This window comes from Aquila chrysaetos, chromosome 11 (assembly GCF_900496995.4).
Source record: "Aquila chrysaetos chrysaetos chromosome 11, bAquChr1.4, whole genome shotgun sequence".
Taxonomy (NCBI): domain Eukaryota; kingdom Metazoa; phylum Chordata; class Aves; order Accipitriformes; family Accipitridae; genus Aquila; species Aquila chrysaetos.
Genome location: NC_044014.1, coordinates 23,257,384 through 23,539,955, shown reverse-complemented (window position 1 = coordinate 23,539,955; position 282,572 = coordinate 23,257,384). Strand labels below are relative to the sequence as shown.

Below are 282,572 nucleotides of genomic sequence, written 5' to 3'. Positions count from 1 at the left end.
ATTGAAAAGTACTGCACTTAAAATCTAGGGTTATGTCTGATTTCTGAGGCCCACTGATTCGCTTGCAGATGCTAGTTAAGGAGCAGTAGCCTTTTATTACCTTTCAGGGTTTTGTGATGAGAGACCAATTAGGATAGATGTTGTCCACTGGCAGCTTTTCAGTGATCTTTGTGAAAACACAAAGGCAGTTTTTCAAGGTAGACTGTAAAAATGGCCTGAAAAAGTCAAATGTGGCAGAATTTAGGAAAGATCCCATGATCCCCCTGATTATGTCATAGAAACAGTGGTCTAAAGCCAAAGTTAATAATCTGAGTATTAATAAAATCACTGTGAATTTTCCAAAGATAATAGCATCACTAGTAATACAGTGCCTGCCATTCCAGAACCAAAAGCTGAAAGGTCATCGTTTTGGTACATTTAGCCATCCAGTCCATTTATATTGCAACTCCCCTCTCCCTCTCAATATTGAATTTGAAATAATTATGAATGTTTCCAGAAAGAAACAATTGCTGATGAAAACTGTAAAACAAAATGTGGCAAAAGAAGATCTTAAGTTTTAATGGCAGGATTATCTGCATTACGTTTTCAGAATGGGACAAAAGGTTTTTCACTTTTCAGCTTTGAAATCCCTTCCTTTCCTTGAAAAATTGTTCTCCTATCCTTTCTGTTTCTCCTTCCCTAACTTAAATACCTTTGTTCTCCTTTCTTTTTCATGTCTTTGGTCCATCCAATGGAAAAGTGGGTAAGGAGGAAACGGAATTGGGAGAAACTCACTGATACCCCAAACCTGATTTATTACATTAAAAAAAAGGTTTTTTTAAAATGAGACAAGATGAAAACTCTGAGGGACTGCACAGAAAATCTTGTTGGGTTGCAGTTGCTGCAATAAATTGTTACGCTGTTTCAGCGCATAATGCAGGTGTAACTCTCATCAACTGGGCATGCTGAAAGCTATCCAGTTGCACCTTCAGACATGATAGTGACTTTCCTGATCTGTAAAAACACTTGTGTTTGAAGGCTTTGTGCTAAGGCACTTGTTCAGAGGAAAACATCATTTATTGAATCACCATCTCCCTCTGTAACACCTAAGGGACTTCCTATCCAGCATGGAATTGTCACAAGTCTGCTTATTTTAGGAGATTTTGATGGAGTTGCTGTACAAAGAGGAGTGCCTGTGGACACAGAAGCATCCCAGAACATGTCCCATCAGTGTATTGATCTCTCATTCATCTACTGAACAGAGTATCTGATTGCACCTTGGCTGTTGTTTCGATAACCAGCATTCTACTGCATTGCACCGACATGAGTTACTCCATCTGTAATTTCCTTAATGTCTTCTGACGTAAGAGGTGTAGTTGCAACCAAATGAAGATAATGAGATTTCCTCTAAGGCCCTCTTGATTCCTCTTGATTTACAATGCAACTTTTAATTAAAAGAGGCAAAGAAGGGACGAGGAAGAGAGCTCATCGGTTTTAGTCAAGCCTTGAAGAAGGGAAAGTAAGACTGCATCTAAGAAAGGCGAATTGTCCCAAAGTTATTTTTAATTCTGCTGGTTCTCTAGCAGTAGGTACATGGTAAAGTGAAAGAGAGGAAGGTGGATCTGTCAGAAACAGTGGTGAGGGAGACTTGGGATCACAGTTTGCTGCCATGAATGGATCAAAGATCAGGACCTGAAGATTATTGATCAGGGCCTGTGCAGGAGGAAAGAGAACATCTGTTCTTGTTCTATCATGCCCTGCTCTGCTGGGGAGGGGATGGCATGTACTCTTCACGTTGGGTGAACTGAGAGAGGGAATAGGAGTAAGAAGCAAAGCCTTGTTTACATTTGTGTTTTCACCATTTTTCAGCCTGTTAGCATGAAACACTCAGAATTTTTCCAAAAGGCTATTTCAATGCAGGTGTGAAGTCTTGCACAGGAAACCTGTGTTTTCCAAGGTAGACCAAAAAGTCTGCAATTTGCTAGTTCCTGGTGACCACACATAAAGGGCTTGACCAGCCCAGGATTTAGAAACCAGCTTTCTCTTTGTGAGGCTCTTCTGCAGCTTAAATGAACTATCTGGCAAAGATGGCATCAGAATTTTCTTTTTAATATGAAGAAAAATCCTGACAAAGAGAACAGTACCAGACCTTAACCTGGATTACTTGGACAAGAAGTAACCAAAAATAGGCAGCATCTGTATTCTATGATGTGGATGGAAAGCAGTAAATATTTATCTGTCCTTTCTTTCCCTTTGAAATAAACACTTAAGACTTTGCTGTCATTCAGATAATCTCTTTTTCTGTACTAACCCATCTCTTTAAGGGAGACATCTATTTCCTATTACTATCATATAAAGGCCCTGAACTAAAATATTTTGCATGCCTTTGCAGGCCTCCAGGAAACATCAAACACACGAAGACAGACAAACAGCTAGGAAGCCCCTGTTTAAAATTAGGAGCAGAGAAGGGAAGCAGAGTTTGTGGCTGCTTTTCTCAGACCAGATCTGAAAAGGATCTCAAGTCAACTTGCTTATTTTGCATAAAAGTATCTTGTTTCTCAATATTAATTAAGACCAGCTGTTGAACCAGCAGGGCCAGTGGGCAATTACGCCTTTTACCACACAGTGAATGCTTGGCCACTACAAGGGTATTTTTAAAGTATGCCTCTTATTAAAAAAAACAAAACAAAACAAAACACAACCTTGATTGCACAAAGTATTTGCTAGTTGCTGCTATACGAACAGCCATTATCCAGTGATTGTCTGCTTGCCTTACATTGAAAAACTGAAAAATATTATTTGACAAAATATAAAAGCACATATGCATTTAAAATAGCTTTGCTACAATAGGATTTCACTATCAGAATGCATTAGTTTTTGTAACTGTAGGCAAAGGGAGAGAGAGCAGAAAATGGGAGTAATAGCTGCTGAAATCATTATGGAAAAACTGCTGGTGAATAACTTTGTTCATGGAAGTATTTATACTGGAGTGAGCAGGGAAGAGTCACAAGTGCAGGGATTTGAAAGGCAGGCCACCTCAGATGCTGCCCTTGGAAAGTACAAAGTCACTTCAGGATGACTTTTAAGGGTAGTGCTTAACTGTCAAATTGTGGTTACGAGTCAAAATTTCCAAAGAGCTGTGCTGCTTTGGGCCTTAATGTACATAGTTAATTCCCCATCTGTCAAATGGACCTAATAATACAGACAATTTCTCATTAAGGACTGTTGTGAAAATTATGTAAATGGGAGTATAAGAACGGGCACAGTTGTGGCTCAAAGATCCTTCTAATGCAGTCTGCTGCTCTGGTAGTGGTCAGAGTCACAGGTCTAGGGGAAGGGTTAATGTAGAGGGCAAATACAAATTGCTACTTCACCTGAGATATCCGCACCTTCTAGTAACTTGTGTTTAGTAACTTCCCAAGCTAAGAGTTTTAGCTTAGGATTGTTCTTTCATTTTTTTGAATTTCATTTTTTGAGCTTGCTCACACAGTGGAACTCCACAAGATCCTGGGGCAATGAGCTCTGCAATCCAATTACATATAATGTGAAAAAGTACTTCCTTTTGTTTGTTTTAAAACTTCTGCCTGAAGATTTCTTTCAGTGCCTCTTAGTTCTTGTGTTACCAGCAGGAATGAGCCACGTTCCCAGATTAGTGTTATTGGTGCCTTTCACAATTTAATAGCACGCTCTCATCTCCTTTCTGCCCACACTTTCTCAGACTGAAGAATCCTCATTTTTTCAGTGTCTCCATGTCAATAAACAGTTGAGGAGCTTTCATTGTTCTTACCACCCTCCTCTATTCCTTATCTAGTTTTAACTTTGAGGTGATAATCTGTAAGAGGCATGCTATCAATTCTAAATGTTCCTATTCATGAGATAGTATTTTTTGTTTGCTTGGGACTTCTTGGTGGGCAGTCATTCGAGATGAATTGAGTATTACATTACGTTTGATGTAAGCGTTATAAAGCACACAAATACTTGTACTAGTCCTTACAGGGAAGATCTTTTAGGGATCTGTTTTCCCCTAGTGAGATGTAATGATTTTGAAAATGGAGAGCTGACTATCCACTATGCTATACTTATTTCTGAGCTGAGTTAGAGCTAGTTTCTTTAGGAGCAATGCAGAGGAAGAATGAAATTCAGAAGAAAAATTGTTTTTCTTACTGAGATTCCAGAATAAAACCTTTTTACATCTAAGAAACTTAATCAAAAACTGCCTGGACATCGTCTTCCTTTCTATAGCAGCTGTTTCCACTCTGTATTTTAATGAGTGGGCTGAACCTTTGGGGAAGGGCTTTCCCCTCCCTCCCCCCAACTCCTTGGCATCCCTATGTAAAAGGCTGTGCTACAGTATCACACTCTGTGCTTCTGTTGAATGAGTAAATGCTTATGGCTGGACGGTCCAAAGGAAAGGCTACATCATGTTCTCAGCTAGTTAAGCTCCTTAATGCAAGCTTTTTAAAATTTTCCTGGATATTCAACTGATGTGATTTTGGCTGCAAGAAGTAAGTATTTAAAACCTCAGAAGATTTAAGACCTTTCCAATCTCTTCTACGTTTTCTGCTATAAATAACTTGTGGAGTATCTGTTGGTTTTGGAGGTAGATTCTGTTTGAATTACTTCATTTTACATTTCCTGTTAACTGTTTATATCTCTTCTGAATGATTTATAAATTCCCTAAAGTTGCATACTGAGATTCTTGGAGGAAAGTAGCTCAAATGGTATTGTGTATGATGTGTAGTGGAAAATATTGGTTCCCTTTTACTGTATAACGAACTGAGATTTACTTATCACTACAGATGTTGTTTCTAAGCTGCTTTTTGAGCCCCCTATTTCTTGATTCATCTCTGCTTGCTGAGTGACTTTTTTTTTTTTATCCTGGTTGTATAGTTTTATTCAATGCCTAATCAGTCCCTCTTATGTGTGCTGAGAACATCTGCTTTGCAAGTTTCTGTCCGCTTTCACAGTAATACAATAATTTCTCTGTCTTTTGTATGCTTTCTCATATGAAGCAGAACTGAGAAAATGGTGAAAGCAGCGGCAATTTTTTTTTTTTTCTGGTTTTCCTTCGGCACTAGATTACATTCACTGAACTCAGCAAATAGCAGAATTCCCTCTGGAATACTGGGAAGCAGCCCAAACTCACTACAGTTGCATTTTGCTGGACTATTCTTGTAGCAGGGTTTTCTTTTTTTCCTCTCTTTCTCTTTTGTGGCCTGCTGAAATTCCTTCTGTTGCAGCTGCATTCCTGATTGATTCCATTCTCAGATAGGCATTTCTTGCCTGTTAAATTTCCCCAAATGAACATCCTGAAACAAAAGTAAAAGAGATGCCATGCATCTTAACTGCAAATTCAAGTTGAGAAATTTTTTTAGTAAAACTGGGAAGCTTGAAGATAGGCTCAATTTCAAGCCTTTTTATTAACTTAATTAATTTGGGACTGAAATTATTGTCTTAATTTAACAGAAAATCGAGGCTGACATTAAGCCTTAGAAACTTAAAGTTTGGGTTTGGTTCTAGATTTCTCTGCTGCAGCCATTTAGGGTGAGACTCAAACTTGATGATTTGACTCAATAATTAGTAGCACAGTTAAAACATTTAAAATGAGACCTAAGGTTAGGTCTTCCTCGGTTATGCTGGCATAAATTCCTTTAATTTTAAAAGTTGCGGTCTCTGTGAGCATGCAGATGCTTGGACATAAAGACAAGCATTGTGGTTGATATCTGGGCAGGATCTTCACTCTCAGTTTCCAATTTTATTCTACTCTAGTAATCACCTGCATCTGTCCTTGCAATATTCACCTCACCTGAGATTTGCATGGCAGCAAATAGCTCGTGCTTCCCCAAAACAGGGTACGGGCATTCCTATGGCCTCAGGTAGTCTGTGTTGTGTAGAGCAGCCCAGCAACTGCTCTTTGGTACCAGAGTTACTCTGTAGGCTTTAGTTTGAGGAATTAAAACTGCAGCTAATCTGGGTTTCATTCTGATATAGCTCCAGGCTATGAGCCTGTCTGTTCTGGTTGGGAAAACCAGGCGTTAAATTAAGTGGATAGAGGTTACAGTAAGTCTAGGATCACTTAAAAAACACTTTTTGATTTGGTTAGATTTGGGTGATAGGTGAAGATGGTAACCCTGTCTCTTTCTCATGATGGACTTTAATATTTCCTTTACATATTATTAATCTTCTTGCTTAGTAACTTACGGTTGTTCTGAAAGACTGGAGCTGTATTATATATTGTTGTAAGTAAAGGGCTACCTGCTGCTGCTCCCAAGTGAAGAGGAGTCCCGCTCCGCAGGGCCTTCTCAAGCATCCACGAGTGCCTTTCCAGTTCTCCCACCAGTGACTGGAGATGGCTGTTAATGGTCTGAGTTCAGGGCGCTGAACAGTACTGAACACCATGCCTCAGTTTCCTGTTAAGCTTTTCCAGATGATTTCCTTGAAGTTTAAATGACAAAGTTTGTTATTCCACAACTTCCTGAGGCAAACAGTTCAATAGAGGCAGTCATTTAGAGGAAGAGCCACAACCCAGAGCATGGTTAATAGCTTTTAAAGCACCTTGTAGAGAGCTTCCTGCCTGTTCTACAGGAGAGATGTCTCTTGTGAGACTCCTCTGAGGTGACCGAATGGTCTCCCCTTAGGCAAAATACCCTCTTTATACAACCATCGTATGATAGTTTACTGTCTTGCACACCTATAGTCCATGGCCAGTGAGAGAGAGAGAAATAACTAGATGCAGGCATAAGTGGGCACAGCAGCCTTGTCCAGCCTGCCCCGTGGCAGATGAAAACGAGCTTTGGCAGTGAACTGGGGCTTGCTAGGAGGAATAAGTTTAATACCTAACTCTGTGGCACACATTCTGTGATCTCTAGTGTGTTATTTGATCTGTCTGCATTAAGTTTCCCCACCTGTGAATGTAATAATGCTTCATTTGTCTGTATTGGCTGTGAACTAGTCTGATAAGAACTATAGTCTTATACACACCTAGCACATTAGGTGTAGGATTTGACTGGACCTTTAGATAATGCTGTAATAAAAATACTGAAATATGAAAACAGATTATTTCAGGTAACTGCATCAACTGTATTTATCCATACAGAAGGCATATGCTGAATTAAAGATCTGCTGAAAGCTTTATTAGGAAAGAGTCACATCTGTCACATAGAGCATGTCTTTTTTATTTCACTTTACTCCCATTAATCCACAGAAGTGAGATATTTCTCTTACTTTTGGTGGTAAGTTCTGCTAATATCTGAATGGAGGGAAGCAGAGATTTATGTGTTGATGTCCCCTACTAGGCAAGCTGCAGTAATGTTTAGCACATGAATATGTTTTAATGTAACTTTCTAAATTATTTTTAGATTGCATTAAAATCTGCTGGCACTGTATGTGGTAGATTCTCCAGGGCCAAGAGCACATAACTCAGGGGTGTCCTGTCTTACAAGAAACCCCATCCAGCCCCTGACTTGATTAGTTTCTGAATTCCCACAGTTGTATGTTCTGAGCTCCCAAGACTTACAAGACCCCCTTAATTTTCACAGAGAATATACTCTGGAGCCTGTTTCTTTTTTGTCTACCCCTCATCATTTTGCCAGGTTATGAGAAGCTTTTGGCACTCAAATCTTTGCTGACCTGTTTTGCAGCTCACTCTCGGATACCTCTTCAGAGTCTTCATCCTCACTCACCTGATATATTCTGTGTGACAAAGTAATTTTCAACTCTGCTGATTCTGATGTGGAGTGAAAAAAAAAAAATGTTGAAGAAAAATGGGTAAACAGAAAATTTGGGCCCTTATTAATGAGTAAGGGAGAGTAGGTAAAATGTGAAAAGATTTGTAGGGAGTATTGTTTAAATATATCATTTTCTGCGTGATGTGTGAGTGATTCTTTAAAGATTATATGAAATTAATGTATTTTATGAAGAATAGAGTATTAATTATCTGTAATGATATACTTTCTTGTGGATAGTACACATAGAAAGACTATCATCCATGAAGTAATCAAAAGGCATAGGTGGATTTTTCTTTCAATGTGCTCAGTGTTCTCATTCTTCCAAATTTCATGTTGTGAATCAGGGAATGGCTGGGGTAGGAGGGAAGGTGGGATTCATAGAAGTAAAGGAATTGTTTATGATGCCATCAGAAATCAAATGGCACTAGGAATGACTTTGGACATGTCTTTCTCTGCATTATTCATCCCAAGTTTTTTTGTGATTGGGCAGATGAAGATGCTCTTTCTGGTTGGGATATGTATGGTTGCAAGCAGTGGCATGGATCAGATTCCATGATGAGGACCATAACTTGGATTTACAGCAATAGAACTGAGACGTGGAGTAACTGTGTTTGAAATCAGTTATTCTGGATTGGCACAGGAGTAAGTGAAGTCTCTGCTCTTGAGAAATGCTGCTGTGGTTGAATTGGTGTAAATGTTAGCTGGAATATTCCAGGAGAATACAGCAAATAAATGTCAGAATCTGGTTGTTTTGGGGTGGAGGGACTGAGTACTTAATGTGGAGATAAAAGTGCAAAGCTTTTAAAAAATGATCAATACTCTATAAGTGCTTGAAAAGGAGGCTGGTGGTTTTAGTTCTGTTTTTAATTGAGAAAATGAGACACTGCTCTGTATTGCAGTGATTGCAGAAGGCTGGGAATAAAGCTCAGATTTCTTGAATCCCAGTTCCTCAATGAGCTCTTTGAGAATCTGAGTCCTGCTGAATTATCTTCAGGGAGGAAACATCATGCTGAATTGTGATTACTTAGTAACACTGTGAATGGGAGCATCCTAAAAGGTTTGAAAGTTGAGTGTCATCAGAAAAATCTGTTTTTCATAAAGGCAAATCTGGTAGATGTGTGGATAAATGTCTTCTAAAAATACAGGGGTGGGGAGGGGGGGGAGACATATCCATTAATTCTATTTGCTTCTTACAGTACTACCAGGAGCAGGATGTTGTCCTTGGTAAATTCCACATGCTTATGGGTAATGTCTTACTGCTGTGTAAGCTTCCACACATTTCCTGTTTCCTGGATCTTTCCTCAAAGTGTTGTGGGGTTTTTTCTTCCTGAAATGTCTGTTTCTTACAGGGAAGAGGAAGACTACTGTAACATTCTCCCCAATAAGTCATGCGCTGTGAGAGGAGATTGTAACTTTAAATTGTGTTAGAGCTTTTCATGTCATCAGCTACTCCTAAAAATGGCAAAACATCACTGTTTCATGCATGCTGAAGGGTTGTAAATAAGAAACTATCCCAAAATACCATAGTTTTTGGCAGGGACAAGAATTTTGGCAGGAAGTTTGCCTGCAGATAACACAGAAGACTACTACTTTAAATGTTGGTTTCTTCTTTTTTTTTTTAATAAGATCAAAAGGTTTCCCACAGTTTTTGACATGATAATTTGTATTTGAACCATTTTTTGGGGCACATTGCATGTAATTAAGTTTATAGACTTGTCCAAACCCTCAAATCATCAGCTCCTACACATAAATGGCAACTCATCTATCACATCTTCAGTAGCAAGGGGGAGCACGCTGTCTCAAAGCGATTTAAGATGCTTTTCTTTCATATTTGCCAAGTTCTTTTATTCTCTGTAGGTTTTAATGACTCAGACCTCTGAAATCCCTTCCATACATGGTTAAAGTGTAACCACTGGTTGGGGGTGGAGGGGGAGGATGGAGGGAACAACTTACTGAAGTGATAGAGTTTTAAACAAACTTGGGTGGTGTTCTTGAAACAGCATTTCAATCCTAAATCATACATACATATTCACACACAGGGCATCTCGCAGCTGTAATCATGCTGGAAGCTAGTGGAAATAAGTATCCATATACAGTGAATGTAGTGTGTTTGCATCCAGCAAGGGTAGCTAGCCTCAATCCTCCATCCAGGCCCATCTTCTTAGCCAGGATCCTTTTCTGGGGTCTTATTTCTACAAGATTCCTTCAGCCTTTCTGCCTTTGTCCATCTTTTACACATGTGTTAATGAAATAACTTGGTTAGTATCACCTTCTTTTAACAGTGGACACCCACTGCAGATGTATCTCGTTCTCCCCTTAAAGTAGCTTAGCACAGACAGCACTTATTTTGAGCAGGTCAGTAATGGATGGTTGGCAGAGCTATCAGATCCAATGTTTTGCACCCATTTCTATTTTTAAAATATCCTCTAAAATTATTTTAAGTTTTCTGTGTGACTGAGCCCTCTTTCAAGCTAGAAATGTATTCAGAGAGGCTGATTTGGTCTAGTGCTCACTAGTGTCGGATGAACTGAGTTGTCATACTGTCTGTCACAAACCTCTTGTGTCATAGTGGTCAAATCATCTAGTTATTGTGGGTAGGATTTTCAGAAGCACACAGTGCTTATGTAAATCCATTCTCATTCAAGCTGATGGAGGACTAAATCTTATTTCCCCTAAGGCTTCATTACACTGCCTGGCAAGGTCAAGGTCCTTAAAATGAGGCTTTTTACCCTGCCAGAGGGGTATAAAGGGACCCCATGCAAATTCAAATCTGGCACTGACAATTTTTCCATTGATTTCAGTGGAAGCAAAATTAAACAAACACAGCAGCTTTTTAAAAATTTCATTTTGTGCTGCTTTGTTTCCCCAGTGTAAATATAAGCCTAATAACATGGTCCTACTTCATACAAATGCAGCAAAGCTAATTTAATGTTTGTATAGCCATTTGAAGATGTCCAGTGCTACATAAGCGTCAACTCGCATCATTAACTTGAACTAATTTGTCTGCTGATCAGTGAAAATTTTTTATGTTATTTTATATCTCTCTGAGAAACATCCCCAAATCCAAGTAATTTAGTTTTATTAAGACAAATGATGTATTGATCATGAATTTAAGAGCCCCAAGTATGGTGTGGACTTCTGATGTGCAGGGCTGCATCATTGTGGGAGGGTGTTTGGTCCCGTGTTAATCATGCTGTAGGTCACAAGACTGTCGATGGGAGCCAGTTTCTTTCTGTCCCAACACTACAACACTCTATCAGTTGCTCATGGCATTTTGTAACAGATCCTTGCAAAAGTTCACAAGGGTATGAGGATCGCTGTCTTCTAAATGCCATGTGTATTTTGCAGATTGATAATGGAATGTTTTGTTACCACAATGAACTGCCTTTTCTCCTGTTGACATTCTAGAGCTCAGATTAATACCACACCCTGTAGCTCAGGATAGCATCGCTCAATTTGTATTAGAGTATTAACAGAAGTAAAAAGAAAAACGTATTTTAAGGGTGCTCCTGTTACATGAGCTGAAATGGTTGCTAGCTAAGTTAAGAGACCCCAACAGTAAGTGTCAATTTAATAGTAACATACAAACACATACTAACAGATGTCTGCACATCCTTGCTTGCCAGAGAAATCCCTGCCTACGTGAGTGACTGCCTTGCTGTCAGCAGACTTGCTCATGAAAAGGCTGTTTGTGTATGAAATTGCAAAATCGGATCCTAAATAAAGATCGCAACATGGTTATCCTGTGAAAGTGGGGGGTTATCTTGAGGCATAGGGCTTTTGCCATCTCTTTAAATGAGTGTGGTGCAAAAATGATCGTGCTCCAAAATGTTACTTCAGGAAACATCTCATTCCATTTCCACTCCTTAGTGCTGTCTCTGGATTTACGTGATCAATAACGTACATAAATCTTTCATGGACTTAATCTAGATTTCCTTCTCTTGGTGTTGTATTTTTGTCTCTGTCAACATTGGAATAAACAGGGTCTGCCAGAACAGATTATTAACTACGACTAATAATATTGACTGTTTCTGGAATGCAACCAGATTTACAATTAGAAAAGCTAACTGGGGTTTGTCAACACAGGAGCAGTAAAGCAGGTTGGAAATTATTAAATCAGCACTTTTCTGATAACTGTGTAGCTAGCTGAGAGGACTCCTTAACTTCTCTCATGTTCAGTGCAGCATATGTTAAGCAGCTTATGTTTAAATGCATTACATTTTATTGGCTACAATGTTTTATAATTGATACAGTTGTCCAGCTCCCCCAATACTCCAAAGAGGTTGGTTGTATCCGGAGACTGCCAGTGATGTATAACCATCATTAGGACTATGGGTGCAACCAGGGTGCAGATTTCTTCTGAGGAATCTAGACCCAAACCGAGCTTTTAAGAAAAGGGCCCTGGTCTCATCTGTGTCAGAGCAGAGGGGTGCCAGGATCTTAGTGTCACTTGAACGCTCAGGCACACAGCCTCCTTGGGACCTTTGGGAAGGTGGAAGGGTGACCATGTTATGAAAATGCTGTTTTAGTGTTCCAGACCTACCACTTTTACCAAAGAACTGTGCCATCTGGCATTTGATTAGTTATCTTAATCCCAAATCCTAATCTTAGAATCCCAAATATTCCAGCATAGCCTGATCTATATTTTAAGGACAAACGCATTTCCAGTCTGGAATTGACACCTTCAGCTGTGGTATTTGCACCAAATGTGGCAGGGTCCAAACAACCTCTCTGCCAAAACACAAACCACAACTTTAAAATGCACAACTTTGAGTCTCTTACAAGCTGACACTACCTAACTACATATATGCTGTTCTGGTGGGGAAAGAAATCTGCATGGCTGTTCTGTGCCAGTTGTTCCCTTTCCTTTTGTAAAGGATTAAGCATCTCCATGTAGCAGGGAATGAGAGCAGCCCTGTGAATGGGGGCTACTGCCCCTGTGCTATGATCTACATCTAGCTAGTTGCTGTGATCTCAGCTATTACCACCTGAGGCTGTGACAGAGGGTTTATTGCTGTGTTTGCTATGGGGAGGTGAACCTCACTTCTCTGTGTAAAAAATGAGGTCTCCAGGCTTTTTCCATAGTGAGTAGAGAAGGAAAAGCACTGCAATGTGGTGATTCATTCCAGCTTATGTGCCTGTCTTAGGACAGGGATGACTTGTCCTCTCAAAGCACTTGTCACTCACCATTGACTGCAGAGGTAACTGTCTAGATGCCTGACGTTTGGTCAACTCCAGTTAGGTGAAGTGGATCCTGTCATTGCTATTTATCCCTCATGTTTGTACATGAGGAAATGTCCATGTTTAGAATTGATGGCATCACTTATTGTTATCTTGAGTGAGGATGATGTTTTACAAAGTTCCTGTATGCATATGCTGGTTTGCAAGCCACAGTTTGGCAACTTTTCTTTTTTTTTTTTTTTTTTTTGAATTCTCACTGCTGGAAAGCACTTGTTAACTGCTCTTGTTGGGAAATAGAAAGTAGGGGGGTCATAAAGAGATAATTAAAACTGCAGGTCTCTGCAAGATGTAAAATTTCTGAAAAAAGATTAGAGTTTTGTGCTACAAAAGCTTCAGGTCCATTGGTGGTTAATCGGAGCTGAATGGGATTTCACCTTTTTGCATGTGTAAAGTTGCTAATTAGGAATGGACATTTCTGCTCTGAACATGTCACATAATTGTTGTGAAAACTTATTGTTACGAATTTGCAAAGAATGTAAGTATCCAGAGGAAGTTAGGGGCAAAGTTAAATCTGTTTAGTAAAGTCCAATGGCACTTGCGTAAGTCGTGTGCTTCCTCAGAAGCCATCTGCAATTGCAGGTGTTTACATCCTTAAAGTTACGGTAACACCTAATTCTGTTCACTGAAAGTGATCATGTGCACAGAGTTAAATAGTTGCAGGGATAAATCCCAGTTTTGGGTGGGTTGTTTTTTTTTTGTTTGTTTGTTTTTTTGTCTGGTTTTTTTTTTGGTTTGGTTTTTTGTCTGTTTTTTTTTTTTTGTTTGGCTTTGGTTCTTTTTTGAAACCTGGACCTGCTGGCATCTAAGCTGTACTGGGGGTTCCTTAACAAATGGTGGGGGTGGGAAGACCCAGTTTATTGTTCCAGCAGGAGGACTTGTGTTCTGTTTGTATTAATTTTGTCGAGGGCGGGAGGAAGGAGTTGTAGTAAGACACTGTGTCCTTGTCTTCTCTTTTCACATTGGTGAGGAAAGAAGACCTGGTTTGATTGCCAGGCATACTGAATTCCTTGAGTCAGGGGCTTGGTATACCATGGGTATTAGTAATGTCAGATTCCACTCTGCTCTCTGCTGAACCGCTCCACTGATGCGACCTGAGCTGTTTCCTGGTAGGGCCAGTTTGGATGGAGGGCACTTCCATGCATGTGTGGTGAGTTGCGCTTTGCAAGGCACTGGGCAGCTAACTTGTTTTGCACAGTCCAACAAAGTTATGATACGGAGGTGACTTCTGTTCACTCCTGGACTGCTTTCAAGATCCTGTTGTCATGGAGCGGTTATTAAGTAGAGAGCGGTTCTCTTCCGAGTCATCCAATTTCTTCATTATGTTGTTTATGCGCTTCTCTAGGCACACTAGTGGAGTGTGTCTGTTGAAGGGTGTCAACACTTCACTGTATAAGTGTCTTAATTAACTCTTAATATCGTGATTGTAGACCTGAAGCCCCAAATCACTTCGGTTGTTTAGAGAAGCAGAGCCTGGAGAGGGCTTGCTGTATTGTTAAGGATGCTCTTTGTTGTTTCAGGAGTCTGCTGGCAATTGACTGCACTGTAGACTCAGTTCGTCAGCCTGCTTGTGGCTTTCTTTGGGACTTAGACAAAACATCCTGCTTGCGCTTCAATTTCTCCATCACCAGAGCAGGGACAGCTCTTACATAGTCATAGCGATAGAGACTTCTCAGCTTAGAGTTGCTATGAAGTTGTTCAGATGACTATGTTGTAGAAATATATCATTTTGTTCTGACTGAAATGCAGCATTACCGTTCCCCTTGTAATTCTCTTTAAGAAGAGAGTGCCAGGACTTTAGCACTTATAGCAGTTCTCTCACTGCATCACCAGGCAAGTTCTTGCTATTTGTAACAGCATAGTTTCCATTTGTCATGACAGACTATTTCTAAGCTTTGCTCATTATTTAGGACTGGATTATATCACTTTGTTTCTGTAGATGCTTAAATCAGAAACCAAGTCCAGATGTAGCAGGCTGGCAGTAGATCAGGTTGAACTACCCAAGGTTTTGCTGAGACTAAATAAGGCTTAAATATTTTCATTCTGTTTCCTCTTCACCTTACTTATCGTGCTGGCATTGACAGAAGCAAGGCTGCTTTCCTGAGTGTTGATCACCCTTCTGCATAGTCAGTAAGTGCTGTTAGCAGTGTTTAAAATACAAGTGACTTGTTGATGCAAGAGAGAGACAGGGGTTTGAATAGCTAACCCTCCTTGTTTTGGCAAGCCTATTAAGATGTCAAGTGGCTCAGACGGTGGACAGGATTCTGAGACCTGCAGTAGCACAGCCCTGACATTTGGAACTGGCAGCCAGCCCTGAAGGTAACAGTGCACTCAGTCTGTTTTCACAGTGATTCTCCTCACAGGTCTGTATCTGGTAATAGGCTGCCACTGGCAATTTGCATGGCAATTCAGACTAATTGCCAACAGCGTTGTCACCTGTCACAAATAATTCATAATCAAACACTGCCTTTCTGCAACTCTGGGCAATTACCATGTGTGTTACAAGATGTGTTAGAATGTACTGTGATCAGTAAACAGCATTATACTGACTTTTGCCTACCGCTTCCTGAAGCGTGCTGGTGGAAGCCAACTTGCTGCAAGACACGGCTACTTCTGGCCCACAGAAGACATCCTTTGTTTTCTGTGTGCAGGAGCCAAGAATGAGGGATGGCTTACACTCAGAGTGGGGTATGTGACAAAATACTGCTTTAAGAGCACTGATAACCCCAAAAGGGCCTCATGGTGAGGCAGTTTGACTTTAAATCATCCTCTCAGAATAAAAGACACAATCTTCAACTCCTCAAACTAAGGTCTTAGAGCAATGTGGGCTTTATGGAAAGTGCTGTTCTGATTTTCAGCAATTGAGTCAGTAAAACAGCATGACTTGGCATCTAGTTATAGAAGAGGTTGGGGAAAGATATTGCTTGCCAAATATGCAAAGCATTTGTGTGATTTTCTTCAGCAAAGATGTGAAATACATCCTACTCAGTCTGGGCTAAGGAGGAACCCTGGGGCTAGGAAAGCGCAGAGCTTTGAATGGCAAATGGCGAGTGGAAAAGCTGTGAACGCCCAAGGAGATGCCTTGTCTCCCACCTGCTTGAGGCCAGCCTGTGGTGGTGATAGACCTACATCTGGATTGAACCCCTAGGACAGTTCTCTATGTGACACAGTGGAACGATGAGATTTGACAGAAGATGAAAGTGAGTTTAGGCTCCTGTTCCAGAAGAGCTCCTGCACTGTTTTGTGGAACACAGAGTGCTATTGGAACTTCCTGATGTGGTTAGGGCCAGTGCTGTGAGGTCTCTGATTTGCGACACAATTTAGTTATACGTGAAGATAAAATGTCAACTGTTCCAGTCTTGTTTCCTATGATAGCTTTAAGGAAACAAACATCTCAAACCTTGCAAGCTAATTAACTGCAGATACTATTTAGTTACCAGTATCAAATCTGTTGTATCATCTTCTATATATGGACTTTTGACTTCTGAAAGCTGTAAGTTAGAATTTGTCCTTTTACTTATCTGGGGTTAGGCTTCCTGAATACTTTCCCATGAATTATGCAAATGATGAGGAGAATAAAATGGGCCAGTATGCATCCAAATTTGGTTCACAGAAGTTACTAGAGTAGAATTTCTTTGCATTGCGGAATTCTGTCTCCTTCCAGGAAACACATGTACCAGTGACCTCGGTGAATCAGTCAGTCTTCTATGGAAGATCTCATTCTGTACAACTGAGATAACATATTTTAATGGAGTTTAGATTACATATCTGAGAGTGAGTTTAGTCACCCACCTCTTCACAGAGCACATGCAGCATTCCTCTTTCCTTGTTACTACATGACAATTTTCTGATAGCAAAGCAAGAAAGGATTAATTTGTACAAGAAGTCAGATGAGATCCACGTGAAGAATGTATTGCTGGTACATTGTGACAGAAATGTGTGCATACTGTGAATGTAAGTTACGAAAAAACTGCACCTTCTAGACAGAGATCACTCCACCTCCCTCTTTGTCTAGAAAGAAACAGCAGGATCCTAGTGCATGGATATAACTACACCGACACAACCTTGGTAAAGTTAGTCATGGATCATACTTCATATCAGTACGTTAGTAGATCTGCTTTCCCTTCATCAGCTCCCTTCTTTTTCAGGAGTCCTGGTCTTATTCCTGTTGAACAAAGAGCTGTTGCTTCATCGCTTTTGACAAGGGGCTCAAGAATTGACTTGCATAAAAATGCCTTGAAATCAATGGGTGTTTTGCCATGGAGTATGCTAGGTTCATTTCCTGAACATAAAAGTTTATCATCTCTACATCATCAGTAATACCAAGAGGTGTGATAGTCGCTGGCTCAAGGGGCTATGGAAAGCTGTGGTCCTGGCTAATAAATTCTTCCAGTGTGGAGGTGAATTTGGGGTGAAGCTAAGGGTCAACAGGCAGAGACTGTTCATGTAGTTACCTCCATTGCATGGATGTGCCTTGATGGTCTGAGTAGTGCATACTTCTAACTGTTAGAGAGCCTCCTTAGACTATTCTGTTGAGCTCTACTTTAAAAAACACAAGTGTCTGACTCAATAAAATGTGGGAAATGAGAAAATTTTTAATAATTATTGTGAAAGTTTATTCAGCTTCTCTTGGCACATAACACAACTGGAGCTTCTATACCATATGTGAGCTATGGAGAGTTTAGAATGAAATAGTTCTCCTTCTGAGGCCTGAATATGTTTCAGGAGTAAAATATGTTGGCCATGAGCACATGTTACAAATGACTGTGTGAAAGTTAAGCACAGTCACCTTCACTGCATCCAGGCCTTGCAGATTTTAGCAGTCAAGAAGCAAAGAACTGAGTCTGTAATGCTGCGTGCCTCTTGATATTGATCTTTGGAATGGGGATATCTTCCTAACTCATTCCAGTCCTGTCATGCTGGGAGCAGTTCTGTTTGCTCTGATGACAGGGAAATGTGGTGGAACAATGCTGGCTTACGCTTGCTGAGAACAGGAGTACAATGCAATGGAAGTTCCCAAGATCCTGGCAGCTTAGCTAATGGACATTGCATGTCTTTGTTAGTGTTTGAACATCTGTTTAGTTAGTAAACCCCAACACAAGCGAGTACCTTGCTCTTTTTTAGGACAAAACTAATAACGTTTGCACAACTTGTTGAAAATGTTTTGGCCCAGCGTTGTTATAGCTAGCCCAGCTGTGTTACAATAAAGCCAAGCCCTTTATTATCTGAATGGATGGAAGGGAAAAAATATTTCTCATCATATTATAGCCAAATACAAAGCAGCTGAGTTACTGGTCTTCTGAAACATGGGTCACTTTTACTATGAAGTCATGTTCAAAAGGTCTTTCTAGCCCTTACCATCCAGAAGAAATTGTCTCCTTGAGCCAAAGCATTCTCCATTTCTGAATACATGGCCAGGCTCTGCTTAGCAGCCCCTTGGCTAGGACAAGTGAGCTGCTTACATGGGGAGTGTCTGCTAAATTCCCCACCTTTGTTGAAGAAGTGCAGGTGTGATAGATGATGGATGGGTGAAAGGAATAAGAAGAGAGTTTATCCTGTTTCTATTACTATGCTTGTTTCTCCGCAGCACTGATTTGGTCTAGCATGTGAAGCTCCATGAAGTCAACGGAGTCTTTGGGTATAAATTTCAGTCCTTATGTCTGAAGGGGAAGTGGCTCCGCACAAGATCTGGCACAAGGTTAATGGAGAATTCATCTAACCAAGATGTGGTCTCATAAATAGCAGCACTGTCTCAGGTTGAAAGTTTCGCCTTGGGTTAAATGTATAAACATTTGCAAAGACATCAGTAAGAGTAGCTAGAATTTTATGCAGCACTGAATAAGAAACAAGCTGAGTTTGATCTGGATGTCTAATGCCAGATAAGTTACTCGTGTGCTTCTCTCAGATTTTAGTACTTTTTCTTGTTTTTAAAAATGGAAAAATGGAGCAATGTCACCTCAAAAACATTTTACAAATCACAAGAGTACTGGATAATTTTGTCTTAGTCAGCCGTACAACATTATCCTTCCTCCCTTTTGAAATTCTGCAACCATACTTGACTGTTCTGTCTGTGCTATCCTAGACATCTTTGCTGCTCTTGTCAAGCACATGGCTTAGTTGTCTCTTGGCACCAATTTGTAATCTGCCATATCTTTTTGTCTCTGACTTTTTTTTTTTTTTTTTAATGATAAGCCTGAAGAGTTTATAGTTCATGTGAGTATTTGTGAGGTGTCCTCATCTCTCAGATATTTAATGACCATATTAGGGAAGCTCTGAAAGTCCAGAGAATCTAGTTTATAGGATTAGTTCTGAAAGTTTACTATGCTTGCAGAATTTGAAAAACGACTTGACTTGATGGCTTGCATTTTGTGCAAAGCTGTAAACAAGAGAGTAATCAAAGCTTGGCTGGTTCACAGATAGGAATAGTTTAATAATATCTCACTGGAAATACAAGAACAGACTTGTTATTCAGGTTCATGGATAGCATCTATTCTGGTGAGTGACCTCTTAGAGTAGGTACAAAGATACATAGGTCATGCTGTTGTACTACCCTTTCACCATCCTGAGTGACAACTCTAAAATGTGAGGGGTCAACATACCAGTGCAGGGTGAGGAATCACTGATAATGTTAGTGCTTTTGCTGTAGATAGAGAAATTCTGAGAGATGTTCTGCACAACCTGAGCAGGTGTGCTCCGTTCTTAACAGGATTACCATTGTATCTCACATCCCATGGGATATTTAGCTATGAGGTGTATCTGCCTCTGCATTTTGATAGAACCCCAATGAATAGAAGGATTTTCAATGCAGTAACAAGGTGGTTGTGGTTAATCTGTTAGGAGGTACTTGGATTTTTAAATAGTACCAGGATCTTTCTATGCCATTTTGATTTTTGTTTTCTTCTGAGCCTTTGATGATGTTTTTCAAGCTTATTTTCTGTAGCCACAAAGAAGGCTGAGGTTTTTAAATATTCATATAGTTCTTTTAATTTAAAAAAAAAAAAGCAAAAACAAACCCTAAAGAAAACAAAAGAAGCAAACAAAAGAAAAAGGAAGTAGCCCTTTAAGAGTGGCTATACCTACTCTGCAAGGTGATGGAGCCATTACAGCTCTTCTGCAGTGGAAGTACAGTGTTCCCTTTTGCAGAATGTGCAGGTAGTTATTGGCTCTGGAGGATGATGCTGACAGCCTGGGCCTTCAGAGGCAATAAATAAGGCCTCTAAAGGGAAGTCAGTCTTTAGGAATGTGAGAAGTAAGTACTGCCTAGGCTTTGTGTATATTTGCAGTAGAAATACCTACATGAACACTTAATTGATCTCACCTGGGGACCTGGAGCAGCCTGCCTTGTGCCCAGGAGCACAGTGCTGATATGGCCGGGTAGCAGCTAGCTCAGGGCTTGCTCATGTATCTCTGTATAGCCCTGCGTTGTGCAAAGTAGGCATTCCCAGAATTTATTTTTTTTTTTTTTTTTAGTTGAAACCTAAGATTCCTGGTTACTGACTGTGTGAGCTACAGCAGCTCAGACTTCACAGAAAAATCCAGCTATTGTGAGAATCACAGTCAAAGCACAAGAGTTGGCATGGCTGGGCCTTCTGCATTCAGTCCACATTCAACTTGCAACTGGTTAGTGTCCCTGGAGTTCACAGGGAGGGAAATCCTCCTGGGAGGCAGGATCAAATTCTGTTTCGTGCCTGCTGCAGAGTAAACTGTGAAAGGAGCTGGACCCAAGGAGAGCTACTGCTTTGACTCTTATGCCTTCTTTTCGCTAAGCTCGACACCCCATTCTCAAGTCCTGGCTGATTGAGGTGCATCCTCCTGCATCAGGGGAGGAGGACAGAACTTCCTATTGTGGAAGATAGATGGGAAAGCAGTGTCCTCTGAGATTCAACTCTCGCCTCGAGCTTTTGGGGTTACTGGACATGTTAGCCTTCAGAGCTAAGAGACTGAAGAAAATGTCTGATTTTATTCAGATTTAGTTCTTTCTAGCTATGCCTGACACCTGGCAGGATGTAGCAGCAATCTGAGGTGTTTGCTGTTCTGGGTCTCTGTGCACAGGTGGAAGTGACTGAGCTCTGCTGGGGCATCCTCAACAGAGCACAGCATTGTCCTGCCCCCAGCACCTAGAGCACTCCTGTGATGATCAAAGGGAGGTGGTGGCTCCTGAGAAATGTCACCAAGTATTTAGAAAATCATTCTGCTTGATAGCATTTCAACTTCTTATTTCATCACTCTTCCCTCCCTTGTCCTTTGATATTGTAGGATTTTGCATTAAAATAGGATTTGCGTTTCCCAAGAGAGAATGCCTGGAGGATGGTGTGAAGTCATGTGTTGTATGTTCATGGTATTGCCACTTCAAATGTTCTTGAATCAGCATGTGCCTCCCCTCTACCCCAAATTAAGTGATTTCACTGAAAGAATCATGAGAGGTATATTCTTACATGACAAACAAAACCGTTACACTGACTTTTATTTGCCTTCTCGTTCTGATCCTTTCTGGTTCTTCAAGTTTTTCTCTTCACCGTGAGTGTCGGTAACTCCCTGATTTTATTTTGGGGTTGGTTTTTTATTTATTTTAGATTAAAGCTGAGATTCTCATGCAGTCTTCTGTTTCTATCAGGTGAGGCTTTATGAAAACATCACAGATTGTAAGAGCTGACACCAACATATGAGCTGTGCAGTGCCCAAGGGTGTATCAAAAGGGGAGGTGGCACTTTGTCTTTTGCCCATTCTTAACTGGCTGGGAGATTTTACGTGGTTTAGAGCAGCTCCACAAGTGGTTGTGGGCAATTCTGGAGAGGTTCAAGCTTCAAGAATCCCTCAGGAGATTTTTGGTTAAAGACTGATTGCTATTACTTGACTAGAGCTATGTGAGAAGACTTCAGTATTCTTGCAGTGATGTTTTGGAACTATTTCAGTTACTGAGACAGTGGATGTTAAAAATCTGGGCTGGTATCTTAGCACCAGGGCTTTGTTGAAGACAGGGTGGCTTTTAAAGCCACTTTATGAGAAATGAATCTCTGTCAAAGTTTGTGCATTTTGTGGTGGTCTGAGTATGAAGACCAAAGATGGAGCTTTTTGGTGCTTATCTTCATTCATAGGAGCATATTGAATCACAGCTGGAGCAGACTTTAAGGGGAGAAGGACTCTTGAGCAAAAGTAAGCAACGTGGTGCTGTGCTCATTAGCTTTCCAGCTTGCTAGAGGAATAGAAATACCGATCGTTGCACCAGAAAAAACTGTCGGCTTGCTCACTGGCATTGGCACAACCTGAAATTTCTGAGAACTTGAACCAGTGCTACGCCAGGGTTTGGGCGCCCGTCACACACAAGACCATGTAAGGGCCAAATAGGAATTTTACAGCCTTTTTAATTCCAACCATGACTCAGAAAGGGCAGACCCTGCCTGAAGGCACAAGCACAGGGCTGCAAATGGAAGAGCGCGATGCCTTTGGGCTGATTATCCTTGTAACTTTTCATGTAGCTCTTCCAGCTGTAGGTATTATTTATGTTAATATAATTGTCTAATCCTTTTTGAAAGCCGGTAAAGCTGTTTCCCTACAGTATTCCCTCCTTGCCCTGTAGTAATAAATTCCTCAGGCTGATTTTATGCCACCTTCTAAAAATTATTTTTATAAAAGAATATCTATTACATTTACTGTCTTTTTATAGGATGGAGCAAGATAAATCAGCACATCTCAATCTTGCTTCACAATTACTGGTTCATTACTTCACCTGCAGCCTGAAATCAATCAGCTTTTATTCTTTCCTTCTGTCTTTTCCAGCTAAATATTCCTGTAGTCTTTCTGTGTAACCTCAATGTATGTTTGTCATTTTTAGTCTCTTAAGCATTGATTTGATTCAGTTGTCTAATCTTTCAAGGTTCCTTGGTATTATTTAATTATACATTGGTTAGCAAGTCAGATTTTCTGGGCAGCTGCTCCAAGAGTCTGCCTGAGTCTTCTGTGGCTGTTGCCTGGAGCATTATGAATGCCAGCCCAGGTAATGATGCGGTCCCCAGGACTTTAACAGCTGCCATGTACATGGTCCAGGGCTGCTCCTTCTGTTACTCCCTTCCTGTGCTTGAGACAAGCAGGAATTATCTTAAATGATGTTTGTGGGGCCCTACCACCATAGGGAGGGTGCTGCATAGTCCAGCAGCAGCTGTAGCAGCCTTGACACTCCCTCCTGTGTTCCCCCCTTCAGCATCCCGTAGCAGTACCCTGCAGTGCGTAGTAGCTGTAACTCGGCATGCTCTGGCCCAAACACTGATCCTCTGAGAGCTGCTGTTTAATTTGGTTTAGACTCCTAGAAAGGCTGCCTGAGCAGGAGATGTTTCTTAATGAGATGTTTTCACCTGTTTTAAGGATGCGATCATACCTGATGTACCTTTGCCAGCTACTTTGTCACTTGGAGTGTTCAAGCACAAGATGCAGGGTTGGCAGGGAATCTCATGAGAAGTTTTCTCATAGTGATTACAATCAATTTTCTTCTGTTATGTATAAAGACATCAAAACAACATGAGGTTTAAAGAAATATGAAATGTGAATTTGTTCTTTAGAACAGGAAGCATTTTTCTTTTCCTCGAAGTCTTGATTAAGAGCCTTAGCATTTGCCCTTTGTTTTGCCAAGAACAGACCATGTTTTTCAGGGTCTAATTTCTGAATCAGAAGAGCAAGAAAGAGAAAAAGAACTCCATTTATAAAGTCTCAGTGGAAAAATAAAATAGGCAGATGTGCAAATGCATGTGTATGTATGTAAGCACGTGCACAGACAGGGACAGAAGCAAGCAATGCAATTTGCTTCCATGAGACATGCTTGCAGTTTCATCACAACATGGAGCTAATGTACAGAGAAGGCAGAGGGGCATTTTTCATCAGTTACACAGCTCATGGACAGTAAGTATGCCTGTGTCAGCTTTTCTGTGAGCTGATAGTGACCCCATGCAGTGCACCATTCCTTTTCTCATTTCCATCTGTTCAGCATTTCACAGTTTCTCAAATCACTGGGAGCCTGCTATTGATTTTTAGATGTGTCCTAAGTTTGCCGTAAATTTTATACGGTGACCTCATGCTGCCAGAAAGAAGGATTTTGGAACACCTTCAGCCCAACATCTACCCTTAAATAAATGGAAGATATTTGCAAATCATTGCAACCTATTTATAACCTTCTGGGAATGCCTGAGCTGAAAGAGAATCACCACCACCTTTGGTGGATATTGATCTCTGCAGAGTAGATCTTTCTTTTTGTGGGAGAATTCAGCCACTTTACCCTTTGTTCTCTATATTTTGGTGTATGATCGTCTCTCTTTCAGTATATGCATGGCAGCACCAAATCATAACAGTTCTGTCTGTCTTTGTCCAGCATGCTGTGATTTCATTTGCAGGCAATGCAGTCTCTGTGTTAGATCAGACAGATTCTGCTTTTGCAACAGTACATCTGCCTGACATGCCCCATTGCTCCTGCAATCTACAGTCGAACCCTCTTTATGTCATTCCCCTGTTCCTTTTCTCATTTCCATCTGTTTGTCGTTCCGGAGTTTCTTGAATAATGGAGACACAGTGATTGCTTTTGAGATGTGTCATAAGCTTGTCGTAAGCGTTTTCTTTCCTTTAATAGCCCCCTTTGCCAGGCAGTGCAGTTGGAGGATACAGTAAGGGGAATTGACAACTTACTCCAGCTGTTCTGCTGAAGTAAATGCCAGTGGTTCTTCTGCATGTTTCCCCGCTCGCTGTCCGCATTGATTTTCTATTATTCTTGGCAGATATACTGAGGCCTGTTACTGCAGCCACTGAAAATTAAGGGGGCCTCATCCCTTGAAGTGTTAGAACGAGAGAGATTTTCGCGTTAGGGAGATGAGGAAAATAAGTGCTTGTACTTTAAAGGATTATTGATGTAAAACCTGAGGCAAGAAACTTACTCCTGTTCTGAATTTTGCATGCTTCACCCTTTCCATATTCATTGAGGTAAAATTCATTACCATAGTTGTTAGCTGTGAAAAATTATATTCACCATGGAGTTAACTCATGTGGCTGGATTTAAAGTCCCAGCTTTATTTACAGCCACTTAATGTTTGCCTCAAGCTGTGATAAAGATCTTATACCTTAGGGCTCCAAGTGATTTGCAGAGAGGTCAGGTAGAAAGAAAATACTGTCTTCCTTGGACAACGTTCTTGAGATGCAAAAGAGGATGTGAGAGGAAAAGGCACCTGCCTTCCATGGGAGTACTGGGTGCTGGCTATGGCCAGGGTCAGAGCGCAGCAGTGCTGTGACGCAGCAAGGGTGGGATCCTGCACCCCCTGAGCTGCAGCTGCCACCCCCCTCCCCGCGTGGAGTACCTCCCTCTCTCTGATTGCAGCATTTTTATCCTTGGTACAAAGCCCTTCCTGAGGGGTATTGCACAGGGTGGGGAAATCATTCGCTGCATTCTCTCTCTCCCCCTTCCCTGCTGTGGTTTCTTTTTTCTAGGCAGTTATACAGTTGTCAGTCTTTTTGCACCAAAGGTGGTGAGCGTGACATCGGTGAGATTTTGTGGCATTATTTTTCCCCCTCTCCCCAGAATGAGGGGCTATTGTTTCCTCCTAGAGAAGTGTAATCAACACAGTGCCCGGAGGCTAAGTCACTATGTGTTTGACCCTTTGCCTTGGTCACTGACCCACAATTCATTCAAACACGTTCATAAATAGTGGCACTTCTTATGTCTTTATGTAACAGACGGGGGAAGATTAGAATTGGAGGTATCTCTTACTATTTTGGGGCCTGGGCTGCCTGCCAGTTTTACTTCTTGAGAAGCAAGTGTTTTGTTTTGCAAGTATGAAGCGTGTGACTCATTCTCCTCCTTGACATGCTTTAATACATGTACTGAGTGGTGATTTACATGAGGATGCGTTGAGGCTCTGTTTGAGCTGACAGCACTCCGTGCACTTTAATCTCACATGTGGAAAGAGGAAATGAGTTAATCTGCAGTTAAATATAGAGGTGATGAAAGAGGTGGGAAGGGGAGGGGTTGACTCTAATCTCACTTAGGTTGGGGTCAGTCGAGAGTAACCTCTGTATCTGGATGGTATTGCTCTGCGGTAAGTCATATCTCAGCTCTGTGGAGCTGACAATATTAGCTAATGGAAAATGGCGACAAAGTGAGAATGTGCCCTAAGCTCTGGCGCTGCTGCAGTGTTGTTCTTTCTGTTCACCCTCTACATGTTGGTGACACCTTTTTTTTATTTTTTTTTTTTTCCTTTCAAGAGGTAACCAATGGATTGTAGGGGTAAGCAACTGCACATGGCTGAAATTACATCTTAAGGACCAAATCTGAGAGTGGATCAGTGTTAATCTACAAGCTGGGTTCTCTGTGATTGTTGTGAAGATGTACCATGACTTTGTTCCTTTATTTTGCTCTGTGTGTGTGTGTTTTCTGTTTATCCCTGTCTTCAGCTTTGAGCTGGAGATGCAGAAGAATTGAGAAACTGGGACAACTTCCTCCGCAGAAATCCCCTTCTCTTCCCCCTTTGTGTGCAGATGTGTTCTTAAACTCTGCGTTAGACTGATCTGCCACCAACCATTCTCTCCAGCTTCCCGCATGCGTACGTGGGTTTTTTGGAGAAGGCTGCGTTAGTTGTTTTCCTTACTGGTATATCTAGCTGCTTCTGAGCAGTTTTTCTCCGTGAAGTGCTGCTGGTATGCTGCCTGCTGGTATGCCCAACCAGAAAGACAGCCACACCTGAGCAAAGAAGGGTGCTTTACACCAGGCTGGTGCTGCTGCCAGACAGGGTGCACTGCCTATGCCATGAAGCGGTATGTTGCCTGCACTGTGTTGGAGAAGAGGCAAAACGGATTTTGCTGACTCACTTGGGAAGGTAAAAGCAGACTTTTGGGCATAGGCTGAACAAACCTGAAAGAGGAATTTCAGCAGCAGCCAAGAGTTGCTTCTTCTCAGAAGGCAGCTTGAGCTAATCTGTTATGTGCTGACAGTGTTTTCTCAACAGAGTTGAACCCAAGTAGTCCATGTGAGGAATTTGAATTTGGAGATCACATACTATATGGGTCATGTTTGTTGAGCAGTGGGTGAGGAAAGCCAGTGGTTTACATAAGCTCGCTAAGATGAAAGGTCTGTTGGTTAGAAGAGTTCTTTTTTATGTTTGAGAAAATCTAAAACAGTTTTTAGAGATCAAGATCTACCCTGGAATGCACTTGTGCCTCCTTAGTTGACTCCACTGGGAATCACATGCTTTTGTGGGATTTGGCCTGGCATGTAGATTAGTAACAGCATCACTGTTGTGTTCACTCTTCTTGTTGGCCCAAAGCAATGTTCTGTGAGTCATTCCAGTCCATAAGCACAGGCTGAACTCTGGCCATCTGTCCCTAAGCCATCCATATAGATCTCATACAAACTGTTTGTTTGGTAAAATCTAATAAACTGTCCAAAAGCCTATAACATTAGAGATGGCTTATCAATAACAGGCTGATTCTCAGTATTATTGTTAATTGTAATTAGAAAAAAATGTTACCAGAATCTGATCTTTGCTGCAGTAGCTGAGGATGGCATTTTTGTTGTATTTGACACTTACTAAGATAGAACTTACAAGATGGAGTGGCTCAGATAAGAAATTTTTGAAAGATCATTTGACAGCTCTTCTTATCTGAACCATAAGTCTTATGACTTCCAGAGTGGAAGAACATAACCATATCTGAGACCAAGGACAGGCATCAACTTAGCAAATAGTTGCTCAGGTTGAAGATGGGGACCCTTGTCCTCCCTTCCACACTGCTGCTTGTTGCTGTACTGGCACTGATGGTTGACTTCACTCATAGCTTTGCCAGCTGAAGAGTGCATGTGAACACTGTCTGATCAGCATTGAGGAAATAGATGAGCTTAATTTACCTTCACTGGTTGTTCAGTTTAACTTTGTGAATTCAGCCTTCTGCGGATTATGGAGTGCTCACATGGACACTACTGCTACCAGCACTGTGGGGAGTGGTAACCTCCAGCAGGTGGGATGGTAACACCTTCAAAAGGTGGGTGTTGATTTCCAGCATTAGAGGTAGCATAGACCACTGAAAAGAGCATTGTGCTAGGAAAGCAGGAGCTACAGTTTGTTCTTGGCACTGATCCTGGTGTTATGTGATTAGGTCAAATCACTTCTCATCCATGCATCCGTTTTCCCTTCATCTGTCTTATCCATTTAAACTCCTTCGAAAAGGGGCTGCCTGTTCTTATGTGGACAATGGCAAAATAATAATATTTTTATCCTGCTAGTCTTACAGAGCTGCTTAAAGTTGTTGTTTTCTAAATGGCCTTTAGATCTGAGTACTGTTTGTTGTTGGTTTTTTTTTTTTTCCTTTCCAACCCTTGGCTTTTCCATTGCAAAGCTGGCCCCACACTGATGTGTTTGATTATGTTTTCATTACCATTGTACTTGCTTTGATTTTTGCAGCTCAGTGCCCAAAGCACAGGGCACTGTACAAACAACGTGATGAAATCAAGCAGGGTCAGCCCCTTTCTCTTTTTACCTCGAAAACAATGTGAAACTCTTATGTTTCTTTTGTTTGGCACCTCCAGTTCTTGAGCTTAAGGCTGTGTGTGTGTCTGCTGCCCTCCCGTTGTGTTCAGGTGTGAGATCACTTGGACAGTGCTTTCCATTGCTGCCTATGGGGATACTGAAAGCTGTGCTGTCTGGTTGGTTGTGTGTGAGATCAAGCTGCGAAGTGTGGAGAATTAATGCAAGAATAGCAGCATGCTGAACTGATGTCCTACACTACAGTGGGCTAGTTGTGACTAGGTCCCATTACCAGGGCTCACAAGCGTACGTACGCGTAGACTTGTCTTGCTGGATCATGCCTGGCCACTGTCTGTGAAAAGGGATTTTCTCCTGTTTCTCACCTCTTCTTTTTGCTTTTGGCAGCATTCCTTTCTCCATGGGGATGCAGTTTGAGCGTGGCCTGTGTCCAGCCCTTTTAAGAAGTGCCAGGTTACTGGCTGTTGATCTGAGAAAGGGAGAAGGAGGTGGATGGCTTGATTCTGCACTACTATAGTATTGTCAGCCACTGTATCAACCTTCAGCATGAATAGAGCAGCCAGCGGAAACACTCATAAAAATGTGGACCTTAGCGCTTTTGTACTTTAGGCTCATCCCCATCTTGTTCCTGCTAGTCCCTTCCCATGGCACTCTGAAAAGCCCCTTACAGCAGGTTTTGGTACCAGGACAGACTAAGGCTGTAGTTTGATGCATCACAACTACACAAACTACGGTTTTCCTTAAGCCACAGTGATTGATTTGACTGCGGATCTGAACACTCTAAACTCAAGGAGTGTTTAGAGTTAGGGAAACCCCTACTTAAAAAACAAAACCAAACCCCAAAACAAAACCAAACAACCCTGCAGGAAACCTCTTTACCAGCAGTGTGGTGAGGTTTTTTTGGTTTTGTGGTGGTGGTTTGTTTTCTCCTCTGTTTGCTTGATTTCAGCACTCACCTGTTGCATTGCTGCATTCATTCAAAGTTTCTGGGTGGGAGCACTGATCTGGTTGTATGCTGCTTTTTGTAACTTGCTGAGCAGTTCAGTCACTATTGGGGGCCTGGTGCGCTGGCTGCTTGTGCAGGAAGACTCCAAGTACCTTTTGCATTATTCAGTGGAAACTCTTTCAGCAGACTTTTCTGTTACAGTGGAAGTCAAACTCTAACAGTAGATAGAGCCGGAACACAGCTGAAGACTTAATTAAAATAAAAAAACGTTGAAAACTTTTTGGCAACGTCCTTTGACACTGTCAGCTGCCCTAATTTTACCACCACTGTCAGGAAGGGAAGTTTTGTCACTAACAGCAGCGGGTGTAAAGTTTGTCCAAACTGAATCTTTCTGTGAATCCTGCATTGATTTTTCACCAAAACCAGCTTCTTGTGGTCCTCCAGGAGCTAATGCTTGGCTGTTTCCAAGGGGAAAGTTTGAATGTTAAGCTCTCTATTCTAGATTGGGGCACAGACCAGCCATAACCTGTATCTGTATTCCTGTGTCTTGCTGCAATCCCTGGCTATGTGCCAGATTAGAGTCTTGGTTGTAACAACTCTCAGCAGCAGAGGAGTTTCCATCAGTTGCTTTTTGTGCCATTTACTCTCTCCTCCCCCTCTCAACCTAGATCTTAGTCCTTGTGATGAGTAATGAGTTCTCTGCCTTGGGCAGCTTTTGGTAGCTGGGACTCTGGCCAGCTTCAACCTTTTGCCAACTTGCAAGGACAAGGCAGGTTGGGAAAGCAAACAAACTGTAGTTAATGCCAGCAGGGCAGCTTATTATGTCGCAGCAAAACCAGGGCTTGACCTTGCCACTGGAATATTAACTCTCTCAGTGCATACTTGGACAACATTATAGGAAATTTTCTTCCTAGTACTAGCAATAAGCCTTTCAAACGTGTGTCCTTTCGCTGGTCCCTTTCTACTTGTTGGAGATGGAGAAACTACTAGACTGTCCTGGACAGAAAACTAATTTGTTGCAACCTGTGTTTTCCTAGGACTATTCTAGTTTTACTGAAAAACTAGCCTGGTTCTTCTAGGCTCATTGTTTGGGATATTAGTGAGTCTTGAAGGAAGTCTTAGGGCTTGTGAAAACACCTTATTATTGGAGCTCTGTAAGCTGTGTTCTGTGATGGCTCCCAGGCAAGGTCCCTGATACTCTATGAGAGTTTTTATCTCTTGAGTATCACCTTCTATTTTCTCCATGTCATATTTATGCCCCACCTGCACCATCATGAGGACATCTAACTGGTGAGGCTTATTGGCTCACAAGCTGGTTGTACCAGGCCCTTGGAGGTTCTAGTCCTGCATTGCTTGTTGAAAGAAATGTGACTGCACTCCCCTCAGAGCTTGAATAAAACACACATGAGGATTTGTTCAGTCATCCAGCATAGGTATGAAACCTTGCTCGTTGGTCTCCTCAAGTTCTTTTTAAAGTTTTTTAATATGGAGAAGTACGAAGAAGGCAGTGTAGAGAGAGGCTGGGTTGCTCTCTGGAAGAACACCTCTCTCCACTCAGTATGGAAGAAGCTTAGGGTGACTGGCTGACTAGTTTAGCCTGATAAATGACATGATTAAATTTGAGGGGAGTCAATACTTGTCTTTGCAGTTTGGTTTATAAGGTATCTCACTAAAGCCAGGCTGCTATTAATGTTATTTAGTAAAACAATAAAGCTGCACAGCCATCTATCAAATCAGTGTCAAATCTAACCATTTAGACTTAATATTGGACTGGAGTTAAATAGTCATGTTTAGTAACTGTCAGTGCATGCAAAAAAAAATACATTGTCCTCTGTGAATTCTGCCTCTGTGGCTGTCTGTCTAGCTGTGTACCCCAACCAAGGAGTTTGTCCTAAGACAGCCTGATGTATATTTCTTAGTATGTGTCTACTACCTGCCCTTCCTTCTGAGGGTTTTTATCCTGGTAGTCAGGAGTTAAATTTCTTGGCTGTTGTTACCCCTAGCTCCCAGCCTAGGCTCTGTATTGGACAAGCCTATTTATGCATCAAGGATAGCTGCATAAGATGTGTATTCACTTCTCTCTTTCTGCATTTTGCAAACCAGTATACTAAATTCAGCTGAAATCAGCAGTGATTTACATTAGGAAACAGACTGTAGGTTGTAGGGAGGCGTGAGTATTTGTGCTATTCAGCTGTCCCTGCTGCCTGGGGGGGAATCTCTAGAAGAAAGGCAGGAGAACGGATGTGGTTTCAGCCTTCCCTGGAGACAACCGTAAATGTCAGTTCTCACACAGGGGATGCTAGGATGCAGATCTGGTCAGGCTGCTGTGCTTCCTCCATAGTAAGCAGAGGGAATTGCTTCATCTGAAAGTAACATTATTTCTGCGAATGGCTGATTGCTTTGGTACAGCCCTCTCGGTAATTGTGTTGGACAGCAGGACTAGTGGCACTAATAGCATTTTCTTCCTCTTTGACTTTTGTAGGTATGCGCTGTTACGTAGCGGTTGCATGTGAAGAGAAGACGGAGCGGAAGTTGCTGTCGGAGGACCCTGTCCTCCTAAGCTGGGCCTGAAGAGTTCAGCCAGCTGACTGGTGTGAGTACCCTGAAGGGGAGGGGAAGGAGCACGTCACTGGGAGACCTCATCCTGACTTGGGGCACCACAGTCACATCTATCGATTGCAGTGAAGGAGTTTTCCTTCCTAGTGGCAGCCTACCTGGGTTGTGCAGCAGAAAGCTACGTGTTGGTGAGAGCACTGCTGTATTATAAGGGTTTTTTTGGTAGGTGAGCCAGTCAAAAGCTCCAGTTTGTGAAAGAGGATCAAGCTCCAAGTGCTATTTTTGTGGTGAATCATGGATGCATTAGATAAAACATAGTAGTCCCAGCAAGGATTAAATTAACATTTACCACCATCAGATGTGTTCCTTGTTTATTATCTGTATTTGTGACATCCTTTTCTGGTTTTTTTTGGTTTTTTGGGTTTTTTTTAATGCTGGTGCCAATGTTTTGTGCCTCAGTCTAGGTCAGAAACATGGAGGTAGTGGGATTTTGGAATTGGAGTGAGGGTTAGGTTTTAGGATAAGGACCAAAGTTTAGCAGTTGGCCTTGAATAGGCTACAGATCCAGATTTAGCACTGGTGCTTGCCTGCATAGCAACAGTGAGCTGGATTCTTTGCCTCATCTGTAAGAGGCCATTGGGTTAGGTTTGAGTGGGTGTTGGGATATGTGACTTGACTTGGTGTAGGTCTAGAGCAGACAGGAGCTGTTGGACTGGGATCAGGGTTTGGGGGGAATTATGGAGTTGATGACATAAGGTCAGATCCCCAGGGGGCTACTAGGCTAGATTTAGGGTAGCTGCAGGCATGGCAGCTACAAATACTGGTGAAGCTAATTTTTTTTTTTCTTTGGTGGAGATGGTGTGGGGTCTTTTGTACAATTTAGTCTAAGATTAAGTCCTGGGTTGAAAGAGACTTGACAGTTCTGAGGTAAGCTTTGGTATTCTTACTTGCCTAAGGCAAAAGCCCTCAGCCTTTGAGAACTCTGCATTGAAGCAGAAGTCTTAGACACAATAAAGGCTGAGGCTCACATGTCAAGCTCTTGAGACCATTTTTTCACCTTAGAATGACTCTGATGTGGAGCCTGTTTGTGATCAGGAAGGCAAAGATCAAAGCAGCAGTTGCGGAAGACTGAACCTCTGGCATCCCAGAAATGGCAAATACAACTCTTCTGGGCTACTACTTTGTTTCTAAAAAGGCTGAAAGAATCAGGGGAGCAGTCTCTCCTGCCTCTCCCCTTCCTCCCTTTCCTCTGCACGGATGCTCTAGTGGTCTCAAATTTCAGCTCCGTATGATCATCTCAACTCACTTCCTATATAACACTGTACCTGATGTTTGTCTCCATGCCAGAATCACATCTGTACTGATATCACGATTCTCAAGGACTGCTTGTATCTCTCTCTTGTTCGGTGATACAGAGCCCTTCCAGTAAGGCTGTATCAGTCTCTTGCATGCTGAACATGCAGAGGCTCTTGTCAGCCTGACTGCGCTCTGTCTTTTATGAACTAGTCCTCTCTGAGGAATAAAAGTCCAGGCTGTTGGAGAGGAAGCTGGAGAAGCTTTTGGGATGTATCAAGCCAAGTTTTATGTCATTTTCCTCCTGCTGCCTTATAAGTAAAATCACATGGACCCAGCTGTTGCACTGGCACAGTTCCTTGGTGTCTTCTAGAGATGGGCTGTTTTACACCATGCCTGAATATCATCCTGTGCTTTGGCTGCAAAAGGGAGGGGAGCTCCCTCCCCTCAGTTTGGCTGCTTTAGAGGGAAGGGAACGCAGTACTTGGTCCTCCCCCAGCCAGAAAGATGCAGTCAGGCATTGATCTGGAGAAAGAGCATCTCCATGAAACCTTGATTCTCAGAAACATGCCTGGGAGTCTCAGTGCTTCATGCTTGTGCTGTGGCTGACCTATGTCATCAACCAAGTGATGACATCTCATTTCCTTCTTCCCTTATCCCTGATGACTGCTCAGTCCTACTGGCTGTCAAGTGACATCAAGGCATGGCACATCTGTGCTTCAGGGAGTGCATAGCATTGAGTACTAGTGCCTGAATAGCCCATATAGGAGTTCAAAGGAGAACGGCTTGCTCTTTAGCCCCCATTCCAGGTTAGGTAGAGCTCTAAATGGCTCTTTTTACATTACCTTTTTATATGAGAGAAAATATTTGCTTTTCTGTAGTCTGATGACTGTTCCTTTAGTTGGAGGCTCATGGGAATGTAGGGAAGTGCTTATATACCACACTATTTTGCATTTGTTGTTTTTTAAGATCTAGTTAAGGCATTGTGTTGTTTTTTAATGTGACCTGCAATGCATGCTGCAGATGAACTATACCCTTCAGACCTTTAGTCCAGGCATGTGGCACTTGGTGGAGACAAAACAGCTACAGGCCTGACAAGCTGGACCAAAGGCATGGCGGGGGGAATATCTAGCCAGTGCACCAGGAAACAAAGTCAGTCTATGGAAACACAGTGGGGAAATCTTGACTATATCTTTTGCTGTCATAGGTGGGGGAGACAAAGTGTGGAAAACGCTACCAAGTAGGTCCAAGGTTCTGTAATTGTTTCTCCTGCAAAGGAAAAGAACCACCCTTAGTGCGTGCAGAGAACTGTTGCAGAGGTTGCTAAGAGTTACTGTTCTCATGAATGGCCAGGTTTCCCAGGGCCTGCTGGTCAATAGCTGCTGCCTTATTCAGTTCCCAAATTCATTGCTTCAAGTGAATGCTGAAAATTACTCAGAAAGGCTGCTGTAAGGTGCAACGAGTCCTCCTTTTGCTACTTTCCCTGGGGACAGAGCAGGATGCCTTCTAGAGGAAGGTGTTGCCCAGAATGTCATTTTGGCTCTAGCCAGCTGGTCACGCCAGCTCCACACCGGCTCTGCCCATCTTAGACTATAAAAGAGGTTTAAATGGTGCAGCACTGTGCCAGAAACCAGAGCAGTAACAGTGGGAGTGAGTTTATAGAAAGCAGGAAGATGGAGTTTTCATTTTTTCTGTTGAACTTCTGGGAACAGATGGAGAGTCGATGAGGCAGAGATGCTGGAAAGGACAGTGTATTTCAGATGTCTTCCTTAATGTCTTCCCAATCTGCTCATAGATTCATAGCTCCTGCCTGTTCAGTACAGGGCAGTTAGTATAGGATGTGAAAACTTCAATGCCCCTGGGCCTCCAGAGGTGGATGTTCCCCAAGGCCTGCTGAGCTGTGTTTTTTGGCCTAGGAAACTTCTGACAGAAAGGGTCGTGAGAGCAGCTCACAGCCTGATAGGCAATGTCTTTGTTTACTTCATTCCAGGTCACCACAGTGAAGGATCTGGACTTTCTGGATAAAGACAATGACCCAGGAGCATCTTGACTGAGCCCTGTACTGACGCTAATAGGCCAGTCCTGCCTCTCTAAATGGCCAATGTTTTGGTTTTTTAGTTGTTTTGTTTTTAATCTGGTTAGAAGCCAAGGAGAATCTAATCAGAGCCCAGCAGTGCACTGAGCAGCAGTCATTATCATTACTTAGTCATCCAGTTGCTGTTTCTTTGCTCTGACAAGAAATGTTGGTGTGGTGGGAGGGGATGGGGGAAAGATCAGCTTTTGTCTTCATCTCCTTGAAGAGGTTCGAGCATGTTTCCTCTCAATACACCTATAGCCAAGTGTTGCCCTTAGAGGACAGATTTAAAGTCAGGCCTTTAAAACTCTGTGGCAGCCACAGTTTGAGGGAGAGGAATCGATGAGAAGGGAGAACTTAAACCCTCATTAACTCCCAAAGGGAGGACTTTCAGCTGTGAACTGTGAGATATGATTACTCTCTCATTAGCTTTCATAGCTACAAGTGTAACTGGTTAATAATTCCAGCCAGCTGGCTAAGTTAGAGGCAAATCTAAATTTCTCCTGAGCCTGGTGTTTTGGGCTGAATCTCCACTTATTAATGAAGCACACAGCAAGCACCTTGGGCAGAACTGCTGGGACTTCATTTCCATGAATGCCCAGGCTTGTCTACTGGAAGACATGTTGCTTCTTTTGGCTCTGTAGTTCTGTTCCTGGAGAACAGAGGATCAGCTGTGGGTAGCCTGATTTGATATTCACTTGTCTTTAGCAATTAGGGTGCAGAGAAAAGCATTGCAGGAAAATACTGAGATGGAGAAGAGAGCACAGTTTGAATTTTCTTTGCTGCTTCTGCTAGTTCCCTTCTTTACTGCACTCCTACTTCTCCTTTTTTACCCTCGTCAACCTACCAAATCACTGTCATTGGAAGAGGCAGAAAGCTCAGGTGCTGGCCCAGAGATTATGCTAAATATCTGAGTATTTTGAGTCTGAAGAAAAATGAGACAATTTTACAACAATCAGCTTCCTTGTGTATCATATAGGAGATGATTTTGTCCTGACCGTACCTTAAGGATAATTTAAGCTCTACAGTAAAAAGGTTAAGAGCACTGGTAAACAGCTAGTGCCATTACAAAAGCTTTTAATATTGATAGGGCTGTATTCTGTTACCTTCACAGCCAGCAGTGCCTTTCATTGAATGAGGTGCTGGCTGGATCAATAAGGATTGCTCTGGCCTAAACTAAACTTGTTATACAAAGTACCATTGATGGTCTTCTGTAGTAGAGGAACAGAGCCTGGGTTCTCCTGCCACACGCAATCCAGTGATCACTGAGCGTAATCTTTGTGTCCCATGGCCCACTTTGGCACATATGCCACAAATCACAGCATGCAAGTTTTGCTTCCGTTTTGCCTCAGTGTAAGTGGCAGTACAGGGTACAAAGGGCTGGAGATGCTTATGTGCAGGTGAGGATGCATGTTTTGTCGATTGCATGCTGTAACTGCCAGTAATTTTCTTAGGACTTGGGTAAGCATAGCTGAGCCCTAAGTTTTTCCCCTGCAGTGTTGTATTTAGCAGGTCCTGAATTCCACAAAATTGCTTGGACCAGGGTCAGCAATTGTTCAAGGTAGATGGGCAAGGTTATACTTTCTTTTATGCATGAGAGTTTAAATAGGTCAGCAGATCGGTGACAACTGGGAGAAACTGCTACTAGGGTGACTGCTAAACAGCTGATCACTCCCAGCTTGTATTGGTGAGGCAGTGCTTTCCAGCTTCTGCTGAGTTCTCCAGTCAGTAGAAGACAGCAGTGAGAGCCATGCCTCTCACAGAAGTCTCCCTTAAGATGCTGTAGATCCCAAATCCTGGTAAACTGTGATCCTATCAGGTACTACTTTTTTCTGTTTTAAATGAGGGATCACCAGCCTACAGCATATCCCTTATCTCTAACAGCCAGACAGGACAGTTCTTCAGTCTCCAGCAAGGAAGCCAAATTATGCATTTGCTTTTCCTAGCCATTTGAGAAAATTTTCTAGCAGTTTGTCTTGTAGCCTGTGCTGTTCTCTCTGTACGCTTAGCAGGTTATGTGCTTTCACTGGATTAATACACACATTGCTGTTACAAGGGCCTCTTGCTAGCCCGTAACTTCTTCTGCCCTGCAGACTTGCTCCTACTGGCAGATTAAGTTCCTATCTAGAGCTCTTAAATAGCCTGTATACATCTTTACAAGTAGTCTTGCTCAGTCGCTGGTGACAGTCTGAACTCCTTCATGCCATACAGATTCAGCTGTAGGTGCTTCCTGAGTCCTTATGCAGTTGCACTAAGCTGCCTGGCAGGCTGTAGGGGCTGCTGGCAGCAGTATTTCATTCTGCGGTGACACTGGTTCCCATAGCTTTCAGCTGGGGAGGACTGAGCTGCAGAGTTCAGGCTCGGGTCTGAGGTGTCCAAGGGGATCCAGGTGTTGGGAGTTTTGGGGCAAGCTAGGGCTCATCTCTGATAGCAGGGAGGGTGCTGTAAAACTATCCTAACCAGAACCTGGGCAGCTGTTTTGTAACAAAGCAGAAGCTCAGCCCAGCAGGGCGAGGATGCTGGGTGAATGAGTTTGTATTCATTCACAGTACTGGGTGGAACTCCAGCAGGAGCGTGTTATTGTGGCTGAGTTTTGTTTTGCAATTCAAACCCAGAACTCAGAGGGAACTGAACTAAAAGCTCAAGCATGATATAAGTTTGCTTGCCTTCCTCCTCCATCTGCAGAATCAAGTAAGCTCAATCGCTTTTGCTTAACATCTCCTGGTCTATGAAAAGTACCTTCTTTTCTAAACTGCATGTCACAGCACCTCTTCGACCTCTTCTTGTGGCTGGAAAGTCTAGCCCCATGGCATATTGGGGTGGCATAAAAGAACTAGTATGGCTGTATGACATATATCAAAACACAAAAACCATAGGGATTGTGCAGCAAACTTCACAGAGTAGCTTGTAACTGGAACAACCTACTCCCTCCAGTGAAAGGATTTGTTTATGACTTTGGTAGCAAAACAGACGTGATGAGGGTAGGCTTGTCCAGTGGCTACTAGAACAGTGGTCCAGAATATCCTAGGACTGGCATGTGCCTCTGTTATGCCGGAGACTTCCTTTGTTGTGCAAATTGTTTTGTCCCTTTTGCTATTTCCTTCAGCTGTTAAGGTGATGTTGTCTTTTGGAAAGACGTGGGTATTATGGGAGAAAAATACACCAGTGATTGTGCAGAAGCAGTTGCCAGGAAAATTGCAATACATAGTACACTATTACTGTGGGTTGATGGTAAACCAGCAACACTTCATAAAGCTATTTATCCTGCACTCAGGGTTGACTTTGGAAGCAACCAAGCTATGTGGCAGTGCAGCCATGCAAAGCTTGCTGCCTAGCTCTCCCTTCACCTAAGTGGAATAGAAAATTCTGTGAAAATTCAGTTTACCATCCAAGTGGTTGTTTGTAGCAGAAACTCCTCCCTCCTTGCCAAGCTGTTTGAAGGTTGTCTAAGCTGGTTATTGTGCAAAGACTAGAAGTGTTTCAGACCCAATCCTTGACCTGAACTTTCCTATCTAAGTTTGGACCTGAGCCAGCCCCCAGATCCTTCCCTACTTTGCCTCTCCCTAGGTGCCATTCTTTCATTCACTAGCTGTTATTTTTTACAGTATGGTTTCTACTCTCTCAACTTTTTAATCATGGTCATTTTTATTACCTGAAGACAAACTAACAGAGGCTTGTTTATAAACACCTGCTACACTGCAAGCAGGGCTTCCAACTGACACACTCTCATGTGGTCCAGGTTCCACAACAGACTTGAAGGATATCAAGGAGGTTATCTTTGGGTGGTGAGGGAGGTCTCCTGTTGTGTCCTGTTGTATAAACAAGTATGTTTCAAGTAATTGGAGCTGGTGGTGACTGCACTGCTTACTTTGGACAATGTTGTTGGCTTTCCTGGTTTGTTTTTGAGAACAACGTTGGGGGGGGTTGTGTTTGGTTTTTTGGTTTTTGTTTTTGTTTTGTTTTGTTTTTTTCCAGAGAGGACAGTAGGCTATGACCATTGAAAACATACTGTTTTCCATCATCCTTTCTTCTGACTGTTGATATGTCTGAAATAACCCTCTTCCTCTTCCGCCCAAACCAAATACACCTGACTTTTAAAGTACCTGGAGTCTAAACCTAGATCCAGACCTGAATTTTGCAAATAGCCTCTGATATCTCCTGGGGTAAATGAAACCAAAACCTCAGATACAAGCTCCCCAGCATTTGTCTTTTGGGACATGGTAGTAAATGTGGGCTCGGGGGACCCTTTGTTTACTCTAATTAGAACTACCAGTGGCATGTTAACACTGAGGTATGGGATTGGGCTTAAATGAAGTAAGATAGAGCAGCATTTTCCAACCTCTTCTGGCCCCTTAGCCAATATACCAAGTCAGAACTGTGCCTATATTGGCTAACAATTAAATGATTCATTTGGTGGGAGGTAAGTATTGGGATGCTAAAAGGTGTATTGGGAAGGAAAAGGGAAAGCTTGTGTTGCTGACAGAACCTCAGTCAGCATTTCACAGTGCATCAGTATGGGGGTGTGTGTGTAGGTATTTGGAGACCTTTGTTCTGTCTTTTACTAACATTTTACTGAAAGAATCTAAAGTTAGAGTAAGGGTTGACCCACACAGTAACTTTTGCTCTATGCACTTCTGCAATCAGCAACTCTTGCCATCTCTGTTGCTTTCTAGGTCTTATTTGAATGCCGAGATGCTCGCCTTGCAGTAATTTTCAGTACCTTTTTTCAATCTGTGAATTTGGCAGCAGATCAATGCCTGTACATGCATATTTTAGGAATCAAAATCCAGAGACAGGCTGCAGACAGACACTCTAGAGTGTCAGTCACGAAAGCCAGCAGTGCTTGGTGCACTCATTGCTGTGGTCTGGTGACAAAGGACAGTACCAAGAGACTTGAGGGTCTCCTTCAGATTATTTCCACTATTAAGCTACCACTTGGTCTTGCATGAACCAACCCCCAAGGTCTGATTTCAGGAAGTCTTGGTCCTAGTTGTTTGTTCTGTAGACATTCACTATGGAAGGAAGAGTGAATTGACAAATGGTTATGGGACTGGTGCTACAGCCAGGGGTTTGGCTACTTAGACTGTGGGACTAGCTATGAGAAACCTGGTCTACTGGGGGCTGATGGGGTCCATCTGTCAGAGAAGGATAGAGCATCTTTGGTCATAGGCTTGCCAAACTGGTGAAGAGGGCTTTAAACAAAAGTTGCCAAGGGAGGGGGACCTTAATCCATCCCACTCCTACCAGGTTGATGCTAGTGCTAGCAATAGATACCCAGAGCCTGGAGATGAATCACAGGTCAGCAGGAGAGCACCTGAAGAAGAGCAGCACAAAGGAATTCCACCCACTCCAGGCAGTAAGTCAGCTTCATCAGGGGCCCAACTTAAATGCCTCCATGCAAATGCACATACCGTGAGGAATAAACAAGAGGAGTTAGAGGTGTGTGCATGCTTGCAGGGCTATAATTTTATTGGCATCATGGAGATGTGGTGGGAAGGCTTCTATGACTGGAGTGTTGGGAGGATACAGGCTCTTTAGGAAGGGCAGGCAGGGGAGATGAGGAGGGGGTGTCACCCTCTGTCGTGGTTTAACCCCAGCCAGCAGCTAAGCACCACGCAGCCGCTCACTCACTCCCCCCACACCCAGTGGGATGGGGGAGAAAAATCAGGAAAAGAAGTAAAACTCATGGGTTGAGATAAGAATGGTTTGATAGAACAGAAAAGAAGAAACTAATAATGATAATGATAACACTAATAAAATGACAACAGCAATAATGAAAGGATTGGAATGTACAAATGATGCACAGTGCAATTGCTCACCACCCGCCGACCGACACCCAGCTAGTCCCCGAGCGTCGATCCCCTGCCCCCACTCCCCCCCAGTTTATACACTAGATGTGATGTCACCTGGTATGGAATACCCTGTTGGCCAGTTTGGGTCAGCTGCCCTGGCTGTGTCCTGTGCCAACTTCTTGTGCCCCTCCAGCTTTCTTGCTGGCTGGGCATGAGAAGCTGGAAAATCCTTGACTTTAGACTAAACACTACTTAGCAACAACTGAAAACATCAGTGTTATCAACATTCTTCGCATACTGAACTCAAAACATAGCACCTTACCAGCTACTAAGAAGATAGTTAACTCTATCCCAACTGAAACCAGGACACCCTCTTATGTCAGTGACCAGCTGGAGTGCATGGAGCTCCACCTGGGGATGGACGAGGAGCAGGCTGAGAGCCTGTGGGTCAGGATTAAAGGGAGGGCAGGGACAGGTGACATTATAGTTAGGGTCTGCTACAGGCCACCTGACCAGGAAGACTGAGCAGATGAGGCCCTCTGTAGACAGATAGGAGCAGCCTCACAAGCCCCTGTCCTCATGGGGGACTTCACCCCGATACCTGTTGGAGGGGCAACACAGCAGGGCATAAGTAATCCAGGAGGTTCCTGGAATGTGTTGATGATAACTTCCTTCTCCAAGTGATAGAGGAGCCAACGAGGAGAGGTGCTATGCTGGACCTTGTTCTCATCAGCGAGAAGGGGCTGGTGGGTAATGTGAAGCTCAAGGGCAGCCTTGGCTGCAGTGACCATGAAATGGTGGAGTTCAAGATCCTTAGGGCAGTGAGGAGGGCACACAGCAAGCTTGCTACCCTGGACTGCAGGAGAGCAGACTTTGGCCTCTTCAGGGATCTGTTTGGTATGGTACCATGGGATACAGCTGTGGAGGGAAGAGGGGTCCAAGAAAGTTGGTTAATATTCAAGGATCACCTCCTCTAAGCTCAGGAGTGATGCATTCCAACAAAGAGGAAGCCAGGCAAAAATGCCAGGACTCCTACGTGGATGAAGTTGCTCCTGAACAAACTCAAAACACAAAAAGGAAGCCTACAGAGGGTGGAAGCAAGGACAGATAGCCTGGAAGGAATACAGAGAAACTGTCTGAGCAGCCAGGGATCAGGTTAGGAAAGCTAAAGCCCTGCTAGAATTAAATCTGGCCAGGGATGTTGAGGGCAACAAGAAAAGCTTCTGTAGGTACATTGGTGATAAAAGGAAGACTAGGGAAAATGTGGGCCCTCTCTGGAAAGAAACGGGAGACCTGGTTACCTGGGACATAGAGAAAGCTGAGGTACTCCATGACTTTTCTGCCTCAGTCTTCACCGCCAAGCACTCCAGCCACGCTGCCTGAGTCGCAGAAGGCAAAGGTAGGTACTGGGAGAATGAAGAACTGCCCATTGTAGGAGATCATCAGGTTTGAGACCACCTAAGGAACCTGAAGGTGCACAAGTCCATGGGAGCTGATGAGATGCATCCGTGGGTCCTGAGGGAACCTGCAAATGAAGTTGCTAAGGCACTATCCGTCATATTTGAGAAGTCATGGCAATCCGGGGAGGTTCCCACTGACTGGAAAAGGGGAACAACCCCCATTTTTAAAAAGGGGAAAAAGGAAGGCCTGGGGAACTACAGGCCAGTCAGTCTCACCTCTGTGCCTGCAAGATCATGGAGTGGATCCTCCTGGAAACTGTGCTAAGGCACATGGAAAATAAGGAGGTAATTGGTGACAGCCAACATGGCTTCACTAAGGGCTTATCATGCCTGACAAATTTGGTGGCCCTTTATGATGGGGTTACAGCATTGGTGGTTAAGGGAAGAGCCACTGACTTCATCTACTTGGACTTGTGCAAAGCATTTGACACTGTCCTGCATGATATCCTTGCCTCTAAATTGGAGAGATGTGGATTTGATGGATGAACCACTCAGTGGATAAGGAATTGGCTGGATGGTTGCACTCAAAGAGTTGCAGTCAATAGCTCACTGTCCAAGTGGAGACCAGTGACAAGTGGTGTTCCTCAGGGGTTGGTACTGGGACCGGTGCTGTTTAACATCTTTGTCGGTGACATGGACGGGGGATTGGGTGCACCCTCAGCAAGTTTGCTGACAACACCAAGCTGTGTGGTGGAGTTGACATGCTGGAGGTGAGGGATGCCATCCAGAGGGACCTTGACAGGCTTGAGAGGTGGGCCCATGGGAACCTCAAGAAGTTCAACAAGGCCAAGTGCAGGGTCCTCCACATGGGTTGGGGCAATCCCAAGCACAAATAGAGCCTGGGTGATGGGTGGATTGAGAGCAGCTGTGCTGAGAAGGACTTGGTGGTATTAGTGGTTGACAAACTGAATATGAGCCAGCAATGTGTGCTTGTAGCCCAGAAAGGCAATTGCATCTTGGGCTGCATCAAAAGAAGTGTGGCTAGCAGGTCAAGGGAGGTGCTTCTCCCCCTCTACTCTGCTCTCGTTGGGCCCCACCTGGAGTACTGTGTGTTCAGCTCTAGGGTCCCCAACATAAGAAGGATGGACATGGACCTGTTGGTGCGCACCCAGAGGAGGGCCACGAAGATAATCGGGGGCTGGAGCACCTCCCCTATGAGGACAGGCTGAGAGAGTTGGGGTTGTTCAGCCTGGAGAAGAAAAGGCTCTGGGGAGACTGTATAGCGGCCTTCCAGTACTTAAAGGGGGCCTATAGGAAAGATGGGGAGGGACTCTTTATCAGGGAATGTAGTGATAGGACAAGGGGTAATGGCTTTAAACTGAAAGAGGGTAGATTTAGATTAGATGTAAGGAAGAAGTTCTTCACTGTGAGGGTGGTGAGGCACTGGAACAGGTTTCCCAGAGAGGTTGTAAATGCCCCATCCCTGGAAGTGCTCAAGGCCAGGTTGGATGGGGCTTTGAGCAACCTGGTCTAATGGAAGGTGTCCCTGCCCATGGCAGGGGGTTGGAACTAGATGATCTTTAAGGTTCCTTCCAACCCAAACCATTCTATGATCCTGTGCTGCTACTCACCTTCCTAACCAACAGGCTGCCCAGGCCTGGGGATGTGAGTGTACCCTCACTTTCCTAAAAGCTGGCACCATCTCCACTCCAGTGTGAGTCTTAGGCTGTCTAAAGGGGAGCCAGGCTGCACTGTGTTGGGGACACTCCACTTTAGGGACACCCTAGTACAGCTTGTGGCTTTGAAAGCTCCTTTGATGCCTGTTACGATGTCCATGGAGCGGGCATATAGTTTGTAATAGCCATGCAAGCAGTTAGTTTCCCTTTGTGTCATGTCAGGTATTTATGCTACAAATCTCAGCTGCCAAGTGCAGAAACATTAGCTGCCTGTTCAGCTCCTACCCATTGAAATAGGATCTGCCATGTCCAGTGCTGATGAAAATATTTGTTCCTTGACAAGCAGATGCTGCCTGGTTAAAAAAAAAAAAAAAAAAAAAGTGCTTTTTCAAGTACTTTCCCCGTATTTTAATGTTTCTTCAAGGTCTGCCTGTCACTTCCCTTCTGAAGTGCATCCCATACCCATGCTACCATGGAGTGTCACCTCCAAACTTTCTCTCTTTCCTTTCCCCAGCTCCAGAGCTGCAGGAGGAGTCAGCGTCTTTCGTGATGACAGTGGCGGGGGAGTGACAGGCAGGCTGGGTGGGGGTGGCTGATGGTGAGCAAGCTTAGTGACAGCATGGGGTGACTAAGAACCAACTGGCTAATTAAAGCACAGCAGTAGGAGGAGCAAAGTATTTAAGGGTGCCAGAGAGAGATAGGGAGATGCCTCCACAAATTTCTTGTTACAACTCAGCAGCCAAGTGACTGGGCAGCACAGTGAAAGGTTTCCTTAACTCTTTCGTGCCTTTTATGGAGTGAAATCAAGGGACTCAGAAAATGGCACCATTAACTGAAAAGTCTGAATCAAGGTAAGGACACTGGTATGTTTTTTTAGTCACAGTTAGTCAAAGCTAGTCCTCCTAGAGCTGATGTGGGGTGAACTCCCAGGACTTTACATGGCACTGGCCTATGCACTGAGTGAGTAGGTCCGTTGGGGTGGTACACACTGATTTTTCAGATTGCTTCTTTCAGTTGGATAGGTATTTCCAGTTGCTGCTTGAAAAGAGGGGAGGTATCAAGGTATTGATTACATAGGTTTGTGTTCTCATTAAGGGAAATGGGCAGATCCTTGCCTCCTTACCCTAGTGACTGGATCTTTCTCCTACCTATTTTTATGGGAAGGAAGGATTGAAAGCAGTTCCTGAATGCTGATTCTGAGGCAGTTGCCAAAATGAAAATTATGAGAACGGATGTGGAGTTCTCAGCAATATGTGAATTTGGTCACCTGAGGGTGGAGGAGTCAGAGGGAAGTGAAGATGGAAGACTGGCTTCTGGAATGTAACTTTCTGCTACTTCTGGAGACACTTTGGGTGTCAAACTGTTGCTTAACCCAGCAGTTTGGTTTTCTCAGAACGTTCTCAGTACTGAGTAGAGGAGCAGTCACTGTGTTCATTCCAGCGTGTAGGTGACTTTAGAGGCAGCGCAGTCCAACGAGGCTAGCAAGCTAGCGCTCCAGCCTGAATTCCCTGGCAGGTGTGGGTTTGCTGTCTGGCCTTGGATGTGTGACAGTGACCAGCCTTCTAAGTTCTGCTGGGACCTTTTTGTGCCTGATATTCAGGTAGATGAATCAATTCTCTGGCAATTTTTCTAGTGTAGCAATCCCTCCAGGTTGGCAAAGGCCAAGGAAAATGACCCTGTCTAATTTCAACTTGCATCCCTAGGCTTGTCAAAGGTGTGTTGGAAGTATTGTATGCCTGGCCCCCCATATGTGTTGGCTAGACTTAGCTTTATGTGGTTCCCTGGAGGTTATTGCAGTTGTGTGGAAATGACACCAAGTCTCAAAGTGGTTTTGCTTATTCTGAAACTATAAAAAGCAAACTGCAAGACTGATACACGCACCTTGTTACACTGTGCCAGCTCAGCTGATTTCAGATGTTGCATAGAATAAAGGCCTGAATCTTCCATCTCTGTGTAAAATAAGAATCACGTATATACCTTGAAAAGTGTTAGCTGTTGCTTAGTGAGTGTTTGTGCAGAGCTTCAAAACAGCTAGTGCTAGCAGAGGTCATAAATAAAAATTGTTTGGTGTGGTTGCTACAGTGAGCACTCATTAATGCCTATGCAATTCCTCTGCCTTACACAACTAGGAATCTCGGGATGTGTCTGGGATGGTATAACATGGTCTGTAGCATTAAAGTATCTGGTTTATATGTCAGAAGTGCATCAGAATCTTCTCTCTACCCTCATTTTTGTGAAATGTTTGTAATCTGGATTTGAACTTTGTGACACTAGTCAATCTCTAATTAGTATTTCTACTTAATGCAACTTCCTCTTATTTACTACTTCACTGAGAGTGTGTGACAGAGGTGAAGACAGCCTTTGTAGTCTGTTATACAAAATCATGCAAGAGAAGCTGCTGGATGTTGTTTAGATGATCTAATTGATTGTATTTATAGAATGCCATTCACTCTAGTAAATGCAATGTAGTGTTTGTGTCCCTCAATCCTGCAGTCAGCTGAATGCATCCATTGTTATACATAATTAGGGCTTCTGGAATTTGGGTCTGTTTATTTACAGCAATTGTTCTCCAGAGGCACAAGTGGCCCCATATCAGAGGTGTACAGAGAGTTAAGTGCGGTACGCAGGGCACCCCAGCTGCACAACTCTTACAAGTAGTCTCACAACAGCTTGAACTCAATGAATCTTCTATTTCTTCCAGCTGAAGTATAAAACCACCATCCTCTTGGCTAGGTGCAGTCATTGCAGATTGTCTGAAAGATTTCTGTTTTTTCAAAAAGGTAAATCTGGTGTCGTTGAATTAATTATCCCTTAACTGTAAATAAATCCCAATTTTAGTAGATGTGTGCTCCCTGCCCAAATTCCTGTACGAGTCTCAGTTGAGTTACGTGTCCTGAATGGTCTCGGGTTGTGGTATGCTGTCAAATCATTTACAGCTTTCCCTCTGGAGCTGGCAGCCTCAGAGCTGTGCCCAGTGAGCTCCCTTGTATAGGATGTACATCAGTTTGTTTGTGAAGTGCTTCCATCTATGAGGTGTTAGCATACATATCACAAATAAATCTGAGCAGAGATCTCAGCTTCTGCTGGTCTCAAATGCTGTGCCTTGTGTCTCGTGCTAAGATGAATACGAGTTTTTATTTAAAATGTCCTATAAATTTTTATTTTTCTTTCCAAAGTTTTAAAATGTTCATGTGAACTGCTTGGGCGTATGGGTGTGGCACAAAGGCATTTGTTTCTTTAGCAGAAATGAATGATACATGGGCCACAGCTACTGTCACCATCATCTCAGCCATCAAATACAAAAAACAGAGAACAGTCATGACAGATGCAGGAGGAAGTCAAAGCCCAGTTACAGTGTATTTAAAATCTATTGTCACGATAAGAAATGTTTTTGACTGTATGGCTACTGCTATGAGCAGTTAACTTATCCAGAGGGAACCGGTGATGCACTGCATGCCAAGTTACTCTTCTGTCTGCTCTGTGCCAAACAACCCTCTGGTCGGCTGTTTTCTAAGCCATGTGTATGTAGTGGAGCAGGAGGTTGATGGCTCAGGGAGGAACCACCTTTCATCCCCACAACCCTGCAGGTATAAGTCATTGTCACTTAATGAAGGTTCAGTGGCTGATGTGAAATTATTGCGGTCTGTTTCTTTGCGGGGAGATCCCTGTAGACATCAGATCATTATTTGTACTAGCACTGACTGTAGAATTGGTTTTAGTAGACAGGCCAGAATTAGAACGGACAAAAAAGCTGATTTACCTTTTAAACCTTGCTTTTCAGCTGTTGGGCGTGTTAGCTGTAGGCTTTGCTCTCTGGTTCTATGACATTAAGCAGAGTTTAGACTTTGGACTGCTAGCCTTTTACAAACTTCCGCTATTTGCCAGAATTTAATGAGATGGGTGACAACATGCAGACCAATTGCTTTGGAAATGCTTGTTTACAGGCTTGCAAAATGAAGACCCAGAGGTGCAATCACTTTCTAAAAATGTATGAATGGGGGTGAGCGCAAGGGGGAAGAGCTGCTTAAACAGAAAAATTGTGTTGGTGCAAAACAGTTTAGCTGTAGCTCTTCATGAATTAGATTTAGGTTGCAAATCAGAAACAGCTTTCAAGCCATAAGAGGAGTGAGTTCTGGAGCAGGCTTCCAGGAGGAGCAGTGGAGGCAGGAAACCTTACCAGTTTTAAGCTGGAACGTGAAACGTCCTTTCACAGGATTGCATGACACAGTTGCCTGCAATAGCATGGGAGTAGGCCCGATGACCCAGGAGATCCTTTTCTGCCCCCTGCTCCAAAAGTGGTGACCTTGAACTGAGTTAACTCAGGTTGCAGCTAAACTTTGTTTACTCTGAAGTTGATGACTGTAAGATGACTTGGTTCAAAAGCATCTCTGAGTTCTTAAAGCCATATCTCCTAATTTACATTTCCTATTTGACTTTTATTATTAAGAGAGTCACAATCCTCTTAAATTGCACAAAAACTGACACACATGCCCCAGATAACTTAATTTTGCCCATTAGGAAGGAAACAAACATGCACCATTTAAAAAAAAAAAAAAAAAAAAAGGCAGTGATACTGCATATGAAATGTGCTATGTTCATTTATTCTAACAGCTGTAAGTTCAATTATTTATAAGAACACCTTATCCAAGCTTGTGTTCTATGCTGCCATTTGTTTCATTTAGTGAGCTTTCACTGCTCCCTCTGTGCTGTCTTAACACTTGCTGAAGAGCATGAGAAGGCTGTTGTCTTGTGCAGAATTGGTATGATTCTTCTGTGTGCACTGCTTGGTTATTCATAGTCTTTTCATGACATTTATTCTTACGAGCATAATGTCTTCTGAAGGAATGACAGGATGTTTTTTAACCCTTAAAATAAAAATGACGGGCAACATATTCTCAGTATTTCAGGATAAGAGAATAATGATACTTGGAGAGAGAGCTGATTGTCTGGGTTAACCTGGAGCTGCCTCCTGTATTCTACTTATTTTTTTCTTGCCACACTTTGTAATACAAAGTGAGAAGTATGGAGGAGATGTTCTTTCCATCAAGTTCCTTTGAGCAGAGGAACCACCTGGCAGGAGGCACAGGCTACAGTGCAGCTCTTTGCCCACTTCCCAGATTTGGGACTCCATGTTGCTGGGATGGCATGGCTGGTTGAGCAGAGCATCTGGGTCAGGGACATTGGTGGCAATGTGAGAAAGGGTCTGAGCCAGGGACTAAACAAATGAGTGCTGTCTGTGATGTGTGAGACCTGACCAGGTGAAAATAAGTTTTGTGATTGCTGATCATCCCTGGAATCTGAAAGCTTACCATTTTTTAAAAGCCTCAACTCCTAGATTATACTAATACAAATAAGAATTTGATTTTTCATTTAAGTCCAGCCACAAAATACTTAAAGCTCTTGTATATGGAAAGACAACTTTGAAAATGTAAAAAATTCAGACCTGAGAAGGTAAAGCAGGACTCCAAATCTCAGGAATATAAAGGACCTGCCCAATAAGTTTTGAATGCTCATTTCATGTTTAGCAATTGTTTTAAAATCCTGTGTGAGTCATCAGAGCTGTCAATAATAACAAGAGAAGAAACGAAAGGAAATTACTTTTCCCCACACGCACATTAGACCACCAAAAATAACCCCTGCCTGCGACTCTTAGCTGAGATACCAGTGACTTAAGAGCGTGTGTCCTTGCTCGGAACTATTAATGAGCTGTTTGTTACCCCCTGCCATTGTAGGGGGAGTACTCAAACGTTTAGAGCATGTGAGATAATCCAGAGACATGCTGTGCAGAAGTAGTTGCCACTTATCTGCATTCCTCCTAAATAGGCTTCTAAATGCACTGCTCTCTTTTCCACACCAAGTAGGGAAGGAGCTGCAGCCTTGGAAGAAATGTACTGGGGGTGAAGGGGAGGAAGGAAGCATTAAACATCAGTCTAGAGGTATGACCAAGCTGGCAAGGAGTTGGTGGATGTTATGTACGGACATTGGCGTGTTCAGGGTTACAGCTGCTGGCTTATGCTCTGAGGAATTCATTACCTTTCATTGAATGTCTGCAGCTTTGAAGCTTTTGTTGCTATGTCTGTCACATTTCAGGAAAGGCACGAATTCCAGTCTGGCAAGGAGACACTGGCTAGCTGGCTAGAGCAGGGAGCTGTAAGGAGACACAGGGGGGTTCTGGAGTATTTTTTTTATTTTATTTTATTTAAAATACGTTTTGTTTTGCCTGATCTGGCAGTACTGGTTTTTCTGTTTTTAATATTGACACGAGGGATCTTGGTTTTGGTTCCCTTTGAAAGGCTCTCTTCTGAAGTGCTTGCATGTGTGTCTACAGGAACGGCTTGGCCATGTCTACAGGAAGCTCTCGAGGGGAGCTGGGAGCAGCAAATATGTCCAGATCCATCTGCTCCCACAGCCAGCATGTCTGGCCAAAGTGTCGGGGACTGCTCTAAGGATGTACCATCCAAACACTCAATGGCACACTGACTTGCAGCATGTACCTTCCCAAGTGTTACAGAGGGCAACACTTTGCTAGACTGGGGCCGTGGAGCCAGATGTGCTGTCTGGCTGGACCGTGTATCTGATCCCAAGAGCAGCCTTAGGCCTAAGATAGACCTAATAGGACTTCAGTGTGTGGTTTGGGTTAAGCATATGGGAGGCAGGTAGAATAACTCTCTAGCCCTGATGTAAAAAGGCACTGAAGCATGTTCTCAACTGCAAAAGTGCACCATAATTTCCTCAATCTAAACAGCAGTTATTTCTACCTGCATGCAGCAAATCTGTGTGCAGATCCTCAACTAGTCAAAATCAACTTTTAAATGGAGTTTCTGGAGTTACACCAACCCAGGTGCTCAGGATTGGTTATGCTCTCCCTGAGCACGCTGAATCCATTCTGTGTATGGGAACCTGCATTAAGTATGTGTTCGTTTCAGTGCTTGAATAATGTTGATTAGTTTCACATTAAGTGAATGCTGAATGCTTGTTATTTTAATTGAATTCCGTAATTGCTAGTAAGTGTGGGGATATGTGGAAAAGTCATTTTTCTAGATGTAGTTCTAATGAGTTTGTACACTTCCTCCATTTAATTTTAGCAAACTTACTTCTTTAATTATCAGTTTATTTTTAACCTCAAATCACTTCATGTGAAAATTTGTTCTTTTAAGGCCAAATAATTGTGCTTTTTTTTGTGTGAATTCTTTCCTTAATGTTTTTCTCAATGCAATGAAGGCCAGTGCTTCACACTAAGCAATGTCAAGACTCTTGAATCAAAAAACCATCACTGAAATTGGAGTTCTGTGGCAGTTGTGATGTCACTGTTTCTAAAGAGAGATGGGACAGTTTAAAAGGTATAAAGCATGGGGTCACAAGTTTAATTACTTGGATACTGCCGTTGTGGAAGGGGACCTGTGTTGCTCTGGGATTGCAGTAGCGGTGGACCCTGCCTTTGCCAAGGCACGTGAGCTAGTATTTCCTCTTTCCTCTCCTGAAAAGGTAATATGCTAGATTTTTTTTTTTTTTTTTTTTTTTTTTCCTTCCCCAGCCTTTTTTATCTTGTATACCAGAGGAAAGCATGCAACCTTTTGGGGATGCTTGGAGTGGAAGAAGTTTTCTGTTGACTTGCATGAAGCCTATGGAGAGGGCCAGTACTGAGTCAAAACTTCTGGGTACCAGCAACCTCCTCAGCTTCAGAATGGCTTTAATCCTAAAGCTGAGTTAAGACTTACTGCAGTACTGCTCCTTCTTGTAGTTTTTCTCCCTGCCCCATGGCAGGACTCGTAGTTATCCAGTGACTTTAACTCGTAACAGTTTTCCGTACGTAGAAGAGCATGATACTGCTACAAACCTCCTTAGCCTGGATAGTCTATTATTTTAGACTGTTTCTTTCTGCTTTGCTTGAACTAAGGCATCTTTCTGTAACTGAGACATATGGAGATCAGAAAGACCATTATTATTAAGTACATTTGTCTAAATTTTCAGGCTGTGTCAACTGTTACTATTTCAGGGTACTTACTGTTAATATGAAATGGTAGAAACAAAAAGCAGATACTGTACAGGCAGGCACAGTCAGGCAGCAGACCTTTAAGTTGGGCTCGGCTTTTGTTGTTGACTAGTTTTAGACTGCACCCTCCGCTTCACACTGTGTTTTACTGGGATCAGTTTGGAGTTAGGCTGCATCCTGCTGAGCCTTCACCAACCCATGACGTATATCTTATGTGCATATTTTAATGAAGAAAATGTTTAACTACTTAAGTGTTGGCAGCTGTTGCTAGGGTGGCATGCTGGAGAGCCCAGATATTGGCTGGTTTTACAGACAGATCTGTTAGTATATTTGCTTGTTGAATTTTCTTTTCTTTCCTTTTGAGTATCTGTTGAACATGCTTATTATATCCAGGCTGGTATGAAACAAATGCTAGTTAAGAATGGGGACACCTGAGGCAAGAGAGCAAATTCAATTCCCTGAAGGCAATTTCCACCTGTTACAATGTCCCACTGCTGCCTCCAGTTCATGTAACAGGAAAACAAGTATCTCCAACTCTCTTGTTTAGTTTCTTGTTTCTCTGAGCAATTTTTCCCTATACTTCACAGATTAGGGTCTTTGTTTATGCATGATTTCACAGCTTCAGATACCTACTACTATTCATGTCATGGAAGCCATTAATTGGCTGGAGTTACACTTGATCTTGGTCTCTTTAGCACTAACTTTTGGTGGTGGTGGTAAGGTTGGAACACAAAATTAAAGGGTTTGTAATTCAACCTAGGACCTTTAGGGTTGAGAGATCTTGGCAAACATGGACTTGTTACATAGCAATGCATCTCTTTGACTATTCAAACAAACATCTGTGGTGTGACATTGAAACATGTTCGTTTGCTGCAGATACCAAATCCCCACAGGATTGGGCACTGGGTACGAATAGGCCCCACAGTTGTCCTCCCTAGACTGTCATGACCATGAAAATTGACTTTTTTCTCCTCTGGTCCCCATCTGGTAGTTTTTCTCATGGGTTGGTAATTTCACTGCCTTTGGTCCCAGGAGGATTAAAGCCTCTAATTTTAAAGTTTCACTTACTGGAGTCTGATCCTGAAAATACCAGTGGCACTGCAGCAAATGATTGGTGCAGAAGTTAATGTGCGTTTTGACAAGTATATCTCTTCTGTATTGTAACATCTTTCAAAGGAGAGACCAGACTGGCTTTGATCTGAGCAACAGATTGCCTTGAAATCTGGCAATGGTCTAAGTTGAGAGTTTTAGCTTAAAGCTTTTAGTTTCCCTGAGATTTCTTTTTTTTTTCTTAATGGTGATGCACATTTTATATATTAGAAGCTAGCCAGATTTGCACTTTGCCATATATAGACTCTTAGGCTTTAATCAGTATCTTGCAATTTAATGTTGAGGATTAGTCTTGAAGTCTGAAAGTAGTACCTATATTGGGTGGAAATGCTCTTTGATTTCTGATAATTATCAGCAAAAAACGTAACTGGTGGTTGACATAAATCCATTTGGGTTTTGAAACTAAATTTTTTGAAGAAACTGTGACTATTACCTTGACTTGTGTAATGAATGTTCAGCATCATGTCCAGTGTTGTCTGGGCAAACATGAAATGTAACGTAACCATTCTGCCTTTCACTTTAAACAGGCATAAACAAAATCCAGAAGTGAAAGAGGCAAGTCCCTCCACCACAATGAGCTCTGGTAAGTCTGTGTTGGCATTCCTTTTTATTACTACAAATATTCCTGTCTGTTTCTGATGCAATTACTCTTTCTTTTTTTTGACTCTTCTGCCTCCCAGAAAGAGTCAAAGCCCTTGAAAGCTCAGGGTATCTGACTATTGAGACACAGCAGCACGGCTTCTTAGGAAAAAGTGTCCTGGCTTCGTGTTTGTTCTTTCAACTTGGCCCATAATGCTCAAAAAACGAATAGAAACATCTTAAGCTGGAGTAGGTCAGTTTAGCTTCTTTCACTTTGGAATACAAGAATTCAAAATTATTGATTACCTGAAAAAATTATCTAAAAGAATTTTTATATGTTTTAATAGGGGTGAATGCAAATTTGACATCTAGTTAGGAAAAAAATCAGCTGCACAAAGAAAAATGAGGGACCAGGAAATGTGGTCTGGTTGGGAAGAGGAAAGCTTCTTGGCTTGGCTGGGTAGCAGGCTAAATCAGACTGAAAAACAAAGCAGATGCCATACCTAAGTGCCATATGTAGGACCTGTGGAATAATATTCCAACTTGATTTTAGCACTTTATCAAGTCTCAGCTAGACTATCATGTCCAGTTTTTAGCACCACATTTTGAGAAAAATGTGAACCATTTGGAGAGAGTCCAAAGGAAGGCTAGGAGACTAATCAGGGTCTGAAAAACATGAGCTGGGAATTTGGCTTAAGCATTGATAAGCTTCCAGGTTGTGAAGCACTGGAACAGGTTGCTTTAGGGTGTTGCTGGAAGTTTTTAAGAACTCGTTAGGCAAACACTTGTCAGCAGTGACAGAGGCAGATTTATTTCTGCCATAGGTCAGGAAGGAATATGGCTTTAGATGACCCTTGGAGGTCCTTTCTAGCACTATCTTCTGTGCTTCTCTGAATTCACAAGAGCCGGTTTTATTTATGTCAGCTGAGGACATTGCAGACTTGAAAAATCTCTCTTGAAAATCTCATCACTGAGCTGGATGCCATATGCATATACAGAGATAGTGCCTGTTTAAAAAATGCTGTGATCCAGGTAGGCAGAGGGAAGTGAGAAACAGGGGTGTCACCCAAGGGAAATTTGTGTCTCCAAGCAACATCTCCTGAGGCAGTAGGAATACTTCCTAGCTCATGAATCAAATAGTGCTGACCCATGGCATCCCCTCATAGTCAGAGGTTAAATTCAGTTGCAGAGGTTTTAACCCAGAAGTAATCCGCTGCTTCATTTGTCTTACAGAACACGAAAAAATTGATGCTACAAAAACTGTTGTCAACGGGCTGAGCAGCAGTGGACAAGAAAAAGGTGGGTTATGAGCTTCAGAAACATCTCTTCAGCTCCCCCTGCATGTCAGCTGCGTGATGTGGTTGATTTCCCCAGACATTCACTACAGCAGGCATTTCCAAATTTAGTTTGCTTGGCGACTGATACAAGAAAAGCCTTGTGCTGCACCATGCCAGCAGCAGCAGCATTTCTTAGCTCAACAAGTGTTCTTTGTCTCTTAAAGGTGGCAGGCTGGATTTGCCTCTTTGTATATTTTTAGTGCTGTTTTGAGGAAAGCTGTGCACTACTTGTAAGCACCTGTGAATCAATATCTTATTGTGTTTAGACAGCATGGGTTTGTGGGTGCCTATGTCTGAATGCCGTTAACTTCAGTGGGAGGTGAAGGTTTGAGCTCAGGATTAAAGGGCAGGAACTAACCATTGAAGTAATTAAAAAAAAAAATAAAAAAAAAAATCTGTCACTAGCAACAACGATTTAAACCCCAAACTTCTCTAAACAAACCAGTCCCCGTGTTAACATCAGCACATTTGCAGTGTGCTTTATAGAACTCAATTTTGTATAGTGATGGTGTGTGTTTTGGCAGGGTGAAAGTATGTGGTTGTATGAGTTGGTTTTCTGCTGGTTTCATTTCCTTTCTTTTCCTTTGATGCCTTTTTATAGTGGTTAGTATTTTGACTGCATTGTAGATGGATGAATTCAGTCAGTTACAGAGCAGAACAGAATTAGGGTTCTTTCCTAAGCCTCAGGCTATTTGGATTTGGGATCTGTTGTATTCACAGGGTCTCCAGTGCTCAGGGAGAAGCATGGAGAACAGGGTTTGATTTGGGTTCCTCTTTTATTAAAAAACAAACAAACAAAAAAACCAAAACAAACCACAAACTTAAAACAATCACATCAAATTAAAAACTAATGATTTTATGAGCTTTGAAAAAATTCTATCAAGCTCTTCCACCATCCTTTTGCTTGAGAGCCCTTTTCTAGGTTGGTGAAATCTGTGCTTTCCAGTTTTGCCAGGGACCAGAAAGATCTGCCACAAGAGGGGGTGTACACACCACCCCGATGTCAGTGCTTCCCTCAAGCTGGCCCAGTGCTCAGTATTGGTGTGTAAACTATTAGAAATATGGTTCCTCTTATTCCTGATTTTGCAGGCCTGAGAGAGATGGCATGGAATGTGAGGAGGCACCTAGTATTTTCCAGTTAATACATGCAGAAAGCTAATAGGTTTTAAAGGAGAAAATCCTGGCTCTGCAGAAATCAAGAGCACAACTCAAGGTATTCTGGTGGAGCCATGATTTACAAGATGTTTATCTTGGCAGATACTGTTGAGCTTCACCTCTGAGTAGTTTTGCCTTTGCCTTTTTTACCACCACCCCCCCTTTTTTTTTTTTTTTTTTTTTAAAAAAAGTGTTTCACATTAGCTGCAATACAGAGTCAGACAGAGGAAGTACCAGCTGGTTTGGACAGTTTTGTAACAATTGCTAGAATTTTGCACAGTGCTACCTACGGTTTTCCCCTATGTTACTACATCTAGTATAATTAGTGTGCTAGCTGATGGAGTCCAGTAGAAATCTCTTCAATTTACTGTTTAAATGGATGGATTTTTTTCTGAAATAGGTATTTTGATGCTACCCTTTGGCGTGAGACGATTTTCAAGATTATTTCATGTTTCGTTTCCTTCTGTTGCTGAACTTGTAAAATATGTGCCATAAAATCCAGAATTCATGTAATGTGGCTGGCTTAATGTTCCTCTCTCAACCTTTCAATCCCTTTTTTCCCACTTTATTTTGTTTTAATGGAGCCATATTAATGTTAACTTAACATTTTTATTTTTGCATGTGGTCTATCTCAGCTAAATGATTACACTAAAATTTTTTTATGGCTTCTAAAAACTAATGCTTCCAGATCCTTTTTTGCCTGCAGCATAGTGGCAGTCAGCAGTTAGTCAATTCAGTAAGCAGTTCTGTATGCTGCATAAATCAGACACGTCCTGAGTTAGGGCGAACGAAGGGATATTTTTAACGGTTGCATCGCTGCTCTCTGGACTGCTTTTGTATTTGAAATTTCCGGCTATTGTGTCTCCAAGTACATTAGAAAATTTTGTGGCATGCTTCCCAAACTCTGTTCTTCCCTTTTTGGATGTGCCATTTACACTTTTGTGTTTGCAGCTGTTGACGTCCCTTTATGTACACGCTCTATTTCTGCCGTTAAAATAATCCCTGTGAAGAAAGTGAAAAGTTCTCCTCACCTAGTGCTGCCTACAGGTATCTTCTTCCTTCCTTCCCCCGCCATGCATTAGTTGGCCATCATTCTCTCTCTCCCCTCGCCCTGCCTTTCCCTGCTTCACCCACGCGCTTTGGCTAGTTTTCAGCTTCATCCTCTTCTCACTGTTTCCAGAGCTGTAGATTTCATCAGTAGGTAATAAAGTTAGCTCTTGATGGCACAATGCACTGTTCTCAATTATGGTGCTCCTCTGCAGACATAATTTTGTCTACTTGAGTCTGGGATCATTGTAAGCTCTTCTACTAATGCTTGATTATGAATAATATTGTTATTACAGCCTCATTTTGAACCAAACTCCTGATGAACCAAAGAATGTTTCCCACGTATCTTTAGTATTTATGAAAGTAAATGGATGTCAGAGATGGTATTTTACAGGTTCAAGCATAGTTCAGCATTGGTGGGATGGTTTTGTTTTTCTGTACATGCACTGACTTTACAGAATCTTTATATGGATAAATAAGGATGTTAGGCTGTCTGTCACCACCTACCCAAGCACATGTTTTCCCACTAAAAGTACAAGATTATTTTTGCACTTTGCTGGATTTGGACACTCAGACTAGTCTAGTTGATACTTCTTCTCTCTCCTAATCTGTCACACATGTCTTCTGTTGGACTAGTACAGTGCTAATGTCATGTTTATTACCATCTGCTGGATTTCTGTACTGAGAGATTCAGATTTTTGTTTTCTGTCATTTCACCTAAATTGTGAGGGAATTCAACATTTTAGGTACTTGTCTTCCTCTCTCACATTGAAATAGTCTGACAATATTTTATTTTCAGACCTTTTCAAAACACTGTAATTTTTTTGAGTTCAGAACTTTTTTTATCTGATTCTTATTCTTCTGATTTAGTGTACAGGTTTAATATGTTGTATGAAAATAAAAAAAAGTGCTTTGTTTCCCAAATTTGATTCTCCTCCAATATGATGGAGACTTTTATGGCACGTTGAACTCTGTTTCCATTTCTCTCCAGTGCCTGTGAAGGGAATCTAGGTGGAGGAGCATAGGAGAAGAGCTGCTCTGCACTCTTTGCAGATGTCTAAATCGAGCCTGGTAACTCCCAACAGTGTGTCCATGCCTCAGAATTACAGCAGTCTTGAAACTGGAGTCCCAGAGCTTAAACTTTTGTCCTCTGGTTTGAAAGTGGGTCTACAGAGTCCTCAGGCTGCGTGTTGTGCTGGGTGGATGGGAATGATAGCCAGAACTGGACTCCTCGGCAAAGGGAGGACTTGTAAAATAGACTGACCCTATCTGTATCATGCAAAAATCAGGCAGAAAAATCACCTTCTATTTCACCAGGCATGTGGGTGACCTTAAGGCATGATCAGTTGTGTGGTGTGAATGCAAATGTGGTATATTTAAGGATTAGAGCAGCATTTGATATGTCTGTGTGGATAGTCTTTCCTCACACAAAGGCTGCCTCAATGCTGCCTAAATTAACTAAAGGCTGGACTGTAGGAAAGTATCCTCTGATTCCTTACTTATTCCATCCTTTCTCCAGTCCTAAATGTGGATCTGAAGCTATGCTTTTTGTGAAATCCCTAAAGCATTGGAAGCCCACATAAAAGCTTGAACTGTGGTGATTCCAGCAGAGAGGTCTTTCAATGTGAGCCAGGTGTTTCACATTCATTGAGTCTTTCCCCTTACTGCTGTTGTCCATCTACCACTTTTGATGTTTCCCTATATCGCGGCCACCTTGGCTGTGGTTTGTGTGTTTTGCAACCCTAGCTGAGGCATTGTCGTGGTCTGTAGGCACTGTACTGGTGTGGATTTAATGGGGCATTACCTTACTGAAGTCAGCCAGGGAATATTGATCTGCACAAACACGGGTTGTTGTCTGGGCAATAAGCAGCAGCCTTTGCCCCCTCTGTCCAGTCTGAAGGCATAACTTGCATTATAATAACAGTTCTAGAGAGGAGCTGCATCCTTCTCTGTTCAGAGATAGCACGATCCTCACCCCATAAAAACAAAAATCATCGTGTTGTCATTTGTGTAATGCAGCACGTGCTCAGTACCTCTTCAGGCTCCCTGTGCGGTGTCATGGTAGGACTAACATCTCTGATTAGGTAGGTCAAACTGAAGTCTGATGGCAGCTGCAGGGTCAGTAATAGTGCATGAGAAAGGGAGGTGATGTGTTTTCCTGTGGAAGTAGCTTAGATAAGCAAGAGACTCTTTAGGCTTATTGTTTCTATAGGTATCTTAGAGGAAACAACTGTCCGGAAGGATTTTAAGGGTAGGAAGATAGCCTTAAAGTACTGGTTTGTTATTACTTAATAGGATGACAGGAGGAAAAAAACCAAATCTATGGACTGAAATGCACAAAAGTAAGCCTGCACAGAAGCTGTGCTGAATCGGGCCTCAGCAGCGACACTGGCATGATCTAGTGTCTGGCTCAGAGTGATCTGAACAGGTATATGTTAAATCTCCTTCTAGTTTTTGGGAAAGGTGAAACACAGCCACAAAATGGGGGGAGATGGCAAGGAGGTGGCTTGCAGTGCCCTGCCTTTAGATCATATTTAGCATAGTTACAAGATTTTATCCTCCAGTAATCAGAAGACTTTTTTTTTTTCTTTCAGTCCTGCACAAAAGACATTTTTAAGGCTTCAGCACACAAATTGTGTTGCTTTATTCCACTGGGACATCCCTCGAAGAGCCACAGAAGGTGTAATAGTAGAATGTCCTTGCTAGTACAATATCTCCACATAAAGCACAAGGACCTGTGAAATTTGATTCAAACACTCATCCTGTTTTCCTCCTTTCTTAGCTCTGTTACACTGACTCAGAACTTACTTCTACATTCATCAGTTACCTGAATATGAAACTGCTTTGATTTCTCAATGCTTTAAATCCAGAGCTAATCTTCATCTGCATAAACATTACTAGATTGATTCACCTGGAGGCAGCCATGCTAAAATTACTCCATAGAGCTCTGATGGCTCCTAGTAGCTTTGTATCATCTGTTTTCATGTGTCTCCTCTGTGCATGTGCATTTCCTGTAGAAACGGATCCCACTAAAGTCTGCAGCGGAAAAGGAGCTGTGACCCTCCGGGCATCTCCAGCTTATGAAGAGAATCAGAATATCACTTTGCCATGTCCTCAGGATGGTGAGCAACCTGAAAGTAAGTGGGTGGAATGTTAACTGGAATATGTTACTCACAATAACCTCAAGAGAAGTCAGTCCAGGGTCTTGGGATGACTTTTTTTTTAGCTATGATTTAAAGCCCTAAATCCTGTAGCATAGTTGGAAACCTCTTGCAAGAACCAGATCAGTGGAAGGAGACTGACTCCTGTTCTCTCCTAGTGCAGGTTTCATGACCACTTACTCATTGGCTTAAGTTTGTTTACAGATCCCTTTTGCTGTCAGGAGCACCAAAACCTGTCAATTTTTTAAAATTTTTTTTTAATTTTTTTTTTCACTGGCAGGCCCATGTCAACTCCTTTTATTGCAGGCGTGAGGTGGAACAGAAAGACTGAGTGGTGCTACTGCCACCATAGCATTCACTTGTGTTGTCGAGGGAGCAGGGATAGCGTCCCAGACAGTGTTGCCACAGAGCTCTACCATCTTTCAATAGCAGACACGTAATTACTTAATTGTAGGAGACAGGCAAAGCATAGCAAACTTGGCTAGAGTCGTGGGTCTGGCAGAGAGGATGAACTCCCAAAGGCAAGATGCCGTTAAGGGGGAAGGGGGGGTCACACTTGCTCTTGAAAGCAAAGCATACATCATTTCTGACTGTATTGTTGGACAAAGGGCAATTCCATTAATTCCAGCCCCAATGTGCTGCTTTCTGCTCTGTCTTCTCCTCCCATTCTGCTCCACCTGTGACCTACCCTCTTTTCATGCTTGCCATTCTCTGTTTCTTCACTCCTACCCCCACCATTGCCTCTCTCCCTTCTGTTGATGGCTTCATAAATTTCCAGCAGCTTGAATGGCAATGAGCCCATTACTATGGAAATCAGCTCATTAATACTTCCTTTGGTTATTCTCTCAATCGCTTTATGAAATGTACTTTGGAGCCGGAAGAGCTTTTTGCATGTAACTTACGGGTAGAGGGGTGGGGAGGAGCCCAGTGGGAGGTGGGTAAGTAGGTGATGAGACCAATGCACCTAGCTGCAGGGACTGGGTTGTAAAGTAACATCATATTTTATAATTCCCTTCGTGCACACGCGCTTGCTCTGCAAAACCTGATCTGTTTGTTGGTAGTCCTTTATCTCAGTTAATCATACATAGTGATGTTGATAAGGATAGACATGTCTTCATAGCCTGCATCATGGCTGAATATGGGGTCCGTAAGTTTCCAGTGATTTGTGGTGTCTGGACATCAAGCTGCAGCTTTAGAAAGTAGCTAGCTGGGCTGCCTTTTTGCCTCTGAAATAAGAATGTCAATGAACAATTGTTTCTTCAGTGCTCTGAATGAATTGCCTTGTGTTTACAAAGGTCAGAAACAAGGAGGGCATCATGTTTAGGGCTGGTCTCTATGGTAATTAGGCAGCCCTGTCAGAAAGCATTTTATGTGTGAAATGAAGTAGCTCAACTCTTAACTTCAATTGGTACATGTTTTCTGTAAATGTAACAGTTTATTTTTTTCCCCTTTCTTTTCCTCTCTGCCTATCCTCCACCTCTTCTGTTCCTCCTTTCTGTGAAATGCTTAGGTCTGGAGCCAGAAAACCCAGAAACAGGTACAAACATTGGCTGCTTATGTTGTTGCTTCTGTTGCTTTCTTGGAAGTATTTCTTGTTGCCTGGAAAAAAAAGAAAGAAAGAAAAAAAAAAAAAAAAAAGGAAGAAAAAGTCCCTTCCTTTTGCCTGTCCTGTAGCTGGAGGGAATCCTCTGTGATCTGAGTTTTCCTTCCCCTTGTAGATGATTGGAGGTCGTCAGCTAACACTGATGCCAATGGGGATGCCCAACCATCTTCTCTGGCTGCCAAGGGTTATAGGAGTGTGCGTCCGAACCTTTCCTCAGACAGCAAGCCACAGGTAAGCCTTTCTTCTGTGACCCTGAGGGTGATCTTCTGGGTTCAAGCACTGGATTCATGGTCAAGAGTCCTGGGTTGAACTCCAAACTTTGCCGCAGACTTGGGTAAGTTGCTGTGCCTCAGCTTTTCCTACCTTTAAAATGGGGGCAACATTGATGTCAGCAGAGTGCTGTGGAGCTCGTGTGTTCAAGCATGCCACAGTGTTTCCTTGGTGGATGAAGGAGGAGGACAATGCTATTTGTTTGCAAGAAAAAAGGTGACATAGTCATCTACTACTGTTTTGTCTTTTACGTTGGTCTGTTTCCTAGAGGTTGCTGCAGGCTGAAAGCAGAGTTACACTCAACATTAAGAACAAGATATTGGGGAAATGCCTTTCAGTTTTAACGCTTTAACTGATACAAGCCAACAAGGGAAAGGTTATTTGTACCTGAAGGTAAATTGTTGGAAGTCAATTGTTAAGAGACGTGTAACTTCATCCTTTTTCTTTTGGGTGGTCAGTCTGCATAGAAGCAGTCTGAAAGCTGATAAGGAAACCCTTCATTAGAAACCACTTTCCTCTGTGAGACAGAGTCCCTTTAAAGCCTTGTCTGCTATCAGGGTGACTGCTCCCATCGTCAGGGACCTATAGCAATGCCACAGAACAGACACTGTTCCTGAAATTGTAAGTGAAAGTGGAAGAAGGCGCAACTCAAATGAAGGCATGGGAAGGAGTGGCACCCTAAAGGAGAGATCCATTTACTGCCTGATACTTACAGCTGTCCTGTAGTCCGCTATTGATCTTGTTGAGGAACAGAGAGAGCGCTAATGCACATAGCACTTCTTATAGAATTCAGTAAGGACTGCTGTCCAAACTAAGCTAAAATGGAAGAAAATGGAAAACAGCAATTGCAGGTGGTAAATTAGTATTTCCTGATAATACTACATAGTGGCAAAGTGAGGCTTCATCTAACCTAGCAAAATATTGTGGCTCTCTGAAGTCTCCAGACTGAAACTACTGTCCTTAATGAATCAAAAGGAACGAGCCTGTTCCAGAACCACAAGCCCTTCAGAAGGAGCCACTTACCAACCCACTTCTCCACAACCTTACACATCAGGGAAGGGGTGGAAAGAGGGGCAGCATGAGGACAGTAGATTTCAGGACAGCAGCTGTAATTTTATGAAGCTATTCTAGGTCTACATCCATGTAACAAGAATGGATGTTGGCCACAACCTGTCATATGTGGATGAATTTTAAAGAAGGTATTTTTTTCAGAGTTGAATGTTGCAAGCTGTTAAGGCATCTTCGTTCTCTGGTTTTGACCATTTTAGCACTGGTTTAGTCAGCCTTTGCCCATAAGGTTATGATAACAGGGTGTGTGTAAAACCTCCTTTCATACTCTCCAGAGGGTTAATTTGCAAGAATGCAGGGAGCTACTGTTCACTAGGTGGGTGTTTTAATTCTCTCCCTTTCAGTGGTTTATAGTTTTCAACTACTGGTAACAAAGCAGTAAATAAAACAAAACCTCTCTATTGTTAAGTTATTTTACTTCAAAACAGTTTGGCTTTCAGAATAAATTCACTGTAATTGGAGTTGCAGTCAGCAGGCAGTTGTGCAGTTAGCAACCTATATGTTGCAAAGTACCAAAAACAGTAAGGCATTTTTTTATTATTTACTAGAAGCAGGATTTCTCTGTTGGTGATCTTGATTCTGGAGACAAATTCTTACGAACTCAGTTCCTCAAGAAACTTTAATTGTTCTCATCTTCCTGAAAGCGTTTTTAGGACTGAAAAATCCTGAAGAGAATTCAAGAGCTAGCTTTTAGAAGGAGGAAATGCTGACTTTTTACTTAGCCAGCTGTGGCAGGCTGTAGTATTCACATGATGTCTGCTTTCATTAGCACTGGTGAAACTTCACAACATTCATTTTTCAGCAGTGCTCTTAATGTGCAGAGATGGCCTAGAGCTCTGAATTTGGCATTGAGATTCAAATGTCCCCAGTGCTGGGAAGTATTTAGTTACACAGGCATGAGCCTGGGTTTAGTTAGCTAGGATGTTAAATCTTGACTCAGGCTTTCCCAGGGGCATGGTGGGTGTTGCTGTGCAGGCCTCTTGAAACAATACAGCACTGAGATTTATTTAGTCTAGAGAGAGGGATGTGTAGGCAGGGACTTGAGAGCTGGGTAAAGTTTGCATGCTGCAGTGAGCAGTGCTAAGAGAGAATGTATGAGATGATGTATGTGAGTGACTTCTGCACTGGCCTTCCAGATACTGTATTTGCTTTTTGTTCTTGCTGTATTAAAACCTGCTTAACCCAAGTCTAATGACTGAATTCGTTCTTTGAATTTATTCATTTTTTCCTTCCTTTTTCCTTTCATTTGGTGCTGCTTCCTCTCTCCTTCTTTTCCTTCTTGACTCTGCCTGGGCAGGCCCTTGCTCCTCCCCGTCCTCCTCTTCCCAAAGAGGAAAGCTTTGCATGGCGTCCTCGCACTGGCACTAAAGTGACCAACCTGTTGCCAGTGCCGATCATGGACTGCGTGTACCTGAATGCACCCAAGCCTTATACGCAGCGTGCATCACTAAATGCCAGTGCACGGTGTTATTTCTCATCACCTACCCGCTATGGGGCCATCCCCAATGGGAAGCAAGGCTTGCCAGCAGGGCATTCTCCCTCTTCAGGCCCCAAAGATGAGGTGCATGCTGGGCAGCCACTCTTGGAAAGTTGCTCCTTGTCAGATGCATCATCCATACAACGCAACCCTGACGGGGCAGATCCCAGTAGTAAGGCTGGAATGAATTCCAGTCATGAGACGAAGGCGGATAAAAAGGTCACCAAACTATATGTAGCTTGTTTATCTAACAGCACTTGCTCAGCCACGTCTGAAAATTCCACTGGCACCACACACGACCCAGCAGCCAGCACCAGTTTGGGCGCTGAGCTCACTCAGGCACCAGCCACCAACATTGTTTCCTCTGTAACAGATACTGGAAAGTCTCTTCCTGCTGCTCCTCCTCCTCCTCCTCCTGTTCCTCCCAGGCCATACTTTTACATTGTCCTCAGTAAAGACGCAGTTAGTTATGGTGCGGGCCAACCCTCCTGGACTCAGTCGTCACCTCCGCAAGCTGTGAGGGACAGAGTGCTAGAGCCCCAGAGCACAGCTGCCACAGAGGACAGGATGAGAAAAGAGCCTTACCTTACTCAGCAGCGACAGCCACCGTACAAGGCAATGGGACGCAGCATGGTACATGTTTTCTCCATAACCTTGTTTTCTTTCAGCTGTGCGGATGGTTCTTTAATTCATTACAATGTTCCCTTAATGCTTTATTCCCCTCCTACCTAATTTCTGAGCATTTGTTGTGCCACCAGAGCCTCATGGTCTTCTACTTGATAATACTTAACACCCTATGCGCGCCTCCCCGACGTTGATCTGTGTGTTTGTGTGTGTATGGTGTTTGTAGGGGGTTGGGCTGGCAAGGATCTTTCTATTTTAGGGAGGTGTAAAAGCAGCAAACTCTGTAATGTGATGGTTAGTGCTTCTCAAGTGATGGTGAATGCAGAGCTGTTCTGTGGTTTGATTTAGCCTCACTGCACGGAACTGCAGTGGTGAGGGGAAGGAAGATTTTTGTGAAAAACCATGCGTGTTCATAGAGGCCAGGGCTACAAGACTGAAGTAGTCTCCCTAAGGAAAGAAAATCTGCTGGGGCTTCGTATCATTTTGGGTGCATCCTTGCATGACACTATATGGCTGCGTTAGACTCAAGTACCAATCTCCCCCGTTGCATAACAACACCTTGTTTCCTACAGGATGCCACTGCCACCACCACAGCTCAGCCTGGGGTTATAGTAGTCCCACTCCTCCAGGTTAATCCAGACAGACAGCAAGAAGGCAGCTCCAGCACTCCACCACCACCTCTGGTTCCTTTTGGGCAAGGCTCCGTATTCCCTGAGACTGGTTCTCCTGGCTCACCCTTGACTTTTCCGACTCTAGACGATTTCATTCCCCCACATCTCCAGAGGGGTTCCCACCATAACCAAGCACCCTCCGCATCTGGCACATTAGCCTCAGTTTACCCGAAACTGCCATTCTTCTCATCACCACCTTCACTTGTCCCTCCAGTCACGGGGGCTTTGCGCAGGGGCTTGAAGCCTGAAATCACTGGAGTCATCTCACATACAGTAAGCTTGCCAAGTACCCTCTTCGCCCTTTTCCTAAATTTGTATTCCCAGATTAAAATTACTTTCTCCTTGCAATGCTAAACTTGAGAGAGGAGTGATGACTCACTCCCTGCCAGCAGCATGACAACTGAAACCTTGTTTACGTCCTGTGCTAGTGCATGCATGTTGCCTGCCTTGTGCAGCTTTGAACTTTCTATTGACATTTGACTGTCTCCCTTTGTGCCCATTCTGCTAGGTGATTGCACACCTTAAGAGTCTTCACAGGATTTGCTCAGAATAACGAATTCTGTATAAACAGAATAGCTGCAACTAACTGATCTCTTCAGGCTCTTTTAATAGCATCCTTAATGTGTGTTTGAATAACATTTAAAGCAGCAACAGCAGCTCAGTTAAAGGTTAGGGCTGGCTTTCTGTTCCACTTGGAGCCACAAGACCGTATGGTCTCCACACAAATCCCTGCTGAAATCAGTGTAAGATTGCTGCCAGTATCCAATGACCTACAAGCAATAATATCAGTTACTGAGCTGAGAGTCTTCCAAGTGTGTAGGTGCTATGGGATGGATTAGGGGGAGAGTGTCTCTTCAGTTTGGAATTGCTTGTCTTTGAAAATTTTAAAGAATTCAATCTGCAACAGTTTTAACTTGGAATTTACTGTGTTCTTCTTGGAGTAGGTTTTGTTTTTCTTTATGCTTATCACCTGTTTTTAAAAAGTCCCCAGGGACAAGGAGGAAAAGTAGCTCTCAGTTAAAGTTGCAGAGGAGGCAAGAAGTGCCTGACCCTACTTGTACTGGAAGTCTTACAGCCACTGTTTAGTTTTTTTGTTTTTTTTTCATATGGTTGCTTCTAAGGACAAGAAGGGAAGTTCAGCAAAAACCCCCTCCTCTCATGATTTTGCTTTCTCTGCCTTCTGACTCTATAGGGATCTAGCAAACAGGCATATGGCAGGGAAAAAAGAAAAAAACAACCAAGGGTGATATTTTCAAAAGTTCTCAGCATTGGCCTTTCTGCTTCTCTTGAAATCAGTGGTTTTTTTACTGCAGAGAGTAATGAAAGTTTGGGGGTTTTGTTTTTTAATGGAGCCTATCTGCAGGCTCCAGAAAAATTCAGCAGGCATCCAAATCATAGATGAGTAGTGGAAATTATGCTGTACCTGATTTTTCATGAGATGAGAGTTTTGAAACATTTTTGGGCATGTTCACTTCAGGCATGTAGTCATGGTGCTGTTTTCCACAATGATGTAAATGGTCTTCACCCACTTTGGGGACTTAGCTGGGGCTGCTGAGCCTACCCTGGTCTGACATCCCTCTCCTTTGAGGGTTCTTTATATTTTAGTTATCAAACTGAAGCTCAAACCCAACTTTCTCATACTTCTCCCTGACTCCCACTCCTTTGCCCAAATTGCATTGTTTGGAATATTATCACAGCCAGCAAAGTGGGGCTGGGTCTCTCTCTTAGGGACATCTGTTTCTGAGGACCATTGATTCCCTTCTGTCCTCATGAAATGTCTATGGCCTAATCAGATGCTGCTTGGAGCAAGATCACCTCCATCCAGCAGAACAGGATTGTTCTTCCCTATTTCTGCTCTAGGTTGGAGAGACTGTAGGTGCTTGTTCTGTTGGTGGCCAATTCTCACTATGATTTATCTCTGAGCTCTGGTGCCAGGCCTCACTCTGGCCCCTGTTCAGCGCCCTGTCTGATACTGTAAGTTCTTTCCCCTGATGCTGGTGGGTATGAAGGGCACTGAGTTGTACTTGGCCAGAAAAGCCAGCAGTAGGGATTCTTGTGGAGCAATAAGAATATTGCATAGAAGTGCATGTTCAGGGTTTTTTTAATAGTGATGAAAATCCCCCTGAATGCTCAGCTCCATTTTACAGATCAGCAGCCTGCAGCGTTTCAGTCTGACAGTGGAGTAGCAGGAGTGCAGAAATCTGGTACGCTGTTCCATACTCTCTTTGGATGCTCATTCCACATTAATGGTAATTGTGTGTCCAAATTCCTTAAGAAGCTTTGAAAAATCTCAGCCTAAACTGGCACACACAGCCTTAGTCATTGTCCCTGCTTTATCTTTTTCCCTTAGTACCAGCAAAAGCCTGGTATGCCTGGACTGAGATTTTTCAAAGATTAACTAGTTTTTAAAGTCTCTCTGCTGACACAGCCTGTATTTCTACAAAACAACCGGAGCTGTGGTGATACCAAAGGTGGGTTTGAAACAAGCAAATAATGCAGCTGGATGCTTTAGGAGAACAAGAGCAGCTTGCTATCTGTGCTCCAGCTGCAAAGCCACATTGAGTATCTTCCTTGCTAGAGTCCTACCTTTTACCCGCTATCAGTTTTGGTTTTTTTTTCTATTTCATTATTTTAACCAGGTAGGTGTCACACTGTCTCCTGAGTGATGGTGCTAACCTTATTCCTCGGACCTTTCTTATGAGACCAGCTGCAGTAATAATGTTTCACTCCAGAATTGCATGAGTTTTGCACGTCTGACTTCTTGCTATGAAAGGAATAATTTTAAAACAAATGTGTGTGTATGTACCAGAGGAAAGATGTCTGTGTCTTCCACCCCAACCTGATTTGCTCATTTCTGGCACCCTGTGTTTGCTCCAGAGAGTCTGCCAGATGAATTTAGTGCCTCCTTTTGGGGTTGGAGTTGTGAAACCCAACACCAAATAATTATAGTACTGCCTTAGCAAACTAATTGCATTAACAACAAGCAGGGTACGTACAAGGAGCAGGGTAACACTCATGCTTATGCCTTGTTTACTAAAATTTGCTATGATTATGCTTCTCATTCAGCTTAAAATGTTGGGGTTTTTTTTTCCCCAGATTTTCCCAGTGTAGCAGCCTTCTGCATGCCGCTAATGATGTGTTGCTCTCCTTTTCAGGACCCAGGTCCTGTGCTAAATGAAGTGCCCCAGCCTGGCACTGGCACGGACTATCCAACCTCCTTCACTTCAATCAACAAGTCTTCCTCTGCCTATCCTTCTACCACAATCGTCAATCCCACTATTGTCCTCTTGCAGCACAATCGAGGTAAGGAGACTTGCATGTAGGTATTTGTGGCTCAAACTGAGCAACCTGTTATGCTTACAAGGAACTGGAGAATGTGTGTCATGGGCAATTAAGTCCAGACTACTGAGAGCTAACAAAGCTGCCTCCAGAAAGTTGTAGTGACAGAAGCATACAACAGGCAAGTAAGAGGTTAGAGGCGTGGGACAATGCTTACTTTTTCTAATTAAAACCTGTGGATCAGAAGCCACTCTGAGGTTGAGGGAGAGGCTTATAACTGGGCTATGGACATATGAGTAAGGTATCGCAGGGTAACAGCTTATCCCCCATCAGGTGTCCTGTCATAGTGGAAAAGGGTGTATGTTCGCATCTATCTGTCAATAGACGCAAGGTAGCTTGAGGTGGGTTCTCCCTCACTGGAAAAGGGGATATGTTACTTCTCAGCTACTGCAGCATGAAAGCAGCCATATTTTCAGTTACTACAGGAGAGATTTGACCTCTGGATTCCCAGCAGAATGTACCCAATAGTAAATAATCTGTTTGCCCATAAGTTTGGAGTTGGCAATTTGTTCCTCTATCCATAACTGGATTAACTCAGACTCATACTGCAGTAGTCCTTGAGCTCTGGGTTTGCATATGAACAAAACAACCTTGTTTGAGCACTCCCATGTTTACTAATCTATGCCTTTCTCTGCCTCACAGCAGCTCCCTCTGAATGGACAGTTGCATCTCTTTTCATCTGGCATTAGAGGGAAACTTTGCTTCTCTTTTTTAGTTCTCCTGATGGCTGGCATTACCCCAGCCTCCCAGCTCATTGTGCATCACTAAAGACTGTAGCTTATAAAGGGCCACGCAGATGCAGTCCAGTTTGCCTTGGTTTCCAGTGGACTTAAGAAACTCCAGGACAAGCAGATTCTAATCTACAATGCTGTGTCTTACATTTTGCAAATTAAAAAAAATAATCAGAAAATATGGGCAAGGCCTGCACTCCTCATATTGTAGTTACTCTAATTACAGGTGTGCACTGGTGTGCTCCTTTCCAGGCCCTCATGTATTTTTTTTCAGTGCATTTTTAAAACAGACTTCAGTCTTTGATCCTGAAGGTAGTGTCCTCACTGTAGCGCAGCTGATTATAGGGGTAATGAGTGGGTTATCTCTTCCTTTTTGCCAGCATCTGAAGCAGCTTTGCTTGTGTGCTTCTGAATGAGGGTATCTGGATTCCTCGGCTACTTCAAGAGGAGAAAATACTGTTTGAGGCAGCCTTTCTTTATCTCAAAGCCTTTTGTTGACTTTCTTGAGGTGGGATACTCTTTTGGTTGGTTTTCACATTAAACCTGGAGCATTTCAGTGTGTACTACACAAGGATATTTTGTCTCTGTAGATTTTAAGAGCACAAGAGACAAATCTATATAATATGATGATACACACACAGAGGCTCTGAGACAACTGATGTCAAATTGTTCTGTGTATTAATTACCTTCACAGTTAACAATTTGTCTTGTCTGAATGTCTTGCCTCTGACCATTAGCACTCATGATACTGTATCCTGATAGATTGAAGAGCCTTCTCTCATCACATTTTTGTTGACTGTGATATAGATCATGGCCTGATAAGCAGCTTAATCAAGTCTGTGAAGTATCTCATTCTAATGCGTGTTTTTCAGTCTTTAGTCAAACTTGTAATTTGCAAGAATCGTACTGAACTGGTTTGACAAGGCATGTTAGACATGAATCTGTATTGACTGACATTGCATGTGTCATACTATTTATTAGTAAAATCCCATATAAGTCATTACAGTGTTTTTTTTTTTCTGGCATTATTGTCAACTTGACAGATGTCCCAGCCATCACACTGATGCTTTTTGAAGGTTGTCACAACATTTGCTTTATTCCTTGTCCTGTGGAGTTTCCTTTGTATTCCAAGACATACTGAGGATGAATGTTAATGGTCCAATGAGCTGCTTTCTCCGTAACTGCTCTCTTTAGAGCAGAAAACTGCTCTTCAGTACAATTTACATGAACATGCTAATTTTTAAGCATCTGACCTCAGTTGTTGCCATTCAGCATCGTCCTTAGTTACTGTTGAAGTGGAAAGTATTTCTCCATCAGGTGGTAGGACATCAGACTTCCCCCCCCCCCCCAAATGCAGAATGGAAATTGTAATCAGATGTGTCATCTTTTCTGCCCTCTTATTAACAGTTCCAGTGTGTATATTTCATAAAAGAACAAGATCATTGCTAGGTTTCTGTTTATTCCTCAGGTACCTCAAAACCTATTTTTGAATCTCTGAGACTTTCTGTTAATTCTTTTGCTTCCGTTGTCATTTTCTTTCACTTCCCAGCATATGTTACCTACTCATAGGTATAAATTTTCTTAGTTTCCTACCTTTTTATGTGTTGAGGGTTTCTTAGAGTTCCTTTGCTTCCATTCCTGTCTAGGCTTTATCCCACCATAGCATTAAGATTTTTTTTCCTAACTTAGTGTTTTTAAATGGTTCTCAGATCTTAGTTATCTATTACATTTCCGTCCTGGCTGACGTGATTCATATTTGTTTCATCTTTATGGACCTTATCTGTTCAAAACTGGTTTGGTCTCGTGGCCTATAACAAATTGTTACTAGGCTATGATCCACCTTCCCCTGAATGGTTAATTATGTTTTGTGCTGAAATCAATTCCTTCATGTCAAGATGAGGTTTAATGTCAATTCCTCTTGGGTGCTATGAAATACCCTCTGAATTAGAAATTTCAAATTTTAATGCTGGCAGTCTGAGATCTTTAGTGGTTTAGTTAGTCTTCCAGATTGGTAATGTGGCTTTCTCCTTCCTCAGTGGATTATTGATTGCTTTTTAAGGAGCTGGTTATCTTATTCTCTGGAGTGACTGTTGTAGCAGATATCACCTACTGTCCTATTTTATGCTTTATCTGCTAGTTCATTGACTGTAAGCGTGTAAGACGCTTTGATTTGGAGCTGTCAGAGACTTAGAAACAAGTAATGGATTTGAAGCACAGAAACTACACTATATCCTTTTTTTTGTCTGCTTGATCTTACTCAGTAAGTCCTGATGAGAGATCTCAATTTTTTTCTACTGGATTTCGGTAATACCAACTGAATAAGATTTATGCTTATAAAAAAGTAATTTCAGATCCTCTTGTTCATTCCTACCACCAAGGTAAGAATTTCTTCCCATCATATCTGTTGGTGTCTTGATTAATTTTCTTTTTTACACCTTTGTTTTGCGCTAAGCATGTACTCAAATACTTGTTTCCTCTTCCCCTTTTGTTACTGGTTTCAGGTCTTAGTCTCCTCCAGTGCTCCCTCCTCTGGGAACTCTGAAGACATCTGTAATCACTCCTTCACTGTTGCCAGCAGTTCTATTCCTCTGCTTGACCCTTTCTCTGAGAAGCCTACAAGTTGTTGGCCTTTGCTTACAGTCCCAGAACACGAGATCAAGGGTGAAAGCCTCAGTTAGCTGGTGTGTGCCTGGGGCTGCAAGCTGGCTCTGGTCAGGCAGGAGAGTGAAATAGTGGATTTCTGCTCCTTCCACTTCTGTCCATCAGCTGCTCTCTTTTCTACTCAGAGACGTAAGTGAAAAGGAAACCTCCTCTTCATGTAAAAAGTACATTTTTTTCACGAAAAGTCTATTCATCTGTGATATTCTCTCCCCTGTCAAAGAAGAGATAGGAAAGAGCTCTCAAGCATCGACTCTTTAAACCACATGTTTTTGTCAGGAGACCTTAGTGATTGAACACAATTCTCCTCAGTGAAGGTGGTGGCTGAAGCTGAGACCATCCTCACTTGCATCTTTTCTCCTTTCTCATAATACAGCAGCCTACTCCTGATCGCCCGCTTAGAAGAATGCTGCAGCAGATGGTTCACCATCTACTTTTCAGGTTCAGATTGCTAACCCTTCCTTTTAGCTATTGTACGCAGGGGCTTGTTTCGTATGTTGGCAGCTATCATGTGAGCATAATGCACACGAGCAGCTTGCCATCAGTGAAGTGCTGGGGTTAAAGAATAAAGTTAATAGGTATTGGTGAGGGAGCTGCACTTAGTGAGGAGAAATATCAGTCTCCCTGGCAGAGATGATCCACTTAGTACAAGTATCTAGTGCAGATGGGTTCTGCTAGCAAACAGTATATACCTGGAAGATTGTTACCTACTGCAGACTTGCTTGGTAAGTGTCCCATGACATCCCAAAGCGCAGTTATTTCCTGGGCAGGCATTGCATGGCATGGTTTGTTATGAATATATAACAGGTGTGATTAATATATTAAAGTTTTGAAATCTTTCTATTAACAATATGAGCTTTCAAGAGTGTTTGTATTTTGTGTGTCAGTAAAATAGTTTATTCTTTTCAAATGGCTTTCATGCTTTAAATGAAAGGATTAATTGCTAAGGCATAGAAAGAGCAGAGAACAGAGAGCTAAGAATTCATGGTTTATTCCCAGCCATGACGTGGGCAAGTCATTTGGACATCCCTTTAGAAAGCAGCTATGAGCATCGGCTCTAGGGTGCTCAAACACACTGGAAGATACCACAAATGTCCCAGTCTGGCTGCTCAGTAATGAAAGGCCCCAAACCAAGGGGACCATTCTGAGAATAAAAGCCTTAACCAAGCTGTGTCTATGCACAAATCACTGAATCTGTGGCTGGCTAGTATGTGATGAGACTCAGCAAGCACCAACGACTTGATCCTTTCCTATATCCCTCCAAAATGCTACAGCATTATTGTCTCAAAATGTACTTCATGCTAGTGGTAACAGAGTTAGTTGTCAAGTTGTTTGACTCTGTGAGTCTTTCAAATTGTCTCCTGTCCAACTTTTTTCATTCTCTGATGTTAAGAGAAAAAAAAATATTAACAAAATGCTCTTTGCAAATGTATTGGTCACTGCATCATGAGATTTATATTATTCCACAAGGCTGCTGCGTGGAGAAGGGACTGTGGGCCGTCACTTTGGCAGGGTATTTGAAAACAGATTCTCTCCAGCAGCTGCTGCCGTTCTGTCTACAGTGTATTTCTTGCCTGTCAGAAATGCAGCACCAGAGCACTTGCTGTTTATGTCTCACCCATTTGTTCTGTATTTCTTGTTTTGTTTTTTCCTTTACCACAGAACAGCAAAAAAGGCTTAGTAGCCTGGCAGGTATGATGTGAAAGGTCTGCTACCCCCCAGCTGCTGCCTCTGGAGCAAAGCTGCTGCTTTGTTAGCTTGAGGAGTACCTTTAGCAAACACACTTCCCAGGACCGGCAAAGGAATTAGTATAAATATTTGTCCTGGCTTAGTCCAGGTCACTGAATGTTTGATTTCAGTCTTTTCTCCAAATGCTACCTGTGTAGCCACATGTTAATATACCGAAACCCTAAATTACTCATCTGTTCCTCCTAAGTCGTAACATTTACATACATTTGATTGTTCTATCTCACTTTTGGGGCTGCCTTTTGAGCCTTTAGGTTTACTCCCTTTGGGCATATTCTCAAGTTTCTCTACACAGCCATTAGAGTTAGTCTCGCTTGGGGCGAGGGGAGAGGAAAGAGAAATAGAAATCAGTATTCACATGACTCTAAGAGCAGAAGTATTTGTGCCAGATGTCAAGAAATAGATGATAAAATTGTAGCGTGCAAGTATGCTCATGTGCTGCCACCCTTCTGTCCCCGGGCAGCTCTCTGCTCTTGCAAAGGGTGTGAGAGTCTCTCCTTGAAAGAAGAGCAAGTTGTTTTCCTGGTCATCTTTCACTCCCCAAATAGAAGTAGCTCAGTCTGCAGTGGGTGTTCTAGGAACAGTGCACTATGCACCGCTTACCCATATTATTATTCTTTGGTTATGGCCATGGTGGGGTAAATGGAAAGGTGGGAGAAGAGAGTCACAGAGAGTGCCTAAGCACTTTAAATAGCACAAATAGAAACACAGGGAAGCCAATACCGTGTGCTCTTGCTCTGCTGCATGGGCCTGGGGCTAGCAGAGTGTGTCCAAGGAGGACAGCATCTGCCAGTGAGGCTGCTGCTGACGTGGTCGGACTTCATCCACCAGGTTCCTTCTGCTGTGCTACCAGCCTGTCCCTCCTCTCTGCTGCCACCCTGCTGAGGTGACAGGCTGCATAACAGCTTACACCGGTTTCTCTCAGCTCCTTCCCTTAGCGTAGGTGTTGTCTCATTGGACACCACTCAGCTGTGAGTTTAATGCTTGCCTGCAAGTCTGGACAGAGGTTTCCTGTTGGTTTTTTTCCCTTTTGCAAGGTGTTTCCCTGCATTATCAGGAACTCCTTTGTTTTCTGAACTAGAGATAGCCACAGAACAGTTTCTGACAGCCTGAGTGATCCTAGGTCTGGGAGAATGAAGTGTGTTGTGGCACAGCTGGGTCTGTACCTGCTCTCAGTGTACCAAAATGACCATACAAAGCTGCTGGCTGCCACCTCTCCCCTGCTTTTTATGTCCTGTTGGTCACAACAGTAAAGCTGTCTTGCTGTGCAACCCCATATATGGCTTCTGGTCTTGCAAAAGGATGGCTCAGGTGCCATGGAGTGTGCTGACTGGTGCAGTCTGGTTATTTGGGTGATTAGGCACCAGATTTGGCCCTCTGATTTTTAAATACCTCAAAGCCTGGTATATACTTCCATAAACTCTTTTGAAATCATTGGAGCTGCATGGCAAATAAGTCAGTGTGAAGTTTAGCCATTATTCTCCAAGTTGTAGGGTATTGTTGGAAATCTGTGGTGAAAGATGTGGGCTTGAGTTCCTCCCTCTGCAAAGACACCTGTGCAGCACGTGTCTGTGTTTGCAGCATCAGCTGAGCAGCCAAACCGGAGCAGCAGCTAAGCTGGTCCTCTTGGTTGAGTCCTGTGACATGGGAAGGACTTACCTGGCAGGGTGCAGAGGGAGGGCTTGCCCTAATACAACTCATGCTGTCAGACAGGCCTTTCCTGTCTCCAGGGTTGTCAGTCCAGCACCTTCAGCCAGTTCTAAGTGCACTCCAAGAAATATTTTTGAAGACTCCTTCAAAATATGTTTAACTGGCTGGTAGATTTCCCCCCTGGCTATGCCATGCTAGATAGCTCCCAAACTTTCATGTTATAGTATTAACATGTGAATTCATGGTTGGGAGATGGCTGGCACAGGCCAGATGGTGGGTTTTATTTTTGCTAAATCATCAAAATAAAAATTTTCCTTAGATCATGGCTGTGGCACTGGGAAATAAAATTGTGATTACATTTACCCTGTTGTTTATGTCTATATTGGGTATTTTGAATATTATCATCATCGTTTCAGATGGGGTCTACCTGGCTAACAGCCAACCACTTTTGTAGTGCAGGGAGCTAGGGAATCAAAGAGAAATAATATATATTTACCAGTCCTGTTAGAGAAGGACTTTGTAACCTTCTCCAGCCTGCAGAAAATAATGACTTTTCTAGACCAGAAGCTCAGGACTTGTAACATCAGCAGTGACAATGATAAGTAATGGAGGAAAGTGGTGACCTTTCCTAAAGTTTGCATCCTGTCCACATTCCCATCTACAATCCAAAACCCCACTTCCTTTTGGTCTTCAGGGTCATGGAAGAATGGTCTAGTTTCAGTTGCTCTTTCTGTGCTCTGTTCCTAGAGGCATAGTAAGGTGTTTAGTAATAGAAATGGACCAAGTACTTCCTACAAAATGGAGAGCCCTGTACACCAGGGACATGGAAGGACCAACAGATAGTGCACACACATTCACAGGGAGGGGAAATAGGATGAAAATGCTAACCAAGGATTTAATAGATGCTTTGCCCCATCTTGCACATTTATGAACGTTATTTCATTTTTTCTTAAAGAGGAGGAAGACTTAAAGTTTGATGGTAATTTCAAACCAACCACTCAAACGCAAATCCTTCATGTACTGAGTTTAGCAGGGCAGAATTGTGTTTGCTCAAGGTACCAACAGACCAATGCTTTGTTATGCACGAGCCTTTCCTCTGCTAATTGCCCCTTTCAGATTTCTGCACATTTAATGGCTTTGGGCAGTATGGTGATGTGCATGTGAATAAACATCTCTCTGGCTCTCTCTTTTCAATGCATGCAGTGATGTAAAAGGGATAGGACTTGGCAAAGTCTTGATGAGGCAGACTGTAAAATCACAGATATTTCCACTTTAGAAAATCCACATAGAAAAAGTCCTCGGCAGAGCCTAAGGGTTGCTGTGCTGCAGCTCTCCAGAGCACAGTAGAGCTTCAGAGCAACCTGAGCTCCCTTGGTTCCTTGGCCAGTGGTGGTGGTCGTTCCTGCTGCTACGTGTGGGTGTCAGTTGGGCAGTGTCAAGGAATTCCAGGTGGAAGTGAGGCATTCTGGAGCAATTAGTTGTTTCCCCCCAATCTTTATGCAGACTCATGTGCAAGAGGAATCATGTATGGTTAAACAGTGGAATTTGTTGCTTACAAACTCTGGTTAGGGCACAGAGATGAATTGGAAGCATCATATACTGACTGTAAGGAATGGGTTTTTCTGACAGGTGAGTGCAAGCTGTTAAAAAGTAGTGCCCCACTACCATGTAGGCTGCTCCATTAGATTGAAATCACTAGCAGAAAAAGATGTCTAGGAGACTGTATCACTGATGCTTTTTGATGAAGAATGAGAGTGGAGAGTCACTAATTAGTCAAAAAGACACAAAACTCCAACCCCCAAACAGTCCTTGAAACCAAAATTTTCCATTGTCTTATGTGACCACTGAAACTGTCATGAGATGTGTGAAGGTAGCTACCTGAGAGGTGCTAGCCTGCTTCAAATATTTTCCTTGTAGATTTCCTTCAGTCCAGATGCTAACCACAGCTAGCAGTGACACAGTCTGTCTCATCAACTGCTTGCTAGGATTTTTGCCTTAAAAGAGTGGAATATGGTGATGTGGTGAAATGCTGGGATGAGATAAGAATACCCCATTGTCATTTCCAGATTCAGTGCCAGACAGACTAGTTTCTGATAAAGTTGATTCAGCACCCATACGGGACAAGCCGGTTCAGGAGACAGTGCTAAGTGAGAAGAGGGCAATGGAGGAGAAGAGAAGCATTGTCAAGAGCCCTCAGCACATGGCTGATACCTCCGTCGATGATATTGGCATTCCGCTGAGGGTAAGACAACACTGAGCATGTGGTCAGTGCACAAAACCTGGGCCAGATTCTGCCTACCTGAGGACTCAGGGAATTCACTAAAGCTCCAAAAACTGCAGAGATTTGAGGGAAGATAGAATTCTAGTTCCAATGTGTTTTATTATGAACACTTCCATTTGCTATCAGTGACCTGTTTCAGCTGCCTCGGGGGAAAAAAATTAAAATTCATGTATCTTTTCATCATATTTGAAAATACTGTTTTCTGCTCTTCTGCTTCATTCACAGCTAGCAGCTAAGTGAGAGTTTTGTCTCATTTTAGCCATCTTAAAGGCAGATATCTCTCTTATACAGCATGTTTAATTTCATTTGGTGTTCAGGGGAAATGATCATGAAACGAATTATTAACCTATTCTTACAACTAGTGTCTAGAGTGACTTGAACATTAAGTGTTTCTAACTGTCTATTGAATACTTAGGAAATTGGTACGTATGACTAAAAATAGGTAAGGTTTCTACTTTTAGATGTCAAATCACATTAACATGCAAAACCTTTCACACAATCTACAGTTCTACACAGGTTACAACCTACCCCTGCAAAGCTTGTACGTTATTAGTAACTTAAGTGAAGCCTGTAGCTTTCTTGCATAGGAGATTATATATCTGAGTGAAATCACTCATATTTCAAAGTATTAATTCCATATAGCAGAGTGTAAACCCTTTTCAGTATTGCTGAAAGATTCATGAGAACTTTGGAAGGCTGGTAGCATTCATGGCTGTGATTATTATATGTGTGTATTTATTTTTCCAACAGAATACAGACAGATCAAAGGACTGGTACAAGACGATGTTCAAACAGATCCACAAGCTAAATAGAGGTACTGTAACATAGATGTTTTTTATTTACTTTAAACAACCACCTTGATAACATTTTGTTTCATTAATGTGAAGAGTTGTACTGCTTGTTATATAGAAGTGTTTTATGTTAACTAGTGTTTGCTGTGCACTGTAGAACTCAAAGTATTTGAAATGTCTGAAGTTAAATGTAAGAACAGTGAAGTCCAAAGAAAAGTCTGTTTGAGATCAGAAAGCCATTAATAATTCCATACTTAGAGAATAGATCCCTGAACTCCAGTTTTAGCAGCTAACCCCACCCGTACACACTTTCAAAGGACAGTAGGTTATCACTAAAACTGCTCTGTGTGCCAGAGAAAACTTTACACTGTAAAGCTTTAGTACCTGTGTAACAAAGCTTGATTTGAAGCTCACTGAAACCAATGGAAAGGTCCAGAATCTGAACTCCGCTTTTTTCAAAACCTCAAATTTTCTCTTTTCAAAACCTAAAATTCTGGTGAGCACTTGCAAACATTGTAGTGATGCACTCTTAGGGGATCCCCTACTCTGGGGCACGTCTGTGCCTGGCTGCTGATACATTCACATTCTTTCTTCTGTGTGAGAAATGGCTGCAATAACATTTGCAAACTGAATGCTCTGAACAGCCTGATGTGCAGGCAGGTGCAATTCAGAACTGTGCTTATATAATAAAACATAGGGCATGCAAAACTGGAGCTGTATTTGCTGCTGCAGGTGCTGTCATGATGAGCTTTATGCATAGGTAGATGCTGTGTTGTATTGGATGGAATGAGTTGAACTGTTTCCTAATCCCAGTGCTCCTAACAGAGGTTCTTCAGCCTGGCCAGAGCCCATGCTTCAGAAGGCAGAGAATTAGTTCAGTCCCCTCGGTTTCCAGGATCTTTTGCAGGGCCCAGACATGCAAGGCAGCAATGAGCAGAGACGCCTCTAGGTTGTGTCATGCTAGAACATCAGCACGAGAGGGACTGTTCTGCAGTCAACTTGTATGGATTCTTGTCTCGCCCTTCTTCCCCTTTAAATCTGTCCTCTCTGTTCTTTTTTTTGCAAATCATGTTCCTCTCCTTAGACACTCCTGAAGAAAACCCTTATTGCCCTACCTACATATTTCCTGAACTTCCTGAAATCCAGCAAAAAACTGAAGGTACCAGAAGTTTAGTCAGAGTATCTGTTGTCTTGTGCTTTGAGTTAACTGTACTATAGCACCCTAATAGTAACTAGATTCAGGTTCTAGATTTTCATTACCCATGTGTTACACTGGCTGGAAATTCAGTTATGCCCAGTATACCTTCTTGTGTGATGCATAGAATAACTAAATCTTTGCTAATCCATTAATCTTTTTTTAAAGTATGATGCCATTTACTCTAGTATTATTAAAGTAGGCAATAAAATCATACGGTGATAGGAAATTGGGGGATGAAGCAGAACCTCCACTTCACTGTGGATAGTCTCAAAATCCACTGCTTTTCTCTGCTGCAGAAGACAATCCTTATTCTCCTACATACCAGTTTCCTGCGTCTACTCCTAGTCCTATCTCTGAAGGTAATAATAAAGGACTATATGTATTTTTTTGCACAAATGCTACCTTATCCATTTATTTTCTTCCTGGAGTTTTTTCTAGTTGCTGAGCATTATGCTGCCTCATAATGATTTGCTGCACTCTAAGTATTGCCTTGACTGTATGATGCCTTTTTGGCTTTGCAGTGCTCCTCTGGCTTTGTAACTAGTATTTGACTAATGCTACAGACTTGGGGTTTGCTTGGTTTTATGCGCTTATCAGTTGTATTTAGCCATGTGCGTGCAGTGATTATTTAACATGCCTAGAATGCTGACTTACATGTAAAGATGTGGTTTAACTGAGATTTCTCCTACCCCCCTTTCAGATCAATACATTCCTTTAATTATTTACTTCTGGTTTTGAGTATTAACACAGTATTAGGGCCAGACCCAAAATGCCACTGAAGTCTATTGGTAAAAAGGCTGCTTGCTTCAGTGGGTTTTGGATCAGTCCCTCAATGTAGTCTTTTAAAATAAATATAACGTGGTAACATAGGTTCAGGGCTGGCCTTAGGTGCACATGGCATATCTAGGCAAGGACAGAGTTTGACAGTCTCATCAGCACATCTTGCAACTTGAAATAACACTGTCTTTACCTTATCCTCTTCATGTGCTCAGCAGATTCCTTTAAACTTCATTTACAAACCAGAATCCTTTGCAGTCATGTTTCAGGGATGGTGAAAGAGCATCTATTGCAGCAATAATCATGTAACTGTGTGCATATGCATAAAAACACTTATGTATGAGAAACACTGGAATCCGCTGCACATGCTGGACATACAGACATTTCCTGATTGGGAAGCTGTTGTTGGTGACAGCCTTGTTGACTTGGTGCTTTGGTGTCACTTCAGATCCTGCAATTTAGGAACTTGCCTACTTAGCCTGTGCCTCAAGCCAACCCTAGTGAGACTATTAATTAACCATTTCATTCAATGTTTATATTAAACGTCTGGTAGGTACTGTGTAAGAAGAAAGCATACAATATGGGTTCTAGCTGAGATGCTCAAAGACGACTAGGAGATGTAAGGTGCATTTCACTGTTAAAATGAATGTGGACTAGTGTCATACAGGTATCTAAGATACTTGCTCATTTCTTGGTGAAACCTGTAGGTGAAGAGTCCTGTCTTGCAAATCATAATGCAGTGTAAATTATTTTCTATTGGCAGAATGGTATGTGGGTGTGGATGAGAGAGAAACAGTGTCTCGGTAACTAATTGATAAAGGAGTTTTACAGAGATTCAATTTTCCTGTTCGTAATTAAGTTTGAAAATCCATTTTGCTCTTGTCTGAGCTAACATAGTTTCCAAGACCAATGACGATAATGTAGTAAGAGTCTGGTTGCCCATAAATGTCCCCTATGCGCTTAGAAATGTGCATATGAAAGTAATTTGCTGGTTTAGGTAGTTGAAATTTTATTGGACCAAACAACTTGCTTTTTATTCTGAATACATTAGGAAATGTTTCTCTAATATTTGCTTGGATTCTTTCCTTGATATTGGATGATGTGGATGGGTTGGAGTGCATGTTTCATGTTTAGAAAACATTTTGAAGTTACATACTCAATGGCAAAGTGTTTGTACAGAGATGGTTTGAAGCCTCGATTTCATACAATTAATGTCAGAGTTTTTTGCTTTGGATTGATGCATAGGATCTCCTAGAAACATCAAGATTTGGGCTCCCCTCTAAAATACCTTTAGAGTCTCTAGAAACATAGAGAATATGGGCAACCCATGAAAAAAACCCCCTGCAGATTCTCTAGGAACTACAGGGGAACAGCATCTTCTTGCTAAAGGAATCAGATTTTGAAATTACAAACTGGTAATACCCTGCTCCATTAAGGAGGGTCCCACAGGTAGAATGCAGCTCTGAGAGCCAGGACATCTTGTCTTAATGCTCATCTCTGATTTACTCTTTAATTGTTATTAAGTCATTCCAGATTTCTGTTTCAGTATTCCTTGCTGTAAAAAGGGAAGAAATGTAGACACCCTTCTTCATAAGATTCTTCATTCAAAATACCTGTTCTCCTTATTATTGTAGATATTAGAATATTAGCAATTGGAAGAGAATACTTATCTGAAGTGAATTTTTTATTGTATAGTTTTCCTGTCTGAATGATGAGCTATAATGAATATTGCTATTTCTCTTCAAGTAAGTAAATCAATTTTTTATTGATCACCAGCACTAAATAAGACTGAGAGGGGTGAATGGCTGTGAAGATAGTTTTAGACATTTGTTTTGACATCTCTATTTGTAGGGACCGAGAGTTTTGTGATTTACCAAGTATTTTGCTGTCTGAATAAACCCAACTTTTATATAGGAATACCAGTCAATTTTGTCACCAATTCAGTGTAATAACATCAAATAAATAAACATTTGCTTTCTGTCATTTAGGTTTACGATATGGGAATTCGCCTGAAAATTTACCTTTGCTATTTTTTAATCTGAAGTCTAGGATAAGCACACCAGAGTCAATAACCATCTGCTTGGAACTTAAACCTTCTAATTCATTCACCAAGAGAACTCAGCAGAGAGGCTAAAAGTTTAAGAGTTCTTTGGGCCTTCCTTAAAGGCTTGATTAAGGCTTGAGTGCAATTTCAGGTCAGCTGTGTTAGCCAGATTGTTTTTTCCAGCAGATGAGATTGGCTGTAGCAGCTGATTGATGTCCTCCTTGAGAGGAGATCTGGAAATTGTTTCAGTCTGTTGATCGGCATCACTAAATTCATGTAACAGTTTTTCTGTATGTTCTTTTCTTATCTAGCTTATTCTAGCTTCATCTGTTTTGTTTTTGTGTCTTTTTATCTCTGTCACTTTTAGTGATTTCTTTGCAGAAGTATTAGTAATGCCTTTGCTCACAGTTCTCTTTGCAGTCACTGCATTGTACTTTCCTGCATTTTGGCTTGAAAGTCCTGTAGATGTCTCATAGATACATCCCTGCAAGTTTGAACCCTCAGCAGCAGAGAAAGGTGATGGGCCTGTGGGTCCAGTTTCCAGGTCTGATCCCAGCTCCCCCTGCTACTACCTGCAATTCATTGAGGATTCATTCCAAAGCCTGTTGAAGATGGTGGAAAGATACTGCTAGGTTTTTGATCAAGTCAGGGTCTCTCTGGCCATCACCTGTAGAGTGGGGGGTGGTAATGCTGCCATCCTCGCACCTTCTTTTTGGGCACATCTGCCTTGCGCACTGCAATACCGTGTTATCTTTGAATAAGGCAGTATATGGTTTCACGGCCCAAGGCAGCATCTGTGTCCTGGGAACAACATTGCTGTGCCGATGCAGTGTAACACTTTCAGTGTCAGAGAGAGAAGGTTCAGCTTGGGGGCCAGACCACATCACTCAGTTACACTGATGCCATTGCTAGCTCTTTTAGAGCTGCTCGAATATCTCTATTGCATTCTATAGACATGTCTTTCCTATTTAAAGAGTAAGCTCATGAGAACAAGGACAGTCTCTTGGTGTAAGGATACATGTGTGTCTTGTGCCAGGAATGTTATCTGTGCTTAAAAGATGATCTGAGTCAGTGAACATACTTCAGCTTAGTGTGCAAGTTAATACAAGGAAGATGTCCCAGCAGTTATCATATGTGATTGGGAGCAGGACTCCTCAGCCCTATTACTGTATCTAGCACCTAATGAGTTATTTTAGGCATATACTACAGCTTTTAGATCCTCTATTTATCTTTCAGCTTTTGATAAAATGGATCTAATAACCCTTACTGTAGAGGAGTTTTGTGATAAAAAGTGATTGTTTTCTGAAGTGCTTTGAGAGCCTGGAGAAAGGTATTAGTGTAAGTAGTACATTAATATTTATATCTAATCTGGGAATTATATTTAAAAGCAATTTAAACCTCATTGGGATTTTCTTCTCCAGGATCCTCTCCCTGTGGTAAGTATTGGGCATATCACTCAAATTATGGCCAGTATATTAGTAGAAGAATTGAAAAGAGTCTCTGGTGCTTCTTCTTTGGGGCTTTTTCAGCTCACTTGCAAAATGCTTTTGTCTTTCAGATGAAGATTCTGATTCATACTCTCCTCGTTATTCCTATTCTGAGGACAGTAAGTAATTCACATTTCTTGTGTAATCTGTCAAACAGAAAGGGCATGTAAAGCATGTATTTATTTGCCTCCTATCCAGTTCACTAGTATTCCTGTATTTGACTTATCCTACAGGCAGAACCCAGCTTTCAGTTCCCCGCTCCAAGAGTGAGATGGACAATATTGATTCAGAGAAGGTTGTTAAGAGGTCTGCCACTTTGCCACTGCCAAACCGTACTTCATCGCTGAAATCAAGCCCAGAAAGGTGACCTGAACTGAGACATATTTGGATCAGTACTGGAAGAATCTCTGAAAGCTGTGAATGGGAAGGGAACAAAGGTGGAAGCTTTAGGTCCACAACTCCAGTTAAACTTTTTGGGGGAAGTGGACATGTAGTTTTGACTCTGACTCTTCTACTAGGCAGCAGTGAACTCCTTTACTGTCACAGCCCAGTCCCCCATTTTGTCTGTCTTTTTTTTTACCAGTCATCACACAGTCTGTTGCATAGTTTCCTGCCTGGGTGAGGAGTGTTTCCCTGGGTGTCATGCCTATACAGTGCCCACCACAGAGGCACAGTGGAAACTCTTGGCTCAGTGTGACACTCTAAAGGCACCTCAGAATACAAGCAAGTAGCAATAATTGTGGAGAAGCAAAACCTGGATTTGTGTTGAGCCTTGGTAAAAGTTGTTTTACATTTTCCATTTCTGAGCAGTTCCACCCATATGAATTTTATTTGAAAGTAGGCTTTAGTTAGCAGTGTCACTTGTGATTGTTCAAGATGACTTCCGCTCTGTTTTTTTTGCTTTGTTTATTACCATGTATTTTAAACCTCTTTGTAACAGTAACGAATGCGTTTCCCAAATGAAGGGAAAGCAGAATGAGCAATGAATATTTTATGTCCTGCTGAATTCTCCCAGGTCTTGAACTGCTCCTCCCTCCCTCACCAACTTCCACATGCTCTTAATGTTTTTTGCTTGCTGCCTCGAATGAGCAATGCCATAATTTGAGATTTCTAATTCAGTGAGCATCTCAGGCCACCAGATCAGGAGACAAAGTTTGCTGATAGAACGTGTCTTCCTTATGCAGGAATTGAAGGCATAGTACATCGGCCCTCTGAGAAGACTCTTGCAAGTGAAAGGGTTACAATAATTAATGCTTCCTGTTATCTAGTGACAGTGTTTCACCAGGGAGAAGTTACTCTGGGGCTGGAATCTTAAGCAATCAAGTTTATTCTAGACAGCAAAGACCAACCTTGTTGAAATTTGTACGCTGTTTGTAGGCCAGTCATTTTGGCTGTCATCTTGCCTTACTTTAAAATAAAAAGAAATTTAAATTGGTTGCCTCTGTCTCTCCTAAGCCAGTGGAGAGAGTTTGGGCAACTCAGTGGGTTGTTCCTATCCTAAACCAGATCAGTAGGGTAAGTGCAGTGCAAGGAAACCTGGAGCAGCAGTTCTGGTTGGATGCCTCATGTTTGTTTGGTGAATGCTAGGTGAGATGAATCCACATACAACATTGCCCATCAAAGGGAACATATCAAGAGCAAGATCAGAATTAGTTTACCAGTTTAAATGGCCTGATTTCTAGGCTTTTTCAGGGGCATTGGTTATTCTGAGTGAGGTGTTCGAATATGTTACTTTTCGGAGGAGCTGGACATTGTAGGATATGCACTCGGAATGCTTTGTGACTACTATTGTCTGAACTGTCCCAGTGTGGACACTGCACAAAATTATTGTGGTTTGGATAGTCAATGGACTGTTCTTAGCCATCTTTAGATACACCAGTCTGAGATAATCTGTTCATGTCTCTAGAAAAGACGCCATCTTGGATCCCAGAGTGCCCCCAGAATCCGGAGTAGTAGTAGTCAGGTAATTGGTGATGTGGCTAAAATGAAGAAGTTTAGCAAAAGAGATTTAGTCTGAGTTCTGCTCAAAGCTTGGACATGTTTGTATTTGTGAGCTTAGTTGAAGCCCATCACTAAGCTATTTCCAATCAGGAAAGACATGGAAGTCTGGAATTTTATTTAAAGTACTTTGAAGAAACCTCCTCTACTCCAGTGGTTTCAGCAGCTGAGCTGTATCAACCTCTGCCTGCTATAGATAAACAAATGTATGCCTGGAGTCCTATCTGAACTGTTCCTCTTGCAGCAGGCTCCTTTCCTAGATTAAAAAAAGTACCCTGATTAAACCACGATTAACAGGGAAATGTGCCTGTCAAAAGGAAGTGCTTGTCTCCACAGAAACCACAATGTTTTGGGTTAATTGATCTTTCTTTACTCAGGACTGACTGGGAGCCTCCAGACAAGAAGGTGGACACCAGAAAATACCGAGCAGAGCCCAGGAGCATTTATGACTATCAGCCAGGAAAGTCCTCAGTTCTGAACAATGAAAAAATGGTAACGTTTGTTTTATCCTAGTTTGGCTTTATCCTGTGATTGTAAAATACTCCCCAAGTGCTTGTCAGTTCCATTTGGATAGGATTCCTTATGCTTACATTGCAGTGCTTGTGTGATGTATTTCCTGTATATTTTGTTTTGAAAACTGTTTTGCATAACTTCCTAACATTTTTGTTCTCTATAAAGTAAGATCCAGGGGGACTGAGAGGCTTCTTTCCTTTTGGACGTGTTGTTTTCTGTGTTAAGTATGGATCACTAACCCTAGTTTTTAATCCATGTTTGACACTGTGACCTGTTCAGCAGCTGTTTTACCAGCTGTACTTTTTCTAGGGCACAGCATTAGTTGATGCAGGAGGGTTGAAGGCATTATGCAATAAAGCAGGCTGGTTCAGTTTCTATGTTCCTCTGATGCTTTAAATACAGAATGACTAATTTTTAGACTGCCTGTAATGTGCGTCAGGGGATGCCTCTGAGGTACATTAGGACATGGCCATCTCTCCTGGGCTGCTTTCTTCCTTAGCTGGATCTCACCACTTCTGCGGCAGGGGTGGCAGAATGGAATGTGAGCTGGCTGCCCAGCTACACCAGTGTGTAACCTGGATTAAGTGAGCTGTTACTAAGTTCAGTTTGAATTAGTAAATAGTGCTGTGAATCGTGACGGCTAGGGGACATACAAAAGTCTCATTCTGCAGGCTTGGCTGAGAACACTTGGCAAAGGGCAGGGCAGAGAGGTGGTGCTAACCTCATCAGCCAGTCCTGCATAAATCACTACAGCTCACTTAAGGTGTCCTTCAGTGGTACAAGTGTGACACTGTAAGTGCTAGAAAATACTGAATGAGGTTACTAGTGAATAGCCAGTTTGGTACATAAAGATATAATTGTTCTATATAGGGATTAATGTGAAGGATTCAACTAGAAGTGCTAATTGCATGTGAGATTCCAAATGTAAACTGGACTTTGTGCCTTAACAGCTCAGGCATTGATCCCTGTGTAGAGTAGGTAAAGGAATGCTCCTGAAAAACCTGCCAAGGATTTTACACAAGAGTGAACAGCAATTTAAATCAATAGAAATGTAAGAATCAAGTCTGATATGGGACCTAATATTTCTCCTTAGTATTTTGGTGGGTTTTCTCTTTTTCCTTCTAAGTGCAATCAAGGTCCATCACTTTTTGAAGATCCTGCAACCAACTTCTTTTCACACCCGTGTCCCTTCATTGACTTCAACAAAGTCACTCCTGATAGGAGTGTGATCCTAGTGCCTATTGAAATGGTCGATGGATGACTCTCTCTTGATCCTACTGGGCGTTGGCTCAGCCCATTAGAGAAGTGCCAGTGAGGAGTTGTTTGAACACTGTATGATAACTCCATTCCTGCAGTCCATCCTGGAGCAAGATTTCTGCTCACATAAGTGGCAATTTTGTCTCACTGTAAACAGCCAAGATTAAACCTTGCGGCAAAAGGCCTCCTTCGTCTGTGTACCTAAGCCTTTGCAAAAGGTCTGTCATCACCAGTGGCAATGTTTACTTGTTCAGACTTCATCAGGTACTTAATTGAGCTCTTGAATCAGAGACTAAAAGACGCAAGCAGGACTATCATCAGCATAATTGAGAGAAATTGTGCAGAGCTCATCAAAGACAAGAAGAATGTGATAGCCGTGTTATTTCTAATGTTATTTTTTGAGCTTTAATTTCAAGCCATAAGATCACAGAAGAAAGAAGGTTTTGAAATAGTGACTTCATGGTCTCCATCAGTCTCATTAAATACAACAGTAATACAGCGGTTAGCAACTAGATCTTTCAAGGAGGCTACAGGAGATTTGTGGATATCTCCTGGTAATCACACCCAGAGCTGTGACTATCAGAATCCCAATCCAAAACCATTTCAGAGCAATGAAGAGCCTCCTGTTGATGTCAGTGGGCATTTTTTTGATGTTAAGGCAGTTATATAACAAGATGATTACTTATAGTTGGAGTAAACTAAAAAATGGAGGCACTGCTTCTATTGTGCCTTTAAGAAATAGCCAAATCTTCCTCCAGGCCATCAGAGATCAAACATGATGTAACCACTTATCTTTCAGATTGAAGCATTACCCCTTTTTCAGCATCAATCCTGTGCTCTTGTCCTAGAGCTTTTTTTGTGATGACTAAGGGCTCTGGCAGAGTCTGGGACATCTAGCAAAGCCCAGCACTGTTGGGAACTCCCCCCTGTCTCAGTAACTGCATCACAGGACGATTTGCATCAGGACACTTTGGCTTGGCCCTCTGTGCATGTGTGTGGCTCATCACTTGTTGTGATGGACCACTTGGGATCACACTGGCATATCAGACATAATATATTTATATTTCTAATGCACTGAGATCCATTATGTCTAAGACTAGGTACACTGAAATGCAAGAGTTAGCTAGTCTTTTGGGGAGGGGCACCTCATAACCCTCAGCAATGGACTTTATTCTCTTATCTCACCAGTAGTGTTTTTAAACAGCTACAACTACTACAACTTCTTTTGTTGCATTAAAACAGATTGTATGAACAAAAGGGAATTTCCTTTTCAACTGTACTGTTTTCTGTCCTGTCCGATTTTTCCTTCATTGTAGTTGTCTGATTCTCTAGTATTTATTTGTGAAGAAACAAGTAATATTGTCTCTCTGTCCATCCCTTCAGAGACCTCTCAGGGATGCTCATTCTCTGACTTGTGTCTCCTTTGATTTAGAAAACCACCTTTCACTCTGTTTGCAGTGTATAGAACAGGGTTTCTCACATATTCATGTGCTGTTAAAGATGCAGTGTTTGATTCAGGTCTCACTGAGTCTCTCTTTTTTTAACCAAATGAAGATTAAAAAAAAATAATTTAAAGTACATGCAGCTTTGGACTCGGTGGAACTGTCTGATAGTAGGACCGAAGGACTGGTTGACTCCCAGCTCTTCCATTGAGTCTCCCTGTGACTCTGGGCAAGCAGCATAATCTCTCTCTCTGTGGGTCTCCTGATCTGTAAAATGCAATTCATTCATATTCATGTTGCTCACAATGATGCCATTAGGCTTAACTGATGTTTGCAGAGCAATTCATGGCCTTTGTGAGAGAGGTGCTATAGAAATTCCAAATTACAAGGCTAAATATCTACATTTTAGCATGGAAACCATGGGATCTGCATCTCTAACAGTCCCTTTCCGTGTATTCTTTGCATAATGTTATCCTTCTCTTTCTTCCATTCCCCTATCACCAATTCCTTTAGACTCGGGATATAAGCCCAGAAGAGATAGATTTAAAGAATGAACCTTGGTATAAATTCTTTTCGGAATTGGAGTTTGGGAAACCGGTAAGTTTGATAGTTGCGATGACCAATGAAGTCAACCTGCCTTTTTTTTTTTTTTTTTTTTTTTATTTTAATGATTGTCACATATCTTTGCTAGGCCCTAAACCTGGAACAGCTGCCTTCCTCATTTAAAAATGTGATTGTTCATAACGTCAATCTGGTACTGACGTAAAGCAGCTGTTCTGTGACCACTTTAAGTATTTTGAAGCCATTTACAAATGTTCCCTGCCTTCCAGCCATATGTATCAACAAGGCAATATTTTTCACCATAGTTCAAACTGCATTTGTTGTTAATGTTAGAAGTAATGCCCTGTTCTCATTTTTGAAAGTCCTTATTCAATGCCCTCATTCTCCCTCTGCCTAACTGAGATCTAGGATGGCTGATAGGTAGCTTTAAGTCAAGGAGAATCACTCATTTATTCCTGGCCTTCGCTTGTAAACTGTAGGTCAGTAATTTCCAGCTATCCATAAACAGATCATGACCCTGTTTCCTGCTCATTTCCTTATGCATGTAGCTGCCCATTGCCTAAATGGGGTGCATCCGTCTGTGTTGAATAGCCCTTGCCATTCCCTGAAACCAAAGGAGTCTGAGAACAGTGTGCTTTCTTTTCAGATGGAGCTGTATTGCTGGGCCCGGGAGGGGGGGGGGGCGGTCAGGGCAGAAAAAAAGCCTTGGTTTCCCACTCTGGAAAAAGATGAAGCAAAGCTTAATTATTCAATAGGACAAAGGACATTTTGATGGAGGGAGCACATCAGTGGTCATGGCTACTGGAAAAAATGTGACTTTAAAGCATTTTATGGCCTGGTTCTTACTGATGAAACACTATTAACTTCATTATTAAATACTGTTTAATAAGCTGCTCTTACTGCACCAGAGGGTCAGTATCAGCCTCTCACATCTGTTCAAGTGTAGTGGTTGTTTCTCCTTTCTCCTCGAGTTCAGTTGTCAAATGCCCATGCATACCGGTTTTGAGTGCTGCTGAGATTTCCCTGCATGTACAACAAAACAGAAATACGTTTTAAGGCTCAGTACTGGCTTCAAAGGCAACTGCACATGGACACCAGAGAGCAGGTTTTCTTTAAATCTAGTCTTTGTTCTTACAGAAGTGACAAAATTCCTCTGCACAGAATGTAGCTGCCTGAGGTTGGGTGCCCAGTCTGATCACGTCGTAGAAATAGTGATTTTTGCTGAAAAACAAACATGTACAATGGCTGGATAGTCCATTCTGTCACAGAAAACTATGCTTTATAGCTGTGGACCTTGCATCCTAAGCTAAAGAAGGAGCTTCAACAGTGTTTGAGATGAGACCCCCTAACTTTTAGGCAGTAGAAATCAGGTAAATCACACCTCACTGAGGCTTTTAAATGATGTCAGTATAAGGATTTAACCCTTCACAAGTTGTCATGGTTTAAGATTTCCACAAAGTGAGAAGAAACCTGCTTCTCTTTGCTGCTGTGTAATTAATAGCCATAAGCTCTTGCAATGAATGAAGGTTTGTCATCTCTATGACCCTTTGAGTTAGTATAAGTTAATGGAAAACGTGTCAGAGAAAGGAGAACTTTTATGCCCTTGGGCTGTTCCAGAAGTGAGGGTATATCTGTTCCTAAGAAGCGTGCATTTGTGCTTTTAGTCATGCAGTGTTGGCCTTACTTCAGAAGAGGGCATCTTAGGCTATGCCAGCAATCCATCTCTTGTTCAGCAGTGTCTGTTCTGGTAACAAGTTCCCCACCTTGCTCGGGGCACTGTTGTTCAGGGCTGCTTTCTTACAGCTTGCCTTGAAATTATATCCCATGTCAACTTGCTTTAGTTCCAAAGCCATGCAACCATGCTCCCTGATCAGCTATGCCAACCTCTGAATGTAGTACTCTGTACGGAGTGCTCCAGCATCAGGCACTTGAATGAGGATGCCATCTCAGACTTTTCTAGCTAGCTACTCTGGAACCTGACAGAAATTCAGCAAAGCTCCCTCTGAGCTTCATTACCACAGCCAAAAGAGTATGTTTTTTGTAGCTTTGCTCACTCCGGTCATGAGAAGACCAGATTTTTGTGACCAGCTAGTGGCTAAACCTCATGTCTAACCAGAGAGTTTCAACTGATGTTTGCTAGCGTCTGGTATTTTCAAAGATCCTCTGTTTCTCCCAGCTTTTTTTCCAGTGCTGGAGATAATGTGTACTTCTACAGACATGATTTCTCCTGGCTTTCTGACTTTATTTGCAGCTATATGACGTGGGCAGGAAATACCTTTGGTAAAAGGGAGCACAGGATTCTTTTGAGCCTGTGGGTGGTGTTCTCCAGAGACACCAGAATGGTTAGGATGGGGCTTTCCCCACTGAGGAAAGCACATGCGCTTTCTAGGGCAGCTGAAGTGACACTTTGCTGGACCAGCATCCCAGATGCATTTCTGGCCAGCTCTGTGGACAGGTGCATGCCCTGCAGACAGGTAGATCAGTCTCTGCATCATGGATGTGAAATCAGTGTGCTGCTGAGACTGAATCCCCCCATGCTCCTTCCTTCTTTCCTCCTGACCCGTGGCTCCACAGCTCCATGGAGCCCATCCACAAAACTTGACTTTTGGTCAGTCTAGAGCTTGGTTGTCTGCCGCTGTGACTGTGGGATCACACACATGGGCACTTTCTCCCAGACCTTCCTGAGGCAGCACTGAGTAAGCTCTTTGCTATAAATGGAGAAGAAGGGGACTGGAAAAAGGGGTCCATGTCCTGCCTTCTCACCTCCTTCCCTCCAGTTCCTCCCTCCAAATCTCAAACCTAAATCTTTGCAACACCATCTACCCCCATGCAGCTGCTGATCTGATGGATAAGCAATAGGTATTTAGTGTTTGCATCCACACAGTGGCTGTCCAAATGTAAGGTGGGGCAGGTTCAAACTACAGATCCAGGCAGTATAGAAAGGAATTTGGACCAAGACCCAAGTGTTGTAGCTCAGTCTCACCTTTGATAGACTGACACTGGGAGATTCCCTGTCAGTGACTTGGAGGCACTTTAATAATCTAGTCACAGAAGTCAGTATGGACACAAAGGATGATGCTAAGCTTGCCAGCCAACAGAGGTTATTTTTGTTTGGAAACGGAGCAAATGTATTCCGATTTCACAAAGTAAGAACAAAGTCTCTCTGAACATATCAGTGAGAAGTGCGTACCTGGTGAAATGAGGATATTAGCGTGGCATTATTTGGATAGGAGTGTCAGGACAAAGGTCTTTCACTTTTAATAATCCTCCCTGGTATTTACACGTGCATCCAAACAGGAAAATCCTATTCTGAAATCTGTGCCTTCACCTATAGGATGAATTTTAAATAACTAGTTCCCAAACTTCCATGTCTCCCACTCTCTCCACCAAAACCCCCCACAAACAAACCCCCAAACCAGTGAAATAAAAAATAACAACTCTGCATTCTCATTGCCCCACAATGCCATCACTGGAAATTCAGCCATTTGTTCACATGGTATGTATTCATAGTCTGGTGGGGGTGGGAAGGATTCTCCCTTTTATTTATCAAAGGCCCTTGTTTTACCCTTTCCTTTTGAAAGGAAGAATGAGCAAAACAAACGCTTTTTATAACTGTGTGGTTTTTTTCCCCATTTTGTTCTGTTTTGGTTTTGTGTTAAGAATGCTTTAACCACCAGCTGTGGGCTCCCTCTAGAGAGTCCCAAATCCCTTAGAGCACCTTGCAAAAATAAAAATTTCCTCAAACACTACTGATAACAGCCCCTCCCAGGCTGCATGTATGCTCCCTTTTGCCTCCCATGATCTCTTGATATTTGTGCTATAGCAGATTTATCCCTCTATCTCTCTCTCTTTCTCTGTTGTGGTTTTTTTTTAAATTTCTTTTCAGTGTTGATGCAAATCCCCTATTGTATTCCCCCTCTGTTCTAATCCAGTTTCCATATTGTCTGTGATGTCTTTCCTTATCTTCATTTCCTCATTTCCTTCCTCTGCTTTCCATCAGCCTCCAAAAAAGATTTGGGATTATACTCCTGGAGATTGCTCTATCCTTACTAGAGAGGATAGAAAGGTAATTGTGTCTCACGTACATTGTACTACAGCATCTAGCGCGTATGTATGTGTGTATGTGATTTTCTTTTTTTTTTTTTTTGTAGTATTGCTTGGGTTTTGTGTGCTTGTGAGTGATTTTTTTTTAAATTGGGCTTAAGCTAATTAGTCTAACAATTAAGTAGCTAGTAAATTGATTTAATAAACAATTCTTAAAGCATAATGAGACAATTTAGAGTGGTGGTTTTGCTATCTTGACTTGCAACGATAATTATACTAACAGCATATTGCATATTGTTACAGTATCTTTTTTTTTTTTTTACAGGTGGGTTTTATAACTTTATGGTTTGTAGAATTAGATTCTAGTAGGCCTGTGCATCTCTTAATTTTGAATGTTAAACGCCTAAAACTATTTCCTCTGTAATGATTGAAACATGATTAATTGCTAGTGAATTTCTGTGTATTGTCCATACCATCTTTGTCTTTTTTCAATTAAAAAGGCTCGCTTTTTTTTTTTTCAGAATTAACATTCTTTTGGTTTCCCCTAACCCTAAGCATTATTTTCCCATTCTTCTTCTCCTTCTTTAACCAGACTGATCTAGAAAAAGACCTCTACCTCTACCAGACTGAGTTAGAGGCAGATTTAGAAAAAATGGAGAAGCTTTATAAAGCGCCACATAAAAAGACACAGAAGGTATTTCCTATTCTTTTCATGCTGCCAATCCCTGTTTCCAAACTCTCTGCTCTAATCTATTCACTGCTGGATGATTATTAAATGAGGTTGGGATAAATAATGGTTCTGACCGTTCTGACTGCATGGCTTGCTGTGTCGCTGTCAGAAATAATAGAACGTGATGCTGAGAATCCGGCTTGAAATCCATTTCAGATCCAGTGATTTCCTCTCACCCCCGTTCCCTTTCAGCTGCCCCCCACCCCCGTCCCCCTTTAGGGTTTTGAGTTCAGTGTCTGCAGAAAAACCCTCTCTATTTTTCACATGAATAGGCAGCAGCAATCAGCTTAAAATTCTTGGTTGGCGTCACGTCATCATCTCGTGCCTTTCAAGCGTGTTGCCATCTACCCTCCCTTCATACAAGCCCTGCTCTCTGCTAGAGCTCACGCGTACCCAAGATTTGGATATTCCCAAGAGATTTTACACAATTTTCCTTATGCTGTACCTGGCCATGGCCTTCTAGGGCAGGTCAGCTGCTGCTGCTGTTTTGAGGGTCTGCAGGACCCGAACCATGAAATGATAGATTAATTTGGTAACACGCCATTTTTTCTATTTTTTTCTGTTGTTCATTTTTTTTGAAGCTGCGGCATTTCACCAGGACTTGAAAAAGCTGCTTTTTCAAACCCAAGATTTGCTTTTTCTTCCTACGTAGGAATCCTCAGATAGATGAGGGGACGCTAAATAGAGCATTTCTTCTAAAATTGCCTTCAATTTTTTAAATAACGTGCCTAGGAAGTGTTAGATGGATTTAAAGCAAGCGGATAAGAACTGGCTTTTGCTATTGAACCTGTGCAGCTGGCATTGCTTCTCTTAAGTAAGGAAACTGAACTGAAACATTGCTTTTCTTGTTAGTGCTTTGATATTTTTTTTGAATGCTGAGGAATGTGTTGTGCTGCAGAACTGTAATATACCTTTAAAGCAAAGGCGGGCAGTGACCGGTTGGGGAAAAAGCTTGGGGAAATAATTATGAGCATGTGTCTCCTGGTCATGGCCCAGCTGGTTATCTCTTCTTGCTTTTGGCTTTATTCACAATGACTCATTTGCAGACAAAAGAATAGGCGCTGGGAAAAGGCATCGGCTGTGCTAAAAACCTGTCACTGCCCTGAAGGAACTCAGGAAAATTGTCGCTTTTCTGCAAAGACATTGACAGCTTAAATTGTATTTAGACTTAAACCTCAATGTCTCCTAAAGGCTAATATTCAAGCAATAGATGGAAAATTACTTAAGCAAGCCTTTTTCTTTCTCCTCACATGTAAGTGTGTATCAATGACTCCTTTGTTTGGACTTTTGCAGAATACAGCAGGTGTTACTCCTCTGGAAACTTCCACAGACCATTCTGCCTAGTAAGTTTTCCAATTGCTTTTTTGTGTCTCTTTTACAATCTGAGGGCATGTAGGACAGGGGTTTGGGCGTTGGAAATGGGTTGGCATTATTTTTTGGTGATGGATATAGACAAATGCGTGTAACATGAGAATTATACATGTGCTTTAGATGAGTCCAGGTACAATATCTGCTCTTTGATCTTCAATGAATTTTGCAGCAATTACACGAGTGATTGCATTGTCCAGATAAGAATTGCTGATTGTACTAGGCAGTGACTAAAAAAAACCCAAAACAGACAGACCTTGAACTCCATCTTGATGAAGTTTGCAAATTGACTGTAACTTCATGCAAGTAGCTTTATTGCATGGAATAAACAAAGTTTCTTTCTGTTACACATGTATGATAGATTGGCTCCTGTTAAATATTCCCAGTTATGCGCACCAGATTAAAAGGATGCTGTTGATGGAAGATAATAATTTTCCAGCTTCCAGGAAGGGAACAGTGGTAGCAGTAATGATATTTCTCAAAGATCTAATGTGGCGCTGCTTTGCTAGAGGAATATGTAATAAAGAGTATACTCTGTCTAAATGAGTTGTACATGGAGCTGGTTTGTTTTAAAAGAGGAACATAAAAAGAAAAAAATATTCAGAGCAAGATGCTGAGCTGTGCTGAGTTACTCAAGCCGTGAAGCCAGCTCCTACTGCGAACCTGCTGCTCCTTGTAATTGGAATGAGTGCTTAATGTTGTCTGTAGGCACAGTGATCCCCTCTGCATGGATGGTTTGTTAGGAAAAGCATGTTCTTCTCCAGACGTCCATTAATATCACACATGTTCACTGCCCCTCTGGGGCTGCCTTAGAGGTCTTCTATACTTCTTTCAACTCAGTTCCCTTCTATGTTCATTCTGCTGGGAAACTCGCACACTGCTGCACTTTGTTGGTTGCTCCTATGACTGTTTAGTTTTGTTTTGGTAGGGAGAGAGCAACAAAAAAAAATGGAAATCTCAGAGATTAGCATAAATAGCTTATATTTGCCAAAGACTGGTAAGGTTTCTGCCCATGTTTGTGCCCTTTCTGATGCCACCCAAAGCATGCAGGAGTGCCAGCATCTGAGCCAGTGGAGGGGAAGCAACCTGGGTAGGCTGGGAATGAGACACAACAGTGAGACCCAGTGGAGTCACACATTCTTCCCTGCCCTGCCTTTAGAGAGCAGAGAGAAAAGGTACCTGGAGTTTATTGTCTTTTTTGCACTGTTACTCTTCCCTCCATTCACCTGATTCTGATCTTGCAGACTGCTTTGGCCCTAATACAGTACTGCTTGCTGGCCCTGATAAGGGAGCAACTGGTAAAGGGACTCTGCCAAATGCCTTCTCTCTCTCCTCCAGGTGTATTCCCAAAGTAGGATCATTTTAACCCTTTGGTTTTTAACAACTAGGCTAAAATGGTTTTACCTCCCAGGTAAGGAACCTCAAGGCAGTCATTATTCCCTGCAGCAACTGGCAGGGCTTCCTCGGCAACCTGACAAAGAGAGGCACTGGGATAACCCCCATAAGACATAACAGCTTTGTAGCTATGGGTCTGTTTGAGCATTGCCAAAGTTGAAAAAGTGACAGTATTCCCTTTCTTTTTCATGGTTCTTTTCACAAGTTTTTACTCCAGAAAGTAATTTATGGGACTGCATATGACATGGTTTTCCTTGTCCGGAAACTAAAATCTTCTTTGTGATCCAGACATTGTGTAATTCCACCTCCATAGCCAGTCCTCTGACGTGTTTGAAAGCTTTCTCTTTACCCCATAAGTACAGCATCTATCCAAAATAAACAGATGCATGTACAAATTTATCCACAACAAGCAGGCATAACCATGAGCATTTCCACACTCACATAACTTTGAATCACTCCTGGACATCACGATGTAAACCAGCTTTCAAAATGTTTCCATGAATTGGCAAATGCCCCATTTTTTTATTTTTTCAAACTTTCCAGCAGTCATGCTTTGGCCCCAGAATAGCTTTGTGTGAGACTCCATCTTATTCTGGAGAGCCTGGTTGAGCACAAGAACTGGTATCACATGAGCTTAGCTTTTAGGAAAACGTTGTCTGCCTGATTGCTCAGTAAGTCTTTTGTATGTGGAAAGGCCATTTATACCATGGCATTGTCAGTTATTTTTTTAGAGAGAAAAGAGTGAAATCTAGAAATCAGATGTGGGGGCATACTTGTGCTTAGATTCATGACTGAGGAAAGGGATTTGTAATAAATGTCCAGTCTTTAAAAGCCTAAGAAATTAAAATTGTACTCATTTTAACAGCATTTTGTTTATATATCTGCATGGTAGACCTAGAGTCTGGGATTTTTCATTCCCTGTAGTGGAAGCCTGTGGCAAAGCTGAGCAGAACTGTGGACATCTGGGAATTTCTGGGCATTTAAAACAGTAGTGTCTATAGCCCTGTATTGTTGCTTCTGGGCATGGTCCCTCACTTGATGGGCTTGAGAAATCGCTCTGGGAGTCTTGAACTATGGTGTTAACTTGGAGGCTGAACTGGTTGAGATGAACTCCTGAGCAGCTGTGCTTTGTAAGCAGGGGACAGGCATGGCTAGTGTTTAAGGAGAGATGGCTGGGAGCTGGAAGATGTTTGTGCTACTTCCAGCTAGCCAATGAATTGCATTGTGTCTGCAAAGAAATCCATCTCCTCTATGACTCTGTTGTCTTATCTGTAAAATAAAGGAGGAGGGCTTTCCTGCTGCCTGTTCTCTGGGGGACTGAGCTGGGAGAGTTCCATCAGGTGGAGAATGCTGTGGTAGTGCCAAACCTAGAACATTATCAAAGTATATTCATAACCTCTTCATTCAGCACCAGTTCTTGATACACAGTCTATTCTGGGTTCACAAGTGTGGTTTTCTCTTACTTTGCATGAAGCTCTCAGCAAACAGAAGTGACCCACTGGTGTCCCTCCCCCTTTTTTGTGTTTTCCAGCTCCACATATTCACCCAACTACCATGCAGTGAAGAGGGAGTCAGAACCAGCCCTGGGGGACCCTGCTGGCTTGGAGAATGAAAGACAGATTTACAAGAGTGTGCTGGAAGGCGGAGATATCCCATTCCAGGGGCTGAGCGGTCTCAAGCGACCTTCTAGCTCTGCTTCCACAAAAGGTAGGTGGTCAGGGTACAAACCTCTTCTCCATTCTGCAGAGAGTGTCAAAAGCCAGGTGATATGGGGCAAAGTGCTGCAGGGTTTAGAGTCCTATTCAAGTCAGTTGAGGTTTCCTCTGTCCTTCCTCTTTGCCATCCCCAGTTTTCCCTCCTTTTTTCTCTCAGACCACACTGGCCAATATTTTTCATGACCCCTTTATCTGATCCAGGTTCCTCTTCCCAACAGGGACCAGCTCCCTCCATCCAGCACCTTAGCCACACCCCACACCCTCATGTTCTTCCTTGAGGCTGCTCAGGCTGGCCTTGCTATCCATCTGCTCCCACCGCCTTGCCATGCTAGAGCCCTTCCCTGCCTTTTCTGCTATTCCTGCTGCGGTATCTCAGCAGGTCGCACCATGTCTGCTGGCCTGGCTACCCTGGTGTAGCTGGCACCATGTGCTCCACAACCTCCTGCCTGCAAGGGGTGTGCAGAGAATGCATGGGACACTGTGAACCAGCAATGCCCTGCAGACTCTGAGACAATGAGGCAGCAGAGGCTGCTGCATCTCCTCCCCTTTCCTCTCCCTATCATGGACTCTCTAGAAGATTAGGACAAGGAAAAGCCTAACTCCCAGTAGGGAGTTGTATTGGGGAATGTATCTCTGAGCCAAGGTCAACCTAAAAATGGCTTGAGATGGGGAGAGGACTGAGGGAGGAATGCGTTCGGTTTCTGAACTGCTCTCCCTAAAAATAGTACATCACACCAAAAAGGTCTCTCTCTGTCTCCATCTTCCAGCTGTTTTTCAACATAATGTCAGGCCTGCAGGGCAGGGAGTCAAACTGGATCTGAACAAAAAAAAATCTGTTCACACAGTTATTGGTCCCCAACCTGCAATTGAACCTGAATGGTTATTTTGACATTTGAGTTTGAACTCAAATCGGAAACAGACCTAAAAACTGCAGTCTCAGCTGAACCCAGACTGGATCTAACTTTAAAAAAGATAATGTCCTGATCTGACTCCTTGATTTTTAAAGCAAACATGGCCAACCACATTGTCTGGAGGACACTCAGCTTATTCCTAGTATGGGGAATCTCTAAGCAGGCAGCTCTTGGGCAAGGCCAGCTGATGTGGCCTACTTGTGCTAGCAGAGTCAGCCACCGATTGTCTTCTCCCTCCCAGGAATAAACTGTTTGGCAAGCACTGTGGTGAGACTATAGTAGGTGTGATTAGAGGCTTGGTATTAAGCCATTTTTGCAATGTTAGTGCCTCTGCATTCTTGCTGACACCCTGACCCTGCCCAGAGTTCAGCTGCCCTTTTCCATGGTGCGGGAGCTTCCCTGGAAGCTGATGATGCTTAGCACTTTTTAGGAGGGTACCTTCAAAGTGCTCCAGGTCTGCTTCCGGCCAAGCCTCTCATTCTAGAGATGTTAGCAACACTTCACCTACTCCTGTAAGCACAGCTTGTTGTGCAGTTTCCTCCTGCTTGTCTTTATGTTTTGGAACTTTGTTTCTTTAAAGTGCATTTTATGAAATCCAAGCATGTTCTTTCTCCTTTCTCAATAGCTTTCTAGCATTTAAGCTAACAGGTTGTGTTTATTTTATTCTGCATGCTTACCAGTGGATCGTAAAGGTGGGAATGCTCATATGACTGCACCCTCTTCAGTTAATAGCCGAACCTTTAACGCTAGTCATGCCGGTATGTTAGGTCACGCATGTAAACATAAGAAGCCCTTATCAGCTGCAAAAGCCTGCATTACTGAAATCCTCCCTTCCAAATTCAAACCCAAACTAGCAGCTCCGGCTGCTCTTGTGCAGGACAAGAAGGGTATCTTGCTGTCTCATGAGAAAGCTCAAAGCTGCGAAAACCTTCGTAGCTCCATTGCCTTGTTTGATAATAAAAAAGCTTTCATGGTAGACATAGGGGAAAGCATAGAAAACATGTTGATGAAGTCAAAGCAGGAGTATGCCATCAAATCCGGCAGCACCATGAGCCTGCAGGAGTATGGCACCAACTCTAGGAAAGGCTACCTGTTCCCTGCCTCCAGGAAGAGTGGGATGGAGTTTACAATGCTGTATAAAGACATGCACCAGATCAACCGGTCCAGGATCCATTTGGGCACAGTCTCCTCATGCAGCGTGAGGGATATTGCATCTCAGTTTGAGAATGAAGCAAAGGACAGAATGGAGCACAGCCTTAGTCGAGAGGATTCAGAGCAGATCCCCAAACACACCGTTTCCTCCCGTATCAGTGCCTTTGAGCAGCTGATCCAGAGATCGCGATCGATGCCCTCGCTTGACTTTTCCACTGGACAAAACAAATTCACCGCTTCTCTCCAGTCTAAAGCTTGTCTGAGTTCTGCCTACTCTGCAGAGTTTCTTCTGGATTTGCCAAAAGCACACCAAGAAGAGAAGGATGCTGCCAGCTTGGCAGATAAATCCTCCCACTCCTGCAGCAACGTGGAGGACACGGCTTCAGATGTCAGTGATGCCATCCCTATGGACACACTTTCAGCTTGCACAGATGAGATAGATCTCCTCTCTAATGCATCCAATGACAGCGGCGGCAGCAGCAGCAACCTCAGTGGACCTCAGAAGCATAAAATCAACAGATGCAAAGGCGCATGCCCAGCTTCCTACACCAGGTTTACTACCATCCGAAGGCATGAGCAGCAGCAGGCCTCCAGGAACCCTGATTCCAAAGGGGATGTCTATGGGGACAGACACATGCTCCCCAGAAACGTCTACCTAATGAGCCCGCTCCCCTTCCGATTGAAAAAGCCCTTCCAAAACAAATCCTGCAGGACTCCACCCCCAGACTGCCCGGGAAGCCCGGCAGTGCCCAGCCCTGAGAACCCAGATGACCCCATCCAGCTGCAGGGGAGCGTAGGAGGCAAGAGTCATCACTCCCAGCACCAACTGTGCTCCAGAAGCAGGCCTCTAGCCCCCAGGCGCCTGTCTTCCTTTGACATTGTGGAGAGGCTTAGCTACTTCCCCACCATGGGATCTGGCCGAGATAGCTTCATGGGCCGGGCTGACACTCCTGACTCCTTAAACAATGGGAACCCTGTTCCATATGCTCTCTGTCACAGCCTGGACACAAACAACAACCCGCAAAGTGAACTTGGGACGTACCTAGGAGGTGGCTTTTTGTGTTCTTTACCAGTACCCCTTCATCTGTCTTCTTGCTTCCTTTCTCCTCCCCTTTTCTTCTACAACCCTTGCATTTTTACTCCCTGCCTTTGCATCCCATGACTCTCTCTGTTTTTTCCCCTAGTGTGTCTAACGTCCTTTGCGTGTCTTGCTGAGCATTTTTGTTCAGGACTTGTTAACAGCTGCACTTCTGAGAAACGATTTCCGCTGCCTTTCTAATCACATCGGGTTCAGTTTGTCTCTCAAGCAGCTCCGGGGATGCAAGAATCTCAACATGAGATATTTCTAGTCCTATATCATTCACACACATGGGAACATAAAACAAACCCAGATGATTTGCTTTAAGGAGCAGTTTCTCAAGGTCTAGTTGTGTGTGTGTGTGCGCGCGCACGTGTGTGTGTATTAATTTTTCTCAACAGTAAAATGCCAAATCGTACTGTGATGGCAGCAAATCTTTTCTTCACAAAGTCCTTCTATGTCTTTACACTTTCCTGTACTGTTATTTTCTCCCTGTTTTTGGATTTTTGTTCTCAAGTACAGCCCAAAAGGGAAAAAAATGAAAATGGATAAATTATCGACATCTGATTGGCAATTTGGTCAATGGCAACTGAAAATCCTTACTGTCATAATGGAAACAAATTGTTTAAAAATACCTATTTTTTTCCTTTCTGGTTATGCTAGATAAATCCATCTGTATTTTAACTTCCTTATGTTGTTTCGAAGTAGATTCAGAATCACCAAGGCATTTTGCACCAGTTGATTACATGGAAACTCCAGAAGAAATTATCCGCAGACGGCATGACGATAAAGAGGTAATGCCCTCCTTTATGGCCTAATAACAGTTGTAGCAGCTCCACATACAAGAAATACAGCATTCAGCCTTATATAAGGACAGCTTGTATGTCCATGGCTACGTACATTGGAAGTTAGAGCAACAAGCTGGAACTAGTATGTTTTAATACTACCTCTGCCGCTGATTTAATGTACGATGTGTAGTCCAGTTTAGCTTTTGTTTAAAATGAACCCGATGGTTCTTATCAATTGCACAAAATGATATATGGGGGCTTTGAAGAGTGCAAAAAGGTTGGAGATGTATGTGAGATGTGGTACAACACCCCAGTAATCACAGATAAAAATGAAATGGTTATTCTGTGAGTTAAGTTTTTATTGTTCTCCAAGCAAGCCACTTGAGTCAGTATTAATCAAACTGGTGAGAACAGTATTTTTCTTGTGGGGGTCTTCAGGTTTTGAAGAGCAAATGTATGATATTTTAAGCTATCAGAAAGCGTGAAGTTTCCCCCCAGTGCAAATTCTAATTCTTTATGGTGTCTCAGGTTGTTGATGACAGAATGTAGCAGTCCTTTTTGGAATGGCTGGGCAACACTGGGACAAACTGAAATAATAGGAAAGCCACGTAGAGTTTTCAGCACCAATGTATTCAAGCTGAGTTAAAGAAGTTATAAAGTGATTGCTTTCCAGGAAGCTGGAATTAATTTTCACTGCCTGGGGAAAAAAAAAAGTTTTTATTTTTAGTGTTAACTTTCTGAGTTCAAATAATGTTTATGTGTGCTTTGAAGTATGGTAAAACCTGCTCTTAATTCCTATGTGAAAAATGTATTTTTGCTGTCTTCTCCCGTGAAACAGTTAGTAATCCCTCCAATTCCAAAATCCAGCACTAAAACTTGTGTAAGAGCAAAACTCTGAATTCACTAAGACCTGCTGGCTTCAAACGAGTTAGCACAGAGCTGAACTCTTCAGCCTACAGTCAGCCCCAAAAGGTGGAAGAATCCTTCTGCCTGGGTAGTCAAGAATGCACATTTCCATTAGTGTGCCGGAGATTTCAGAAGCCCAAAATAATTCTTTGGGGTTTATTTACTTTATTTTACAAAGTATACTACAGGAGCCCAAAGGAAGTATGGGAGAACCTGATACCTGAGGGTGGTTAGGCACTCTCCCAAGCTCCTTGCAAAGCTCAGGGGAGTGTGGTGCCTCGGAACTTAACTGTGGGGCTGATTCAGGTCTTTTGGAAGTCAATGAGAGAAACTCCTTATTGGTTGAAGGGGGTTTGGATCAGCCCTCTGCATTATCAGCAATCTTCTTAGAAGCTCCCAGGACCTGGCCAAAACTTAGAAAAACTCCTCGTTGACTTCCATCAGCTGTGGATCAGATCCTCTGTATGAGCTGGGTTCAGTTATGCCATAATGGTGATGTACCTTCTGTGCTTGCAGAACAAAAAGGTATTGTGTAGTTAGTAGAATCAGTATTTTGTGTTGAACTGTAAAATCCCAGCTATTTGCTGGGACCTCAGAAATTTTAAGTCACATTTATGGCAGCTTTTGAATGCCTTTAACTAGATGATTTACTGCCCATTTTATGCAATTTTATGGCAGAAACTTTTAGAGGACCAGAGACGACTTAAACGTGAGCAAGAAGAAGCTGATATTGCAGCTAGAAGGCACACAGGGGTTATTCCAACGCACCATCAGTTTATCACTAATGAGCGATTTGGGGACCTCCTAAATGTAGACGATACAGCAAAGAGGAAATCTGGGTCAGAGGTCTGTTTTAGTTACCTCAGTCTGTTGCTTGACCCAAAGCAATATTTGCCTCTCACAGTGTTGTGCTTTAGGCCGACATTAGCTCTTTAGAGAATGTCGTTTGTTTTTTTTCCACCTTCCCCTTTCCCATTCTGGCTTCATTTAGATCTGCTTTGACTCTTGTGCCTGGTAAATTAATTGATATCTCTACCAAGCTGCATATGTTAAAGCATGCCTGCTGAGAATTGCTGGTGCACACCTGTGATGCATGCCTTTAAATATCAGCTACTTTTAGTGAATCAAAGGCATTCTACATCTTTTGCATCATATTGCTACATTGTCTTCTTGTCTGTGCCTTATGCTTAGAAACTTTGTCTTGTTGATCCTGGCCATGTGACTGTCTCATAGTTTCTTTTAGAAGTAGATTGTTTCTTCTCTTGAAAGATGCTTAATGTCCTTCAGAAACAACTGGAAAAAGTCTCAGCATGTTTCACTGCGTATGACCTGGTCGGTCTTTCTGAAAGAGACAAAGGAGGAGGTAGATGGTTTTCCCATGAGCCCAAGGCACTTTTCCCGAGGGCTGGATGCTAGCCCAGGTGTCCTGACCAAATGCCTTTTTCTGCCTTAGGGATTACTGCTGGGGCTCTTGACAGCAGCTCTGCTTCCCCAGAGGTGCTGCACTGTGGTGGTGGGTGAGGTGGTCACTGTGTGGATGGAGTACACTTGTCTGCCCATTATGTAGTTTCAAATGCTCTGGTGTCACATGAATGAGACTACTTCTTATTTTATGCTCTATTACCAAAAGGACTTTAAAATTGTCTGAATATTTTGTGACCATTAGAAAATCAACCAAGTAAATCAAGCTTTAAAGCCTAAGCGTGCTGTCAATGTCCTCTTTGGCTTTATAGCCACTGAAGACTTTTTTTTTTTTTTTTTTTTTTTAGATACTTGCTTAATTTATTCTTATTTCCTCCTCACCTTTGTCTCTTTCCTGCCAATTTATACAGAGTACATGGGTCACATTGCAGGATTCAGCAGGGCCGGAAATAATCAATAAGAGCCACATCAAATAAAATCCTACTGTTTTTTTCCCAGCTGGTAATTTTTGCTTTTCCATTCATGTCAAGGGCAATTTGGTCCTGGAGCCCCAGTAACAGTAGTTACTGGAGCAGCTTTCATTCAACAGGGTTTGTCACATTTAAAAGTTTACTGCTGTTAAATCCATTTCCTGTAGAGCTCTTAGTTACTGTTATACCAGAAGTTAGCACTTTTTGCCCTGGTGGGAGAGACCCTTCCAGCATATTTGGACTGTAGTACCAGTTGCACACAAGATGTAGCCGAATATCTGCATTCAATTTCTTCCCCAGACTAATGTTGGCTGTAGAAGAGGGTTGAAAAACCTAATTATTATTTTAATGTGTTGATTTTTTTGCTCTCTAGATGAGACCTGCTAGAGCCAAATTTGACTTTAAAGCACAGACGCTAAAGTGAGTACTGCTTGTTACTACCGCCTTGAGTGTTCTTCCTCTGCTTTTCGCCCTAGGATACAGCATTTATGAAGTGTCATGCAATTGGATTCATGTTTTGGGAGTGTCTTTCCAGCAGCTCAAAGCAAAGGTGTCCATAGTAAGGCAGGGAAAAGTAGTATGAATCCTGCAGGTTGTAGCCTCTAAAGGACCTGTAGGAAAACGTCTTCCTTCTCTGGGCATCTGTATTCCATGTGGTTTTTAGGGCAAACCTGCCTACTTTGCTGGAACAAGTGTGGGCTGTGCTCTGAGGATGGGTGGAGCCATGGCTCTCTGGGTGATGTTCCTCCTTGCACCTTGTAAGCAGGATGGCTGGGTGAGACCTTTTGGCAGCAGCTCTATCATTGCTCTTGTGCAGAAGGCAGAAGTGATTCCCCTGCATGACATTGCTGGTTGTGCTCTTGATTTAGGAGCTGGAAGAACTGTGTTAGTCAGTAGCTCACTGTGTAAATCTGCCATACAGATGGTCAGAAGAACGGAGATATGCAGAACAGCAGCATCCTTTTCACTGTGCTAAGCATAGCCCAAAGTCAGCAAGGGACTTAGATGCCTAGCTTTAAGCATGTAGATGGGCTCTTGACTGAGGATTTTCCTGATTCAGGACCTATAAGGGTACAGAGTGGTCACTGTTCCCCTGGCATCTGTGGATACAGCAGCGGATGTTTCTGGTGGCATTGTTGTAGCTCCGAGCACTGTTGTGGTCCCTTGGGTGAATCACACAGCACTATTTGTTCTTTTTGGGGAACACTGCTGTGAAGAGAAGGCCTGGAAGGCCTTTCCCTCTGCGTGAGCCTGGAGAAGCTCTCATTTTAACATTGCTAGGGAGGGAAGAAAGAAGAAGAGAATTCAGTGAAGGACCTGCTGTTTTTCTTCTCAGATGCTAATGTCCTGGGAATATTTTGTTATATGTTCTATAGGTGATGATTTGTAATGACTTACAGAGCATCTCCCAGCACATGTAATAAAACTGAGGCAGATGTAAGGTATAACTGTGGTGTCCCTTAAGCAGAACGTAGCAGGGTGCCAGACAAAAGTAAAGGAGAGCTTGTGAAAGTCATGTTAGGAAAGGCTGGGTTGTTTGTTCTCCTGTGGGGATCCAAGTAGTAGGTTTATGAGCCTAGTACAAGCTGCCCACAGTGGGAGTTCCTCAAGCTGCAGACATTCATAATTTTAGCACTGAAGACTATAGATTGAAATCCCAATTGTTAGCCCAGGTGAAGTCAGTGGACCAGAAGTGTAATCATTGCAGGATCAACATTGGCATGTGGGGGGATGTTCATCTAACCAGCAGACTAGCTTCCATTAAAATCATGTATCTCTTTGGAAGGCACTTGTGACATGACCTGTTTCAAAACAGGAATTGAGCACTCCTCCCCATATCCAACATAGAAGGCAGCCAGTGGCATCTTTTGCTTGAGCTTGATCCCATTGCTGCTGGAGGGTGTGTGGTTAGTAGGGCCCTCATAGGCCAGCTTTTTTGACAGGATCCCCAAAGAGCAAGAGAGTCCCTGCACATCATGTTCTCGACATGTAGCTTTCACTTTGGGTGGAGCATGATTTGTATCAACAGGGCTGATGCAGACCTTGGTATCTAAGGATTGCTGGACAGGGAGAGAACATGTCTGTTCTCCAGTGAAGTTCTGATGGAGTGCTTGTGTTGTTAACAGGGAACTTCCTCTGCAGAAAGGAGATATTGTTTACATTTACAAGCAGATTGACCAGAACTGGTATGAAGGTGAACACCATGGCAGAGTTGGCATCTTCCCACGATCATACATAGAGGTAGCTGCTTTCCTTGCAGGTGTTCTCTTTGCCCGCTCCCTTTCTGCCAGTGACCAGTTTATGGGCTTTTTGTATGTGACTCATTTGATTCTGTTTGTGCATTCTAGCTCCTCCCACCAGCTGAGAAAGCTCAGCCGAAAAAGCCATCACCATTGCAAGTATTGGAATATGGAGATGCTATTGCTAAGTTCAACTTCAATGGGGATACCCAAGTGGAAATGTCCTTCAGAAAGGTAGGACTTTTGTTGTGATGATGAATTGAATCCAGACAAATGCTGAAGTTTTTTAACACTAGTAACTTGCAGTTTCCAGATGAAAGCTCCAATAAGATGAACTCTGTATTCAGGAAGGATTCTTTCTCATCACCCATGTTTTTACTCCATAGTCATTATGTAGTGCATTGCAGTGAGTGTGTTGCAGGTAGGCTGAATCAAGAAATGCCAATTGCTTCCTTAGGGCTAGCTGAGAAGGTACTTCGAGGACAAGTGCTGGAAGCCTGGCTCTGCAAGGCAAATTTAGATATTTGGTGACATGTCTCTAGTCTGATCCTCTCCAGTGGAAATGCACACAGTCACATGAGAATGGCAATATAGAAAAGAAGGAAACTGGGTTCACGTTCCTTTGTAGTACAAGTCAAATCATTGAGCACAGGCAAGCAAGGCTCAGTGGTACTGAAGTGACTGGCTAGACCTGACTGCAGAGTGAAGGCATAGGAATGGATTGTGTAATGGCTGTTCAGAGCAAAGTCAGCCATATTTAGATTAAGTAGCAGTGTTTCTCCATCTCAACCAGCTTTCTGTTTTGATGCTCAGATAAGATCTTGTCTTTCGTCTCTCTTAATCATACATTAAGGTGGGGCTTGCAGTTTGTATTAAGGATTTGGAAGTCACTTCATTTGTCAGCAAAACAGGAGACAGCACAGAGAGAGCTAGTTTAAACTGCAGACCTGTGCATACTCCCTATACACGTCATAGCCCTGAGAGTCTCATGGTCATCCTGAAACTGCTGGTTTCCACTTTTTTAACTAGCTTTAGCAAGTAGGGTCTTGAAAATGTGAGCATAACTGAGTCTGCAGACAGCCCAAGTCAGCACCAGAATATCTATCTACCTGAAGGGGGGTTGTAGTGAGGTGGGTGCTGGTCTCTCCTGTCAGGTGGCTGGAGATAGGACGAGAGGAAATGGCCTCAAGTTGAGGCAAGGGAGATTTAGGTTAGATATTAGGAAAAATTTTTTTACTGAGAGGCTTGTCAGACATTGGAATAGGCTGCCCAGGGAAGTGATTGTGTCACCATCCCTGGAGGTATTCAGAAAGCAAGTAGACGGGGTACTTCAGGACATGGTTTAGTGGGCATGGTTGATGGTTGGACTCGATGATCTTGAAGGTCTTTTCCAACCTAAATGATTCTATGATTCTATGGTCTGCATTTCCTCCTTCTCTGAACTGAAAAATATTGTTCCCACCCAGAGGTTAGGGTTAGGACCACATAACTGGGAAACAGGGGAGGCTGAGAGCTGCTGATTGTTTTAAGTCAGCTGCAGCAAGATTAAAAATGTAATCTGCTTTGGAATGATAAGATACGTTGAAGTCTGGACTACATTACTGTTCCTTCCCATAGGGTGAAAGGATCACGTTGATTCGACGAGTGGATGAGAACTGGTATGAAGGAAAAATCTCTGGCACCAATCGCCAAGGCATCTTCCCTGTCACTTACGTGGAGGTGCTCAAACGGCCAGTGGTCAAGAATGCCGTTGACTATCCTGACCCACCAATGTCCCTCTCCCCTAACCGCAGCATGACAGCTTCACCACAGGTATTTGGACTAGGTGCAGCCAGTTACAGCACCTTGCAGAACAGAGGAATGTTGCCATTGCTGTGCAAGAAGCAACAGCTGAAAAAAGCTGTAGCTAAGACTAATGTTTTGTGCAGTAAAAGCCATGTGCTCCCTGCAGTATGCTGCAACTGCAGGAAAAGGTGATGTTTCATTTACCAGAAAGGTTAATGAACAGGTCATTTGGGTATTTGGAGACTCAGCTTTTTATCTCTGGTCTGCAGCTTGAATTCAGGCCAGGTTGAAAGGGCTACAGTTCACAGCCATCTGAATAAATTTCACTGCCAGAGATGGAATGAATTGGTGATCCAGCTCCTCCTGAGTGCGTGTTTACACTTTACAGACCTCCACTGTGATGAGTGAATTTTTTATTATGACTATTAAAAGGGTGTCACAGGCTGTTACAGTCTGTAGGAGTCATTATGTTGATCCCAGTCAGCTTGAATCAAGCTGTATACTTCTAAATGTTCCAGCACACAACCAAGGTTTTGGGAGACAGGGTCAGGAGAGCAGCCTGTATTATTTGAAATTGGTGCTTAAATGAACTCAGGTTTTGAGAGCAGGCCAGTCTGGGATCTTCCATGAATATTAGATTCACTATCAACCATACTGCAGTTCAAACCAGAAATCAAAATGGCCCCAGGTAATTGTACGGGGATCCCAGAATGTTTGCCATGGAAAACATTTCAGGGAGGCAGTGAGTCTCTAAATCCCTTTGTTTTGTTCTCATCCTGTAAATACTCATGCTTTCGAAGGTCAGCATACATGTCTGGGTCTCGGCCATGAGTTTCTGGTGCATCCCCCTCTCACCCACAGGACCAAAGCAAGGTCATTCTGAGGTCAAGACTGCAAGGAACAAAAGTGGAGAATTGGGACTGGGAGGAAGGGATATATGATACAGGACGGATGGGAAAAGCTGCCATGGCTCACGCCTGGTGTCTGTCTGGATCTTCCCTAAAAGGAGTGTTTTTATTCTTAGCCACTGTGTAAAGAGGAAAGACTTGTTGCTTGTTTGGGGTTCCCTGTCAAAGTGGACCTCAGCTGAGCATTTCTGTTTGAGCTTGGCAGTCTCTCCATAACTGTGGCCTGTCTGCCACCAGCTCTCTGCAAGCTTCTCCCTTTGATGGAAGGGATCGTATCCACCCCTTTTTGGTTTCCTTTGCTATTCTTTTGATTCCTTCCCTAGTAAATCAATTATCTCCCTTTTTGCCTAACTTGGCAGAGGACTGAGAAACGCTGTGATCAGTGCTAATGTAGCTGATCTCATTGACGTCGCTGGTGGTAATAGCTAAGGGCAGAACTCAGTTGTGTTCTGCCTTTATAAACATAGGACCTACTTTAATCACCTAAAGACTAAATAGCCACAGCCAGCATTTTTGATCCCTTTCTCCTCCACAGCTTCAGCAATACAAGTTTCTTGAGGAGCAGGCATTGCTCATGCTAGAGTTGGATAAAGTCAAAATTCATTCCAGCAGTGAATTCTGACTGGGTCCACAGTGTGAGTTGCTGGAGCCCCAGGTATTACTGCCAGGCCAATCAAATGCTGCATGCTGCCATCATGCATGGTGGCTGCAACTGCTCCCAGAGGGACTTAGGGCATATGGTATGAAGTCTAAGATCTTCCACAAGACATTTTGCGTCTGGCATCCTGGCAGAGGCTGGAGAAGGGTATTAGCAGCACAGACACAGACTGGACTCCGTAATTGGAGTAGCTGTGGACAGCACGTTCTCCGACATGGTGCAGCTGTCCATGGAAAACTTATGCACCATGCTTGGTCGCAGATCTGCTCCTCTCCACGCTCGCTCTCTCTCCTTTTACTTTTGCTCAGTCGTTTTGTATTTTCCTTTATTATTTTTTTGTTCATTTCTTTCTTTTTCTCTCCTGCTTTTGTCTCCTTCAAGTCTCCCAGCTCTGAGCTGCTCCATACACCAACTCCTCCGCCTTTGCCTTTCGCGCGCCGCGCCTTATCTCCAGAGGTGCAGGCGGTCACATCCGAGTGGATTGCTCTGACTGTGGGAGTGTCTCCTAGCACCACTCCTGCCATAACTCCTCCTTTGCCTTCTCCGCCTGAAGCCTCTCTCTCTCACGCTGACTATCTCTCGCCTTCTGCTGCAGCCAGCCCTTCCCCCACGGTCAGCCTCCACCATTCTCATCTCTCTGGCTCCTCGACTCCCAGGTCCATTAAATCCCCCTTGCCCTCTTACTCATCCAGACCTCAGTCCTCCGCTGGCAGTTTCTATCAGGCCACTCCGCAAAGCGAAGAAAAGTTTGTTGGCTCCCTTTCTCCCAGCGTGAGCTACTCTAACTCCCCTCGCTGGGCAGTGGAGAGCCCCGAAAGCGTCCTCGCAGAGCAGCATCACATCACTGGCAGCCAAGCCTGGCTCCAAAAGACTAGAGAGGGCAGCAGCAATCCCGAGCAGGGTGCTCATGCTGTTTCCAAGATCTCTGTTGAGCGCTGCCTGAAACCATCCCAACTAGACATGCGTGTGAGCCCAGAAAAGAGACCTGTGAGTTCCTCTGAGGACAACCAGTTGTGTCAGGAGCTAATGGCTATTGTGCAGGGAGGTAAAACAGAGAAAAGAGGCATGAGGAAAGGTGATCTGGGAAAGTTTCAAAGCGGGGAAAAGAAGGTACTTCTCCTGCATGTGTGTGTGCTGCTCTGAATTGCTGATTTTAACTGCTGTGTTGAGGGTTGTGCTGCTCTGCTGGCCAGGCAGAGCCCGTGGCTGCCACGTGTCATTTTGATGATCCTAAGACCTTCTTCCAGGGGTCACCAGTGGCATTCACTGGATAGCAGATCAAAAAGTTGTAGAAAAGGGCTCAGGAGCAGTGCAGTGAAAATTATTTTAGAATAGATAATAACACAGGACTCACTCAACTGGTCATGTCTAATGAGGTGATTGTCCCAGATAGTGGCTATTACCAGATGTATCAGATGAAAGTATCACACAGGCCTCATGCCCATATACCTCACTGTGTAGAATACAGGCAATTCCTTGCTATTCAGAGATTTTCCAGTGTGCAATGGATCATCTTTGGTTATAAGATTTATTTGTTCCTCCTAAAGTCAAGGACTGAAAAGCCTTGTAAACATCAGCCTGGCTCCCAGAATCACACAAGCTGTCCCATGTTGATCCTGGAGCCTGTGGTTTAGTGAACCTTAACCTGGGATGTGGATGACTAAGGGAGACTTGACTGTTATCTATGGATGGAGTGGAATTTATTATGCTTGCATTTCCAAAATGATGTGAAAGGGTCTAGCCACAAATGAGAATTAGACCTGGTGATGCTTTTCGCCGAGAGTTTTTAGTTATATGTAGCTGTATGTTACAATGAGAGGGAGCATGGGGAACCCTGCAGTAGCTTCTACAACGTATCTTCTGCCCCCAGTCTTGGTATAGGAGATCTGCCTTACTTTGCAGCTTTCAGTTGACTTGGGGTCCATTGCGGGCTACAGCCAGCCCAAATACATTACAGCACCCCCATGCTACCTTGTATAAGAGTGGAAGTTTGGGGAGCTCAAAATCATAGCCTTATAAATACTGTCTTGGATGCACTGCGATAGCCTCCATGATATACCCCATCTTAGCCAAGGTTAAATAATGAGGAACTAGGGTTTCTAAGATGACACATTTCACACTGGGAAATCTTATGACAAATTGTTTGATTTCTGCTTGAATCACAACTAGATGTATATTGAAAGCTGTATGAAGACTGTGCTGTTTACCATCTGGATATATTTTTAGTAGCATTTTTTACAGGCATAACCTGCATGTTTAAAACAGAATGAGGTGGTCAGCTCAGACAAACCGACTGGAAACTGCACTTGCCCTTGCATGGAGTTATGTTTGCTGTGTGTGCATCAAATTTACTGGAGAGTAGATGCTCTTATCACTGGCAGTGATTGTGATAAGAGAGTGTGTGCCAATCTGACCAACTTTTCTTCTCTTCAAAAGACTGCAGACTCAAAAGCATTCTCTTCATCTGCTCCTCTCTCTTCCTCTGCCCTCTCTTCCTCTACTGTCACAACACAACCACCTCCCAGACTTACACGCAGAGTCAATAAGCCACAGGTAATCATCTTTGTTGATTACTCTTCCATCACTTAGAGTTGTTTCCATGCCATGCTATTGTTTTGTCATATGCTTGTTTAGCCATTCATTGATTCCACAGGTGAGATATTTCTCCTGTCATTGAATTCAGAATTTTTATTTTTTTAAAAAATAATTTAAAATTACTTCCAGGCTGTGCAGAAGGGCAGGTATTGGCAAAATCTTCAGCTGGTGCAAATCCATATAGCTCAAGTCTGGGTTTCTGCCAGTTTGTACCAGCTGGGGATCTGATTTTCTGTTCCTCCAAAGGATTAACCCAGGGCTTATTTAGTTCTGACCTTGAGTTCCTGCAGCTTGATTGCATTATAAGGCAGTATCAGTGGCCTTGTTAGCAGGAATGGTGTAGTGTGAGATACTCCAGTTCAGGTTTCGTTTAACCACGTGAGATCAGGATTCAGGGTTTGAGCGTCTCAGAGCTGGGGGTAAGGCATATACAACTTGGTATCCACAATGTCAGGGACCTGTTCCAGCCTTCTCAGGTAGCATTCAGAGGTGCTCAGCTCTGTTGCTGAGAGCTACAAATGTCTTTAAGGAGGGATGCAGTAGGGTCTGTGCAGCATAACCAACTCAGCCTCAGCACTGTGTGGCTGGGATGTGCAGCATCCGGGAATGAGCAGTGCTCCTAGCTGCTGGTGTCTCGTCAGTCCTTCTAGGCAGCTTCCACAAGATGGCAATATTTGAAACAGAAAGCTCAGTTGGAAAAAAACTGGACTGAGTTTGTAGTGATGGGTATTGGGGAAGCAATCTTCGGCTTGATCAGTGAACAAGGCAGGCTGCTCAGGCAGGATGAGTGTGGGAAGTAGTTGCCAATGTTACTTATTTTCTTGATCAGTTTGAGAGCAAGATACACCTTTAACCCTGAAATTTTCCTGTTACCTTTACTTGCCTCATTTCCCTCTGATCGTGAGCTTGCACAACTTTTCACTGAACAACCACCTCCTGCTTCCATTTCAGTTTCAATATCAGAGTCTAATAGGATACATATTCTGCTTTATGTTAAAAATCCATAGATGTCTTCTGTGTTGGCCTTTCTCCTGACCTCTGATCTGCTTGGTCCTGCTGGTGCTTGCACTGGATGTATGCAACTCAAAAAAGCAGGAGCAAAGAGCCACCTTTAGGGAAAGATGTTTCTCCCAAGTGCTGACTAGCACACAGTTCTATTTTAGGTGTTGCACCTGATTGTAATAGGACCCTGTGGCCTTTCTTTGAAGGCAGAGTCAAGCCAAAATTTATGTTTTATATGCCTTGACAACCAGAGCATTGTCAGTGTCAAGTTAAAACTGGGTGTGACATTGTCGGTAGTCTTGACCTCCTTTCTAGCTCTGGGTCTACAATTGTTTAGGGAGCAGGAGTGGTATTTATATGCGCAAATGACTTCTCATTATCTGCATGACTCATACAGAGTCCGATGGCTTCAGCAGAACTGCAGGTAATATCCTGGAGGCCTTTTCAAAAAAATCTGTCATCTTTTAATTGATTTTAATCAAATGAGACAAGCACTTAGTAGACATGGAAAGTTTGTGGTTTTTTTCCATTATTGTCCATCCCTGGTGTTTGAGGTATTTTACCATTTTGAATTTTAGTTTTCTTTCTCATAATAGAGAACCTCCCCAGTTAAGAAATTCTGACCCAGGGTTTTTGCAGGTTTAAGACCTCTTTGGTGCAGGACTGGGGTAAGGACTGTGTTCTTGCCTGTTCCATTAAGTAACAGTATAAAGTGCAATGGCTCTTTTAGCTATTCTGAAGTTATTCCCTTTTGTTTAGTTTCACAGTCCAAACTAAAAAGAAAAAAAGAACGACCCCACAGCATGTGAAAGGTATTTAAAGTATAACTTACAGATAATTTGTTTCAATAATCCAGTAAAACATGATATTAAGCAGTAATGTAATCTATCAAATTAATTTATCTCAAGGGACCCTTGGGAATTTTCTAGTTCAATACATGTTTTACTCTGAGGTCCTGTTAGTACAGTGTAACAGTCAGCAGCAGTGCTAGCAAGTATGTGAGTAGTGCAGCAGCTTCGGCCGCAGGGCCAGACCGCGTCTGTGGGCTGGGGAAGGCAGGAGTGGCTGGACGAGGGTCCCTGTATCGCCCGGCAGTGTGAGGGACGTCAGTGGGGGGCTCTTTGCTCCTTTCTACTTCTGCAAAACCAGTCAGGCAGAGCGGTGAGTAATTTCACCCAGTTGTGCTGGTAGAGAGGGAGTGAGTATGAGGAGGATGCTCAGAGCCCATGTTCCCCAGCACAGACCAGCTACGCTGACTTAGCATGGTCATTACTTCGCACCATCTCCAAGGTAAGCTGTTATCCCCCCACAGTGGTTTTCTGCTGCCCCACAGGTTCAGCACGATGGTGTTTCTGCCCAGTGTGTTTATTGTCCAAGCCAGAGCTGCACAGCCTGTGGCAAGTGTTGGTACCTGCTCCCCACGGGAGATGCGTTTTTTCTGCTGTAGACACAGTCTTCAAGGTTCTGATCCAGGGGCCAAGGAGTCTTTCCATTGACTTTGACGGCCTTTAGGTCAGGCCACTCCGCACTGCAGTCTTTTCAATGTCCTTTGTGAGATCTCTTTGGCCAGCTTTCCCCTTGCTTTCACCAGAGCTGGGGCTGGGTGTGTGCGGAGGTTTTCCTTGTTTCTTTCGGCTAGGCTGGGGAGTCCTCCCTGCTCGTGGTTCTTCATTCATGTGTGGGAGCATCACTGCTGATGTGTGCCCTTCTCTGAGGGGATACCAATTTGTCTGTCTTGTCTGTCTGTTAGCCTGTTCTGCTTAGCTTTCTCTTTGCTTATGTAGTCCTTTAACTCCCACCAGACAGGAATGGAAGAAGACATGTAAACAAGAGCTGCAATGGATAGACACGCGGATGACACTTGACTTCGCTAAGAGCAGGGAGAGCACTACTGAGTAGCCCCAGCATCTTGCTTCCCAACAGTTAAAACCTTTTTCTGGTATTCTTACAAACCTGTGGTGCTCTTTAGATCCATCCTCAAACTCTGTATGAGGTGGAAACAGTGGCCAGCTGTGCTTCAGGACTGACTGTATTGTATATTTGTAGAGTCTGTAGACATGGAGACATAGATACTTTAAGCACCTGCTTAAGTTTATTCACTTAGTCTTAACAAAGCATGTAGTGTGACTGAGAGGGTAGAATTTAAGTTGTCCCCACAGGTTGTGAATACTTGTTCACTTTTAGGGCCCTCAGTTTACCTCCAGTAGCAGCAGGGCTGGCTCAGTATTTTGGGGGAACCTCTGTGTTTTATACTTTGGAGCTGTGCCCCACACTTGCTGATTCCTCAGCCACCTCTGGCACATGGAACCACCACTGTAGGTAGTACCTGGGCTTTCCGAACCCATCTTTGAAGAGCATTTGGACCTATAACACTTTTTTTTTTTTTTTTCTTTATTCTCTTCTCTCCCTGTAAGAATAATGTAGGGCTCTTTTTTTTTTTTTTTTTTTTTTTTTTTTAAAAGCTATCTAGGCTGTGCTATCAAGGTCACCTGTTTGAAGCAGTGGTGTGGTACATTTACAGCCTAAAATTATAGGATCTGATCTGGTCAGTTTTTCATCCTGTTTGGCTAATGCTGCATAGTTGCTGACTTCGGGGTGTTTCATCACTTCACTGTAGGGCTCTGCTGTAGCCCTGGGAGTTAGTGCAGAGACACCCACAGCATTGGTAGGAGCTGCCTGGATCTCTGGAGCAGAGGCCAGAAGGGATCTGCTTGGTCGTGTGTCTTGTCGGGAACTGGGGGCTGCTGGGAGGGCAGGGGGACTGCTTGGCCTCTGCCCCTGCCCAGCTGCCTCATGGAAGTCCCCGTGAGGATCCTGCCAGGAAAGGGAATGTGGCCAAGTTTCTGATGCTGGTAGGCTGCACCTCCTGGTATTACACGTACATGTCTGCACTATGGAGCATTCAGAGGTACTGTCAATTTTTTACCTTTCAAATAACTAATTTAATTCATAGTTATTAATGCTTTTTGAAGGAAAAGCTGGTCAGGGAGGTCACAAGTAATCAATGAGAGATGGATCATGCGGTCTTAGGAGCTCATGGAGCAATTCCAACAGTCGATTTATTAGTATGGAGCAGAGAAGCACTTTTGTGAATTTAAAACAAACAAACAAAAAAAAAATCATTCTTACAGCTGCCTCTCATCTCAGCCTGGAAATAGGTTTTCCCAGCTACTTGACCACCTGAGTTAGCTCTGATCTCATCAGATTTGATACACTATATCCAGTTGGTCTGTACAATATTAATTTTAACTTTCTAATTATTCCATTTGCCTTTCAGGGCTAATGATATACAGGCAGGAATGACTTCCAGAAATCCTGTGATGATTTCAAGCCCCACAGTAAATGCTTTGAATGTGAATTCCACTGCAATTAGCCTATCCAACTTACATTTAATTTTCTCTCTGTAGAAATATACATGGTAACAGAGCATTGTTTCTTAGGGCAGTGATCCTAGATTCCAGCCTGACAGTACAGCTGACTACAAAGGGCTTGCTGTGGGGTTGGGTTGGCCCAGAGTGGGTCACAGTCCTCAAAAGAGACAGTTTGCTTTAATACAATGATAGGCACAGCTCCAGAGGTCCAAGATGTGGTTCAGAGAAGCTTTGAGAATGGGAGTTAAACAGGGATGAGCTCATCACCCTGCACTTCTCCAAACTCTTTGAGCATGCTTGGGCTGAAGGTGTCACAAACCTCTTTATCCTCTGCTTCTGTTTTGTCTCGGGGTGCCGTGAGAAAGCAAGCCTTTTACTGAAGGGAATTGTTGAAGTGAATAAAGAGGAGGAGGGAAAGCATAAAAATAGAGGCCTTTGGAATTTGGGTTGAAAATTGTGTTGAATGAACACAGAGTATGACAATGCTCTGTATCTTATCCAATCCACTTTGCCAAGCAGTCCTGCAGGTAGTACAAATAACCCTACACTAGTTCAGACATCCCATTTGCTCACAGCATGCTCCTTGCTCTCAGTAGGTGTTTGATTATGCAAAAAGTGTGCAAAACCAGGCTCTGGATACCTGTGCGACTTTCTCAGTGACCTTCCCCTTCCCCACAAAACCTCCAACCCCAAACACCCTGATTTTCCTTGCTGTGCCCTGGGACATGTGAGTCCCTGTGAAGAGTTGTGACTGAGGAGAGAGGCAGGGCAGAGTCCAGAAACTTCACGGGTGGTGGTGTTTGGACCTGGGTTTTCCAGTCAGGGCCTCCTCTGACCTGAAGCTCTGCCTTGTTGTGGGAATTAACAGAGCAGCTCAGATCCTTGCTTGGTACAAGCTAGAGCGATTTTGATGGGGCTACACAGCAGTGTGCCTTCTGAGGACCTGAGCTGGTCTTTTTTTAAGAAGCAAGCGAGTTACTGTTCTCTCCTGTGTCAAAGTCGTTGAGGACTTTTCTAAAAACAGCAGCAGATTCCTCTCAGCATGCTTTTGGCCTTTCAAGTTTGATGCTCTCAAGTATGTGCTTCTGTCCTTGGTCGTCCCCCCCCACAGGAATGCAGTATGACACTATGTACCATTTCTGGTTGTAGCGGTGTCCATAACCCTCCACTCTGATTCCCTGCTCTGTTTCGCCTTTCTATTTGCAGCATTATTCTGTGTGCTGGAGTGCAGTTGCATTACTGTACCCTTAATGTCTCTTGTGTAAATGAAAGACCTTGTTGTCCAAGAAGCGTGGTGTTGGGGTGGGGAGGGGAAGAGTTGTTCATTTTCTTTTGTTGTCTGCACTCCATTTAAATTTTTTTAATTCTGACCAGTGTAACATCTGCTAAAATATCTTCCTTATCATTTGCTTGGTGATCACACAGCCTTCCCACCATTCATTGAGAGCTGGACCAGATCTCACAGAGTCTGAAAAGAGCTATGTGGTAAGGCCACTGTTTAAATCAGATGTGTAGTCCTAGACTGTCTTCACCCAGACAGTAACACCTCAGTAGAGATAAAATGCCAGCACTATTTTTAGCTGCAAAGTAGGTACATATTTATTGATTTGCCTATATTGTTTTGTTTGCAACAGAAAAAGGGAATTTAGCCATTAGAAAAACTGTCATAGCCAATGCGAAGCTGGGCTAATTGTGCTGCCAGTCCCTGGGTATAAGTTAAACGAAGCAAAATGCATGAATGGAGCGGCCCGCCTTGAATTCTTGAACTGACTTCATAGCGTTTGTAATGGTGCCACTGCATAACTAATTGCAACCTCTTATGCTGCTGCTGTTTTTAAAAATATATGTATATGTATTTGTTACAAATCTTCAAACTAAATGCCAAATTCTTCTGTATCTTGCCTGTTTTTCCATGCTTACACCTGGATCCCTTCTGCACTTCACTACCTGGATATTTACCTGGACCTACAACTCTTTTTTTTTTTTTTTTTTTTTTTTTTTTTTAACTGGACTTTTGTGCTGCATCTGGAATGTCCCATCTCTTCTTGTCTATATTTTCCCCTCCCTCCCCCCTGTTGACTGTCCTTTGGGTGTTCTTGGATGTCAATGCTGCCTACCACGCAGGAAGCTGTTTGCAATGAGATCATAAACATTGCAGAAAAGTCTGTTCATTACTGCAGTACTATTTCTCAGCCTCTTGACTCTCGCCACAAGGTGACCTCTAATGACCATAAACCATCTCTCATCATTTCTCAGCAACCTCAAGCACAGCAGCAAGGAGCCAGCCCTGACAGAAGTCAAACACCACGAGACATGTAAGTCCTTTTGGCTCCCATCTCTTCCAGGGGCCTTGTCTCTGACTGGTGTTGAAGATGGGGAGGTGTGAAAGCTTCAGCGTTTCAGGAGTTAAATTAGAATTACGGAAAAATGTCAGCCACATATCATCATGAGTAGTTTGAAACTGGGACCTTTGTGTCTGTATAGCACCTGAAACAATGATCTCGTGATCCAGGACTGGGTCTCCTTTGGACCCTTGATTCATGCTGGTTATGGAGACTATCTCAATGTCTTGAAACTGGAGACAAATTAATATCCATTGGCTACACCTCACTCATATGGTGTGGGTCAATGTGTTCACCCCTGTTCTTAGCTTCTCACGGTACAGTGAGCAGTCCCAACACCGATGCCACTTGGTGCGTTGTTGGCCGGTTCCACAGGTGAATTGGTGGCTGAATGATATGAGAAACGAAGGCTGAGATTTTCAAACCTGTCTGGTGGGTTTAAACCTGGAGCTGCCATTAAGCTTGGTGGGGCCTTTCACTGTTGGTTTTGAGAAGAGTAGCCCGCACTGCATGCTGGGGACTGAAGTTCCTTGGCAGTTGGGTCCTGAAAGAAGCCTTTGCTTTCCCCCGCTCCTCCATGCAGAACTGAAAGTCTCGCATCAGCTCTGTCTTCAGTCCCCACAGGCAGGGGATCCAAGCCTGCCCAAATTTGCCCAAAGATTGTTTCGACTCCGTAAGGTTCCTTTCTGATAAATACAGAGTGCCTCTGGTGTAAGTGGTATCTCAGGGCAGGATTCAACCTTAGATTTTGTTTGCACTGTTGCTCCTCAGCTATGATTTATCCAGCAACCTTAGTGCGGTAGAGAAGGCACTCTCTTTTTCCTTCTGCCTTTTCCAAATGGCAGAGTCCTTCACTCTGCCATTTGGTCATTCATGGCCCTGCCTATGTGCCCGGACAAGGGAACAGATGTCTCATTTAGCCCAGCAATGAGTGTATCCACGTTTTGGCTTGCATTCATTGGGGCGTCTGCACTCATACACTCTTTAGGTGCTACACGTTAGGAAGACTCCAGTTGTTACGGTCTATGGAGACAACTACATGGCAAAAAGGAGACGTAAGCTCTCCGCATATCCCCCACACTGCAGGCGTGACGCTTTTTACTGCCGTGGCCTTGTGACAACAGCCAATTTAATGCAGTTGGCTTCCACCTCTCAAATGGAAAACACAGGTCCAGACTGCATTGAACAAAATATAATAGGAATTAGAAAGGGGAAGGGACACATCTCCTTCTGAATGGATGTCAGGGAAATCCAATGGCTAATGTGCAGTATCTTTCTGGTTTTAGAGTTAGCTACCAAGCCCTCTACAGCTATACTCCTCAGAACGATGATGAGCTGGAACTAAGGGACGGTGACATTGTCGATGTCATGGAGAAATGTGACGACGGCTGGTTTGTGGGTGAGTGTGACACTTGCCTTTCCTTTTTTCTCTTCTTAATTTCCTTGTTCCACTCTTCATCCTGATCTTTCTTGCTCACACGGATGGCAGAGCAACAGAGGGAACCAAGGAAAACTGGCTTTCTGTAGCTTTTCCAAAGCTGAGGGAGCCATGGCAAGTTACAGAAAGTGGCAAGTAGGGGATGAAGGGAACACATGGATAGGAGTTGCAGTCCCTGAAAATCCAGCCTCATCTGTAGCTGTATGTTTAGCAAAATCTAGCCCTTTACCTTCAAAGAATGCAAGTCTGAACAGTGTTCTCTATCTCAACACTGCAAATCTAGGCTTGTTATCTCTTCTTAAGGGAGATTAGCTCATTTACACCAATAGGAGTTTGGCTCCTAGCCTATAGGCCCAGGAGCTTTCACCAGCATCTTATTAATTGTTAAAAGGGAAGACCAAAGATGATTAGTAGCAGAACTAGTTGTGATGTCATCTATACCAAAAGGCTCTTTGACCAGGACTCCTATTTAGTTTTAGAAAGCAGTGCCTGCAAGCAGAAGAGGCTGCCACCTCTACCTTTTTAAACCCCTAAGCCTTCCTTGCATGGGTCCATCTTACTCTGACTTCCTTGTGTTTTATTTTGCAACAGGTACGTCCAGGAGAACAAGGCAGTTCGGCACCTTCCCAGGCAACTATGTGAAGCTTCTGTACCTGTAAAATAACAGTGATCCCACTGTGACAGCGATGGGGTTGTTTTCCAGGTGGTGTTTTTAAACAGTGAAGAAACAGACAATTTATGAATGTAATAGACAAGAGACGAGACGTGTTAGGAGGATGTGGTTATGTGGTACAGTACTGAGTTGAATGTGTAGCCCTGCTTCCACGGATTCAGGGTGTGATTTGTTTGCTGAAGAAGAGACAGTGTCTGGTTTACAGTGCTGCCTTTGTGTATTCCTCTCCCCTCCCCAGCAAGACTTCTGGTGATAATCTTAATTTGTATGGAGTACTTACCTCTGAGAAGGCTTCAGGGAAGCACATGGTATAGGTTTCGTTTGTGTGTTGAGGTAGGATAGTGCTTTGGGGCAGTGTGCAGTCTGCAGCTGCTCCCTTTCACTGGCGGGGTTCAGGGAGGCCAGGCTTTCTGCCTGGTTTCTGCCTCGCTGAAGACTCACTTTGCTCTGCCTTCCACTTCCATAGAAAACCCTTCCTTCATGTCATGCACCTTAAGACCCAGTAGAGGCAGAGGACAGCTGATATGCTTAAACTGCAGAGCTCTGTGTGGAAAAGGAATTTGGGACTGGTGGTTTAATCCAGAGAGGTCAGCCAAAGCATAATGCAAATGCACAAAAATCCCAAACCCTTTAATAACATATTACCTATCTCTGCAGGGTTTTTGTTCTTTTGTGCAGGGGGTGTGTGTGTGTGTGAGTGTATTGTGTGCATCAAAACAAACCAAGTCCTGTTTTTTTAAAGAGAAATCAGCCTGGCTTTGACATTTATCTGCACAAAGAATAGAACCAATAAACAGAACATCTGTGAGAGTAAATCCTGTTTATGAGTCCTACAGCCGTTCACTTTCTCTGCTTCTTCTGCCCTGTTGCTGGCCCTAAAGGATCACACACTGTTTGAAGCATACTCTTTGGGATGAAGACTTTGCTCCTTTCCCAGCATTAAATGTTAGTGGCTCTGATAAATCTGAGCAATGTATCAACGTATCACTGAGGGTGCCTTTTTTTTTTGTTACAGCATTGATAGGAGGTCTCAAATACATGCATTTTGGCTGCCTCTTAGTCATACAAAAAAGTCTAATCAATTTGGAAAGCTGTTCCCAGCAGTTATTACTAGTTACATAGATTCATATTTCCTTGAGGAACAAAAACATGGCTTGCCTGTATGCTTGCCTGTAAATCCACTACGAATACTCTTTTGATAGACATTTTGTTATTAAGAAAAAGCATAAACAAAACCGGTTCTATGAGACTCTGCTTCCTACAGTTACCATACAAATAGCAAAGGGTTAGATTGCTATTTTGTCATAAGCCGTATTTAATAATATAAAATGCCTATTTTTATGCTGATGCTTTTATACAGATTTATTAAGAATAACTTCAACTAACTGTTAGCACGACTTGCAATGTTTTGATAAACTAGCCATGCTCCTGGGTTTGAAAACAAGTAGGCTTGTCTTCCGCCTAGGTTAGCGGAAGAGAAGGCTCAGTGTCTCAGAAGTTTGACTGTAAATATGTATATTTAACTTTGTACAGACAATGTACTTACCTTGTATAGAAAAATAATTTAAACACATTGAGTGAAGGGAGGAAAAAAAAAGGCAGTTGTGAAAGGTTGGGATTTTTTTCCACTTTTATTTAAATGATGGAATTCCATGTATGGTCACATAAAGAGTTTTAGCACAAAATATCCATTATGAAAGGGTTTCAGATATGACACAAAAGCACCACTGTTTCTTTTCTGCAGGAGGTACCTTTAATCCTTCATGTTATTTATGGGTTTGTTTTTCTGCTTTGGGTTTGCCCTCCAGTTATTTGCAGCAATACTTAGGCCTGTTGCTAAGATTGGATAACACCAAATTAATCTATCCAGCAAAGTAACATGATCATACTGACTGTATATAACATACTCATTTAAAGGTTTATTTTTTGTTCTTGCTCTTGCCATTTTAAGTTACACACACACACACACATACACACCGCAACTTATTTTTGTGTTGATTTTTTGTTTCTTATTGCAGTGGATTACTATTTGACAATTAATAAATGGAATTATTGAATTACTATTGTGTTCCTTGTACAAATTATTAAATAAAGTCTATTCCTGGCTGTTCTGTAGCAGTGCACTTTTGTAGTAGTGCCCCTCTGTGGCTGTCTCTGGCTGTGTCCATACTGAGCAGTAGCTGTCCTGCACCTGAGGATCCTGCTTGTGACTTGGCCTGAGCTCACCGGTTCTCCCTCCTGAGCCATAGGCAGGCTGTGACTTTTTCTCGAAGAAACTAAGGTGTAGAAGCAGAGAAGAAGCTTGTTTACACCCAGATCTCACTGTAACATGGGGTCAGGGTGCAGCTGCTGTGGCATGCAAGCAGACCTGGGAGCTCAGGAGCACGCCCAAGTCCGCTGGTTTACAAAGGGTCTTTGTGACTCTCTCTCAGATGAGATGACCAAACAGGTTAGGTAGGACAAGAAACCCCAAATGCCAACCTCTGTGGGAAGGGATGTCAGGTGATGTTGGGTTTACATGTGCATTTTTAACCCTGACTTGGGTCAAAAGCTGTAAGACACCGACTTTTGCGATAGCAGCACTCTGACTCAGCCGAAGTTGGGCAACATATTCAAACTCTGTGGTGATGCGACTGGATAGCCAGGCAGAGAGACCCATGTGGTGGCTGTATTCGGCATGATTTTAGGAAGTCAAACTATAAACAAGCCTCAAGGCAAAAGCCTCAAGCTGTTTTATGGGTCCTTAGAAAGCACACAGACACAAGCCCATTTTTCTGTTTCACAGGTTACCTTACATAAAAGTAAAAAGGCAGCCTGACCTCTCCTTTGCTGCAGTCACTAGCATTGCTAGTCCTTGCTTTACAGTGCTGCGGCCAAGGAGGGCAAAAAGACTCATCAATAGCTACTGAACCTCGATATTTACTGATGTCACTCTCTGTCCTAGTATGCTTGGTAAGGAACAAGCTAGAGGTGCTTTTGTGACTGCAGAAGCTGGGCATGCAGAGCGGGGAAGAGGACCCAGCAGTGTGTCACAGCCCTCCAGAAATGCCTCACGCCTGGGGGGAAAGGACCTCTCTGTCAGTTTCTTCACTGCCAGGAGGTGTGTAATGATGCAGTGGAAGAACTACTGCTCTCTGATAGAGATGAGATTAATAGTACGGATGCATGTACCCTGGAAGGAAATAACCTATGAAAAGACCAGTTAATGCAGGAAAAAGGAGGAAGCCAAGAAAGGGGATTGCAGAGGCAAAGGGTGTGCCTTGTGATGGGATCGTTCATGGCCATGTCTTGTAGGGCCAGTATCTGAGTGACGTGCCTCATCCCCACTTGCTGACTGCTCCGTGCTCTCCGGCCATGGCCAAATCCCAGCTTCAGCAGCAGCCTTGTGCTGTGGCTCACTGATGAGCTGTATTCATTTACTACATCAGCAGCAACGCTTGCGCTCAAGTTGTAAATGGCAGCACTGTTGTTATAACCAACCTCTCCCACCTGCCCACTGTCAGATCGGTGGGGGCTTAACGTGCAACTGGAACAACTGTTTTTCCTGAATCACAGCTAAGGAGGTTGGCTGAAAAACCTGTATAGAAAAATTCCTTCTTTTGTCGGTGGTACCACCCCCTAAGGGGCTAGAGATAAACAAAACTGCCTAAAGCAGTGACAAATCAGAGCTAAATTAGGGGAAAGGTAATATTCTTCCCAGGCTCTGCCCTCACTTGTCAGGCCCCAGCTGAGAAACAGCACGCAACGCCACTTATTGCCATTGCCTCCATTAGGTTTCAGCTCCAGGCTGGAGCAGGCCGAGTCATATTTGCCCGGGAGATGCCACACCGGGGCAGTCTCGCGTGGGGTTGCCCGCCGCTGTCTTGCTCTGCAGTCAGCCACTCATGCCTCCTGGTCGCCGTCAGCCCCAGCTGCGGCAGGGGCGCAGCTCTGCCCGGAGCGGGTAGGTAAGTCGGGGCGTGGGACGCTCTGAGGTTCCGAAGACTGGAATTCTCGCCCTCCGGCAGCGGCTCGGCCCCGCGACCCCCCGCCCCGGGAGGGTTTCCCCCGAGAGCGCGGCGGCCCGGCGCGGCCCGGAGACCTCTGCCCGCCGCGGGGCGGGACAGCCACCCGGCGGCGGCGGCGGCGCGGCCCGGGAGCCCCGGGGAGGGGCTGGCGGCGACGGGGCGGGCCGGGGGCGGGCCGGGCCGGACCGGTGCGGGCGGCGGGGTTGCCGGGCGTCCTGCGAGGTGCAGCCGCGCACATGGGGACGCACCGCATCGTGCTGTCGGGCCCCGGGCCCTGGGGCTTCCGCCTGGTGGGCGGCCGGGACTTCGAGCAGCCCCTCACCATCTCCCGGGTAGGGCGCGGCGGCGGCGGCTGGGGGGGGGCGGGTCCGGCCGGGACGGGGTCGGGGTCGGGGTCGGGGTCGGGGCGGCGGCGGGTCCGGGGAGGCTGGGGCTGGCAGGTGGCTGGTGGTACAAAGGCAGGGTTGGCGACACAGTCGTAGCGGGGGGTTCTTTTCTTTTTCTTCCCCGTTTTTTTGTTGTTTTTTTTTGTTGTTTGGGTTTTTTTTTAATGTTTGTGGAGAAATCCGTGGTGGCCCACGCAGCCCCTTCACCTGGCTTTGACCGGGGGTCTTTGCTTCTTACCGACCCTCCCTCCTTAGTTTGTCCGTAGCAATCCCCTTACCGCAGGCAGAGGGAATCCCCTCTGCTCCCGCCAGCCCGTAATTTGGCTTTTGCAGCCCATCCTATGGGAAGCAGTCGCACTCAGGTGGTGTTGAATGCTTGCCTGCTTTTGCTTGCCATGTATAGTTAGAAGAAAAGCCTTTGTTCACAAAAGCCACATTAACCTATGTTAAGTGCCTCTGCCTGTTTCTGTTCTAAGTCCTTCTTAACCCCACTTAAAGAAAAATTAGTTAGGAAATGACAGTTAAAGTTTTGCACCCAGTTTTAGTGGTGTAACTTAATTTGCCCTCCTCTGCTCCAGCGTTTGCCTGCAAAACATCGGGGTTCAGTTCAGACTACCTCGCTTCTCTGTCCACGTACCCACCTGCACCCAAGTGTCCCTGCGTGCAGGCGCTCGTGCCCCGCTGCTGCCCGCGGCCTGCCCGGCTGCCCCTCGCGGGGAGCTGGGCCCTGCCCCGAGCCACTTGCTGCAGACCAACAAAAAGCAAGGGCGCGCGTGCCCGTCTCTTCCTGCGTGGGGGCAATAAACCCCCAACTCCCTGTCCCTTCGTGGCTTTGTGTGGGGTGTGCTGCTCGGTGTCTTATCGAGGCTGGCCGCTGGCCTCTCCCTGGGGGAGAAGGAATTGCTCTGATTTCCAGCGATCCCTCTGCAAACCAGAGGCATCCGATGGAGCTGCTGGCAGCCCTGGGCTCTGGCCTTTCCCGACATCTCTGCGCAGCTTTGAAGTCCCCGTGGGCCCCAGGTGAGGAAGGGCCGTGGGAAGTGGGACATGCAAGAACCTGAACTTCTGTGAACTGCACTTAAAGAAGACCAGGATGGTGAAACTTGTCAATTTTTCTAAATATGTCCTGCCCCGTGGGTCTCCTGCCAAGGGGTCCTGCTGCCTGAAGGACCCCAGGTGCCAGAGGGGAGGCTGCTGTCTCTGGGACCAGCAGAGCTGGCAAGTGCTGACAAACCCACAGGGGGGGGAAATTTATTAATTTTCTGTGTAATCTCTTTCAATTACAGTAATAATGCCTCATTCTTCTAAAGCATTTTTTGGACATGAAAGCAGCTTTAGCATACGGGAAGTGATATTTACTTCAGTGTTATTGTAATTGTTGCCATTTCCTTCCAGCGAAAGGCTCTCGGGCAGAAGTATGTCTGAAGTCCTACCTCACTGCTCTTACCTCTTCTCCTTGGTCACGTTTGTCAGTACTTATGGGCACATACCGAGGGACGTAGATCAGCAAAGCAGCAAAAATAACCACCTCGTGAGAAATTGTGACCCCGGAAACTAAAATGTAATAAAATAGCCTCTCTGGTGGTGGTGACGTAAATGCTGACAATTGGCAGCTCTTATCACGGCTTTCTCTTGTGGCCCCTCTGACATTTTTAATTTCCCCTCCAAGACTTCAAGCAATTAATCTTTCCTGTGGTTTGCTCCTAAGGCTCCTGGGCTCGTCCCCTTGGCTCAGGAACAAAGCTCTTGGCAAGTCCCCCCTTCACCATGTAAAAAAAGATCTGGTCCCCGTTTTGCCCTGTTGTAAAGAGTCTGATCCTTGTGTGATGACTTTACGGGGCTATAACTTCATTTTTCTTCTTGCTTGTTGCATTTGGTACCTGTGATCTGACCAGAGAGCTTTCTGGGCATGATGGAGCCTTCCTCTCCTCACAGGGTGGGGCAAGCTCTGTCAGCGAGCTCTGGCTGTAGGACCGGCATCTGCCAAGGGTTTTGAAGGCCTTGGTACCACCAAGGTGTGTGATGGGGTGGGGGGGGCTACCTGAGAGGAATGAGAGGGTGGGGAGGCCGTAGCTGTGATGAGAGCATCGCCCTGGGAGCAGGGGAGGACGCAGCCATCTCTCCCCAGCATGGTTATGTGTTTGCTTTGTGCTGCAGCATGTAGGTTGTAGGTCCGTGGCACAAATGTGCTCATGGGGAGTGCTGTTAGCAGCGGTGCACGGGGCTGGGCTGCCTGCCCCAGGCCAGGCGTGCATCCTTGATTGCACCGGGGAGCAGCAGCATCCTGCCACTGCCAGCGCGGCAATTCGGGTGTGCTGTGTGGGGGACAGGTCCCTTCCCATGTGGCCAGTGGAGCTTGGCTCTGCCTTATCCAGGGATGCCTGTCCCATTGATGCACTAATGGGGTCACCATGCTGCTCCAGGTGTGTGCTGTCATGGTAGGATGCCGGGAGAGAGACATCCATCCAGTCATGGGCCTGAACTGGGTGTCTTGCAGCTCTCTTTGAACCAAGGTGCCTAAATTCAGCCTGCATTGCCTGCCAGGAGCTCTGATTTGGCTTCTGGCAGTGTTGTGCTCATGGTGGGCTCTTGAGCTTGTCTTGGTATTTATGGCCCTCATCACCGTTGTACCTCAGATCCTTACTAGTGGCTTTTGGCTTCTTGAGCCCCCCTCTGACACAGCGGGGATTTATCCTGGTCATGCTGGTGGGAGGCAGCACCATTTGAGTTGCCAAGGCAGCTCGTTCCCCAATGGGAGTCATTGGAGTTTGGCGCTGCAGTCCCAGGTCCAAGAAGGATGAGGAGCACTGGTGCTGTAAGCATGGGAGCCAGCTCTGGCTGGCTGCAGCTGTATGGCACCAATGGCCAGTTGTGCCTTAGGAGAGCAGCAGATGAAAGATTATGGTATTTCCCTACCTGCTCTTATCTTGTCTTTTCTCGCTGCCCTACCCCCCTTTCCACTTGAACTGTGTGTTTAAAACTCCTTCAGGCTCAAACACATCACGAGCATCTTCTCGTGTGAACGCTTCTGGTTTCTTGGTTATGTTGGACCAGTTGTCCCGGTGAGAGCTGAGCCTGGGGATTTCGCAAGTGCTGCGCATGAGGCTTTATTGTGGAGCCTCCTGTCTCTTTTAGAGGGTTGCTTCACAGATGTTTCTGGTTTATGTTTCTTTTTAAAACTGTAGGGTTATGGTGGACACTTTATTACAGTCTTTGTTCAGAAAAAACTTGTGTTGGTCAGTGTAACGAACCCTAGACCAAAGCCTGCTGGATTGCCTTACAGGAGTAGGAAAGACCCTTGTCTTTATCGCTCTTTGGATGATACCATGCAGTGAGTCAATGGGGTAGAATTTGAGAAAAGCTCTTTCTGAGCTGTGGATGGACATGCTGCAGGATATTAGTGTCCGTAGAGCTGGCCTGTGCACAGGGTAGTTCCTGGTTAGATCCCAGTGAGATTGGTGGAGGAAGCAAGCAACGTGTTGCATGAGGAGAGATGCTGATGAAGTGGAGCTGGCTGTAAAGCAGCACAGTTGATGGGCCCCATCCCTCTCCATCCCTCAGATAAGGTGAGCTGTTTCCTGTTTGGTTGCATTTGATTTTGATAAACATTGGGGATTTCTGTTTCCAGTTGAATATATACATGGAACTGTGATAAACCTTGTTCTTGAGATGATTTTTGTGGTTTGTGGTAGTGACATGTTGATCTTGAACATCTGATCCAAAATATGGGCAGAGGGGAGTTTTGCTCTATGTTTTGTCACATCAAAAACCTCCCAGCCCTGTTAAGGAGGGGTGTCTGTCAGAGTCTGTGAAACTGGACATTTTGTTATGAAAATGAGCGTTTTCCCAATGAAAAAGCAGTTTCAAGACAGCCCAGTTCGGCAAATATATTGAAAAGATGAAATCTCAACATTATGCTTGTTGCTGATTTCAGCCACGGTAACATGAATTCATCCCTGTTTAGTCTGTTTTATCTATTCATAGTATTTTAAAAGCTCAGGATTTATACCAAGTACAGAATTGGAAGGTAATTGGGTATTTCTTGGGTGTTTGGGTTTTTTGTAAGCATGGCCCTTTGGACCAGCTCTATAAACTTAAAACTTGATTTAGTGATAAAACTGGAGTTGATGATCTGAAATCAAGCATGGGACTGAATCCCGTGGTGTGAAAAGACATCACGTTTGACTTTGATACTGGCTGACATCCTTACCCCACTCTCAGCTGTTTGCCCTGTTAGGAAGCAGCTGAGCAAAGCCATCCCAGAGCCACCAGTGAAAGAAAGCCACAGTGGTACGGGACACCCTGCTAACGGGCATCTCTTGCAGGGGCTGAGGGGCTCATCAGGATGACCATGTCAGCAGATGGGTCAAGACCGCCCTCCCTCTGGAGCATGCCAAAGCTCAGCTGTGTGGCACAAGTGTCTGCCTCGGGAGGTGGGCTGCAGCCTCTTCCCCAGGTGGAAAGAAAGAAAAATAACCTGCGGCCATGGTCTGAGACGTGGGGAGAGCCATGGCTGGGCGAGGAGGCCTCCGCACCCAGAAGGGAGCTGGAATGCTTCCCCCTCTGCCAAAGGAAACATGGGACGCGGTGGTTGTGATAGGATTTAGGGTTGGGCTGGCTTCCCTCCTCGGCCCAGGGAGCCTCGGCTGGTCCCCGCTGCGCACACCTATGGCTGCAGTTCCTCTGCTGCCCAGCCCAGCTTTTGTGCCCATAACCGCAAATAGCGGCGTTACTCTTGGCTCTTGTTCTGAGGCTGGCTGGGCAGAGGGAGCCAGCTGGGGAAAGCTGCTGGGGTTTATAGGAAGGTGAACGTGGCTTCACGTTTCCTGCACTGATGTTTTCTCTTGCACTGCCGCTCCTGACTGCTGGGCTGGATGGGGGCTGCGGCAGCAGCAGCCGTGCCGTGCCGCCCAGGGTGCCTGGCAGAGCTGCTCCCTAACTAGACAGCTGATGAGCGCCTGTGGGACACTGGTCATTAGGGTCACCTGCCAAGAGCTTCTGGCCCTCCAGAAGTAGCTGGAGTTGATGTGTAGGGGACGGCATGATGCCGTGTGCCTTTGCTGCTGGAGGGAGTCCTGTCTGGTCTGTCTGAGCGTGTGGGGTATGGAGAGCAGAGGTTCACATCCCTAGTAATGCCCATACAGACTCTGAAGTCAGCATGAACCCTGGCAGCTTCCCGGGCAGCTGCTGGGGCTGGACAAGCCTGTGCTTCAAAGATACAAATGGCTGCGGAGGAGAGGAAAGGACTCTGCTGATCTCCCTGACTGCTGGGGTTTGGATGAGAAGAAATCATCCTTATATGTAGCAAGTGGAAAGCAGCAGAATTTTTTCGCAGCGAAGACCGAACACTTTGGGGCACAGGACAGGCTTGATCTTTTCTAGCCCTGTTTCCTGGGTCTGGGGGGCAGTTTTATCTTTAGAAAAACATCTAAAAGAATGAGGATACTAATCAAACACCTTCTGCCAGAGTTACGTGCAGGAGCACTACTATTGCCTCTCCTAGGAGCCAGAGTTGTACTTTCTGCAGTTCACCTTTTCAGACTAGTTTGCCATGGGTTATGCTTTATATCACCAAACTTTGGAGTACCCTTTTCTCTGTACCTCTTCTTCGAGTCCAGCATCATTTCCTTTGGCAACCTGACCCACCTTGCTCTTGATGAGTTCTCCAGAGAACCTAAAGAGACAACTCCATGTTGGGAGGATCTGTACCAGCCCTAATCTTATGTGAGACCTTTAAGCCCCAGAACTTAAGTTGACAAAGGTAAATGTTGCACTTCTTGGAAGAGAGTGAGTCCTTTTTGTTCCCTGATCTGCTTGTTCCCAGATGTCAAGTTATGTATGGTTGCAAGCTTCTTGGTACCTTTCACCCTCAAACATCACTTTGTCCATCAAGAGATGTATTTGGCTTGTAAAATGCTTTGGGTTTGAAGGGTGCAACATCAAAATAACAGCATCAAATGGATTGGGTTTTTTTTCAGTGTGAACAGGGAAATTAAAGGAGGCCTTAACTGCATAAACAATTGATGTTGTTCTGGACAGTGACACAATATCTTAGATGGTTGCTGATTACTGGACATGTTTTATTTAGAGGATGACATAAGCCATCAGGAAAGCCTCAGCTGATAAGCAGCTCCATGTAATGTTTTTGAGGTCTTGTAAGAAAACTTTATACTTTTTTTTTTTTTTTTTTTAACGTGGGGCACGTTGTAAAATGAGCTGTAGGGCTGAATAACTCCTTGACCACCACTTGAGCACCTGAGCAAATCATTTCACCTATGTCTTTTTACACTGCCTTCCTGAGGTCAGCCCTCTCTGTGCTGTCTAATGCCTTCCCTTTTCTCTGTTAATAATGCTCATCTGGCTGTCAGAAATAGGCAGGACATGAAGGCAGGCAGGAGGGTGAGGATGAGCTGGGCTGCCAGAGGGGCTTGTGCAGTGGAAGCTCAGACCCTGCTGGGGTGGGCTGACGCTCAGGGGTTTCACCAGCCAGGGGCATGTCCACCTTCCCCTTCTCTCCCAGTGATGGTGTGGTCTGGGCCAGCACAGAGCAGGCAGTGAGCTTTGGGCTGCAGCAGTGTTGGACTGTAACGGTGCAGAGAATGGGAGCAGCTCGGGAGGAAAAACCTCCTGGAGCCGGTTGTAAGGAACTGGCCTGTTGTTCCCCCTCCCCTAAAGAGAAGGGGTGGGGAACGTGCTTGCCTGAATTTTCTCATAGCCTCTGATCTCTGCTGACCCAGCTGCATGCTTTTGCTGGGAGAAACTGTGGCTGCTTAGCATAATACACCAGCACCGAGGACATTACTCATGGTAAAAGAGCAGAGTGTGTGGGTGGGGAGGATTAAACTGAATGTCAGGGATGTCTAGTTGTCACTGGTGGCCTTAGAAGTATGTTGCTGCATGTCTGTTCTGTCCAGCAAAGACACAGCTGGGTTTTCCTCTCACGCTCAGATAGGTGCTGTTTATCCAGATCTTTTTCTTGGCTGATGTTAATTTTCTTGTTTCTTATCTCTTCATCACTTCTTGCGATGTGTGTCTAGGTGTGGAGCGATGGGTGGTGCCGGAGGCTGTACGGTCTGTGAGAAACTGTGGAGGGCTGATGGAGTGAGCAAGTAGTGTGCCTGAATGGATAGGGGGAGAAGGCCAGAAAGAATTGAATGAATTTGAGACCCACCCATCTATCCTGACTCACATGGAGCTGCTTTATGCTGCTTTTCACAGAAATGCTTCCCACCCTTCCTCTCTCTCATTTGCTGTGGGCAGCAGCTTCCCTTGATATACCCACTGCTGCCTCTTGGATCCTTGCCTGCAGAAGGAAAAAAGGCACCATATATCCCTGTCCAGGGACTGCAAAGCTTGTTAAGTAGTGTGTGTGGAGGTAATTGCATCAAATTTAAAACGTGGCTGTGTTTGGCTAGCTCTGGGACAGACAGAAGTCTTATAAAGAGGGCCTGGGAGCTGGGTAAGCAGCCAAATTTGTCTCATTCCCTCTGCTAAATAGAAGTGTTTTCTTTTCTGTTGTAAATGCACTTGCCCAAAGACTAGCTAAAGCCTTGACATGTCATGGCTGAGTCCTTCATTTGTTGCCCAGCCACCAGTGCAAGGGGACGGCAGCAGGCAAACCACCTGGGAGAGAGAAATCTGAACTTTGCAAAGTCCTGGTGGTGTTGGCAAGGTGGAGCCCAAAGTGTGCATGCAGGGAAGGTGAGGGGGGCAGATAATTTTTCTACCCTCTTCATGATTGCAGAGCTTTATAGATATGTGTGTGTGTGCACACACATGCATATGTACATAAAGTTTCACTTTGTAGTATAAGAAAATAATGTATGTTTTTCTTCTCTCCATACCAACCCTGAATCTGTGGGACCTCTTTAAAAAGAGGGGTCTGAGCCTGTAACTGGTCTAAACCGTTATCTACTACACTGAGCTTTGCATGAGTAAAGAGTACACAATCAAGCCCATGTATTATGGGGATTATTTGTTTCTTCCATATGCTGGCAAATGTCTCTGAGCTGGTATCAGGGACCTAGTTTGATGTGTCTGGTTATAAGTACCTAGATTATTTCTGTAGTAGCCCAGATTTCTTAACAGAGATGCCGGCCAAACAGAGCATCACCATAGGCACACTCTGGTGAGCTTTGGGACCTATTTTGAGTATGGTATGAAGCAGTGCTGCTCAGCCTGCCTCATCGTTGTCTGTTCAACAGTGAAATGACCTAAGGGCAAAGTGTTACACGATTGCCTGGGAGCAATCACCACAAGGTAGGGCATGGCTCTTTTCCAAAGGAAGCCCTTGGGCATGATGTTACAGGGTGTGCAGTACTTTATTCACCTGATGATAGTGTCCCTGGAGCTGGGGGGCTCCTGGGGCCCTGTGATGCTGCCTATGTCCCCTCTGCCAGAGGCTGCTTGACCACAGTGGGGGAAGTCCAAGCCAGTCAGGGAGCTCTTTTGAAGGAGACGAGAGGCTATGCCTTTGCACGAGATGTAACTTGTGCAAAGTTGTGTTTGTAGGTTTTGTTTCTTGCAGTGTCTTTCAGCCCTCTTCACCCTCCCATGCAGAAGTGCAGCTCTATCTGGGGGTCACCTGCCTGTGCAAGGCAGTGCCTGCCATCCCCTTGGTTCCTGCAGATGTCTGCTCCATGCAAAGCTTTAAGACATCTGAGAGGAGAGCAGGAGCAAAGCAGTTTCAGGCAGTGCAACATTTACAAGATGCCTGTGAGCCTGAAAGCTTTTGTGCGTTGTTGGTGTCCTTTTGGTTGGGTTGTGTAAGCTGGCTGGTAGCTGTCAGTGCTCTGAGCGCCTCTGCCTGCCCCCCTCCCCAGCCATATGCCTGCCCTTGCTGCTCCCCATGGACCAGGGAGGGATGTGATAAAAATAAAAGCAGGAAAAGGTCTTCCCAATGGCAGCTCTCTGCTCCTCACTTAATAACAGAAACGCTTTTGCTTTCCTGACTTAACTGGTAGATGAGCAAATCTCAAAAGCAGCGTTGACAGCACTGAGATAAACCCAGACTCTACTGTGAGGGGGGGAAGGGAATGTTATTAGAAGCTATTAATCATCCTAAAAGGATGGGGGATGGGTTCCCTGCAGTACCATGCCCTTGTGCAGACATGTTTGCTATGAGCAGTCCTGGGAGGGAGTACGAGATGGATGTTGTAGGGGAGCAGTTTGTGGAAGGTTGCATTTCAGGGCAAGTTATTTCCAGAACTGAAGAAACTGGATTTTAAAACATGTTTCCCTTTGGCAAATTCACTTATCTTTTTTATTACTGTGCATCATTGTAGCTTCCCCTTAGGGGAGAGGTTTGTATGGTACCTGAGTGGATGTAATAGCCCTTGTGCTACCTACCAGTGGCTCTTATCTGATGGAGAAGAGCACTCACATTTCAAATTCCTCTGAAGTGGACACAGAAGGGGAACATGACACCACAAGCGCTGACAAAGCGTTGAGACGTTACTGTGAATACCACTCACTCATCCCGGTGGCTCTTGGGGTTTCTTCAGGAGGCTTCAGTACTTCAGTGTCCCTGGCTACTCTGGATCAGCTGCTCCTTGTGGTACAGGATCATTTCTAGCAGCCTGCCACATGTAGTGTAGATTATCAGTCTTTAAATGCAAGCTGTACGGCTGAGCCTCTGGCAGTGTTCCAGCGGCAGTGTTAATCCACCATTATTCTTGACCCCTTGGCAGTCTTGTCTGATCGAAAATGAATCACGGTAATAGTGTGCTGAACTCAGTGCTCCTCACAGGGCTGAGCAATGTGCCCCTCTCCCTCCTTTGATAGCAGAGGAAATAAAGGCACCAAGAAACCAAGAGACTCGGTTAAGGCTTAGTGACCAGGGGCAGACCCGCAACGTGTGCCCTGCACGCTCCCTCCGGTGTAACGATGTCTTTAGGGATCTGTCTCATGGTTTCTAAAATGACAGCTCCCATATCTGGTAGGACTATGGGTGACTTTCAGTGCTCAAGATTTCTTTGTGGCTGCTAGGTGACCTTGTCACAAGGTTTACATGAAGGTACGCTCAAGGCAGTGGATCCGGTGAAGCGGCAGCAGGCTGCACTCAGTGGTCTTAGTAGGCCACCAGTCAGCTGCAGGCTGCAGCTTGGGAGGCCGTGATCTTCACATTTAAAGCAGATCTTCTATATCCATCTGGTGGCTTGTCTGGTCTTTTCATTAGCACTTCCTCTGTCAGTTTGTAGTCTGCTTGCAGCATTAAAAGTGGTGAGCAGGTAGACAGGCACTATTTGGTTGACCCATCTGAAGGTCTTTGGCTTAATGTTGAGCGCCTTGGCCAACCTTCGACATCTGTGATACACATCTGTGTCCTTCCCTTTTCCATGAAATAGTATCCTAGTGGAGAGGTGAAAAAAGAAAAGCATCTTGTGATCTTCCTTCTGGTTAGGGAAAATACCACGCTACATCTGTGAGGAGGTGTGCTGAACAGCCTCATTTTTGGCCCAGGGAAAGCAGTGATTGCAGCTAATGTGTGACACCTCTAGGAGGTGAATGTTTCTCTAGGGGGAATGATTTGCCATCCAATTCTACATTAGGAGGACTCGCTAAATCTTGTGAACAATGTTTGTTTATGTCTGACAGCTCTGCTCAGTTTACTCAGCTGCTTTCCAGCAAGCTGAAACCTAGCATGAATGCATAGAATGAATACCAGTTGCAACGGACTCATAAACGAGGTATGTCTTAGCTGCAAGGCATGTTTTAATCTGTACTCATGCCTGGGAGCAGTCCACCCTTCTCATTTCCTCTGCCTATTAAATAATTGATGAAAGCCCACAGTAATCATTATGCTCCTTCTAGAAAGTCATTAAAACTGCACAAAATCTTATGTAGTGTTTGCAAAGCCACAAACAAATGTGACATTATTCACCCTCCACTGAGGCAATAATTTTGGCCCAAAGACGTCTCAGTTGATAAGAGGATAGGGATCCCTCGTTAGCAGGGAAAAATGAATGAGCCAGTTAGTTGATTTGCTTGAAAATGCCAAGTTTTAGCTGGAACCTTCTTTTTCATGAGGAGTATCGTACCGATGACGTTGCTGCATAGTGTCTTCTGTCTGTCTGGGATCTCAGTGAGATTACCCTGAGCTCTTTCCCATCAGTCATTTCTCAGGCAGTGCACAGCACCTCTTTAGCAGTGCTGTGGTATATCTGGGAAGCAAAGCACCACACGTGGAGAGGAAAGGGAGATTGTAAAATGGCAGAATGCATCAAGGTGAGCTGTGGTCATGCTGGCAGGCTGGGGATGATGCTTCTACTTTTTCAGAAAGTATTGTCGGATTGTGGTTTAAAGATGAAGTTTCTGATGTCTTTCTCCTTTCCAGTCTGCTTGTTCGATCAAGCCCTGCTTTGGGATTGGTCTTGCTGAAGTCAGTGAGTGTCTGTTGCAGCTGTTCCCGGGCAAAACCAGTTTACTACAACTAAAGAAGCAATCCAAAATCTTCACCCCAAACATTCCTTCCAAGGAAGGACGTAAATGAGATCGTGATGCAAATGAAGGTGTTTTTGATTGGTGTTGACTGTGTTGCAATGACTCTGATACTCTTCTGTCACCTCCATTCTTAGAGGTCTGGACTTCCTGGCTGTCCTTAGCACCTTCCGTTTTGGAGAGCACTTCTCTGTCCAGCGAAGAACAGAGTTGCTTTCTGTATGTTCTTGCTCTCTAGCACAAAGCCAATTGCCTTGAGTGAAAATACAATTTTTATTATTTACCTGCTGTCCCCTCCCCGAATTTCTATCTGTGGGTGCCAAAATAGAATCCAGCCCCTAACTAATACTGAGGAGCATCTAAGAGACCCAGATAGATTTCTGCTGAGAATTTACTTTTATTAGTTTTCACCTCTTTGCTTCCAGGTACCAGTGAGAGAAGCCCCGAGTGCTCCAACTGTTTTTCAAATGTTGCTATGGAAACCTCCTCACTAGAAAGTCCATTCACTCTTTTTGTTTTCCCTTAGGTGACTCCAGGTAGCAAAGCTGCAATAGCCAACGTGTGTATAGGAGACCAGATCATAGCTATTGATGGAGTAAACACAGATAACATGACGCACCTTGAGGCGCAGAACAAAATCAAGGGTTGCACAGATGAATTAACTCTGACGGTCAGCAGGTACGTTGCTGAGCGAGACTGGGGATGGGGAGAGGGAGGGATGTGGGGTGGGCAGTAGCTATGTTTTGGTTTGACAGCAGACCTCTCTGGCTGGTTTGTTTAATTTGACCTCTTAGTGCTTTGGCCAGGCGCTGGATAGCGAGAGGGAACTGCATTTCAGCCTTTAATCCTAATGCTGCTTGCATTTGCTGCACTTTGACCTTATGAAAACAATTTTCCCAGTGAGAAATTGGCTGATAATTTGTGGCAGAGTCTGTCAGCCTATTCTGTGGCTCCTGACAGCAAGAAATCAAAGACAGGTCTCATGAAAACTTCACTCATAGCAGAGGAGGTACAACCAAAGAAGACCTTTCTTCCTGTTGCACTAATTTAGCAGTTAAAATATATGGTTGTATGTTGTCCAAGCTATTAATTGCCTAGTTTTTGCCATGCACAGACTCGGAAAGGTTGCACATTTTGGAGCCTCTTGATCAAACACCACCGACAGTGCTAAATAGCAATGATCCAGGGTGCATCAAGGTACCTGTCAGGCATCAGTCTCTCCAAATCCTGAAAAACTAAAGGAAGGTGACAGCTGAGCCATGGTCTTTTCCACCAGTGTAGAGCATGGGCTAGCTTCAGCCTTCCTACTGTCTTGAGCTGCAGAGCAATGGACAGCTTCATTGCCTTCCCCAGCCGTGCTTTGTTCTTGGGCCATCTTTGTACGCAGAAGAAATGGAGACTGGGAAGGCAGGGGTCTGCTTTGCTTCTTAAAAGAACTGAAGCCTGTTTTTTTTCAACGGTGCTGGGGATTTATCCTTCCTCTTGGTTTGAATTGCAGCCATGGGTACCAGCACTTCTCAAAGTCAGATGGTCGATGCAGTGTGGCATTTCTAGTTGCTCTGGAGTGAGTTTTTCCTGTGGCCGTCCTCCCACAAAGCAATTGTCCATCAGCTTCACGGCAGATGCAGGGGAAGTGCTTTCAGAAGGAGTGCAAAAGCATGCCTTAAATGACACAGTAGTTCAGTTGTTCAGGGCTTTTCTGTGATAAACAGAATTCTTTTACCATAGCTTGGACAATGCCAGGAGTTCAGCAGGCATTTCCCAGTTCAGGAAGAAGCGATGGGTCTTGGCCAAAAAAAGCCTGACAATTCATTGAGGGAATTCACAGAGGGAAGAACGGAGCACAGTGCAGGCAGTGTGAATGGGTGGTGAGCATTGCAGCAGCCTGTTAGCCCCAGAGTTTCTCATACTGGCCTCTAACTTGGCAGCCTGTAATCTTCCTGCAAAGGAATGCTCCTTTTCCTCTCTGAAATACCCAGTTGCTTGACTTAGCAAACCAGTGCCATGTGGTTCTGGCTGGGAGAGAGGAGGGGAAGCAAGGGCTCTTTCAGCCTGCAGGCAAGCTCACTCTTACAGATCATTGAGTCTGTAAAATGTGTTTCCTAATGTTAATTACAAAGTTGTTAACTTTATAGATACCCCATGCATGTTTCATCGGCCTTGGGTGTGGAAGCTGCCCAGGGAGAGATTTCTAGCTGAATGTGCAGCTGTGTAAAACCATGCAGGGGCTTTGAGTTAGCACAGCCCAACTCTTTTTCAAGACCCCCTTTCAATGAGGTAGCATGAATGTGTGCTGGACACTTCTGCTGCTGTAGTGATTGAGGAGTACTGCTGACAAAATGGCCGAGGAGAGTGTCAAGACCACAAGGACATGAAAGCAGTGATCTCACTACTTATCCACTTTAGGATTTGATATTACTACCCAATACTCTATGTAAAATCCATTTTAGATGATTCTAGGAAACTTCATGTCTTTGGTCCTCCTTCTTCTTTGGGAGTAAAGTTCTGCTTAGGGAGGAATTGCTTACTTGTTTGGAGACTTGATAGCCACTAGAGATGTGTTTGTATTGGGGAATACGATATTGCAGGAGGCTTTCTCAGAGAAGAAAGCTCTTTAATGCCAAAAGACAGTAATGTGCATCATGTGGTCTTTCCTGGTTGTACTCTGCTGAGAATATTTTACCCCTAGCACCCAGCTGTCTCCTTCTGGGCCCCTGTAACTGTGTTGTCCCAAATGCAGCTGGACTCGGTGGTCAGAAATGCAATGTAGTCTTGGTTGCTGAGGTTAGAGCTCTTCTTTACTTTGCAGTCTAAGGCCAAGACCTTAAAATGGAAGATCTTGAGAGGAGGACTAGACGGGTGACAGAGAAGGCATTTTAAAACAGTTGGAGCCCATACTTCATCTTCCTGTTCAACTTAGGGTAGAGGAAATGGGTGAGGAAAGCAGACTATGGGTCAGTGGTCAGCCCTCCTCTATAAAGAGGGGAAGACCATCGCTACAGAGGTGGAGAGGGTGGAAGGCACTTGGGAAAATGAGTGTCACCTGGCCAACTGGTATAGCTTGGGCTTCCTGAACCTTGGGCCAAACTCTGACAGTAAGACTTGACCATATAGTTAGTGAGGAAGGCTGACAATACAATCAGGTCAGAGCTGGAAGTTTTTTCTCTGTTGAAGTAGCTCTGTAAGTAGTTGGCTGAGTATGACAAGGGAAGCATATCATTTGCACTTCAACACCACCAACTCTTGGGTCTGGTCTCCATGCTCTGCAGTTGTAGCTCATTAGCTGAATCAGTTGTACCAAGTAGCCATGATGGCAAAGACCGCTGGTCGGACAGGGCAGCAGCTCCATGGGCTGGAGCAAGCTCCATGGGCTGGAGCATCACACACAGCTGGTGCTGAGAATGTGCCCAGCTGTGCCAGGTTTTCCAGAGTGAGAAGTCTTCCAGTCCTTTTCTACTCACCATTGTAGAGGTGTCGTGCGAAAGCATAAATCCTTAGTGATTTTTAATTTCATATCTGATGAATTTTAAATGATTACTTATTTAAATGATTACCTGTGCAAAATGCTCTCTGACCTGCATTCAGGGTGGCAGCAAGGTCATGCCAGGAGGGATTTGAGCTCACATCAGGTGTTTCGGTTCCACCAATGGGTCAACGCTGTCGTGCCAGTGGAGACTTAATTTGTGACTGTGCTGTGAATTCTAAAAGTGCACATGGGTTCAAAAGGAGACCGGGTGAATTAATGGAAGGCAAAACTATAAAGGATATTATATACCCTGGCAGTATCTCTGCTGCAGAAAGCCCTTAAGCTGCAAGTAGCTGGAGGCTGGGAGAGTGTTTAGGGGAGTGTTGTGCTATGCTTGTTGTCATCTTGTGCTCTTCTGTGGACTGAAACAAAATTTGTATGTGTATGTTCTGCAAATATGCAACCCTCTTCTATTTTAATGGTAGCCAAACGGTTAAGATGTCTTCATGTTTGGCTCTACTAATGGTTATTTAAGAGAAATGTAAATGTAGAGAATTGAAAGCACTTAAACCATTCTGGTAAAGGAAATGCTGTTTGCACTGTGTACTTGATTGTGAATATCAACAGCATTCCAATGTTTCCTGTTTCAGTATTTTTCTTAACGATGGTAACAGTCCAAAAATACTTCAGATCAGATTGTAAGCAGGAAATCTAGTCTAACACATGTCACCATTAAAAATGGATCAAATTACTAGCTGAAGAAAACATGCCTGGTCTGCTTTTTCACCAAAAGGTGCAAATCTGTTAATTTCCTAGGAGTTAAAACCCAGCCACAAACTGCTTTCTCTGAATATGCTTTTCTAAGCAGCCCTGCCAGGTGCTTTGCTGTTTGCTGTGTGAACAGAGTTGGAAAGGTCTATTTTCTGCCTTGAACGTGAGTGTTCAACAATGTTGGCGCATACACCAAATTCCTGCTGAACTTAGTGTGTCTAGCAGCTCCCTGCTCTTTTCCGAGCCTGTGTTTGTTCATTCATTTTGCTTTTTGTTTCAGGCTAGAGAGGGGTTTTAGAAATGTAGTTCCCAAGAAACCGAAGTAAAGGTTCCATTATTGTCTTCAGCGGTGTAAAATCAAGCTCAACACCATGGTTTTGTATGGTGCATGCAGAAAGACTGAGCTACATCAGACAGTGTGCTTCAGTCAACTCAAAACCACACAGTTGCTAAACGGAGAAATTTCATGGACAGATTTTTGAGCCTCTCCCATTTGTAGGAAAAATGAAGTTTTGGATCTTGAGTCTTTGAGAAGAGCTGCTTTTTTTTTTTTTTTTTTTTCCAATTAGGGTGCATACATTGTTGCACTGACATTTTGGTGTCTAGCAAAGCCTCCCCTCAGGCTGCACCCCTTCCAAGCACACCTCTGATTTTCCTTTAACGGGAGTAAGCAGGAAGACACGTCCAACAGACTGGAGAAAGCTATCAACTTCCTTTGGAAACTCAGTGTATTTTGGGAAAGATGCTTGCCCTGACAAAGAGCACTCAAAGAAGGGAGGGCTCAGGAGGAACTAATTCTCATGATGAATTTGACACACAGCTCTGTGTAGCTGTAGCTGCAGATCTACAAAAGCAGACAAATGTTCATTGCAGCACAGGTGAAAATTTATTTCTAAAACAAATGGCTCTTTGCCTGTGGCTTTAGTCACCAAATGGGTGGTGGAACTGTGTTCATGTGCAGCTCTGAGCAACTCAAAGATAAAGTGTGTATTTATATGCTTTTTTTCAACAAAAAAGAAGTGTTCCCACAGTGAGTCTGCCCTTCCCTCTATGTCCAGAGGCAGGTTGGGGGTGGTAATAAGAGAAGAATATTTGTGAAAAGGGTTTGCAAACATGTAATCTCTTGTTCTGCTCCTACTGTCCTTCAAATTTCAAGCTGCTTTTCTGCAGCTCTGCTGCCAGCATATAATATATTAATGCACCTTTTTTGTTTGCAAAACAGTCTGTTTGCTGAAAGTGATGCCAAGGAATGAAGCTATGTGTTTGTTCTTTGAAAAGTGCTAGGATCAGGGAAGTCAGATCTGCTACCAGCACATTCATTGCGTTGTCAGAAAGGATCATGTGTAGATGCTTATGAAAAAGAGAGAATGTGTGTGATGTTATCTGCATTTTATTCGGTAGGTTCAGTTGCACTCTTGCTTGCTCCATGTGTTCCCAGGTCTCAGCTGTGAGGACTAGTTGCACAAAGCCACAATAGGCTCGAATTTGTGTTCTAGGAAGTCGGTGGAATCCGTTGACTCATTTAGGTTTGCTTCTTGCTTCCCTGCCAAGAAGAGTTTTCCAGCTCTGTCATCTTACTAATAATTCTTTTGGCCCTGGGAAAAGCCTGATGCTCTGCATGCAGCTATATAAGGGCATGCAGATTGCCTGACCCTCCGTGGCAGCTCACAACCTCTCCATGGCTGGTGTGGTGCTCCCAGCACTCCTGGGTGCTTGCCCACAGCTTTTACTAATGATTGGCACGTTCAAAGTCATTTTGGCAAGTCAAGCTTGGCATTTGTTGTGTTTCTACAGCTTCTTTGGTGAGGCAAAAGTAGTTAACTCTGTAGCTGGCTGGTGGAAGAACAGTGTAAGTCTGAGCAGTCAGGCGTGTTTTATCCTTCGTAACTCTGTAATGAAACCGCTTGTGATAAACTTTTGTTGCTTCTTCTGAACAGCTGGAGTTGCCCTTTTGTATTCTATGGTTGCGTGAAGAGACACCTGAAATGCCAGGAGCAGAGGGCCATGCGTGAAGAAATTAATTTGGGGCCTTTTGTCTCTAGCAAGTTGTGCCTAGCGTTGCTGTTTGAATTGGCAGTAGGCTGCATGCAGCCGAAGTACAGTTTTGCTTGCCAAAGTGAATATGTCCACTAACGGATGGTTGCTAAAAGTGACTGCTTGTGTTTAAATCCAAAGGCATGTACTTTGCAGCTGTTGTAGCTAAAAGGCTGATTAAAAGGCACCTTCCTGGTAGCCTGAAAGCTCTTGTAGTTAGTCTCTAAACATTATTAAAATGCCTGTCTAAAACTCTTGGGGAGGGTTGAAAGAGGAATTCTTTAGATCTTTCCTCATTTTTCAGCTAGCAAACTGTGTTGCACAAGGACCTTCTCTATCTTTATGGGTTTAGTTGCTACTTTGGTATCTTAGTTGTTTCTATCCTGGTGATTGAAATGGGAGTGTAAATGTGCCTCTCACCTTTACACAAGTTATTTACGCAGTTCCTGGCGCACAGAATTAGAGCCTCATTTTCCAGCTCTGAATTTTCCCTTGAAGCTATGGCCCAGCTCTGCACGCAAAGCATTGATAGCAAAATCTAGGCTCTTGCAATGTTTATATTATACCATGTTCAAGCCAAGCTTCTTGAAAAATGTTGTATTTTGTAAATAACTCTCCAGATTCTTGCCTTGACTCGCATGCGGTTTCCTTCCTCCCCTTCTTACCAGTTCCTCCCCATCCAAACTAGTATCAGAGAAATTTCTTGGTTTCTGCCTGGATGAAACTGCATATGCATGGCTCATTCCCTGGCCCTGTCTTCGTTGCGTTCTCTCCTGTAGTAAGGAAACAGCGTGGAAATGTAAACTGCAGACATGACGAAGCTTGTCTATCCACGTGCATGCAATTAATTTGACTGGCACTTGTTCCCAGGCTTGTTTGAGTATCATGGGTTTGTCTTCTCTTTCTGCACTATTTGAGCGTTGTGCTCATCTCGAATCTCTTTTGAAAGAATATGCATTAGAAACCATGTTCTAAAATAACTGTTCATCAATTTAAGCAGGAGTCTGTGAGATCCTATGGGCATGCTGAAGCCTGCTGGCTTTCCCTGAAGACAGGGTGTGATTCCTCAGCAGGTTGTTGGACATCCAGCCCCACCACTGGTGGGGAGGCAGCCCTGCTAGAGTGGCCACTGCCTCATCAGGGGGAGTGTGGAGGCGGTTTTGTGGCTGGGTGGTCCTCCTCTCCAGATCTGAAGAAAATCTTCCCGAAAGCCACTACAGTCCTACCAGTAATAGCCTGCTGTCAACTCAGGGCACTGCACTGAGGCTGGGTTTGAACTGTCTGCTCTGACGCCTGTTCCCTTCGTCATAGAAATAAGATGTGAACACATATAGATAAGATACAAACATGATGAGTCTAACCAATCCACCCTATCATCTGTGCCTTGTGTCCACACTTCCCAGCCTTTCAGAAAATAAGTCCTGGGCCAGCAGTGGGACATAAGGTGAACTTTTAGGTGCTGTTTTTCTTTCTCCTGCCACACTTGAGTGAAAGTGCAGGCAGTGACACCAAGAGCAGAGCCAGGAAACCCTTGCTGAAAGCTGGGACCATAGCAGTCCCACCGATGACCTGCAGACTGTGGGCTCCGGTGTGGTGGGATGGGGCACTCACCTTGAAAGCCCCACTAGGCAAAGCCAGTGAGAGCAAAGCTGTCTCCTCTTTGCGGCTTTGCTGGGGCCATAAATGGGCTGTTGAGAGTGGCTGAAAGGCTCTGCTGCAGCTGTTGTGAAGACAAAGGCAAGCCTTATCCTCCCAGCCTTAGAGGAACAACCACGCGGGCTATTTAACCTTTCTGTTTGGATAACTTTTAAACTGGATTGAAAGTGAAGCCTGGAGTGACCTTGCTGCTTCCATTTATATCCAGTGACAGATCAGAATGGCAGCAGGCTGGGAAACAAACTTGTGCTTTTTGCCTTGCTAATAAATAAGGGAGGAGAAAACCCATTGGCTGCAGTAGTTGGCCATAGCTGCCTCCCCTATGCTGGAGACCAAGGTGCTGTGTCACCTCAAATGCATTGAGTGAAGGGCAGTGGGAGGAAAGCAAGTGCCCTGGTTCCTGGGGGGAGGTTTCTGTTCTGTATTTGTATATTGGTCTGCTCTAAGCTTAAATTTTCAGCCTGAATAAGGCCTTTTGGTGCTTCTGGAATCTGATAATATTAAGCTGCTGCAAAAGAAAATGCTACCTCAAAAGTACTTAGATCACTGCTAGTGAGAACTGGCACAGGGATGCCTCATGCTAGAAATCAGCTGAAGTGTTTAATGCTCTCTGATCTGCTCTTTCATCTCCAGCCAATGTCCACTTGCTTACAGCCTGACTTGCAGGGTATTTGATTCCCATATACTTTGCTGTGGCCCCTGTTGTTCCAGAGGAGGTGAAACTTGGTTGCAAGTGATCTCTAAACAATTTCAAGGAATAATGCTTTGCACTGGTCAGTGGGCTGCTCCCCTCTGCAAACACAGTCTTCAAGTGCAAAATACAGCCATCTTATAGATGGCTGTGACTTTGTCAGGCTTGATAGCCATAATCTGGTTAAAATCTCTGGTTCTTCAGGCACCTTAAAGCACTTGTTGCCAGAAGCAAGGAGGGAATGGCTGTTTTATACTCACCTGGGGTATGTTTGCATCCAGTAATAGCAGCTGTTGAGACAAGATAATGATCAGTTGGCATGGATCTGATCCTATGCAGCTGTTACATTCATATTTGTTAGTCTGTGTGTGCCCTAGCTTGCCAGATGCCAGGATTTGGGGGACGTAGGTTGTCGTCAGCACTGCAGCTGAGCCTGCAGGGTGCAATAGTCTGGAGTCAAAGGTTTGCTGTGCCTGAATGCTTGTAAAGGATGATATCTGGTGTGACCTGTGTCTTTGTACTTGCCCGTGAAAGGAGGTACAGCACAGCAGATTTCATTCAGGTTTCTTCCGTGTAAAGTCTAGAGTGCAGTAGATGCAATAGCAGGTCAATAAAACTTCTCCTCTTCCCCGAGTGAGAATGCTGCCTCCTGTCTCCTCCCACTGAGCTACCTTTTGGATGTCAGTATTAAAATACTATTTACGCAGCAAGTGTCTGGGGTATGCATGTACATCACCGTTAAGTTTAGAAAAATGTCCTGACATTGGAGGGCTTATAGACGAATAGTGTAGACCAGATTGAATTTATCGTGGGTAGCTCTATACCCTGTTTCTCCATCCTTGTCAGTTTTATAAGCCTTTTCTGTTTGAAGTCTCTTTCCAGTTATCCAGTGAATTCTCAGTGGAAGCATTCCTGTTTTACTAACTAAGTACTTAAATCGTAACTGGCCCTGGACCCACAAATATCTGGGAAGTACATCTATCTGCAGTTGCAGATTCTATAAAGGGCTCCTGTCAAAACAGGACATGGTTTTCAAAACTCATCCTAAGAGTTTATCAGCCATCTGGTTGCCGCATGATGCAATGTTTAGCATTGAACAGTGGTTTTCATTCAGCAATACTGCAGCTACTCGTTCCCTACTATTAAAAAGTTTGGGAAAAATGGCACTGTTTAGTCCATCTGAGATGCTAACTGCTGTCTGTACTTCTGAGAAAAGTAGGTAGCATATGTTTCCCACAAAGTATCTCAAGCAAATCTAAGCACTCTGCTTCTTCGTCACCACTTGTTTGTCTGTTGTTCTTTGGGACACAGCAAAACTCCAGAATAATGATGGTAAAAGCAGTTGGTTTTGGTCACAGCTCTTGACTTGTGTTTCAGGCTGCTGTGAGTAATAGGGTCAGACCACAGACCAGTAAAGGTTATGTAGACTCTCTCTGACACATTATGTCACCTCAGTGCTTAGTCCCATTGCGGACTTGGACCCATTTTCTTTTTTATAATTCCCCAAAGCCTCTGTTTGTGCAGTATGGGTACCACTGTATAAATAAGAAGAAAATTCCTGAGGCCCAAACCAAAAAATATTTTTAGCTTATCCAAGGCAGCCCAACTTTAAGAACGAAATGTTCTCTGTATAGTCAATACAGGCAAGAATAATTCCTCTTTGTGGCTACCTATAAAAGCTGAAACACACAGTAATATGAATTGTCCCACTTAATTAAAAGATCTGCATCTAAGGGATATCTCCAGCTTCTGCTGTTGGGTGACTCCCAACTCTACTGCCTGGGTTGGAGCCCGTGCTGGATGTGTTGCCAGTGGAGTCCCAAAGGAGAAGCCAGGATAGTCAATGCTGAGATCCTGTCTTTCTCCAAGGACCTCATACAACATAACTAATTCATCCAAGTTACATGCCTAAAATGAGGCTGTCCAGATTCCTCCTGATGTGGATAGTGCTGTATACAAAAAACTGGGGAAATGTTTGGGAAATTGATGAACTTCAAGTCTTTTAATAACAGTAATGATGCTCAGTGATGAAAACAGATTAACTATTAAAAATTTGTGTGTTGCAGAACAGAGTCAAAAGTCTGGTCACCACTTGTAAATGAGGAGGGAAAGACGCATCCTTATAAGATGAATCTGGCCTCTCAGCCACAGGTAAGTAATGGAGTATCTGCATGCTCTTGTTCCTGTTTACTGCTGTCTGACTTCGGAGCGGTTTCTGGCCTGATCCTTCAAGGAGCTGAGCATGTGTCACTCTGTTGGTCACATTGGGGATAGTGCTGTGCCCCATAGCTCCTAGAAATTACATGACCCTTGGAAACTTTCAGAGATGGACTCCCTCCATTGTGGTCAGAAGCCTGCTGCTGTGGAGAGCTAGTCGGATACCTTGCCAAGGGTAAGCTGCGTGAATCAGAGGCATTGTCTCCTGCCATCTGTGTGCTCACACCTACCATAGGGCACAGAAGGCACTGTAGAGGTGTGGCTCAATAAATCATTGCTACTGTTGCTAGGCCTGTTGATTTTCATAGATAAGAAAGGTCTTGGGAGAGGAGGAAAATTATTCACTCTTAGTGTTTTCTGTTGGGGTTTTTTTGTTGTTTTGTTTTTTCCTCTTACTAGTGGGTTCTTACTAGCAGTCTAGCAGTGAATAAAGTGGAAGAGAAACACCGGCCTTTTATATTTTTATCTGTGCGGCAGATCTTGCACTCTGTCTAGGAAGTTGGTTTTGTAACCTTTTGGTAGCCTTGCTTCACCGGTCTGCTGCCTCTGTCAAGTAAACCTAGTTTAACAGTGACCTGTGCAAGGACATTGCCTGGGCTAGGTTTAGAGGATTTAACTGCATAGATCTACAATAACTGCACTAAAATCAACAGCATTTCTCTGGATTTTCACCAGGGCCGTGATGTGGATTCTGGCCCTAGCACGCATCCCGTGTGAGTCTTTCTAGCAAAATAAGTAGAGATAAAACTAGCTTGACTCTGCAATTAATTAAGTACTAATATGTCTGTTTGGGTTGGAAAGGACCTGAACCTAAAGTAGCGCATGTGCAGCAACACTGTGCTCAGACCTTGGCCTGGGATCTGTCCATGCTCCCTCTAATGCCAAGCTGCCGTGTGTTTCTTGGCTCAAGAGTGTGGTGTGGCATTTTTCAGGTATTCATAACTCAGCCAAGGCACAGTGTGAGGCTGAGCCTTGTGGACTTAGGTTGGGCTGGGGCTGTGCAGTGACACCTGCCTGTGACACTGAGGTGAGATCTGGTCTGTCTTCTGCTGCCCAAGCTCTGGAGATTTTCTGCTGCGAACCTTGAGACTTAGGGGCTAGGAGCGGGGCAGAGTCTGCACTGAGGCTTTGCTTGCAAGGCTGCAGAGGGCTATTGTTTAATTCAGCAGGAGACCCAATCCTGGAGACCAAGTCCCTAACCCAGCCATTAACCAGAATTTAACTAAATGCCCCAGAATTAAACATAGGGCACTTCGCCTGCCAGGCAGGAGTTTAACATAGCTCACTAAGCTTAAACTGCAGCAAGAAACCTGCTGCTGCAGCCCCCTGTCACTAGCTGCACCACCACCACCACACTTTCTCCTCCAGTCCAGCCTGGGTCACTGGATAGACATCCACTGCTGGTCAAGTACTAAACACAGGCTCTTTTAATTAACTGATGCCACCTCTTACTTAAACTCATTTGCTATGGCAGTTTTAACCCTAATCAATGGCTCTCCTTTAGTCAGCTGCCCTCTGGGTGGAGTGTTTGTATGTGAGTCAGCCCTGGACTGTTTCAGGGAGCCTACTGCAACTCAGGAAGAAACATGGGTGAGAGGGACTAACCTTAATTCTAGCCTTTAACTTACAAGTCATGCCCTGCTTTCTAAAATGCAAGTAAAGGGCATCACGAAGGTCAGACTGTGCAGGACTCGGCAATAATCCTGGTGGTGGAGCACATCCCTTCCTAAACCCTAACCTTAGTCCTAATCCTGGTTCTGACTTTGGCCATTATATTGATACCCCGATGCTGTCAGTTCGTAAGTGTGGCACAACTGAATTTATTGATACCAATCTGTAACTGACCTCAGCAGGAGAATTTGGTGAGAAACTGACTGCAGAAAGATTCCTGTTACAAACCTTATCTCTGAGCAGTGACCCTTGTCTTAATCTTGCACTGGGAACCAACTGTTGCCTGAAAATTAGGCTTTGACCCTTGTGATGGCTGATACTAGAAGAATTTTATTTCCTGGTGTAAAAGGAACATTCGAGCTCTTTGCAGAAGTCTTGCCTTCCTTCTTCCCTTCCTTAAAATGAAGCCAATTAAGTCATTTGGAGTGGCCTACGTGAGTGGTGCTTGCTGTTTTTCAGAGCATGGGGCTTTCTTTTAAAGGGCTTTGCCTGCTGCATATTCAGGCAGAGGAATTTAGCAGTGTGAGGGAAGATGTATGTCTCGTGTTTCCAAACCACAAGGTCCCATTTACCCTTCCTGCTTAACAGTGCCTGAACATCCTAGTCCACTGTGCCAAGGAAAAGTATCATGAACACCATCAAGTTTTAAGGGGTTTTTGTTTGGTTTGGTTTTTTTGTTTTTTTTTTTTTTTTTTAATACACACCTGTTTCCTTTTTCAGTAGCTGACTACAGCAAGTGAGGCTTGTGGTGAGGTCGGTGTGCTTGGAGCGTGATGTCAGCGGAGCATGCCAACTCCTGCCAGAGCTGTGGCAAGCGTCAGCCGAGTCACTCTGGGGCTGTGTCTTTGCAGCATCACCAGAGGTTTTGGCCAGGCCTGCTGCAAATCATCATCAGCAGAGTGCAGAAGATGCTGTGCATACATATATTAGTATTGCAAACCACTATGAATTTTACCACAAAGATGCTGATCTCGTTTTTCCAACAGGATTGGTAGAAGTCGTGAGTAGAGCCCAATCTTCGAAGGCAGCGCTGAGCTGTTCAGGTTTTTTTAACTTGCTCGCCAGTGAAAACAATGTATTTGCTTTCCTTGGCAGCAGTCTTGTGCAGAACACTTATTAATTCACTTACCAAAGAAAACAGGACACACTGAGTCCAAGTGGTTCATTTAAGTCCTGATCCAGGATCCTCTGAAGAGGTTTCTCACTGGTTTTGTGCACAGCTTTTTGAATGCAGAAGTATATCGTACATGTGAATAGACTTACATCAGGCTCAAAAAAAAAAAAAAAAAAGCTTTAAAACCTTTGCTGTAGAAATTGGACTGCAATTATTCAAATCAGTTTCTACCTTTCTTAAAATTAGGCAGTTTGATGTTGCCTCTGCTACCCTCAATATTTTAACTGAAATGTCTCACAACACTTGTCCACCTTCTTTTCCTCTTCCTATTTTATTGGTGTGGTTAAATAACTAGATCTTTGCAAAAGATCTTGCAAGAGAAATTAATTTTCAGTTTGTCTCAAGAACTCTATGACTGGCTGCGTATTTTAAGATCACTGCTTACACATTTTTTACCCCATTTGAAATAGACTTTTTGTTTACTTCTGTAATCCTTTTGGAGGCTGATACTTGGTGAAATGCTGCATCGTCCTGTGGAAGTATTTTCCCTTACTTGGAATGAAAGTTCAAGATATTTGGAAAATAAAAAGGCATTCCACAACCTCCCATGCATTCCCTGAAGTCTTGAATCCCAAGACTGACGTCACTGTCTAAGCTGACTTTTGCCCATGAAAGAGCCACAACCTTATTATTATTTCATTACCATTATCTTTATCCTTCTAAATCAATTTAAACTGAGGCAAGAGTGATGATAAAATCACATTTCATCAAAAGGTGCAGCAGCTTGTCCGTGGTGATGGCTCAGTTGCTGAGCTAGCTTTGTTTTGGGTGTGACCATGGCAACGTCAGGGGAAGGAAATGACAGTTGTCTTAGTGTATTTACTCAATTATTTCACTTGCACTTCTCACCCGCATCCTAAGGGCAATCGCTCAGTGTCATTTTCCCATCAAGAGCTTTTCCTCACTGCAGTGGGAAAGATTAAAATAATATGTCTGCCTCTCCCTTCTGCTTAATAAGAGAGAACGAGTTACTTGGCGACTATGGTAATTTTAATGCTGATGACACTGACCAGAGACCCGCATAACTTTCAGACTCTGCCATGCTCTCTGGTGACCCTGGGCCAGGCATTAAGCTCTGGACCCATGTGCTGGTGTGTGTGGCTGTATTGCCACTTGGTAAAATGAACAATAAAACTCTTTATCCCTCAGACTGTGCCATGTCTTGTCAGGCCTGGGCTCTGTGAGAGAAGGTTTGTCTTTTTTTTTTTTCCCCTCCATTTGTAGGACACTGGGGTCAGTGGGGCCTAGGTCTCTCTTTGAGGTGACTGAGCTTATGTAGGGAACGAGCTGAGAGACCAGCTTTGAGGGCGGTCAACACCAGGACTGTCTCCAAAAAAGCTTGTCCAGCTCCCTGAAGGCCACATACCCCATTTGCAGTCAGGCACAAGTATTAATGTCACCCCTCAAGAATGTCAATGAAAACTCTTGGATTGAGACAGATAGATCAGCTCTTCTTAACCACAGAAGATACAGGCTTTCAAATGTGAGGATGTTTTGGGTTCTCTTAAATGAGAAATAACCTCCAGACATGCAGCCCTGGAGGGTGTTTGTGGGATGAGAGAGACAGACAGTCACTTCTGTCTTTCCAAGGCTTCTTGAGAGTGCCTGTCCTGTCCTCATCCTGTCATCCTTGTCCTTGCAGCGTGATGTCATTGTTTCTGTCTTGTGTATTTTATCTCCTTGGTTACGGAGAAGGCAGGGGCTATAGAAACTGGGTGTGTGGCTGGCTTGGCCTTTGATAAGGCCGTGCATGTGTGGGCAATGCATGAAGCAATACGTATATAAAGTAACAACCTCGTGTTTCAGATGAGGGAACTGTACTGGCATATCGTGACCTGCTGTTTTTGGTTAAAAGGCGTTACTGCATGGATGTGGAATGTGTCGAGGATGTGGGAAGCCAGCCTTGTTGTTTTACCCCCCTACAATAACAAAACCCCAAACCCTTCCTAATTTCTAATCGGATTTCAAAGCATTGCAAAAGATCTTTCCATAGCTGAAAAACCCCAAACAATAACAGAAGGAGAGGTGAAAGTAAAGGCACTTCTTAATAGTTGTGATCGCAGCTGATGAAACATAGCGTGGGGCAGAGTTTGCCATGAAGACGTCCTCTTCTGAGCTCTTGCTGCACGTTTGGCGCAAGCAGCACCCCCCAGCATGCCAGCTGGGCACGAGCATGGCCTTCGCTCCCCAGGGTGGCTTCGCAAGGGCAAGGATGAGGCCGGGGGGTTTGGCTGCTGGTCTTTGCTCTCCTTCCCCGCCTGTGGGACCATAGTGCTCTCGTTTGCTGAGGTTTGGTCAGGGGCCTGTTTTCTCAGAGCTGAGTAAACATTTATACTGAGAAATGTTTAATCTTGTTTCCTCTTGGCATGGCTCTCGAGGTGTGCAATCCAGGATCACCCGCCCCAAGCCTTCGGGCTCTGACTTGGGACGCAAAAACATCCGACGTTTCTGGGGCCCAGTGGGGCAGCAGGTTTTGCTGGCTCGCTCAGATGCTTCAGGGGCCTGTGGGACAGTGGGGGCTTCCACTTCTCCCTGCAACTGCAGAGCCTGGGTGCTGATTTTTTTTTAATTTGTAACGTGAGGTCAGAGTGAATACCCTGACTCCAATAGCTGGAGCTTCAGGAAATAACTACGCCAGCCACTCTCTAAATCGTGACTCCACCCCTGAAGCTAGTTTTTGGTGGCTTCAAGCAGCCTCCAGCTCTGTACTCAACCTGTCTTTCCTCCAGGGGCTGTGGGGAGGTGGCTTGGGAAGGGGCAGGGGGCAGGCAGGGGAGCGGGGCAGCTGTGGGTGCAGTGGCAGTGGGGCAGTAGCCGGCACTTCTGAGGCCCCAGCCCTGCCAGCTGCCTTCAGGCCATGCTGGGGGGAGAGGAGAACCCCGCTTAAGGGAGAGGCTGCCCGTCCCCTCATATTGCGGTTTAGTTTATTTAGTGAGTACAAAAAGCCTCTGGGTTTTTCCTGTTTCTGGTGGTCAGTGCAGCCAGGATGGCCTCAGCCACGTCACTGCGTGGCGGATGGGCCCCAAGAGCCCACCCTCGCCCCAGACTGCCCCCAACCTGCCAGAGGGCACATGGGGCCATGGAGGTGTCCACGTGGCTTTATGCCCCTGCTTCATGGGATGTGCCCCAGCTGAGCTGGTGGAGGTGGCTCATCCCGGGCTGTCTGTCCATCTGTCTGCCTCACTGACAGCTGGGAATTTCCCCGGAGTCCCATGCCCCGGTTCCCGAGATGAGCGGCTCCCATGCTGGTAGCCATGTCCATCTCTGGTGCGTGGTGAGGAGGAAGCAGCTGCCCACGCTGTGAGCCGCTGGCTGGCCCCAGGCATGGAGGTGACGGCTGATGTAGCAGTGGGGATTTCACAGGCTGGGCTTCAGCGTCGCTGAGCATAGCCTGGCGTGAGCAGGACGAGAGGGAGGAAGGGGCCATTGTTTTCCCAGATAATTCCCCATGACGCAGCCTGCAGCCGGTGCAGTAGGAAATGTTGATCTGCTTCCTGCCCCGACGCAGGGACATTTTCCCTGTCCCCGCAGCCTGGCACCACGTCTGGCGGCTCCCTGCTGTGCCGGGAGGGCGGGGGTGGCAGGGGAAGCCCCTTGGCACCCAGGTGGAAGAGCCATGGTGCAGCGCCTGACAGTGTCCCCGTCTGCTCCCAAAGGGGGCTGCTGCCTCTAACAGCCAGCACCCAGGAGACCTGCGTATTTGACCTGAAGCTGGGGTACTACAAACCTTGTTTGTCCTTGGGATTGGGAAATAGCTTTTCCTCTGGGATGGAGGAATTTGTACTGGTGCCTGAAGGACTTGGGAGCACATGGGCTTGTGCTCCAAAGCCACTTGGAGCTTGTTCATATAGCGGGGGTAGTTTCAGGTAGGGAGGGGGCTGTTGGAGGAGTGGCTTCATTTTGAAAGTAAAGCAAGATGGGACCTCTCTGAGTTCAGAAGCAGCACCCTGGCAGAGAAGTTTGTGCAGTTGCTAATCCATTTTAGCTTGGGCTAGCCACTCTGCCAGCCCCTCTGGAGACATATGTCTGCAAAGGAAGGAGGGAAGCAAAGCTGGTATCTGTGCAGACAAAGCAATTTAACTGTCACGGGATCAGTTTATAGTGGTAAAATATTGCTGTTGAATATCCTACCTGGAGGCTTGGGAGCTTCCATACCCTGGCTTCAGACCAAAATAACTGCTGCTGGTACCCCTGCTCGCTGCTGACTGCAGCCCGCTGCAGACAGGGCTGGCACTGGGGACTGAGGCAGCACCATGGCTTGCAGGAAGGGTGAGGCAAGTGGTTCCGGATCTGCCTGCAGATGCCAACCGAAGATGTCTCTGTAAAGATCTAATATTAGTCACACTCCTCTGTATTACTGACAAAGAAAGAGCGAGTCATGCTCTGACTGGGTAAGAGCATGTCCTTGTGTCTGACCGACCACTGGTTCTTCCTTTGCAAACAGCCCACTGCTTGCTGCTCTTGCTGTCTGTGCCCCAGCCACGGATGCTGTTTAATGCTGCTTGCCCCCTTTTCCTTGTGTTGGTCCTGGGAATGCCACATCCTTAGAGATGCTGCAAACCCCAGGCATATCAACTGCATAAACCAGGTGCTGCCCCCACACATGTACACAGTATAGCGGTGTTTTTCTACTAACATTTCTCACGTGGCTGCTGGTGGACAGGTTTTTGGGAGTGTCATATTTGTGATTTTTTTTTCCAGTGTTAAGTCAGAGACTCTCACATAAACGCATGATTCCAGGAGCTGGGGCTTTAACAAAACTGCTGCACAACACAGGGCCTGTTTGGCAGTTCTGGCAAATCCCTAGGTAAATACATTTGACAGTGAGAACATGTTATCTTTTGATCTTGGGTTCATGAAAGCACTTGTTCTTTGCAAATTCCTTCCGCAGCTCGAGCAGAAAGAGCAGCATGGCGTGACAGGAAGTGCTGGAGAATTTGGATTATCCAAATGCCCTTTATAATGTTACTGCTCTTGTAATACTTGTCTGTAGCCTGTCAGGTTATATACCTTCTATGCTGTTCTCCAGATGGGATTTTGCTAATCTAATCTTCAGACACCACCTTCTCCACTGATACCTCTATTTAACCTGTTATAAACTCCCTTATAGTCTGTGGACTTTATCCACATGAGAGCTACTACAGATGACCTGACACTTTTGAAAGCTTCATGTATGTCTTGGATGTTATTACACAGCAGAAAACCTACCTGGTGGCCAAAAGTAGGCCAAAATCTCCTGTGTGGATTCTGGGCCTGAGCACGTGTTGCAGTTCTTGGAGTCAAGGCATTAATGTGATTTCAGTCTCTCCTCCATCTGGCTGTCTATTTTCTCAACACTTGTAGAAACTTAAATATCCTTGAGGCTTCCATCACTGTCAGAGTGACTTGGACTTGGCTAACAGATTCAAAGGTCCTTGGTGGGGGTGGGAACGTGCCCACGTGCATGTGGAGTATGTAATTGAGATGCTTTACTTCCTTAGGAAGCCAGAATTAAAAAAAAAATACTCTAAATTACTTCCCTTTCTCTAATTATTGGTTAATACTTCAATGTTTCCACAATACAGGTTGTGACATGATTTCAACTTTGAGCCTATTTGACCTAAGAGTATAACCCCTTTAGCCTAAAACTTCTGCCTCTCTCTTTCATTAAATCAACTCTTTATGTGCACATCTGAAACCCTCTCCTACTTGTAGCCTCCAAATGGTGGGCTAGCATGTGTATTTAATGCCGATATAAGATCACTGATACTTTTCCCTACGGTGTGATACACAGGCTGAAGTAATATTTTTTTTGCTAAAATCCACAGTTTCTGCCATGGGAAAGACTATTTTTATAAGCGCTATTATGTGCTTTGAATGAGATTGCAACAAAGGGAGATTAGCTAATTACTCCAGGGTCTTTCTTCCTTTGGTGTGTGGGAAAGCTTCATGGCTGACGTCCATACACATCGGCCAGAAAGTCGTGGGAGAGCAGTCCCGCCACCCCACACCTGAACATCTTGAGCTACCCCACTGATTTCAAATGACTTGTAACTCATGAGTGCATTTGGATCCACGCCGTTCTTCTCTGAGAGAACCTATGCTATGCTTGACGCCATAAATAGCATTTGAGTACCATGAAGTGAGATGACTCCCATCTGTCAGTCTGGGAGTGCTAGCCAGCTGCCTAAGGAAATCTGGGGACATAAAAGTGATTTAAAGAAAAATCTGTAGGGGAGTTTAGTCATACTTGCTTCTAGTGAGTGTTTATCCTGTAACTATAGCTCTATCAAACACATGCCGTGAGATGTTCAAAGGGCGGTGAAGGCTCACTAATGAAGTGAGCCTTCAGCAATGACTGTAGAAGTCAGTGCCTGTATGGAGTGGGAGAGGGAACTGGTTCTGTTAATTAGAGCTGGGAACCATGGGCCCAGCATGTTAAGAAAGGCCCTGTTTCATCCTGTGCCATTGGTCATTAGCCCTGCATTGAAGCCATGCCCAATCTCTACAGCTGGCTGAAACATTTCAAAACGCACATTTTGGTGCCATCTTTTAGCCCTGAATATTTCAGCCGCCTCTGTGAATGTTAGTCCTTTCTTATGCCTGCTCTAGTGAGGCCCTATTGTACTTTCTCCTTGCTTTGGTCAAGCATCTTCTCTGGGGAGAAATAAGCCCCAGATGTTGTTATCTCTACCCCAAGGCTGCTAATTCCCAGCCTGCTGAACTGATGGGGCTTAGAAATCTCCCCATTTTTGTTAGCGCTGCCTGTGATTCAGAAGAGTCTTACCTCATGTCTTATTTAACCTGGATTTGGCCCCTTTCTTACTAAATTGTAACCAGTGTTTCTAAGCATCCGCTAATACCGCTGGAAGCCTCCAGTTTGCAGCAAACCCAGAACATTTGGGTGATATCTCATACTTGTGACACTGAAGAAGTTTCTGGCAGTTAGCTGTCACTGCCTCTGGACAGTCTTTTGTATTAACAATGGTCATATTCCCACCTTTATTGTGGGAATTTCTTGTCCAGAAAGTCCAAAGTTATTCATCAGAGACAGCTGTGAACCCCAGTCTCAGCTGAAGGAGCAGACATGCTCCAGAGCTCTTGTAGTAATGACAAATGCCTTCTTTTTGGGTTGCCCTTATCTAAGGAAAGCCAGACTTTCAGATATCATTGAAGAGTGCTCCTCTTTCTGCCCCTCATCTTCACTTTCCCATAGAAATTGCTTTCAGGAATTGCAAGGAATGCTTAAAATCTGTAGTCTTGCATGAGAAGGTTGGTCCTGTGGCTTACCGTAGGCTTGCAGGAGCTCCCAGGTGAGTGGCACCTTGAGCTAATAGCTCTGGCAGTGTTTCTGAGCTCTCATGTTCCTGGCGTGTCAACTCTGAAATGTCCTGAAGGTCAGTCTGAAGCCGTCCAGGATGGTGCCAGGGATCCTCGTGATGTGTGGGAGGACGCTCACCTGCTTTGGTGGTCGTGGTCGTGTGCTCCTCAGCTGACACCACACGCAAAGGCCACCGTTGCAGTGGCTACTCGCTCCGGGCTGCCCTGTCACACCCCACCTGCATGCCTGAGCACCTCTGATTTTTGCCTCTGCTCCTTTGCATGCAGGAAATAAGGCACATAGGAAGTGCACACAACCGGAGCGCGGTGCCCTTTGCTGCCACAGCTTCTGCCCCCAGAGTGATCACTGCTCAGTACAACAGCCCAGCAGGCCTCTACTCCTCAGAGAACATCCAGACCTTCAACAGTGCGGTGGAGTCAAAGACATCACCTGGGGCCCTGGAGCCTACCAAGCCGTAAGTATCTTCCTTGCCTCCCCTTCCTGCCCAGGCCCCCGGGGGAAGGCTCCAGAAGATGTGAGTTCGCTGTGAGGATACCAATTTCTTAACCCAGAAAAGCTCTCTTTCAGGACAAGGGAAGGAGCAGAGGCACAAGCGTGGATGTGGTTCCTGGGGCAGGGCTCGAAGGAGCGGGGAACATTTCACCAGATGCAGAAATTAAATTAATGCTGTTGTGTTTCTTTGTTTAGCAGAGACCGATGCAGTTTCCACGTGCGTTCAGCATGACGTACCAGCCTGCTGGTCTGAACAGGTGCCTGATAGCTTGTTACAAGCACTTCGTAAAGTTAGCGTTTTGTGCTGGCTGTGGGGGCAATGCTGGGCAGGAAGGGTACCAGCTAGCACAGGAAGCACACACGTCCCCGTTCCTGGCTGGCCTGGGATTCCTAGACAGGCTCTGCCGAAGTTTGGGTATTTCTCTTTTTTTATTATTGAACTTTGTTTTTCACAGGAGTGTTAAAAGTAGATGAAACATTCATACCTGTGTGAGCAATTTTATATATGGGATTGGAAAGGGTCCCAACCTATAAGGGCCTATTGATTTTTGTGGTTGCATCTGAGCTTCACCAAAGACGTTACATTATCCCAGGAGTCCAAAGTTCCTCTTTTTTCATTGGGAGCAATAAACAAGGAGCTATCTGAAATCTTTCTGGCTGCGTTGGTCAGGTTGCTTAACTGCCCTAAGTCTCTGCATAGCAATACCAAACTGCCTGGAAGACTTTGGCCACTTTTACAACAAAAGCTGCAAGACCAGTGCTTTAGGTGATACTCAACTAAGTCCCTGACTTGTGAATGGGCAGACAAAAGTAACGTCAGCCTCTGCTTTTGCAGGGCACAAAGACCTGAGATTGTGGTTTAACACAAGCCTGAAAACTTGCCCCTGACTGAAACAGGCTTCTTGCGCTGGCAGCCCTGTCTGCAGCATGGGCCCTTCTAGGCAGAGTTATGGTGCTGCAGCTGGCAGACGAGGTGACAGATGTTTGTTCCTCATTTGCTTCTGGTAGACCACAGCAGCCTCATTCAGGGGCTGAGCAAAGGCAGAGCAAGGACAAAGGAAATCTGACTTTGCGTTAATGTGATGGGACCATTTGGCAGTCAAATACCACCTCTGGTCTAGTCTGGAGTCCCCTCCGGGTGAGAACACTCTCTGGAAGCCAGGTATATTTTGCTGGAAACTGTGGGTGATCCCTTTTTCTTGCAGGGATCAGCAAAGAGGTGGGTTTCTTCAAATGCTGTGGCTCACTGTGCTCTTCCTAGCACAATGGAAGGTCCATTGCCAGCCCTGCTGCATGTGGGGTACATGACATCTCTTTCATCTTTCCCTTGCTGAAACACAGCAAATTGCAGAGGAATGCTGGGGCGACTGTGGATGAGACCTTTGATGCTAATACACTTCTGTTTACAGAGTCATCAAAAGCAAATGAATTGCTGCTGGTTTTCAGTGAGAGCCAGGGGCCTTACCCTGCCATTAAAAACCCACTGTGGTCTCCCTAGTGCACAAGCACAGGATATGTAGGTTCTCCCTTCGCACAGCGTTCCCTCTGGCTTTAAATTCCTGCCCGTCTGTTTTGCTGAGTTGTTTGTACATGGCCGACCTTGCTCTGGGTTTACCTGGCATTTATCTGCTTCCCCATCCTGCACCCAGCAGACACACAGCCTATCTGAACCTGGCAGCCTGATCCTGCCACTGCATATGGTGAAGTGGCTCGGGAAGCTGGTCCATGGTCCATGGTCCATGGTCCATCCTTAGAGGGTGTGTGATATAAATGTAGGACTGTCGTACAGACAGAAACAGCAGCAAACATCTCCGCTGGATTTGGTGTCGCAAAACAGGTGGGGAAGGCAGGGAGAAGCCCCCCTGCTGAGCACACCTGTTTTGGGATCGGAGGTGAGATTGCCCCTTGGTAGGGTGCCCAGGCTAGCTTTGGGAAGGGCAGCAGTGAAGATGGCATTCCTTGGCTGGACAGGGGGACCATGAGTGTGTGCTCAGGTAGCTGGTTCATAGTGAAACCCCCGCTGCCATGTCTTCATTGCTTTTACAACCCTTGCATTTGCTCATCACTAGAGTGAATGCATTTTAGTTTTTGCGTGGACACACCTGGAGTGCGAGACCAGAGCCACAGCATTAGCCAGAACCCTTAATATGAAGTCATGTATTCAGTGGTGTGTCCCTCAGACAGTATTCTGCAACTGCTTGTATTGCTTGGAGTATTTGGTTTAGTCCTTCATTAATTTCTTCTTTCTTTCCTTTCTTCCTCCTCTGCATTTTTCCCTCAATTCCACAATGTAAAACCCAAATGAACCCCCAAACAAACACAACTCAAACTGCCCGGTGCGAACACGTGGGGCCATAGCTGCCCATCGCCGACGAGCGCAATGCAGGCTCCCTTCGCCTCTGTCTATAACCCCCTGCAGGCGCAGACCTCCAAGCCACCGCAGCGGAGGCACAGCACCTCCTCCATCCCCAGCCAAGTCCGAGTGGGGCCCGAGCAGCTGAAGCGCGTGGCCCAGGTCTGCCCCAACAGCCCCGTGGAAGTGGAAGTGCCAGGACTCAAAGTGCTGCATATGCAGTTCAATTCTCCCCTGCAGCTCTATTCGCAGAGCAACATCATGGATTCCCTTCAGGGGCAGATCTCTTCTGTTAGCCCCGATTTCCCCAGGTAACCTGCCTGCTGCCTCTGCGGCCAGCTCGGCGCATCCGTTCATCTGCATCTCGGTGTCCACGAGTGCCTCGTCCCTGTCTGTGGCTCACAGCGTTGGCCGGTCACAAGAAAACGGCATTTACATTTCACCTTTCTGACATTAGTGCATGACTCTTCACAGGAGCTTTCTCTGCATTGTGTCTGTGTCCAACACCGCAGGAAGCACCAAAACATGATTTCAGCCTGTCAGTGTGTCCATTGCCCCCTGCCCACCCATATAGCAGGGCCTCGACAGCAGCTGGTGGCTTTCCTGGAGGAGCCACCTGCAACGGATGGATTTGCTGGGGGCAGGAGAGTGCTTTATCCTGAAGGCTGGTGTTTCTCCTCCACTGAAATGGCTGTTGTTGTTTGCAACTGCCGCACCTGTCCTTCTGCTTTTATTTTGCTGGCTGTGGTCTGGGCCATGGGTGTGTGCTGGGCGTGTTTCATTTCAGGCTGAAGCAGGTCCCTATGGGTCTTCATCTTTGGCTGATAACACTCATGAGTTTGGAGCAGCCTGGGCAGGCACCAGGCACGTGGAGGTCCCGGTCTGTCCCCCCCCACCCCTGCCCGCTTGTTTGCACAAGTTGCTGCTCTTAGGGCTGCTTCTGCCTGTAGGAGTGGAGGATGATCAACATGCTCTGAGGTCTGCAGGACCTGTGGAGAGCCTCAGCATCCAAGGCCTGGGTGCTCTTTGGTGTTTGCTTTGTGGCAGTTGGGAACCAGCTGGCCTGTGCCTCTAAATGATAGCCCACAGGGTTTTATGGGGAGGACTTTGGTATTGAGATGGGTGAAGCAGAAAGCACGTTTAGCCATCTCGCAGGAGGACTCCAATCTAGGCTGAATTGTTTCAGAAGATGTGAACCTTCAGCAGATTTATCCTGCTATGTGACCAAGCAGCTTGTAGCTGTGTAACATGTGGTCCAGGGAGGTGGTCAGTCCCGTGGCCTCTGTGGGACAGAGCGAAAGGGCACAGCCAGATGCATAGCTCCTCGGCTGCTCACAGTACCCCCCTGGGCTGAGCACCACATGCTTCAAAGTAGAAAAGTTGGCATGCTCACCCATGAACCCACATGGCTGAGCTTTGCCATGTGGCAGCAGCCAAGAGATAACGGGAGGCTGTGGCTTTACTCCTGCCTTGTTACTCAGTGCAGTTACTTGCTGTAAGTCACTGCTCTGGCTTGTAGTTGATACCACACATGCCAGGAGCGGTCACGCTCTGCTGGCTGGATATGCTGGTCTGCACAGCTGATAACACTCACAAAGGGGCCCCAAGAATCAGCAATTGTTTCATTGCAAAAGCGAGTGCTCCAAGTACTGGGCCTTCCTGTAGCCCAGCTTTGAGATCCTTGTAAAGTTTACAAAATGTGCTAGCATAAAATAGTAAAATGGCATTAGTAAAGAATAAGCTGTGCTTTTCTGAAGATGCTGTGCAACACTGTGTCTTTATGGTTTTTATTACCATCTTCTTGCCAATTTTCAAAGCTCAGTGACCCAGTGTTATTCCATCAGCATTGCAGGTTGTCCATGGTAGCAGCAGTGAGATCCAGTAACGGTTGCGTGAGTCTGAAATCCAGTAAAGGTTGTTGGGGTTGTCCTCTACAAAGTTTCTGTGTCAGGGAACTCCTGCACGTGGAAAAGGACACCACTTGCTGGTGGTTGCTGCAGGTAAGGTACCTGTGTAACAGGAGGTGCCATAAATAAGCTGACATACAGAGACTCATTATCCTGCGGGCACAATTCGTGTGCCTGTCGCCTTGCCCATTCAAAAGATGCCTGTGCTTTTTGGTGGTTTTTTTTTTCCTTTAAGCAGCATAGCCTTCTGCCCTGACAGGTTGAGGTATTTCACTCTGCTGGTACAAATTCTAGGATTTGGGGTTTTTTTATAGTTTTTCAGAAGTCTTATATATGCAAGTATATCTATAGGGTGCATACCTGGGAGAGCTGATCTGTATGTTTTGCACACTGTCACAATGCATGGTTGAAATGTGATAGCTTTGGTTGACTCTAGTGCTCTTTAAGATGATTTAGTCTTTGCTTTTTGAATGCATGTTAGTGAAACATTCTTAGTATGTAAACTGCAATGAAAGGCTTCTTGCCTAATGTTTTTATGAGTGGATAGAGTGGTGGGAGTATATGAGTTTACGTAAGATGAATGTAATGTAGAGTATGGATTCATTTGGGATAGCCTAGGACATTTTCTGTGTAATAGAAGGTACATCATTATTTTATTTTGGGTGAGAGGCTTTGGTAAATCAGATTCAGTCTTCAAGGGTTCAACTGCTTGCAAGTCTAATGTGCTTCCCACTCCACTGAAAATTACTAAGGATGGAAACATTTTATGAAATTCTTTTTATGGAAGTAGCATTTTATAACATGTGCAATGATTTTACCTCTGATGCTTGAACAGTTTATTATGTAGAGTAAATCCCAGATGACTCAGTTGCACATTGGCATGGAAAGTATGCAGTTGCCTCCTCAAGAAAAAGATTTCCCTCTGCAATTTAGTCTGAACTTCAGGATGTTTATGTACTTTTCAAGCAATCACAGGGTGCAGGAATGGTGAAACCTAATAGACCATTTACATTTATAAGGCTGCATTATGTAATTGAGCTTTCAGAGGAGACTTGTCAGTTGTCTCAGTTTTCCAGAGACGTTTGAGCCACAGAATTTAAGGCAGACAGGTACTTCCCGTGTCCTTTAGTCCATCCCCTAGCCCAGCATTTGGTCAATTTAAACCATTGATTTAAATCATTCCCAGCAGCTATTTGTCCAGACTCTTAAAATCCTTTAGTATGGAGGTTGCTCACCTGTCCATGGCAATATCTCCTCTGGTGTTTCAGTATCTGTCTGTTGGAAAGCTTTTCCCAAGGGATATTCTGAATATCCTCCTGCAGTTTTAAGCCTGTAGTTTATCCTGTATCCACTGGATGTGGAGAACATCCTAGCTACTGCCTCCAGCCTCTTTTCTTTTTTTCCCCTAAAGATCCTTCCAGTGGCACAACGACCACCCTTTCAGCCACCCTGCACTGCGAAAGGCTGCCCCTGAAGCACCTTGGGCTCTAGGCTGAGGGTGCAAGTCCCTTGTGACATGAGTGGCAGCAGCAGCACCTCAGGAGACAGCTGAAAGGAGGAGAGCTTAGTCTTAGCAGGCAGAAATCTCCTCTGCCCTTGACCTCCTTGTTAACCTTATTTAAATGCTGTAAATGGGCTGTGGCTCAGAGTCTCCACCTATAAAATGGAAATAATAACACTCACTTGAAAACCAAATTAAATTATTGCTAATGGGGATCTTTTAGTTAGATCCTACAGCTGTTACTTTGTGAAGGTGGCCTTTAGGACCAATTCATAGTGTACTTGCAAAGATTTCTTTTTAATGGAATAAATTTAATTTGAGATTCACAGTGGTGTAAGGTAGCAGGCTAAGGTGGTTTATGCATGCAAGGAACATGCATAAATGGCACAGCTGCCACATGCGATTCCCATCCCAGCACATGAATTCTTTATTTTCCTGTTAACAGAGCAGTGATTTCCTGGGCAGAAAGTTTTCCTTTCTGGAGTATATCATAATTGCAAAGCAGGGAGGACACTTGAGGACTGGCTGGGGGCGGTCGGCGAGAACCCGTTTACAGTAGTGTATGCGGATAGCCCAGCGTGCCGATCCCACCCGGGCTGCAGCTGTCTTGTGCGAGCACATCCAGCACTTCCATGTTTTATGGCATCCTGTTGTGCGTTTGTTTTGCACGTTCATTCTTCAGTCATATGATGCATTGTGAAAATTTTGCTAGAGGGACTGGCTTTAGTTTTCAGCTGTTTAACAAGGGTATTCTCTGTTCCTTCCTCAGTTTAGATCAGCATAACCAGCCCCCAGGCGGCATTGTCATAGACAGAGAATCTGAGGTTTACAAGATGCTCCAGGAGAATCAAGAGTCAAATGAGCCACCCAGACAGTCTGCTTCGTTCCTCGTGTTGCAAGAGATCTTGGAGTCAGAAGAGAAAGGTGAGCACTTACTGCACAACTCAGATGAGTGTGCTCTTCCCTTTTGCCATTCCTTGGGCTGTGTAGTGTTTAAAGGTAACATCTAAAACTTTATTTTCCTTTCTTAGCTGTTGATTGTTCAAGGTAGTGTGTGTAGGTGGTTTCTACAGAAACCTACAGACCCTTTCGCTACCTTTACTCCTAAATGTTCTCTCATTGATTAGTGTCAGTGTCTATGGGCCCATACTCATTGAGTGCTCAAGAAATAAACCCCTACAACATTTAGTTATCAAGAAGGAAATGAAAAAGTTGCAAAAACCTCTTCTATACTTTCTAAAGTTTTGCCCCTTTAAGATAATATTCAATGATTAAAGACCATCTTAGATTCAAGACTTTGAAAAGTACCACAAGATAGTGCTCTTCAGTGAGTTCTAAAGCTTCTGATCTCCATTCAGCTACACAAGAAAAAGGATCCACTTCTGCAGCTGAATGTAAAAATATGGAAGCTAGGTTACAGCAAGCAGTTCATAGCTTTCAACCTCTGAAACTGCTCTGCTTGGCATTCTTGATCTGACATCTGGACTTGTGCAGTTCAGGGCTATAGACTTTAAGATAAAAAAGCCCATTTACTTAGGTGGGGGCCAAATTGTACCCTCTTCTCCCCTTAAATAAAATAAAATAAACAAATAAATAGGAAAAGAATTCCAAGAATGACTTCTTTTTCCTTAGGCCAGTTGAGACTGTCTTTTGTGTTACTAGCTTGGCAGTGGTACACTCAATTTCATCCAACAAAAGCCTGGTGCTGAGATATTTGCCACAAAGGGAAACAGATCACCCAAGTGTGGTAGGTCTGAGGGATCTGTAAGGAAACAGCAAACCAAAGGAGATAAGGAAACAATAGCAAGAAAGAAAACAGGATCTTGGAGTCTTTAATATGTTGCTGAAATACCTACCTGAAAGCATCTTTTAAATATTGAGTGTTTGCAACTTGCCCTCAGGGTTCAGCTCCTGCATGGAAGGGACTGGAGTAGCCAAGACTTCTCAGGCAGCCAAGGTCCTCCCCCGTGTTTAGTAGCCTTGAAGAAGATAAGAAGCAAAAGCCTTTCTGTTTTATCTTTTCTTTGAAGATTTGCAGCATTATTGGGATTCTCTGGCACAAGGTTTGCCTGCCCCATCACGGGCTAGGATAGGCTTTGGCATTACTCCCGTGAGCTGATAATTGCCCATGCGGAGCGGGGCTGGGGGGTTACGCAGCCTCAGAGGAATGTGTGTCCCTGAGGAGGCAGTGCCCCTGCCTGCCAGCTGCTCGGCCAGGCTGAAACACTGCTGCTGCTGAGTCAGGTCATGTCTGCAGCGATAAATAGCACATCGGTTGGCTGCTTCTCCCAGCCTGTCCTCAGGCCATGGCTTGTGAGTAGTAGCAGGGAGTTATCTCCCCAGCTGGGACAAGTCCCTTGGGGCATCACTGACTGTATGGGCTGCACTGACTTACACCAGCTGAGAGCCTGGCCCCGGACATGGGGGCTGTGTGTGGGCACTGGTGTGTGGAAGCACCACAGCTGGTCTGCGTTTAGACCTGACCCTGCACTCGTAGGTGGAGGGCGCTTCACAGGGCGGAACAAGTTATGTTTCCTGTGGGTATTTGATTAAGTTGATCCTTTAGACAGCTTTAAAAACATGCTGTCAATGTTGTTGATATTAGCAAACTGCTGTTTGAGGCAGAGGGAGTGAGCAGAGGTGATAGGGAAGAGCCTGAGATTGTTGTTGCTGCTGCTTCCTTCCCAGCAAGGGTCACTGGCAGTAACTCTGTCACAGGCCAGGTGCTTCCTGCTGTGTTTGCAGGGTACATGGGCTGTAGCCCCCACTAGGGAACTTGCACCTCTGGACCAGCATCTCTGCATGGAGGTGGGTGCAAACCTCTGAGCTGAAGGCTGCCCCAGAGGCAAAGCAGCACAGCATCACCTGCCCCATGGGTGAGCAGTGGTGACAGGGAGGTGCGGTGGGCAGTTCCCCCCTTTTTCCTTCAGCTCTTCTGTCAGTGACGCTGCCTTGGGCTGTGACGTGTCCCTGACCTTGCTGGTCACCAGGGTGTGCCTTTGGAAGGTTTTTCCTCCCCTTGCACCAGGAACAACCATTGCAGTGTGCTCTTGGTTTGACACTAGTCGGAAGGATTTTATCAGTGTCCCTCCCTGAGGTGCCCATCGACCTCTCTGTTTCTGGTGAGACATCGTGGGAGTCTCTGCAGCCCTCCTTCCCTTGTTGCTTGGTGTTGAACCTCTTGCAGAACTCATATAGATAAGACAAGACTAGTCACATCAGTGGTGTCATTTTGTAAAAGGCTCCTTTTTCACTGCAGATATTTAAAGGCTTGCCTCGTATCCTGCATCTAGGCATTGTAGGCATCCAGGTCAGCAAATGTCTCCTGCGAAGGACCTGCAGGACATCCCTGCCCCAGAGAGATTGCACTAGGGAGATACCTGGAGCATGCTACAGAGCAGCAGGAGAGCGTGAGGTTATCCCCAGTGTCCCAGGGCCCTGCAAGAACAAGGAGTTTGTTAACCAAATTTTCAGGAGTCCTGGGGGAGCCAGCCCCACCGTACACCAGTCAGCAGACTGGAAAAGGACTTTGACAGTCCTCCCTAGTGTGCCAGCACACCCACCTCCTCTTTCTGAGCCCAAATCTAGCAATCAGCTTGACCCTGTGTTTGTGATCAAGACACAGCAGGCAGACTCCGGTGCTGCCAAGGCTGGGGGCTGGGGCTGAGGCTTTGCTTTGCTTTGTGCATGTGAGACACATCAGCTGAAGTCTGATGGGCTTTTAAGATGAGAAGAGACTCTCATCTGACTGCCCACAATCTCAGGCCTTCGAATTTCCAGGGCCAGGTTCAGCTGTGTCCCTTTTCTCCCTCCTCCCCACACACCTCTAAATCCCTGCCTGCTTTCTGTGCATGAATCCCTGCCTCAGAGCTGGGGTTAAAGAACATCACTCGTCCCTAGCAGAGCATCTGCTTGGGAGGAATAGCCTAGAGCCACACATCTCACATGCTCTGAAGCACTCTCCTTCCACCCCCAGGAGACCCTACCAAACCATCTGGATTTAGGAGCGTCAAAGCCCCCACCACAAAGGTGGCCTCATCGATTGGGAATGCCCAGAAGCTGCCCATGTGCGAGAAGTGTGGATCTGGCATTGTGTAAGTAAGCCTGTCCCTGGGGTTGCAGGCTGAGCATCCCATGCCTGTGTGAAGGGCTGAGGTGCTGCACCCGAAACACTTGACCTATCCACATCCAGTGCATCCAGGAGCTGGGTCAAGGCACATTTATTCTTACCAGCTTTGATAGCGCTAACTTTGCAGTTCCCCGCAGTGAGGCAGGAGTTGGGTTTCCCTCTACAGATCCATATCAATGGAAACCAAAGCAAGTCCCTATGAGACAAATCTCAAGACAGTTGTTGCTGCAGTGTTTTGCTTCCTACCTGAAATCTGTTTACAGCACCCAGAAACAAAATGACCTTTCCATTCAGGGCCTATGTATTTAATGCTTTTCATGTTGTGGCGCTCCCAGCCACGGAGTGGTGACTTGCCTTGGTGGTCAGAGGCAATGTGGACAAGGAGAGCTGCATTCTGCTCCCTGCTGTGCTGTAGGACTGCACACCTCCTCTGTGTCTACGCAGACATTTTTGTTGTCTTTATGTGGGTATGTCCAACTTCCAGCACAGCAGGGGCATGGGTTCAACACAGAGCTGCTGTACCATAATTGTACCAGCATGGAGGACCCAACCCATGTGCTCAATTCGCCGTTCAGTTTCTTAACCACAAATTCTTCCCTACAACACCCTTAGCTTAACAGTTGACTCCAGCAGCCAAGTGCTGGTAGACCACTTGCATTGTCATGCAATAATTCAGATTTCGCCCATGCTGCCCACCACAAGGTATCAGATTGTTGCTGAGGCCCACTACACTGTGATTGCATGGTCCTGGCATGCCTGGAGCACCAAGGACTGGCAGAGTCATTACAGAGGCAATCTATAGCCTGTAAAACATGAATTGTAGACAAACCCTACAAGTATTCTACCAGCTGGGTAGATCTGGGGAGAAAGCACAAGGCTATGAATAGCACTAAAAACTAATGAATTATGGAAAATATAGATGGCTGCTGGAATGAAATTGTACTCCTGGCAAATTGTTGTGTTGCTGCTGGTGGTAGTTAACGAGTTGCTATGTAGTTTTCCTCATCATCTGCTGGGTTAAGCTTGTGAAGTTTTCCATTAAGAGCTGGCCCACATTTGGCTGGGGCCATTCACTGCAGCTCCTGACCAGCAGTGTGTGAGATCAGAGCCAGCATCTGGTCTCTGTGCTTCTCCTGTATATACCTGGCATGTCCATCACTAGCACAAGGGCAGCGGCTGGCTGTGCAGCCTTCATCCCCCTTGGCTGGCGGTGGCAGTAATTTCTGGATTTGTTCGGCAATCCGGTTGGTTTGGACCTGGATTTAGTCCCCCAGCTGGTCAAGGTGATGCCTGTCAATTGATCCTGGGCATTTGAAGGTTGTTGCCCTGTCTCCACCCATCAGCTAAAGATGCCATCACAGTGATTCTTGCCACCACAGGTGATAGGACTGTCCCTGTGAAACTTAGGCAGGCCGGTGCTAGGAAACACTTTCCAGAGGAAGGCTCCCATGCTGGCACATGTTGGGCTCTAAAAGTGCTGTTAACATCTGCCTGACTAGCGGTAGGGCCTATACTTCAACTTGTTGGAAGCAGGAGGAGATTGGCCACCTTCAGCACTGGTGTGGGTCTGGGCTGGGTGGGAGGTGGCTGGGAAGGAGGGAGGCGGTGGTGGGTGCCTGGCACTGAGAGGTGCTGGTGGTTCCTTCCCCAGAGGGGTGTTTGTGAAGATCCGGGACAAGCAGCGTCACCCCGAGTGCTATGTGTGCAGTGACTGCGGCACCAACCTCAAGCAGAAAGGACACTTCTTCGTGGAAGACCAAATCTACTGTGAGAAGCATGCCCGGGAGCGGGTGATTCCCCCAGAGGGCTACGAGGTGGTCACAGTCTTCCCAAAGTAAACCGTGCTGCTCACAAAGCCAGTGTGGATGGTTTCTCTGCTGCTTTTCCTTGGAAAGCATCGTCCCTGCCCCCCCGCCAAATCTTGTTTGCAATAAGGAATGCTAGGCATGGCTTTGAATTTCCTTGCCATTATTAATCCTCCATCTGTTCACATGAGATGTCACTACATTCTTTTCGTCTCCTCTTTCACTGTTTGTTTGGGTTTTTTTAATACACAGAATTATTTTTTTTTCCTCCTTTGTGCTGTCAATCGCACAGGAAGATCAGAGGCCAAAGTCTCTCTGTGTTCCAGTTATTTGCCTTCTGTTTGCATTCAATAAACAGGGTGAATCCACAAGGCAGATGTGTCTGCTTTCTCCTGGTATCCCTCTGCACTGGACCGGGGTTCCTGGGGCAGCAGAAGTGGTGCCCAGTGCATGGCTGTGTTTACCCTGGAGAACAGTGGGAGGGAATTACAAAGTTGAGTCACACTGGTCTCATGTGCTGCCCAGCTGCTGTTAGCAGCTGCCTCCTGGCGCCCAGCAAGGGCCAGGTGGGCACAGCCAAGCCACAGACCATAGCTGGCACTGGTGGCCTGTCCCCAGTGCAAGGCAGCCACGAGCTACCACCTCGGCGTCCAGCATCGCTTCATGATGATGGGACCGGGCACGTCAATGCTTCCTGTTACCGTATCACCCAGGTGCCCCTCTGTTCTCCACGGTCACAAACTGAGCTCTATGAAAAAAAAATGTCCACTTGATGTTTGCTGGAATCCAGGGAGTCCTGGAACAAAGAGGGGAAAGTCTGAACGGCTGTACTCCCTGTCCCTGTTCTGTCTGGCGCTGTCCATTCTGTGCCAGCTCCCCTCTCCCCCGCCATCGCAGGCTCAGGACTGGGCACAGGCTGGTGAGGGTGGGTCTTGCCACCACACATCCCCTCGTCCATCCCAGGGCAGATCCCATGGCCGTGGTTGTTTCTGTCTGCAGACATGTGAGACAGTCCCCTCTGCAAGGCCCCGTGTGGCTGTCAAGAGGCATCGCCCTGCTCCCCGTGCTGCCAGCCATGCATGGCTACTGGAGGGTGCCTTGGGGCTGATGGGGTGGGGGCGCACATGCCCCATGTGCACTGGATGAGGGCTGACGGTGCCTCGATGAGGGCTGATGGTGCCTGAGCAGCAGTGCCAGCACCCATGTATAGCAAAGAGGCGGTCTGCGGTGAAGTTATTTCTCTGCTCACACCTCTGAATGAGCTGCTGGCTGTTCTTTCGGTGTAGAAATAAATGGTTTCTAAGACATAGTGTCATCTTTGCTTTAAAACAAATTGCCAGAGGTTGAAAACAGAAGGGTTTGTAGCTGCATACAGGCCCTCTCTGGCAGGCGGAGGGCCGCCTCCAGCCCTGGGGTTAGTGGGTGCATCTGCAACAGCTATGGACAGGGTCATGTGCCTGTACTGGAAAGTCCTGACCAGCTTCAGCAATGCTTTACTGCTGTGCCCTGTATTTCCTCTCCTTCATGAATCACATCACAGCACAGCTGCCTTGCAAAAAAAAAAAAAAAAAAAAAAAAAAACCCAAACCAAAGCACAACCCAAAAAACAATCCTTATCTGAGGTAAAGCTGACCTGTCACCGAGATTATAAGCCTCCCACCATCCAGATCAACTGTACAGCTTTTTGGCAGGTTGGGGAGGCGACTAATTCACCAACCCAGCTAAATTTAGCTCATCCCCTCAGGCTCCTTCTATGGGCAGCGGCAAGCAAGGCAGAATGGCATAGCTCAGCCAGCAAACTCCTCGGCCAGCTCATCCCTGGGAAAAAGCCTGGCTTCTCCATGCCACTGGCACATGCCTACACACACCTGCACAAACTCCAGGTAGTAACAGAAGCAGCTTTATTTTTCAAAGTGAGAGTGGGGGTTGTTTTGGCCTGCTGAGGTGACATCTCCCTTCACTGCTATTAACGGGGGTTAATTCTTTCCCCTTTGCAGCGCATTTCCCCAGGGAAAGGCTCTCAGCGCTGCAGCACTGGCAGGTGCAGGCAGGCTGGACTGGACAAAAAGCCAGTGCAGCAGTGGACACCACAGACCTGCCGGGCTGAAGGAGTAAACCTATAGGAACAAATTGCTCTGGCTGCATCTCAGATCAGTGCCCTGCCGTGGCACGGCACCGTGGCTGCTCCCAGCACTGCACACCTTGCTGCCCACTTTCTTGGCAGGCTGGGGGCTCCTGGCTGCCCGCCACGCATGGCTGCTTTCTTGCCTTGCGGGAGGAAAATTCTGGCCGTCGGGGCCTTCTGGTGTGCTGTATCCCCATGCCAGCGCATGGGCCGAGCCCTCCAGAGTGTGCAAAGTCACTAAATGTTTTCATACTGTACATCAGTCCATCAGCAAAACGGGGCTCGTTCCAGATAACCTCATAAGCTTGCTCTTGCGTCAGGGGGTCAGGACGGAAGAGCCTGAACCATGCCTGGCATTTCCCCTGCCCTCCCCACCCCAGCCCTGGGCTGCAAACGGACAACAAGCCCCGCTTTGTCTAGGGCCGCCTGCTTTATCACCCCGGCCGAGCTCCTGCAGCGAAGGCTGGCAGCGCTGCTGGGAAAACACTGATTGTGCAGGGCTTGACGCAGGAGTCGGGAACTACAAAAGGCTTGTGGGGTAGCTCTGGAGGTGTAGGTTTCTAATACAGATACCAGTCTTGTTCCAATTTATTACCATGGGAACAGGCTAGCCAAGGCAATTCATGTTCATTACTTGGGGAGGACTTTGATCGCTCTCTGCTGTAGCTTGCTGAGAAGAGGAATGTATTTATTTTTTATGATGCAGGACAAAATATTTGGCAACTCCAGTGTTCACTGTAGTCTGACTTTCCAAATTCCTCTGGACTTTTAACAGCTGGCATCTGGAATTTGTCAACAATAACAATAGGTTAAATTGGGTCATGCCTGCAACCACGCTGAGCCACCTGCTCCAGAAGTTAACAATAATGTAAGAAATACATAAAAGGTTCATATCTGGAGTGTCAGGCAGGAGCTAGCGTCCTGCCACAGAGGGGCTCCAGCCCTATGAGACAGCACAGCACAAAGCACAATCTGTCATTTTTAACACAGATTATTTGGGGTTCTGCTTGTGGCCTCTCCCTGCCTCCCGCTGCATCTCCCATTTCTCCTTATGCAGCAGACAGCAGTTGTGCGCTGCTGCTCCCCGTTGGCTTGCAGGAGGCCCCCCTCCACATGGCACAGGGTGCCAGGCTCAGGCGCAGCATGGAAAGCCACAAGCACAGCATGAGCTGTGGGCCGTGGCGGGCTGGAGAAGAGAGCTTGCTTGGAACGATGTAGCACATCTCCCTCCCAAGCTGAGAACTCAAATCACTTTTTTTTTTTTTAAAAACTGTTTACACAGTTAAAAAGATCCCGCTGCTGGTCCCCAGGATAAAGCAGATAATCATTTTCTATCTAAAAAACAAAACAAAAAAACCCCTAACAGCATAATCAAAACAGACCTCTCGTTGTCTCCTCCTCACACCCCACACCATCAGCACCACCCTCCACCCAGCAAAACAGCATTGAGCAGCATGGCGGTTGCTCCAGCTTGTACATTTAAGTTTCATTCACTAAGGGTAACTCTCTGAGCTCAGATTGTCAAGGTAGGGTCTTAGCAGCTCAAACATCATCTTTGCTAGGCAGGTAAGTAAAAATACCCAAATGATGGTATGTGCAGTGTGCATTTGAGTGCTGGTGAAATGCCATTAAATAGATTCTAATGTGCGAGATAAGTTTACCACACATTTTCTTGTCATCACCTGGAAAAACCATCAGCAGCCTCTCCCCACCCAAGAATATGACCTGCACACCAGATTTGAGAGAGAGAGAGAGAGAGAGAGAGAGAGAGAGAGAGAGAGAGAGAGAGAAACCTGCTAACAGACACAGCGTAGCAACACACAAGCAAGCTGAGATGCCATCTTTCTGTTCATGTATTTGGTCTCAACATCCACAGACATCCCCAACAGGAGCATCAAAAGCTGAGTATATCTGGGTGCATTTGTCTTGTATCAGCTGAAATATTTTTTCTCTCTAATGGACAATCAAGGGGAGATTATTTCACTGTGAGAGACTGAAGGAGTTAATGTCTCAAAACATTGTAGTGGGGCAAGTTCTGCTTAACAACTAACTCTGCATAACACACAACCCTACCTAGCAAGGAACCCCAGGTGAAAAGAAGCCCATCAGCAAGAGGAGGGGGAGGGCATGCTGGAGGGTGCACAACTCCCTGTGCTGGTGTGCTGAGCAGGGCAGCTCACCATGGATGGCAAAAGATCACAGATCACATCTGCAGGGAAGGGGAAGCTACTCCCCAAACGATCCCCCCAAGCCCATGGCCCAAAGGCTACCCAGTTAGCCTAATGAGTTTGAGTGCCTGCCCGAAGGAGGGGCAAGGATGATAAAAGGGCACAAACTGAAGCCCCATGTGTGCAAGCCCCCCCCCAGAACCAGACCCCTCAGCTGACTGAACCAACGCTGGACCCAGGACTGGTGAAATCTCTTTCTCTTTTCTTCCTCTTGGTCGTGTTTCTCTTTTTCCTTTTCCGTAATCCCTACACCTCATCCCTTTAGACATAAACCGTTGACCAAGTCTGGGACTAGGAGTGGATCCAGCCGCCCCAGGCTTCTCGCTGAGAAGGATTCTAGAAAGCAAGAGGGTCTGCTCTGAACCTCCTGACTCAACGGGAGGGCTCCCCTTAGTGTCCTCCCTGAACTGATTGCCAGATCAGCAAGGCCTGTAGCATATGTTTGGTGATGTACAGTTAGCACGTTACACAGTTTACTGACATAGTTTCATGCCAATTTTCATTGTAAGCATACCAATTTCGGCAGTGAGCATGCCAATTCTTGTTGTGAGCAAATAAAAATTTAGTTTTGTGAGTTAAAGGATCCCTGGTGTTGTTTCACCTTAATCCTGACCTGGGAATCAGCAAACCTGAGTCATTGTCCTGAGAAACTGGGATGGGACATTCACCCAGAACAATTTAAAACTGTTAGCACCAGTCACATCCCCCCAACCCAGGCATCCTCACTTTGTCATAACCGCATTTACTTGTGGATCTCCCCCCATTGGTACAAAGGAAAGCTGCTTGCTTAAACATCAGCAGCCCTCATTGCATGGCCCAGACTTTGCCTGTAGGCATTAAGTACACAAATGCTGGGCTGCCCTTTCATAGCTTGGGTGGATAGCAAGTGTGAACATTACTCTTGACTGTAGGAATAAGAAACGGAAGGTCACGGCAAGAAGGCACTGTGCTTGCTTTGATCAATGCCATTCACAGTACTTTGGGAGCAAAAAAAAAAGGGGGACAGAGAGATTGGCTCCTCTATAGCAGCAAGCAAAAAATGTGCATTGCTTTTGCTTTTTGAAGGTGGGCTAGAAAAGCAGCCACAGCTCTGCAGAGTAAGTCTCTCCAAATAACATCAAGCTCCACACATGGCTAAACAGTGACTACATTTCACTAATGCTACCACTAGCATTAACACTTGTTTATGCATTTTTTGGAAGGCAGCAATTATATGAAATCCTAGGTGTGCTAGCTATTGGATAGAAACTCTTGTTCATTTTTGTTTTCCACCATATTGGCCTGCAGTGACATTCAGGTAGCTGTGCAGGTTGAGCAGGGTAAATCAGTCTTAAAAAGTTAGGTAAGCCTGTGTGGAAGCAGTTATGTCAGTTCTTATTAAAACTTTTACAATTATTCCATTAGATACTATTGTAGATACATACTATGTTATCTATCATACATAGATACAAACTGTTAAATCTTGTAGTAGGTCTTCACTAGCATAAAACAATGCATAAAGGAGACTAGCACAGTAGCTCAGCAAATCTAAGTAACACACAGAGACAGCACATGTTGGACTTTGCATTATTCAGGCTAATAAGTAACTGAACAGTAAACTCAGACACTTTTGTCTGTAACAATTAGAAACAAGACATGGCCTTCAACAGTCAAAGGTCAAAGCCAGCCTACTCATTAACTTAACATTTATTTGTTCCCTTATAGAAGTAAGGATAAACATCTCTAATATAAAGTAACTTTCTCTAAATCAGGCTAACAGATGGAGAGTAAGAACAATTAAAGTGACTGGAAACTAGTTTCTGAAGTCTGATAGATTAGGTAGGATTTTTTTTTTATTCCATGTTACCTATGCATTGGCATGACTAGCACAACTGCAACTCTGACAGCTCCAGCTGCAATTCCATGACTGCAGCTTCTAACTACACCTAGATGACATTTTCACAAACCAGAATTGAAAGTTTGAAAGCCACCTGAAAGCCCAAGTTGAAAACCATTGCTTACAGCTGGCTCTTAGAGGCTACATATGCAAGTAATATCCTTCACCTGTCTTTTCTGTCCCACTGTAGTCTCAAACCCTCCCTTTCCAGAAAATACTCCTCAGTCATGCACACACCCCCAGAGTCATTCTGCACTCTCCCCTTCCAGTACCCTTAGCTCCCTCCATGTGCTTCAAACAGGCACCTTAGGTGTGCAAGCTGATGCGCCAGTCAATACAGAAATAATGCTTGCACCAGAAAAATTTAGGGGTTTTTGGACTCATCTTTTGTTGTGGGTTTTTTTTGGTTGGTTGGTTGGTCATTTTTGTTTTGTTTATTTTAAATATGTGAGATTGACTGATGTGCTAAATGAGTAGGGAAAGAGTGAATTAATGGACATAACATAAATAAGCAAAGCTTAAGAAGCTATGCTAAAACCCCTACACCTTTAGGACAAACAAGATGTTTATTTAATCAAAATAATTTGCAGGAGTTAAAAACAGAAGCTACACAATTGGCTGTAACAAGGGTACATGTTCTCTTACTTCCAAATAAAACCATAATTGACACCATATAAAAAAAACAAACCTGTTTTAGGACTTCCACAGGAAGATTTTTTTTTTTTAAACACAAATCTGCCAGTTTTTACCACTGATCACAAGAGCTAGCTGCTAATGTGAAACATGCTTATTTTCTTAGTTCTTTATGAGACCCTACCAAAGCTACAACGTGAAACTATCACCTGCATTATACTGTAGAACATGTTAAAATTCAGTGAAGAAACATGAGGGATTTGAACAAAGAAAGAAAGTCAGCATAAAGGATCAGTATGTCTAAGTGATGTCTCTGGAAGATCTAATGTCAGTCATACATTTGTCCTGTAAGACTACAGGCCACATTTGCACATTAAAACACACACTCTGCATTGGAATCTGATGACTCTTCCAGGACCTTGAAGACACCCATTTTTTCCTTTTTCATTTTTTCAGAGGTCTTCATTTGATCTAGGATTAAAACAAAACAAAGATCAACAATAATAGGTGAAGTGGCTGCAACTGTACTATTGCAGACATAGAAGTTGTATGTATTTTTGTTTGGATTTGGAAAGCAAGTTGATAAAATAATTTTGCTCCTTCATCAACAGTTTGCTACTAAAAGTTTGTGCTTGAAAATATTTTTCAGTTGTGTACTTTAAGAAAAAAAATTCCAATACCTCTGGCTAAATCTGAATGGAGATAAACAGTTTTAAAATCTGCCTGAACTAGTCTCGTTTTCCTGAGAAGAAAACAGAATGCAGTAAACCTATTTAGTGAAGTTACTAGGAGAAACACAGAAAGTTATGGCTCTGCTAAACAATATTCTTTTCTAAAGTTCAAAGACCTACATCTTGTTTTCCTAGCACTTGCAATCACTAAGTTGCCCTTCCAGTGAATATAAAGCTAGTGAAAGAGTATTGTCTTTGTATCAAATTCAGTAATTATGGCTTACAGGGGTTGGAGGTGGCAGTTCAGTTTCTAAAGCATTAACTGCAGTTAGCTGTAGTAAATATTCAGTACATAATGCCAGACTAATATCTTTGTATAAACATTTTTTTTGACAAATTTAATATACTAATTTTGCTTAGTATAGCCACCATAAAAACCAAATAAGCAACCATTATAAATATGCACACTAATAACACAAAATAAATGGCACCTTCTCCAACTTGAAAGGAGAAATCAGATTGTTTCACAGCCTGAACTTGTAAAGATATAGACATATTATCAGCACATCATGAATAATTTTCTATATTAGCAGTCAGTTAACTGAAATGAGCAGTTTTATAAAACAATTTCTTTAGATAATCTAGGGAAAAAATTTAAGTATAGCCAACAGTTCTCCTAAGGCAAAGTTATTTTACTCAGACTATACATATCACACTTATTTAAGGCTAGCTGTCATTTTTACTTCTAAATTCTGTAATGACTGATTTTTTCTGTATCTATGCTTTGAGGCTTCTCTCTCCTAAAGATGATGAAGGTAACAAAGCATACTGAATCTACTGTTTAGACAAATTCAACAATAATTTTTTCCTTTCTCAGAAAAGTTAAGGTTCTTTTATAATATCTTGGCTGGATCAAGCACTAGAATTTGCATACAACCTCACCAATTTTTTTTTTTTTTTTTTTTTTAAATTTGATCCTCTGACAAGCCATGGTAACTCTGAAAAGCTCAATCCGCCCCCCCCCCAATGGTAGACTACATTTTGAATTATGATAGTATCAAAATAGGTTTTTAAACAAGTTTGCCAAAATAAGTATTTTCTGAGAATAATTTCTATTTTGATCAATTACAGCAACTTAAAGGGAAAGCTGCTTTGCAGAACATCTCCTAATCTATGCTTTTTGTTCACAGTATGCTCAGGGCACACTATGCGTGAATGTGGTTTTCTAGAATACTTTTGTTTAAGTTCCGTTATTTCTTCTTCAGCAAATCCTGTTGGAAATGTCAGCAAAGAGACCAAAAGGTCCTTCTTCAGATGTACAACACAGCTGTAGGAAAAGTGAAGCTATGGCAGCTTTCTACATGTAAAGACTTGTACAAAACATGAATTTACTGTTGAACAGAAAAAAAACCCAACCCAGATAAAACTCCGACTTACCAATAAGATCACTTCTGTCCAAGAGTAACTCTAGATCTTTATCACTGATTACTTTTTCTTTAGATCCTTTAACCTCCCTGTTGAGGAAGAAATAATCTCTCTTAATACAGATAAAAGCACGTTACAGTTAGAATTGCATAGAAGTCAGTTTTCCCACACAGCAGAATCCCTAGGACATTCTTTCCACTACCAAGATCCACATAGCACTTAATAAGACAAGAGAGCTACTGACAGCTGCTTGCAAGCTGCAAGTTACAAACTCACGGCCCAAGAAAAATATGAAACCTGCATACCTCTCATAGTCTCTGGATTTCAGCAATTCTATTAATTCCTGAGGGTCCAGGCAGCTCTTTGACTGTGCTAGACCAGATTTGCCACCTTTAAACTGATCTGTAGAAAGGAGAATTTTTAAGAAAGTACACAAAGACAAGAACAATTTCTGCAAATTGTTAAATCAATGCTGGATGCACATATCAAACAAATTACTCTTGCACATCAAAACTAATGGCTATGTTTCATTGTCTTAGCCCTCACGTAAACACACCTTACGCTAATAGCCTAACTGGTGAAAAAAAGTCAGAGGTACATTAAGAGTTTACATGCAGGCCTTTCACCTTCTAGCTGTAGTATGCAGAAGAACTGATTGAAACACCAATTCAACATGCACACACGCACACACAGAGCAGAAAAGCCATTAGTTCTACTTACAGTAAAAACATTGTAAATAAAGTTAGATGGTGGATGCTGAAGTTTGTTCCCTTTGTATTGTAAGCTGGTTGAAACAAAGTAAGCAGTATTAACCACAAGATAGGAAATACAGGAAAGATGTGTCGTTTGCAGAGAGAACATCTCCATCTCCCAGTTTAAGGGACTAGGCAGACATGACAAAGCAATGTATCTGACACAGGTTGGTTTCTTGAAAAGACTATGCTAATGCCTATCTACACACAAATCTGGATGTCAGCCCAAATATCCAAAAAAACCTATACAGGCTTATTACTTAAATAAAGCCGAGCATGGATGAAGTCAAGCTCAGCCTTGCACATTTCAATGAGACAGCCACGGCTTACTGCTCTGTGCCAAGTTTCTTCAGTTTTTATCAACACATGTACCCATTTTATTAATGAGTCTTCATTGATCCCTTTCATCACACTCACTGCTGTTCTCTCCTACATCTTGGTTTCAGAAGTCCTCCCCACACCTTTTCCCATCTCCCTCCAATGACTGGCTGTTCATCTGTGAACTGCAAATTAGATGCAAGTTCCAGAGGAGTTTGAGCTATAGGTTTCTTCCCCTCCGCCCCGCTCCGTTAACATCTCCTGCTGTGACACACAGGATCCAGGTCCTGTCGTGCATTATTAGTGATGCAGTCTCCCAGTTTTAGTTTTCAGTTTCACAAACTATATGGCATTGAATTAGTGCTATACAGGTCTTGGGTTGCAATAATAGTGACAAAGAGAAAAATACAGAAGACCCTACCAAGCACTTAACATTTTAAATGAAGTTTACGTCCATCACTTCTTCTTAGTCTGACATCTACTAATTTAACTAAAATCATGCTGGTTCTCATAGAGTTTCCTAGGCAACTTTCTTCAATAAAACAGAAGCACAAGATGGAAAGAGTAACCTGGTGCTGAGGCCAAAAAAGCATTCTGTTTTACAACAAATTTCAGTTCTTAAGCTCCAGTAATTGTACTGTACACGCCCTACATGGTTAGACACCTGAAAGGCCTGACTTAAGTAAGCTTTGTGATATCCCTTCCTCATTCACTCCTCCAAAGTTCCAACACTTTTTCGATATTAAAAATAACAGGATCTATTACATCACCTTTACATTTACACAGTGGATCCAAAGGTTCCTGGAGGGGACCCTACCTAAGCTGCAAAGATTTTGATATGATTCACCAATAGTTACCAAGATGAATACTCAACTTATTGCATGACCCAATGTGACACTTAGCTTCCTTCCAGTATAACTAGTCCCAGTTCCCATTGCTACTTTAGTATATGGCAGTCATCCACTGTTAGAGCCCATTCTGTTTTGTGCACTTATCTTGCCACTTTGGTTTTAACTTCAGGTTGGACCATAATCAAATCATTAAAAATGAAATTTTTCTTACTTAAATTGGTCACTAACATGCCTACAAAGAGTCAGACAGCAGTCACACCAAGACAGTGGTTGCAATCAAATTACAAAGAAAAGGCCTAAAGCTAGGATAAAGGAAGCATCTAACAAAGATTAGCTAAGATCATCCCAAACCAGAGGCACACCACAGCTTAGGCTTGACAAGCAGTGCACTGCGCAGTAGACAGTTACAGGTATGGTCTTTCTGCCCCTTTATGCCTTCAGGAAAATGTTTTGAGTTCCCCCCTGCCCCCCCTTAATATACTATGAGAAGTTCCCAACCTCCTTTAAAGTTTCATATAAGGCTAATTATTGTCAGAAGCCCATATGAAGTTACAAGAATTTTATTTTTCAAGTGAGCTTAGTGTTTGGAAAATGCAATAGGGAGCTACTGTGCTAATATCACAAACAGAATAAACTACAGAAGCAAAGCAGGATTCCTACAGAACCCAAACAAGAAAAATTTACCCCCAAAAGAGATACTTCAACCCAGTCACTTTCTGAAGACTTTTGAGTATGACCAGCTATATAATCAAGAACACAACAAGAATCGCCACTGTTCTGCACATAAAAATCAAAGACTATTGTTCCATTCAGCACTGGTTAATTGTTCAAACAGGACTATTCTACTATGGTTATAACATAGTGTTCTTAAATTCAGAAGGACAGATGCAAACAAGATGCTGAATTTTTTTGCAAATCCTACAGCTGTAATATCACTGTAATCTCAACCAAGTTTAGTAGGAATCCCACAGAAACCAACTTTCTGTGGTCTCTACCCATTTTACCAATTTTAGTAGGAACACTCCCTACTCAAGCAAGTTTGCCACTGCAACTGGAAAAAAAAAAATCTATTGCTAAACCTCACATCATATAACACTGGTCTAGATGTCATTAAATAGGCATATTGCTCCAAATTGTTATAAATTAATTATTAAGAATTGTTATAAATTAAACTGCAACCAGTAAGAATTTTTTTAATCTGCTTTTCCATTTATATTCTGGCTCATTTAATTTGATTTTAAAAAGATAATCTACTCAGACTTGTCATCTACCCCCAGCATTTTCGATGCTAAAAGTTCAAAAACATTTGGGTCAGACAAATTATAATCTTGCTGACAAGCTGCCAACAAGCCCAGAGCTCTACTCTCTTATTGCCTGGTTTTACCTGTATTTCTTCCATGTACGCTCAGTGTCCTATCACCTGTCTTTTTTTCCTTACCTACTAGTAAAGCAGTAGTCATAACATGGTGATTCCAGAAATACTAGAAGCGCTTTCCTTTAATTTGCTGCAGAAGTTATCTACAATGTGTCTAACAATGCATTTTGAAAAGCAATACTATATAGGCACTTGTTGAGAGGATGAAGCTTTTTGCATTTAAGAAAAAATACTAAGCAGTCACAAAACAGAGCAGTAAGAGTTCTCTTGAGATTTAAAGTAGTAACACATGCTTACAGGAAGTCATAAGAGAAAGATACTAACTTTTGTGGATAATCAACTTCTCCAGCTTCCTCTTGGCAGCAGCTCTCTCCACAATCTTCTGGTCAATAGTATTTGCTGTCACAAGACGATAAACAACCACCGGCTTTGTCTGGCCAATTCTGTGACACCTGTCTTGGGCCTGCAAGTCCGACTGGGGGTTCTGAGCAGAAAAAGAAACAAGTTGGCTACGCCATTAACCATTTTTTTAAGACATGTACCACAGGCAGTGTTTTCAATAGTGAGCTCTGAGAGTCAGAGTGGAAGCAGTAAGCAAGGCAGCCATGGTGTAATAGAACTCTACATCTCTTGCCAGAGTAACCCAACTAGCTCAGACTGCTTCTGCACTGTGTGCTGCAGTTTTCAACAGATGGACATGTTTTATATCACAAATTTATCTGAGGGTGTTGGTTGTAAGTTTGTGGGTTTTTTTTGTTGGAAGATAAGAAAAAGGATTAACAAAGTTTTCAGCCATTTCTGAAGCTGCTTTAGCTCTCCTGAAGCTGAATAGTCATGCAAACACCAGAGGTGTCCATTAAAATAAAGTGAAGATGCAGAGGTCTTCAGTCATTTCCTTCCACACCTCTCTTCTTCCCAGCCTCCAGATTCACAGGAGCAGCAAAATGCTAGCTAGCCAAAACACGTGGCAAGTTACAGGAGATTCAAGGGGCTGGTACTAACATGGCAGCTGTTGGAAACAGGGAACCTGTAGAAGGTCTGGCTACATTCAAACTTAAATAATAAATTGGAAGAAGGAAATGTATCTTCAACAGGAACAGAAAAACCCTCCTGCTTTTGGTGTAACTCAGGGGCAAATAGGCTAGTTTTGGAAATCAACTTTAATGTTGTATTCAGTAAGCTAGGACTTTTCAAATGAGGCTGCATACTTCATATATAACATGTTTGCATACACTGCTTAGTATTATCTTCATGTAACACCCCATTAAAGTTACAGAAACTGTCTATACCATAATGGGTTAATAAATTAATATCAAAGCAGCAATACAGAAAGCATTTTAGGACACATATCACTAGGTTAACAGTCTGTCAACATACCCAGTCACTATCGTATATGATAACTGTGTCTGCCGCAGTTAAGTTAATGCCCAAGCCACCAGCTCTTGTACTCACTAAGAACAGGAAGACTTCAGGGTCAGTATTGAATTGATGCATCTGGAAAAGAATTCATCTATTAAAAAACAGCAGATAGATTAAACACCACGTAGCTAATGTTTTATTTTGACAGACCTGTGTTTAAAAAGATGAACACAGAAAATACACCACATGCTGTCAGAGGCCAAACTAAGGCTTTAAGAAACACTGCATGCATTTGGGACAGGACAAGACCAAGAAGTGAAGCAACTATATTTTCTTATCTGATGATTCCAGCCAATGAGTTGCCTAACACACAAAGTGGAGGTGACTATAGTGAGGTATGGTCCAAATCACATTCACCTCCACATAACCTACCATCCAGTGATGAACAAGGTGAGCACAGTCAAAGCTGGCAGAGCCTAAAAACATACCTACTTCTTGACACAAGCAACAACCTAAAATATTGATGCCAACTTGACTGTAACTTCCAGCCACCCTGTATACCTCCTCCTCTTGCTTCAAATTAAGAGTAACTTTCTGGCCTCCTACTCAGCATCTAGCCCATTTTCACTGCAAAATGTTTCCAAGTGTCAGTACAGCTCCAACTAGGTCTGCAACACCAGTCAAAACCTAGTCTACTTAGTCTGACCACCCACGTGCTGGTAGAAAACTGGAAGTGTATAGTAATTTTCAGGACTTTGATCACAGCAAAGAAAAAGAAACCATCACCCCACTGCCAGGTGGAAGCAGCTAACCAAGCTCTCTAAAAGCCCCATATCCTCTGGGGTCTCCTGGACGTCAGCATCTGCAGCACCTGCAGCAAATCATGGAGCTGGGAAGAGCCTTGCTGGACTTAGACTGGTGACCTGGAAGATTTCTCTTATCTGCACCCATACCACACTGTAGTAGGCACACAATCAACTCTCTAAAATCCCCACAAGCCAGCAGCACAAAATTTTACCAGCTTAATAAAAGTCACTATAGCTTGCTGGCATGTTGCTAATTAGCCTTTCCTCTTTAAGAATCAGCTCTAACAGTAGCAACCCAAGTGTTCAGGGGTTTGGTTTTCCTCAGCCACACTGTGGCACACAAAAAAAATGGGGCAAAGGGAAGTGCAGTTTGAGCTCGATGATCTGTCATCTGCCACTGTTTTTCCATATCTTCATAAACACCAGTGCATACTTTGGAGACCAGATGGCAATTGCAGCACACCCTCTAGATACATCCCATGTACTTCCATATATGCATTGCTCTTGTTCATCCCTGCAAACCCTCAGAGGTGGTTTTCCAGAACCACCCTGCATGGCTGCACTTAGTGATAAATATGTGCCTCAGTAGTAAGGCATTCTGTGGTTATTTGAAACCACTACAAGTATGCAAGAACAAAGGATTGCACTGGAACAAATCCACGTGCAATTTCAGGCTGTAGTTACAGGTGTCCCACTAGGTACAAAACCTCATTTCCTGGAAATCTACTTTATTTGGCATTAGACTTGCAGCATGCTCCCATAGATGCTGGCATCGCATCCTGGATGCTAGGAAACAGTATGTGCAGGGGTAAAACTGAGATCAGCATCTGCCACAATATAGATGTATTACATACTTCACATTTGGGCAACAGAGTATGTAAACACCCATCATTCTAGGCATACCCCAAGATATTGGTTAGTAACACATTTCATTGCTTCAGTGTTTCTGAGCTGCAGATATTAAAAGCAGCAGCAAGGACGTCAGTTTTCAACATAGATGTCTTTTCCCTATTAAAGGCTAAATGCTGTGTGAAATCATATTCCAGTATCACAGGAGCAAGAAGAATTTGCTAACAGGCTCAAAGGGCATGTACATCTACTTACATTTTCTTCTCTGTCCGCATAGGACATAGAGCCATCCAATCGACTAAATTTGAAGTCTCTCAGATAGCAGTAATCCATCAAAATGTCAAGCATCATAGTCATTTGCGAGAACAACAAGACCTACAAAACCAGGAAGATTCTTTAATACCATTTTTTGGTCATAAGGAGACAACTATGCCCTCCCACTCCCCCAAATCATTAGCTTTACCTTATGCCCTCTCTTTTTCAGTTCTGGAAGCATTCTGTCCAAGAGTAGAAACTTGCCTGAATTCTTTACTAGATCTTCATCAACCTTGGAAGAGGGGAAAGGGGATCATACATTAGGAGGGAAGGATACCAAAGGTTTCCCTGATTCAGAAGCACCAACAAAAGCTGTCTGAAAGCTTCTTGCAGAAACAAGCTTGTACCATCTTTTTAACTAAAAGCTATAAGATTGGAAGCAACGCAAATTTTAGCAAACTACATTGAACCAGCTAAATCGTGATCAAACTAAATCAAACCCCACCATTTCATATGCCCAAATAATTTTTACAAAAACTAATTAATTTTCATCCCATTTCTGGAAGGAGAAACGCTGATGATTTTAATTTTTCCACATGGAAAAGCACTGTTGTTTCTTTCCCAGCTTGTAATTAATGCACAAGGCTTCCACCTACTGGATATAAGGAAGCACTGCTGAACATGTTACTACACATGAGCCAAGTGACAAAGGTTCACAGAACAAGTTTTCACACTGCTACCTTAGACCCCCCTTTTGCTCAAGAGAGTTTGTTAGATCTAATTCTTGCTATGGGCTAAGAGCAGGGATATAGAAGCTTCTCGGGTCTGAGCTGTACAGCAGCCACCTTGATAATTTCTAATCCATTTTCCTGAGCAGGTACTAGCTCCTGCAAGTGGTGTCAACTGTCAGTCTGCATTTTCTACACATTAACTAATTTTCCCTCATCACCCAGACTGGGCTATCTGCTTTTTATGCACTGACCTTACATTGATAAACTTCAACAGCTTGCTCCTGACTGCAGCTGAATCAGTTATCACTCATTGAACAGGAAACATGACTACACATGTCCCCAGACCTACATTTAGAACGTGCAAGCAACTTCCAGTTGTTCAAGATTCTTTCAATTCAAATTACTTCATACTGTCCTATATTGCCCACTGCTTTGTGTAGATCAAACTACCAGCTGGCCTTTGTGATATAATTTGGATTTTTTTTCCCTTTTGAGGAGGAGAAAGGATGCTATGTGCTCTAAGCAGACTCTGTTGTACTTGGTTCAGCCCTACAACACCTCACACTTAAGTTACCACCGCAACCTCCTGCAGCGTGTACAGTTTATGTCATGAACGGTTTACAAGGTCAGCATTTTTTGTTTTAAAAATTAACCTTTGCGAGGAGAGCTTGAGGCAGATCCTAAAACACCCTGAGTCAACAGAACCCGGCTACTGTTTGAATTTGGTAACTTTGCTCCCAGCAGATGAGCGCTGCCGTAATGAACACTACGGCATCACTATGCAAAGGCTAAATGAGCACAGAAGGCTGAACTGGTCTCCACAACTGCTGCTGCAGGAAGCTTCAAAGAATGATTCAGTACACTGCTGGAATTCAATGGGGAGGCGTATGTCAAATACATTGAAAAGGTCATTCTTTACTGCCGTTAGCTCACAGTCTATTGCTTTTTAATGCCTGGAATAATTTTTCTCATAATCCTTTAAAATATTCAATACCTTGAATTGTTGTGTAGCAGGGTCCAATGGATATTCAATAAGATAGGGGTGATTACAACATTTCCTCAGTAACATCATAATATTCTGCAGTTTAAGGTTCACCTCTGAATCCATGGGAATGCTCACTTCTACCACTGGCCTTGAAAAAATACGTCATCTTATTAGTACAGAAAGTGTCACCTTATTACATTACAGATACTGAAGAGAAAAAAACCAATAAAACCAAAATCAAGCAATGGATTCACATGCTGTGTCAAACGTCCTCAAAATCCCTCATAGTTAGTAAAACTATTACCAGATGAAACTTCTTTTAGTGCCACACTTGGCACCAAAGGCACAAGGGTTTGCCATTATTCGTTTAATACACAAAAGGACAGTAAGGAGTAATCAGAAGCAGAAAAAACAACTTGTGCAAGTCACCCAGCAGAAAAGGGAACAGAAGCAAGCCCTGTCTAGAACAAATGGTCATATCTCCTGCAGAACAATACATAAGCTATTCCAAAATCAGCGCTCTGCCTATCCCATTTCAGCCACATGTGCACATTGCAGGATTCACAACAAATACAGCTATTTAGCTCTTCCACATCTAAGTACTGCCTCCAACAGAAGAGATCCGTGCATACCATAAAACTAATACAAACATATATTTGTCTGTTCTTGCAAAGTACATTGAACTACAATAAAAATCTAGCAAAATAAATACATTTCAACCCTGAAGATTAACCTGGTTTTCCTTATGCCCAAGGGACTTCCAACCCATTTAGAGCCACCAATAGACCTTGCCAAACCCAGGAATGAACATGATTCCTCAGCTCCCTCAGTCCTGAATCTCAACTCTGATCTTATTCACCAGAAAGTGACCAATACCTGTCACCAAAACAGCAATAACCATGCTGGCCATTTGGATTCCAGGCCTCAGCTTAAGCCTACATATTTTACAAAATTTAGCAAGAAAACTACTCCTCCCTTTTCTCCGTTCTTGAGCCTGAACTTTGCTTCCAAGTATTCCCGAGTAATTCCACAAAAACCTAGGAGTTAACTGTAGTTAGCACACCAGCATTATCCCTTGTCCTGTCTTTGAGCCAATGGAAGATATACCTTTGAAGGTAACTGGACATTGAAGACAAAAGGTTTACCTGAACCTTGCAAAACCTAGCAATAAGCCAAGCTCTTTGTCCTCACTGCTAGCTGTAGCCAGGACCTAAGCTATTACAATGAAATTTCAACTAAGATGAAGCAGTTCTTCCATGGCTGGCACCCAAAACCATCTTAGACCTTGAGGCTTTGGTGAAACCACAGCTCTTCACTACCAAAATGTTTTAACAGCCCAAAGAAATTACATTTCGTACTAGGACATTTTAGCTCTTTATGGATTATCAATAGCACTATTGTCACAAGAGCTACCTAAGACTGTGACCAATGAAAACAGGGACTCAAAAAGCAATTTTATTGCTAGATCCTGCAAAGGCCACAGGTCTAGGAGTAATTGTCTTGTAGTTAACTATAACTCTAATGAGTCAGTGAGTGACAGTACAACCTAATCATTGCTATCATGGCCCAGCAAATATTAGGTAAAAGCAAAGAAACAAATCATAAAGCTACAAGGATAGTGAATTACAAAATGCCATTCTTCTTAATCAATTTGAATAAGCAAAGCTCTAGAAGCAAACCAAGATGGAGAAATTCAGTAAAATAAAAAAAAAGATAATCTTTTAGGGCAGGCACCTCTCTTTTTCTACTTCCTCTTGCATTTTGCTGATCAATTTTTCCAAGTCATCAGGTGAACAATTACGTTCTTCACAATAATCAACCAGTTTTCGGCTACGGCGTTTTGGTCGGCCTGTAGGACTCAACTCAACTACTTCTTCCTGTGGGAAATGATAATGTTGCCATCAACAGCAGATAGCTTCAGATTCAAAGGCCTATGTTGACCCAAGAATTCTCAATACTAAAAAGCGGTCTCAGTGATATTCATCATGCAATATTTACTGAGACTCAGCAGCTGTAAGTTTTGCTAAGTAGAAAATGCAGCCCAAATTTTAAAGGTCTATAACTGTAGATTTTGAAAGCTTCTGCTTGATTTTTAAAAGCTGCATTAGCACCTTACTGATTTTACAGCAGAAACTGTCAACTCTATGAAAATTGTCGTCTTTTTCCCCCAAGCTACAAGTAATCAAGAACATATTTACACTCATATTGTATTAGTTCTGTGCCCACTGAGGCCACTCACAGTAACTGCCATTGAAATAGATAACAAAAGGATCCAACTAAAATTTAAGCAAAAAGTGGGTTTAGTTACAATGGTAATTAAGCAATACCAATGTGTTTTTCCCTACAAACCATTAATAGCAAGCACATTTCTAACATTCATATCAGTAGATACCTCATTATTTCCAAGCAGTTTCCTAATGGTGCGATTTACAATGGCAGTATAGAAAGTTTCTTGCTTCTTTGCCAGCGGTGCATATACCACAACTTCTCGTTTAGGAGGAACCTCAAGCGCAACATCAGATTTCAGTCTTCTCAGTAGAAAAGGTGTCAGAATCTGAAACGTTGAGCAGATGTGTTACAATTACTCAAAGCTCTCAACATGGCTAGTTTAAAAAAAAACAAAACAAAAAACCCGACCAACATTCCCCCCACACCCCAACCAGTCTACTGATATAATGCTATTTTGACAATTTAAAGCAAAAAAGTTAATTTGCAGAGTTCCATATTTCATTTTTTAATATGGATGCCTACCCAAAACTTTTACACACATGCTGGTAATACATGTGTTCAAATAACACATCCATTGACATTTGAAATATTTTAAAGTGTTTAATAAGGGTGCAGTAGTAACTACATTACAGACCTTTCAAATAATTTTCATTAACTGAAAGTATTTTTATTATGAAACAGCTGATTTTGATTGTTAAATTTCTTAAGTCATTCTGGGAAAGCCTCAAACCTTTAACTGAAATAAATAATAAAATGTCATTGACAATTATATCTAGAAGATAAAATTTTTATCTCTCACCATCAGCTTATGATGGGAAAATGATAGTTCTGTAAGCATTTATTTCCACACACCCCCCCTTAAAAAAAAAAAAGTTTTGAGTGTTAGTTTGGTTTTGAAGACAGGCACATTATACAACTAGTTTGTCAAAAGGTATTCTGTTCAACACCTAAAAATTACATGAACTTCCTCAAAGTTCTCTTTCAACAAAATAAACATACCAATTAAATCTTTTGGCAAACAGAAGCAAGCAACTGCAATTAAGTCTGACTAAACTCAATACAGTTCCAAGAATAAAAATGAGTCATTATCAAAGAGGTATATTGTTCTTTTCCAGCATTTATAAGTACTGTAAAGATTGAAAAAAGCCCACAAGTCTAAGGAAGTCCAGAAGTGCCATAATAAAAGCCTCAGGCCCAGAATTCAGCTCCACAAACAAGATTTTGACACATTTCATAACAATGGTCAATGTTAGAAATAAACCATGAAAAAAAACAACACAAAGAATAAGTGAAAACCTGATGCAGCATATGCAAGATGTTTTGCTCCCTTTCTTTAGCAATAATATCTTCAGCAGTTTCTGTAATGCTGGTAATATCAAACCAGGATTCAAAGCTATAAAAACAAAACAAAACAAAAAAAGTAATAGCTTACTTCATAGCTATTATTCTTCATTATTTAAGTATACTATTGTTCTCCTATACTGTGATTTAAGAAAGACAAAGCACTAATATCCATCATGAATAGAGGGTGAACAGGAGGTATTTCTGAAATATACCTGTCAATTCAGATGCTTGAGGTTTTAAGTGATTGGTAAAAATACTTGTACTAGTTGGAATATTCACTATGATCTATTATATACACTCTTGCCTACGTCTTTTTCCAATATTAGTCTAACATTTTGGCAATGTTCTTCCACCTAACCTCCTACTGCTTCAGAAAAGGATCTGTCTCCTACGGGTCCCATGTCCGCCAGCCTTAAACAGCTTTCTCCAGCACCTCCGAGAGTCTCAAGCAGCACCAGGTACTTATGATTAGACAAACATCTCTTCCCCCCAGATGCTCATGTCTTAGCTCAGAGTTGAGCTTCCACTATCCACAGAGCTAATAATTAGCTAACAATTACTTCCTTCATTTCTGAAACAAGTAAGTGTGAAGGCAAGACACATTTCAAAGCCTTTGCCACCAAATAATCATACCAAATTACAACCATACCACAAAATAGCTCTTTGCATGATGATACAAGTTTAATTATTAAAGTCACAATAATGTCCAAACAGAACAAAGGGGAGTAGCTTTCACCATCAGATCGCAACCTACCTTTTCAAATCATCAAACACATCTGGCAAAAGGAAGTTAAGCAATGACCAAAGCTCTGCCAAGTTGTTTTGCAGGGGAGTACCAGTCAACAGGAGTTTATTGTCTGCATTAAATCGCTTCAATTCTCTGATAAGGCGGCAGTTCATATTTTTAATCCTGTGACCTTCATCTACTATCAGGTATTTCCAGAAGCAGTGCTGCAAAAAGAAAGGCTATTTCAGTAAATCTTAGCTTTACTCCATCAAAACATGTGCCAGATGAGATAAGCAGCACTAATAAGACTGTGTGATACGGCCTGTTATAAAGATTCTATTTACTGTTGTTTCTCACTTTGCCAGACTAGGAGAGCCAAGTCCAGTTAATGCCATATATGTGCTTCATGGTGACTGCATTTAGAAAGCTTAGGTGATTACAGTAAAACTTCTACAAGAAACTCATCTCGCTTAAACAACCATTCTGATGTTAACCATGATATTTATACACTAAGTATAGCTTTTACTCCAAGCCTCCCTCACTATCACCTACACAGAGGTAATGAAGAGAGCAGATATGCTGTAACTATCTGCTTACTTCACTTTTTGGATAGTGTTCTGTTTGAAGAACTTCTTAAGCGTAAGATTCCAGAGCCACTGCTCCCAAGGAAACAGAAGTGAATGCCAATATAAATGCTACAGTATGACATTAGTACAGGCAGCATGCAGGGCTTTTTTACTGTATTCAAAAGCATTGCTATTAGTGATGAGGCATTTCACCCATCCTAGGGCTTTCAGGAGAACTTAGGTACCTGCAGGGCATTTCTGTCTCGCATTGCTATTTCAAAGGAAGTAATGACCACAGGATGGATTTGCAATGATCCTTGCCGCACGTGAATTTTACGAACCAGTTTACGACGTTCCTGCTGAGCTCCATGATAGAGCATTAGTGGAATCTGAAAGAGAGAGGTTTAGAAGCCAGGTGAACTAAGCTCATTTAAACTTAAACAGAAGATAGTAGAGATCATTAGCTCTGTTACAAGAAGGCTGTAAATACATAGCAAGACATGGCACAGTGTGTAGTAACCACATAAACAACTACAATTAAACTGATGTTCTATATAGAGAAAGTTTCAAGGCAAAGAATTAAGAGTAAGAATTAAATAGTTTGTTCTTTTAAACCTAAGGAAGAAAAAGAAAAATCTTCATTTCTTTTACCTCTGGAGTAAACCTCTTGAATTCAGACATCCAATTTGGAAGAGTAGACAAAGGACCACATACTAAGAATGGACCTGGGACTCCTCGCTCCACCATTAGTGCTATTGTTGCAATACACTGGATTGTCTTCCCCAACCCCATTTCATCAGCTAAAATGCCATTGATACCATTTTCCCAAAGCATCTACATACAGAAAAAGAAATGTCAATGCAAAATAACCAACACACCTTAGGAATAACAGACATCTTTAGGAACGTAACATGTGTGGAAACTCTCTACTAGGCACATTTTATATTACAGATGAGAATATTTTCATCATGGAGAAAATCAAATTCAAGCGTCTTGTAAGCCCCAGACATTCATATGTAGGTGTATGTGTTTCTACCAATTAAGTGCCTGACTAGGGCCCAAAAACCCAGAACAGTATCAAAGGAAAGGATGTAAATTAGTGCTGTATCAAAACACACTACAACTGCGAGTACAGCTCACACTATCCAAATTTTTACTCATCCCAGCTCCAAAGAATTCCCTTAGCTTCTCCCTCTAAAAGATCAAGTTATTGTGCTGATGTTTCAGTTTTATCTATTCAAGTAGCTTCTGTAGGCATAGCTACTTCACCATAGGAAAAAGGTGCAATACCTGACCAACACAGCCACCTGCTCCGGCCAAAGTTCTTTGTGCAGACATTGCCTATTCTGACAAGCGACAGAGCAACCTCTCACAAAAGAGCAGAAAGGAAGACACAGAAGTGCTTTTCGGCTAGTCTATTCACTATTCATAAAGTTTCATAAAAAAGGTTATTATAACTGAGGGCCTAACTGGGGAAGCTGTTCCCTCCCCCCAGAAGAGGCCTGTCTTCCCTAGGCACTTCCCAGTGACAGAAGAGAGTAAGCAAGTTTAGCGGCACTCACTTGTGAGATCAGTCTAAGCCTGTCAAAACAGGATACATATGTTTGTGGGGAAGGAAAGAAAAAGAAAAAACCTAAGGGAAATACAACACCAGCAGCAGAATGAAAATTAGTTCTGTCTGGCGCTGATAATTAAAAAACAAAGTTGTTCTAACTTGGCTTGCAAGGAAAAAAATGGGTAAAAGTTGAGTATGTATGTGGTCAATTTTTATAGCAAGTTTCTTTAGTTTTTGACTTCACAGGCTAAAGACAATAATTTTTAAAACACTGTGTTAATATTACTAGTTAGAGTCAAAGATGCAGAGAATGCAACACTCATCTGTGTCAGGTCTGCAAGGCAGTGGGTCTTTAAACACCTATGGGCTAGGTATTCAAGCCCTTGAGAGAAAAATAGTAAGACTGTCCCTTAGTAGTGTGCATAGTCCTCCTGCTTTCACAAAGTATTTGTAAGGAGAGGCTGAAAAGAAAATCGAGTTGAACAAGAAAATAGGTGGAGAAAGGGAAGATGGAGAACACCAACCAGAAAGTCTAAGGAAACTTTTACAAACACAAATTCCCTCCCCACACTGAAACATTATATCTGCTGCTTGACAACTTTTTTGTAACACCAGATTCTTGTATCATGAGAAATCTTTAAAGAACTGTCTCTCTCCTTCACCTTCCCTGTACCAACTATGACCAGAGCCTTCTAGTGTCTCTTCCCCTCCATTTCTGTTTCTAATCAGCAACATGTTCAATTTCATCAACAATTGCTCCATACCCTTAGCCACTCCATGCCTTCCACTTGGTACCACCTCATTACACCGCCAGTAAAAATCTTTGGCTGCTGAAAAGGCACTGGTTGTCCATTAAATCTCCGTACTGGATCAAGGAATTGCTTGGCACTGTGTCGTACAGCTTGACATAATCTATCCTTAATGACACTATTTGAGTCCCCATTTTTCTGCAGGTCTTCTGGGCACAGGTTGTCAGAAGAGCTTTCATCCTATAGAGGGAAGTTCAAGGAACACATGACAAGTGGAATGCACATCAAAGCCCAGCTAAGACATACTTTCGCCCAATTTACACCAGTCTTAATGTTCAGTGAAGTAAGCCAGCACCTGATACAAAGTCTTATTTTGAGTAACTGCTAACTCAGGAGTAGAATTTATTTTTAGGATTAATAGTACTACATAGGTAGACATCAACATGCAAAATTTCAAAGTCTTATATGCGTTCTTTACTTCTTTAGACCTGAAAACCAGTGATAGCTACTGAAGCTATTGGGCTTACAATTTTCTACCCAGAAAAGCAAGCAGACTTAAAACCTTCCTCACAGTGGTTGGCAATTAATGAAGCTATTTCCCTTCTGTAAGCAGATTCTAGAGAACGTTGGAAAGAAAGTCATACTGTGCACATAGCTCTTAAACTACAGCTGAAGCAGAAGAGACCACGCCCGTTATCTCCATGCTTGAATGCTTAAAAATGACTTAAGGTCTTATATACCAGCACAAATATTTCTTAGTAAATTCCTATTTCCTTATTTTCGAAACTACAGGCATTCTATAAAGTATAAATACGTTGAAATTCAGTGTTTAAGAAAAAATAAGTTAGAAGTTTTCACCTTGGATTTCTGAAAATAAGTATTTAAGTGCATTCACTTGCACCACTTTTTTAAACTTCTAATTCAGGACTTTAGTATCTAGCAGAGATGTTCATTTACAGGAAAAGCTTAAAGATATAAAGCATAAAAAGCCCTCCCTCCCTTTGGGCTTAACACACTTAAACTACAGTAACATGTACCAACATACCTGATTCTCCACTTTACTTTTTTTTGCCACTGATAATATTTCCTGGAAACAAAGAAAAAAAAAACCTATGCTTATGCACTTTTCAACCTTAAAGGCTACTACAATTTGTATTTCATGAGATCTTTTAAGTGAAGAATCTGGACAGATCTTTTAAGTGAAGAATCTGGACAGATCTTTAAAAAGCTTTCCATACAACATCATTAATCATACAAGTGACTCTAAACAAGGGCACACACCAGAGAACACATTCCAATTACAAAGGGTAACTGAGAATTCAACTGGCAATGTAGTCTCTTCACAGCTTGCCTCCCTCAAAGACTTTAAAAAAAAAAAAAAAAAAAAAAAAAAGAAAAGAAAAAAGCATCTGAATTCCACAGGTCTGACAACACTGTTTGTTACACAGACCTTTGCTGGAAGAAAGTTGTATGTTACAGACAGACTACTGTTGGCTGATAATCTCTGATGGCAATGTACGAGAATGTATTGCTCTAAAATACAGATGTCACACAGCAATTGCCTCACCAGTTAAAATTTGTGCTATAAAAATCCAGACAAGCCTATTTATAGTTATGGCCTACCTCTTTGGACATAATTTCTGAGATGTTGTACGTCCCATCTTCTCTCCCTCTCTTCTTTTTTGCACCTATAAGGCAACATTTGAGTTTATACAACACATCAAACATTAAAGAAACTAAAAATACCAGTACTTACAGAAGGCAGAGCCTAATACATTACCTGATTTCTCCTCTTTGCCATCAAGTGGATTTTGACCCTAGAAAATAAACACAGGATGAGGTTCATCATCTTATGCATCTCTATCATGACACAGATAAAAAAAATGTAATCAGCCTCAAACCATTGCCTTTGAAAGCTTCTTGAAATACTATTAAGCAGTTTTTTAAAATACAGCAAAAAAAAGTTTCTGCTTATCTTTTTAATTACTTATTCAGCACCTTGGCTGAATAAACAATCATTGCTAAAAGAAAAAACCTCAAGACAAATTCAAACCATTTGTTTTAGTATAAATTAGTCAGAAACATCTCCTTAAGATGACTGTCATGGTATGCAATTTTTAAGCACTTTTAAACAGTCTTATTACGGTTAAAATAAATATGGTTTACTAGATAGATCCTGCAAGTCAAATACTAGCTAATCTAACTTAGTTTACCTACCTTGATCAAAACTGACATCATAAATTGTCAGACTTTTATTCAGAAAGTTGCATAAAATAGCTAGTTAATCTTACCTTGGCAGATTTTAACATCATCTCTCTCTTTTTTTCTAACTTCTCTTTCCTCCTCTGTTCCTAAAGAAAAAAAAAGAACACCCCCACGCACACACATTTCTTATCTTTCAGTAACACCCACAAGAGAACTATCCATTATAGAAGTGATAACAGGCATAGATTACATTGGTAACATAGAGTTCTGTGTACTCTAAAGACTGTGTTTTTGCAATCGCACTAAAAGCCTCTATTCTGACATAGTTTAAAATGATAAAGCAAAGCTTGGACAAGAAAGTGCAACTACTCTGAATTCCTTGTCAGTGAATATAGTAATTTAGAAAGACTCCAGCAAAGATATTCCCAATTGTAAACTCCTTAAGATCACATCTAGTGCAGTAAGTTTTCCATGTATCCAGCTCCCCTTTAACTTCTACATATTACCACTTGTGCTCATTGCGAAACAGAAAGCAATGTAAGCAGCCTACAATGCCTCTAAGGAAGAAGTGCTTTCATGTCTTGAAAAATGTAAGATTTTCATTCCATCTACTATTTCTGCCTGCTGAAGGTAAAAGGACCCTGGAAAAATAGGTAAGAAACCTTGGTATTGATCAGATGGAGAAAGACTTAGTACTGAAAGACGCATTCTACCAACGCAGTAACCATGAATTCAAGCTGACAGTTAAACTAGAGAAGTATTTTAGAAAGGAGGTTCCTGCAGTCTGTCAGCATCACTTTTCTGAGAACATTGTTGCCCTGAATCTTTTCCTAAGATTCTTCCTCCCTCTCAAGCATAAACTCGTACAAGCTTGTCCATAAAGGTACAGTAAGAAAGTCAAGATAAAGCTAGATATGAACTCAGCAACCCATGGATTAAAAAAAAACAAAACAAACCCACATCAAATCATTTTATGGAAGCTCTTGTTTGGGAACAGCATGACCTCAGATCACTGTAATTTACAAATTTGTTTGACGGAGGCCTACATCAGCACCCTGAAGACACACCTCAGTCTCCAGCGATTAACAGAAATAGGCTGCACAACTTCCTATTTGTCAATTCTTTGCATCTTCTATCCTCCCTCCAGGTTTTCTAGCTCCCTTAAACTTTGTTTCTTATCTGAAATATTTCTTTTCTTTTCCTAGCACTCAGGCCAACAAAAGAACTGTAAAGATATCGGTGCCACCCTTACACTGTGATTTTAAACTGTAATTCATGCTCTTCCCAGTCTGATTTATCTATGGATTTATAGAACTAATTCTAATATTACGTAAAGCACCGCTTCATTCCTGGGCAGTAGTTCCAGTAGATTTTCATGTTATTATTGCAATCCTAACAGCATTTTTACTTCAGTTCAAACAGCTGGATAGCAAAAAACCCCCCAACCAAACAGATGGCAGCCCATCTTAAGAATCCCCACTGCAGACAAGAATACACCTACCTCTAGTTGCTGCTGTTCCATTTTGGTTAGCAAGAATTTGGAATAGATGTTGCTTTTTTCAAGCAAATGTTGAAGCCTCTTATAGCGCAATTCACTTGACTCCCTGTCCCAAGAAGCACGAGCCTGGGCAACACAAAGAGACATCAAGTATTTACAGATGCTTCAGTTAATGCTTTTAATATAACGAAGGGTTCTTCTGCAGGGTAACTACAACTGTCTTACACACACAGCCTTTCCCTTCAAGTCGTTATACATCTACGTACATTATACATCTATGATTCACGAGTGTATGGACTCACATGTACCTATGAAGTGCTTTAAGATGAAAGTAACTGAGGGTCGCATTCACTTGCATATGTAAACAGAGCTCTGCAACACACACACTTGCAGTGCAGTAACACAAGGTATTCAAGGCCTCAAAGGCGTCTCAAATCCAATTTATAGATTTAGAGCAAAATGAAATTTATTTGCAGCCTGCAAAGTTTGGGAGGAAAAAAAACCCCAACCCTACCTGGCAAAATTCACAACAGTTTCCCAAGTATTAGTTGGGACTCCTCCACATGCCATTTGCACAAAGGTAGTTTTTCATTATGAACAGGACAGTCAGACAGCTACAAAACCATCATGCCTAATTCACAGAGGTCAAGTCAATTCTCAATGTGAAAACAGTAACTTCTTGCTTTGCTTACAAAACCCACACATGCTTTTAGAAGTAACTTCTGTTGAATTAGTCAAGTCTGTACATTTAGAAGTTTGCAAATTACTCTTTAAAACTCAGATCAAGACTCCCCCAAAAAGTGAAAAAGCATTCACCTCTGCATTCACCTAACATTGCCTGTTAGATTGAGATATCAAACAAGTGAAAAGGTATAAATTAGCATCTCCAAGAGAAACCCCAGCAAGGCAAGATGCAGAGCTTTACAAGATGCTTATCTATGCCACTGCTTTCAGAAGAAACACTGGGGGAAGGGCACGCTAAGACAGAAAGGCAAGGGAATCTTCTGAAACTAGATAGGCTAACAGGCAGGGAGGGAAAAAGGATATTAGCTGAATCATGGGACAAACTGTGTGACATAGAAAAGGGGGAGCCTGTTTCTCTCCCCCAGAAATCAGGCCTTTATTTTCCACAAACAGTACTGCATGTCATTCTTATCAGGTAGCTATCATCGTATTCTTTTATGAGAGGAAGATCTATCTTGACAAGTTCTTTGGGGGAAGAGATTGCCTTCTTGTGATTCTCCATACAGTTTTTATTTGCTTCTGCTCTCCCCAATCCAGGTTTTTTCCTTCAGATGAAAAGTACCTGAGCTCAAAAAGATCAACCCTTTATGGCAATGCCAAGACAGAATACCATTAAAACTAAGCTACTTCATTCAGCAAATTGCTATTGCTCACTTTACTGGAGTGAACACAGCATCATTCCATTAATTGGTCAATCTGAAGGACTGATCCCTTGACCAACTGCAAAAATTTCAAGGGAAAACCAAACCTCAGAGATGATGAACAGCATTGAACTTATGATTTCTCCACTTTGTGTTTTGACTCAATTTTCAGCCAACAAAGTGAGGGTTTTTTCCCCTTTTTGACTGAAAAGGTCAAAAATTTGCCACTCTTTCATCACTTTACATTCTTATATATTTGCATAATGGCATTTTTCCTTCAGCTCACAGAAGGAACAAGTGACTCTTTTGTTGAACTGCTGTACAAATCACCTGGCAGGGGGTTTGCCAACAAGGACCAAAGTGACAAGCATAAAAAAGCCAGAAGCTTCAAGAACATCAACAGCTCCCAGATGCCAGTAAACCTGGGTTTAACAACACAGGTAATTTCCCTTAGTCTGAGTGGTCCCAGACTGCACAGAGAAAGCATGATAGAAACACACAGGATAATGGAGTGATACCCTTGTTAGAGGTAAGCTCTGTGAATTCTCAAGAAATGGAGAGAACGCAAAAACCCCCAGATCTATCACATTATAGCATTGTTACAGATGTGGTTAGTTGTGAAAGAAATTAAATCCTAAGTCCTTTTCTCAATACTTCCAGTACAATAAGATAATTTTCTCTACAGGGGTTTCCTCCTTACCCTCCAAAAGCATTGCCTCTAAATTTTTAGTTCCAAGTCTGATCAAGGAATACCCGAAGAGAAGTTCAGACAGGCTCTATCATGACTTATTGCTTGCAAGAAAGAAGATTATGAGACTTCGGGGAAAATAAAGTATTATTTTCTAACTACAATATCAGAAAATGCAGCAGCCTAAAAACATACCTTTATAAATCACAACTTTTCTTTGTGAAAAGATAAAGAGTAACTAAAATTAGTTCCAGGCCTTAGAAACTGTATTTTTCATGCCCTTAGAATAATGCTTCAGTTTTTAAGACATCAGTCTCTGGTGGGCCAAATACAAAGCTATGTAATTAACAGAAAAGGGGAAAATGAGAGCACTCTGAAGACAGGGAAAAAACCCAACCCAAACATACCGATTTCTCCAGTATTTTGAGTAATAGCGTTAGTTCTTTAGAATACAATTCCCAGAAAAGCATTTAAGAGAAGAGTTCTTTCAAGCTTGTATTTCCTTATGCCTGAAATACAATACCTACATAGCATTCTGATACCTTGATAATTTCTATCAGCACAGGTCTAGAAGCATCATGTTTTCATGTTCTCTCTCCAGAACAGATTGGTTAATATCAACCAATGCTTAATATCAACATTTGAAAACATTCACAGCAAGAGAGAAATTAAATGTAGTAACGATTACGTCATTTGTGTTAGGGATGTATCGTTTCCTTGAAGCAGTCTACATTTCCTGCAACATAACCAAACAGAAGTACACAAACCAAACATTAACTCTCAGGATGATTACATGTACGTTTCTCCTGGCAGCAACGGCAGCTCAAGCAGCTCCTGCTCCCCTCCACTTAGGGGTGCCTGAACAACTGCATGCGGGAAAGAGCAGGAGAGCAGACCAGGAAAGTGACTGGCATAAACCCAATGCTTTTTGGCTAGGTTTTTTAAGCTAGGCTACTTACTTGATGCAATTCAGTTGCGGCCTTCAAACACCACTGCAAAGAGAATGAGCTGCCAGTGACAGCAGCTGCCTAAACTACACCTGCTACCAAAAGAAACTCATAACCGGGCTTATTTCTGGAAAAGATAAATGGTATTTATAGAATTGTCCTGCAGAGATCTAATCAGTCGTTTGTTTGGTGGTTTTTTTTTAATAAAATGAGGAGAAAAAAAGAGGAAAAGAAGCGCCATGTACACATACAGAACACGCAAACAAAAAAATCTTGCCTTTCATATTTCAGACAGAAATTCAGAAGAATGTGAACTTACTATCCTTTCTGAAATCAGCTTACTTTAAAGGCATGATACCTTAGATTTTTAGGCTCAGAACGACAAAAGTAAAGAGGTAATCTTCTCATTGCAAGCTTAAATGCGTATAAAATGCAGCAGGCTTCTTGCTGACTGCAAGAGTCCACCGTTAACCTTCAAAAAAAAAAAAAAAAAAAAAAAAAAAAAAAGAGAAGCCTCCCGTGGATGATCAAAGGCGCTTGTGAATCACAGCCACCGCCCGGAACTTTAACAACCCCTCACGTTTGTTTGTTTTGAAATCAAAGGCGCTGCGCGACACCCGGCCCCGGCCCACAACCCCCGCGTGGACTAACGGCGCGGGGCCACGGCGCTCAGGCCCAGGCCCAGGCCCAGGCCCATGGCTCGCCCCCCGCGGGGCAGCCCCACCTCGCCGCCCCCTCACCCTCTCCAGCATCTGCCGCTCCTTCTCCAGCCCCGCCGCCTCCAGCTGCTCCTCCTCCTTCAGCATGGCCGGCGTGATCACCGCCGCCTCCGCCTGCTCCCCCATCTCCGCTCCCAGCGGTTCTGCAACGAGCGCACGGGTGGTCGGTTACCCGCGGGTGGCCGGTTACCCGCGGGGGCCCCCCCGCCCGCCGCCCCGAGCTCTCACCGCCGCTGCTCGCCGTGTTCTGGGCCGGCATGGCGGCGCGCCGGGGTCGTTGGGCGCGAGGCGGTGCGGCACGCGCAGCCACCACCGTCCGGCGCGCCCCGCCGAACTCCCGCGCTCCCCACCTCGCCGCGCGCCGCCCGGCCGCCTCGCGAGACCAAAAACCGCGCGCTGCCCGAGCCGCGCGAGAGGCGGCGCCGCTCTCGCGAGGCCGCTCGCCCCGCCCCCTCCCGGGACCGCCCGGAGGCCATCTTGACTGCTGGCAGGCGACGCGGCCGCCCGGGCGTCGTTGCAGCTCAGCTCAGCTCAGCTCAGCTCCGCCCCCGCTCCCCGCCGGTTCCCCGGGCAGCTCCTCGCGCCCGCCCCTGCTCGCCGGTGCCCCGCCTCGGGCCTCAGTGCTGAAGCGCTCTTGGGCCTGCCTGTCTAGCGTGGGGCCTCCACACGCTGCGGTGAGCCCTGGGCCTGCGGGGCCTCGGCCGCGCTGACCGCCGTTGTTCGGGTGAACGCGCGCTTCTGGCCCTGTGGTGTACAGCCCGCCCTCAAAGAGCCGCCGCAGGCCGGTGCCGTCAGCAGCTGTCGGCCAGGCACAGCGTGATGAAACTGCCTGGGCTTCATCGTCCGGCTTCCCTCTGGCAGCGGGAGCGGCACCGGTACTCGTCTCTGGATCTCCGCCCGGAGAGCATGGACGTAGCAGGGGCTGATTGTCTCCGTTAGTGCAAGGACCGAAGTACTTACTTGAACACTTCTGATTTGTGCCACGAGAGGGCAGAGGAGCGCTTAAAACCCGAGTGAGAGCTGTGCTCCCTTCAACCGATGGGAAACCCTCTTCCCAAGGCATAGGCTACGTCAGAGTAAATGTTTCTGGTGTTCAGAACAAAAACACTTTAGCTTCAGCTAAATAACACAAGCTGTCCAAATAACTTTGGGCTTATCACCTCAGATCCATTAAAAAATGCTGCGCTAGTAATGTCTTCCACCTGACTCTCAAAGGGATCACTCTTTTAAACTCGCTCCACACACATGGGGACCAGAGCTCCTGGTTCTAAAAAAAGACCTAGAAAGGGAGAGAGGGGGAGGAAAGGAGAAGCAAAAGAACAAACAAGTCTAGTAATAACTGAGGTGGATGGCATTCTTGTCATTCCCAAAGCCTTAGAGGCTGATTCTGGATGGTGTAATGTGGTTTATGGAAAAGTGATTCTGTTTTGCAAGGCATAGTTTGGAGGCTAGCTCAAGACAGTCCTGCATTGATGTGAGGGAACGTTAGCAAGGAGGAATGTTATTACCCCCCCCAATAAAGTTATTTTATTGGCATTGTGGCAATTGAATGCAGCCTTTTTCAAGCTTCTGTTTCACTTGCAACTATTCTCAAGACACCACAGTGAATAAAGAAAGAAAACCTTTTATTTTCTAAGGCACCTTTCGTTCTGTGGGACCTAAAGTGCTTTCCAAACCATACTGTTAGAGTAGAGTAGTCACCTAGATGACAACTGAAGTGAATCCAAGCTGGAATATGATGGTGCTTTAAGTGGCTCCCAACACCAGTTGCGGGCAGGAAGCAGGGATGAAGGTGTAACTAGAACTTCAGGAGCACTCAGGAAAATGAAATTGCAAAGATTTCGGCTGGGATATAAATGTTAACACCTCTACTTCTTTTAAAAAACACCATAAGATCTGTCCTGCCCAGAAATTCTAAGCAGCACAATTTATATCTCTTATCCAAAGAAAATAAACCTCTCAGTAAAATACGTAATAGAATACAAATGTTCCATCTCACTCCCATATCCATACACATTATTTTGTAATATCATTAAAACCATTTTTGGAATTGTGAGACAGTGAGACATATACCACCTTACCTCAGATTATCACTTAAATCAGACAATTTTGTTTCAGCCATTTCTGGCTCTGCCCAACACCGTGTCTGTAAGCTGTTTGGGGCAGGAAGGGATTTGCTGGTGGGTAGTGGAGTTGTGGCTCCCTGTGGACAGCTCAGCATCACGAATGCCATTCGTTTTTGCAGGGAGAGACTGTGCTGTTGTGTAGCAACCCTCACCCTCCCTCCCACCACTACCGCTGTGGCTGCATCCTCTCCTGGCCCAGAACCCCCTGCTATGGCCTGCAACAGGAGAGTGGCTCTGTCAGCTTCTAGGGGAGTATTTGCCTTTGTGCGCAGGGTGTTTCTGTGTTCACCGAGTCATAATTCAGGGCTGGAATATTATTTTCCCTGTTTATTGGTAAAAGTCATCAGAAATAAATGACAGAATGGTAATTAATTAGCCATCTCTTTGGTGACATTCAGATATCCAATACCCACAAAACTTGATGCAGCGAAAGACTTTGTAGAACATGCCTTTTAAAAAAATATTCCAGGTAAATGCTAGCAGATCAGTCAGTAGTGGCTGGAGCCTGTTGCACACATACCATGGTCTGTTTTTAACATCCCACAGACAGACAGACACTTAGAAGGGGAGTGTGCAAAAGATTCACATCCAGTCTTGCAGACAAGGGCACTTACCCTGGCTTAGCACACGTGGATAAGGTGAGGCCAACAAACATTCTCCTCCAGATCCAGCTATCACTGTGGAATGAGTAAGTGCTGCTTGTCACTGCTCCTCTCCAACTGCTCTCGAGACTGAGACTTCAGTATTTGATATTAGTGGTCTGAGGTAACAAGGAGAACGATCAGATCATCATACAGATGATTATGTAAATTGTTCATGGTGTACATTCTTAGGGGTTGGGAATAGGGCTATTTCCACTAGCAAAGGATGTTAAATGGGCAGAGCTGTGTAGCAGGATCCAGAAAACAATGTGTCTCCATGGCATAAATCTCCACTCGCTGCTTAGCCCAAGCAAAGAGGTTGTAACATGTAGTTTCTATCCAGAAGCAGTTTCTTTTACCTCAGTAGTCAGCGACTTGTTACTGCAGTGCAAAGTTACCAGTCCATCACCTTTTGTTTCAGAAGATGAAAGTCCCTCATAACGCACCTGGACACTTATACAGTATAAGTGTAAGCAAGGTGCGGAGAAAGATGAACGCAGTGGCACAGAGGGGACTGGGGGAAATTGCAGTGCAAGAAAGCAGATAAGAGTTAGGAAAATGCAGATTGTAAACAAAGACAGTTCTGTTCTCAGGTTGGCCAAGTGGCTGCTGCTAGGTCTCAGTAACCCTGGGTTGTCACCTTTGAGATTTACTTGTCACTCTGGTATGCAATACAAGAATGCATGTCACTTCATCATGTTCCTTGCCTGCCCAGGTTGCCTAACTAATTTACTACAAACTGTAAAAGTAGTTCCTTGTACTAATTGCCCTGTGTGCTGAATGACAGGAAGAAGAAGCTGGGACTTTGAAGTAAGATGGTTTTCCCTAGATGAGAGAAGTGAGACGTACAGATTCAGGCTATTTCGCCCCTGTTTTACTCTTTCACAATATATCTAAAAGTCTTTCCTCTTCCTGAACAAATGAGAAAGTCTCCAAAGCACTGTGGCAGACAGCAGTGGCATCCCTGAAGTTTGCTCACTGATCTTCAAATTTAAATTCATTTTTAATCCCCCCCCCCTTTTTTTTTCTTAAAAATCAATGACTGTTAAAATGCAGAAGTAGCAGCCACAGACACCCTGGTTGCTCTCCCTGATAGTAACAACCCATACTTGCTATGGCTAAAAGAGGTATTGTAGCAGGATCCTCTTCTCCATCCACAAGCACAGCCTTCATGTGGTCAGAAATTTCAGAGGTTATCACGATCAGTGGATTGGCAAGTTTAACTAAATCTCCTGTAACTTAGAGTTAAACTTCCAGCTGGGAGATGTGTAGGAAAAAAGCACTGAAAGATCTGGGGTCTCAGCAGGTAACAAGCATGCTATATATACAATAACGCTAGATGGCTGCACAGTCTCCAAGAAACTGCTGATGCCTTCAAGTTTAATTATGTAGCTTGTGGGCCTGAAATCTATAAGGTAAGATGTGTTGATCAGTGAAGTAGAAGCACGTTTCTGTGCCAGCCCCTCTGTGTTAGTAAGCAATCAAGTTCTTTGAGATGGCAGTCAGAGCGGCAAGGTACTAGGAATGGCATTTGCTGATGGCTGAGCTGAAACATTCCACCAAATAATGAGAATATCATACTACAGCGATGCAGCCTTCCTCCAGATTTGCTGTGTCTTTGTCAGCAGGAGCTGAACCAAATGCGAAGCAGCTCCTGAGATGCCCATTTCCAGCCTGGCCTTTTGAGAAACCTGAAATCCCTGTAACTGCCAAGAAAAGGGTACGGTGTGCAGAGGGAGGCAGAAACCTCTATGGCCATCCAGCTTTAATCAGCTGTGTTTGTTTGTTTACAAAGACATCTAAATAACACCACCCACCATTCTGTACATCAACATCCCAAGGTTTTTTGGCATACAGCTCTCAGTTTTCTAGCTCCTGCTGCAGCATGCAGCCCAGACAAGACTGAGCAGGATTAGAGTTGTCAGGGAAAAGGATTGATGGCATGATGTTATGCTTCAGCAGGTAAGCAGTTCTCTTGGGGGCCAGCATCCTTCCTTAAAAAGCTGCTGCAAAAATGACAAAAAAATCATCACATTAGTCTGACATACAATGAGCTTTTAGCCTAGCGTTTGAATACACAGCTTTTATTCATGCATTGCTTAAAAGATTGCTTGTGTTTTTTTCACTATGATTAGGTCTGGATGTTACAGCACTTCTGCTTGTAACTGAGCATATGACATCTGCTAAGAAATGACAGTTTTATCCAGCTCATCACCTGGTCCAAATCTTTCAAGCGTAAGTTCTGTCAGCAATGTGTTTCCTGGCTTACAGTTGGGTAACTGTAACAAAATCCTCTCCTAGTTTCTCTGCCCATAACTGTTTGACTCTTTGCAATGATTTGTGGCTGTGCATTCACACAGGCACCAACTTCATGCACGATGAGAAACAGCACTCATCCTGATAACCTTCTGCTCCAGAACTACAGGCTGCTCTCATTTGATGTGAATACATTCTAGGATCAGAGCTTATGGCTTCCTTCCCAGGTACCCCAGGTAAGCAAGGTGGCTCCAAACCCTGGGAGGCATGGGACAAAGGTTGGGGAGCCAAACCCAATGCCACGGGACAAAGCTCCTGGTCCCTAAACCACCTCTTTGCTTGTGGCTGCAAGAAATGAAAATGTTACAGGTAACACAGAGAGGGAGAGCACAGAAATCCTGCTGTGCTGCAGCTTGCTACCTGCCCAGCACTCTTGCCAATCTGCCAGTGACGCCTGGGGGTCACAGCATGACTGACTGCAGCCTGTGACCCTCTGGACACTGGGAGTTCACAGACTGTTTCTAAGGGATCTGGAAAAGCTGATCACAGGGTGCAGCTTTGCATGTGCTGCACAGCAACCCACAGAGGTGCGGGCTCAGAGACAGTCCTTGCCTACGTTTGAACATGCCAACTCCCTGCTTCTCCTCATGGTCAGAGTCAACTCCAACCAGGAATGATTACATTTTTGAGTGTCACATGAGACAATGACATCTAAGTCATGCTAAAGGAAAACTCTTGTGAAATTTTTGCTGGCAGGCAAAGGGGGAACACAAACATCTGTGAGCTCAATGTACCAAACATGCATATTGAGATCTTACTACAGGTTGAGAGTACAGAGTGGGGAGACATGTATGTACAGGCAAACCCCAGCACTGATGACGTGAGAGTGGTCCAAACACCACGATATTCACAAACCTCTGTCCATGGGTAGTAAATCAGCTCCTTCTTTTGTGGCTTTTGATCACTGTGATTCAGCCACATTGCATGACAGCTGGTTTGCATGAGATGATCATCTTGTGTTTTTGTAACTCCTTCAGAACTGGGCTAGCTACAAGCTTTATCATCAGGCAAATGTTCTTTACCCATTTAATTGTCATTACAAATATCAGGAAATGCTGTGTCATCAGCAAGACCATGGTTTAATGCCAGCAGTAAGGAGCACCAGATTCCCGTTCACATCACCTTCTTGAAGGGCTCTTGAACCACAGCCATGGTGGAAAGGGACCTGTCAGTGCCATTAAGAACCTTTTCCCAGGGCTTAGTCAACATGTCCTTTACTAGGCTTAGATTGTCTTCAGGGGGATCTACTTTGTACATGGTTTGTCTGCAATTGTACTTACTAATGTGATTTATTTATGTTTTGTAACACAGGACCCAAAATTCACTTAGTTCACGGTATGCAGACAGTAAAGGGAAGTTACTATCTCATTTGAAATCCCGTTCCTTCTGATTCCTCCATACTCAGTTTTTTGATGACTCAGAAGGGACTTCCGCCCTGCAAGAGCATATTGATCTCCAGCAACAGGCAGCAATATACACAAACCCAGAGTCTCCAGCCTGGTAAGTCCAGCGTGTGCCAGAACTGTGGGATCAGGCAGCCACAAATGGCTCCCTGCAACCTGGGTGGGGTGGAGAGCCCAGCCTGTAATGCATGCTTTTAGCATATCTGCTGAGAAGTGAAACTCCCTTCCCTCACACTCACCACAGAACAAAGGTATTTTGGATCCTACAAAAGGCATGCCAAAAATCAAATTTCTTTCCAGCAATAAAGAGAATGAGGAATGTGTGTAGCTGGTCTGTTGGGCGCAAAGGGGGAGATGATTAATCACCGGTGAGGGAGGATGACTGTAGATGGCAAGTCAGCATCTCTGGGTATTTTGTTTTTCCTCCCCTCATCCCTTTCTCCTTTTAAAATGAATTTTAAGAGATTGTTTACAGTAGAGTCCCCTCTGCATGCTTTGGCATCTTGTCTGAAGTCAGCAAGTCCCATCCTTTCTGCCAGCATTCAGGAAACACTGGTCTAGAAGACAGAGCCTTCCTTGAAGACAAACCAAGGAGTGCAGTGGTTCAGAAGCAGCTGTAGGTGAGGCCTTGGAGAGGCGCTGAGATGGCCAGCAAAACATCCAGGGGTAACTGGAGGGAATCCCAGCCTCAGTCAACCCACTGAGTATTTTGCCATGTCAGCGCATATCCTCTTGTCACCAAATTTCTGTCAAAATTCCCAGGATTTCACCCGAGATTTTCTGCACCTCTAGAATCTGCTGTTCATGAAGCTTCTGCTGTGATCCAGACTGCACAGTCCAAGAATGAATGAGTCAACATAAGGGATGAGCAGAAGACAAGCCATGATAAGTGGTAGCCTAGTGATGCTCTTCTTTTTTAACTCCCAAGTCACAGAAAGCATTACGGTACAGACTACACGTGGAAACAACACAGGATAAGCTACAGGTCCTGTGCTGGTCGAGATCTTGCACTTGGATTTAAATGTAAAACTGGAGTTTTCATGCAACTACAGTCATTAAGGGTCATGTAGTATTCACTGAATAATAGAGATGCTAATATTTGCTCCTAGACAAAATTCTCAGAGCAGTTCCTGCCCTACAGTTTCAGCTGGATACACCATTTTCCACTTTGTCTCAAACTCTTGACTGGGAGTGAGGCATTTCCTTTAATGCTGTTACACTGAGACCAAGATCTATCTCATTTATAAAGTATTCCAGATTCACAGAGAATGGGAAGTGCTATAAAGGGGTGAAAGTGCAGCTTTCCCCTCTTTCTTTTAGGTAAGAGAAGAGGAAAACCCCACCAAGCTTCTCTCAGAAGATTTTATGCTGTGGTCTTGATCCTGAAAAGGCAGAAATACTAACAAAGCCAGTGGTTTTCATCCAAGGAAAGGTTTTTTGGTGACTTTGATAAAAAGTCTATCTACAGCTGTCTTTCTGGTACAAACCCGCTCTTTAACCTTAGTGCTGGGTACAGAAGTAGAGCTCCCACATGGACCTATAGATGCATCTAATTAATACAGGCCTCGGAGAAGAGAGTGGTGCTAGGTAGGAGATGGTCCACTACAGATCAAGTGACCTCACCCTCTGTGGGGCACGCCTGTAGCATCCTAGGGTGTTGTGCAATGTAACACAGGTACTGTGGGGCTAGCACTGACCTTTCTCTTTTCCTGAAACACTAAACGTTGGCCCTAGGACCTAAGCAGGAATCACCAGGAACTGTGAAAAATTGGGATGCTACTGTGCAAGTCATACGAGTGCAGCTCATCGGTCACTACAGTACTCTGCTCACGTGGAAACAACCCAGGATCAGTAAATTGGGCTTACAGCAAAAAGCCAAAGAAATCTGAGCATTGTGGACTGACATAATTAGGTGCCAGACAGGAGGGCTCAGGACATATTGTACAGACTATTTGTAAAGACACGTTCCTGGCGTTCTGAGTCCATAAATAATGTTTGTGAAAAGGTATTAGGTGCCTTCCCCAAGGGCTGCCAGAAAAAAGGAATAAGCAGACCAGAAGGAGCTTAGGCACATTCCAGTTTGGGGAGGAGAAAGAGGCTGCAAAGACATCTCTAGCAGACTTATTACAGTACCTTTATGATATGTTTGCCTTTTCTTACCCAGAGGGCAGGGGTGGGGGAAATATGATTCCTCGCTCTGACAACAGTGGAGATCGAATGCTGTATCTGTATGGACAGCACTCTCTTCTGTTGGAGCCACTCCTGCAAAGGTGTCTTGAGCCAGACTGACAGCAGCCAGAGGGGTTCTGGCAGCTGCTCATATCCCAGGGAAGTGGCAGGTATACGAACCGATCACATCAAACTTGGGAGAAAGTGGGGGGAATGAGGAAAGTGTTTGGATCTGTGTAAACAAATCTTCTCTTGCTCCTTTCTTATTTACAAGGTTGATCCAGGGCAAAGCGTCACCTCTTCAACCCAAACAAAGCAGCACCATGCAGGGAGCACCACAAGTCTGCCAATGTCCTCGCTGTGATCCTGCAGGGGCCTTGAAGCACTCACAGTAAAAAGAAATGGATCGCGATGATAAAAGAGAGTTATCTTCGCTTTATCATCATGTGCTCAGTAAACTCCCATGAAAACTTAGCAAATTCCCCCTGCTGCTTCCCCAAATGCCTGTGCCTCAGGCCCAAACTCAGCTACCCCTTTAATCCTGTGCAGGAGATCTAAGATCAAAGTTGGTGGGACTTTGTTTCATCGCAGCTATTCCCAGCGCCATCCCTGGAATTCAGACAGCTGCTGGTTTTCATTCCTCAGCCATGGGGTAGCCAGATCTGACACTTCAGTGTTAACCCCTGGGTTTGGCACGAATTATGAACTGGAGTCTGTCTCCTGAAAACTCCCCTGCTCTGCGGAAGATAACTCACCTTCACTATGGTACCCTGTGGGGATAAATTGTTCACTGGTGTTTGCCCCATGGGTACCAACATTTCAGTGGCAAAGGAAGTGATCCCTATGCATTCTGGGATCTTCTGAGATGGAAGGTGATCTATAACTGTCTATTATATTATCCCCAGGAGAGGGGGAAGAGAATTGAAAACATCAAACATTTACTGGAAAAAACAAGACCAGCCCTGTATTTAATCAAAACATTTTGTTTTGTTCCATTTGTAATTATTTCCATCCAATGGACAAATATTTTAGCAATGAAAATGACAGTTCCCTTCCATGGGCAAACAAAATAAGAAGTCATGTCAGTTCCCGTACAATGCCACAGCGAAGGTGACATATTTTTAATGCTGTGTTGAAATTTTCTTTACTTGTATTCCAGTAATACTGAAAGCATCAATTTAGGTTTAACGATCTATTGTGTTCAGTGCTGGAGGGTTTTGTTAGGGTGGTCATGGGAAAACCAAAGATTTGCGGGGAAAGAAGCTGAAGTGACACTTAATTTCCCCTGAAACCCGTGAGAACATGAATATGAACATTGAATATGTTCACAAGACTGACTGAGGCAGAGGCTCCTAGCAGATGAAGGCCAACCTGAGAGCCCAGGGAGCTATAGCCATTGCCAGCTATGCTGGTACCTTGCATTTCTTATTGGAAACTCTAGTTTTCACCTGCTGGAAAGAGGTAAATGGGAAAAAAAAAAAATCCCCATTCCTGTACAGGACTTGCTCTTACACTCAAACGACCGTCACAAAATTGAGGCAATGAATTGCAGGTAGCTTGGTTTTAGTTTATTGAGACCTCATGCCAGCCAAAGGCTTTCTGTATGTTTGCTTTAATTATCATGGGTCCCTAAAGAGGGTAACAGTTTATGCAGGTTTCCTACAATGCCTGACTCCTCTCCTTTCACTGTGCCTCAGGTACCTGAACTTTGTATTCCCCACAGAAAAGTGGAAACAACCATAGAGACTTCAGCTGCAAAACTCATTGAGATCTACTGGTAAAACACCAGTAGAAACACATTGCCACTTCCATATGCTGGGATTTTTTTTCCCACAGCTCTCAGACAGTCACCAGCAACCACAGTTGCACTTGCCTGCCTGGAACAGGCCAACCATTTTCTCTTTAATACCGGCTGACTTCAGTGCCCAACTGAAAAGGGTGAAAAGGGAGATGTAATTCATGGACATCACTACTTACTTTTAAGCGATTTTTCACCCAAGAACATCACGCTGGTTTCTGCACTGTCTTGGTGTAAATCCTGCTTCCTGGGACTATCTCTGCACCTCGCCCATCCAACTCAACAGGTATATTTTCATGCCCTCTAGCAACAGATACTCTGCGGAGGAGACAGCGTCTGCCAAGTGCGGTTTAATACTAATTAATGCAGGCTCCTCGCCATTTTCTCCTCCAACTCAAAACAACAGCACACCAATCACACATCTTTTTCACCGGCACATCATCTGACTACAAGATCAAAATATCCCACTGAGATCCAGCAGCATGGCCCTTTGCTGCAGCACAAACAGAATTCAGCTGCTTGCCTCTCAGACAGGTGCGACATCTGGGGACCCACCTGACATTGACTTAAACCCTTGTTAGTGCATTTTGCAGCAGAGAGCATGGCTAGTGTGTGTGACGGTGGGAAAGCAGCACCTGGTTTGGGGAAAAGGAGGACAGTTTTGAAGAGGTAGAGGTTGCCCAAGATGTGCCCGCTCAATATAGGGAAAGCCACTTGGGAAGAAACACTGGAAAGATCAGTAGGCCTGTCTGCTGGCTTGCTGGTGGGATGGAGTGAGAACAGGGATGTAACGCTCCCTCTTGCAGGAGGCCAGCACCCCAATAGCAAGGGAGGGAGGACTAGTCCTTTTTTTTGTGAGGGGAAAGCAGGGTGGCCACAGCACACATGGTAGGCCAGTTCTTCACCAAAATACCAGGATGAAATCACAACTTTTATCTGAGATATTTAGACCTGCTGGTACCAAACCTCACGTTACTCATCGAGAGCTCCACCTCGTCCTCCCTTTGGGTACTGCTGACATTGCGAAATCTTTTCCTCACCACAATTCTTTCCACATAGTATTTTCTGTGCCAGCAGTGAAGTCTGGTCTGCTCTGGGTGGCCAGGAAATCTCCAGAGCACCATCCTTCTAGTGCTTTCAGCTAAACGTATGATGGCTTGCAAGAAACTGAGAGTTAGAACTGATCAATGATCCAAAGAGTTTAGGATCTATGCCAAAGAATCCCCTAAAAAAAAAAATCACAGTTGGGTGCTAACTAGAGCTGTCTAGCCTGTCTAGCTTTTTCCATCTTATATCCCACTGTCTTCCTCCACCCACAGCTTTAAAGATTCCCTCTGTTTCTCCTAGAGCTTTCTCAAAGTGTTTGTGAGCTACCCAATCCAAATTTGAGCTAAATTTCTGTGAAGGTGTTCAGATATAGGGCTTGGGTTATGTTCATACCTCAAAATTGTCAGATAATTAGCTCGCATGTGTGGGGTTAGCAAGTGAGTTACAGACTCACTTGTACATTTGCATCACTATGGATTTTCTCTAATTGTCTCTTTTTCTGAATTCTAACAGTTGTGAGCCATTGCAGGCATGAATTTATATAGCCAGAAAGGTTAAATATAAATATATCAATCTATTGGCCACCAAGAGAGACTAGCATATGAAGAGAGAGGCCAGGGAGGTTCAGAGTTAAGGAATATTTCTATTTCAAGTGGACAAACACGTAATGCTACCTACAAGGCTTGCTGATAAGAATGTGCAGACACTTGGGTTAGCGCTGGAGCCAGAAACGTTACACTAGATCTGACGGGGAGTGGCGGTGCACTGCTGCGGCTGCTCTGCCTTCAGCATCGAGCAGCACTGCGGCTGCACAGCGCAGCTCAGCAGCTTCCCAGGGCTGGCAGTGTAACCACTTGCCATCCCCCGAGCATTTTTCTGTGTTGTGGAACACACTGGTCCACCTTTTCAAAAAGAGCTCTCTGTTAAAAAAAACCTCTAAGGTATGACCCCGCGGACCTGTACTCTCTTCACAGGAACATCCACAGCAACTTACGGATTTCCACCGACTTTCATCTTTGCTTGGGCCAAGTCATCTACAAACACAACGACAATGACAACAAAGGCTTGCTATTTCTGAGGTTGCTGGTGGCCAGGATGAGTGGCTGCTGGCAGCACACTGTCCCCTGTGCCTGCTGTCAAGGTTGGCTGAAGGGACACTGGTCAGGGTATCTGCTTCAGCCATGAGAGGAACGGGGACACCCCTCAGTACAGCAGTTCCCTGGTGTTTCAGCTGAGGCACCCAAACCTCCCTCCAGTATAGGGAAACTGGGAGACAGTAGAAAGGGGCACTCCTGGCATCCCCACACCCCTTCCTTTCCCCTGCTCGTTCCTTCCCTCACCGAATCCTCCCCCGGCCTTATCACATTCCCTCCATTCCTCTCATCGCCCTCTGAGCTTGCCTCTGAAACACTGAGCCTGTGCTGCTGCACCCCACCGGCTTCCAGATCCCCTTGCTCATACCTGTGGCATGGGGTTCCTGGCTGCTGCAATGACAGGGGTGGGGAAGCCCTGGCCTCCTACTTGTCTTCATCTCCCACAGCTCTGAAAAATATATATACATTCTCTATCCACCTCCGCTATGCACAGCACCACATAAAAACCCCTTCTTCTTGATGCTATCTATTTACCATAACTCAGTTTCCATAAACCCTCCTCCATTTATTCGTCACTGGAGCACTCTTATCTTATCTTGCAAACTTGAGTTGACATCAGGCAGTTTGGTGTTTATATGAAAAAAGGGTTTGGCTTTTAAAACAGTTCAGCAGCCACAAACAGAGCTAGATCTTCAGAACAGCTTAGCCTGCATTTTTGGGCACTAAAATGAGCAGCCAGCTCTTCCCAGAGGGCTTTCTGTAATGGTGTGCTTTGAAAACATGACTTTAAATATCCCTGAAACAATTAGATGTGGAGCCTTTGCTGAAAAATCAGACTCTAGCTCGGTGCCTCCCTGGCAGCCAAGCTTACCTGAAATCTGCTCTGCAGCCCTTTGCAGCCCTTCCCTTGTTTTCTGCTGCCTTCTCAGCCTGCATGAATGCAGGTTATCGGGGCAAGGGTAAATCTGGCCCCCACCTACTGCTGATTTTGACAGGCTGGAACTTGACTGATCCAATTTGCAAACTTGAGACAATATTTAATTGTGTCTTTGCCTGTTCCTTCACATTAAAACTAACTCGGGAGCAAGCAAATTGTACTGTTGGACTGCAAATCACCGCGATTCAAAGCTGGGTCATCTGGAGGTCAGTATTTGCTCTTACTCTGTTTTTTTTGTTGGTTAAGAACACTGGCAGGAACTCCGTGGAAGGCACCAAAGAAAGCTCTCCTTACACAAATCCACTAAAAATACATATCCCCATTATTTTTACCTGGCATGGAAATCTGTATGTCAGTTCAATCATATTGGCTTTCAATGAAGGATCATTGCGCAGTGACTGTTTTGGTGTACAACAGTTTGGTGACATCTGTCCTCCATCCTGTGAGTCGCAGAGCACCGCAGAGTCATGAAGTGATATATCACAAGCCTCCTGTTATTTCAGGATACGGAAGTATCTCTCAAGTGCTGCATATAGACTACGGATTCATCATGAGCCAACCTGGAAATTTCAGTCTGAACAGCAGTCTTAAATTAGTAAGTGCAGGGAAATCTGCAGTAAAACAGCAGACTGTCTCCATTCATCCCACACTAAACAAGCATACAAAGAGCAGTTTTATAGATAAAAGCACAAGTAGCACTGCTAAGATAAAAGTCACAAAGGTCGTGGTCCCAACCCCTGAAAGTCCTTGGCAGTATTTCATTTTCTTTGGTGGGCTTAGATCACACCTGAACAGAGGGGATATGAACATATCACTGGCATTTCCTATCTGGACCTGGAAAAGCCCTGTTTTGGGGTTACTTTGGAGGGAAAAAAATGTCTCTTGATGATGAACTCGCTTTTGTTACTTTGGACAGCCATGGTCACTTATTGTTCATAGAAACACATGTTTTAATACAGACGCACAACTTTAATGCCCAGGCAGCTTTACAAATGAGAATGGTTTTACCTCCTTTTTTCAGGTAGAGAGATGAAAAGCGCAGAGCACTGAACCAACGTGTTGAGGAGGCAGAGCCCCTCAATGCTGGTGTCAAATCTGAGCTCCTGTGCCCTTTCCAATGTGTGAAGGGGGTGCCAGATGTGGGGCCAAGCAGCAGCATGCACCTGCTGCTGCACACAGTCATGTACGCAGACCATGGCGTAAGGTCCACAGTCACGTTACCAACTTCAGTTCACAAACAGTGGAGCCAGATATATCCTCCGGGATGTCCAGAGGAAATACACACCCAAAGAACTGGGTTGTACACAAATGAAAGAGCATTGATTTGGCTTCAGCAAGAGATTTTTTAAATAGCAGGTTTGCAGAAACAGATGCTATTTGTAAAGTATGTCCTGGGGTTATCCAGACAGGTCCTTGACTACTGAACACTATCTGTTCATCAAGAACAGTTGTTTTCAACATTTTTCAGCCTGGGAAGCCCCTGTATACTTTTCCAGTGGAGGTTAGGTCTCGTGCAGCATATTTAAAGCTACTCACAGTCGGCCTGCTTTCCTCAGTTAATTCTCCCGAATACCAAAACAGCCATATCCACAGGAACTGGCAACCACTGCTCTAGGATAATCTTACAGTATCTTCCTTAGTGAGAGCCCATGTGGCAACTCTCAGTGGTCCTGTTGCATCCAGGGACAAGGGAGCTCCATCATTTCACTGGATGGGGCAAATCACCTCATTCCTGAACCCAGGCTCACGTACTGCATGCCAACAGTCCTCGGTTCCCAGTTTTTTTGTAGGAGGTGTACAACAATGTATACCCCCTCCAAGCAGAAAACAGTAAATTCTGTAATCAAACTGTGAAAGCATAATTATGAGTACGATTAAGGTGAAATATAGGTCTATTGAAGTTGGTGGGAGTTTTATTATTAACTAAAGTTTCACCTCTGTGTTTCGGGTGGATAGCTACCCTGTTCAAGCAAAGAAGCCATTATTTAATCAAAATGACATTTATAATGCAATGACACTATCATATTCAAACCTTCAAGACATGTTTACTTTAATCAGTTCTAATTAAACTGCTACACAAGAAAAATATTTAGTTCTACTGATGTGTGCACATATATTCAGGAGAAAGCAATGCAAATTGCGCAGGATGTCATCTAACCCTTCTGTTGCACTCCACTGAAACACATTTCTCTAAACTGAGAGCAAGCATTTCCAAACTAAAGCAATTGCAGCATTTACAACAATGCAGCATTTACAACAAGGTAAATGAGGCAGACATTGCCAAATCCTCACCTCTGTTAATTGCAAGGTTTAAGCAGCACTTTCACAGCCTCTGGGATTCTCCAGGGATAAAAAGCAAAGAAACAAATAGGCTGCGGGATGCCCTGGATGCTCTCGCTCCCCAGCTCTGGCCCAGGACACGGTGTTGGCACGTACCCGGCAGATCCTACCCAGCCTGTCTGCCTCGCAGCAGCAGACCGAACAAGGGTGCAGGGTACCCGTTGTTCTGCACTGGGCTGAGTTGTGATGGGGATAAAGAAACAGGCCAAGCCCAGGCGTGGCTGGAGCTTTGCAGGGCTGCAAACACCTCGGAGGGTGGAAAGGGAGACCTGGGTCAACACCACCGCTCTTCTGAGTTCCTCCTCTTCACCTTTTCACCTGATTTCAGGGTAGGAAACTCCCCAACCCTTCCCTCACGCCCTCTGATCTTTACTGTCATGGCCCCCTGGATTCCCAATCTCCTCGCGACAAAGCAGAGCATGAAACTATGCAGCACTTCCAGCATGCTCAGCCAGGGCTTTGCGGAGGGGAAGAGCTCCTGCTGCCGTGCACCCAGCCCTGCTGCGCTATGCTGCCGTGCTGTGACCCTCGCCTTGCCCTGCCCCATCGCTTTATTTTCAGGCCAGCGCATGCACACACAGATGTGAGGCTGGAGACAGTGCCACTCACTCAGTGCCACTCACTCCTGTGGGATGGCCTTTGTGAAAGGACCTATGGGAGCAGGGACAAAGCCTGGCCAAGGTCTGGTGGTTGCTGTGAGCTGGACGGATAGCAGAGCCCAGGCTCACTGCTGGGCACAGGCTCACAGCCCCCAGGGAGGCCAGGAGCCAGCAGCAGGCACAGCTCCTCAAGGCAGAGACCTTCACACGCCTTCTGCTCCTGGGGCCGTGATGCCCTAAAACTCCCCATCCATCTGTTCTGGCATTACCTGTGAGGCAGTGAGAGGAGGACAAGGCTGGCACTGAGGCAGTGAGAGGAGGACAAGGCTGGCACTGAGGCAGCTCCCACAACAGCAGGGCTCTGGTGAGGGGTGCTGCCCACTGCTTGGCACGAAGCGGGGAGATGCCGGTAGATAAACTGGGACAGGAGAGTGCCCCAGTGCTCCTCACAGTAACCCCATGGCACCTATCAGGACTGTCCCACAGAAAGACTGAGCTGAGGGCTGCTGAGCTGGAGGAGATGCTGCCCTCCATCACGAAGATAAATTAAAGGATCATAGAAATAAAGACAGTGCAGCAAAAGTGGGCTCTGCCCTCCACCCCTGGAGGAGGGCGATGGCCCCTGGCAGAGCCCAGGAGCAGAGTGCCCCTGGCTGTGACTTGGCCTTTGTTGGGGCCACTGAAGCAGACCCCTGGCACCCCCAGGACACCGAGGTCCCAACAGAAAAACAAGGCACCTCTCTCTCTGACCCAGCTCAGCCTCCGCCTATCCTTCCTTCCCAAGGGGTTGCTGCTGCTCCTCAAGCACCTCTGCTGCTTCTCCTGCCCCTCACCAGCTCCCCGTTATCACTCGCCTCCAATCCTCCACTCGCACCCGGCTGCCCCACCGGTGCGTGTGGCCCCAAGGTGCCCACCATCGCTCTGCTGCCCATCCCATCCCAAGCCAGGCACCCTTCTCTTCTGGCTGAGCCTCAGCACCTGCCAACTCAGACACCCAACCCAAAACCACCGGCAGAGAGGGTGCAGGTGTGCTGGGGGGACGAAGAGCTGATGGGGACCCCGCTGTGCCCACATGCCAGCAGCCAGCCTGCAGCATCTCAGGAGGAAAACAGAGGGTTTGGGTTGTGCCATGAGCCAGAAAGCAGCCAGCACAGCGCAGCGCAGCTCACCCTGCCTTTGGAGGGTGTTGACGAGGTATGCCAGCTTGTCCCTTGGCTGAGAAAGGTGTGGACCCTCAGGGCAGGTAATCCACAGGAAAGCGGAGGGGGACTGTGCTGGCTCCAGAGAGTTAGAGAGCAGCAACCTGAGTTTAAGCACTTGTTGCAAGAGCTTTTGAAGTCAAAGGTCCCTTCAGCCCAACTCAGTGAGCACAAAGGTGTTTCCATCGTGCACACAAGGCAGTGATGTGCATGGCAAGCCACTGGCCCCGGCTCCCTGGGGCAGAGTGCTGGGCAGCTGCTTCCCACCTGGCTCACTAGGGCTCCTTTCACAGCAGGAAGGAGCGGGGACCACGTACCTGCTTCCGGATCCAAAACACACCTGGCGTTTGAGCCTTCTCTGCTCTGGAAAGGCTGGTGGACATACCAGCAAGCAGAACTGGGGCAGTAGGTGCTGAGCGGGGTGGCAGCTTTCTCCCTGCTCTGTGGTTAGGGAATTGCTCGGGACAGTAGCATCCATGAGAGAGGCAGAGAAGATGCAGAGTGGCTTTGCTTGTACAGACAGGCTTTGCTCCTTTTGAGTACTTAGCGCATTTATCAGATTCCCTGAGGAAGCAGCAAAAAGTGCAATGTATCTAGACTAAGACAAGTGTCTGGAGCAAACCACAAGATTCTCAGGGGTTAACACATTACTGCTAACAGACTCGAGAGCTGCTCGCTACCCCAGCAAGCTATTTTTTGCACTGTAAGGGCATTGCAGTAAAACAGCTTCCTCTTCTGTGACCCCAAACCTTCACCTGGACAAGCTGTACACATCCAGGCCACTGCCAAGTTAGCAGGAGAACTGTTTCATAGGAAACCGAAGTCTTCTGGAAACTTCCATTTACAGGAACACAAATATCATGCATTTCCTCTTCGAATGGCCCCCCTCTTTTTTTTTTTTTTCCCCTCGACCTGGCTTTTGTGTGAGGGGCTGCTGCCTGAGGCAGCGTGGGCTCCCCCCTTGCCACGCATGCAGTCACACTGCCCGGCACAGGGCTCTGCAAGGCACCAGCCCTGTGGCACCAGGGTACCCCCGGGGCAGCACTGCACACCCTCGTGCAGGAGGTGCTGCCAGTTCTCGCGTAAATTAGATCAATACAGCACCACTGGCATGGCTGATCGGGCAAAAGTAGCTAACACCTAAGACAAAGAGCAACCCCACACAGTCACCCATTGGGGACAGGTCCAACCAGCCCTGATGGCTGCTGCACAGACCATCCTCTCCCTGTCCTTTCTCTGCTGATGGGGAGCCCCCCTGTAGCATGACATTATATCCTCCCTTTTTCCCAGGCTGTCACACAGATCCAATGTCCCTCTACCAGCTATGTCCCCAAACCTTGCTTGTACCAGAATGAAAGAAAACGCATTTGAGTCAAGGAGGTGATTGAATTGCACAGGGTCCTTTTGTGCCACACTGCAGGTGTACAAACCAAACCAGGAGGTAGTTGAGCAATCTGTCCAGATCCAGCTTTAACTGAGGAGTCAGGGAATGGGATGGAAAATAAGGTCTAATATATACATACGATGAAAGGTTGACAGTTATTTCATTGTTTGCTTCAGTGTGAAAACCACAGTGACAATGATACTGGAATGTGTTTTTCATCACCATGAATACTTCACACCAGGTGGAGGAACCTTTCACATGCATGAGAAATCCTGTGATTTGGGGGCTGCACAACGTAAAGAAGACGGGTCCTGAAACTACTTAGAAAAATCCTGTTCTGCCAGACAAGCTGTGGCAGAAGAAGATGAAGTTATTTGCACAGGGGACTTGCCTAAAGCCAAACAACAGAGAAACACCTGTCCCAGCCAGGAGAGCTCACCCATGCAGAGCTGCACATGCTCAGGGCTCTGTCCTGCTACTGCGTAATTTGGCTCTTGGGGAGTTTTTTGAAGCAAGGCTCACATTTGACAGGCATCCTCCTTTGCAACTGTGGAGCACCTCAATGGACGCTGCAGCAATCACTTTTATGGAAGATTTGGGGGTGATTCCAACCCCTGTAGCGCACAGTAGTAACTGGGGCATGGAGGAACAGCACAATGGCCCGCATAGTTTTAGGAGTAACCACTAAATGTACCTCCCTTGCTTTCCAGGTGCCTAACTTGGGAAATGAACTCTAAACAGACCTTGCACACACCCTCACACACCCTCCTTGGTGCAAAGGCTGAGCAGCTCCCTGCGAGCTCGTGCCTGGCTTCTCTGCAGTAGGGAAGTACCCTTTGCTCTGAAGTTGCTTCCCACCAGCCCCAAGTCTCACAAAGGTGACAAGAAAGATAGGATGCAGCTGTATGCCCGGGGGATCCAGAGACATAACAGCTTTCCACACTCAAGGACTTCTTTGGGTGGAGAGTTTTCTTATGGTTGAGGAAATTGATGCATCCATCAGAAATGAAGCTGATGCTGACTAAGAGGTTTTTCCTCTTCCTGTTACATCCTCTGCAGCTCAAGAGGGAATTTCCTGCCTGGTTGCAATTCAGAGAATCCATTCCACGCTCTCAGTACACGGGTGAATGGGAAGGACCCCTGGTACAAAGACTGGCAGCCACAGGGAAAGGGCAGATGTAGCATGTGCCAAAAACCACAGCATCCTCATGGGGCACCTGGTAACGTGGCCCCAGTCCTCAGACCAGGCTGTCCCCATGGCTGACACAGGTCCATTTCCCTGCCCAGCTGGTTCCTCCCCATCCTTGTGCTCTGCCCCCAGCACAGCAACGTACAGCTTGGCCCCGGCACCACACACTCCCCTCACTAACAGGCTGGACTTTAAGGAAAAGGAGCCAGACTGTCTCAAAACTCCCAATTAAATGGTGAGACCTGGCAATACTCTTGCTGCCAGACAAGAGATGAAGCTGCAGGAGAGAAGCATCCTTCCTTTCTCACTTGGACTACAGCAGCAACAGGGCTCAATGCATTTCTGTACAGAGGGGATATGACCTTTCCCATGCTGGGGGTGTTCACAAGGTTTAGACAAAAGCGCATTAATAATCAGTTGCCCTTTTCTGCACTTTCTTCAAGTTTGGACACCAAAACCAGGTACCACTTTGGTTTCTTGTGGGCTGTTTCTGATGACGGCTGGAATCAGTGGTGTCCACCCTTTGGAAGGTTTCACTGCTGTTAATAATACAACCACAAAATGGTAAAATCTCCCTTCAGGTAGATGCATTTACACTGGAATAAAAGTCCTAAGCATGCTATAGCTTTTTCCTGATCCAGTGCTAACCTATTCTTGTGTAAAACATTTTGATGCTAATATACAACTCAAACCTGAGTTGAAAAAATAAATAAAACACAGTTATGCTACTAAAACTTTTCAAGGGTAGACAAAAATAACCACATACAATGCCTAACGACAGCTTCGTGGGGCCCTCTAGACTCTGAACACTGTCGCATATTGTGTTAACACAGGGCACTTCCAATATTAATTATCAGTTTCATAAACACAAACACACCCTCTTGTGAGAGTACCTAGAGCATTAAATTCTTGCACTCATTGCCAGGCGTTTTCATTCCATGTTTGCCCTAGCCCAGGGCTGGAGCACTTGGCTTGTGCACATTCCAGGGGATGTTTTATTCTTGTTCAAAAAGCTTACTGTCACTGGGTTCTTTTATTTATTATATTTTGGTAAAACAGTCATTTCTGTTGGCCCCAAGCATTTGTTGAACACAAGGGCGTAAACTGCGTCTGGAAACGGCCAGCTTGAGACTCTCCTTAGGAACCTAGTTTTCTGACAGCACCAAATATTTTGCTGACTACAAATTAGATAAATTTCAGAGCACTTTGAGTTGCAGCTATATATAACCATCAGCACAGTAGCTTTTTTTTTCCTACTGCAAACTAGTTATTTAAAAAAAATAAGCCTCAGGGTAGCATAGGAGTGTGTTCAGCAGTGTACAGAACAATGGAGCTTAATGGCAGAAAGAAAGGAGCGTGCAATGGTGTATGTGCAGCAGAGCTGGAGGTGAGAGGGTAATACTTTGTCCCCAGAATTCCTCTGGCTGCTACCAGTGCTACTGAATTCATGCTAAGGCAACTGTAAATTATCCTTCTGCTGCTCTAATAATTTAAGTCTGCCCACTGCAGCTGGGAGCTGAGACGGCGAGCCCAGGCTGGTAGCATGGGTAGAGCATGGCAGCACGTTGCACACCAAGCACACAGCAATAACCACAGCGGTGCACACCCCGCCAGCCTGAGACTGTCTCAGTGCAAGAAATAGGGACCTCCTTCCCCGAGGGAATTTATGGCTTTCCTTCTCACCAGCCCTGGGCACAACCCTCTTTGGCTTTCCCAGAAAAACAGGAGCAGGCACTGGGTGCACGAGTGCTGCAAGGAAATTGGGTGCAGCCCACAAACACTCTATCCCACTGCAGTGGGAAGCAAGGGGGGAGCAGTGTAATGAATCTCCCAGCCCAGGGAGGAAGGATGCCTTCTGTTGGATGACATGAGTTTGGGAGCAACAAAATAATAACTAAATACAAAAGCAATGTGGTGGGGAAAAGGGACCAGTTAAACACCCTGTCTTTAAATTGTGACTGATGCCAATTGGCAAACTCCAGTGACTGCTACAGCAAAAAGTCAATTCACTTCAGTTGATGTCTGGCCCGTGGTGTTTGTTGCAGAGCCACAGGAGGACTGGCACCTGGGGGAGCAGAGCGAGGGGGCAGCTGGACTGGATCTCCCCTGACAGCTCCCCTCCTGCCTGGCTTTCTCATGGCACTTGTAGCAGGGCTGCAGCACCCGCTGGCTCTCTGTCGTCTCCTCTGGGCCGCTGATCTTGTGGACAGCTGAAGTCCACAGAATTAGGCCGGTTTAACCGGTGGAGCAGCACATTTTCTCCTGACAGTGCTCGAGTCAGCAGAAGTCTGGATAGGAGAGTAATGCAGGGACTGGTGCTCTCTTAGCAAGCAGAGATCCCATACAGGTTATGGGGCTGTTGGTTATAGGGAGCTTGTGTCACTTAAACTTAGCCTAGGAGTAATTTCCCACTCGTTTCCCAAGGCGGCACTCCAGTGAGCACAGCCATGCCCAGGGCATGCCAGAGCTCTTCCTGCCTGGCCTGCGTGTTTGGAGTTCACTCCAGTGGGGTGACACCACAAACCTGCCCACGGGAGCTTGCATTTGGGACCGTCCTGCCACTGCCCCCCTCACCGGTGCCTCTTACCCATAGCCTGCAGCCCCAGCTACAACCAAGGCAGAGCTTTCCACTACGAACACATAACATGCGATTTAAATAGAGAAAGAAAAAAGCTGAAAAGAAAAAACCCCACCAAACCCACTCTGCTCTCTCTCCTCCCAACCCAAAACATTCCGGCCTTTCCTTTCCTGCCACTTGAGAGGGGGGTTTATTGACATTATGCAAGCGCTGAAACGTTTTTCTTTTTCTTCTCTCCCGTCCCTTTTTTCCTCTCTCCCCCTCCCTCCTCCGGGGGTTGCAAAGGTAGTTCAAACCCCTCCAGTCATCTCGGCTTATCAGCCAAAGGAGATGCATTCCTCCGGGCTGCTCCCTTTATAAGTCACTGCTGGCCGGGCGCCCGCTCGCCGCTCCGCAGCCTCCGCGCCGGCAGCGCTGCCCGCCGCCCCGCCATGCCCTAGCCCGGGCCCCGCTCGCCCGCCGGGGGACGCGCAGCAGCCCGGGGAGGGCCGGCGGCGATGGCACCCCCGTCCCCCGCCCGCCCCTGAGGGCGGCTGCCGCCGGGATGTTCAGCTGGCACCGGAGCTTCACCCTGGGAGCGCCCTGGAGGAGAGGTGAGTCCGCCGCCGCCGCCGCCCCCCCCCGGGGCTGCCCCGGCCCGCCCGGAGCCAGCCGGCAGCTGCCGGCACACCTCCCCAAACCCGCTCCTCCGCCACCCCCTTCCTTCCCCTCCGCGGCCGCGCAGACGGTACTTAGGGCAAGCCCAGCGCGGCCCGCCCCGCTCCCGGGTCCCGCCGGACGGGCTGCCCGGACCGCACCGCACGGCTGCCGCCCCGGTCCCGGCCCCGGCCCCATGCTGCGCTCCCTGCTCTCCGGCTGCCTCTGCCCCCACGCAGGTAAGGCTGCAGTGAGCCCCTCCTCGCTTAAGCCTCCGGCCGGTCAGCTCCTGCCCCGGGGCCGGCGGCGGGAGGGATCGCGTTCTAGGAACCGATTTGTTTTCCTTTTACAACGGGTTTATTTTGCATTTGTAAGCGTGGAACGGCTCGGGAGAGGACAGCAGGAGAGGCGGGAGCGCTGGCTCCGGGCGGTCTGTGCGTGAAGGAGGGCGAGCTGCCCAGGGTGGGAGCAGGAAGGGGGAAACCGGGGGACTGGCATCCGAGCGGCTGCGCGCACGTGTCCCGCCGGTATCGCTCGGGTTTTGCGCTAACGCGAGGCGGATCAGGTCTGCCCTCAGCCTGTCACCGCGCCGGCAATGGGTATCGGATCGCTTTCTAGGCTGGTACAGCCCCATCCAACAGGCATTATCCCGAGTTTGAGAGGTTTTATCTGCTCCCTCCTGTTCCGTGCAGGGAAGGCAGCTGTGGTCCTGCAGCAGATCACTTGTAACTTCGTAAGTCTGTTGTCAAAACAAATGATGTGGTCTCAGACCGCCTTTTTCAGGCACAATGGCTCTGGTATGTTTTATTCCTTAGCCAGTACTGCAGGCTTTGAGATCGCAAGCCCCGGGTAGCAGAATCCCCTTAGCATCCCTGTTTACCCGTCAGCTTGGCTTGTGCCAGCTGTAAATCAGATCTGCAGTTCCTGTCTCCGTTATCATCGCTGCACCGGGTTGGTTTGCTTGGCATGGAGGTGGCTACAGACAGGGCTTGCCAGAGTGTAAGTGTAGTGAGCTGTGCAACAGCAGAGTGGTAAGGAGGTTGCAAAACGCTGTGTTGGAGTGGTTATATCTCCTGGGGTCCTGACTTCCCACCTGTATGCTCAACTCCTGCCTCCTTGGACTGCTGCAGTGCAGGCAGCTCCTGCAGAGTCACCAGAGCTGCCACATTCATGGGCATCTGCTCAGGCACTCACTGCTGGGCTTGTGCTTCCCAGCTCTTCTGCTCTGGGGCAGCTACTCAGAGCTCAGTGCAAGCTGGAGCCTCTCTGAGGTGCCCTAGCAGGTAACTGCCAGGCACTGCGCTAGCAAGGGCTGCTGAAGCACATTGCTCTGCCTGGGTTTGGTCTGGAGACTGCATTTCACCCAACGACACAAAGGCCTCTAGAGCAGTGCTGCTACAAGAGCACTCCAGCATCACCACAAGATGTGGAGAGTGTTTGAAGAGATGCCATTTTACTGTATGGTGGAAACCGCTCTTTTTTTTTTACCCCTGGATGTAATTTGACCATGAATTTGTTTCCCCCAAGCTATATAGTGCAAGCCTGATGGCAGGGTTAGGAGGGGAAAGGAAGCTTGCTCTTCCACCTGGAAGTGTCCCTCATCACCCCAGACACTGCAGTACTGTCGTAGGGGTAGGTGGAAGCTTTGGTGGGGGAACAGATGTCACACAGAGCACTGAGGGATCAAAAAGACATTCAGCTAGAATTTCTCCAAGTAAGAAACAGGGACACCACTCCCTAATCACCTTGGCTGGAAAGGGGCACCAAATATTATGTGTCCTGGTTTGGACCCAACCTCTACTCAGAGCCAAGAATATGCGGTTTCTTCCGAGCTTTGTGGCAGGGACTTTAAAGTTACATCTCTGAATGCAGCTTAGGATACAGAATATAAACCAAACAAGACTTTTAAATTTGTTTTAGAGTGTCAGCTCAATAACAGGGGTGTAGGCTGGATCTTCCCCCCCTCCTTGGGGGGGGGGGGGGCTGTTAAAGCAGAAGCATCAGGGCGGCAGGACCTCCTACATCAGCAAGTTCAGTTTACTGCAGCTACAGAGCCCTGCATCACCACCTCCTCATCATCTCACCAAGGTCCGTGGGTGGCCCCATGAAGAGCAACAAACCAAAAAACTGTCACCACTCTCATTGCAACCATAAAAGATTTCAGACATACCGAAGAGTATGATTACACCTGCTCACTGCTCCCTCGTTTGAGCAGAAGCAGTTCTCTGGGGTTTTGCCTAGGGACAGCAATGACTGCACATGAAGAATAGGTTAACAGTGACCTTTCTGATACATTTATGAGTTCCTTTGGCTTCAGTTGAAGCACCGGGGTCTTAATGGCTTTGGTCTGTGGGGCTATTGAACAGTTGTTTATCCAAGCTTATTATAGGCAATAAAACCCGAATTACTACATACCTGTCATCCCTGGGGGGCAAGTTCCATCCTTGCAGAGGGCCTCCTGTCTCCTAGTCCATTTCTGGCTGAACACTCCTTTGCAATATGAGGCAGGCCTGCAAATCAGATGTGCAAGGAAAAATCTAAATTAGACGGGTTTTGCCAAGGTGCGGTATATTTGTTTCCATTGTTTTCATTTTCTGCTCAGACACATTAGCAAGCTGTGTGCCAAATAATCTTTTGCTATTATACAGGGCTGCTCATGAAAGCACCGTTTCCTTTATTTAAGGTTTTGAACCTTTCTACTGAAGGAGCACATGGGAATTTCCAAGGAGAAGGATTTGCAGGTCTAGTGAGAGCTATCATGTCCCTGAAAAAGTCACACAAATAAGCACCATAGGTGACTGCAGGAGCTGAGCCTCCCCCTGATGCCAGGAGTTATGTTGCAGAGTAGGGAGGACCTGGGCACAGATCCTTGTGCACCAAAATTATCCTTGGCCTGGTTCTCCCACTGGGCTATATATAAAAACAGGTAAGTTGCAGGGTAAATGCAGTCATGAGTGGGAGAGGCTCTTTAGCTGGTGTTATGTGCATGGTCAGGTATTGGTCTAAAAATTGGTGACTGCCAGCCTACACAAGTAACTCTCATAAACCAGGTGGTCTGCAGGGACCTGCTGTGCCCCGGGTCTTTCTGCCAGAGGTCACTAATCTATCAGACCTGTCACTCTGTTTCAAAAACTTCACAGGTCACTTGGAATGAATAGAAGCAAGCTGTAAAAATGTCAAGTGGCCTCTCTACTTGGAAATCCATTTCCTCTTTAGTTCACCCAACTATATCCATCAGTAAACAATCAATCTCCCTCTCATTCCTCCTCAAATGCCTGAAAAGAGCTATAATTATCTCCTCCTTTTCTAAAACATATATTAAAGCAATAAATGCCTCTTCAGAGTCCTTGAACCCTGTTATCTTTCTCTCAGCATCTGTTTTATATAGATTTATCATTCCCAGCTGCAGCTATGGTGGATCTATAACATTTCTGGTCACATTATATTACCAAACTATCATCTGGAGGAACTTCACACACTTAACTAACAGCAAGACTGGAGAGCACCTTGGAGCCAAACAATCCAGGAACTTTGTGCTTTTCGTTCGAGGACTGTCCAAGATCTCAGCTTTGGCATAATTATTCCTTTGCATTCAACATTTCAAGCAAATCAAATTGTATATATACTCCCATGATATCCACATGCATTTCAGTTCCCCACTTGGATAAATTGAAATTTTGAGAATGGGGTCTATCACACAAATATTCAGTTAACACATGGGAGTGTGTTCTTCTGCGAGTGTGAATTTTTCAGTCACAATTCCAGTTAAAAAAAAAAAAAGTTTCTAAGACAGTGACTTTCAAGCCTTCACAAGTCTTTACCATTGTAGATAGAGGTTGTAACTGGTGCACTGAAGACACAAGACCTTTCCAATAGGTATCCTTAGAAATTCTTGGGCTCACGATTGTCCTAATTGTTTAGGAGAAGCTCTTGCTCCGATTGGGCAGCCCAAGATACAGCAGCATGCTCACAGACTAGCTTTGCTTGAAAGGCATTGGGAAGGCAGATTGTCTGCAGAAACTTGGTGCCAAGCAGTACCCCTGCCGTCGCCAGGACTGGGATCAGGTCTTCAACAGGCCTGTAAAGCACCAGGAAGATCCTCACCCCATGGAAGGCCATGGCAAAGCTGGACTGTGAAGATAGATTTCCCTCCCAGAGGGTCAATTGGTGGTGGTTGCTGGGGTTTTTTTCTGGGTGGGGGTTGGTTGTTGGGTTTTTTTGGTTTGGGTTTTTTGGCAGCATAAGAGTAATCCAGTTCTTGTAAGTATTGGGGTCCTGTCCATGCAACGACTCCCTGTGCCCACGGGGCTATGCAATGGGCAGCCACTGCCCAGCTGGGAAAGTAACACAGCTCCTGCATGCTCTGCGTGGGGGCCAGCTGGTGGGCTCCTGCTGAGAAGGAGGTGCCAGCACAGCCCCACCACCCAGCCCAACCCCTCAGCACATATGGGGGAAGAGTCAGCAGCAAAAAATGCCTATTGTTTCAGAAAGGAAGTGACCCCTTTTCTCTTAAATGCTGGGAAATGGAGACCTCATCATTGGTGAGAAAAAAAATGTCCCCTCTTTGCAGTGAAAGGGAAATGCCACCTGAGCTGTACTGCCAGCGGTGTTAGAGAATGTGTCACAGTGACAGGACTAAAGGGACACTTTTTTGTAAAGGAAGGAAGGACAAGGGAATGCAAGGACTGAATGGGAGAGGCAGCCTTTCATTTCTAGGTCATGAGTTTGACTCCAGCTGACTAGTCACTGCTGCCTAATGATTCTTCAAAAGCTGATGATCATCTCTTAGTTTGTTACTTGGAGGCCACAGCCCCATCACAGAACCTGTCCTGCATGGCACAGGATTTAATCCTTGGCACAGCTGGAGCTAGAGAGGAGTTACTAGACAGGCTGTGCAGGTGCTCTATGTGATACAGAAAAACCTTTTCTGGGACTTCGCATATGCATCTTGTTCCTGCGCTCAGGGCTGAGCAAACTGGTAGGAATGATGGGGTTTGACTTTGGTCTTCCTTTTCAGGGCAGCTGTGCAAAATCCCTGCTACTCCAGCAACCCAAGTCATTGGTGATGCCATTTATTTCTGGTGTTCTGTTCCTGTGGCACACTACAGCTGGAAAGTACCAGCCTTATGGACTCAAATCTAGAGGGTGTTACACGTCTTGTGGTAGAGGGGAGTGGGGAGAGGAGTAGGCACTCTGAGCATTTCTGGACTGCTCACCTTGTGCCTCTCCCTGGGACTGCCACCATGCATAACCCTGCCAGCACCACCCACTGTGGATGGGTTCGCTGTGCACTTGAACTTTGCCTGGGGACAAGCAGAGGGCTGCCATGGCTCTTATGCTGCTATCCTTTGTAACACAATGGCAGATGGAGACAAGCAAAGCTTTGGCTCCGATTGTGCCAGTCATTGTGCACATGTTTAACAGAGATTCTCCCCATGCCAAGTAGCCCACAAATCAGGATGAACATTTTGAGAAGATGGGTAGGCACAGACCAGAAGGGAGAAGGGCAGCACTGTACAGTATAGCTCTGTACTGCCACTAGCAGCACTCATCCCACTGCCAGTCTGGCCTCTTCCCACCACCAGTACTCCCATTAGCCAGATGCACCAGATGCTATGATACTTGAGTCAGTGCATCAGAAGCCAAGGACCCCTCCCAGGGACGTAGCAGAACTTAACAGGGCTTGCACTGAAAGAATTGCCAGTGCAACGCTTTGGAGCATGGGGATTTGAATACAGACTTTGGCTTGGTTTACTAGAAAGGTGGGAGCTTTTGCAGGAATTGGGCCTGGACAGGACTGGGAATGCCTGGGAGTTTTGCCTGGGCAGTTGTTCAAATGCATCTCTTGCATGCAGCTTACTGGGATAAAGAAACTGCTTGAAAGCAATTTCATGTTTAGATATCCGCCCTCCTTCCTCAGGTCAGAAATCTCTACATTAATGCACTAGTCTGTGCCCTGGCAGCTACTAGTTATTGTGCAACAGGAAAAATACACTTGGACTTAAAACTCCAAGGAAGGAAAAGCCTTGGGGCAGGAGCTGATGGGAGGGTATTCACCTTTGAAGGATTTAAGTTTCTCAGCTAGGCTTTCCTAACTGCCAACAGAGAAGTATCCTAGAAAGCAATTTGGAAACAAAGCAAAGTTCTAGAGGCTTAGCTGGGACACATCAATTCCTTTCACTCCCTACTAATTATCTTCAGCTATCACCTCCCCGTGAGATTGGAAGCAGTCTTATTCTCCAACTGTACAGGCACAGGAAAAATCCAGCAACTTGCACACAGTTACACATAATTAGTCACCATCAGTTACAGGCTGATATTATAACACAGGGAACCCTGTTTATCTCTAGTGTGATTACAAAGCCATATAACCCTTTAAGAGGGCTACTAGTTAACTGGAGACAATGTTTGGCCTGGGCACACACTGCTGAAGATGCTGCAGAAAACTATACTGATTCCTAAGCATGCACACACAACTCCATTCCCTCCAGTGCTGCCATACCAGTGTCCCAGCCAGCTGCCTGAAAACAGCATCCTTCAGTACCTTACCCCCACCCCAGAAGGGGTGTGGAAAACCATGCAGGGGAAAAGAAACAAAAAACAACAACAAAAATCTTGGCTGATTTCCCAGGAGCAGCAGTGTCAAACCTGGCTGGCCTCCAGCACGAGTAAATACATCTTACTAACCTTAATGCCACTGTTCAGCTCTCTGAAGTTCTTCACACCTCCTTTCAGAAGCCCCCGCACAGCATTGTAACCATACCTCTGTGGCACACTCCTTCCAGCACCAGGCAGGAGTCCATCATCCCTGCTTTGCTCCAGGCCCCTGGTATTGTTGTACAAAGCACTTACAGGCCAAGTCCTCAGCCAGAATTAGCTGACACAATTCTGTTAGGGGCCCTGGTAATGAGCTAATTTATAGCAGCTGAGGGTCTGGCTCACTTTTTTTTTTTTTTTTTTGTAATTGCACAGATGAGCTTTAATTGCACCATTCTGGTGTTTGTTGGCAATATGCTTGAAAGAGTTGAGCATTTTTTTATGCTCTTTCAAGATCTGTAGCACAAACAATCTGCTTGTTGGAAGCCCCATGGTTTACATTCCCTAACCCAGTTAACACAGAGGAAGAAGAGACTGTTCCGTCAGTGAGGTGCAGCAAGAAAAACTTGAGTTTCAGGTGACTGCCTTAATCATGGGAGATCTCTCCACTGTAGTACAGATGACCTCATTGACCATGGGAAAGTATCATTGAATGAATGAGGATAAGGTGCCTAAGTGTGTTGCAAAATCCTGCCATCCTTTGCATCTATTCTGAACTTGTGGTAGGGGGATGATAACATTTTGCATCATTGCAAAGGGTTGGGAGGATAAATCAGAAGTGCTCAAACACTGTGGTTACCAGGACCTGCCAGTGCCGAGATCAATGGTGTGCAGCCTGGAACAGATAAACAAGAAATTGTGAAACCATGCAATGTTGCTAGTGACCACAGGATGGGGAGAGCAAAGGACTGTGCTATCCAGAGCGCAGACTTTTCTCAGCACTGGAGTTGTTGACATCGAGGGGACCCTCACGCAGAGGGTCAGAGATTTAATCTCATTTTTTATTTTTTTCTACAGCAGCCAAACTTTCTGGTATACATTGTAGCTTTCATAGTCATAAAAGATACAAATTAAAGCATCTGGCAAGACCTCATTTTAATACGCTGCTTCCTGATTTCAGACAAAGAAATATTTGTGTAGGCCAAGGTGAAACCGGTTAAGCAAGGAAAAAAAGGGGCAGATTGAAAGACAGTAAGAGAATCTCCAAAGGAAAGCATGGCATGGTTAATAAGTGAAGGCGATCAGAGTCTGTGGGAAGGAACTACCATTGCATATAGTAATTCCTGGTAAGAGTGACAGCTGTATGATTTGTTCTTAAAAAGAAAGTGCAGCAATGCAACTGCTCTCCTCTTGACTCCCAGTGGTTTTGTTGTGCCATCTGGGGCGGTGATGCCATCAGAAGAGCCTGTTAGCCTTTCATTCTTCATGCAGATACACTTTGCCTCTCACTGCCAAGAGGTGTTTGCAGCTGATCAGGTAGATCCTCTTCACTCCAAATCAGTAACGACTCAGCTCCAGCTCCTCCTTCCAAAACCTGGCACCAAGCTCCCTTTTACAAGTGGCATTTTGCTGTGCGTGAAGCTGCAAACCAGGGTCCCTCCTTGTCCTCATTTCAGGGTCCATCATGCTCATCCCAAGAGTGGAAGGGCTGTTACCCAGCCCGGCACAGGCAGCTCCTGGTGAGCTTTCCTGTGGTATTTCTGTGGGCAATGTCTTTCTCTTGTCCCCCACCACAGCAGTGTACTGGTGTTGCGTTGCTGACAGTCTGCCACTGACTGTCCCAAATGTGGCTCTTTACAGTGGAGAGGTACCTGTGAATCCTGCCAAGGGAGGCGGGTGCAATTCTCTATATGATAAACAAGATCTTCTGTAAGGGTTATAAGCACTATGTGCCCAAGTGCCACAAAAAGCCCATCAGATGGGATTATTTAGCACTGACAGCCCTTTATGAAAATCCAGTGTAAAATATTAAATCTATGGCTGCCTATGAACAGTAAAGGGCATGTTTCAGTGGTATCCCAAGACATTCTGAAGATAAAATAGAAGGAATTTAAATAAAGTAGAAAATGATCCATTTTCTGTAGCAATGTAATAGCTGGCTTAGCTAGCATTCTGTAGCAATGTAATAGCTAGCTTAGCCTTAATGAGTAAAAGTCTCCCTTGTCTGTGGACATTGCAGAAAGCAAGGTGGAGGAGGGAAGGCTGGAAAATGGGTTATTTCTGAAACAGGGAGTTTCCTGGGTTACCGTGAAGGAGGGCTGCACAGCAGAGTTCTCCCTGTTCTACCACTGGCATGGGGTCCCAGGCTTCCCTGCTTACTTAGGGATAATTGTGTTACCAGGAGTGAGTTTGTGAAGCAGCTGCTGGTTTGATGTCAGGCAAAAAGGAAGGAAGTAGGAGAGGGGAATGAAAGGAAATGAAGTAGGAAGTAAGATATCCTGAAAAGTCTACGTATTGTAGCCCTCTGAGGTGCTCTGGGTCAGGCACTAACAAGGGAAAAACTGAAGTTTTGTACTGCAGCAATTCCTGGCCCTAAATCCATGAACAGATGGATTTGGAGCTGACATTTGCAGTTTACTAAAGGGTGGATGCAGAGCCTTCACTGGCTCTCATGCCAGTGTGAACCAGAAGTCTGCCCTGTGAAATATTAGATTCAGAAAAACAGTAAGAAAACCTGGGGGCAGATCTTCAACTCCTGTAGATCAGCCTTTCATCCAGACATGTTCTACCACATTACCGTGTGAAATAACTGTGATGTGAAAACAAGTCGTCTTTGTCCATGTGCAAAAAGCTCATGAACAAAGCTGCCCCCATCTCCTTTCTCTTTACAAAGAAGGTAAGAGTTCATTTCAAGAAATTACTTCATAGCTAAAACCATACAGGGAGCGAAAGAAAAAGATCTACAGTGCCTCGTTTGCTTTTCCTATCAGTACTTGCTTTTCATCATCTGTATGTGTGCAGAGAATACGGCAGAGAATACAAAACAGTTTGCAAATTGCTTGTTGCAACCCAAAATTCACTTAAGCCTGCAGAAAGATGGATTTCATTTTACCCTTTTTTCTGCTGGTTCAGAATACATTTAATCAGAGGAAATATTTTAGCCTTAAATTAATGTCTATCACGCTGAAAGAACATGTACTTCTCTGCATCTGTATGCAGGTAATCACTAAAAAGTCATCTGGCTACATGTGTTTTCTACCTATCTACTAAATCATAGCTCTGTGTGTATTTAAGACTCCACCTGAAGGAGTCTGGGGCTATGAAAGACAACACTTCTGTTGCAGCAAAGCCTGCAAGAAAGCTTCATACAGCTCAACAAAAACAAGTTAGGGCTGTCCCCCTCTACCACCTTACTATAGACCGTTTTACATCTAACATTCCTCAGGAGATGCACTAGACACTGAGTTTTGTAGCCTCTTGTGACCTTCTACTTTTTTTTTTTTAAGCAGGTAAGAAGAGCCCACCTGCTGAGGACAAAGTTGTGTTAACACACATGAAGATACTGAGCAATGAAGGAATTCAAAACCCAGGGTTAAGCCCAGAGGCTCCTGCTGACACAGCCTGCACAGAAGAGTCCCGTCTCCCTGGTGCCAGTCTCCCACCGGTCTGCCAGGGAAATCCGCATGCAGCAGCCGCACCAGCAGATCCAGACTATGCAGATGCCCCAGCAAGCACAGACTATGTAGCCACGCTGCCTGACCTCAGTGCCTTCGAGTCCAAGTGCCGACTTCATAGATTCTCCAAATTTGAATCTGAGGACTCGGGGGTTGAATTGCCAAGTGGGGCTAATTCTCCATCAACACCGACGGGTTCAGAGAAGAGCTTTGTGCTTCACAGCAGAGACTCATTTTGTGACTCAGGTGTGCTTAGCACCTCTTCTTCTCCAGAAATTGACCATCTGATAATGAGAACATGTAAAGAGCGTGCCAGAAAAGTCAGCCACCAAGATCCAGAGAGTGAAAAACAAGCTGAGTACTACAGCCAGGAGGCAGATGCCGTGCAGGGTCCTACAGCTTCCCTTGAAGACTTCAGTGTCCCTCAAGAAGAAAGTCCCGATGAACATTTTGACCAAAGCAAAAGGCAATCTCTGGAAAAAGAACCTACCCCAGAGACAGACCTTCCCAGGGAAAGCACTCTTCCCACCCCAGCTCCCATAGAAGAGCCAAAGACAATTGCTGACAATTTCCCAGAGAACTTTGGCAGCATGCAAGACCTTCAGATCCATGGACATCAGCTGAAGAAGTACCCCACAAGTGACAGTCTGAATGAATACATGGATGAATGCTGTAGACTGAGTGAGGTAAGAAACACCTAAACTGAATCTTACAGCTAGGCCGGTCCAATACCTCAGTCAGGGTTCAAGTCCTATCCTCTGTCACGAACTAGGACACATCTGAGTGAGTTAGAAAATCTCCCCTGAAACTGTTGTAAGCAGCAAATCTTGGCATTTGATTTTTAAGGGCTTTTTTTCATAGCTGTGAAATTCTGAAGTAATTCACATATTGGGTCTGGGTAAGGATGACTAACAGCTCATGGAGATCTGATGTTTCAAAAAGCCCTACATTAGAGCATGGACTTTATTCTGGTCTTAAAATGAAGATTATGAGGTTAGTCATCGTCCTCTGATACATGGGACGGGGATCAGAACATAGTTTCTTTTTCAATGTCAGATTATTCCTGTTCCCGGGAACAACTAGACTGCTGTCAGGGCACCAAAGTTTGGAAAGAACTTGTCTAAGGGGTAGCTCATTCCTGTCCAGGCCTGTCCTGTCCTCTTGAGCCAGCTCTCTCGAATAATGCGTGAGCAGGGAACTAATGCACAAATTCAAATCTTTGCTGGGATAGAGATGGAGATCCCATTTTAACTCTCCAGCACAGCTGTGATGGAAACTCCTGTGTTCTGAGACTGACCAAACTGCAAAGACATATTTTCAGCACCTTGTTCTACTCTTACCCCCTTGCTGGGTACTCCCTGCAACTGATAGGAGAATAAAAAGCCCTTCTGTGCACTTTCTCCCATAGTGGATGCTGGCAAGCAGTCACTCCAGTGCTCTTACTGAAGCCCCATGCTGCCGACACGCAGACAGATCGCTGCCTTGCCTGCCTGCTGCAGTGCCTTCCATGAACCAGTAATGGAAAGATCTAACTGGGGAGCTGATTCTTGATAGAGAGACAGACCAAAAAGCCCATGAGCAAAAGGAAAGGAGGGGGCAGGCTAGATGAAGAGGGTCATACAGACACACCAAAAATATCAAACAGTGCATAACGGGGATTTCTTTTTGGGGTGTTCATTGCAGTAACATTGATGAATGGGAGATGGGTGGGAGGAAGCCAAATGACAAGTGCTGTGTGCTGTGCATATACTTTCACCATGACTTCTCTGCCCGGGCCCTGAACCATCAGGTGATGGCCTTCCTCTCCAGCATGCCAAACCCTCCCAAGCAGTGAGGAAGGTCAGAGATGGCCCACCTCTGGTAACATTGCATATCAAGGCAGCACAAGCAACACACAATCCAATGGAGCACCTTCTTCCTCCCCAGACCTGTCTCACACACGGCAGAAGACAGATGTCTGTTTTGCACCGTTCCCAAACAGACAGCGACCTGGCCTTTTGGCAGAGAGTTCAAAAAAGGACCAGAGCAGGAGAGTTTGAATATAAGGAGACTTTATAAAAAGCTACCCAAATTCTCTGTTGTACTCCAGAGGGTTCGCAGCCAGCTTGGTCTTGTCTGACAGCTCTAGCTGCCCATGAAATTCCTTTAAATCCTTTGTGAAGTGGAGCCTCAGTTTCCCAAAGCAGAGCATTTAAATAAACAAGAGAATAAATTAGAAAGAAGCCGAAGAGGAAATGAAGCTCTTGGTGGCTTATCTCCCCTCCTTTTTAATATCCTCACTGGCTGAGTGGTAAAACTCTGTGCCCCAGAGCACTTTTCTTTGTTTGTTTTTCGAGCTGTATAAATACAGCTGTGACCTAGATGCTGGGGAAGTTTGTCCCTCTTCACAGAGCACCTCCAGGCTGCTGTATCTCAAAAGCAGTGCTCTTCAAACTGCTGGGATGGCAGGTAGCACCCAAGCTGACTGGGGCAAGAAATGCCCGCTGCTGCTGCGCAGCCCTGTGGCTGCTGCTGCGCTGTGTGCCTCAGAGCACAGGGACAGCCCTCCTGCAGCTGCAGAGCCTTCTGCCCTCGCCAAACCTGCACAATGTTGACCTGTTCTCACTGTCATACAACAGAGGCAGGACAGAGTGAGACCCCCTCAGAAATGATGTCCTGATGATCATCTGCCCACACAGCTGATGGACGCCTCTTGGTTCACCCCAGCTGAGGCTCTGCTCCAGGCTTATACTCTGTGGCTTTCACATTTGCCTGTAACCTGTTCAAGATACAACATGTTACTTAGGAGCCAATCTCTTGTCTGGCCTGATGTCATCTCAGGGACTCAGATACCCCTAGAAATGCAATCAATGTTGTCTGAAAGACAGCAGGCCAGTACAAGGTATTCCCACTCTGCTTGGCAAAGGACATGGCAAACCAAATTGTTCCATCAAATCAATTCCTCCTGCATTAAATTCATGTTGACAGAGATGCAAGAGTGCTTATAGGGGCTTATATTTAATGCCAGGTGAGAGCATTATTTAATTATAGGTGACAGCAGCTTCCTCAGTTCTGTTGCTGGTTTGGGGAATACAACTTCCAAGTAACAGGAGAGCAGCTGAGGTTCCCCAGCCCAGGTGGCTGTGGCAATGCCATCAGCACTGTCCTTGCCAGCACACCACAGCCGAGCAAGGATTCAGTCTCTGGATGATGTCCCTTGATGTCCTCCCGGCCTCCCTCACTGCTGAGGCCACTTCCAAGAGAACAGGAAGGAAAATGCTGAAAAAGAGAGGCTGGAAATGACCAAATATTTTGGCCATTTAGATTCATTTGGTGAATGGCTTTGGCTGAAAATATACATCAAATCATTTCAGTCTGGAATTTCTTAAACAAAGGTTTCTGATCTTTTGTTTTGAACCATTGTTATTTTGAAATTTGCCTACGTTTAGAAAGATGAAAGAAAGTGGAAGCTGTCAAACAACAAGTGAAAGAACTTTGAAGCCTAAATAAAAGCATTTCCTTTTAAGCCAAATTAAATGTTTGGGGTCAGTTTGAAGATACATAGCTTTTGATGCTTTTGCTTTGCAAAAATTCCTCACGCTCCATAAAGTTTACATTTAAAGTCCGCCCATACCCCTGGAAGAAGAGGGAGGGTGGGACCATTGTCGTCATTAAATGAAAAAAAAACCATTATTCACACAGTGCTAATTATCCTGGGCCAAGGCAGTCAAAATACTTCTCTGCAGAGAATGGAATGGTTCAGTGGAAGGATAGGGCAACCTGTGATTGTCAGCCCCATAGCCTGTGCGTGCTGCTCGGAGGAAACTAGAAGCTATCAGTAAGCGCAGCCCCTCCTGGACAGCAGGGTGGAGCCGCCAGAAATATACAGCACGATCACTCTCTTTCCTGTTATTCACAAGCCTTTTGGTGCTGTCGGCTTCCAGTGACAAATGCTTCCCGCTCAGCCTGTGACGTCACTAATCAGTTGCTCCAAGCCCATGATGGGAGGTGTGTAATTTCATTCCTTGGCTGTTGGCACAGTGACCATACGGCCTCTGTACTGGCCATGCTAATGTGGTGGGAGTGGGCAGTGAGGGATTTATGGGAGAATGGAGCATGGTATAACTCAAAATGATCCACAAGAGAAAGTGAAGAGCATTGCAAGAAGTGCAGAAACCTAAGTGACTGCAAGAAACATCAGCGAGCTCCCATCTGAAGGAAGAAGAGCTTCACCTGCCAGCTAGTCTTGCCTGCCAGCTTTGGCTCCTGCTGCCAGGTCCAGCCCAGGACAGTTTTCCATTGAGCCTGATAGAAGAAAAGCTCCCAGCTCTGTGACTCTGGTGGCTTCAGAGGAAAAAATGTGATTTTACACCAGTAAAAACATTGACTGGAGGGCTCTAGATAAGCCAAAGTTCCCAGTGCAGGTGTTGATCCTGTATTTTTAGGCTTCCTAAGAAATCTGTGGGCCAGCACAACTACGATGGTTTATTGCCAGCTGAGCAGTGATACATGTCCTGAAAACCTGTCCCCAAAACTTAGGTGAACACTCACAAGAGCAGAGATCTCTTTTTAGTTACACAGGTTTACACCTGCAGGGTCAAAACTGTAATGGGAGTAACTCAGCATAGTATAGCTGAGAGCCTTGGATTCCTTTTCTTCCAGCTGAGGGTCTGGTTCAGTCTGATGTACCTGAAAGCAAAGTCTGGCACCTATTTACATATTATGTTGTTACTTTCCTCACTGATAAATTATGCCTGTCTGATCCTCTGCATCTTCACCTTCAAAAAAGTAGGTGAGATGTTTTTCCTTCTTCATAGGTTTCATCAGCTCAAAAATGGGCACATGGCTTTTGATCCAATACTATTTGACAATCCCCATGTGGGGAATGGGAAAAATTTCAGTCTTGTTAGGTGGATGTTTTGGGAAGCTTCAACTGGGAGGACAGAGACTGGAAGAGACTCATCCCGGAAAATGTCTGCAGTTTTCCTATGGTTGCTCACCCTCCACTGCTAGCATAAAACTCTCTCACTGGTGCCGAGAGGAAAATATTTGCACCAGAATGTGACAGAGCAGGTTCTGTGCTGCACTTGGCATGACCAGAGATAGCGAGGGCTGTTTAGGTATTTCCAGTCTATGGAAAAGAAAGTCCTGGAAGGATTCCTAGAGAGGCCCTCTCTGAGCAATCGTTTTGGAGGCAACCAGCTAAATTACACAAATTTTCTGTATTGAATGCCTGCCATATCTGAGCAATCCTGATGCTAATAGGCATTGTAGCAGGGCAAGCAAGGTGAAGCATCCCCCTTAAAGGCTTCTACCCTTGAATGCTGACCACGGAGGTGGCTGGCCCTGCAGCGATGGGCGGGCACTGGAGGCTCTGCCTGATTTGCCTTTTGCTCATTTGTGCTTGCTGGGATCACTTCAATAAAATGCAAATTAATTTACTATTAAATAGCCCAAATTGACTGCCCTGAGCAGCCTCTGAAGGATGACTGTGAAACAGGGGCCTCCAGCATGTTGAGTCCAAGCTTCAGTCTGGTTTAGGTCCTCTAAAGGAGTAAATCCACCTTGCCCCAAGGCCTGGAGCAACTGCTCTACGCCTTTTCCCTCTCATTTTCTGGGGACCTCTATTTATTTTCAGGAGTTGGAAGTTCTCCCTACCTTTTGCTAAAAGCCAGATTTTCTCCATGCTTGTCCTAAAAACCCCTTTGCTTTCAAGTGCCTTGAGCCCTAGACACAGAGCACTGGAAATCAGGGCCACCTCCTCTTCTTCTCCCCCTGCCCGTTTTGGCCTATAAACCTAGCAGCTGCAAACATGAAGCAGGACCTTACAATACTAAGCACAGGACAAGTATGGAACAAAAAAGAGGGTCTCTAACTGAAAGAGGTCACAGTCAAATGCTTCATGCTTTCTCCCCAGTCCTGAGGTTACAGCCAAATGTTTTACTTTACCGTCTTTTCCAGGAGCTCCTCTGTCCCTTGTAGTCTTCCCTTGTGTTTCTACAGCTGTAACAGGCTGGATTTGCTCACTGTGTCCTTAGGGCGATACAGACATGCCATCAGTCACTGCAACAGCAAACTGGCAGAAAGGGAAGTTGTTAAATGTGCAAAAAGAGGGTACAGAGTGGCAGAAAGCCTATGTTTTCAAGGATAATGAGGAACTTCGGACTACCCATTTTGGGACAGCTCAAAACTGCCAGATTTTCAGAAGCTGATGCTCACGTACTTTCTGAAAATCATGCTTCTGAGGCTGGGCACCCCCAAATCCCTAGTTGCTTTCAGATATGTTGGTTATAGTGCTTTTGACTCAAGCTTTTCCCAGCAGACACCATGTAGGTTTTGTTCTCCCTGTGGGTCCTGGGGCTGTACCCCTTCCCACTGCACAGACATGCTAAGGACTCAGTTTTTTGGCTGAGTAACCTTTGTCTTGCCACCACTTCTGCAGGCTCTGCCCGAGAGGAAAATAAAAATCATGAATGTGAATGACTGGTCGGCTTAGAGTCATCACAGTTTTTCATATGATTTCATGTGACCTCTGTCCCAGCCTCAGACACAAAAGCATCTGGACATAATAATACCTGTTTATAAATAACTTTGTATCATCATTTGTTTAAAAAGAAGTAAATCCTAATGTTGATTATTTTTGAACACACCATGAGCTTTCTGACATAATGAAAAGACAGGAAGAGTCCCAAGGCTGGCATTTCCCCAAAAATGTAGATTGTTGTGGGAAAGGAGACAGAGTAAGCTTCCTGCTTTTGTAGAGGGAACTTATTTTTTGAAATAAGATAAACTTAGAGTGCTGCTTTTGTAAAGTTCGAGGCTTATTTTACTTACTGATATCACACGCATATCAGCAGGCAGCGCCAAGGTGGAAGTGAGCCTCCGCACGTGTTTGTTAGCAGCACATTCGGCAGAGTCCACTTGTGGCACAGGAGAGGACACTTGCCATGCATGGGGAAGTCCTGGGGCCAGAAACGGCGAAGCGCAGAGCAGGAGGCTGGGAAGCACCGTTGCCTTTCCTCTGCCACAGGATTACTGTCTGTCTCTGGCACTGCCCTTGCCTGAGTAGCAGTGAGACTCTGCAGGTGCTAGGTGTGGAGAGATCAGTGGTACAGAATATCCTGCGATAGCCAGTTGGCAAACTCGATCCTGCAGACTTTCTTCAGGCATCTCTTAATGACTGAGAAAGTAACAGCAGGGATGTAAGCTGGGATCTGCTAAAGACCAGTGGAAAGATGTTCTTTCACTTTGGCAGCTTGGTTCAGACCCATGTCCCTCTCACTGACCCACCAGTGAGGAGGGTCTGAGTTCAGCTGTGCCATAATGGTTGCAGATTGCCAAAGGCAGACAAAATGGACCCCCAAGTTGGTCACAAAGCAGCAAATCACTGTAACCTGCATATATGTGCCTTTGGGTAGGAGCCAAGCTCAGCCTCAGTAGATGTAAGTGTGACTTGCACTGAGGGCTATGGGCTAAGAGCCATACTAACCCCAGCCATCTGTACCATACAGTAGAACTATATTTGTTTGCAAGGGTCCTGTGGCCAGTAAAAGACAACATTTAGCCTGGGAGGTGGAACTAGAAACAGGCTGTCACGAGGTTTTCCTCTGCGTCAGCCTGTGATCAGTCAGAAGAGTCCCTCTAATGGCGCATCTTGCTGAGTAATCCAGAAAAGAGCTGTGAGCAAGCAGCACTGTACTTTAGATCTGGCTATAACCAAAGCCACTTGCACGAGGAAGCCTGAGTGTCTTTATCACAGCCCACTGTAAGGAGTGTGCTGGGCTCCCAACTGCTAGTAAGGATTGCTCTGCTGTTACTCCATGGTCCAAGATGCATTGTCATTGCAGGTGAACCAAGGTAACAGCAAAGCCCTGGGATCTGGTTTGGGATACCTGGAACACATCTGCCAACTGATTGAGAAGATTGGGCAGCTGCAGGAGCACAACCTGCGTCTCCAAAAGCAAGTGTGTAGCCTGCAGAAAGAGCAGAAGATGAGCCAGATAAAAGAGGTAAGCAGACACCATAGTATCTTCTATTAAATGATATACTCAAGGCCCAGATGGAAAGTTCCAAGTCTGTGTGAGGGAAGATGCTGATTTACTTGACCCCACACCCACCTGGGCAGGCTGCTCTGGTCTTCAGGGAGCCCTCGCCCACCACAGTGGGCTCAGCTTCCCTTGGGCTTGGGTTTCTGTTCTTGTTCAGGTTTGTTTCCCAGCTGTGCTTGCTTCTGTTGAGTTAAAATGCGTCCTTCTCACCTCATGCGATGGACAGCTCGAAGTCGGTAGCCTTAACTTCTCTACAGCTGAAAACTCCCAAGAACAATCCCTCCATCAATGCTATCATAACAAAACATTTCCATGGACCTCCTTAGCGATTGTGTTTTGAATTAAAAGCTCACTCTTTTCTTTCTGGTTTCAAACTGTCAAAATCCCAGAATTTCCCCCAAAACAGACACAATGGGAAAGAGAAGCAGTGGTACCACTACCCAAATCCATGTTCTATTTCCCTTCCTGCACTTCTGAGCTGCCAAATGAAGAATCTCTGACATGAAACATCTCAGTGTTCCCATTTGTCTTTTTTTATCAGCCAGAGGTAGCTGGGAAATTTGACTGAAATTTGCAAATCATTTCAGCATCCTCCTAAACAGCATTTTTTAGCCCCTGCATATTTTGTTCGGCTCTACCCCACCTCTGCTTCTCAGTGCTTTTTCTTTGGCCATCACACCAGGTTTCCAGCTTTTTTCCTCCCCTTCCGTTCTATTTATTTTATCACTCCCCAAAGGAACAGAAGGGGTTTGTCATACTCAGCTATTTCTTCCCAGCCATGCTGTGGCGAGTCTTTTATTCTCCTGACAGCGTCATTCCTCCCCCGGTGCTGCTTTCCCACCTGCTGGGGCTGGATCTGCAGTAGGTGACTGACTCCTCCTCAGAGCCAAAGCCAAGTTGTGAGTCAGGTTGCAGAGCAGAGTAGCCCGTCATTTCCATGTACCCATCTCTCATGCCTAGAGGAATGCAGCCTCCTACATAGAGCCTGGGAATTGTTAACACATTTCCTGAAGCTTTACAACTGTGAGTCATTGCTCAAAGTAACTCTTCCAAGCTGCAACTTCAGGGTCAAATCCTCATCTGGTGTATGTGTCCCCTCCTCCCCAGCTCCCACTGAAATGAAAGGCACCATGCTTTCATTTAAATATTTGAAACTTTGATCTTTTTGGTATTTTCCAAGATTTCTCAGCGGTGCCTTCTCAGCTGCATTTGTCCCATACTGTTCAGTGGGGAATTGGACCCCCAGATGTAACATGCAGCACTTGCAATGTGCTCTGCAAAACTGGGTGCTCTCTCTCGGGTATCTCTGGGGTGCCTGGATCTCCTATATCTGAGCAGCTGTCTGTCATTTTCCTCTTCAGAGTTACAGCCCCTCTGCGTAGAAGAGGAACACTACTACCCCCATTTGCCATGAGACTCGGAGGTTGCTGTCCATACCGTGTCTTGGAGGGAGTCCTAAGCTACTTTCCAAACCATGTTCACTCTCCATGCAGACTATGAGCATGGAAAGGTTTCCATACCCCAGACATAGCTAGGGAAAACACAACCCCCAGAGCAGAGATGGGTTAGTGTGGTATTAAGAGCTGGTCGTGAGGATCGTGGGTAGCCAGCGCTCCTGATGCTGTTCTTGAGAGCTGTACAGACACCACCACAGAGACTGATGACATTTTGATCCTGTGACACAAAGGGAACACGGTTACTCCACATCCGTTGCTTTACATGGAAATCTTTAATGCTGTGGGCCAAAAGCAGCATCTTTCATCATATTTTCAAAGCAGCTTCCAAAGGTATAGGTGATGCAAAGTGCCGTGCTGCTGTGGCAACTCATCCAAATAAGATGTTACATTAAAACTGTCAGTCGCTTGGGGGTCTCCAGAGGTGCTAAACTGGTGTTGGCCTGTCCTGGTCCCAACACCAATAAACAGTCTGGTTCCCTTTCCACTTCAGCTGGGTAAAGCTCGCCTTGCTTTCTACCCTACTAAACTCTTGTGCAACATGGTTGTGCAAGGTAGAAAATCTCCCCTTCCCACCATACCAGCTACAGCAGAAGTACACCAGCTGAAGTACCACATGCAGTGAAACTGACTGGTAACATGCAAGCAAACTATGGTATCCCATCAATAAAAATACAAGATATCGTTGTCTGTGCACATGCCAAAACAAATAACATTATCTTAAAATGCAAGTCACTGTTATAACAGATCTGTTTATTTATACAAATGCCTTAGCTGAGCAGCTCTGTGTTTAGAAACTTGTATTCAATTCCTTCTGGGACACAAACCCCCCCAAATGCTGAATATTAGGCAATTTAAGTTAAATACCAATGAACCCATGAAAAATCTATATTACCAACTTCAGGCTGCTCACCCTTTTACAGAATTAAATAATTTGTCTGGGTTCTGATGGGTCTCAGGACAAGGCTGGGCATCCCTGGGCTGGAATGATTGCAATTTGTCTGTACCATCGTACCACCTGGTTACATTGGGCTGTGGCAACCTAAGAGTCTGCATGCTTTCTTTTTGTCTGGGGTAGGAATACCTTCTGCAGCATTGCTCCTGTGGAGCTGCCAGCGTCTTCCTCAACTCATACCAAGACATGAAGACATTTTTTGCTGGGAGGAGCAGACCTCACAGCCTCTTGGTTCAGACTGGAAACCCTTCTGATCTTTCCATCATCCCAGAAATAGGAGCGAACACTGAAAAGCTAAGCAGCTGCAATGGTGAGTTCAAATAACTCTAACCTGCCCTACTGCTTGCCACCAGTTGGTGAAGTAAGCTGATCAGCAACTTCCTTTTCCCTAGGAAAGACAGATGGGAACAGTGCAAGGTGTTAGTGGAACTATACCTTAGCTGGAATTCTAAGAGATGCATTTTAAAATACTTTGTCTACACCTACAATTTTAACGCTTGCTGCTTCACATGTGTGAAGCAGGACTTTTTAGTTTGCAGCTGTGGCTACAAAGATTAGGACAAACGTGTTTGTTAGAAAATGGGTCTCTTTTGGAAACTTTGCATGCCTGAATGGGTCCATTAGTGGAGCCCCTCCATGTGGCTTTAAAATCCCCCCAACCAAGGTAGGATTTGATCTAAGATGGAAAGCCTTATGCCTGTTGTTAGTCTCCTACTCTCTCAAGCAGGCACAGAACACATTCCTGGAGGATGACTTATGCTATAGACCGAGTGGAAATAAGCCCCAGCTGCAAAGCTTGGATCCAGAGACCAACTTTTCCAGGAGGCTGAGAAAGACTGGGCTCAGCCTACTGATGATAAAGCCAGCTGAAAAGTCTGGATCCAATGTTAGAGGTGAACCAGCCCACTAAGTGAGGCTGATTAGTTTATTTCAAACCTTGGACTTCAGCCTGCCTCTAATACCTGGTGCAATGCAGAACATCAACACACCTCCTAGCAAGATTGAGTCAGAGTGTAAATGGCCTTTGGGATCTCTAGTGCTGAGGCTCAGAAATGCTCTTTCCCGGCAGTTTCAGAGCAGGCCTGGAAGGGAAATAAGACCATGAGGAAGCCATTAGAAAGTGCTGCCGTGGTCAGACACTTTACTGGAGCATTTACCTTCTTTCCACTATAGTGGCATGAAGACACATGGGGGCTCATCCCATCATTAAGTCCTTGGGGTTCTCTTCCCATCTGGAGTCGGAGCTTGCTGGCAGCGCTGCCCAGAGGCTGTCCTAGCAGGCCTTGCGTTTCGTTGCAGGAAGAGAGAGATACCCGGAATCAGGAAACAGCCAGCCGGGGCTCAGGAAGTCATCAAACAATAGGAACAAGGAGAATGAGTTCAGAGAAGCTGGTAATATGGCTGAGAGACAGGCTTTTCCGTCAAAGGACCCTGCAGTAAGAAAGGTGAGTGGTAAGCTTGGAGCCAGACTCCGAGTGGGACCTGTGGGAGAAGCAGGGAAAAGTTCTACTCAGGTAGAGCAGAGTGGGATGCCGGGAGAACAAGCCTGTCTGATACTGAATAGGCCTGGGACAGTGAGGGCCAGGGTGCCCTGTGCCTCTCTGCTCCCAGCCTTAAATGAAGACAGTGGCTTTGTCTTTATGTCAAGAAAGGCACAGAGTACTGCTGCAGGGGAGAGGAGCACTACAAACAGCAGCATGGGCTTTAGCCCTCACTAACTCCAGATAACTCAACATGTGAACTCTGTCGTAAGTATCTTCACTACTGCTGCTAGCGAGATTAAACCAAGCACACATTCATTACCACATATAAAAATTTTAGTGGGTCAGTTCTTAGCTGGCAACACTTATTACCACACTGGCAGCATATCGGTGTAATTAGCTCCAGTCCCCAAAGCATGTTTCAGGGAAACCATGTTGCTGAAATCCAAGGGAGCCAGGATGAATGCTTCTCCTCCTCTCCCTTTCTTTCCCATTGTTTGTGGCTGCCTCAGCACTTTCAGGTTCCGGCGGGGATCAGAAGTGCTGAAATGTCAGGGCAGAGGCTCTAATCAGGAGTATTCCCAGCCTGACAGGAAAGAGGAAGGAGTAGGTCTCTCACAGGAAAGCCCTTCTTATGAAATTTCCACCCCAAAGTTGCAAATAGGTTGCAAATACTTTGATGAACTTCAGAAACCAAATCAAGGCTGAATCCTGAAAGGTGCTCCGTGCTCTGGCTTGTGTCCAGCCAACTTCTGCAGTATGAGCATTATTTTAAGCACATGGGAAGCCCTGATGACTTCACAGGACTGCAGAATCAAGATCCACACACTTTAAACTGAATCCTCATGCTCTCTTGTTACACCACATCTTAATATTGTCACTTAGTATTGCATTTTGTACCCTGAGCATGAAATGCCCCGTTTACTTCTACAGGGCAGGTACTATATGGGAATCCTGCTACACTAGTCCCCAGGCTACTACGTGCTATACACATGAGCTGGCAGTTTAAACACAAAAGAGAGGCAGAGGAGGAAAGAAGGGATTATCACACACAGGAGAGACTGAATCCTAAAGAGATAAAGGACTTGACCAAGGTTATGGGTGGACTCCAGGGCAGAGCTGAGAACAGAGCCCAGTCTGTTCCCAGCACTTTGAAATGGTCTCACTGTCTTGTTATTTATCAGTGTATTTGCCTTTTGTTTTTAGGGTCTGGACGTCAGCAAGATCATCTCGGTATGTACTGCCTTTGCACAATGTATTTAACTTGTATCTGCATTATCATGGACCAAGCCCCTGTAGTGCACAGCATTATACATGAACAAAAGAGGTTCACTGACCCCCGAAGTTTACTATCAAAGTAACAGACAGACATGTATTACGACTTACTGCATGTGGCCCGTTGTCCTCCCAGCCCCACTGCAGGCAACAGCTAGCTAGCCTTCAGGAACAGGCAACTGCTCAGGCTTTCTGTGATATTAGCACTGATTGCTTTTCTGGGACAACACCAGCACAATGAGGGACTAACTGCTGAGGCCTCCAAAACCCTTCCATAGCATACGTTAATCCTAGTAGCAAACACAAAAGGTTTGATATTTCCATGAGTAAACAGTCTCACTTACGCGCAATTAACTCAATAGCACAGAAACCGGTGTTGCAGTTTTCAGCGGAGCCCATGACCTCATCTGAAGTTTTAAACGGAAAACTTAGCAGAGCCCCAAGAAGAATTACCGCAATTGGCTCTGCCTGGGCTGGTGTGTGGGGCTGGGCAGTCGCCAGGTTGTGCTCCCAAGGTGGCCACAACTCATGGAGTAATGGCTCTGCTGGTGGCACAGTGGGAAGGCACCTCGGGACGGGGCAGAACAATGCCCCGAACGTGACAATGGTTTGAGAACTTCACCGAAACGGGAATCGTTTCTCCCCATTATGCTAGTCCTGAGGCATGATCTTTTTTGTTCTGTTCCCAAGGTTTTCCAGCCATTACTTTAGGAAATTTAAAACAATGTAGCAAAAAATAATGAGATTTTTTTGATGCGTGGCTTCTTTTCAGTTCATGAGTCCAGATGAGCTCAGCCCAGAGAGAACAAACATGAGGGAGGGCCTCATGAGACTCCCTGACCTCCTGATAATCTCTATTAGCATTTCAAATGTATGTGCCCAATAGCTGTGGCTTGCAGACAGGGAAACAAAGGCTTGATCTCTTCTAATTCATGGTCCACAAAAGTCACCACCTTGAAAAGGGCTGATACCAGTGCACCTGGCCTAATAGAAAGAAGGGAGTCAAGTGGCTTTTTTGGGTTGTTTTTTCTTGTAAAGGCCCCCCTGGGTGCATGTGCGTAGGTAGGAAACCAAACCGATCTTTTCCTTTAGTACAGTATAACAATAAGGTGAAACGTGCCTTTAAGCAGCTACTCAGCACTCACCAGTGAAGTGCCCTCACTCTCTGAAACTTTAAGTCAGAACAGCAGGGTCCTAGATACAGAAATGTTACTAAATAAAATACAAAAAGGATGGTATTACTGACAGTTGATCTATCTTGTCTCATTGTGTCCTATACAGGTACAACCTGGCCACTGGGCATCATTGCAGGGTGTTAAAAATTCTTTTGTGGGCCCTGACTCTTATCTGTCCAAAATGAAGCAGCTCCCCTCTTCCTACCACCCTGGAGTACCCCAAAGCATCATATGTTGGCCAGATGAGGTCTGCCAGCAGCTAGCCTCTGGTCCTTCAAGTTGTGGTTTCTTTTTGCTCCCTAGGGTGAGAGCCATGCTTGGGGGAGAATGAGGGATCTTATGAGGAAGACACGGCTGAGAAACCAGAACAAGCTGGGGCTGTCCTCCGCTGCTCTGAAGAGGTCCTGCCCACAGTTGTACAGGTAAGGCAGAGCTGTGGGAGATTTTTGCTTAGTGTTGGGAGGAGGTGGTGGGAGATTGACCTCTGGTTGTTGCTGGCCAGAGAAGACCTCTCCTTACCTTCTCTCCATTGCACGTGGTGGTCCTGGCCAGCACAGCCATTTGCTTCCTTAGTGCCCAGGTGCTCTGAGATCCCAACTGGATAATGTTACCTGTGTGAGAATAATGGAAACATTAGGGTCCCTAAAAGAAGGTGCTTATCCCCAACAGGGCAAGGGGATGTTGACAATTAGCCAGAGCCATTCTGTAGCCTAATTATTTTTCTTTCTGCTCCCTCCTAAGCATTACAGTCGAGGTTAATGCTCTCTATCCACCAAGGTGTGAAACCTTTCATCCAGTGGAACAGTAACCCATATTGCATCTGATGTGTGATGGGATGGGACAGTCAGGATCAGCTGGAAGGTTTCCTGTCAGAGGAAGGGGAGATGAAGTTTGCTGAGTGTGTGCTCATGGCTGGGACCTGCTTGTTGCTGTAGCTGAACATTTGGGTCAAGCATGAGATCTCATTTCTGTTAAGGGATCTGTGCTGGTCCCTTGGGCAAGTTTGTCTACCAGGCTAGTTACAGCCTGGCCTCTGAGCTATACTCTGTGGTGCATGTCTATCTGAGGTGATGACAGTGCTGCCAGCTAGCTACCCCTTGCACAGATATTCCCTGTGCGCTTGCCAAGTCCTCCCAGCTGGTCTGGTGAATTTGGGGTGTTTGCTTATATAATCAGGTAACAGGAAGAGCCTGGGTATCTTACTCGCCAAAGCAGGAGCATTACATGGAGCTGTGCACCTCCCTGTGTTTTTTCAGCTGAGGTCTTGGTAACCTTGAGCGGAACAGCTCAAATGTGCTTAAGCCCTCCTCAGGTTTTAGAGGGTGTGATGGTAGGGAAACAGCAGTTGTTAAAGCACTCAGGAATGTCCCATTGTTCCCCTTAGACAGCCTGTACCTACCTTACAAAATGCATATGGGAACTGGGAATCTTGTAATTACAGCTGGAAAAAAATCCCTCTGTAGTTCATAGAGTGATTTTTCCAGCTGGGAAAAGCTTGGTTGGGGCCCAAGCACACGTAACAGGCACGCTTCCTCCTATTGTTTGGGAAACTGAAAGAAACACAAAGCAGAAAGAGATCAAACAGTTCCATCTAAAATAGACAGTGAACCAGCTGGGAAAAAATACAAACTCTTTTGAACCTTCCCTCTAAACCTGAATAGAACCAGGACTTTATTTGGGCTTCAGAAAAGTCCTGTCTCTGCAACCTCCCGCTTGGCCCTTTCCCTGCAGCACTGAGGACACCACCGGTGCTCCCGGTGTGAGAATTGCAGGCTAGGTCCTCAGCAGACTACATCGATGTACTTCCAATGAAGGGCCAGCCCAATAGCTCCTAACAGAAATAGCTTTTGCTACTTTCACACATATACTGGACAACTACTACTGTCATGGAAATGCTGTACTGCGAGATGCCAAATGGACGATTTTTTACTCAGCTGTAACTGGGCAGCCCCAGAGACCTTGTACACTGATTTTTCCAGGCTGCTTTCTGTAGCTGGTGAAGAATGGCCTTCTATTTTTTTTCACTAACTTTCTTCTCCCTTATAGCTACATAAAACCCTTGCCTCTACTCATGCCCCTTATCTCCTTCCAGTTCCTCTTCTGCTTCCTAGCTCTTTTTCCCCAGCCCTAGCTGTATTTGCTCTTGTTCTTTTTACTCCACACCCTGCAATAGCAATGCACTGACACTGGGCTTTTCACTGGTGCCTGGAAAAGCTGGTCACCTTGCTCCTATGGCATTTTGGATACCTAGTTGCCCTCAGGCTCCTTTGAAATAAAAAGTTAGGTTTAGTGGATCAATGACAGCCCTGCAAATGCTGCTGGACAGGAGGCCAGGCCTTCCTACAGCAGTACCAGAATGGTAAAGCAAGAAAGTCTCACTTGTCTGCAGCTCTTGGCAAAGCAAATGTTGAAGCCCTGACACTCTCAGCATTTAAAGCCACTGTCTTTGTTATAATTTATGAAACATGTTTGTCCTGGCTCCTGGTCCTGTTTGTACATGCAGGCATATGGAGTTGGCTGGCTTTTGCTTACCCGGGCTTCCTTGGCTCAGAGACATCTCCCAAGGTCTTGAACTGGAACAGGTTGGAGCCTGGTGCCCTGTATTAACATACAGCTCTGAAGGAAGCAGAGATTTGTTGCTCTTGACACCCAGTCCCACTTGAGTCATTTGGGCAATTAGAGAAAGTCTTTCTGGTTTTGTTTTTGTAACTAGGTCAAAGCAAATTCCCTTTCATGCTCCCAGTCTGCTTATGATGAATGATCTGCTCCAGGGCGGTTGTTTTGTTTTTCTTTTCTGTCTTTTTTCCTTTTTTTTTAACATCCACAAAGGAATTCTCATAGTAGAGAGAGAGAACTTGGTTCTTCCAGCGGGAGAGGGGCGGGCCTGCCAAGGTAAACATACTAGCACAAGACTCAGTGGTTTGTCATACATTGTTCTAAACAGGCTCAGGTTTTCATTTCATTTTCTTTTTCCTGCTGGTACGTTTACTCCCGCAAAGCAACATCTATTTTGTGCAAAGGGCCAGAACAGGCTGATGAATGACTTGATCGTGATGTTATGAACTTAAGCAGCACATGGACCTGGATCTGACCTATGGCAAGAAAAGTGGATTTATTCCCCAAACCGTTGCAGAATGATCCCTCCACAAAGAGCAAGGAACTCGCTTCTAGCTCAAATGACCCCCAAGACAAGAACTTTTTGCCTTTCAATTCTCACTGGTTTAGTGACAGAAAACTGTTCTCAAATGATAGTGGAGCATCATACGGTCAAATACTTGCCCTAGTTAAACAATTACAGTCTGATGCTGCTTTGAACAGTGAGGAGAGAATCTAAGCCTGGCCTGTGAAAGCTGTTCTGCAAATTCTGCAGGAGCTTACCTTGATCAATTTATTGCCTGTACGTTGCCACTCCATCTGACATTATAAAATGTGTGAAGTTGTCTCTGGCTAGAATGGTGTTACAAACGATCCCCAAAAATCCAGGGTCAAGTTGTGCATTAGCACCTTCGTATCATTCTTCCTGACTTTCCCTAGCTCCCTTTGAGGACAAACAGACAAGACATGCAGTCTCCCGCTACTTGCCGTGACTGCTGCCCAGAAGCAGACTGGCCCAGCAGTTGTTCCAGTCCTGGCAGAGGTACAGAGCCAGCCATCTCAGTGAAAGCAATTGTGCTCAGGAGTTTTTCTGATGCTATCCCCAACCCCTTTCCAGGGCAGGATCTAATTTTGGAAGGTTTGGGCAATGCCAGCCTGGCATTCCTGTGCAGACACGCCCACCTGCCTATCTATGGGAGCTGCAGCTTTAATGCAGCTGTGTGGGAATGAGCTAACCTCAAATTACAGTATCTTTCATGGTAAGGATGCTAGTTTCAGTCTGACAGCCACCAAAAGCTTGCTGCTGTATGACGACTACTTTGTGGTTAGGGTGAAGTAAGTTAGGAAGGACAGTGCAGTTCTAACATTACAAAAACCCCATCTTCAGTATTGTATGGTAAAGGCTGAAAAGGGCCCTAGAGCCTCAGACCCAGGTCTGACCGCTGCTCTTGACATGGGAAATTACTACCAAGGGAGATCTCTGTGCTCAGGGTTGAGAAGCAGCCAAAGACTTAAAGAATAACATCAAGGCAGAAGTTTGACCGTTGCATTGTAAAAGAATTAAGAGCTGAACAAAACAAAAAATTGTACATTTAGATTAAAAAGAAAACAAATTAGTAGCAATAAAGAGTCTGCACCACATCAGTCAGGACTTTGAGTTGAAAACTTCTTCAAATCAAAGATTTGAAGTAAAAAGCTATTGTTATTATTTGAAATAAATAGCTATTTATTTTCTGTAAATAGCTTTGAAATATTGCATTAAAACCCCCAAACCTACAGCTTTTCTTTCTTAAACAGCAGCTATTTTTAAGAAGTGTTTCAAAAGGTTTGTCTTTCATAAGTCCTGGAGGCCTGAGCTAACTAAGCCATTACAACCAAACAGGATGCATTACACTTATTTCAACTGTATGTAATAAATAACCAACAAAAAGTTAAGTTGGAGACAGTCCACAGCAGCTAGCTTAGTGTTGTTCTTCAAAACGTCTCATTTCCTACTTAGTACTTCAGGCCAGAATTTTTTACTTCCCTGTGACGTGTGACATTCACCCACCAGTCTCTCCCCCTCGCTTCCAGCTAGGCAGAAAATACTGGTTGCTCTCAACAAAATGATGTTTGTGTCCATCCGTTACATTATGACTCCATGCCAAGTGCTGCATTTTGTAGCTGTCTTTTCTTGGATGCTGCCACAAATATTTGGACAGCATCTGTTTTGGAATTTCAAACTGGAGAGGGGGAAGCTGCTTTGGGTGCAGCTTGGATGTTCGGTACATATGCATAGCATATTAATGCTAAAAACACAGCCATGAGTTCTGACCACTGTCAGATTTAATTGTATTTTTCCATTTGTTAAGGCCAGATATTATGTCTTCGGAGCTGAAGAAAACTGAGAGGAACTCCATGATTGTTCTGGGGCAAAATACAAAGAATGAAAACATATGGCCTTTCTGATAACCCCAGTCAAATGGAACAAGGTAAAATAAGTAAAGCAGCATATGTTTCTTTGTGGGTTGGGGTTTTTTTTGCCTCTTCTCAGCACAAAAATGAGATGGTCCTGTTCCTTCATCCAGACATGATCCAACATGCAAAGACAGGAACAGGTCAGAATTTTGTATGGGTTTATGCCAGCTGAGGACTAGCCCATACACCTTCATTTTAACAGTCCCCCTGCTTTTTCTTTAAAAAAAAAAAACAAAACCACAATTTAAAGGCCTTTGTAGTCATGTAGGCTGCATCATGCAGCCTTTTTACAAAAAGTACAGCAGCAAATTCATTTTTCTGCCATCAGTCAAAAGACTCCCAAATAATAAGCCAACCAGATGTCTTGGGAAAGAGACAATCTGCCCATAGTCAAGACTAAAAGAGAACCAGGCTCAGCCTCATCTTCCACCTTCCCAACTCAGCCCATGGGTTAAATGCAGAGAAACCCCTTCTAATCTCTCACATTCACTGCATGTTTCTGTTTCAGGAAGGCAAAGTGGCAACACCAATGGACACAAAACCAAGAACCCCCGGGTTACTTCGTGCAACTGGCATCCTACAGCTGTCAACAGAGCAACTCCGATTTGAGCATTGGAAGGGAAAGAGGGAAGGGGGAGGTTGAGAAGGGTCTGCGGACAGATACATGCTCAGCTACGTACTGCTTCGCTCCTGAATCTGAAGTATACGTACAAAAGTCAAGCTACAGATGAAAATTGCTGTTGGCATCTTGGCAACATAACCAAGAGACTTTTAAATAAGATTTGGAAATTATTCCTCCTCTTTGGGTTACGAACAGAATTGCCCGAAACATTGAAGCTTTTAAGTTATCATTGCTTTCTGGGGACCTTCTCCAGCTGAAATAAACTTAAGCTTTGTAGCACACAGCAGCATCTAGAAGAGTGCCAGGAACTCCTTGCCCAGTGACAGAAGTGGCTGTTGGAAGGACAGCCTCCTCCCTCCCTCCGGGGGGGTTGAGTTGCAGTCTCTGCTTGTCCCCCACACAGCTCCTCCCTTCAGAGCAGCATTGGGCCAGCTGTGCCATTTTACTGGAATCCAATGGGAAAACCAAGTCTGCAGAGCCAAGACTTCCTATGAGGCCATTCCTGAATCCACCATGAGCTTCTAATCCTGTAGGCCTGCTCCTTCTGCAGAGGCCCCTCGATTCCAGCGCTACCCTACACAGAAGTTGGCATCGTGCAGGCTCACTGCAGAGACCAGAGTGAGGGGCACTGCAGGGACCAGCCTTTCAAGCGACTAGAAGGTGCATCCAAGGCAACACCTCAGCTTCACCAGGCAGCCCAGCTCTTATACTATCACTCAGGGGCAGAGGGCAGAACCAGGCTTGAATTCCTACTTTTAAGTTGCAGGTTAAGTCCTTTGACTGTGCAGGTGGGGGCCCGAGGCTGTAGGTGGGGTAGTCATGCTGCTGTATGGCTCAGCCTGTACTCTCTGCTGGGAAAAGGCAAGAGGGAGAACAGAGCTGCAAGGAAGAGTTATTCAAATACATACATCCTTTATAAGCTGCCGCTCTTTTGGGCCACATTAACAACCATGTAACACTATGGCCATGTTTGGTGGCTGCCTTATTGCCACGTGTCCGCTGATTCCAGACTCAAGGCACAGGCAGCACATGCTTCTGAAGATCCCATGGTTGCAGTGGTCTCTGCACACCAGCTCTTATATTGGTACTAGCACAATAATTAATGCACATGGAGTAAAGATTTATTTAAACCAACATTGCCTCTTGTTAAAAGATTATTCTGCCCCCTAAATTACAATATAATTGCAAGTCAAGTCCCTCCCTAAACCTAACTTGCCTGGGAAACAAGATTTGAGAAGCTGGCAGGAATGGATCAATTTCAGCAGGTTTAGCCTTTCAGTAACAGATGCTTCCCCCTTGCTCACCCAGATCTGCTAGAGCCCTTGGAGTCCTCAAAAGGAGAGCAGGATCTCTTCTGAGATTCCAAGCACCCCAGCCAAGCTCTCCCAGGGCAGCTGTAGTTTGCAGGGGTGAGTGAAAGCAGCAGCCCAGGCCTGGTTCTCCAAATACTCAGAAGGGTTGTTACTTAGCATCTCCAAAAAAAACCCAACAGCTAAACCCCAATAAAAAAAGAAAAAAAAAAGTCTGTGCTGACTCAAAGTTAGCACCATAAAGTAGGTGTTGTGTTTAATGTTTCAGTTGTAGCTGCTGCTGCAGGAGTTGGTTATTCACTGTATATCTTGCTAGCTTCATCCAAAGCTAGAAAGATTTATAACTTGATTATTCTGTGAATAGTCTGTATAATCTCCATAAATACAGGGGACTAAAATCCTGCATTAACTTACACCCTCCATTATTCTTCCAGCTTTACAGACACTGTAAGGAATGTGAATCAGTGCAAACTGAATTTAAAGTGTTTTAAGACATAGATAGCATCATGAACTGGTATTCCCTACCACCTCCATTCACAGTATAGGTTGTGGTTGCTTTGTTTTTTTTTTTTTTTTTTTTTTTAAATGAACTAGCACTCTTTTTTTATTACAGCATTATATGAAATATATTCATGTATTTTCAGAAATAAATATATTTATAACATGTAAGATACTGTATAGTTCTCCACTCCAGGATACATTGTAATACTAGCATAAGAAATTTAATAAAAGCATCACTATTATGATACTTGTTTTCAGGTACTTTATTAATGAACACCTGGGTTGTAGTATAGCAACCGCCACACATTTAAGGTTTCAGGTGAGCATAGCTGGTCAAGAAAGGAATTGCTACCTGCAAGCTTTTAAAGAACTTATTTAGCTCTGGCAAAGAAGGAGGTTGTTCTTTTGAGGCTGGTGGTGTTCTGAAAGATCCAGAGAGCAAAGAGAGCCTTTGGAAATTTCAGATACAGCCAAGCATGGATGTTCATTTTGAGCAGTCCTGTATTAGGTGCTGTTGCTGGGCTTTGCTTCCAAAACCACACAGTGGGCAGACATGGCAGGGCAGCACACACCACTTCCACAGGAAAGAGTGAAGGCACCAGGGACGAAACATGCTGATGTTCAGCATTCGGGTTTCTTTCTGAGTACCTGGGTTCATTAGCAGCACCACACAGCAGCCTCCACTGACAGGTGCTGGCTGTCCTCAGGGCTGCTTTTCCTCAACTTCTCCTTCGTTCACAGCCCACAGCACCCTCCTGGGCAAAGCAGCTTTCCTTCATCTGCAGGAGTCTAAGCCAATGCCTACAGCAACCCACAACACCTTTAGTTCAGGTTGTATAACCAGGCAGCATGGAGTGAAGCTAAAGAGGTTGCTGACACAAGAAGTCACATGCAGTTACTCAAAAGAAAGTAAAGGAGAAAAGTCAATGAGACCCAACTAAAGAAAGTAGAGGCCTGGGGGGGGGAAGGCCAGAAATCCACCTGTGAAGGTAGAAGGGAAAGAATACACTTTTGCAGAAGAGAAAATTGCAAAACAAAGCAGCAATGAAAGCCACTAACACCCCAGTGGAAGAGGAAAACATGCTAGGAAAAGGGGTACAGCACACTAGAGGAGGAAACCTCTGTGTTGCCTAGATTTCACCCTGTGCTTTCCACTGCTGCTGCCCTTCCCCTCCTGCTAGGGACCAAATAGCAAGCCTTAAGCACAGAAGGCTTCCAACAGAGTGGATAAGGGAAGTAAGTTCACTTCTCTGCCCACCCACCTCCACTTAGCACTGCATGTACCCTACCCTAAGCAGCAGATCCATGACAGCAAGATCCAGCTCTGCACCAGAAGGGACCGTCCCTGCAGGAGAATCTACCTGATCCCCAGAGACTACATGCTCAGAGCTCCCTGCCACTTTGAGATGGTTCAGCAACCCCATGGAGGGCAGCAGGGAGCAACTGGGCAGGGACTCTCCTCCCCAGTCCCTTCAGCTTCCACACAGACATCTAAGCTCTCTACGCAAATATCTTTGTCTGCCTTAACGAAGCATGGGAAGACTCCAGCAGCAGCCAGGAAGGTGCTTAGATCTTGGCTGGCACACACAGTTAAGAGCAGTGCCAGAGCACCCTGCCTAGTGTACTGAAAAGGTGTGGTCTATATTACTCCTCTAATTGCCCAGTTAATTAACATTACAGACAGCTGCTAAAGACTTGTTACAAGGCACATTGAGTTTACACTCTGCTTTCCCAGACAGGGCTCCACCTGCAACAAGGACGTATAGTTGCCAGAGGCACTCCCTAAAGGAGGAGGCTGTTTGACCTATCTCCAGCTGATGATTTCTCCAGCCTGTGATCTCCTTCACTCTCCCACCATACAACTTGGAAGAGTCTTATCTTCTCTTCTTCCGATTAGATTTTAAAAGCAGGCAAGACTAAGAGCACTGGATATCCTGGAAGTGGCAGTTCTGCTAGAAAAATAAAAACATTCTAAGATGATCCCTGAAATTTCTTGTTGGAGTAAGAAAGGAATTAAAAAGAAGTTCCCAGCAACTGTTAACAACTTCAAATCACACAGTATGGACAGAAGCCAATTAAATAGAACAATATCTGCTACCTCAAGTGAGATACTGTTCAGTTCTTTGCTTCCATGCATATAAAAGCTGCTCTTCCCCTTTAAAGGCTCCTAAGCAGTATGATTAAGACTACTTCCCTGTTAGGGGGAAATTTCTAATCAAGTCAGGGGGAGAGAAAAAGATATTTTTACTTCCCCTCAAGCATACTTGTTCAAGGACTACCCCATCAGCAATAAGGGGTTCTCCATGTGAGTGCAAGCACCAGAGCTCCCCCAGCCTGGGCAGGAAGAGGGGGTGGAGGCCCTTTCCCCCTCCACCATCAGGAGTGGTTTGCTGGACTGTTTTTGCCCAGGACCTCAGGAAGCTGAGAATGATCCTGCTCAGCTGCTGTGACTGACCACACCACACTGAGCTGCTGCTGATGCTCAGAACAGCAAGTTTTATTTCTCATCTCAAAAAAGCACATCCATAGCAGTGTTATGCCAACAGTCATATCAAATTAGCTTTAATCCAAGAGCTTTGAAGACTCCTGTCTACTCTCGCATGAAGGTTTAAGATTAATCTTTAAATCAAGTTTGAATTCTTTCTTGAAGTTCAAACCACCTAGGCCCTTTGATTTTCTTCAGTTGGAATGAAGTTTCCCCTGTTCTCATCCTCCAGAAAAAAAATCCCACCTGCCCTTTTTTGTTTCCAGAGCAAGAGAGGTAGGTTCATGTACAGCATTATTAAGAAGGCCCATTTGTGTAGTGCTTTGCCATACCTGCCTCTGAGTCCTGCCACATAAGCACAGCCCTGACTTACCTAGTGAGCTCGGGCAAGTGGGCAATTCCCAGCTCCCCTGCACAGTCAAATACCAGCTCCACAGCCTCAAAGGAGAAGCAGCTGCAGTATTTGCTTTTAATTAGTTTTGCTGCACTTCTACTCAGTGTTTGAGGAGCCAAGGTAAGTACTTTTGAAGGCCACCTTAGCCACTGACAGAAATGCAGACACCACCCAGCATCCCTCCTGTCTCAGTGTGCAGCTTCCCAGCAGCCCAGGCCATGACAAGGGCTCCCTCTTGACAGCAGCAGACAGTTAACACTAATACCAGAGCACAGTGATAGCCAGAAAGTGAGACGGATTCAGAGAAACAGCATTTGGAAAGCGCTCTCACAGCCATCAGGATAATTTTTGCCTTGAAACAAAGGCTCACAGCCAGGGTCCCCAAGACATACCTGTTCAACCCTATGTGCTCTAGGCCAGCAGGGAGTCCCACAGACCAAGTGGGTTTGACAGCCACTTTATTGCAATACATTGATTTCATGCATTACAGGCACCTTCCTTTGCCACAGCACAGCAGCGACAAGCACCATGCACAGAGCTGCCCCAGTTGCCACAGCAGCAAACCCCAGAGCCCAGGGGGCTACAGCATGCACAGCTGCTCCTGTGAGGGAAGAGATGCCCCAGTTAACACTCCCCCAGTAAGGCACAGGGATGCCTTAGGGGCTCAGTCATTCTGCAGGAAAGACTTAGACAAGCTCCCTTCCCCAGCCTGGCTGTGCTGGCACACTTACCACGGCTATCTTTGGCTGTGTCCCATCTTAGCTCATCCTGGAGGAAAATCACAGGGCCTTTGCTGGAGACATGGGAGGCACTGTCCTGAAGAGGATGCTTAGCACTCCTTTTACCCCCTACAGAGCAATATGAAGGTTTTAGGTGAGAAGGTGTATAGCCATGAAGGTCAGCAAGCTTTGTCCAGGTCAGCTTCTCAACACATGAGAAGCTGTGAAGACCAAGCCTTTCCTGTGAGTCAACACAGAATTAAGAGCCTATGAAGACCTCTGCCTTTTTGGCATAAGAGCAAGGGCCCTTCCTCAGTGGAAAGGAAGATTTGTCAGTGCCTTGTCAAGCTGTCCATGGCTCAAGGGAACTAGTCCATAGATTACATGTCCCCCTACCTCCCAGCTTGGAGGCTAGACCCCTGTTGCCCCTTTGGATGGGGAAGCAGGGAGGCTAGGATACTTACTGGCTCTAGCAGGACAAGTGGTGGTGCAGGACACCTGTACAGACCGGTGGCACACTGAAGCACTGCAGTGCAGGAACACCTAGAAAGAATGGGACACAGCCTGGAATCACTCAGGCAGTATCTGTAGACAGGTGATAGATATCCCAGTGCGGTGCATTGACCCTGGCCAGCAGCTAAGCACCCATACAGCCACTTCCTCGCTCCACTGACCCCGGCCCAGCAGGTTGGGGAAAGAAAAGAAAGAGCAAAAGCAGGAAAACCTGTGGCTGGAGAGATAAAGGCAGTTTGATAAGTGAACAAGAGGGATGAAGGGAAGAAAAAAACCAAAGCATAAACCATGCAAAGGCAATTCACCCATCCCACTCCCACAAGCAGACTGATTCCCAGCCAGTCTGAGCATCAGCTACATTGGAAGACAAAATCCTCCAGTACTTATTGCTGAGCATGACATCATACAGCATGGAATACGTCTTTGGCCAATTTGAGTCAGCTGTCCCATCTGTGCTGCCTCCCAGCTTCTAGCCTACCCCATGCCTACTCACTTGGGGTTGAGAAACAGCAGAGTGACAAGAAAAAGCCTTGATGCTGTGCAAGCACTATTCAGCAAATGGCTAGAACATTGGTGTTACCAACACTGTTTTAGCCATAAATCCAAAACCACAGCACCATATGGGCTGCTGTGAGGAAAGCTAACTCCATCCCAGCCAGATGCACCTGGTCACAGAAGGGAGAAGGCAGAAAGATTGCTTTGCCTTGCTTCACATACAGGCTGCAGCCTTGTAGCCCCCACTGCAAGGCAGCTTTGATACCTTTACGATACACCTTCAAACTTGGTCAGATCTGGCATTATAGCACTTCTCCCTGGCACCTGGGACACAGCTGTCCAAGCAGCACTACACTGTGACCACTGCTACATACAGCTGGGACCAGTTCTGGGTATTAATTGATCCCACGAGCACTGAGCAAACAGTACAAGGCATGGTGAACTTCATGTGACTTAACTGCTCAGAAGCTCATGAGTTTCAGAGCCCAGATGATTCCCAAGTACCAAAAGCTATTTCCAAGTCATTTTGGCCAAGAAATTTAGTTTAGAGAATATTGATTAGCATAGTTAGAGCACACACCCTAAGCTAGTTCAAGAGAACAGCTTAGGCAGCAAGCTAGTACTTGCTTAAGTAGATCTACCCTTTCCGTAGTCTCACTTTCTGTCACAACCCTCCAGTGATGCATCTTACCTCTACCACATTTGTCTCGGGGAGGGAGGGCGAGAAGTGTTTCTTGCATCAGCCTCTCCCCTTCTGTTTCAGGAGGGGATTTTGCCAGTCTTTGGGCCCCCTCCCCTCCACAAGGCAGCTAAGAGTCTCATAGTTGTGAAGTGGTTCTTATTGCTCATACATGTAACTTGTCATCAATAGGAAGCTAGGCAACCAGGACAGGATCTTACCAGCCCAGAGAGCATCTCTTGGGAAATGGAGTCCACAAAGGTGAATGTGTAGAGGGTGAAACGCTGGTAATGAGAGGGGAACAGTAGTCCTGAGGCAAGACTCAGAGGCACCAGCTGTGTCTGATAGTTGTCCCCTGCATAAGGGCACCTGACAAGGAGAGGTCAGCAGTGAAAAAAGTGCAAGTCTTGCCCTGACCCAAAGCTATTTACAAGTCACTCACCCATCCACCAAAACAGGCCACTGCAGCTGTTGCTGGGGATTGATAATTGGTGTGGCCCAGCAGTGGTGCAGGACCAAAACTAGGTCTGGGTCTGTTCTCTGAAGAATCTTGACTTCTGCATAAATAGGGTCCCTCAGAGTCTTCACAACAGGATAGTCGCTGTCAGTATAGTAGGAAGTATAGCTTCCATCTGGGACAGAAGAAACCCAAGAGCCATTTTAGAGCAGGAACAAAACAGAAGGGGGCAACCTGAGAGCATCCTTTATAGCCATGTAAGTTCCCACCATGGCTGGGAAGCAGCAGTGCCAGGTTCACCCATCAATTCTCCCTTACTACTCTGCAGAGACCAGAGCCCTGCACCAAGAGGCTTGAGCAAGTCCTGCAAACCTCTCGTACCTGAGGCAATACGCAGCTCCAAGGACAGAGGACCTGGCTGGGACACAGCAGGGAGCGGTGGCAATGTGAAGACCTGAACACTCAAGGGAATGAAGCTCCCAGTGATGGAGTAACTACAGCGGACATGTAACCTGGTGGGACAGGAAAACCCCAAATCAAACAGATAAGAAAGTATATAGAGTGACCTTTCTCCAAGATGGCAATGTAATATCTGCTTTAATTAGTCATATCCCCAATCTTTCCTCCAACACTTCCTTTTAACAAATACTTGGAATTCTCTTCAGGGTTCAGATTTGAGTCTGCAGAATGTCACTGATCAGCACCAGCTTTATTCCCACTAACTAGAGAAATACCAGTCCCTAGCATACTCCAGTGCCCTGTAGGGAATTCAGAGCTTGTGACAAGCAGGAATTTCTCTAGTGACATTGAATACAGTGGCACCCAGCAATACCAGCCCCAGGGTATTACCTGAAAGCGCTATCCCTAGTGACAGAGCCAAGGCTCCCAGTCTTCACATCCCTGGATGCCACCAACTCATTCTCATATATGGCCTGGTGTCCAGTCACCTGGAATGACAGACCAGGCACTGTTGCTGCAGTAATGTCAAGCTGGATTAATGCCATGCTGGAGAACAGCATTTGGCCTCTGGAAGTCTGTAGGGTGCCCATTAAGTAGTCAAAGCCATGTCAGGTTGTTCCAGGTCTGCAAGCTCCTGCTAGTCCAGCCTAGTGACAGCTGCAGATCTTACCTGAAAAGTGGTGCCACAGGCAGAGAGTGGGAACTGGTACACAACAAAGGCATTGTTTTTCACAACAGGGACGCAGCCAGTACTGTGTCCACTGGCCAGTTGCACAGAGTCCAGGATAATGGGTGGCAGGGTCACATCCCGAGAGACAGCAATAGAAAACTGGCCATCTGGTGTGCAATGAGCTGTCACTAGAGGAAAAGATATAATCAGTCTCGAGCTCAGGGAGAAAAGGGATGGAAAAGAGGCTTGAACATCACAGCAAAGACAAGGCCAGCAAGCCCTGCAAGTTCTCCTGCCTGTAACCCACAAAGCAAGTGCCAAGCGCAGCAAGACAAGTGCAACCAGCTCTAACAACAACACTGATTCTAGCCATAAACCCAGGTCTGTTGCAATATACATGAATGGGCTGGACACTTCAATGGGAGAGAGTATTCTTAACAGCCAAAAACATAGCCATAAGCCACCTGCAGAACTGGTACACACCAATCCTGCTCTGCCAGGGAAGTGAGGAATCCCAGTTTGCAGCTCCTCCAGGAGGAGGGGAGGACAGTTGCTCACGCTTACCTGTGTTACCAAAGTAACAAGGCTTCACCCTGTCCCTAGGGTCATAGCAGCAGCCTCGCACTTCACAGTCTCCCTGGCTGATAGGCAAGGAAGCACACAGCAGCCGGTCTTGGCTGAGGACAGCAGAACAGACACTACTGCGTGGAGCATCCAGGGCTGGAAGAAACAGCAGGAGTTTGCAGCTAAAGCACAAGAGCAGGGGGACAAAGATGGAGGACACTGGTGGAAGGTGTCCTGGTGACTCTGCATACAAATTAAGGGAAGTTAGACTCAGATGACAGTCAAATACATGGCCTGGAGCTGGCATGGAAGCCTGCTCAGAAGAGACCTACATTTCCCTGGAACAGAGACTCCCCCTGAAGCCATGTACAGGAGACTGGACTGCATGGGATCTGTCAAGATAGAGTGTTCTCGTTCAACTGTGGTAGTCAGGAAAACCATTGTACCTAGTTTCTGGCTCAATCCCTGAACTTGCATGGACTCATGCAGTCAGAATATGTCTAGGAGACACAAGGAACATTCACCTGCTGACCCTACAAAGGGAGCCACAAGTCCCCAGCAAGTTGGTGGCTCCTGTGTCCAAACCTTTCTCCAGGGAGTCTTCTGCACAGCAGTAAGTCGTGCCCCCGTCCCGTCCCACCCCCCCGCCTGACTAGGAACAGCCATCCTAAAGGAAGGGCACTCATCACCACAAGATACAAGCAGGGTTTCCCAAGGAGCTGTCAGAGTCTTACCAGGAAGGTCCACAGGGCACCTGAGCAGCTTTTCTTCATGAAGAGCCTTTTGTCCAGCAGCATCTGTTCCTTCAAGCCCAACCAGCATGAAGTAATTGCCATCCTGGGGGAGAGCCACACCAGTCAGGGCAGCCAGAGCAGCAGCCACCACACTCCCAGCAGAACCCCTAAGGTCACTCACCCATTCAAAGATGTAACAGCCAGTGTAGGAGACTGATACTTTCCTGGAGCCATCTGGAGTCCCAGATACCAAAAGCCCACAGTCAGAGTCATTCTGCAGAGCATGGGCTTTCCCCTCAGTATCTAGGGAAAGAGGACACAGCAGCAGGAGCTTCAATATCCCACATTGAAGATGGGGTCCACTACAATCCTACCTTTCTGTAGGAAACAAGGCCCTAGCCAGTATTAGGGTCTGGGCCAGCAGGGGTGTGGGAGGAAACCCAACAGCCAAGACCATCTAGATCCAGGCACAGCACTCCACCAAAACCGTTGACTGTTGGGTGATATAAACAGCCCCCTGGTTACGCAAGATGCTGTGAAGCTGTTAGACAACACTTCACATCAAAACCTGCCCCTTTGTCCTCATTCCAGGCATACCTCTGCACTGTGCAAAGATACAGCAGTAAGAAAGCCTCTTGACACCACCCTCACTTACCCCAAGTAGTCAGCACAAAGGAAGCATTCCCTTCCCAGCCTGGAGGTAAGGTGAGCTGCAGGCTTTCCTGGCCGCAAGCCAGCAGGGTGGGATCAGAAAAAACACTTCCTTGAGCCCCCACAACAAAAGCAAGGGGACCAAGAAACCCCCAGAAGAGCATAGCTCCAAATGTAGCCCTAGGCTGTCCTGCAACACCCATCCCACTCTCTTACTAAGGACCATAAAGCAGCTGTTCTTAGCCTAGCCCTTTTAAATTGTGGAGCCAGCTGGATCAGAAATTCCTGAAGTGTCCAGGTGGACCCAGCCCAGCAGTTTAACACCTTCTATTGCCCTCACCTGGCCCTGAACCCATCACAGTCTGCTTGCACCCTTTGAAGAAAACCACATGGCAGGAGCTGAGCTTATTTCAAGATATAGGCCTGTATTCATATCCCTAAGCTGAGAGGAGCTCATCTGTGCAGTTTACTGTAGAGCCCCAGGAGTGTCTTCAAACCTTTTTTTCTCACCCTGAGTTCTTTCCACTGCTGGCCCGTCCAGGACATCCTCCTGCTTTTCCCCATGTACCCTACTGCTGCTCTAATTGCTCATTACACATCATGAGTACAAGAAGCTGAGTGACAATGCTCTTTTGCTCTTTTAAAGGTGCCACTACTTCAAATGTCAGACACAGGGTGCCAACATATAAGCACAGGAATAGCCCTCCACATGAAATCTGTGGAAAACTGTGGAGCTCAGGAGGCTTTGCACACCTAAAAGGAGGTAATTCCCCTCAAACACTCCTGGCTGTGGACTACAGCCCCGTTTGCAGTGTGGTTTTGTGGGGATAGCTGCAAGACTGTTCCGGGCCTGGCTGCCAGGTGGCAGGACCATATGCTCTGTGGGACTCCCACCCCCAAAAGCTGACAGGTGGGCCCCTAAGATGGGCCTGAAACACAGGGAAGGGGATCCTCTGTGATCCCAGAGAAAGCTCTGCCTGCCAGCACCCATTGCCTGCCTGTAACTGCAACGTGTCTCATGTAGAGCCTTCTCCCTAGCCACACATCAGGCTACAGCACCCACACTGAGTAAAAGCCTTATTGTCCATCTTTCCACATAGATGTTTCTGCATTCATGCAAGGGAGGTGTGAATGTCTTTACACTGTTGCAGAGGTGATGCACACATAGTTTGTTGCATGCCTTTTTGTGCTCTACTTTTTGCAGCGGGAGCACTGGCGTAGCCTGTGCCACCGTGTTCTTTTGTAATCTGCTTATTTCTTTGGGACTAGATCATCACACATATCCCAGCATGTTGCGTGGGTTAGATGAGTAGGATTTCTAATCTTGACCCTTAATAATGCACTTCCATTGGTGACCACCCACACTTCTGCTCTCAGCAGACCCTCCAGCTCCCAAACGTCTGCACAGCACCATGCAGCAAGCAGCGTGCTCGCCAGCCAGCCCTCATCAACAGGCATGGGTAGTAGCTGAGTCCAAGGGAGGCGTTTCGTCTGCTCTTCCACCTTAGCCCACAGCCGATCTTTCCTCTTGCTGTGATCCCAGCCAGCCAGATGGGTGAAGAACGTCACCGTGCCTACCCTGCACACTGCCTATTTCCCGCACCAGCCAGGAGGGCTGTTCCACAAAGTACAAGACCTTTCCAGCTGTTCTGCACAGCAGGGACTGAAGCAAATGGACCTTGACAGGCTGCCTGCGTGGCTGCTGTTTGAGCAGTGCTCATGAACGAAATCTGCTCGTCCCAGCCACGTTGGAGAGGCATCTGGGGAAAACATTTGGACTTTGGCAGGGAGGGAGGCCTTATCTCTGTAGAAGCTGAGTTTTGTGCCAGGACAGCTTGCCCCAAATTCACAGCCACTGTGTGACTGCTGAATGCTTCATTTGACTGTGTTACCTGCTGATAATTGGGTAAACAATAACAAATTAAAAAAGTACTTTGGAGCTACAGAGAGATAGTTTTCATTACGCTTTAACTCACCAATACTTTGTTTATGCTGACAAGAAAAATGTCTACACATACTTGAAGAATAACTCTATGTGAAACAACACTGGGAGTGCTGTAGATCCACCAAGCAATACCAGTGCTGAGAATGGTTTCAGGTCCTAACACATGCTTGACAGCCACGTTGAATGATGTAGAGATGGGATGCAAGTGAAATGAGCCTGAAATTCATGGAAATGAAATGCTTGGTTGGAAGAAGTTGTTATAGGCAGTGGAAAGCAGCCTGGCTGAGAGAAAACAGGCAGGTCTCTCTTCCTCACAAATCTGGAAAATCCTCACCTCCTAACAATTTTGAGCCTGGGAGACTGGGGCAGACATAGTGGCAGCGTAGGAGTTGCCCTGGCTGTAGAAAGCTCTCGAGCCCTGTGGGAAGAAAAGGAGGTATTAAACACCACCACCAAGAAGTGATGGGAAGAGGAGTACAAAATGCCCTGCACATTGTGGGACTGCCTCCAATGAGATAGATGTGTGTCTGGTCTGTACCCTGCACCATACATGGTACAAAATGGCAGTGCATGGAGGAGTGACTCAGTGAAAACATGCCTCCACAGAAGCTGAACGGCATTTTCAGACAGCAGGGATATCCGCACCAAGCATCCCAGGGATGAGGAGTGCTGGCTGCACAGTGGGCAGGAGTGGCATTTAGCAGTGCCATCTTGTGAACCGAGGTCCAAAAAGAGAAGGCGCAGGCAGCAAGCCTGCAGGAGATTCTACACAATGATTACAGATTTTATTCAAGCTTGTGCTTGATTTTAGAAAAAAAAAAGGCAAAGCTACAACACTAGTAGCCTTTTCTTTGAATATCCCTAACACATGCCTCCAATGAACTTAAAACCAAAGTTCCTGGGGAAGATGGAGGGCAGGGGATTTCAGCCTGGCCTTCCTGGACTTCCACATGGATAAAGAGGACAGACCAGCCCTGCCTCCTCGTAGCATCTGCAAACAGAAGTGAGTACTCAGAAAACCCTTGGACATTACTGTGACATGAAAAGGCCCATGGTTTCCCACAGGGAAAGGTCTGAGTGACTAGTCTTATGGGTTTTCCTCCCTTGTAAATCCCCAGTGTGTCTGCCAGGGTGGTGGGAATATTTGGAATATAATGATTTTATCCTGATACAAATTAGAAATCTTGAAAGTATTCCTAGTCCCAGGGCTTTTGCCCAAAGTATGTTGCAAACTGTGAAGTAGAGCTGAGAAGTGAGCCCTTCTCCCCAGGAACGAGAGAACTTTACAGGGAAGGTGGTAAGGTCATGAATGCTGGCAGCAGAGAGGCCTCATGTAGCAGTGCAAACTCCCATGAACTCCAGTTTCACCAGGTGAAAGTCTCTAGAGCTACATGAACTTCCATGAACTGCCCTGGCAACATCTGAGCTGATGCAGGAGTTTAGGCCAGCAGGTCAGCAGCTAGCCCAGATTGGCAACTCAGTTTTTCCACCAAAGTATCAAGTATGGGTCTTTAAGATATAAAATGAGATTTAAAAAGAACAGCTAGCAAATTATTGCACCTATGCAAGAGAGTGAGGATGACTTAAGAACTCATAGAGGAGATACAGAAACTTTTGCAAGGGATGGAGACCTTCACTAGCACCTCTGAGCAAAGGGGAAACTCCCATTAAGACGGTGCTGCACAGCAAACCCAGCACGCTCCAATGAAGCACCCAGTTCACCCAGGCCCCTTGCTAATTCCCACCAAGTCCTACATCCCCTATCATTACAACATCTTCTGCTCAGTTGGATGAGATCTGTCTGCCTGCAAAAGTGTCACAGCTCAGGAGAGACAGAGGCATATGGCCAGACTGAGCAAACTGAGCACAGGCAGTGCCACAGCCCTGACAGTTCTCTCTACCTGCTTTTGCCACTGCTGTTGGGACCTCGCAGGTATGCAGCCCCAGAGAAATCTTGGGCTGGAAGCTTCCAGCTCTTTTTGAAGTCCTTGCAACACACCAGACATACTCTGCAGCCTCCCAGAGCACCTCTGGCCCTCCCAGGGGAGCAGTTCCTCATATTGGAGTCAGACATCAACAAAACAGGACTTGTGCATGCCAGCTTCCAGCAGTAGGTTAGGTGGGCTTCTTTGGTCATTGCATGCGCAAGGACTAGTTGCCAGGTTGCACAAACCTATACCCAGCCCCTCACAAGTGCAGCTCTGTCTCAGCTTGGGAAGCCATTCCCCAGATATCCTCTCAAGTTCTTGATTTCTCTCTTCTCTACCTGCTTCTTTTACTCTTTCTCTCCTCTAGGAGACCTTGAAGAAGTCAGAGTCCCAAGGTCTAGGCCTCTTTTCTTATGTTCTGTTTTCTTATCTTCTGTTTCCCAGCAAGTCCCTTCTTGTCTATTGTGATGTCTGGAGACATTTCTGCCCTTGCTAGATGAGCATTTTATACTTTCCTCTCTTGTGAGGCCCCTAGGGAGAGAGACTGAGGCAATTGCTGTGCACTGAGGAGAACATGTCAGTATATCCTTTGGCATATTCCACGCAGCGTGAACTCCACTGATAATGTCAGGAAGACTTCAGGAAAAAGTAAGAATGGCTCACCCCACTGAGAGCTTGTACAATCAATACCGAAGAACAGAAAATCCAAATGGCACTGAAGTACTTGGAAGATGCTCTCGTGACAGTGAATTTCTGGGAGCGCCTCAGTAGAAGAGTGCGCCTCTAGTGTAATCTCTTTAACAATGAACTTTAGGTGAAACAAAACAAGTTTTATGACCACATTATAAATTTCTTAAACTCTGTTGGCCTCTGCAGTTGTTTGAGATAAGGTGTGTCTTCAATGGCCAATTAACACCAAGAGAATTCCTAGTTTCATAACACAGGGCAGTCTAACAAGTGATTGACCAGTAATATTGACTAACTCAGCCACGTGATCCAAAACCTTTTGTTGAGCTAACATAGCTAACATAGCCCTTCGGTATATAAACTCGGGCTCCGGCAGCCAGTCACACCCTCCTGAGCCACAGAAGCAAATGGACTTCCTGGGACCAGCCACTGTTGTCCTCCTCGTTTGCATTGCTTGCCTGCTATCCTTCACAGCATGGAGGGGGAGGTCTGGAAAGGGGAAGATGCCTCCAGGACCGGCTCCCCTTCCCATCCTAGGTAATGTGCTGCAAGTGAAACCAAAGAATTTGGCCAAAACCCTCCAGAAGGTAAGTCTACTTTCTTCTTCTTACTTTCTTCTGCAGGCAAGAAATGTGTGGGACCTGTGCATTGGGATAACCTGTGGCCATAGCTTGATAAGTGGCAATCCCAGAGAAGCAGAAAAGTAATGGGGGTCTCAGCTGCTCCCCCTCACTGCTGTTGCCATTGTTGTCCAGGGCCTGATAGCTGGGAACCCTCTCCACAACCACATTTATCATGACAGGACCAAATCTTGACGTTGCTGGTCTGTGAGGCTGCACTGCCCACAGTGGGATGCAGCAGCAAGGCCACTTTTCAACTCCTCCTCCCTATCTGCTCCATGGCCATGTTCTCTCTTGCATTTTGACAGCTCAGTGAAGAGTATGGACCAGTGTTCACAGTGCACCTGGGCTCTGACCCAGTGGTGGTGCTGCACGGACATGATGCGGTGAAAGAAGCCTTGGTTGATCACGCAGAAGAGTTTGCTGCCAGAGGACACATGCCAGTAGGAGACAGGGCTAACAATGGATTAGGTATGTTTGCTGATTGAGCTCCTTCTGAGGAGAAGGGAGGGGCTGAGGGTGTGTTCGGCAGATTAGAGCTGGAGTGTACGTGCACGAGGGAAGACTGCGGGGGAGTGGGTGGGTCCCACCTGGAGAAGGGAAGGCAGAGTGGGCTGTAATTGCTGGCTTCCACCACTCAAAGAGGGTAGCAGAGAAATGGAGCCGGATTCATCTCAGCGATGGGCAATGAAAGGGCAAGCAGCAACAGTCACCAGCTGCAACAAGGGAAATTATGTGCGGATATGAGTAATGAATTGTTCACAGGGAGGTTGGGTATGTGGTGGAGAAGGCCAAAAGCAGGCAGTTGGACCGCAGGACCTCTAGAGATTGCCTCCAAACCACAGCACTCTCTGACACTACCACATCAGTGCTCTCCCAGGGACAGGATTCACTGTCACTGTGAGCCTCAGTTCATCTCACACCCAGCACATCCAAGCCAGGTCTTCCCTCTTCCTCTGCAGGGATTGTTTTTAGCAACAACAAGGAGTGGTTAGAAGTCCGGCGGTTTGCTCTCAGTACTCTGCGCAACTTTGGAATGGGGAAAAGGAGCATTGAAGAGAGGATCCAGGAGGAAACTGAGTACTTGATGGAAGAGATCAACAAAACAAAGGGTATGGTTCACTTTTAATACAGCTTATGTTTGCAAAAAAAGGACTATATTAAGGAAACCCATGTCTTTAGCATAGAATTGAAGTTCCCGTGTGTTTGGTCCATGCACCAGCTACCCCTCATTACAAAGCAGTAAATAATTCTGTGATCACGTACTATTCTTTTTGGAGGACCTTTCTGTGTTACTCAGAGACTGTGATCTGATATTTCCACTAACAACCAGAGCTCAGGTTACCCACAGCAGCCATAAGTAGCCATAGTTTGGGGTTGGTTTTTTTTATGGTTTGTAACTTTTCTGAAATCACAGGAACACCTTTTGACCCAACCTTCATGCTGAGCTGTGCTGTCTCCAATGTCATATGCTCCATCATCTTTGGGAAACGATATGACTATGAAGACAAGAAGTTCCTGGCCCTGATGAGCAACATGAACAACACCTTTGAGATGATGAACTCCCCATGGGGACAGGTACATTCAGTAGCCATATTGCAGTGGCAACATCCCCCCAGGGGAGCAGGAGGCCTCCCTCCCAATGAAGTCCCATTTCAGTCTTCTAACTAGGACCCCATCAATGCTTTGCTGCACAGGAGGGAATTCATTCAAGAGCAAGAAGCACCCTCACCAATGCAGTTGGCTTTGCCAGCTAAGTGCAGCTTCCCCTTAGTCCTGAACACCCTTCTTCCCCACCTCTAAGGTTCCTACTACTACTAAGCAAGCTCCAACCACCCTGTCAGAGTGCCCAGCCTCATAGCCCTTCTGCTTGGCTCACTTGAGAGGGTTGTGGCCTTCCTAGGCTTTTTGCTAATATCAAAGGATGGGGCAATGGTCATGCTAGGGACCTTCCTGTTTCTTTCCTTCCAGCTCTACCAGATGTTCCCAAAGATCTTGGATTACTTGCCTGGCCCACACAACAAAATATTCACAGAATTTGATGCTCTAAAAGCCTTTGTATCAGAGGAGGTGAAGATGCACCAAGCCTCCCTAGATCCCAGCTCCCCCCAGGATTTCATCGACTGCTTCCTCAGAAAAATGCAGGAGGTAAGGAGACAACATGCAGCCCCAGCACATCCGCAAACATATCTACACCGAGCCCCTTCCCTCTCCTAAGTAACAGAGACATTGGGATGACCCCTTCCCAGGCGGCTGGCCTGTGCAGTGGGAAGACACCAACGATACCCCAGATATTGCCTGTGCTAGAGCTTATAGCTCTGTGTCTGCACATTCAGCAGCCACTACCTGCAGCTGCTTGGACAGCCAGACCTTCATCTGCTCTCAGCAAAACACAGGGACATTTGCAGTCTGGTCTTGCAGTTCTTTCACCAGAAAGCAGTTGGCACAGCAAGGGCAAACAGGCAGCTATGTACCATTCGGTGCACAGCTTGAAAGAAGGTTGCTCTGGGGTTCAGCTTACTGCACAAAGATAGCATTGAAATGTCCCAGATGGCTGCTGCACCTTAGCAGAGAAATGCAACAGCTCTAGGCAAAGAGGAAGGCCTGGGATGACACAAGAAAGGGCCACTTTTCTTAGCTCAGCCAGAGAAACAGCCCAGCCTTTTCCCTAGGAGAAAGAGCATCCCAATTCCAGTTTCCACATGAAGAACCTGATAACCAGCACCTTCGACTTGTTCATTACCGGAACTGAGACAATTAGCACCACTGTAAGATATGGGCTTCTGCTTCTTCTCAAATACCCGAAGATGCAAGGTACCAGTCTGTGACCTCTTCCTCTCTAGCTATTCCTCTGGGCTGGGCGTGTGTCTAACACCACATCCTTCTCCCAACTTTTCTCCTCTCTCTCTCATATTTTACCCAAAAGGGCAAGGTCCTTGCACCATCATTCCCCAGGGTGGCCGTTAGAGATCCCTCAGCTTCACTGGCATCATCATCAGCTGCACTCCCCTCACAGCCAGGGACGCGACTGTGTCCACATCTTTATCTCCCAGTTATACGCACATTAGCCAAGTCACCAGGAGGACATTCTTTGCATGGGCCGCAGTGGAGCTATGTTCTAGTCAACACCAAAACCAACATCAATGCTCCTGTCATCTGTCGTCTGTGGACAGCTTAGGGAAACCTGTTTAGGCACGTTTGATTTTATTTACCCATTTTATGGTTTGTGCCTTTCATGACAGAGAAAGTTCAAGAAGAAATTGACCAGGTAGTGGGACGATCACGAAGACCTTGTGTGGCTCATCAGACTCAGATGCCCTACACAGATGCAGTGGTCCATGAAATCCAGCGCTTCATCTCCCTTGTCCCCCTGGGTCTCCCTCACACTGTGACCAAAGACACCAGCTTCAGAGAGTACGTCATTCCCAAGGTTAGTGGGCAAGCTTCCTCAAGTTCAACAACAAGGTGGCAGCATGTTTGCTCTTAGGCTGTCAGTTACAAGCCAGAAGCTACAAATGCTGTGGCCTGACCTCGTTGTCACCCAGCCCTTCATGAAGGTTTTATCCTCAGGCTCCTGTAGCTCACTTGCAATCCCTTGTTGCCATTCTGTGGACCGACTGGAACAGTAGCTCTGCCCAACACCTTTGCTCACTTGCTCCGCAGCTTTACCTATCTGCAGAAACACAGTGCGTTAACAAAAAAAACCAGATCAGTGACTCCTCACACAAAAGGCAGCGAAGCAGTGGAACTGCTCACCACCATCCAGGAGAGCCTGTACACACGCTTGGATGCAAAGTCAGTTGGTGGTTATTGAGCACAGAAAGTCCCTGAGCCACAAAGTGCTTGAGGCTATGTTTGCATTCAAGGGAACAAGCAAAACCTGTTTGCTCTGTTCTCACACACTTCTTGAAGCAGTCACTGCTGGCCACTGCCAGAGGCAGGCTGATGGGCTAGAGCAACCCACGGCCTGGCCTGGCCCATGGCAGCGATGGTCATGTTACATCCTGTCTTCTGGGTCACCGGGTACAGCAGGGGAACAGCAGCACACAGGCTGTTGGTGTTTTGATTTTCACCTGCCTCTGTAAAATCAAAAGGCAGGACCCAGAGAACTGCTCAGCTTCCAGCAGAGGGCTCTTGTGTCATCACTGCTGGATTATTTATCCCACCCCCACATCAATGGCTGGTCAGGAAGAGGGAAGGAAGAGGATCGTGGCAGGAGAAATTTGTCAGGAGAGGGGAAGAGAGCTTCATTTCCACAACTTTGTGTGCTTTCGCTTTTTGAGGCTCACAGGAAAGAAGGAACGTAGTGCATCTACAAGTTCATTGTTGTGAAACACTAAGAAAGAGGAAGAATTAGGTGGGGTGTCCCCAGATGACCAGAGCAAGGTGAGGATAAATGGTCTGAAAGTGAGAGGGAGCATTCAGGAAAAGCAGCCAACTACTGTCCCTGCTGTGACATCTAGCAGGGTCTCCCTAAAGCTGCCTGCCCAGCAGAAGGGTCCCCAAAGGCAAACAAAAGGCACTGGTAGGGCTGTGCCAGGAAGCTCAGTCTTAACCTGGCAGGCAGTTGGATTAAGTGATCTAACTTGTCTCCCCATCATGTTGTGCTCTTCTTCTTGTGTTACTTCAGGGCACCACAGTCTTTCCCATCCTCAGTTCTGTCCTCCATGACAGTAAAGAGTTTCCAAACCCAAATGAGTTCAACCCTGGACATTTCTTGAATGACAATGGCACCTTTAGGAAGAGTGAGTTCTTCATGCCCTTCTCAGCAGGTAAAGCACAGGCTTTCTCTCTGTCGACGTCCTCCTCTGGTGACCACCCTGCCCTCCCCTATGACACACTCTCCCTCTTCCCAGCATGGTTCCCCTGGTGCTTCCTTGGGACTCACTGCTCTCTGGATAACTCCTCCCTGCTGCTCCCTTCTCCAGCTGCATCTCCCATCTTGTTCAGGCCTGGTGGCTTCTCAGACCTCCTACTAGGAGCTGCCAACGTAACGACATGAATGGGACCCACTGACACTTTCTAAAACACCTGTCACCTTCCCATACAACCACCAGAGTCATCCTTAACCAACCTGTCTTTCTGTGGTAGCTCCGCTTTTCCCCAGCACCTCTTAAGTACCTCTCAGGCTGCATGCAACCACTCACCTACCAATAGCTCCAACCCTCTGCTTTCTCACCCGTGCTTTATGTCACCTTGCTCTCTCTCATCTTGCCTCCTGTGATGCCCCCTCCATGTTTAAGACTTCTACTCCTTCCTTCGCACACCCAACCAAACTGCTAAGGGTCTTTTTCTGCAACAAACTCTTCTCTTGCAAATGTCCTTAGTAATCCTGACAGTCACCTCACTGCTGCGGCTGTATCCCGTAAATAAAGCTGTACAACACATCTGCTTAGTACAAACTCTAGTCTACTCAGCAACACCTGTTGAGTGCTATTTGCTGTTTTCACTTCCAGGGAAGCGAATATGCCCTGGAGAGGGCCTGGCACGCATGGAGATATTCTTACTCATAACCACCATCCTGCAGAACTTTACCTTGAAGCCTGTTGTCGACCCCCAGGAACTCAACATAACCCCGATACTGAGTGGGACAAGCAACGTACCTCCTGCCTACCAGCTCTGTGCTCTCCCCCGCTGAAAAGCACAAAACCTCTCTCCATGGTATCCTGAGCCTGGCTACTCCTTTACATGTCCCTTACTAAAACCAACAGCAGAAGCATTGGCTCACCTTTGCAAGGCCTCCAGGAAGGCAACCCAAACACAGAGTAGATACATGCACAGAGTAGACACCTTCAAAGCCTCCCAGAACTGCTCCACTACATTGCAAGGAGGCCCTGGGTGACATTGCAGCCTGTGCACTGACGCTCTGTCCACAGGTTCATGGAGCGCAGTGACTGCATCAAACAGCTGATTTTCTTGTAAACAGGGCTCGCATGGCTGCCCGTGACCTGCTTCTCCCACAGCACGTGTCCCACCAACGGCAGCACGCTTTGCAGATAGATAGCGCTGCTTGTGCGTATGTTAATGACCCAGTAAAGAAAAATCTGTTTATGAGGATTTGAGCCATTATTTTCTTTGGGTTGGGGCAGCGCCCACATCTGCTGTTCCACTGCAGAGTAGGTCCGCAGTGCCTGTGGCTAGCGCCCTGTGGGAAGGGCCCCCACTGCTGCTGGGCCCGTGGCCAGCTGCAGCACACCACCAGTGAGGAATCTCATGGTGTGGGATGGGAAGGGGGTCCTGCAGCCTGGGGGCTATCAGCAGCTCTATCTGCCATTCTTGGGGCTGCCAGTCCTGCTGCCCACAGCCAGCCGAAGTATAGCTGCAGCATCCCTCACAGAGGAGAACACTTCCCCCCCCCCCCGCCCAGTTCAGAGGCTGAAGCTCCAGCTGCCTTCATCCCCTCAATGGGACTTTTGGCTGCTCCTGGGGGCTCCTCTCATTTCTCAGGCACGCTATGCCCCAGCCTTTCCACAAGCTGGGAGCACCTTCCCTATGGCTCCTCTCTGTCCTCCTCCCACCATCTCCCCCAGGTCTACTGCTCTCCCTGAGTCATTTGGAGCACAACCCCACCTGTCACTGTGGCCTCTCAGCATCCCCACACGAATCAAGATGGGGCTGCTGAGGAGATTGTTTCTCTGGATGGCGCCTCCTGCCTGAATCACACTCCCAGCCCACCTCCCAGCTGAAATGCCAAGGTACAGAGGAGACAACAGCGTGAGAGAGAGGCCATTGTGCGTAAGGAACAGCCGAGAACGAAGGGAAGTTGCTGTCACAGGGGCTAAGTTCTGCAGCTGGAGTTGCATTCTCCTTCCAGTTTTCTTGGGCATATCACTTCATCTCACTTATAGTCTGGACTCCTGCCAAATGAAAAGAGGAGTGCATGCCTGTCTTTGCAGGCTGTTGCAAGAAGTACACTCAGGCACCTGAGTGATGAGGACTCCAGCCAACTCTCTGGCTGCTCTTATCTACCGTCAGTATCACTGCAAGGATTTAGATGTTATTTATTAAAATGACAGATGTTATTTATTAAAATTTATTAGGAGGACAGCAAAACCATGTCTCCCAGAGAGCTTGGGTACTCCAGGAGAATCTCATTTTGCTTCCACATCTCAGAGGCATCATTGCAAAAGTCCTTTCCCCATTCAAAGTCTCTGTCCTGTCCTCCATAGAATTTCATGTATGCAGAAAGAGAAAACTGTCTTGATCATGAACTGCAATCGTGTGACCCCTGGTGTCCAGGAAAAGGATTGTGTCTGTTATTTCTGGTCCCAGCCACTATTTGGTGCTTTTCTTTCAGTGATAGGGTGGATGGTTTTCATAAATGGATTCTACCAAAGGTGACTCTCTTCTGGGCTTCTTTGTCTTTGTGGGCTTTGCTTGTGTTTGGATGTCTGGTTTGCGGTGGTTGTCTTGATCTTCATTTACATAGATATTTGTTGTGCCCTGCATCATGGCCATATAAAAGTCCTGGAGGCAAAATACAATCTCTGTGATGGTTGTCACAAGGTACTTAGAGACCTTGTGAGTACTGCAGAGAATACAGTATGCAAGAATTCATGCCTCTCTCTTTGGAAATGTTTGGCAGCATTTTGAAGAAAATGTCATATTTGCTCACATCTCAGGTTCATCCCTCCTTCTCCCTCTATTTTTGCCCATGCAGGATGCAGCTCTAATGCCTGTGTAATCTAAAGCAATGGCAAACCATTGCTGGCCTCTCATCTGGGATTGCATCAAATGGACAGACATGCAACCAGAAACAGCAATCATGTAGGAGTCCCAGGCAATCATGGGAAGAGAGCTTACCATGAGCTCTCTATTAGTCTAGGGCTACCCTTAAAGCCAGTACTGCATTTACTAACTCACTCAGCAGCATGTGTGCTCTGTTGAGAATCAGTTAATAGATGACTTACGTCTGGAGGTCTGGGAGGGGATGATTCATATTCATGTTCTTCCTGCCCATCAGGATGTTGATTTGTCTGAAGCAATGAACAAAACAGTGACAAACAACATCTACCTACAATTCACAAACAACTACATAAGCAGCACAGGGCAGTGAGAAAATGTTCTGTTACTAAAGAGCTCCAGAACTCAGGACATACTCAGGGGATAAATAACCACACAGGGGATAATATTGGGGAAAGTATCCAACATATCCTAAGCTGGATGCCAAAACACTCTTTCATTTGGAACAATCACAGGCTCCCCTTGATGGCTGCCCATGAGAATGACCTTGCAGAGGGGAAACCTCAATGTCTGAGTGTTGCCTTTACAAGAACATGCAAAATCTGTCTGGTGTTTTAGCACAGGGGAAAACACTCACTTTCACATTTACACCCAGGAAAAAAAACAACAAAAACCCAACATAAAAAAAAGATTATGTTAACCAACAACAACTATGGGGAAATCATCTCCCTTAGTACTGTTACACCCTTCTTTCTG

The 282,572-nt window shown here is 44.8% G+C and overlaps 6 protein-coding genes across 20 annotated transcripts; 4 read left to right on the top strand and 2 right to left on the bottom strand.

The window, feature by feature from the left end:
• Nucleotides 1-44,888: 44,888 nt before the first annotated feature.
• On the top strand, nucleotides 44,889-125,849 carry SORBS1 (sorbin and SH3 domain containing 1). The gene is made up of 29 exons (XM_041127405.1): nucleotides 44,889-45,035; nucleotides 53,815-53,870; nucleotides 55,100-55,165; nucleotides 60,423-60,542; nucleotides 62,077-62,103; nucleotides 62,285-62,400; nucleotides 69,435-69,582; nucleotides 74,670-74,699; nucleotides 78,470-78,645; nucleotides 79,435-79,498; nucleotides 85,053-85,100; nucleotides 85,215-85,344; nucleotides 87,357-87,471; nucleotides 90,705-90,788; nucleotides 94,753-94,818; nucleotides 95,389-95,490; nucleotides 95,818-96,029; nucleotides 96,813-96,869; nucleotides 99,821-99,996; nucleotides 101,596-103,116; nucleotides 103,854-103,939; nucleotides 105,518-105,685; nucleotides 107,105-107,151; nucleotides 108,858-108,972; nucleotides 109,080-109,205; nucleotides 110,589-110,783; nucleotides 121,547-121,605; nucleotides 122,919-123,031; nucleotides 123,662-125,849. The coding sequence occupies exons 1-29, from the start codon at nucleotides 45,004-45,006 to the stop codon at nucleotides 123,727-123,729; spliced, it is 4,323 nt and encodes a 1,440-aa protein (XP_040983339.1). The 5' UTR covers nucleotides 44,889-45,003; the 3' UTR covers nucleotides 123,730-125,849.
• A 1,642-nt stretch (nucleotides 125,850-127,491) lies between these two features.
• On the top strand, nucleotides 127,492-173,134 carry PDLIM1 (PDZ and LIM domain 1). Of its 3 annotated transcripts, none has more exons than XM_030031460.2 (7): nucleotides 127,492-127,690; nucleotides 140,102-140,253; nucleotides 150,260-150,344; nucleotides 160,843-161,030; nucleotides 167,599-167,753; nucleotides 170,806-170,923; nucleotides 172,610-173,134. In XM_030031460.2, exons 2-7 carry the CDS (start codon nucleotides 140,186-140,188, stop codon nucleotides 172,794-172,796), a joined length of 801 nt encoding a protein of 266 aa, XP_029887320.1. In that variant the 5' UTR covers nucleotides 127,492-127,690; nucleotides 140,102-140,185; the 3' UTR covers nucleotides 172,797-173,134. The 3 variants fall into 3 exon arrangements, with proteins under 3 accessions (XP_029887320.1, XP_029887318.1, XP_029887319.1); XM_030031458.2 differs by lacking the exon at nucleotides 127,492-127,690 and adding an exon at nucleotides 127,917-128,082; XM_030031459.2 differs by lacking the exons at nucleotides 127,492-127,690; nucleotides 140,102-140,253; nucleotides 150,260-150,344; nucleotides 160,843-161,030 and adding exons at nucleotides 161,043-161,325; nucleotides 163,427-163,732.
• A 5,534-nt stretch (nucleotides 173,135-178,668) lies between these two features.
• On the bottom strand, nucleotides 178,669-250,011 carry HELLS (helicase, lymphoid specific). 10 transcript variants are annotated; one of them, XM_041127228.1, is made up of 24 exons: nucleotides 249,875-250,011; nucleotides 245,095-245,348; nucleotides 244,210-244,336; nucleotides 230,486-230,580; nucleotides 200,879-201,001; nucleotides 199,464-199,523; nucleotides 198,953-198,989; nucleotides 198,796-198,860; nucleotides 198,218-198,259; nucleotides 197,188-197,412; nucleotides 195,520-195,702; nucleotides 195,114-195,257; nucleotides 194,330-194,526; nucleotides 193,528-193,624; nucleotides 192,395-192,556; nucleotides 191,737-191,879; nucleotides 190,012-190,150; nucleotides 188,495-188,578; nucleotides 188,287-188,406; nucleotides 186,395-186,511; nucleotides 185,342-185,501; nucleotides 182,027-182,123; nucleotides 181,734-181,810; nucleotides 178,669-180,096 (listed from the first exon to the last, which is right to left on the bottom strand). In XM_041127228.1, exons 5-24 carry the CDS (start codon nucleotides 200,897-200,899, stop codon nucleotides 179,999-180,001), a joined length of 2,268 nt encoding a protein of 755 aa, XP_040983162.1. In that variant the 5' UTR covers nucleotides 200,900-201,001; nucleotides 230,486-230,580; nucleotides 244,210-244,336; nucleotides 245,095-245,348; nucleotides 249,875-250,011; the 3' UTR covers nucleotides 178,669-179,998. The 10 variants fall into 10 exon arrangements, with proteins under 10 accessions (XP_040983162.1, XP_040983161.1, XP_040983163.1 ...); XM_041127227.1 differs by lacking the exon at nucleotides 249,875-250,011 and adding an exon at nucleotides 246,378-246,568; XM_041127229.1 differs by lacking the exon at nucleotides 245,095-245,348.
• Nucleotides 227,691-260,380, top strand: LOC115348364. 4 transcript variants are annotated; one of them, XM_030030922.2, is made up of 9 exons: nucleotides 227,691-228,027; nucleotides 238,117-238,967; nucleotides 246,108-246,269; nucleotides 248,841-249,027; nucleotides 250,017-250,162; nucleotides 251,405-251,431; nucleotides 252,952-253,070; nucleotides 257,595-257,714; nucleotides 258,209-260,380. In XM_030030922.2, exons 1-8 carry the CDS (start codon nucleotides 227,979-227,981, stop codon nucleotides 257,689-257,691), a joined length of 1,638 nt encoding a protein of 545 aa, XP_029886782.1. In that variant the 5' UTR covers nucleotides 227,691-227,978; the 3' UTR covers nucleotides 257,692-257,714; nucleotides 258,209-260,380. The 4 variants fall into 4 exon arrangements, with proteins under 4 accessions (XP_029886782.1, XP_029886780.1, XP_029886784.1 ...); XM_030030920.2 differs by having other exon boundaries at nucleotides 238,114-238,967; XM_030030924.2 differs by lacking the exon at nucleotides 227,691-228,027 and adding an exon at nucleotides 228,132-228,309.
• Nucleotides 260,381-263,470: 3,090 nt separating this feature from the next.
• Nucleotides 263,471-270,969, bottom strand: LOC115348336 (zona pellucida sperm-binding protein 4-like). The gene is made up of 12 exons (XM_030030857.1): nucleotides 270,930-270,969; nucleotides 268,484-268,605; nucleotides 268,303-268,405; nucleotides 267,569-267,724; nucleotides 267,005-267,192; nucleotides 266,725-266,822; nucleotides 266,257-266,387; nucleotides 265,861-266,050; nucleotides 265,640-265,787; nucleotides 264,196-264,274; nucleotides 263,744-263,860; nucleotides 263,471-263,613 (listed from the first exon to the last, which is right to left on the bottom strand). The coding sequence occupies exons 1-12, from the start codon at nucleotides 270,967-270,969 to the stop codon at nucleotides 263,471-263,473; spliced, it is 1,515 nt and encodes a 504-aa protein (XP_029886717.1).
• A 2,875-nt stretch (nucleotides 270,970-273,844) lies between these two features.
• On the top strand, nucleotides 273,845-280,190 carry LOC115348476 (cytochrome P450 2C19-like). Its single transcript, XM_030031245.2, has 9 exons — nucleotides 273,845-274,100; nucleotides 274,442-274,604; nucleotides 275,096-275,245; nucleotides 275,551-275,711; nucleotides 276,105-276,281; nucleotides 276,806-276,947; nucleotides 277,376-277,563; nucleotides 278,764-278,905; nucleotides 279,590-280,190. Exons 1-9 carry the CDS (start codon nucleotides 273,921-273,923, stop codon nucleotides 279,769-279,771), a joined length of 1,485 nt encoding a protein of 494 aa, XP_029887105.1. The 5' UTR covers nucleotides 273,845-273,920; the 3' UTR covers nucleotides 279,772-280,190.
• Nucleotides 280,191-282,572: the final 2,382 nt, after the last annotated feature.

What these genes read in the sequence shown, in the direction of transcription:
- SORBS1 (XM_041127405.1), top strand. Translation starts at nt 45,004, where the DNA reads ATGGCACCATTAACTGAAAAGTCTGAATCAAG. An exon ending in GATCCACAAGCTAAATAGAG is followed by an intron (nt 79,499 to 85,052) that starts GTACTGTAACAT and finishes TTTGTCTTTCAG; the next exon opens with ATGAAGATTCTGATTCATAC. An exon ending in TTACTAGAGAGGATAGAAAG is followed by an intron (nt 94,819 to 95,388) that starts GTAATTGTGTCT and finishes TTCTTTAACCAG; the next exon opens with ACTGATCTAGAAAAAGACCT.
- LOC115348336 (XM_030030857.1), bottom strand. Translation starts at nt 270,969, where the DNA reads ATGTGTAGACATTTTTCTTGTCAGCATAAACAAAGTATTG. An exon ending in ACTAGGGATAGCGCTTTCAG is followed by an intron (nt 266,388 to 266,724) that starts GTAATACCCTGG and finishes CTGTCCCACCAG; the next exon opens with GTTACATGTCCGCTGTAGTT. An exon ending in TGGCCTGTTTTGGTGGATGG is followed by an intron (nt 265,788 to 265,860) that starts GTGAGTGACTTG and finishes TCTCCTTGTCAG; the next exon opens with GTGCCCTTATGCAGGGGACA.
- LOC115348476 (XM_030031245.2), top strand. Translation starts at nt 273,921, where the DNA reads ATGGACTTCCTGGGACCAGCCACTGTTGTCCTCCTCGTTTGCATTGCT. An exon ending in TGAACTCCCCATGGGGACAG is followed by an intron (nt 275,712 to 276,104) that starts GTACATTCAGTA and finishes CTTTCCTTCCAG; the next exon opens with CTCTACCAGATGTTCCCAAA. An exon ending in CAAATACCCGAAGATGCAAG is followed by an intron (nt 276,948 to 277,375) that starts GTACCAGTCTGT and finishes CTTTCATGACAG; the next exon opens with AGAAAGTTCAAGAAGAAATT.
- LOC115348364 (XM_030030920.2), top strand. Translation starts at nt 227,979, where the DNA reads ATGTTCAGCTGGCACCGGAGCTTCACCCTGGGAGCGCCCTGGAGGAGA. An exon ending in AGATGAGCCAGATAAAAGAG is followed by an intron (nt 246,270 to 248,840) that starts GTAAGCAGACAC and finishes TGTCTGGGGTAG; the next exon opens with GAATACCTTCTGCAGCATTG. An exon ending in TCCTGCCCACAGTTGTACAG is followed by an intron (nt 253,071 to 257,594) that starts GTAAGGCAGAGC and finishes CCATTTGTTAAG; the next exon opens with GCCAGATATTATGTCTTCGG.
- PDLIM1 (XM_030031458.2), top strand. Translation starts at nt 127,987, where the DNA reads ATGGGGACGCACCGCATCGTGCTGTCGGGCCCCGGGCCCTGGGGCTTC. An exon ending in TTAACTCTGACGGTCAGCAG is followed by an intron (nt 140,254 to 150,259) that starts GTACGTTGCTGA and finishes TGTGTGTTGCAG; the next exon opens with AACAGAGTCAAAAGTCTGGT. An exon ending in CTTGGAGTCAGAAGAGAAAG is followed by an intron (nt 167,754 to 170,805) that starts GTGAGCACTTAC and finishes TTCCACCCCCAG; the next exon opens with GAGACCCTACCAAACCATCT.
- HELLS (XM_030030812.2), bottom strand. Translation starts at nt 204,873, where the DNA reads ATGCCGGCCCAGAACACGGCGAGCAGCGGCG. An exon ending in TGATGTTAAAATCTGCCAAG is followed by an intron (nt 198,990 to 199,463) that starts GTAAGATTAACT and finishes TTTATTTTCTAG; the next exon opens with GGTCAAAATCCACTTGATGG. An exon ending in TCAAGAGGTTTACTCCAGAG is followed by an intron (nt 195,258 to 195,519) that starts GTAAAAGAAATG and finishes TCTCTCTTTCAG; the next exon opens with ATTCCACTAATGCTCTATCA.